General features: G+C 37.9%; 8 protein-coding genes, 31 non-coding genes and 1 pseudogene across 44 annotated transcripts in view; 5 read left to right on the forward strand and 35 right to left on the reverse strand.

Annotated features, from left to right (window-relative positions):
• LOC145783410 (cGMP-inhibited 3',5'-cyclic phosphodiesterase 3A-like) overlaps nt 1-12,845 on the reverse strand; it is a 40,127-nt gene extending 27,282 nt beyond the window's left edge. The window contains exons 1-3 of one of the 2 annotated variants that reach the window (XM_082595277.1): nt 12,011-12,845; nt 9,266-9,372; nt 8,942-9,018 (exon numbers count right to left, since the gene is read on the reverse strand). In XM_082595277.1, coding sequence (XP_082451403.1) covers nt 8,942-9,018; nt 9,266-9,372; nt 12,011-12,801 — 975 coding nt within the window. In that variant the 5' untranslated portion in view covers nt 12,802-12,845. Of the gene's footprint in view, nt 1-214; nt 326-8,941; nt 9,019-9,265; nt 9,373-12,010 lie in introns of those variants that run through there. The other variant, XM_082595278.1, reaches the window with a different exon arrangement.
• Nucleotides 12,846-23,253: 10,408 nt separating this feature from the next.
• LOC145782809 (ubiquitin carboxyl-terminal hydrolase 22-like) lies at nt 23,254-40,929 on the forward strand. 2 transcript variants are annotated; one of them, XM_082594572.1, is made up of 12 exons: nt 23,254-23,407; nt 23,700-23,794; nt 23,971-24,097; nt 25,051-25,129; nt 25,375-25,496; nt 26,013-26,114; nt 27,749-27,903; nt 28,042-28,310; nt 28,876-29,017; nt 30,470-30,617; nt 30,813-30,934; nt 40,566-40,929. In XM_082594572.1, the coding sequence occupies exons 1-12, from the start codon at nt 23,291-23,293 to the stop codon at nt 40,756-40,758; spliced, it is 1,671 nt and encodes a 556-aa protein (XP_082450698.1). In that variant the 5' UTR covers nt 23,254-23,290; the 3' UTR covers nt 40,759-40,929. The 2 variants fall into 2 exon arrangements, with proteins under 2 accessions (XP_082450698.1, XP_082450700.1); XM_082594574.1 differs by lacking the exon at nt 23,254-23,407 and having other exon boundaries at nt 23,772-23,794; nt 23,975-24,097; nt 40,566-40,927.
• Nucleotides 40,930-40,933: 4 nt separating this feature from the next.
• LOC145782810 (uncharacterized) lies at nt 40,934-43,267 on the reverse strand. The gene is made up of 3 exons (XM_082594575.1): nt 42,712-43,267; nt 42,182-42,239; nt 40,934-41,778 (listed from the first exon to the last, which is right to left on the reverse strand). Exons 1-3 carry the CDS (start codon nt 42,833-42,835, stop codon nt 41,571-41,573), a joined length of 390 nt encoding a protein of 129 aa, XP_082450701.1. The 5' UTR covers nt 42,836-43,267; the 3' UTR covers nt 40,934-41,570.
• Nucleotides 43,268-63,329: 20,062 nt separating this feature from the next.
• On the forward strand, nt 63,330-88,610 carry LOC145783334 (carnitine O-palmitoyltransferase 1, liver isoform-like). 4 transcript variants are annotated; one of them, XM_082595184.1, is made up of 17 exons: nt 63,330-63,453; nt 63,734-63,808; nt 64,728-64,876; nt 66,142-66,304; nt 67,376-67,626; nt 68,474-68,648; nt 69,283-69,367; nt 75,761-75,972; nt 76,912-77,081; nt 78,976-79,198; nt 79,519-79,683; nt 80,351-80,485; nt 83,844-83,996; nt 84,577-84,690; nt 86,409-86,501; nt 86,872-86,990; nt 87,413-88,610. In XM_082595184.1, the coding sequence occupies exons 1-16, from the start codon at nt 63,388-63,390 to the stop codon at nt 86,968-86,970; spliced, it is 2,328 nt and encodes a 775-aa protein (XP_082451310.1). In that variant the 5' UTR covers nt 63,330-63,387; the 3' UTR covers nt 86,971-86,990; nt 87,413-88,610. The 4 variants fall into 4 exon arrangements, with proteins under 4 accessions (XP_082451310.1, XP_082451308.1, XP_082451309.1 ...); XM_082595182.1 differs by having other exon boundaries at nt 86,872-88,610; XM_082595183.1 differs by lacking the exon at nt 84,577-84,690 and adding an exon at nt 84,838-84,951 and having other exon boundaries at nt 86,872-88,610.
• Nucleotides 88,611-91,168: 2,558 nt separating this feature from the next.
• On the forward strand, nt 91,169-105,744 carry LOC145783335 (uncharacterized). Its single transcript, XM_082595186.1, has 11 exons — nt 91,169-91,272; nt 94,030-94,089; nt 94,653-94,780; nt 95,401-95,566; nt 96,543-96,689; nt 100,834-100,977; nt 101,310-101,417; nt 102,837-102,946; nt 103,673-103,835; nt 105,148-105,257; nt 105,603-105,744. The coding sequence occupies exons 1-11, from the start codon at nt 91,197-91,199 to the stop codon at nt 105,702-105,704; spliced, it is 1,314 nt and encodes a 437-aa protein (XP_082451312.1). The 5' UTR covers nt 91,169-91,196; the 3' UTR covers nt 105,705-105,744.
• Nucleotides 99,933-100,004, reverse strand: Trnae-cuc (transfer RNA glutamic acid (anticodon CUC)). The gene has a single exon. It is a non-coding gene; the product is annotated as a tRNA-Glu (tRNA).
• A 178-nt stretch (nt 105,745-105,922) lies between the features above and the next one.
• Nucleotides 105,923-140,099, reverse strand: LOC145782944 (uncharacterized). The gene is made up of 12 exons (XM_082594704.1): nt 140,046-140,099; nt 139,201-139,406; nt 131,372-131,444; nt 128,758-128,827; nt 128,524-128,660; nt 126,830-127,022; nt 121,663-123,303; nt 120,240-120,318; nt 119,180-119,279; nt 110,440-110,500; nt 107,050-107,119; nt 105,923-106,831 (listed from the first exon to the last, which is right to left on the reverse strand). Exons 1-12 carry the CDS (start codon nt 140,097-140,099, stop codon nt 106,468-106,470), a joined length of 3,048 nt encoding a protein of 1,015 aa, XP_082450830.1. The 3' UTR covers nt 105,923-106,467.
• Nucleotides 140,100-157,909: 17,810 nt separating this feature from the next.
• Nucleotides 157,910-157,981, reverse strand: Trnam-cau (transfer RNA methionine (anticodon CAU)). The gene has a single exon. It is a non-coding gene; the product is annotated as a tRNA-Met (tRNA).
• Nucleotides 157,982-158,593: 612 nt separating this feature from the next.
• Nucleotides 158,594-158,665, reverse strand: Trnal-caa (transfer RNA leucine (anticodon CAA)). Its single transcript has one exon. It is a non-coding gene; the product is annotated as a tRNA-Leu (tRNA).
• Nucleotides 158,666-159,650: 985 nt separating this feature from the next.
• On the reverse strand, nt 159,651-159,722 carry Trnam-cau (transfer RNA methionine (anticodon CAU)). Its single transcript has one exon. It is a non-coding gene; the product is annotated as a tRNA-Met (tRNA).
• An 835-nt stretch (nt 159,723-160,557) lies between these two features.
• Trnah-gug (transfer RNA histidin (anticodon GUG)) lies at nt 160,558-160,629 on the reverse strand. Its single transcript has one exon. It is a non-coding gene; the product is annotated as a tRNA-His (tRNA).
• Nucleotides 160,630-160,633: 4 nt separating this feature from the next.
• Nucleotides 160,634-160,705, reverse strand: Trnam-cau (transfer RNA methionine (anticodon CAU)). Its single transcript has one exon. It is a non-coding gene; the product is annotated as a tRNA-Met (tRNA).
• Nucleotides 160,706-161,118: 413 nt separating this feature from the next.
• Nucleotides 161,119-161,190, reverse strand: Trnam-cau (transfer RNA methionine (anticodon CAU)). The gene has a single exon. It is a non-coding gene; the product is annotated as a tRNA-Met (tRNA).
• A 901-nt stretch (nt 161,191-162,091) lies between these two features.
• On the reverse strand, nt 162,092-162,163 carry Trnam-cau (transfer RNA methionine (anticodon CAU)). The gene has a single exon. It is a non-coding gene; the product is annotated as a tRNA-Met (tRNA).
• Nucleotides 162,164-167,524: 5,361 nt separating this feature from the next.
• On the reverse strand, nt 167,525-167,596 carry Trnam-cau (transfer RNA methionine (anticodon CAU)). The gene has a single exon. It is a non-coding gene; the product is annotated as a tRNA-Met (tRNA).
• Nucleotides 167,597-170,144: 2,548 nt separating this feature from the next.
• Trnah-gug (transfer RNA histidin (anticodon GUG)) lies at nt 170,145-170,216 on the reverse strand. Its single transcript has one exon. It is a non-coding gene; the product is annotated as a tRNA-His (tRNA).
• Nucleotides 170,217-170,220: 4 nt separating this feature from the next.
• Trnam-cau (transfer RNA methionine (anticodon CAU)) lies at nt 170,221-170,292 on the reverse strand. Its single transcript has one exon. It is a non-coding gene; the product is annotated as a tRNA-Met (tRNA).
• Nucleotides 170,293-170,641: 349 nt separating this feature from the next.
• Nucleotides 170,642-170,713, reverse strand: Trnah-gug (transfer RNA histidin (anticodon GUG)). Its single transcript has one exon. It is a non-coding gene; the product is annotated as a tRNA-His (tRNA).
• A 4-nt stretch (nt 170,714-170,717) lies between these two features.
• Trnam-cau (transfer RNA methionine (anticodon CAU)) lies at nt 170,718-170,789 on the reverse strand. Its single transcript has one exon. It is a non-coding gene; the product is annotated as a tRNA-Met (tRNA).
• A 1,610-nt stretch (nt 170,790-172,399) lies between these two features.
• On the reverse strand, nt 172,400-172,471 carry Trnam-cau (transfer RNA methionine (anticodon CAU)). Its single transcript has one exon. It is a non-coding gene; the product is annotated as a tRNA-Met (tRNA).
• A 1,557-nt stretch (nt 172,472-174,028) lies between these two features.
• Trnam-cau (transfer RNA methionine (anticodon CAU)) lies at nt 174,029-174,100 on the reverse strand. The gene has a single exon. It is a non-coding gene; the product is annotated as a tRNA-Met (tRNA).
• Nucleotides 174,101-174,967: 867 nt separating this feature from the next.
• On the reverse strand, nt 174,968-175,039 carry Trnah-gug (transfer RNA histidin (anticodon GUG)). The gene has a single exon. It is a non-coding gene; the product is annotated as a tRNA-His (tRNA).
• Nucleotides 175,040-175,043: 4 nt separating this feature from the next.
• Nucleotides 175,044-175,115, reverse strand: Trnam-cau (transfer RNA methionine (anticodon CAU)). Its single transcript has one exon. It is a non-coding gene; the product is annotated as a tRNA-Met (tRNA).
• A 430-nt stretch (nt 175,116-175,545) lies between these two features.
• On the reverse strand, nt 175,546-175,617 carry Trnam-cau (transfer RNA methionine (anticodon CAU)). Its single transcript has one exon. It is a non-coding gene; the product is annotated as a tRNA-Met (tRNA).
• Nucleotides 175,618-175,962: 345 nt separating this feature from the next.
• Trnah-gug (transfer RNA histidin (anticodon GUG)) lies at nt 175,963-176,034 on the reverse strand. The gene has a single exon. It is a non-coding gene; the product is annotated as a tRNA-His (tRNA).
• A 4-nt stretch (nt 176,035-176,038) lies between these two features.
• On the reverse strand, nt 176,039-176,110 carry Trnam-cau (transfer RNA methionine (anticodon CAU)). Its single transcript has one exon. It is a non-coding gene; the product is annotated as a tRNA-Met (tRNA).
• A 345-nt stretch (nt 176,111-176,455) lies between these two features.
• Trnah-gug (transfer RNA histidin (anticodon GUG)) lies at nt 176,456-176,527 on the reverse strand. The gene has a single exon. It is a non-coding gene; the product is annotated as a tRNA-His (tRNA).
• Nucleotides 176,528-179,344: 2,817 nt separating this feature from the next.
• Trnah-gug (transfer RNA histidin (anticodon GUG)) lies at nt 179,345-179,416 on the reverse strand. The gene has a single exon. It is a non-coding gene; the product is annotated as a tRNA-His (tRNA).
• An 888-nt stretch (nt 179,417-180,304) lies between these two features.
• On the reverse strand, nt 180,305-180,376 carry Trnah-gug (transfer RNA histidin (anticodon GUG)). The gene has a single exon. It is a non-coding gene; the product is annotated as a tRNA-His (tRNA).
• Nucleotides 180,377-181,262: 886 nt separating this feature from the next.
• Trnam-cau (transfer RNA methionine (anticodon CAU)) lies at nt 181,263-181,334 on the reverse strand. The gene has a single exon. It is a non-coding gene; the product is annotated as a tRNA-Met (tRNA).
• Nucleotides 181,335-182,147: 813 nt separating this feature from the next.
• Nucleotides 182,148-182,219, reverse strand: Trnah-gug (transfer RNA histidin (anticodon GUG)). The gene has a single exon. It is a non-coding gene; the product is annotated as a tRNA-His (tRNA).
• Nucleotides 182,220-183,107: 888 nt separating this feature from the next.
• On the reverse strand, nt 183,108-183,179 carry Trnah-gug (transfer RNA histidin (anticodon GUG)). Its single transcript has one exon. It is a non-coding gene; the product is annotated as a tRNA-His (tRNA).
• An 886-nt stretch (nt 183,180-184,065) lies between these two features.
• Trnam-cau (transfer RNA methionine (anticodon CAU)) lies at nt 184,066-184,137 on the reverse strand. Its single transcript has one exon. It is a non-coding gene; the product is annotated as a tRNA-Met (tRNA).
• A 409-nt stretch (nt 184,138-184,546) lies between these two features.
• Trnam-cau (transfer RNA methionine (anticodon CAU)) lies at nt 184,547-184,618 on the reverse strand. The gene has a single exon. It is a non-coding gene; the product is annotated as a tRNA-Met (tRNA).
• Nucleotides 184,619-184,950: 332 nt separating this feature from the next.
• On the reverse strand, nt 184,951-185,022 carry Trnah-gug (transfer RNA histidin (anticodon GUG)). The gene has a single exon. It is a non-coding gene; the product is annotated as a tRNA-His (tRNA).
• Nucleotides 185,023-185,026: 4 nt separating this feature from the next.
• Trnam-cau (transfer RNA methionine (anticodon CAU)) lies at nt 185,027-185,098 on the reverse strand. Its single transcript has one exon. It is a non-coding gene; the product is annotated as a tRNA-Met (tRNA).
• Nucleotides 185,099-189,739: 4,641 nt separating this feature from the next.
• On the reverse strand, nt 189,740-189,811 carry Trnam-cau (transfer RNA methionine (anticodon CAU)). The gene has a single exon. It is a non-coding gene; the product is annotated as a tRNA-Met (tRNA).
• Nucleotides 189,812-196,357: 6,546 nt separating this feature from the next.
• Nucleotides 196,358-231,384, reverse strand: LOC145782763 (patatin-like phospholipase domain-containing protein 6). Its single transcript, XM_082594525.1, has 32 exons — nt 231,155-231,384; nt 229,624-229,692; nt 222,870-222,957; nt 222,126-222,217; nt 219,110-219,372; nt 217,399-217,567; nt 216,340-216,470; nt 215,344-215,491; nt 214,802-214,884; nt 214,095-214,242; nt 213,536-213,612; nt 212,851-212,935; nt 212,394-212,465; nt 211,755-211,865; nt 211,185-211,307; nt 210,156-210,421; nt 209,472-209,595; nt 209,132-209,230; nt 208,163-208,304; nt 207,469-207,667; nt 206,763-206,931; nt 206,068-206,250; nt 205,428-205,590; nt 203,448-203,677; nt 203,289-203,358; nt 200,713-200,829; nt 200,023-200,174; nt 199,309-199,445; nt 198,593-198,722; nt 198,268-198,346; nt 197,818-197,930; nt 196,358-197,391 (listed from the first exon to the last, which is right to left on the reverse strand). Exons 2-32 carry the CDS (start codon nt 229,684-229,686, stop codon nt 197,209-197,211), a joined length of 4,209 nt encoding a protein of 1,402 aa, XP_082450651.1. The 5' UTR covers nt 229,687-229,692; nt 231,155-231,384; the 3' UTR covers nt 196,358-197,208.
• A 13,495-nt stretch (nt 231,385-244,879) lies between these two features.
• On the forward strand, nt 244,880-247,904 carry LOC145783028 (CCR4-NOT transcription complex subunit 3-like). The gene has a single exon (XM_082594793.1). It carries the CDS (start codon nt 244,886-244,888, stop codon nt 247,031-247,033), a length of 2,148 nt encoding a protein of 715 aa, XP_082450919.1. The 5' UTR covers nt 244,880-244,885; the 3' UTR covers nt 247,034-247,904.
• Nucleotides 247,905-271,435: 23,531 nt separating this feature from the next.
• Nucleotides 271,436-275,159, forward strand: LOC145782798 (guanine nucleotide-binding protein G(i) subunit alpha pseudogene; annotated as a pseudogene).
• Nucleotides 275,160-288,358: the final 13,199 nt, after the last annotated feature.

A 288,358-nucleotide genomic window follows, 5' to 3' on the forward strand; every position in this document is an offset into this window, starting at 1 on the left:
CGTTTCTTTGTGTGCTGCGTTGACGTAAACGGCTAAAGCAACGTAATAAATTGCAGCGCAAGTTCAATATTTGTACAACAATATTGCAGCACCAACAGCACGTACGACCAAAAATGCTGCCAATTTGACGCAGAAGCGTCTGTGCTTAACTGTTGAAATTTAAATTAACAAGAAATTTGGAATTAATGCTTTACAACTGTTAAAATGATTTTACCGAATAAGGGTGTTGTTTATGGTAGGATATCATTGCAGAAGCATCAGTGTTGCGAGACTCAGTATAAATCTATATGCTCTACTATTTCGTCGTCCTAATGCTATACAAGCTACAAAAACAAGAAAATCAATAAATTAATAAAAATGTAACCTAAAAAAACGGGTGGTCAACAAGTTGTAGAAAATTAGTGACGATTTCTAAAGTCACAAACGGCCGTGACAAGAAAAGGAACTGCCGCTGATCTTTGGTGTTGTTTTGTGGTAGGTTATTGTCGAAGAAACAAGACAAAGTGCGAGGATCAAATTTTCAATGCTGGTGGTGAAATCCGCCCCAAGTCAAGCGCCTGACTTTGTGAACGAAAGATCAAGCAACTCCGGTTCGATTCTAGGGGTGTGCGCTTGAGCAACGCACTTCAAGGACAACCTTGTGAGTAAAATAATTTGCTGGCAATAACACTGACAAGCGGAAACTGCACTCTTGTCGGTACCGATGACCAGGCCTGCGTCGGTAGTTTGAAGCCTCTGCAGTCTGCAAGCACGCGAAATCGCCAGGATTAATCTTCCAAAGAGGATTATGCAACTTGGGTAGAGACTCGTTAGGTTACTTTTTTAAACCATAAACAGACATAACTAAGCATCGACACTACATTTAACATTATGAAAACAAAAAAGCAATAAGTGAACGTTTTCAGCAGGTCAAACAGACTTTTTGAAGCCTATAAAAAAGCAATTTTAAAGAAATACTAAAGAATCGTACAGTATCACAGCAAAAATATGGTCGAATCTAAACATTTGAGAATCTGCTTAACTTGTTCACACAAAATGATAGCCGAAAAATTACGCAGCTTAACGGGTCAAGTATGAGTTGAGGTATGTATGGTATGAGTTGAGAGGTAAAATGAAATGTTCAGAGAAGAAGTACCTAAGCAAAGAAAATCTACCAAATTTTCGAAAGCAATCTACCAAAATTTCGAAAGGTACAGATGTTGAATCGATGTAAAAACAACAACTGCTGCTTACTAGTACACTTTCTGACAAAGCAGGGTCAAGATTCATTTTTTTGCATTGAAAATACAGTATGAAAACTGTTATAAAAGCAACCGTTGATGCGAAAAGCGGAAAACAAGAAACTGTCAGCCACGTAGTTTTGAAAAGCCAGGCGAGAAGTAATTTTAACTTTGAAAAAGAACGGAATTTTTCATTAATTGCTGTTGGCAAATAATACCTTGCCTAATTTGTGCTTGCCTAAATGGTAAACAACATTCTTTTTGATAGAGACACTGCAATTACGTACATTGTTTCCAAACACTTAATAAAAACCTTTCTATAGGGATCAAAGCAACATTGTTCTGTAATGATGCTGAAATTGTAAAAATAGCAAGTTGTTAATTTGTTTACCTGTAGCTAAAAAAACAACGGCAAAGTCATAATAATAAGCGCCACATTGCAACCTATTAGTGACACAAAAATATATAGCCTGGTGGTATTTTTTCTTCAAACAGTCTGTTTGGTTTTCCGCGAAATATCCAAGGCATTCTTCAATCTAAACCTTCGATCTTTTTTAAATCATTTTCGTTAGCCAACACCCAATCTTGCTTATGCTCTCAAACTAAAGCTAACCGTTGCTGACTTAAAGGTTCTGCAAATGAAAACGACCTAGTCCATCACGCGTAAAATTTACAATGGCGACAACATAAAGACCATTAAAAAAGCTGGCAAACAGTAGGGAAGGCTATTTAACTAATACGGTTAGAACAAAACGGAAGACAAGTCAGAGCATCTCGGAATTTCTTAGTGTTTGCGAATGCTGTTTGCTTTACTCCCGCAGATTATTTGCCTATTGCCGAAAGCGTTTGCTTCAGCCACTTAGAAGCATTCGGCAACAAGCAAACACAGGTGGACAATTTTCCTCAACTCCGCAGCACAGGCAAGAGCGCTGCCAGGCTGCTACAGACTGTCTGACTGATGCAACGGGTGTTGTTCCCGTGACACGGTAGCCTTTTCGTGGAAATCGTTGATATAAAAGTGAATTTTTAATAAGTTACACAAAAACGCATGCTTAACTTTTTATTCTTATACTCGCAAAACTTATGACAGCAAACACCAAAACTAATGAATAACTTTCATTAATTTTTTTCTGTGTTGGTGACAATCTGCCTCGACCTCATGCAAACATGGTCTCATGTCAATGTTTTTAATAAGCAATGCATTGGTATTGTCGGTCCTACTATACAAAACGACAGTATGAACACACCTCCAGGAGTGTCCAATATTAAGCACGTAATGATGGCAATGGACGCATCATATCAAAAAGTAAATTGATAGAAGGTGGTTAGCAATCTACCATAAGTTACGTAATGAAATTGCATCATAAACAGCACGGATACACATAGTTCATGCAAGTCTGCAGTTTCACGAATACAAACTAGAAACTAGAAAAAACCTTGAACGGGAAGTGAAGACTGAACACAAAATCAAGAAAAACGAATCGCACCATCATCAAGATTTGAAAATTTTTTTATTGCATCAATGTTTTCAAAAAAAATGCCGTTTTCGACAAGACGCTGTTTTTCAGGCAGTGCTGCTTAATTGTGCTGTATATACTGTATCTTGCTGCACAGTGTTTAATTTTACTGTATATATTTTGAAAACGTGCCACTAAAAACGTACCATCTAAATTCTAAACCAAACTGAATAAAGTCGTTCGACCACTACCAGTTTTACCATAAAGGGCTTTCTACAATTGTTCCAACAACTTTTACATACATTCATGAAAGGCAATTTTGATGGATTTTTTTTGTTCGATGTGAAAATGCAAAATAAAACTTTAAACAAAGGCACCAAGAGGCCATTATGCCCAACACCAAAACCGAAACGTTTTAAACCGTCAAGACTTCTATGAAATAGTTAAATTATGCAACTTTCGCACGCTATGTAGATAGTTTAATTTAACAAGGATATAAAACGGCTAATAAAATGTGCAAGGCACTGCTTTGAATCCACAAGAAATAGGATGAAGTTCGTTTAAATGTGTGGCGCTGTAGCTGGCGATAGTATCGGCTAATGATGGAAACATTAGCGATGTACATGACACAAAAGCCACATCAAATTTCCTTGATGAAGTAAAAATAAATGCTTTTTCGTGCACCTTTAACGCGAAATCACCTTTTTTTCGATCTGTGATGTCCTTATCTTGAACCGGAAACTGAGCGACCTTAACGGCTAGAGACGGCAGGAGAATTAAAAAAATTAAGTTTATGTTTGTGAACACCCTGCGAGCTGTATGTGAACCTTTCGAGGTTGTAGCCAGTGGCGCTTAAAATTGAACACTCCTGATATAAAACTGTTTTTAATTGATCTATTGTGACGTACATGTTTGATACAACGCAATGATGCAGCAATTTTCGAACGGAGGTCAGTGATAGGTCACGTTAGGCTGAGTAGTGAGTAGATCTGAAGTGCAGCATTGCCACGAGCACGGTATAGTGCCAACGCGAATATAACTATAAGTGTGGTTAAGACACTGAAATTCTAACTGTTTTACAAACAAGGAATTAACCGAAGTGTCTTTTTCTAACTAAAGCATTATAGTGCAATGTGTTGATTGTGTTGTGCGTTTACAGAATGCGATTTATTGTGCGATGAAAAAAATAAGGTAGAAAAATGGGGTGAAGGCAACCGCTGTGAGCAAAAAATCGGCCACCTTACCGGTGGGAAAAAAATGATTTTGGTTGACGACGTTGATGACAAAAGCACCACCTGTTTCAACCAACAATTTGGTGAAAAGTATCACTGCTTTTTCGACATGCTCAATAATTAGCTGTTTCTTCGCAAATTACGGTGACCTTTCAATTTTCATCAATAGTCGATTTAATCTCACAACTGTCTTCAATTTTATAATATTGTATATGTCTTATTGTAATATCAATTTATGAAGCAGCTTTCAAAATAACAGTCATTTTATTGCGTGTGAAATCACTTTCAGGCAAGTTTCAGATACAAAAACTAGTTGAATTGTAAACCCATTATTGCATCAAATTTGCTGACTCAGGATTAGTTCAATTTTTCGACCATAAAAATATATACCAATTGTTCAAAAATAACATAATTACTCAAGTGTCTTTGAACAAAATAATCAAACACTCAAACATTCCCAAACCAATTGCCACCATTCCGTTTGCTGAGTCAACCTTTTAGGCTTCTGTGTTTGCACGTGCTCTATTTCAAATCAAAAAAGACCAATTTCCAGAGAAAAAATACAATGGTCCCTACAGCAGTGGATCCCAACATTGGGGTCGCAAACTTCTGAAAGTTTTCCACTTTTAAAAGTTATATATATGGGAGTGAAGGCAATGATTTAGAAAAAAACTAAACAATAAAATTAAAGCACTGACATTCCTAAACGTTTTAAGAGTAATTTTCAGAACTCCACTCAGGGGTGTACTTTGAAAGGTTTAAAGGTAGGAAGGCTTGATTTTTCAAAAGAATGCGGTGACTACAGAAAGGTTGGTAAACGCTGTCACAAAAGGCCATGCCAGCGTCAGCCATTGGTAGTGTGTACTGTACATGCATTGATAGAGTCTACCAAAAAAATTCATAGACAATAAAAATTATTCTGAAAAGTTATAACATTAACATCCTATTCACTAGGTGAAAACAAAAACAAAAGCTGAAAATACGGCACAATTTCAGGTTCACACTCAACAACCATTCAAATCTGGCAAAGCATAACTCAGTTCAATTGCATGTGATCATGTGCAGCAAGGAGATTTGAAAAGCAACTGAGCACAACTAAAAATCAAGCTGATAATTAATATCCGGACTCGTTTTTGCACTGAGCATCGGCATATTTTCTATTAAGATGCTTTCAAAAATAAAAATACTGTATTTGATGCTTTTTTCCACCTCTAAAAAGCAGATGATATTTCTATAAAAGAGAAAAATGGTTGAAACGCTTAGTCAAGTTTAATAAAGAGAATACAATGAAGGCCAGTGAGGACCAAGATTTAGAAGCTAAACTCATAGTTTCATCTTATAGAAGCATAAGCTTAATTTCTGCATTTTGAACATTGCCAACGATTGTAGTTGCATGTAAGCGGCACCAGTTCATAAAGTTCAGGATGCAAGCTGTGATATCTCTCGGTTATCAGTAAGGCTGACGACATTTCATTAATCCTCTCACATGTTACACTCTCCAAACTCGAAATCGTTGTTGCGGAAATACAGCAATAAGAAAAACAGCTGAAGCATGAACCCAAAACTTGAAAGTGTAACTGTTCAAATAAAAACTCGCAACCGAACAATCCCAGACAGCAAAACCCGTCATTTTTACATTGATTCAACGTTTGTAGACGTTGAATCAATGTAAAAATAACGGATTTTGTTGTCTGAAGATACTTATAGTCTCTTCACACTACAACACTTCAAAGACTGAAACATTTGTCAAGTCATGTCTTTGCAGGAGAATGCATGAATGATGCATAAAAAACAACCATTCATGTTTGATAAGTGGCAAGTTTTGAACTGACTTCTAGGAATACAACTCGGCTGTGAACTGACAACTGGACTCATGGACTTTTTAAGCCATTTCTAACGCTTGATCTGTTTTACAATGTTTGAACAAGGGATGCTAAACGTACGGAAGAACTTTGCACTTGAGTAGCAGCTGAAGAGCAATTGGCCATCAAAACCATAAAAGAGATCAATAAAAATTCTCTCTTAATTTACGACGCTGATTCGTGACAAAAAGACAAAAATAATGTGGTGGTGATGGACCAAAGCATGCTTTGCAAGATTTTGATACCCTCAGTAATCCATCTAATAGGATTATCTAGTAAAAGAAAGTGCAGCATCAGCTTTATAACACCTAGTCTGCGTGCACCCCAATCAACAAAATGGTGAAGCATTGGTGTCAAAAACTTGCTGTTGTTAAACGTTTTCCAATGTCACAACACTGTCAAAATATGATTTTGCAGTCCCGCACCAATTACGTCACTATCGACAATGACATCACATGGAATTGAAAAAATCTCAAAATTCCTAGAATTCTGGCAGCTTACCTATATTCCATTGTCAAACAACTATGCAGCTCACCTGAACATTGCTTTCTTCGCAAAATACACAGTTGTGGCTTAAAAGCAGCAGCTTACAAAGAATACCTGCATTGACAATTGGCACCGTCGCTTATTACCTCGTATTTTTCTTAATATAGAAATGGAAATTCTTAAATAAGCACCACCCGCCAGCAGCTTGATGACTATTGTAAACAGCATTGTCGTAATTAAAGTGTTGACGAACTTGTATACAAATTTTCCCATCAAAGAATCTACACACAAGATGCAATTAAAAACAAAACGATAGAGACTCTTGACAAGGAATGGAATTCCAAGAAGTCAGCACTCTATCCCGAAAATCAGACCTTTCCTAAACAACAAAATCCGTTATTTTTACATTGACTCAACGTCTGCAGACGAACCAATGTAAAAATGACGGATTTTGCTGTTTGGGTTTTTGCATTGATTCACCGACTACAGACATCGAATCGTCTGTAGACGTTGAATCAATGTAAAAGAGAATTGGTTAGCTGACTGGGACATGCAGCATTAGCCGCCCAATCTACAAATCTGTTTGCTTCTTCTGCGTTAAAATAACTGTTCTTTTTTTGGTACACGAAGAATCTATGTAAAATGGACATATGGGAACACTGCTGCATTTTGGCTGAGAAGAAAAAACTCAACATACACTTTTCTTTCCACTACAAATCATAATCTAGAAACCATTCTGTTGGGATGTCGCCTACTCAGACAGCAAATGAATTGTTTTACATTGACTCAACGTCTGCAGGCTGTCTGAGTAGAGCTAAGTTAAAGCATCTTTGATTATCCAAAACTATGGTATAGTTGCACTACTTTTTGTGCATCCTCGTTGAACAAAATAACGCATAAAATACAGGTAAAGTTTGGTTTTGGCAAAACGAAGTCACAAATGTAGTTTGGAACAGCAAATGGATCAACCACCTCACATCTATTCGCGAACAATCGACTACTGTGTATTCAAACCATATTTATACATACAATTTTGAAATAGCCACGTTTTCTGTGAAATTTCAAAAATAATTAATCAACTGCCCGACAATTTTCAAATTACAGCAATGCTCATAACTGGGCAACCGGAAATTCAACAAACTTATATTATATCCTTCCACGATGCATAATTTACAAAGTTTTAAAAAATACACTGAGACAGATATTTGGAAATGCCTGTCATTTGAAATTCGGAAAGTCCCTATCATATTTCACCGAAATCCCCTTTCACAGTTGGGGCTTAGAAGCCACTGTAGTAGACAGTCGCGTTATTTCATTTTTTGGAAAATGTTCACAATAAAGAAAGGTTTACAAGCAAGTTGGGGAACGATTTGATAAAAAAAAGTAACGAAATCTTTTTTCTTGCGCTAGATTTCATAAGTCAACTATCTGATTATGTTAGAAAATAATATAGATGATTCAAATAAAAACGCTTTGTTAAGGGAAATTTTGCAATCAAAAAAGCACAGAGGAAACTCGCAGCCTTTTGCTCACCTTCATATATAAGGTCTCACTGCAAAAACGCTTTTGTGCACCGTACAGCTGCCTACTACTGGCGAGCAATTACGTCGTGCAGTCGTGGCATAAAAGAGCATGCATTCATTAAAACAGGCAGGACATTACAGACAGGATGAGTAAAAGCACGCACATTCCTACGCAACGTTTCCCTAATCGACGAAGTCAATCTACGTAATTGCTACAGTCATTCAACGGTTGATTTCACAATCTCCGTGCATGTTCAGTGCTTGCAAGTTACACTGGACAAGTTACACTGCACGGCTGATAGAAAACGTGACTCCCATGCGAAAAACGACTGTGCTTTACATACTTTGGTAATATTTACCAATAAATACTATTAATTATCATACTACAAAAAGTCCAAGCAAAACAGCCAAGCAGAGCAAATTATATCAAATATAGTTATTACTTGTTACTTTCTAAAACCTCTACAGCCTGTTTCACCCTAAAAGTGGGATCATCAGAAGGTCCTTTAAAATATGCAAAAACAATAAATCGGTAATACCTGAAAAGATATTAAACATTATAATCTTAATTTAATCTGCAAAAAAATCCTCAGAATTACAAAGGACTACCTCCATCGGATCCAAAGCCTCAGTTAAGACGTTCAAATGGAGACCAACCTGTTTAATATCTTTTCAAGTATTAATTACCGATTCATTGTTTTTGCATATTTTAAAGGATCTTCAGATGATCTCCCTTTTAGGGTGAAACAGGCTGTAGAGGTTTTAGAAAGTAATAACTATGTTTGATGTACATTGGTAATATAGTTATACCAATGACATTTTAAACTGGAAAGCTGATTTTGTTATATACATATAAATGACAAGGTGAAAATGAAGACACTGAAAAAGGTCATAGAATAATTTTAAAATCAAACACAATGTTCATAACATTTAGTAATTGACGGTACATTCAACTAGGTTTATGCTCGATACCATTATTATAATACACACTAGACAGCAATTATTATTAATGCATTTGCATATACTGTAATACATATACCACAAAACATGACGTTTTTATGACTAAAGTAACGAAAGTTCGTATATTATGCAAGTTTCGTTGAAACAACGTATGGTTAGTAGCAAGTTATTGACACTCAAAAACAAAAAACAAGAACTTACTTTCTTGGTTGTTTTTGCAGTGACGCCTTCTGAAGCCCAGGCCTTGTCGTTACATAAGTCACCGGGAACAACTGCAGCTAAATACAAGAAAGGTTTTGATCAAAAAATCATCATTGCGTGACCCAATGAAGTTCACCAACACATGAGTACATTATGCCATTGACACACCATTCAAACTACACACTTTTAAAGCCTTTGGTCTGACCCAGTTCAAAAAGTGGCTCACTCCATACAAACACAATGAATTAAAGCGTGATAATGTTTTAAAAAAATCAGTGTCAGAGCACGTAAAGATATCTGAGAGATAGATAATCATAAGACAACCTTTTGTATGGTCTTCAGTTCCCATTTGTGCTAATCGAGGATCCTCATGGAAGGACAGTTTCGTTCCAATAATCATGGAGAAGTATACCAGCCATGAAGATAGCACACTAGGCAGAATAAAAAAATAATATTAAGTTGCTATTGAGGATGTCATATTGTCATAAAGGTTTTCACACTATACATTCAAGAAACAACAGAAATTCTAATTCCTGATACACAACTGTTAAAATAAATCAAATATAGTTATTACTATCTGAATCCTTAACAGCTTGTTTCACCTATACGGATCATCAGAAGTTCGTATTCAAATAGAATCTATAATAATGATTTAATATATGAATTATTATAATTATTTAATATATGAATATATAATAATGATTTAATTCGCTCTGGTTTGCTTTTTTGCTTAGCATTGAACACTTTTTGTAGTATTAATAGTTTTCATTGTTTCAACTGTTAAAACATATATATAATAAATTGAGCTTCGCCTTTAGCAGCATGCCAGTACCTTTCAGCATTAGGCTAAAAAAACGTTTCATCTAGACTTGAAGAATAATGTTAAAATGAACGGTAGTTTATAACTGTGACAGAATTTTTTCAAATTCACTTTCTCAAATGATCGCAAGAAGCAGTGTTGGTGAAGCACACATTTGAATTACGAAATTCAATAAATCATAGCGCACATGCAGACAAACAGTTTAAAATTGATCATTACCGAAAACTTATGCATGATGGCGGAAATTTTTAGTATGGCTTCTGGCTACTTTTACTAATTATCAGATGATGTATTGAAAGTTAAATTAGTATAAAAAAAGCTTAGCGAGCGATCGTCAAGATCTTTAGATGTGTGTGAACGTCTGAACGATCGTCCATGATTAGCAACAAGTTTACAGTTGTCTTTCCTGGACAATACAGCCAAAAGTATTGTTCAAATCGTCGGGTTGCCACTGTGATGGTTTGCACAAAAGCAACACAAAAAGTAACGACAAAAGTTATCAGCCTGGTAGTAGATCAATACAATGAATAGACTGTGACTTACCACACGTTTCACTGTAATATATGGGTCCGCTACTACTCGGTGAGTCCGATTCGGTGAGTCCCCTATTCGGTGAGAGCCTTTTTCGGAGAGTTCTCTATTTGGTGATTTTTTGAAATTTTTTTTGAAAATTATCGGGTACTGCAGCCTAATTATCATTGCCGCTTTTACATCGTTTTAACGTCGCTAAACGTTGAAATAATACCCCCCTAACCCTAAAACGGCAATGATAATTAGGCTACGGTACCCGATAATTTAAAAAAAAATTCAAAAAATCACCGAATAGGGAACTCACCAAATCGGACTCACCGAATCGGACTCACCGAATCGGACTCACCGAATCGGACTCACTGAAACGGGCCATTCTGGTAATATATATATACTGGGACAATTGCTCTCATTAACAATAATCGTTTTGTACACGATTGGTCAAAAAACTGATGGCAACAAATCATTGAGACAAGTGTTCCCCAGTGAATGAGTCAAAATTATCCACATTTGTAAACAATATTACACGGATATATCAGGGTTGATCGGTTCAAACCGGTTAAAACCTGGTTTAAACCGGGCAGTTTTGACCACCTATTACTGGTCAAAACCCCTTTAATGTATGAATCAAGTTGCTTTTCAATTGAATTAAAAATATTACCCTCCATGTTTAGTAATGATGTTCAACTATATTTTGTTTTGATCAACAATAACCTAAATGCTGGATTTGGAACAAAAAATATTCAATTTCTCTGTTTATTTTTGATATTTCAATCAGTTGGTTATTTTAATTATTGAGAAAATTCAAATTCTAAAAAAATAAGTTTCTGATGAACCAAAAAATGCTTGGTAGAACGATGAACCATTTGCACAGCCAACTGAAGTACAAGAATTTATTCCAACAAAATTTTTTTTATGAAAAACATTTGCCATCAATTTTGCCATAAAATTTGCGCAACATTTGCCCTCCCGTTGCGTAGCACATAAGACGTAGCACGACATGTAATTAAGGTAGTAGTCTTAACGCTGTTTGATGTCTTGTTTTTGGCGGCGCTGAAACAAGAGAAAAATCCAAGATAAATATAATCTTTCGTACGAATTTTACAGGCAACCATCTGTGGCTGCCTGGCAGGTCGGCATTGGCAGCCATTAATGAAAGTTCAGGCGCCATGGCTGCCAGCTATTTCGAGGCCTGCATATCAAAATGGTCACAACTCACAACTGCTTTTATATTTCCAGGTAGCCGACCATTCACTACATAAAAATATTTTTCTGGGTTTTGACCGGTTTAAACCTAGTTTTCACCGGTTAAATCCTGGTTTAAACCGCTTAGTGGTCAAAACCAGTTTTGACCACTTAGAGATCAACCCTGGGATATATGCCAGCTCGGTGACTTAGTGGATGAAGAGATTGCCTCTGAGTTTATAGACATGGGTTCAACACGCTGTCAGTTCACCGCAAAGACCTTATACTAAAAATAACATTAAATTTTATTCCCGATTAACACTCAGCATTGAGGAAAAGGAGTTAGTATTGTACTCGGTCTACATACGGCTGCACTGAAACTGTCTGTCCCATAAAGCACGGAGTGTAAGGCACATCTGATGGGTAACCAGCTAAATAAAGGCACACGGTACGTATTAGTAATACTATACCCAGAATACTGCTTTTAAAATAGATTCTGACTACAACAAAGAAACAAGTACAAAGCTTAAACTCACCTTTGTAATGTGTAGGTATACCAATTTACAGGTAAAAGAAAATGAGGAAAAAATAAAAATCCCAAACACCTTGACAACAGCACAAAGACAAGAATTATGATCACAATGACCGAGCGCTTGAAATAGGTTTTGAAATAATGTAAGGTTAAGTAAAAAATAACTGGAAATAGAGATAAACTCATGAAATTAAGGGAATCCAGCAAAGAGGACAGACATGTCTTTTGAACCAACACTACTCTATTGAGTATGACACAATCTTGAATGGGTTCTGAAATGTTGTAGATATTCTTTTTAATTCCAGCATATTTAATGTCTTCAGCAAACATTGCTTTTATGACCATGCACACAGTTTCAAACACACAGCAAATATATAACAACTTGATCAGCATGAGATGGCATGAATTGGAATTTTTTTCTTCATGCTCGGAAACTGCAGAAGAGAAATGCTCTTTCATAGAATATACATTATAACTACTTTTTACAGGTTTTCTTGGGCTGTCAGCAACAAAATTAACGGTGTTTCGATTTCGAAGTCCATCCTTTGACCAGTGCAGAACTGGTAAACAATTTTTTTCGTAACACGTCAAGCCGTTGTTGCAGTGTTCACTATTTGTTTTTGACACTACTGGTCCCATAAAATCATACTCAGGCTCTCTCGAAGCACAAACTTTGATTAAAGCTTTTTGCATAGTGGCAGCCACATTTGTTATTACAAAGATGCCAGTAAATAAAAAGAACGTTTGCAGAGCATAATCTTCCACATCAGCAGGCTGTGTAACATTCATATTCATTTTTTCCACATCATTCCAAATTAGAAAAATTGTTAATTCAGTGACACAAATTACATAATACAATTAAAATCTGCAAACAGTAATTTTAGACATGAAAGTGTTGTAAGTTAATGACTGGCTTGGCAGTGGATTAAGCTAAAAAAAAAGTCAAACATATCATGCACATAAACAAACTGAAATATGAAATTCAATGAAAAATCCTGTCAAAATTGACATCACTTTTAATTAAAAGTAGTAACAAGTAAAATAAAAGTAATTCGTATTTTTAAATATAATTTACTCTATTATATATATATACAGCTTTGCCATTAACATTTGGACCTTTTTAAAAAACATAATGCACTTCAACGGAAGGTAACTGAATCAGAAAGTAATAGTGACATGTTTTTGTAAGCTGAAACCAAATAGCTAACTGCTCTAGGCTGCTGCTGAGCTGAGTCGGAGTCTGCCTCGCTTTGTTCTGATTCAGTTCTGAGATCAGAACTGACGATGCACTAGCAAGTGCGAAATATATTTTCTGTTACATCTACTGACAACTGATCCCTGTTGCCTTAGCAATTGAGGTTTTAGCTTTCTGAAACCAAATAGTTACATTAAATTTCCATGGATTATATACAATTTATATTCCAACTTTTGCAAGAAAAATAATAATAGTGATAATACTAATAACTCATGCATTGTGCAATGTACATCATCTATGCAGTTGGTACTGACTTGTTAAAATAATGTTAGTGAAATGTTTATTTCTCTTTACCAAAACATCATTATGAAATGAATGCAAGTGATTTGAGTGAATTACAGTGAAAGCAAGACTGAACTGAATCAAGAAATTCTAATTTTTAACCCTAACTTCTGGTTTTAGGCTTGGAAACTTAACCATGAGATCCAGCAGATATCATACAGTTATCCACCTAGAAGCTAAACACTATCAGTAACAGTAATAATAATACACTTAAATCTGGGCAATGCCAATATACTTAAAATACAAGTAGATACTTGAAAGTGAAACTATCAATCAACAGTACCGTAGTAATAAAGCCTATGATGTCAACGGCTAAACGTCTCAAACAACTTGAACACTTTGTGAAAAAACATTTCAAAAAAGAAATTTCAATTCGGTGAAAACTATTCTAAGTAGGCTATCAATCAAATACGGGTACTGCTAAAATTGCTTTCAAACATTACACAAACCTGTTGTTATGATAAAACAGTTAATAATATTAAATTTGAACTCATTAACAATTGTCAGTATCTGATGGAGAGAAGATGATTACACCTATGTAGGTCAAAGGAATCAAGTGAATCGTCTTAAAGGGAAAATGTTAGGCAAAAGTGTGGTAATCACTACATTCTGAATACAACCAGTTCATTTTCAACAGCAGTGCAACAACAAACGCTTTTCCAAGACTCTTATAACCTTGCTACAAGACTCAAACAAATAAAAGTAACTAAGTCAAATATTATATTACCAGTGAGCCTTTTCACTAGCAATATTGCAAAACAAACACAGGCGGTCACTTTCCAGGTCATACACTACTTATTTGCAAAATCAACAGTTAAAATGGTGAGTAAATAAAAACTGCAGCTGCTGCAACAAGGCCCAACAAAGGTATCTTTTAAAAGTGAGCTATTCTTTAACTGTAAATGTAGTTGAAAGAACAACACTGGTACTTTGAAAAAATCTAATGTAACAAAAGGAAATATTTAGATAAAATATAGGCTACATATATTATTAGCTCATTATTACTTTATTGTTTATTATTATTATTGTTTATTATTTATTTATATTTAGTTTATTGACATTTATTAAGCTACATATATATACCGGTACACAATTAGCAATATGACATTTTGTGCAATTTCATTTGCAGGTGCCGTAGGAGTGTAGGTCTAATGCTAGTGATAGTAATACCTCTATTTAAATATTTATGAAAACAAATTTAAACCACAATGGAAGCAGTAAGCACCAAGCAGATATACAATATTGTTTTGAATGTTAATTGGTATTAGTGCAATAATGCCTAATCATAGCAATTGATTAACTATGCTGATTACATGTGGTTTATTCTAAGCCACTAAATTAATTTCATAGGAGTTAAAACAAAAATCAAACAGAAAAACTGCAAAAGAGTACCGGTATTAAGTTTTATGAAACACATGAACCCTGCTTTTAAAACTATGGTTTCTAACCAAGAAATGACAAATAAAAATGTGAGATTCAAAGCAATAACAAAGTGTACCTGTGGAGAACCTGCTATTTAGAACTATTGACTGTTATCAGCCGAAGGTAACCTAAAAAAAGTATTCCAAACATCTTATGTGGACTCAGTCTAGTTAATTTTTAACAGCACCATTTATCTGTGTTTTGCTTTTTAACGCAAATCAATTTTTCACTATAATTGGTAGGCTAGCCTATGTACTACAACTTAAGCAAATATAACTTTTAATGTTTATAAGCTTAAATGTTGAAAAATGTGAAAACACTTAGATAAGCAATTTTAACCTAGGCTCTGGTAGAATAAAATGAAAGTAATTATTTAGACAGTAGGACAAGTTGCAAAAACTTGGGCCTTGTGTATTGCGTCAAAATCGGAGCAAAAATCTGCTTCTTGGTTATTGCAGCTGGTGTCTTCCTTATTCATTTGATCAGGGCCTTAATGATTTCTTACAAGTTTATTCTCCCCTTTCACCAAATAGGCCAAAGCTGTTGCCTATAAGTCTTTTCTAAAGTTCTCCACTTTAAAGGATAGAAAACAAACTCAGACAAGCTTGGTTTTTGTTCAAAACTAGATTAACATTATTGCGACTTAAGCTTGTTATACAGTGCTGTGGCCTCAAGTTTATGTCAGGACAAACATGGTTGCAAAGGGTTCAATGAAGACAAGTAACGTTTTTACAAAAAAAACAAAGGAAACGAGGACAGTTTCTTCTTTAGGCTACCTACATGACTTCACATTAGCCCAACGATGTGCAGGAAGCAAAGCACTGCCGTTTACAAAAAAATAAGCCTACACACTTTCTGGATAAAAATCTCCACTGTATGATACACTGATAACTAGGCCTCACATCTCCACTGTATGATACACTGATAACTAGGCCTCACATCTCCACTGTATGATACACTGATAACTAGGCCTCACATTCAGTAGGCTACACATAACAACTTCAAGGGCACTCAGACAGGCTAATTCTCAATGTTGTTGCAAACATCCATAATACAAACTCTCTTGAGTCCAGTGGGCCTATCTGCTATCATTTCCTTGGCCTCAGGATTGCGAAGGACAGTTAATGCATGGAATAACAGCAAGAAAAGTAATTTCTTGTGAGTTCGTAGATCAGGTTTTAGATGAAAACAAAAACTTTTCTCTGGTTGGTTGGTTTTGAATCTTTACTCTCGGACTGACAAAGCCTTGAATCTCGATAGGTTATTCTTGGTTGTTTCGCATACGCACGGCAGAGGCTCTTCTTGGTTACAGAGACTGACTCATGACAGAATGAAGTTTCCGAATTCCGATTGTTGAAGTGTTGTTGCCGGAAATTTATTCCATCCATTAGGTGCCGCTGAATGGAGAACAGTCCTTAGAATGCGTTGCTCAAGCGCACACCCCGAGAGTCGAACCAGCGCTGCTTGATCTTGAAGCTTCTTCGTTCACGAAGACACGCGCGAACCAACTGAGCTATCGGGGCGAACTCTGCGGCTCTGCCTAACTTTTTCTCCAACAAATAATTTTTAAAAAACGTTGGTGTTCACCATTGGCGTAGCCAGGGGGGAGGGGGCAAAAGGGGCCATGGCCCCCCCAAATTTTCAAAGTTTGGATTCCGAAGTTGAGTCCTTTGTTGAAAATATAATATAATTTGTAGAAATTTATATCGTTTTCCAAGACATCTGGTTATTAACACCCCCAGGACTTGTTTTAGACACACGGAAAGACACCAATAAATTTTGCAAATCGTAAATCGCGCAAAGTTTACGCGATTTACGCTTCTTTTAACTAATCTGCGGAAGCACTTTCAGAATCGCTTACTCTTTTGGGCTTTTGTGCAGTTTTTGTGTTCTCAAATTTTAGCCGCAGTTTTTGCCCGTTCGTGTGTAAGAACTACCTTTAATAAATTAATAGTTGTTTATCTGCTAATAAATTTCATACAAATATTACCCTAAAAGTGTATTCAGAAAGCGCTAAAATTCATTATTTGAGTGTAATTTTGCAAAATTTTTCCGAGGAAGCATGCCCCCAGGCCCTCCTATAATACGCGTGCCTTCGGCAAGCATTAACCCCCACCACTTTTATTGCTTCCCTTGCTAAACCCACCAGGATACGCCACCGCACATCACGTGACAATGTCTCAAATCAAACACTTTGTCATTCTCTTCAAATCATCAAATATTTGCCCCCCCCTCCAATTTTTTTTCTGGCTACGCCACTGGTGTTCACTAAGTTACTCAGTTAATGAATTAAATTTACTAACCTATATTAAATTGCACGAACAAGTTTGCGGCATTATGAAGACGGACAGTTTTGTCTGATGCAAATAAATAAAAAATACCTAAGTTACTAATTATTCTATTCAAGGTCGGCGCGTTCATGAGGCTAACCAGGTAGCCGTGAGGCGCAGCCTTTTAAAGGATGTGTAATCGATCGGCTAATATTGCAGTCTGAGTCGCCACATTGTAAATGAACAAAAGCCGCCACAGCGCAAACTGTAGCATACAGTTCGCAGCAGGACCGTTGAGAAAATAATTTCTGCCTAGAAGGCCGACCAATTCGATTCGCCCGGACCCCGTTCATCCGCCATGCGAGCCCTTTTATGGTCTTTCCTTTTTCGTATTTATACTATTGGATCGCTACATAGGCACATTTGTCCGACTCAATGGCTCAGTTGATTAAGCGTCTGATTTCAGGAACAAAAACACTTCAAGATCAGGCGGCGCTGGTTCGACTCTTGGGATATGCCTTTTGAGCAATTCCAAGTAGGCTATAGGTGTAGGCTAGACTGTAGACCTACAGGAGCCGGAGTCTCAGTTTTCGATGGGGCCGATATAAGTGGCGCCGAAGTCTGAAATTCTTGGCAAAAATAGGAGCAAGATTGGAGCGTTACTACAGAGATAACTCTATCTCATCATATTATCATAAATTATCTCGGTGGTAACGATTGGAGCCGAAGTCTCTTTTTTACCAGTTGACATTTTTAACCACTAATTTTAACATAGGCCTACAAATATTTACGATTACCTACTTGCCACAGTTGTTATTTTTGTGTACTTCTGTGGTTTCATTTTCTCAGCAGTATTTTTTTATTTAATAATAGGTATGCTTTTCTTTTAATGGCAAGATAATTACCGGTAATAAGAACGATGCCATTACTGCTATAGGTCGGTATATAGGCTGCTAAGGAATAAAATACCTGGATTGTGGTTTATGTTTTGCGTTTCGAGTCCATATTTTTAAAGTATTTAGAGCAGGAATGGATATAGCCTATGGAGTCGCAGACTTTTTCTGCCCCTTTCTGACAAAAAGAAGTAGGCTATGGTTAGGCTAACCCACATTTTAGCGAAAATGAGTTTTTCTGGAAATTGGAACATTTAAATATGGAAAAAAATTTCTGTCAAAACAAAGACCTCTTAGCCTACATATGAAGCATCTCTTTCAGCAAAGTTTGTTCTTTCAGTTTAATGCTTTTGTATTGAGTAAAAATAAACGCGTTTCATCAATTTTCTCAGAACAGTGTTTTCGGGGTTGCTTCTTTTTATCAGAAAGGGGCAGTTTTGGAGTCAGAGGGGAGCAGAAATCCACAAAACCTGACTCCGGATACTTTTAATTCCATGGTCTGCTCTCTATTCAGCGACACCAAGTGGGTGGAATAATTCACACACAACAGCACTTCAATAATCGAAAGCTTCTCCCTGACAATCTCGGTGACCGGGTCTGCGTCAATGGTTCAAAGACTCTACTTTCTTCAAGCATGCGAAACTGCTAGGATTAAATTCTCATGAAAGCTTTATTTTCTTCGTTTTCGATCCTCGGAAAGTATTCGGACCTCTCAAATGATCTCGGCAAGAGCAGGGCCGATAAGATGGTTTAGGCCCGATAGCCTACCAAGTAAATCTTCGGGCCCCAAATGAAGACATATTTAAGAAACACGCACTGTATCCAAAGAATACGTGGTGGTTTCTAGAAGTTCCCAGGCTCCTTGTAAAGGTTACGGGCCCCTAAAATCATCTCAGGTTAAAAAGTTCCCTTTGGACCTCTCTGTCAACGCTACTGGTATGAGTTTGACAACACCCCCTGAATTTACTGATGCGCAGTTAGTAGGCTATTCGAGGTGTCTTGTGGTTGTGGCTAGCCTCGGCTATAATATATGAATTCAGTTTCCAGTAGGCTACATTAATTCATAGCTACAAATATTATCATCCCAAAGTCGTTACATTTTGAAATCTAAAATCTTTCATGGGTTGAAAACTTTCATTTAAAACTCACCGCAAGTTAGCCTACTTAGAATTATAAAGAGTAAGCCAAAGCGTGTTGCTGGCGCGAACATGTAGAGAAGTAGAGAACGATAAGTAAACACACGAATTTTTTCATTGCTTTCGCGAACATTTAGAGAACTATCATGTAAACTAAACGAATTTGGAACCAACAAAAAAAGAGGACAAAGCTATAAAAGGTTTAAAATATGCATCGATCAAGGCTTTGTCAGTTGGTCAGTCCGAGGATAAAGATTCAAAACCAACCAACCAAAATATGCATCGATAAAACAGTGTTTGGGAAACAGTATCTTAAAAATGCACATAGAAAGGAGCCTATAGTACATCAAATATAATTATTATTTACTAAAATCCTCTGCAGCCTTTTTCACCATAAAAGGGGGATCATCGGAAGCAGTAGCGTAGCCAGGAATTTTCAATGGGGGGTTTTGACGACCCAGCAGCGGGGGGTCTGGGGGCCTCCACCAGAAAAAATTTGAAAAATTACATTGAATTCGGTGCATTCTGAGAGCATTTTCAACAAAAATGTGGGTATGAACATTCCTGTAAAATGGTGCTGTCCGGTGAGAGAGAGAGAGAGAGAGAAACCTTTTATTTCGTCTGTTGCGACAATAGTACAGTACAATTATAAACAATACGAATAAAATAGTACCATAGCTATCTAAATACCACAACAGACAGTGCAAAAAAAAAAAAAAAAGAGGTGGCATAGCAAAAGGATAAGATCATGTTTTCTTCGGAATTTTTCGCAAATAAAGGTAAGTCTCTATGTTTTCTTGTTGCTAATTCCTGGCTGAGATGTTTGGTATTGGCAAAACTCGCTCTTTTAATGCAGTTTTGTTAAAAATTTGGCAATTTTTTTTAGACTGAAAGCATCATTCTCAAGCATAAAAAGACTGAACGCATCATTCTCAATATCGTGACGTCACACGCGTGCCAAAGGGGGGTTGTAACCCCCAAAACCCCCCCCTTGGCTACGCCACTGATCGGAAGGTCCTTATTCAAATAGAATCAAATAGAAAATTAGAAAGTATATTAATATTCAAATCGAAAGTATAGTATAAAATAGAAAGTAGGTTATCGGATACAAAGTATTAATTAAACTAAATTTTCTGCTAACACAAGTAGGTTATAGACAAGCCTCCACTGACCCCATGTGCAGTTCTAGCTTTGCAGGCTATTTGATTTTTTCTCTGCAATATGAATAGCTGAAGAAACACCGAAGAACTTTTAAATAAACAGAGTTACGCACCAATAATAAGCTTGGTCGTCATGGTCTGATTGGCACGCCTTTGTATTGCAACAAAAACTATCAAGTCAAATGTCTAGCTATCAAAGAAAATCTACAAAGAATGTGGTTTTCTGACTCTGGGCACTTGCTTGCTAATTGCAATTTTTGCATTGATAGGGGAGGGGAAGCATGCTGACAGGTTGTTGCAGTTAATTTTGACAGGATTTTTCTAGAAATCATAGGCGGCTCTGCTGCTGGTAGATCTGAGATCGATTCCAGGTTGGACAACAATAAATGAGACCATAACATTATTATTAGGTATAAAAGGTGAGGTCAATGGGTTTAACATGTTTTTTATTTTATATTTGTTCATCTGAATAACATAAATAAATAAACAAGTGAAAACATTTCAAACTTTTTCAATATCTATGTTATAGCAATTTAACGTATATACTGGTACGGAGGTACATACACAGGCTGATTTTAAGCCATTCGCGCCCAATGGTCTGCAACGTCTAGTGATAAAATGATCTCTGGCTCAAGCCATATTTTTCATCTTTAGCTCCGGGCTGGAGGTGATAGTGGTTCCGGAGCCTAAGGTGTTTGTACAAGCTGTATTACCGTATGTGTGCTTATGGTCAGGTTCATAACTTTGAATGAATCTTTTTTTTTGTGTCATTCTGGTACTGCAGTAATGCTAGAGTAGGCTACACATGTTACCTGTAACATTGGTCAACTCGTTGCACCTAAAATAAAAAATGGAATTGTCAGATTTTTTTTTCAAAAAGGTGTAACCTACGGTAGTAGTAGGCTTACAACCAACACAAAATATTTAGCAGTACATCATGTTGCAAATTTGCAACATTGAGCTATAAAGCAAGGTTGCTAGATTGAAATTACCAAAAAAGCCAAACTTCCTAAAACTCCAGCCAAAATGAAAATAAAAAAGCCAAATTATTTTTTAGAAAAAGTGAACTCAGTCATGTTCGGAAACTTAAATAATTTATTGGTAAAGCTTTCGCCTACGCAAACCTGGACTAACAACAAATAAATGTCGAACATGCGCATAAAAACAACAATAAAACAATGAAAACTATTAATACTACAAAAAGTGCTCAATGCTAAGCAAAAAAGCAAAGCAGAGCGAATTAAATCAAAATATAGTTATTACTATCTGAATCCTTAACAGCCTGTTTCACCTCAAACGGATCATCAGAAGGGTCTTATTCAAATGAATAACGCAAATTATTCAAATGAATAAGACCCTTCTGATGATCCGTTTGAGGTGAAACAGGCTGTTAAGAATTCAGATAGTAATAACTATATTTTGATTTAAAAACAGCAATATATTTTTCTGTTCATTGTATTTTGTGTGAAAAGCATTGCCAGATTAAGCAGCTTCACTCACGGAAGCCATGACATATTTTTCTGTTCAATATAACATTGTGTGTGAAAAGCATTGCCCTACCTGCCAAGCTGATATAATTTGCAGACTGTATTGAACAGATTCATCTTGTAACAGGTTTGTGGTCTAAAATGTACCTTGACTGCAAGGACCAACCAGTGGGTAAATATAACCGTTTTGTTAGCGAAACACCATATTTTAAAATTGAGATATGATATATACTGTAATAATAATAATAATAATAATGTATTCTGGTCCAGTACACATGGTACTACAGAGAAAAACATTAACATACTCGCAGATAACAATTGATAAGAAAACATAAATAAATAAAAATAAGAAAATTTTGAAGAGAAAACAAAAATCACAAGGAACAAAAAAGATAAGACACAATCATAAATAGTTTTCGACACGTCGCTTAAATGTCGCAATAGACATACTATTGACTACAGCATATGGTAAATTATTCCAAGTATCGACTACTCTATTGGCAAAGGAAAATTTACGGCAGTTCAGTTGAGCAAACTGTTTATGCAATTTAAAATTATGGCCTCTGGTTGAATTAGAGTTAAAAAGGAAATATTTGGAACATGGTGATACCGAAACATTGTGTACTAATTTAAAAACTTCTATCAAATCAAAAATTAATCTCCGTTTTTCCAACGAGAGAAGGTCTAGTTCAAACAGTCTTTGTTCATAGGTTAGGTTTTTCAGTCCATAAATGCATTTTGTTGCTCGTTGTTGCACCCTCTCTAGCAAATCAATGTCCCGAACAGAATGGGGATTCCAAGCCGCCACTGCAAATTCCAAGTGGGGCCTGATCAACTGTTTATATAATCTTAAAAAGACATGCTTGTCCCTGCTGACAAGTGTTCGTTTTAAAACACCCAGGACCATCTCCGCCTTTTTAACTGCATACGAGACATGGGTGGATGTTTTAAGATCAGTCGTTATCATAACGCCCAAGTCTTTTTCACTCTTTTTAGGGGCAATTGGCATGTCACCTAGAACATACTGATGCTCTAAGTTGCCATGACCAAAGTGCAGAGTGGAGCACTTGTCAACATTAAACTGTAGTTGCCAGGATTCAGACCAGTCCATTAACAATTTCAAGTCCGTTTGTAGCAGGGATGAGGCAAGACCGGGATCATCCCTGCTCAATTCTGTGTAGATTTTCATGTCATCCGCGTATTTCAACAAGGTGCTATGACTAATGTAGTCATCAGCGTCATTGACATAGGCAATAAACAGCAGAGGTCCAAGGCAACTTCCCTGAGGCACACCGGATATGTTACTTCATTGCTTATGATACAAAGTTTATTTGCAGTTTTTTTGTTTTTCACATCAAAAATAAGATAACAAATCAAGTATGACTTTAGCACTGTCATGTCCTCATATTGTTTCTTTCAAAGAAAAACACGGAGTTGCTCCTTTCCAAATTACTCAAAAATGGCTTGTCAACTGCAGCACTATGGAAACCAGACAGGTGTGGCCTTTGATAATGAAACGAAAAGTTAAATTGAATTGATTACTCCAATGTCAGTTATCGTATACACAGCATAACCAGAATCATGAGCGATGAGTTTAATGAACACAATACTTTCTCCATAAAATAGTGATGCACAGAAACCCTGTGCTTCAGTTTTTGTTATTCAGTAAACTTAAGTTCAGATCAAAGGGATTTTGTTCAAAATTTTCTTCTGTTTTAAACAGATTTGTTTTTATATTTATACAATCCAAAATATGATGATGTCATGACTCACATCAATTTACTTTAGGTCAGGGCCAAGTCGTCTATATGCCGGGTCTGCAACACATACTCTGGACGATTGCACACATGTCTCCATTGCATTTACTTTGGATGTTATGAAGGGTATTTGTCCGAAAGTGTTGGTTATATTTATTTAGTTAACACCATGTTTTCATTTCATACAAAATTCAAATAACACTGTGTTTTTTATTTATATATATTGTTCTTTATTGTAATAAATGTAGCTTATTATTTTGAAAAAGCGCTATAATGTTTCTTTTCTTGTATTTTACATCAAGAAAGCACATTCATCGACACGCCCAAGACACCAACCACTTCTTGGCTATGGATCTCAGCTATGGACAAACTTACTGCTTCTTGTGTCAAAATTATGTTTATGACAAAGAAATTGAATTGATCGCCCAAGTATGTGAAGTATAATGTATATTTTGCAATAGCTCAGTTTCTGCCTCGATAGCTTAGTTGGTTAGTGCGTGACTTCGTCAATGAAGAAGCTTCAAGCCTTCAAGATCAAGCGGCGCTGGTTCGACTTTCGGGGTGTGCACTTGAGCAACGTATTCTAAGGACTGCTGTCCATTCAGTGGCACCTAATGGATGGAATAATTCCCCGGCAACAACACCTCAACAATCGGAAACTTCACTTTGTCAATCTTGGTAACTGGGTCTGCATCAGTAGTTCAAAGCTTCTACAAGTATGCGAAACTGCCAGGATTAAGCTCTTAAAGCTTTCCCAGTTCGAGGATAAAGATCAAATCAATCAATATCATACATGTGCAGCATTGTGTATTTTTCTAATTTTAAGACCTTTCATTTCAAACGAACTTAATGCATACCGGTACTGAAATTCACTTTCAGATTTAAGTTTTAGCTTGAACTTATGATAATTAGTATCGTAAATCTTATTGTATGCAAGCATGTGCTGGTCTTGAAACACAGAACGCTTCATCTTTTCATTAATTTGAGAATATCGTGCTTTAGGTGTTCGCTGAGTTACTGTATCCCCAGCTGGAACAAATAAAATTTTGTGGCATAGAGTTAGATTGCACGGAGTTAGAAATCAAATGTTTTTTGCAAAGGTTTGGTTCTACAAACCTGCTAACTGGTGTAAGACGTGCTATTTAACTTGATTACAGAGATTTAAAGTTACTGCCCCCTGCAACAACACCTTGTTTTGAAGGACGAAAATTTGGTCTTGGGGATTTGCATTCCTCAAGCAGCAAAGCGCACCCTATAGAAAAATGAGATCAACTGACGTCTCAGACTGAGCTTGAAACTTTATGCAAATCTGCTGTCTGCACGATGAATACGCGGGAAATGTTATAGCTTTGGTTGTGATTTCTTTTTCAATTTCTTCACAGAAAGAATGGAGAAAGGTGTGCAGATTTAACGGATGGTGTGAGAGCCTGTTATCAACCCTGCCATACTGGGAGCCGTCAGGTAATTGCTCGTTTTTATTGGAAAGCTTGTTTTAAAATGAAAGAACGACTAATGGTTCCTCACACCATGAATTCATCGTTTATCATCAACAAGAACAATACGTTTAAAATAGGACAAAAAATGAAACGTTGAAGCTTTTCTCTGCACGGAGACGAATAACTCAGCTTAAGGTCTACTGGGCCATTGCCATTTACCAATGCAGCATTGGATCTCCCACTCAACGAACATGTTGATTTATTTCTTAGATGCTGAATTAGAGTACTTACGACTTAATCCTAAAAGACGTAAGATTGCAGAAGACAGCTACGTTGGTCTCCGGGGCCTTGTCAACTTGGGAAATACTTGCTTCATGAATTGCATACTACAGGTATTGCAGGCGGCTTGCGGAACAGGTTTGGTAACCTTGTTTTAGAATTTTCGATAATGTTCTAATGGACGTTTTTCAATCGAGAATAAACTTTATCTAAATCATATTGTACTGGACACACTCAGTAGACAAATGTCCTTTTACATAGTTTCAACGTCGTTTAGTAATTTGGAAGGCCGGCTTTTGTGTTGTCAGTGACTTGTCATAGCCATTAGCTCTGTGTAACATTCCATGGATCGACTGAGAAATCATTTCAAAATAGAGATTTTGCCATAGATATTCACTATTCAGATGTGAAATGTATGAATATGGTAATATGCGGTTAGCGATGTCGAGTGGAAACGTTTTGGTAGTAGCGGTAGCCGCCATCTCTTTCACGGGGATGGATCACCATGTTTTTTTTTTGCGTGAAAACACTTACATCAGGTCGACCAAGTTCAACGTTATTTAAACACTCAAACACCGCGCTGTTAAATTTAACACCAAACAGTTGTCTCTAATCTTCTGTTGTCTCAGGCATTTGTTCACACCCCCATGCTGCGAGATTACTTCTTGGCCGAACGACACGAATGCGAGAAGGATCGATGTTTGGTTTGCGAAATGACACATCTTTTTCAGGTAATGAAATTTTTACTTTCACTGCTGTTTTTGTACCATATGTGCAGACATAAGGGAGCCTGGCAGAAGATGAACAACGTCACAAAAACGTTGCTTTTTTGCATCGTTTAATCATTTGCGACAGTGGAATGACATGCTATAAGAAATTTTACTTGGGTTGGCCCCAGACAGCAAATCAACCGTTTTTTACATTGATTCAACGTCTGTGGACGTTGAATCAATGTAATTCAACGTCTGTGGACGTTGAATTTGTTGTCAGGAAAACTGCAACTGCCAATGCTCGGAAACTTTTCTCTTTTGTACTTACATCGTTTCAACGCTGCTGGATGGTCATGTTTTATAGTGGCGCAAGCTAAGTGCACGCTTCCAGCAACTTTGACTTTACGTTTGTGGAAATAAGTCAAGCGCTACTTTGATTTCTCGCCGAAGTTATCATCAGGGCAAGCGCAAACGTACCGTGTTGTTATTATTCATCATTTTGTTTTTATTTTAAAACATATCTTCAGTTTCAATATTTTTAAAGTGATAGATTGATTGAAGGAATGTTGGTTTTCGGACTGGGAAAGCTTAACTTTGAGAGCTTAATTCTAGCAGTTTCGCATACTTGTAGACTAAAGAGGCTCTAAATCACTGACGCAGGCCTGACCGCGAAAATTTTTTCCCTCGAACTTTCTGTCGCATTTGCATGTTTCTGTAAGTGTAGCCATTACTGGTTACCGCGCGGCGCGCGTAACTGTTTTTACCGATTTTCGCCCTCCAGCAGGCCCAAATGTAAACATTGAACTTGAGAAAATACATAGCCTAGAGACCACCTAGTCTAGTCAAGTTTAAAAAAGTTGAGAAAAGAAATTGATTCTGGTCACTAGTCTAAAAGTAAGATTTTCCGAATGGATTAAGAATTAACCCTAACTCATTAGCCCTAACCTTACATTTTTTGAAAAGTTTTTGTGCACTGAAAAAATTAATGTAGGCCCAAAGAAAAACAAATTGACTTCGATGGACGTCGAACCAATGTCCTCACGATTATGAGGCAAACGATGAAACCAATGAACCAAACGCGCCAACGAAAAATGATTACATTCACACGGTATAAATACAAACTCTATGCGAAGTAGCAACAAGTTCGTGGGAAAAAAAAATTCGCGGCCTGACCACCGAGATTGACAGAGTGAAATTTCTGCTGATGTTGAACTGTTGTAGTTTGTGAATTATTTCACCCACAAGGTGCTTCTGAGTAGAAACCTGTTCTTAAAATCCTTGGCTCAAGCGCAAACCCCGAAAGTCGAATCAGCGCCGCATCATCTTGACTTTTTCTTGATCTTTCTAATAGGTGTCAAGTTAAACCTCTTCAGTATTATTATATTTGTGTACGTAAAGAGCAAGCTTTACTTTATCAATGCAATGGGTTCGACACCGCTCCAGAGCACGCGGCTGCGTCTTGGCAAAGACACTTAACGGCAAGCCAAAATAAGAAAACCAGCTGACTCCAAGACTATATGTCACTTCGCTGCTTCCTGTCGTCTGTTGTATCGCATCTCTGATCGCAGTGTACTTGTGTTATCGCAATGGGCGCAAATAAAAAAAAACACGATTATTATTACCTAAAAGTAGACAAAATATACAATAACTTTTAGAAGTTCTACGTCGGCGAACCTACAGCGTACGTTCCCTTCCGTCTCCTCCACCTGGTGTGGACCAACGCCCGACACTTGGCCGGTTATGAGCAGCAGGACGCCCACGAGTTCCTGATCGCTGCTCTTGATCTTCTCCATCAACATCTTAGTGCCAGGTCGGAAAAAACAAACAACCTGAACAAACTATTTAACTGTATCATTAAACTAGTTATATAAATGTTATTATTATCGGGTTGAAATAAGGCTCAGACTTACGTAAAAAGCATTGAAATCTACGTTTCTACAATGTACAGTGACTCTTCCAACACCAAGGTTGGCAAAAGGAGTGGACGGTTGTCCGTCTCAAGAAATTCATCAGACAGCATCCTACTCAATCATTCGGACGAAGCCGCTAACGGGTCTGCAACTGCTGGTGACGACAGTAATGAGAGCGGGAACCCTTGCGACTGCATCATCGATCAAATATTCACCGGTGGGTGGCAGTCTGACGTCACCTGTCAGCGGTGCAGTGGAGTATCGACAACCATTGACCCGTTCTGGGATATTTCTTTGGATCTTCCAGGTAGGTTCTGCAGCTCTGGCAATGGACTGGAAACTTTAAATTACAATTTTGGTGGAGAGATAACTTTGTTGAACCATCTGATTGTTTTGTTTGTCGTCCAGGCTTACAGCCGGTGGTTGAAGATTTAGATTAAGTGGACGGGAAGGCAACGAAGCCAATCTTCGTGTCCACTTTCAGGCATGCCTTTAAGTGTCCTGCCAAAGACACAGCCGCATGCTCTTGAGTGGTGTCGAACCGGCGTCTTTTCGATTGCTGTTTTAGGGCTTTTACCACCACATAAGCTGATAAATCCAAACAACGACATGGCATATAGCATGATAAAAAGAAATCAACTAAAATTAGTTAGAAATCAACTTACAAAGACAAAAACGTTTGCATTTTTTTTTATCTAAGGTATATAATGTTATATGCCATATCGTTGTTGGGATTTATCTTTAATCTAATTCCATCTATAGAGTTTTGGTTTATTTTATTTTTTTGTAAAATTATATATTCGCACTGGCGGTATCATTAGATTTATTTTTTAAATTGAAACCACATTATATTTTTTCTTGTTTACCTTCAGGGTCAATGTCCAGTCCCTGGCATTGTATGTCACCTACTCAAACCTCTGCTCCTGGGATGGCTGCTTTAGGGGCCGCTCCTGCTCCTGGGTCTGTTAATGGGTCAGAACAACCTCCGATGTCATTAAAAGATTGTTTGAACAGGTAAAGTTGCGGTTTTCGACATCAAAATCCTTGTGGCATCTTTACATAGACGGAGTTGCTTAAAAGAGTGATGTCTGTGTTGTATAAATATTTCTGTGTTGAGGTAGCAAAAAGCTACTCAAGCCTTAAAGCAGCCGGCGGCCAACGCGGCCATGGCCGCTAAGTAGTGCTTGAATGACCGCCGGTGCTACCTCCTCCGTCGGCCAAGTTTGGCCGCCGGTGTCTTCTAGTCAATTATTTAATTTCGCAATAGAATGATCGTGGATTAAATGTCGAAAATATGTAGTATCAAAGAGTGACGCAGAATTAGGTCAGCGCATCATAGTCACTACTGTTGTATTGAATATATCCAGCTGCGATCACCAGCGCTGTAAGTCTTGTTTGCAATTCCCGATGTTTATTTTAACGAAGTGTTAATCCGAAGTGCTAATTTACATCGGCTGGCAATATTGTCGTTTTTATATCGATTCAATGTTGTCGGACATTGAATCGTTGTTAAAAAGGAGAACTAGGTTAGTTGACATCCGAGGGGAAAACACGTGTCTTCATAGTTGAGAACGCTGTGGGTTAGTGACTTCACACCCTCAATGTTGACATCATAACGGAATAAATGGTCAGGTTTTATGAAAGGCGGTATGCAGTTGAAACAATTTACTGAGCTGCGAGCAGTTAAAACAATTTAGGGTCGTTAGATGGTCCCGCAATACCGGATTACAATCCCGATAAAGCATTTAATGCGTGGTACAACGATTCTATTGCAGGACGTCGCCCAGACTTCAACAACGCTAAGTGATCATTTTAACATTGTTGCAAGTTTAATGCTATTTACTTGTGCTATCGTTATTGTATTTTGGCCTCCAAGCACGCAGATTTGGCCGCCGAGAAGGAGCTCTAGGTAGGCCACGATGGCTGCCGGAAAAAAACACGAGTTTTAAGGCCTGCAGTACTGTACTTACTGAGAGAAGATTTCGCTTGTTTCCAACTTTCTCCGACCCTTAAAACCAATGATGAATCATGTCTCCTATAAAGTCGTTCTTCTTGTTTTAAATCCAGAAATTGTGCTTTTGATTCAGAATTTCTCAGTGTTTCTCAACTTAAAGAATAATCTTTGCGGTTCACAGCTTGGACATGGCGTGGAAAGGGATAAATATATTAAAATTTTTATTACAAATTTTTTGAATCGTTACCCTCAAAAGAAATTGAATTCTAATTTACAGAAGGTATTGGCTTTTTTTCGCTGTCAAGACTGCTTTAACGACAAACGGAAATGTCACATGTTTGAAAACGATCTTGGCCGGATGAAGAAGCTTTTTTGATTTTAAACATTTATAAGTTTCTTCGCTGTAGCGCATGTCGGTCAAACATGTATCGATTTCCTATCCAACTTAAGACAAAGATTCTTTAATATTGCATCATAACAAAAAACATTACTGTTTCATTATTTTACGCAAGGTTTACAAGACCTGAACACTTGGGAAGCAGCGCCAAAATCAAGTGCAGTCGTTGTCACAGTTACCAAGAATCGACCAAGCAATTGACTTTGAATAAACTTCCAATCGTGTGTTGTTTCCACTTGAAAAGATTTGAACACACTAACAAGGTGAAAAGATTTTCTTAGCTTATTATTTTTAGGTTAAGTTTATGGGTTTCGGATTGAACCCCGATGGCAAAATCTATGGTTTATTTAAGTGTTTATTATCCTTCCCATTATAAAAAAAAAATTATACCACTTTGCTGATATTTTGTACATGTTCATTTCACAAGTACACTTGTTTGACTTTTAATTCTCCCCCAGTCTCGTCGGAAGATTCCCACCTACATATCTTTTCCTATGGATCTGGACCTAAGTCCCTTCATGGCTTCCAGAAGGAATACGAGAGATGAAGCCAGTGTGGATGACGCTTTGAGGGAGAACAAGTGAGTTGCTGTTTGTGCTTTGTTTTAACATTCAAGTTTATTTTTTATTTCTTTGCCACCGAATCATTTCTGCAGCTTCGTAACTCGAATGTTTCACGAAACTTGAAGTAAAAACAAAATTCATTGCACTGGATTTTATTAATTGTATAACACTTGGGTCAAAGATGTGTTATACATAGACTTTATGTGTGTGTGTGCAACATGCGTATGATGTTAACTCGTAGCATAGGTTTGAGATAAATTCGACTGATAGTTGCTAAAATCATTCGTTGAATTTTACCCATTTACTGGATTTTACCCACAAAAAGAATAACTCAGGATACACGACTTTATGGCGCGGTGCGAACACGAATGAAGCCATCCCCAGGCTGCAAGACGCGAATGACGCAATGCCCGATTGACGCAAAACATGAATGACGCGAGGCTTGGTTATTTCTTATAAAATCTAAAGTTGTTTTTGAATACTTCAATCTGTGATGGCTGCTTTGAGACTATCAATACTATACAAGTATCCTGGACAACAGCTTACAAACTCTAGAAATAGGCTACTTTTTATGTATTGCGGCACTCGAGTGTTACGTCATTCCTGCCTTGCGGTATTCGAGACTAACATTATTCGTGTCTTGCGGCCTAGGTATGGCGTCATTCACGTTTGCGACATTCGGACGGCGGCAAGAAATCGTGTATCGATTTCCTCACACCTGCTTTGAATTTTTACTGAGTCATGCTAAGTTAGTATAAGTGAAGAATTGACCTTGAAGAAGTACGTGAGTCACAAAAAAGTTTTTTTGAGATATAGAAGGTTTTACAATGCGTTAGCAATTGAATGGGTTAGACCAGGGGTCACCAAGTGGCGGCCCGCTGGCCGCATGCGGCCCGCCACGCTGTTTTGTGCGGCCCGCGGAAGGTATCAGCGCACAAGTATAACCAAAAATACTTTTTCTTAAGGAATTAAAGAGCATGAACTCAAAAAATACTTTCCGGGAAGCATATTTTCGCTTTGCATACGATTCCACCGACCTACCAATCAGATTGTAGTTCTAGGTAGGGGTCGTTTAAAATTATTCCAATGCGATGTACAATTGTACAGCCACACTGTCCCAGTAGTTGATTAAAATGTCTGCTTTCGAATTTCGAAAATGTCTGTGAGCATAGGGTTGCGTATTTTAAGTTTGTGAATGTCCTGTAAACACTAGTGTGCGTTTCACCGTTATTGGATTTCACGAGCACTCGAGCAGTGTTCCTTTATGCAAGTTTTTGTTGGCAAAATAGGTCGGTGTGCCAACTCAATTTATAATAAATTGGAAAAATATTATAAATAAATTTAAAGACTTTTTCTTGTATTATGAAAATATTTGGCTTAGTACTGCAAAATGTTGTTAACAATTTCTGCCATGCTAATAAGCACCGCAAGTGACATTTGTTTAATAATCAAGGAAAGACGGTTTTATAGACTCTCACAAAAAGGATGAAAAACCAACTCATTGCTTTTTTATAGGGAACACTGTTCATGAGTTACGAAAGAAACGTTTTTTCGGTGATTTCCACAAGCGTTTGTTTCATGGTGCCTGGTTTCTTTCTCCCTGTTATTGGAGCCTATTTTTTGCTGATATGTTTGCAGGTCACTATTGTTGCCTGTATTGCGATGTGTCAAACATTTCCATGTTTACTGAAACTGTTAATGGCAAGATATCTTTTGTGAAGCGAAGTGACAACACCACTCTTTGCTTGGCGATGAATATTCTGATGAAGCCGCTCGCCTCGTTATACGTGCGCAAAACAAGTGGCCTCGTTTATTAGGCAATGTTAAAGAAGTCAAAAGTGTTGTTAAAGGAGCTTGGCCTGGCAGTAGCGTTGTTCGACTAATTTTGTTGCTGCGGTATTCTAAGATTTAAGAACATGTAACGCTGGATACTGGGTACGAAATGCGTTCTTTTTTAGCATAAGAGTCAACCTAACCAAAATTTTATTAGTGCGGCCCGCCACAGCTCTCCTAAGTGCCAAAGTGGCCCGCATGCAAAAAAAGGTTGGTGACCCCTGGGTTAGACGATATAGTACTGGGTTGGTGTAATAGAAATCAATTTGCTTACGATATAAATTTCTACGTTGGAAGATGCCATGACTATAAACTGCACAATTTCAGCATTGACTCAAAATTTCAAAATTGCAACTGAAGTGGTTCCTAAAGCCAGTGTCTTCAATTGGGATGTACACGTCTTAACGGCTGCGCCATAAACAAAAAAATTTCATCAAGGAGGTTTGAAACTATGTCTCAGCTGCAGCCAAAACCATCCAAGCTGCTTTAAATTTTTCAGTTACACTTTAAACACCACCAAACGGCATTTGCATTGTAATGCGAATCTCCATGGGGTGGTGATATAGAGCTGGAACAAGGGATTAAAGTAGAACTTGCCCTTGAAGTGAAATGGTTTTTAGTTGAGTTTTGATTTGAAAAAGCGTCGCGTCCTATCCACAAAGTATATTTAGCAATGGTTCCGTTAAAAGAAGGGAGCAAAATAAGTTGCACGAATCTTGAAACCTCCGACAGTTGCTTTAATGAACTGACCAATTTGAGACTGACCCCTATGACGCCAAAATGTTTGACTCGACAGTCGCTGATAAGTTACGACTGCGTCTCCGGCACTCGTTACCGACACGATAAGCGAGCTAGCAAACGTTGTCTTTTTTGCATCGTTTCAACGTCGTCAAATGTTTTAACAATCGTGTGCATAAAAATAGCAGGTTTGGAACATGCAAACTTGCAGTTTAATTGCAAAGTGTCCACTATAAATCTCGATTTTCGGCTCTTTTTGTTTCTGCGACAAACGACTATCCAGCCCACTGTGTATATCATCTCCAAGTTTTTCTTCTCACCATGCGTCTCCTTCACCATATTGGACCTTTAGCGATCACTTGATGCAGCTGATTTTATTCTTTATGGACATCATCAACTCGAAAAGAACGGCTCTCTGTGGCGTTTATGCCCTTACGTAGTCACCACTCGTTGATCTTAGCTGCTATTTTCGTCTTGCGATATTACCGGTAATTGAGAGGAATATTTGGCTGAATAAAATTGTCAGAACATTAACAGGAAATTTTCAAATAACATGATATGCTTTCTTCTGGTCCAAACTAAGCTGAAATATCTCAAGGTGTATAAGGTAATAATCTGCTTTTATTCCGACGTTTCGTCAATCAGACACGACTAAATTCTTCAGGGCTAAATGTCATTTACACTCTTTTTCTAGTTTCAAATTTGCGCGCGATAATTTTTGTCTGGAAGTTGAATTTTATTTTACATGTTTGGTTGGTTTACGCTTTGTTGTAACATGGTCCAGTGTTTTGCCATGCTAGACAGGTAGTCACTACCTGATCTAGCCCCTGGAAGAAGTCAGTCGTGTTTGATTGACGAAACGCCGGAATAAAAGCAGATTACCACCTTATACACCTTGAGATATTTCAGTTTAGTTTGCACCAGAAGAACGCATATCATGTTATTTAACTAAATGCTTCGTGAACAGAGCCTCATTCAATTTTTAGGAATTTTTTAGCAAACAATTTAAACTAAGATTGTGTTATGACTGTATCGTTCCATTGCTGAGAGCAGTAGAGCACGATGCTGTGCAGTACTTAGTGTATTTTCTCGAAACTGCAGCTGGTTTTGAATTCGGCAATTGTTGAGTTACGTCGTGAGCTATTCGGTTGTGCATATACTAAGCAATTTACCACCGATATTTTAACTAGGAAACAACGCACTGGTGTATCCGTTATTACTTAACGATCCAGTTCACTAATCTGTTAGCGTTTGCTACGCTTTATCTTACTCTGGTTTTATAACAAACCCCATAGTCTGCAAAGTACCGTGTCTCTTGCTTCACTTTGGTACGAATGATTGAAAGTTTGTACTTCCCCTGTTTCTATTCTTGTTTTTCTTTTTTTAGTTGAATCACGGGGGTTAGAAATTGATACGGGGTTAGTAAAATCGCCAATGGTTATGGTCGTCGTTACGATTTTACTATTTTTTGAACCAGTCAGCGAATCATCCCGGTCGTCAGACCACTCGGCATGCGACAACTCAACAAGTGCTTCAACTCAGCAATTCCATTTCAGCCACTGCCAAGTCATCATCATCATCATAATCCATCGTCGGTTTGTTCCCCACTAGTGGGGGTGGCCGATTGTTTTCGCGCAGCAATTGTTCTAATCCCTTCTCTCCATTTCACCCTGTCCCTTGCATCTTCCTCCTTCAGTCCGACTTTTTTAAATTCATCCTTCACTTGCCAAGTCAGCAAATGAAATTTATATGCTCACGTCGGACTTGCTTGGTCATCGCTTGCTAAACTGAATTTGCTGGCTTTTGACATGCCAAGTTTCGGCTTGCTCAATTGTTACTTTCTTCTCACTTTCATCATTTACCAACTTCAGCAATGCTTCGCGCTGTTCAGAAGAATTAAATGTTTAACGAATATTCCAACCAACATTGCTTTAGGAATTGTGAAGAATAATTAATTATTATTGTTATTCTTGCTACAAATCGACTGCCGAGAAACATATTGCTTGAGGAAGTCGGCAATGAACTGTCAAAAAATACTGAGTTTTTTTGGGTTCTTAGTTCAAACTTGTTTTGTTAATTTGTAGACAATTCAAGCCATAAAGCTTTGTGGCTATCTTTACGTTTAGGAACGTGAAAATTGATTTGAGACTCTCTGTCGTTATGAAGGGAGAAAGTTTATGTGTTTGTATGGCAGATGTCAGTGTCACCAAATAAAAAAAGCATTTAAAACCTTTTTCGATTATCGCCTGTCATTAATGTATCACTTTTACGTGAACAACGGGTGCAATTTTGTATTAAATGCACCCGGAGAATTTATACTTCTTTGAGGATATCTATTATTTAGCCATGTTATTAAACTGCCAAAAAGTCCCCAACACAACGTACCGCAGTAAGCAGTTGATTGTCGTGATTGCATCAAATGTGCATGGATGATTGACAGCGTCTTCCTTTTTAAACAAAATTACCCAACTCAGGCTTGGCATACTAACTACGCTGCAGATTATATAAATACACACACTAACACAGTATCGAAAAAGCTTTTTCTTATTAGGCTTTAAGAACGGATGTTGAGTACTTTTAGGGTGCTGTTAGGTCCAACTCGGTTTGGGGTTTCTTCTATCACAATATTTTTGAAATTTGATAAAGAAATTTTGTTGAATTACCTTTGTAGGGTAGTGTTTACCTGTGTAATGCAATAAATATAATCGACACGCTAAGCATTGAACGTGGTCATAAAAACAGCAAGAAAGCTTTTTTTTTTCATCATTTAAAGATACGCAAATTGAACAAATAAATACAAAGCCTTTGTAATAAACAAATGAAAAGGTCAGGGGTGTGCAAACCGTGGCCCGCGGACCAAATGTTGCCTCGAAGTTTTTTGCCCGCGCTATACGATTGTAATTCATGTGTCAAGTTTGCGACGTTTAGTAAACATATTTTTGTTTGGTAACCCGACAAGTTCAACCAGTGTGAAATCAAGCAAACAAATCTTTACCCATCCCTTGTCGGTAGCGTTGACAGGGGTCTAAGGGATACTTTTGGGCCCGAACCCGGAATAATTTTAGGGGCCCGTTCTTTAGATATAGTACTTTTTCTTAGAAGTGTCTTGATTTGGGGGCGAGGATCTCATTGGTGCTGGGCCCAAATTATCTTCTCAATGACCCTGTCCCTTGTAGTTACATCATTTGATTGCTGTCCCATTTTATCTGTGGTAGTCTATTTCTATTCGCTCGCACTTAGCGCAAAACTTAAACTAATTTTAATCATCCGCGTGTTGAAACACCAGAAAACCAAATTGTCTTCTGTTTTGTCGTTGAATTGCTGTGTGAACAAGGAGTGAACCTCCGTACGCTGAGCATCTTGTTGCTGTTCTCGCTATCCGTGCTCCGTCTGAAGGGGTCTTATAGCTAAGCGCGAAGGGGCTGCGCTGTCATTTGTTGCGTGCACAGTCGTCATAATTTATTTATTTGTATCAGACAATGTTGTCTAAGTAAACAATAGATATTTCCAGTTGTGGCCCGCGGACCAAGCTGGTTATGTGTATTTGGCCCAGCAGTGCTGTAAGTTCACGCACTAGGTTTACATCAGGCCACAACAAGTTCATTTGTGAAGTAAACAACGATTATGCTGCTAAAAGGGAAACTCGATCTAATGCACACGAAACTTTGTTTCAAAGCGCAAGTCAAAACGACTGGTAACTACTTGTTGTTACATTAGCGTTTTTTGTTTTGATATGCTGCAATCGACACGTTAACCTCAGCATTATGCACAAAGCACTCTTCCACTGGAAATGATTTAATTATCGCTCCACAATCGACATGAAACTGCTTCCCAAATTTGATTACGGGATGATTATTATCGATTTTCACTCTGCTATAATTATTGCATACAAAACGGCAATTATCTAATTTAATGCGGTTGGTTTTCAGATAATTGCTCTTTTGCAGCAAACTTTGCAGCGATTTTCTTGTCAGCATAGCTTATGGTTATCTCTGTGTTGATTTAAATCAGAATGGGATATTATTGGGTGTTGCGAATTAAATTTAGAAGGTCTAATATAATTGTAAAACGTCGTCGCTCATACGTAAGCTACTACGACCTAAGGCGAATTCGGTGCTGAGCTTTAAAATCTTGCCCATTGTTAAGAAAGGCGAACGAAAGAACGAGATGTTAGTCTTCATAATGAATTGTCATTGCGTTTTTCTCGTGTGGTTGTTGGAAGGTTTTCTAAATGACCAGATGTTAAGCTTGGCCGGTGTTAAATATACACTGAAAATTTGAAACAGTTTCAAGTTCAACCCAGCAAGCAGATCAATCGTTCTTTATATTGATTCATGTGACATTGAGTCATTCAAATAGCAATAAATTGAATCATTGCATAAAAGACTGATTTTCTGGCTTGGAAAAGTACCTGCGGTTTTGACATTTTTAAGCGTAATAGTCCGTGGATCACAAAAGCAAACAATTAGTTACTGATCACTGATGATACCCATATAGTAGATCAACGACTGTTGACTGTGTCTCCTCAATTGAATTTCAATTAACTAGCTACTGTTCCCAATTTGTTGTGAAGACGGTTACCCACACCACAACTACACAAGTATGGCCACTGTTGGCGGCCAAGCTGCTGCTCATAATGTTGACACAACCCCATGTGCAGCGGTGGTTTTCCACATAGCCGCTCTTCCTTTGCGGGATTATTTATTCCAATTTGATAACACCCAAAGCAACCAGCATTGTGGTGAAAAATGGAGTATTTTATCAATACGTTGCATTCAGATTTTGGTCCAACGGTGAACTGATGCCATAGAGATCGGGAAGGGTGGCATAAGATTTGTTGTATTTAATTGGGAAAGTTGAATTGGTTTTTCTCCAAGAAAGTAATGCCATTGATGGCTAGAAAATTACAGCGGAAAAAATATTCAATTTACGAAAAATATGACTCGTGAGCTGAAATTTTATGGTAAATTGTCAACTTAGCGGCCCATATTTATGCAAAAATGCACATTTCCATTTCCGAATCATAATGCAAGTGCAACACTGTTTCTCTGTCAGGTGCCAACAACAAAAATTTAATTTACCTGAAAACTGGCATTTTGGGTCGCACTTTTCATTTTATTAATTTTTGGTGAGCTGGTTCGCTTTCCCTACTCCACTCTACTTTGTACATAATTTGATCTTCAAGCGAATTGCTGCTTTGGTAGGCAGAAATATATGCACAAGTTTATTTGGCATCGATGTGACGTTGTCGAGTGTTCGATCAACAAAAACTGCTGTAGCAGGATATGAGGAAGTTGCGCCATGGCTTGAAGCTAGCATTGTTGAAATAGCTTACTCAGAATTGCAGCTGGCTGCAGTACCGTTTCTGGTTGAGTAGTTCTAAGTCCTGGTGCAGCACCGCTTGGGAATTGGCTAAATGGGTTCTTTTTCTCTCATTCAACGTCTGCAGTCGTGAAATTAATGTAAACCAGACGTTTTTTTCCCTTTGAGATTTTTCGCAACAATCGTCGTCTTGCAACATCGCTGTTGCAATAATTCAATTGCCTCTCAGGCTAACTGACCTTAAACTTTAAGCTTTAAATGGCCCCAGGGCAGTATTTATGTTGCCGTTTCTTCGAAATTTTCGTTGTAATCATGCTTGAATATCGGTGCCTACTTTCTTGATATACGAAATGACTTCATTAAACTATTTTTTGTTGTTACCTAACGAAATACCGCATAGTTTCGTATTTGCATACAACTACAGTAAACTGATCACATGCATAACAAAAGCGCTGTCAGGGTTTAGCTAAGACGGTGCTATCTTTTTTTATATTATTTTCAAATGCGAGTTGTACGTACAGTATTTGATACTGGTTTCATGTTACAGTTCTGACTTCAATAAAAAAAATTATCAACTCCACATTTTTTTTGTCATTTACAACATACTTTCTATCTGTTTTTTTTTTCGCTGAGGCTTTTCGGTCATTTGTCCGAAATGACTTGAAACAATTCGGTCATTTTTTATTTATTTTGGTCATTTTTTCTGATGAAAACCTTATTGGATATTTGTATTAAAATTCGTATTATCACAAAACTGCTTCATTTATGTGGCTTAATTTATTATACAAATTGTTGCAATTATAATTTGCTTTTAAATATATTTTTTGAAACTATTTTTATTAAGTCTACCTTACTGTGAAATTATAAATGCATTTAAATCGCCAAATATTTTATTTCGTTTTTAATTTTTGTGAAATCTTGATAAATTTCAACTAAAGTTGATCAATCACTCCTTGTCTAAAAAATAAATAGTGCGTAGCCTATGATCCCTGGTATTTGATTGTACTTAATTGTATCTCACGTTGGACTTCATTTTTTTCCCTGAATTCATTTGGTCACACTAAGCCGGTTTCCTGAACTTTTCACTTTGCTAAATCTTTATTTTGTGACGTCATAATTTCGTTAAACTTTCAAACTGAAAAGTTTTGGAAACTTGTCAGTTGTCACTATTTTTATTGTGTGTAGTACTGTAAAGTTTAAATCGCCCTTGTTGCAAGTGTTCAACTGTTCATTGTACAGTAATATTCGGCCTATTTTTTCTTTTGTTAAAGAGAGGGATTGGGCTTGTTTTGTTGAACTTCAGCTCGTGTTTAAAATCGCCCTTGTTGCACTGGCAAGTGTGGATTGTAATTGTAGCCCTATTTTTGTACCGTTTTCGCATAATTTTTTTTTTATCTTTTCTATCTCATTTCCAGGTTTTGTGGCTGTGAAAATTAAAGATAGTGACATCCCAACACTGTTTTTGCATATTTTAAACCTTTTGGTTTTGCCATCTTTCCCTTTTGTTGGTGCCAAATTCGTGAGTTTACTTTGCCGTTCTCTACATGTTTGCGCCAGCAATGAAAAATAAATTGAATATTGGGCTGCTATATTTCGTCAATTACGTGCAAATATTGCAACTGAGTATGGGTCCACTCTTCACTATTGCTAATTTCATAGGCAGTTTTCAGAAAAATGATGTTTTAGTCTTTATGACTTTTTTTGGCTGTGTTCACATTAGCTTTTGGAGCTTAACTCCTCAATTTGTTTTTCAAGGTACTCGCTTTTCGCCGTCGTCAACCACTTGGGATCCCTGCAAAGTGGTCATTACTCTGTGTTCGTCCGCCAGCATCGCGACCAGTGGTTTCAATGCAACGATTCCACCATTTTGAAAGCTAGCATCCATGACGTCATGCAATCGGAAGCATATTTACTTTTCTACCATAAGCAGTATCTGGAATACGAATAGCTCGCTTCAGCAGCTTTCTGCATCTGAACAAAATGCGACGAGATTTTGCTTTTGGAAAACCTTGGCCAACGAATGCCAGAGTGTGTCTCAGTTCAAATCATATATTTATTTCTTGAATTATTCGTTCTTTTTGCAGGTGCCTGACCTTAGTTACTGTAATACTGTATTAAATCAATCAATGCTTGCACCATGTATTTTTTGTATTGAGAGATCACAGTGAAGAGTACATTTAAAGGTCAGATTAAACAATACCAAGAATTAGAACGGCAGGTACTGCGACAGACAAAATTTACAGAGGTCTGGGATGAAGTCAGTTAAGTTGGTGGAACAAACATTTAAGCGCACAAAATTGTTTTAGTTCGTAAGAAAAAAGAACGGTAGTACATTAAACTATTACAAGGGCAAAGTGTGACAATATATACAAAACGTATATCAAAAGCGGAGACATAAGAGTTTGTACCCTTGTCTATATTTTAGCAGCTTACCTTTTCCACACCAGGCCTTCTAAACAAACAGGCGGGTGACAGCATATGGAGTATGCGACAGAGCACTTAATATTTACACAATTGACTAAACAAGCACTGTTCGAGTTATGGGGAAACGCCCCCCACGTTTAAAGCAGATCACTACAAAGAACGCTATTGCAGCAATACAAACAATCATTGCTTGCATGCAATATGTGAAGGGTTCCAATACTAATCCAAATTAACGACTTGTGCGCTTGCCAAAAACCCCATTTATGTTATGTTATCATTAGCACAACAAAGTTAACGACGAGTACAAATAAGAAAAAAAACGTGGAACAGTGTGGTTTATCGTTCTGGGTTGGAAAGGTGTCGAGCCCTGTCGCTCAATATCCCGCTGGAACTTGAAGGTGCGGTGCTTTCATCAGTGCTCGTCATGCTGTCGTTAGAAAAATGGCGAACTCTTGATAGAATGTCGATTGAATTTTTATTGGTGTCGGTTTCGTCTGAAGATTTTCCAAGTTTGGTGCAGGTATCAGAACTTGTTAATCCAACTCTGCAGAAAGATTTTATGCTTGCTGTGAAAAGGTTGCTTTACAGTCGAACGCGCGCAAGCAGCGTACGCAGAGGTTTGCTACAGTACTAACTTATCATTACATTACTAATTAACTAATCACTAATAATTACATCACATATAGTTATTACTCTAAAAAGTTACTAATAATTACATATCATGTTGAAATTAAAACATGCCAGTCTTGTAATACAATATCCAATATATCACTCAATTGTTATATACATGAATTTGCAACAACAAAAATATGTTCCACTATGCCAAATGCTTTTAGCTTGAGGAAGCTTACAATTCAAATATGACTGAATTTTTGTGCAGCTTACACTTAGCATGAACAGCGTTTGTGTAACGTATCACAAGGACCACAGTACATTATTCCACTTACCCATCATGACCCAGAAACATAAATTTGTCCATAAAAGTTCCCAGCCATGACTTTTGCACTGTAAGAATAATAATGATAATTGTTATCAGTAATAACAATAATACAACGTTTCACTAATAAGGAGTAGTCACAAAATACTCTTCGTCATGTAGAGGAAAAACAAAGTCCTATAATATTTGAACAGCCTAACACTTTATCACAAAAAAGTCCTTTGAGTCTATCGACTAGGATACTGAATAAGTAGGTAATCTAATTTTAGGGCAAAAGTGTTGGATACACTCATTCCAGTGCACCCTTTATTGGCACTTACAGGTTAAACATTTTCAAACAACTGCATTAATCTTAGCTTGGTGCCTCATAGAAGTAGCCTATAAAGGACATACTGTATATTATATAAAGAACATAAAAAAATCATAACAATATATATAAGGACATATATAAAATCAACATTTTATCATGTAGCCCATCTGCCCATGCAATTAATGCAGTTCCCACACAGTGGGCATGTGAAGAACCATGCTTTTACTAACCTTTTTCTGGTTCAGGAGGTGTGGTAGGTAAAGGTTTGGCAGGAGGAGCAACTTCTTTTTCTGTTTCTTCTTGATGACAAGTGTGTGTTGCAACATATGCATTAATACTTGGTACACAAGACATGGTGATTTTTTTTATTTGAAATAAAAACAAGCACTACAGCTCACATCTAGGAAAATGTAATATCATACAACAGGTTCCAAGCATAACACAACCTTTACAGAATGTAGCACTAAAAATCAAAACGTGATAGACAAATAAAATGTGTCTCAATTTTGGAGAGTTTACATTCTTGAAATAGCTGGCCAACCATGTTACAGCATGTGAAAAAAAAACATGTTTATATCATAAGACCTATCACTGTATTCATTTTAAGGCTGTGGCTACATTTCCTCACACAAGTGTTGCCAGACAATGAATTTTGCCTCAATTTGAAAAAAGTTTAAAGCTGTAAAAGACAAAACCTTGTGATTTGAAAAATTTTGCAAGTCTTAGGCAAAAACATCCCTAACCTTTACTCTTGCCCTAACCCCAACCATAATCCTAACTCTGGCAACACCTGCACAAAACAATGCTTTTTGATCGCAACCAAGGCAATTAACATGGAAAAACAGCTACTTCATTGTTTTAATTATGGTAACGATCTTGCTAGGTCAGTAACAAAATATTGTTGAACCTGTCAAGATCTGTTGAAATATCATATGATCCCATTTTGTTACTTTTCTTCATATCCTTAAGACCCTAACCCATATGATGCAAACTTTTTATGCATTTAATGGCTTACATGTTCTTTTTCACCAACATATTATAGGCGTGCATGTTACTTTTCGCCAATTCCTAATGCAATATCACCCAATACGCATAATGGTACCGGTACTTGAACAGCCCCTACCTGTAACATGTTATGAAAATTTATAAAACCATCAAAGTATTGTATTGTACATCCATAAAAATTAGCTTTTTTGATAGGAGTCTATTTCTTGAGCCTATAATGATGTTTGAACTAAAATTTCATCAAATCTGACTGAAAAGGGCTTTGCTAAGCTACATTTTTATCTTCATTTTACAAATTTTCTTTTGCAGTAATTTAACCTGAGACTATAACGATGCTCGTTTCAAAGCCTTTTTGCTGTTATTTTGCTCTAAAAACATGCTCTATTGATGGGCTGGTTAAAGATTAGATTACCTACATACCAGTAGCATAGCCAGGATTTTGTTCGCGTGTTTGCCAAAGACGACACCCAGCGGCGAGGGGTCTGGGGGACCCCCCCAGAAAATTTTTAAAAATTACTTTGAATTTGGTGCATTCTGAGAGCATTTTCAACAAAAATGTGGGTATGAATATTCCTGTAAAATGGTGCTGTCCGGTGGCATAGCGAGAGGATAAGATCATGTTTTCTTCGGCATTTTTTGCAAATAAAGCTAAGTCTCTATGTTTTCTTGTTGTTAATTCCTGGCTGAGATGTTTGGTATTGGCAAAACTCGCTCTTTTAATGCAGTTTTGTTAAAAATTTGGCAATTTTTTTTAGACTGAAAGCATCATTCTCAAGCATAAAAAGACTGAAAGCATCATTCTCAATATCGTGACGTCACACGAGTGCCAAAGGGGGGGGGGGTTGTAACCCCCAAACCCTCCCCCCCCCCCCTTGGCTACGCCACTGCTACATACAACCAATCAACCTAGTTTACAAAATGTACAAATGAGGTAAGGTTGATTCAAAAATCTGTAATAAAAGTTAAAACTACCTGAAATCCTTTTCTTTGAACAATTTTTTTCGTATTTTGAAGAAACTGTCCCTCTTAATCCTTTGACAGTTACTAGGCTCTGTTATGCTGCAAAACTTTAATCAAGTCCGTTTGCTGACATGGGTAACCACTAACTTTCCATCCGTGAAATTGCTTAGTACATAAAAGCTAATAATTTTACATGTCTCAGTGACTGATTCTGCTTTCAAAGTCGTGCTAAGCTTGTTCCTTTTCAACAAAATATAGATTTCTTTTAACGCTCTGCCCAATTTGAACGCTTTTATTCTGTGACGTAACACACATAGCATGCGTTGAGCGCATGATCACCTCGTGGGAAGAATGGCGCAAACAATGAATTGCGAAATAGAAAACAAATCTCTTGTGCGTGTTCAGGCTGCACATGGCAAAACGCCGCTATGACTCATCTCAACCAAGACAAAGAAGTCTGAGTTTAAAGTCCAACCGATGGCTGTTGATTTGATCTGGTTAAATAATAGATGGTTAAATCGAGTTTGTTTTTTTAAAGTGATAAAGTACCGTACAGTAGCCTATCTATAGACGCTGCTGTTTCTTAATCCCTGATCCTGTTCCGGATTTTTGGGAACGAAAAGTAACACAAAAATGCCTTATTTAGGATGCAGAATGGCACGAGCGCCACGAGATAATTTTTACCTGTTTCAGCCCCCTAGATAAAGTCAGCTGATAGATGAGCATTATTCCCAGACAGCAAAATCCGTCATTTTTACATTGATTCAACGTCTGCAGACATTGAATCAATGAAAAATGATGGGTTTTGCTGCCTGGGTATCTTATCTTAAAACTTAAAAAATTGGCCTTTCAGCAACAAAAGTGCCCATTTTTTCATAATCCTGCCCCCCCAGTCAAACATCGTTGCGGCGCCCCTGGGTATAGGCTACTTTTGGACTCTAGCTCGGCGTGGTTTAAGGGGCCCAAAATCTTTCCAAAGGCCACGAGTTCTTGAAGAAACTGCAACTGCCGCGTATTCTTTCGATATAGGGCTAGCGCCTAGTGTGTTTTTTTAGAAGTGTCTTGATTTGGGACCGGAGAATTCTATTGATACCAGGCCCAAACTGTCCTTTCAACGGCCCTGTAACCTATAGGCCTACTCATTAACAGCCTACATCATTGTAAAGTTTATAGCGAAAAATGAGCAGAGAATAGGCCCCACAAGTAGTTGTGTAATGTCATGACGACCTATCTATAACCTATGCATGGTTATTGCTTATTAGAAATTGAGATAGATTTTGGGTCGTAAAATAATAATTTAAATTTACCGTAGCCTACCATAAATATCTAAACAAAACCAAATCATCGCGTTTGTGAAATTGTTTAGCAGCCTATGGTTAAACTTTTATTACACTGTTACCCAATGTTAAGTACTATTGAGAAGGAGCCATCTTCCTGGCGTCAGCGCTACCTGACTGCTCAGTGCTCACTGTACTTGGACAGATAGGCTATGTCCTCAGTGTAAAATAACCACTTGCAGGCCTAAGCAGTAGCCTACTGTACCATAACCTACTTTTTGTAATGAACGAAGTTGACTGGAAGAACAACGAAGCCACAAAGCTGGGAATTGTCAACAGAAACGAAATTCCAGATGCGTTCACTGCTTGCTCACCAAAAAAAATCACAGTTCAGTTGCAAAATAACAAATACAAAATGTGACATTGCAATACTACAATCAGTTCAGTAGGCTTTATCACATATTTCATTAAAAATCATTTTGTACAAATTTAGCCTACATGTTTGGGTCGTGAAAATTTAGATTTTTTTTAAAGGTTACGCCATCAAGTATTTGCAGACCCTTGCACTAAGTGACGACAAAACTTGTATTTTGCACTTTTTTGAGCGAGGTAATTTGCAGCAGCAGCTGCAATTGCAGCAGTAACTTGCAGAACTAGTCAGCTGACCTGCAAAACAAAGAAAGTCAGATAGTTTCTGAGCCAACAACAACAAAAGCTTCCAATAAGCTGATTCGTCAACTGGTTTCCTCCCGTGTTTAAGCGAATTGATCAAGTTGTGTGTTTACTAACTCATTCCAATCAGGTCAGCCGAGGACAATATGAGCTCACAAAAGTAATGATACACTTCGCAACAGGGCCTCCGAAAGAAGTCAACACTGGTCGGCAAGGCCGGATTTAGACTAAGCGCTGCCCTAGGCAGATACGAACAGTGCAGCCCCCCCAAAAAAATTTTTCGATGGTGCGCTACGATTTATATTTTCAATTCCTTACAAAAAAGTTATTTGCACTGTGTATTTGAATACATCAATGAATGTCATTGTATAATGAAGTAATTGTTTAAAATCGCTTCCGGCGGGCTTTTTCTCTTGCAAACAAATCAATAATTTCTTCAAAGTCTGTAGAAACAAGTAAAGATGAGGTAATCCTCAAAAATGTGAGATCATTCGTTGTTTACATACTTTAAGCATCAAGGCAAGTACACAAAATAGCCTGCAACTTTTCCATCAACTTAACATTGACTAAAAACATTTTTTTTAGACTCCTTTAAATTTACTAACAGTGAAACAAACCGAACAAAGATTAATAAAAATTGCACAGGCAAACCCTAGTCCTCCATAGCCTTCTAAGCGAGACAGATAAATAAAAGAAGCGCTAAGCAGCACATATTGTTGAAAACCAATCAAGCGTGAAGTACTCTAGGGGCGATGACTTGCCAATTGCCATACATGATTTGCCGCACTGTTTATAAATGTGTGTGATGTGATAACATATTTATTAATTCCTATATATCTGTTGTGAATTATTATATTCACGTACAGTATTATCAATGTAATATATTCGTATATTTTGCCGCCCCCAATAATTTGCTGCCCTAGGCAACTGCCTACTCTGCCTACTGCTAAATCCGGCCCTGCTGGTCGGGAAACAATAGGAAAAATAGGCCCCATAATATTTTTTAGCAAATATACAACTAATTTGTATCTTACATTGCATGTTCGTGTTAAGTTAAGCTGAAATTAGCCTACTTTCCTCAGCATGAAAAGAACTTCGTTCAATGTGAAAATCAACAATAATCACTGGATTACACCTGCAGCAAAAATGCCATTGAGGCAAATTATTTTGTCTAGAACAGCGGTTCTCAACCAATGGGCCATGGCCAGGGATATCTAAAACAGATATCCCTAGATATCCCTGGCCTAGATATCCCTAGATATCCCCTAGATATCCCTGGCCTTGTTCTAGATATCCCTGGCCATGGAACACTGATGGGCCAGGGAAACATTTTGAGATGGGCCACAGACCAATATAAAAAAGGTATGTTTAATTAAGAATTTAGTTTCATTCATTTGCTATCATTTGAGGCTTGGGCAAAGGTGTGTGTTTTGTACCCACGTCCCACGTATCAGTAAAGAATGGATCAAAGTGCTGTTGCCTTTCCGCAGTGGCCTACGTCTTTATGTGAAGTAGGCTTTTCCACTTTGTTGCAGATGAAAACAAAGGTTCGAAACCGATTAAATGTGGAAGATGGTATACGTTGTGCGCTCTCTTCAACCCCTCCAAACATTGATGTATTGGTCGATAATGTTCAGCAGCAACTAATGCACGGTTGAATAAATAATCTATCATAAAATATGTTCTGCTGTTTTTGTTCTAACTAAACCTATTTTATACTTTTTTCTTTCATAAAAAATTATTGGGCCACAGAACTTTTATGGCAACGAAAATGGGCCACGTAAGAAAAAAGGTTGAGAACCACTGGTCTAGAAAGCTTTGTAAACACACAATGCAGGCAACGAAAATAGTTCAACCAAGCATTTCATTCAAGAGTGTCCAAGCTTTTTCCCACGCCAGCCAAATTTGATAATAAGTGTTCGCGGGCCAACAGCCACAATAATTTTTCTATAAACTGCAAGTTGAATTTATATGGTTTTTGCGTGTCTGCAGGCCAAAAATTACACATTGTACAACAAGCGCGGGCCATACAAAGTTACGGATCACAGCATCAAATGATAAAATTTTGCGACGTCTGAATTGATGCACAACATATATAGTTAGGCTTTTCAATTGGTTTTGAGTCATACTGGAGCGCAAACAATTCTTTATAAATTTCAGTAATTGCTAAAACCACGTTCTCAAATAGCAACCGTTGGAGGTTGCTACCAGAACACAAAAAAGTTCATAACAAAACTATTTGGAAAAACGTTTCGAAAGTTGCAATTAACGGTTTCCTTGTGTAGAGATTATGAGGGGGTTCGTTCTGGTTTGCAACTGAAGTTTGCTGTGTAGCCTATAGCTTTCTATCAAAAGTACCAACTCATCCAAAATGTCTTGAGAAATGTCATTGTTGTACAAATGGTTTGAATTTGTTCCTCATGCCCGCAACTGCACATCAGACATACGATGAAATTTTCATGAAACTTCAAACTCATCGACGATATGTTTGAGTTTGTTGATACATTTGTCAATTCCAACAACTATTGAATCCTTTACAATGTAGGCTACGGTAGAATACATTTCCTTCGAATGATTCAGCTTGTTAAGTGGAGTTATAAAAGCGTTCTATCCTCAGAAAACATCATTTTTTTAAAAGTTTATAAATGCTACTCAGTGTTGGGCGCGATAACTCATTTTTCAGTTAAGCGATAACGATAATCGATAAACGAAAAATGCCTAAAGCGATAACGATAAACGATAAATCAAAAAAAAGTTAAGCGATAACGATAAACGATAAAATTATCGCCGATAATGTCCGATAACGATAATTTTTTTTTCTTGATTAGCGCTGCCCCATCCTATGCAGCACGAACTGTTTTCATCAACATGACGAAAAATCGAACATAATATAGGCTACTGTAAAGGGACAAAACTTTTTGTAAGTTATGCATGAATAGAATCGCAACAGCCGCAATGGGTATCGAATCTTCAACCTCTTGATCCAGAATCAAACCACTGAGGTAACCGCCGTGCTTATAATTATACCTTTAGATACCAGTTAAATGCTTTTATCAATTGAGTTACACTACCGCTTACGTGCAGTAGGCTAGGCAAAATAATTAAATCAAATGAAAATACCATAAAAAATTCCAAACTTTGTATTTTGCTTTCTGCTTCAAGGGCTGTTTACAGCAAAGACAGCAATAATTGAAAAAATTCCAAAAAACGCAAAATCAAACGAAATTTATATCGGAACAACAATATCGGATTTTTTAATGTTAAAATTAGCCATTTAATGCCAAAAACTCTCTGATAAACTCCTTGAGCTTCCGATCCTGGGATTCCACTGAGTGAGTTTGCAGCGCTTCCCCAGTTCTCTGGCTGAATTTTAAATGATTTTTCATTCAAATTCACTAGGCTATTATTTGTTACGTTTTTTGTCTCTGTGGCCTCTCCTTATAAACCGATTTCTTATTATGTTGATTAGTTATTTGTTAACTTTGATTTGCAAAATTACCATTCCGCATTCATAATATTGTTGCCCCACGAAACCTTATGGCGTTTATTAGGCTATGTGACCGGCTTTTTTATGACTTGTTCATTAGGTTAACATTTTGGTGCTCTCTCACTTTGGGCAGGTGCCCCCCTTCCTACTTTTTTCGCTCTGGCGAGAGCACTGAACAAGGCCTACTGTATTGTTCTTGCATCTTTTCTCGACGGTCATACACATAGCCTATCTACTTTATGTTTACTGCATGGCTAATTTTCTTTAACTTTAAGCAGGAACAACTTTTAACTTGCTACGCCCCTAACCTAAGCCTATGCAATAAAATACAACTCTCCAGAGTCTTGATCTTGAAAAGTGCGGTAAAATGCACGATGCTGCAATCAGAGTTGCGCTTACATTTTAATTGTAAAATTCACTCACGATTGCCGATTGCAGCAAAACAACAAGAGAATTGTTGCATGCATTTCATTGCATTGCAATTTGCAACTCTAAAAATTATTGTGTTGTCAAGGCCGTCGCTGCAGGGGGGCGTGTTCCCTCCCCTGACAACGACCTGTGCCGCCGTGCCTGTGCACACACACTTCAGGCACTGAAGAAGAACTGGTTTCAATTTTAGTTTCAGTAACTAGGTGGCTAGTTGTTCCCGACAATTTTCACCAAATCAAACGTCATATAAAAACCGTTCAAGTCTACTGAATATTACGTCATGGAAATTCCTAAAACATGAGCCAAAATTGCACCAGCGTTAATAAGACTTGTGTCAGACCTGTTTAAATCTGTTTGGACCTGTTTGGGCCTGTTTAAACATGAATGCATTGGTTCACTAGCTCGAACACCTGTTGAATGACTTCATAATTGTTTTTCATTATTGCGTCACAGTACTGCATACGTGAATTTGAGATATTGATATCTATTCTGGTCATTCGTAAAATGATTGCTTGAAAGTTGGCCGCTCATTTAACTGTTGGCTTAGTGCTTGCTAGCTGGACAAAAGTTCCGTCTTTTATCCAATTAATCTGTATTGTAGTGACAGTTTTTTTAGAGGTGTAGGCGTTACACCTATTTTCGATAGCCTCGGGCTAATTTTACTGTAATACACTGTTTGAATAGACGTTTCGAAAGTGTGTTTATTTTTGGGTCATTGCATGCAGACGAACGGATTTGGGAATCTTACGTTACAATTTTCCCACGAAGAGATTATGGTTTACCGCTGTGACCACTAGTAAAAATATTACTTTTCATGGTTTTTCCACTTGTGTGTTGACCCGAAATAAAATTTATCGGCGATTATCAGCGATAATCAAATATTGCCTTTGGCGATAACGATAAACGATAACTGAAAAAATAATTGAGCGATAACGATAAGCGATAAAAATTTATCGCCGATAATTATCGCCGGTAAATTATCGCCGATAATGCCCATCACTGATGCTACTGCAACTTTACTTTAGCTTGCGAGTAGTAGCCTACTCTTCTCAGCTTTCTCTGACTTAGATTACATCTTCCTTTAATTTCATTAAATTCATCAGTGAATCTTGTTTGGGACCGTAATTTACATAACGCAAAGCAGTCACCAATTTAAAACTGCTAGTTGTAGGCTACTTTAGCATTGACTCAGCTTCCGATCAAGCTCTTGTTGGTTCCAACTTGATGCATTCAGGTGCGCCGGCAGCGGGGGAGGGGCAAGAGGAGCGGATGCCCCCCTGCCCTCAATTTTTCTGTGGATGGGAGGGCAGGGGGGCAATGGTGCCCTTTTAAGGTCATGTAAGCTACCGGTACTGCACATTTTGCAATACGATATAACAATTTCAGCTACAGTCAAACTTCGATACTATGCCACCCTTTGGGACCGAGAGAAAGTGGCATAGTAGCGAGAGTGGCATAGTAGCGAGAGTTTGTAAAAACAGCCTTGTGACGTGACTGAAGCTGATGAGCGTCTCGAGACTGGTGGGTTTTTCACACTGGATGAGATTGCGAAGGAGATGTTGCGCAGCGAGAAGCCGATTGAAAGCGAAGATGATGAGATAACTGCTTTGTTGAGGAGGAAATCGTTTCTGTCGAGGAAGCCCAGCGGGCATGGAGCACTGTCCAGAAGTTCATGCAGCAGAGAAGCTGGAAGCCCAGTGTGATGCAAGCATGCGATCGGCTAGACGACGAGGTGCACGAAATCCGCCGAAAGAACATGCGCCATCTGACGATTCCTCAGAGTTTTGGGCTGAGCTACAGTAGATAACTTGAGAGAACACATTACATGCACATTGCACATACATATACTTTTGCCGTTTTACAACCGTTTAATCGTTTCATTCGTAGCGTTTATTGTTCCGGTAATATTGTAATACTGTACTCTCATGTGGCATATTAGCGAGGGAAGGGGTGGCATAGTAAATATATTTTCTATTGAATTTAGTTGGTGACGATCAAAAGTGGTAGCCTATAGGGGAGACTGGGGATAAGCGGGACAAAATTTTAAGGGATCAGAAAAACCCAAATTACGATTTTTTGCTTCGCGAGATTTTATTACTAGCGCTTGCATTTTGTGGAGTTTGATGCCCTTCATTTATTATGAGTTGCATAAAATCATGATTTTAAAGAAAAATTAATGGTTTGAATTTGAAAGCAGTGAGTCAAATGGGTATATTTGGAACACGTGCAGGATAACTGGGACACAGTGTTAGGAGAAGTGGGACACCTTGGGGTAAAATGGGAAGTACAAAAAATGCACACAAATTTTGCTGTTGAAGCTTGTCTTTTAGTTTTATTACAATAATAACAAACTCAAATAACGAAAATGATGTTAACAGTCAGCACTCAGCACACTATAGAAATGCAATGTTTTAAACATGTTTGTGAAAAAATATCCTTGATCTTTTAGCGAATGTTCCTTTCTAAGATGACTTTGAAAGAATGGAGAAATAATAATACCAAGTGGAGAAACAGTGTGGGAGTTAAGGACTTGCGGATGAACAAATTTGTTGTTGAATTTAATAGTTTTCCTTAAAAAGTTAACAATCACCTCTTCATCTTCACTAGATGTTTCATCAACTTGAGCCACATAGAATACAGGATCGAGAGCCTTCTCAAATTTTTTTAAATTCTGCAAGAACATACATATGACCCCACTTGCAAGGCATTCGGATCCACACCTCCTAAATAAATGGGATCTAAAGATTCATCTTCACATTCCATTCCTCAAGCTCGTCATCTTCGCTATCCGCCATGATCATCACAACGTCGTCATCATCTGAGCTTTCATCACCAGCGATTTGTTTCTTCTTTTGCAGACGTTTAGGCTAAGCGACACTGCAAAGTTAGACTTTTTCCAGTGTCTTTTCTCAAGATCTAACCCTACGATGAGAACTACCACTACTATCGGGGAGAACTGGGACAGCCTGTCCCAGTTCTCCCGCATGATGTTTTTACGCCATTTTATAGTTGTACTATTTTTCTTGCAAAAAGATGACTTCTTTACTACCATCAATGCAAGCTGATACCTGAAGCAACACAGCCAATTCACTAAAACAAATATATCTTTCTAATTCGAGCACTAAGTATTACAAAATAATGCCAAGCCTAAAAATTAATTTTTTCCATTCAAAAACTACTTACAGCGACTGAAGTTGAATAGCTGCTACAACAATGGTCTCAACTGCACACCAGTGAAAGGAAACTGATGTTTACGTGAACACGTGATCGTTAGCATGACTGGATGTAAAACGCGGGAAATATTGCAGGTTTCCCAGTTATAACGCGTCCCAATTATACCCACTCTCCCCTAGTATCGAGAGTGGCATAATAGCAAGGTGGCATAGTATCGAAGTTTGACTGTATTCGTTTTTAGCCTTATTATAATCTTTCATTTCTGCCTCAAAATAATATTCACGACACAAAATTCTGTATCACAATAGGTTAGCCTACATCATTATACCATAGCATGATGCTCTTCCGTCCGTGCCATTGTTCTTTGTATACCGGACACTTGTATCATTACTCGATGATGAGCTGATGGATGAGCATTATCGCTATATCTTATTTTAAAACTTAAAAAAAAATTGGCCTTTCAGTAACAAAAGTGCCCTTTTTTCATAATCCTGCCCCCCTCTCAGTCAAAAACCGTTCCGGCGCCCCTGGATGCATTTAAGATTTAAATAACGTCTTTAGAGCTTCAATTGCAAAAAGGTAATGTAAAGAATAGGGTTTAACTGCACCACGCCTTGATTACCTTCTCGAAGTCAATTTTTTTTTTTTGCAAAAATGATAGCACAACTTTCTTTAGATTTTTCAGAATTTTCCCTCTGACTGGGCTATAACTTCAAAGATGCCACAATTAAGCTTACAGTGGATCAATTACCGTATTTACTTGATTGTAAGCGGCGGCTTATAAAGTTTTTTTTTTCAATCAATCTATCAATCATTTTATTTTTCGTCATTAACGCGTCCGGGACGAAAAAGATACTAACTACAAAAATCGATATAAACCTACCAGCACGTTAACGAACGAGAAAAGGTGGCAAAACCTTGAAAGGTTTAAAACGTGCCTGAATGAAAAATTATGTAGTAGGCTATATATCAGTAGTTAGCACGGCCACAAAACCCAAAAAAACAAATAGCAAAAAATAAAACAAAAACAGAGAGAAGCACACATGTAATAATGAATGACAGCCTAATGAAAAGTGTTGTGGATTGAATTTGCCAGTTCCAATATTGATGTGGATGAGCAGTCATAATGATAATAATAATAATAGGATGGAGTTTTCCATCATGTTTGCGGCTTAAATTCAAGGGCGGCGTACAAGCAAAGGCGGCTTACATTTTTTTTTTTGCCTTTTTCCTTGTCGACTTTGCCATAGATGTTTTGCGGTACTGCGTTGTCTGATGCCGACAATTGTGAAGTTGTGACGTGAATTTAAAATTGTCACATGCATTTATGACGTGCATTCGAAAGAAAAAAAGAAGTTGTCAGTTTTATTTATGGTCAGGGTTGCCAACCTTACGGTTGTCAAAATTAGGCTATATTGTAAAATTATACGATCATATAACAGTATTTGCGGCTTACATTCAAGGGCGGCTTACATTAAATTTTTAACACCATCACATGCGGCGTACAATCAAGGGTGGCTTACAATCAAGCGCGGCTTACAATCAAGTAAATACGGTACTCCAAAAATGATATGACATTTGAACAACGTTGTAGGCAACATTATGAACTCCAACTAGATTTAAGCAACAACATCCATAAACAAAAAAACTTTTTACTTTCACAGATAACTTATGTTGGATACAACATCCTATGTCTGGCCAATGCAGATTTTGAAGTTGAGGTTCAGTTGCCAAGCAAAAATAGTTCACGTTTAGCTAAAACAGCACCAGTTTTCAAGTTGAAACTATCAATATAATCGAAACCGTTCAGTGATACAGAAATCATTTCAGCTTCAGATTTTACTTCTTGAAGCTGTTCAACATCGCCTACCTTAACACGAAAATGATTTGTTGTTGTTGATGAGAAGCATCGAGAGTAACATTTACAATGATTGAGAAATACTTGGAACTACGCACTTCATTTAAAAATTTGTTCATTATTTAGTTGGTAGCCTACATTTTTATTTTAGTAGTAAAAATAGGCCCCCCTCAAAAGTGCAGAAACAAAAAAACTACTCGTTTTTCCTTTACAATGTTTTGCTAGGGGGAAAACTTGCCCGACTTCCCCCTCTCTCGGACCCCTGCTTCGCAATGGTGTAATTCAAGTTTTTCTTTGTGAAAGTCAATTGGAAAACAACTTTTCAGTTGCATGTAGGCTGATATAGCCTACGTTGTTAATTTTAGGTATGAAATTATGACTCAAGGTAATGAAGCTTGTTTTCACCACATGTTTGAAATGTTTGCCTTGGCTTAGATAACCCAATGACATCAGAGTGCCAATCAGTAGAAGCTGAGTTTTGTCGCTTCTATATTTTTCTCAACTTTTGCTATGTTAATGTGTATTGTTTTTGCTGTGATGGTCAGAAATAAAAACAACTGAACTGAACAGTAGCCGATCTAAAAAAAATTATTGGGAAGGGAGCACCAAAGTGTCGCTTCAACGAAGTAATATTTCAAAAATAAAAAATGAACAATTTAAAACAGTGTTTCATGGTGTCAGGGGGCTTTCCCTCCTAAAAAAACTGACATATTTAAGTCTTAACCTTGTTTTGGTGACTTTTTGTGCATTTTTAGGCCCAATATTGTTGACACACATTTTGTATTTCAAAATATTTATCAAGACTGGACTTCAGTGAAAACTTGAACCTACAAGTTTTAGTTAAAAATTAAAGTTAAGTTTCAAAATTTTTTTTCCACGACCGCAAAAGGACTTGAATCATTTATTTGTTAAAGGTTTGAATAGTGTTGCGTAGTCTGTGTTTCTCGGCAGTCGTGTAGCAAGAATTGAAAGCGATAGACACGTGTTTCGCCTATGAGGCTGGGCTGGGTTCATCAGTATCGCACCACTAATTCATGCCACATAGTTCTCAACCGCTGCTTTTGTGAGTAGTCACTATAGTCAGGTAGTGCTGACGCCAGGACGATCGCTCATTTTCAAAAAAACGTTGCGCAGTCTGTCAGAAAAATGTTGAAAACTCGTCGAGGTGGGTTCACCTGCAAGGCCCATTTCACATCATGCACTGCAATAGGCCGATTTAATTGTTAACTGGTTAAGTGATCAATGCGTTTACTTTGGAATGTTGCATTATTTTCGTAAATTTGAAAACAGGCCTGAGTGTGCTTTATTCATTTTCGTATTCTCTTTTTACATGTGTGATTCTAAGAAGCAGACATATCAAAAATGAGTGCAGGGGCGCCGGAACGGTTTTTGCCTGGGGGGGGGCAGGATTATGAAAAAAGAGTAGTTTTGTTGCTGAAAGAACTTTTTTTTTAGTTTTAAGATCAAGTAATGATACAAGTGTCCGGTATACAAATCACAATGGCACGGGAGGGCATCATGCTATGTTGTAGGCTAATTATATAGGCTAATTACCTACTGTGATACAGAATTTTATTTTGAGGCAGAAATGAAAGATTATAAAAGCTAATAGCTGAAATTGTTATATCGTATTGCAAAATGTGCAGTAGCTCACATGACCTTAAAAGAGCGCCATTGCCCCCCTGCCCCCCATCCACAGAAAAATTGAGGGCAGAGGAGGAGTCGAACCAGCACCGTTTGATCTTAAAGCTTCTTCGTTCACGAAGTCACGCGCTAACCAACTGAGCTATCGAGGCGGACGTGACTAGAAAGGTTCTCTCTTAGCCCGTTCATTTAGTCCGGGTAATTGTTGGAGGGAAGTAAAAAGTAAACCATGGGGGAGAAAGTAAAATAATGAATCTTCGGCCTTGAAGGATCAAACAAAGTTAACACCAAAATTGCTCCTCTGCTGCCACCTACCAGTTAAAATAATATTAACCAAGTCAGACAATATCACCCCCTTCAATGTAAGCGACAATGCTGGTAAAGACTAGATTGGTACAAAAAGATGATGAAAATGATGCAGCCTAGTAGTGCAAATACTTTCATTTCTTAAGGCGCTCTTCAAAAGCTTATAAACACTTACGCCTTCTTGTCCACCTTGGTAGCTCAGTTGGTCAATGCGCCTGGCTTTACGCACAAAGAAACCTTAAAATCTGATAGCGCTGATTCTGCTTTCGGACTGTGCGCTTGATCATCGCATTTCAAGGACTGCTTTTCATTCAGCGGCACATAATGAATGAAATAATTCACAAACAACAGTTTGGCGTTTGAAAACTTCACTCTGCCAATTTCGATAATCGGGCCTGCTTCAGTATTTCAAAGTCTATTAAGATTTTCAAGGTAATGATAAGTAATTAAAGAAAGTAATCTAAGTAGGCCTAATATAAGATAAATAGTAAAACTTTCTGTGAGTTTGATGCCGTCACGAAGAGCCATATCCATGTAATAACTCCCCAGTCATCAACTTAGCAGTGTACGAAAACACAGGCAACAAAACTGTCAACTTGGTTACACAAGGGCGACTTAGCCTACTTTAATCTACATCCATAGTCATGCCTGTGTCCCAATTACCACAAATAAACCATCAAATTGAATCTTTTTTGAATCAAACTTGCACCTTCGAACAGAACTAGTTTTAGCATTTGATGTAATATTACAATGAAATCATAATCAATGTTCTTTCAGTATCATCTTTACGTTAATAACTCGACATTTTTGCCCAAACATTTTTGCAAGTAGCTGCATTAGTAGGATAGGCTATGGACAAAAAATTCAAAATCCGAAACAGGTTTCCATTGCTAAAACAGAAATCTCTTAAAGTTATCAGTACCCAGCAGACTTTCAAAATTGTAGGCCTACCGTCTACCGATGAAGAAATGTAGGCTAGTATCCTGATATTATTTTTTTTATCTCGCTTCTAGGTTTAGTGGCTGTGCAATTTTAAGATAGTGGTAACACTGTTTTATCGATGTATATTTTAAACTTTTGGGTTTTGCTATCTTTCCCTTTTGTTGGTGTCAAATTTGTATGTTTACTTTGCCGTTCTGTACATGTTTGCACCAGCAGCAAAAAATAGAAAATAAATTGAAATAGTAAAATAAATTGAATAAGCTTATCTCTGCTTGCCAATGGTAAGCTCTTTTACACTTACTTTTTGCAAATGTTGAATCGAAAGTTATCATTCTGCCCAAATTGCAATACCACATGCAATAGTTTTCAAAATTGATGATAATACATTTTACATTCATTGGAAAATATCAATGTATCTCATAAATTATAACAATCATCTAAAGTTTGTAAACTGGTGAGATGTCGAAAAATCATAGTAAGCTTGATTTGCTCAAATAACTGGACTTTTGCAAACCACTCTTGCCTCCCTGCTTTTGGCGTTTTTTAACTTTGCGATCTTTGCCTTGAGATATATCCAGAGAGTCAGGGCCGTTGACAGGACTTCTCGGGCCCGGTACCAATTTATTTTCGGGCCCCTTTCGACAAAGTTATTAATATAAAGGTTGTGTACAAACTTTTATTAATGTCGTTTAAGCATGGTCATTTAACAAATCTTGCACAATCTTAAAATTTCTTGAACCGCAAAACTTACTATCTCGATCTAGCGATTGCTTTTTTGAACTTTTGTTTGTCACATGGTGTTAGAGTATTACTTCCCGATTCCATAGATGTTTCGCTAGTCATTCTATGCTCACCAGAAGAGAATTTACAGCACTGCAGACAGTCAGAAAATTTTCAATTTGATTTGGGAAAGGTGTTTGGGCCTAGGTCAAACATTTGCTGATTGCTGCAATCTGAAAAGCGGTTTTGGTCTAATTTTTAGTGCAGAAATAGGGATAAGAATCTTCTTACCTGTGTCATTTCAGTTTTTGAGTTTGAACAAATATTAGCCTGTTTAATTTGAAATCCGCGTTTCGGGTAATATTCGTGGTTAGGGAAATCACTATACGGTAACAGACTAAATTCTTATTTTACTGTTTGGTGGCTGAAGTGGCTATTTTACCACCAGAAAGCTGAAGTGGGCATGGTACCCAGAAGGGGAGGCGGTACTTTACCATCTGGCGGCTGAAATGGCGGTTTTAACCTTTGATGGCAATTCCTTTAGATCTGACTATTAAGATCTTGATAATGTTTGAAGTCGAGGGGATTTTTTTAAAATCCGGGCCCCTTAAATATTCCGGGCCCGGGTCCAAAAGTACCACCTAGACCCCTCTGTCAACGCCCATGCAGAGAGTGGTGGGCTGGTGGCATATTCATTATTCATGTTGGTGTACAAGCAGTTCTTGATGGCCTACCCAAACAGCAAAATCCGTCATTTTTACATTGTTTTAACGTCTGCAGACGTTGAATCAAAGTAAAAATGACGGATTTGCTGTCTTGATGGTTTGACGTAATAGCGATTATCTCACTGAAAACACCCATGTTGACTGCGTAAATGACCTGTAAAATCCCAGACGGACATTATTACATCATAGATCCGACAACTTCAAACGAAATATATTTTACACTAAATGGTTTTTTGAAAAAAAAAAAAAATGACGGCATAAAAGAAATCTGCTTTGTGTTTTGTATGTGTTGTTTATTATTTGGCCAAAAAACATTTATTTTATCACTGCGCATTTTGGAGATTATTATTACTGCACGATTTTGATTTATCACTGTGCCTTAGAATTGGGTATGGCCATGGTACGCAACTACACATATTAAGTTTCACAATGACTTTGAAATAAGTAAACTTTCCTTCGTGATTTTTATAATCTAAACATCTTTTCAAATTAAAGTAGCACACAAGCGAACTTGCCTACTTTTTCCCACACTGTATTAGAGCAGAAAGTCAAACAAAAAAGTTACAAATAGGCTACTATTTTTTGAAGTCTCTTTAGTAAGAAACGGTTAAGGTTTGTTCCAACGACCTAATAGCATTCGAAGTGCAAGATCGTTGGTCCAGGGCCGGATTTAGCTGATGGGGGGCCCGGAGCACTTTTAAATCGGGGGGCCCCCGTGCAAAAAAAATTTTTGCGCCTACGGCGCGAAAACCCACTTCTAGGCTACGTCTACAGTAGCATTAATTTAGTACTGCACAGCATTTTTCAGAAACTTCAAAGGCTAAAACAAAGAAAAAATATCACAAAATCACATTTTTTCCACGTAGGGGTCCTTCAAAAGTCGGAGGGCCCGGGGAACCTGCACCCTTTGCCCCTCTAAATCCGGGCCTGCGTTGGTCTGCAACGGGGTGCCACAGGTTTGGAACCACTGGTTTAGCTCATAGCAAAGAAAAGCAAGGCAGGAAATGAAAACCCCATAAAGAAATCCTACCACGGGCGAAGCCAGTTCAATCGCAGCGCACCAGATCTTGCACGACTTACAAAATTGTTATAATTTGACGATACTAAGCAATAAGAAAAAAACAAATAAAAAACAAACAAACAAGAAAAACCAACATCATCTTCTTGCCGAAATTCAATTTTACCCAAGGAAGTCAGGCTATGTCTTACAGATATGAAGCATGCTTTGGTGTGAAGTTACGCGGATAGAAAGAGGATTTTAAGATGTAGTAGCAGCATGCCGCAGTAAAATTGGGTTATTTCCAGTAGCGTTGACAAGGGAATTCTGGAGATAATTTTGGACTCTGACTTGGGATGATATCAGGGGCCCTATTAAAATATTAATGCTTTTTCTTAAAAGTGCCAGGGCATGAGGATCTCAGTGATACCGGGAAAAAACTATCCTCTCAACGGCCCTGCGTCAAAAGCCTCTACAGGTATGTAAAACTACCAGGAATAACCTATCAAGGTTTTGTCAGTCCGAGGACGAAGGTTCAAAACCAACCAACCACATCCGTTTGTTTTGATATGATATGGTCAGCTATTGAGCAAACTGCAAACTTAGTATGTGTTTAACGCCTGCTGAAAAAAAGTGAACACCAAAAAATGGTCACTGGTGCACAGTGTCTCGACTATTTAGTTTCGTAGGCCAAGATTTAAAACCATGGTATCTCTGTAAATTGGGCAGAAAATTTCTTATAGATCTGGCAACTCTTCCAAATACCACGTAAATGGAGTAGTGGACTTTGGACTCAACACTGTGATGTTGGAATGAAAATAAATATCATTTTCGCTTTTGTGAGCTAAGTGGCACTTGCTCGGCTGTGGGTAAAGGGCAAAAAAGAGACTGCGTCAACACAACAGTGAACAAGTGCAACTCTATTGTCACATGCACTAAAGCGGTTGTGAGACTAAACCCAATTTTCAACTACCGCATTTGTAGGGACAGAATTGATTTGATACATGATCAATTTGAAGTTAAGTTGCATGTGTCTCTTGATGAATAGTGAGGACAAGTAAGGGCAATAATGATTGCTTTTGGTATTTTATGATAGTGAATGTGTTGATAATCAAGAGAAGAAAACAGTCATTGAAAGAGTTCACTAGTCATAAATGAAAAAAATGCAATGTTTATGGTATGGTGGGTGGTGGCCTAGCCTCTGAAGTTTTCTAAATAAATGATGCACGAGAATCGCAACAGACTGACATGTGGATCCGCAAATGCAAAGTGCATTAAATTGCTTTCAAATGGGGAATACTCACCCCTTGAAATTAGCTTATTTTATTAAAAAAATGTTTATGTCTCCAATTATAATTCATTTTCCATGACAACAAGATTTCCAAACAGAGATGCTAGACAACAGTTTATGTTTTATTACGGTACTTAGCCTATTCCTTCTTTATAAAGCTTTGGTAGAGAGTTTGCTTTGTTGAACCATAGAGAAATAAAACGTAGTAACTTTAGCGGGTTTAACATACTTTATTTCACACAAAATATAACATAATTAAAATAAAATAAACTCAAACGTTTTCGACGCGTACGTGTGTCCTCATCAGGAATTAAATCTGCAATACATAAAATGAAAAATCGTGGCTCATCGCCTGTGGCTCATCATTCCTTTTGTGTGTGTTCTAATTGTTTTGTCCAATGCCTGTAGTCTACACCTCATGTGATCTGTTTCCCACCGCATAATTTACTCGCAATCATTCTTGTATCATTTGTTGAGTTTGTGCTTTCAGTCCAGAGTGAAATTTATCTTACGATTTTTCATTTTATGTATTGCAGATTTAATTCCTGATGAGGACACACGTACGTGTCAAAAACATTTGATTTTATTTTAATTATGTTATATTTTGTGTGAAATAAAGTATGTTACCTAACCCGCTAAAGTTACTATGTTTTATTTCTCTATCCTTCTTTACAGCAACATACTTTAACTTAATTGAAGTTATACAAAGGCTTAAAAACAAGTGATTTTTCATCGTAGCATGTTCAAACTAAGAAACTTTACTTATTTCTGAAAGTTAGGAATATTATGTGACTCCAACAAGATCGCTAAACATGGAGTATGATTCTCATCTTGCACCTCAATTTGCACATCTAGTTGTTGAAATGATTTTCTTGTTTTCCAACCATTGCAGTGACTAAAATGTAGATTATCTTTGCAGAGGGGGAAGTAATTATAGGCCAAGATGTTACAAACTGCAAATGTTAGTGCCTTGTTTGCTTTGCAGTGACCTCAGTACAGTTTGAGTGTACCAGCATGAAATAAAGTGCATCAGGAAATTAATGCTCAAAGCTTTGGCGATACAACTTGATTCTATCAAACTAGTTTCCATATATGAAAATAATTTGATATCTCTACAGCCTGTGTCACTCTAAATAGGGATCATCATAAGGTCCTTATTCAAATAGAATTCTATTATTATTTTTATTGTAATTTCTATCTGAATAAGGACCTTCTGATGACCCTTTTAGGGTGAAACAGGCTGTAGATGTTTTAGAAAGTACGGTAGTAACTATATTTGCTGTAATTTGCTCTGCTTGGCATTGAGCACTTTTTGTAGTATTAATAGTATTTATTGTTCAACTCTGCATTTATATATTTTTAGCAGCATACACATATCCTGTTACTTTGTAATTGGTAGAATAACTTCTGGTACCTGTCATGGCAGAAGCCCATGCTGCTGTTGCTTTTTCATTTTCTGTGACACCAGAAGGGTTCAATGTCCATGTGAGTACATAAGATTTTCAAATGTAAAAGTTTCTTTAGCCACTTGTGGACGGTTTTCTTTTTAAAAAATTTCTTTTGACTGAAATTGTGTTTCTGGATCGGTGGTTGCTTCAGTGCACAACATCATAATGTTGCCGAATAGGCGCCGACTTTTCAAAAAACCTTGAGGGGCGACAAAGGTGATGATGTCATAACCATAACGCTATTTTACTCTATTAAAATGTTCTTTGATTATCAAGCTTATTATCTTGACAGTTTTCATTTAAATGTACAATTTCAGATATCTCGAGATGCCCTTTTAGCTGTTTACTTTTCTGGTGTTCGTTCATGGAGAAAGCGCCGTGTCAGGTTTTTGGTATGCTGTTCGATTAGATTTGCTTTTAAAATTTAATATTTTTTAATTAGGATTTATCGTTAGAGATTTTTGTACACACATACACATATAAAAACGAAGTATCATTACCTGATTCAACATATTGATTTTAAACACTCGGAAAAATTGTATTTACAAGGATTTTCATTGAATATTTTTGACACATCATGGTATCTTCATCAGTAATTAATAGCAATAATTTTAGATGCTTGAAGAAGCTCTTAACTTCATCTGTAAGCCCTGCATAGCAATCCATTGTTAAATCAGTAATTATATGCTTGCGGCTTTTCTGCTTTGCATGTTTTGATTAATTTGTTTCTCAAATTGTTTATCTGTAACACCTCATGTTGTCTATTACATGTTGTATATAATTTTCTTTTGCTTATGCATGATGTTGAAGTAGTCAGAAATATTGATTACTGTGCTATTTTAGATAAAATCTATCTCTTAATTGTTGAACTTTGTACTTTTGATGTACCTAGCTAAATTTTAGCATTGTTATTTCTAATGAGGAGTAGGCCTACCCCTAATTTGCATTCTTCAACTACTGGCATTTGCACAGCAATCTAATCTCTTAGCATAATTTATTAAAGAATTGATTTTTTTATAAAAAAAGCATCTTCAACTTCTTAAAATTTAATGAGGACACTAGGACATGTGTCAAAAACAGTTGATGTAATTTGTTTTAATGTAGTTGTTTTTGTGTTTTTGAAATAAATGTTTTGAATCAGGTAATGTTTCTTGGCTTTGTAGAACTAACTATTTTGCGATATACTGTATAGTATAATTAGAAAGGGCAGTTTGCGTATTGTTTGTTTAGAAATAAAATTATTCATCCAGCCTGATTTCTGCCACCCTGTACATTGATGAATTTTGACATGTCATCAACTGTTCTTTGTAGAATCGGTTTTACAGTGGAGTATACCCTGCAAAATTCACAAGTCTTGCTTTCTTCTTTACTGCTGTTATTCTGGGCGGGATTTGGGAATATGATGTGACATTTGGCTTAAGTTCCAAGATTCATGACTTTTTTCACGACGTTTTTGAATCGTAAGTGTCTGACTGTCTGTGTACAACTGTACAACAATCGATTTTTAAAAATTCATACTGCTACAGTAGGCCGATATGCTATAGGCTACAATAGTGTATGGTTTTAAATTAAGTATGTCATATCATGATTTTCAAAACACGCTGTTGTGATACATAATAAGGTTGGTTGTGGGAATTGAAATTCTCACACTAAGAAAGTCTTTTTGAAAGCTTAATTTTGGCAGTTCTTTTTACTTGTCAGGCTTTGAAGAACTACTGACACAGGCCTTGCCACTGAGATTGACAGGGTGAAGTTACTGTCGGTTGTAAAAGTACTGTCTACTCCATGCACTGTATGGAGATTTGTTATTGGAGTGTACTGTTTTCAAAAGCGTGTAACTTAAGGGTTGAACTATCATTTCCTGATCTTATTGTTTGTTTGCAGTTAGGTGTTTAATTAGCTGGTAGTGCTGTTGGGATGATGCTATAAAGGGTACATTTCAGCCAGGCGCAAATCTAAGAGTTTTTTTCAGGGGGGGGCCAGAAAATTTGAAAATCAATTAAAAAGAAAGAAAAAGCTAAACAGATATGAACAATGATACTACGACATATACGATATGCTAGAAAATAGACATTAAAACAACCATTTTCATCAATTGTGATGCCGAGGGACTAATATCAGCTGTTTAGAAGCATATCAAACCATTTGATGCGGAAACATACAATTTTTCACAAAATTTCGGGGGGGGGGCCCCCTGGGCCCCCCCCATAAATCCGCGCCTGATTTCAGCCTCATTTTGCAATCGTTTCTAGCACTAGTTGCAACATTCATCTGATGAACTTGAAAGTAAAAGCAACAACAAACAGGATGGTTTATTGCTTCACTGGTCAACGTTTTGCGCACCATGACAATGCACATCCTCAGAGCTAATAACATACAAAATAAAATTTCAAAAGGTTATAATAAATATTAAATTTTATTTTGTATGTTATTCGCTCTGAGGATGCGCATTGTCATGGTGCGCGAAACGTCAGTGAAGCAATAAACCATCCTGTTTGTTGTTGCTTTTACTTTCAAGTTCATCAGATGAACGTTGCAACTAGTGCTAGAAACGATGATTGTCCTGATGAACACCCAAACTTTTCAGTATTCATTTTACAATATAGTTCTCATTAAACGAGATGAAACACCAATACTCAAACCATTTGAACACAAGCTTATAATATGAATGAACACTTTCTAGTTGGCTTATGAGAAATCGTGAATATTACTTTGTATGTTACAGGTCGTCGTATTTCTATTGGCTGTTGTCATACTTTCTATCATCGACTATCATCTGGTTGGGAGTGGTGTTGCTCATACGCTACTCGCTCAAGCTTTTGCTGCAGTATCGGGGGTTTATGTTTGAACCACATGGCAAAACATCTCTGACAACCAAAATATGGGCTGTAAGTACATTTTATTGAATTGTTGTGTTACTTGCTTCATTTTCTTGCATGCGCAATGCACATAGATCATGCACACGTAGAAGAGAAGTAGTAGCTTGTTTGTGCCACGTCCATCAATGCCTCTTTTCAATTGGTTGTCAGAAAAGAGGTGCAATCAATACAATGTAAAACGAGCTAGCTTGAGAAGCTAACTAGCTTTTTGATTGTTCTCAAATGGATAGGCCAGAAACGGAAAAAAGCACCATTCATGAATCACTTAATGTTTACTTGCAAATGAAAATGTAGTGTCTGCTTTGGTGATTCATTTATCAACATTGTTTTGCCATATCAAATGCTAGTCATTGCCTTTGCATTGTGAATACATCTAACAAGTGTATTGATCGGTGTACCGTGTGCCGTTTCTGCATTGGTAGCAACTGACTTGTTCATGTGGATAGCAATTGACTAGTAGACCGAAATGTTGTTTTTCTGTCAGTATGGGAACTTCGTTCAACTTTGCAGTGTATATATAACTTGCATGTTTCAAACATATAGTTCCTGGCTAATAAATTATTGATTGGAATAGATTGTTTGCAAAATTCGCTTGCAAATTTATGCAATACGAAAATATCCAACTGTTTGGATAGTTGTTTGTTTTTCATTTTGAGCAATCATCAAATTCCAAGGATATCTGAAAGCGCTGATCCTTCAATAACTTGCTTTATGTGTCTGTGTCTATGAAGCGGAAAATTTTTTTCGAAACTACATTGTTACCGTACCTAATGAGTCACGCATGAACTGGTAATAGTTGGACGTTATTCGCAAACAAACACATGTATTGTATCCTCATCGAAACGGGCGGATCTAGCAAGTAGTCTTAGGGGGCGATTCCAATGAAACAATGATATCATTTGTAGATCTGTATTATTCTGACCTTAAAAATACACCGTAAATAAAGTTACTTTTCTGAGTTTTAAAGGAGGCAATCGCCCCTTTCTGGATCCGCCACTGAATCGAAATCCCAAGCGTTACTACAACAAAAACAAACGTGAATATAACGTGAAACAAACAAGTTTAAAACCATTTCTTCAGGTTTGCGCCAAAGCTCTTGGAGGTTCTGATCCTAAACTATACAGCTACCAATCTTCCTTGCCCCGACTGCCAGTACCGAACTTAAAGGACACCGTGAGGCGGTACCTGACCAGTGTGAGACCTCTCCTTGACGACAAGCAGTACGAGGCCATGGATAAGTTGTCCAATGATTTTTTGAGCACAATTGGTTCACGTTTGCAACGCTATCTCATTGCAAAGTCGTGGTGGGCCAGCAACTATGTTTCAGACTGGTGAGTTCTGGTTTCTGGCGTTTGTTAAAAAGAGATATGTTAATGGAAAATTTGCATGCTCCGAAACTTTGCTTCGATTCCGCTTTATTGTGCCATTAAATTGCCTATGATTGATCTCAGTTGGATTGGATAGAAACCAAGAACTAATATTGAACCAGCACGCCTGTTGCATTTTGATGCTTTTGAGATATTCTCAGTTGATTTATGATTATGGTAATGATGTTAAGCTTTGGAATTTTAAAAACTAATGAAAGGTCAATGCTGGATTGCTGGCTCGTAACCCAGACAGCAAATCAACCGTTTTTTACATTTATTCAACGTCTTCAGTTGTTGAATCAATGTAAAAGAATGATTGATTTTCTTTCTGGGAAAGAAGAGCTTTGATTTCTATTCACTGATACGTGCGTTTGTTCTCGAAGTGATATGCCATGCTTTGGTATTGCTTCAGAAACCTTTATGTTTGACTTTGTTCGTTGTTTTCGATTTTATTGAAATGAAATTCACTTCATTCTATTTGCTTTGATTTCGAATTTTCCCTTTGTACTTTGCTTTGGTTGTTATTTCGATAGTTGTCCAGTTTTAAAAATACAGAATTCTGCTGTAATTCCATCATCAATCATTGACATAATATGCTTCCAAAAGTAAATCGTAAACTGGGGAATGCTATAAAATATTCAGCCTTTCTTCTTCTGTTTTTGCCTTTGCAATCATTTTACTAGCTCAGTTGCTACCTTGCAGACAAAAGTTGTCTTTGTATCGCTTTGACGTTTGCGAACGCGTTTTCAACCATCAAATCCACGTAAAGATGCATTGCGCGAATGAATAATTATTTTTTTTTACTTTGCAGGTGGGAACAATATGTGTACCTAGCCGGCCGTGGACCCATCATGGTCAATTCCAACTACTACGGCATGGATCTGTTGTACAATCGGCCTACTCACCTACAGGCTTCAAGGGCTGCCAATGTGATTTACTCCATTTTCACATTCAGGAGCACTTTGGACAAAGAAAATATTCCACCGGTTAGCGAACCCTTGCGTATTCTTCTGATTCTTTTTCCTTTAGTGTGTAATTTTGACCAAGTAACTCTTTTTATCTCAATAAATTCCCATTCCCTTCAAATAATGGCAGAAAGATGAAAAATGTCCAATGACACAAGTGTGCCATCATCCTTTGTACTGCAAATCATGATGAATCTCGTGGCTTCATCAATGTTCTACATTTATGTTGCTAGGTTAACGCGATTTATGAGTCGTTTCAGCTGCACTAGTTCGATGGATATTGTAGCTTATGACTGTAGAACAACCTTGAATTCCTCGGCTCATTGGGGGTTCGTTCAAGCTGTTTTATCCCTCACGTTCTTTACATAGTACAGGAGTTCGGTCTAGAGCTGACTACGTGCACCTTAACACATTTAAATCTCACTCAACAACATCAATCAGCGAGGAAACGTTTTCAGACTGATTTTCAGAAAATGCTGTCAGCTAAAACATCACAGACTTTAAAAGCATAAGAAATGGCAGACATTCTTAAGCCGTAACGCAACGTCTTAGTATGACAAACAAAGTGAAACTTAATTCACGCAGAGCGAGTAAATACAGCAGTACTTATTTTCAAAACTCGGTTTTGTACAGTTTTCTACCCCCTCTTTTTTAGATAAGAGTCAGTGGCGTGGTTCCTTTGTGCAGTGCTCAGTACGAACGAACGTTCAACACGTGCAGGATACCTGGCGTTGAGACAGGTGAGAAAATACTCGATGTGGTTGATCTTGTGAACCTCAAGGCGCATTCCTGTGCCCGTTTTTCTCGCGACTCACACGATGAACTGCGTCTGTTGAATATCAGCATTTTTGTGCACATTGTCGTACAACCTGTACGGTGTAATACGTGCCGAATGTTAAAAAACTTTATTTTGGAATATGTTTGTTATAAGCCCATCATTGTTAATGCCCTATAGCTTGTTTGATGAACATTACTAATTCATCAGTAACGAAGTAAAATCGGATAATATGAAACCAAGAAACTTTTAGAAATAATTGATTAAACTACCATTCAACGTTGGTTTTTAGTATTTTAAAGGTTTATGAAATCTCTACTTAACCTGTTTTTAAGTTTACCGATAATTTTACGTCTTGATGGGGTATTTTCAACGTATGTTTCAAATTGTTTGTCCATTTAAAAGCAACTTGTCTATTATGTCAGTAAATATAAAGTGAAGCATTGGTTTTACAACGAAATGCCTTTCTGACGTCAGCAAGCATGCCGTTGGTATGTCAAATACCGCCTGAAGTACCTACGTGTTATTATCAATGTTCGTGCCCTCTAGATCAGTGGTTCCCAACCTTTTTGTTGTCACGGACCCCTTTAGACAAATTATTAATTCTGCGGACCCCTACCTAAATTTTTCCTGAAACTCAATGAACATACTATTGACTATTGCAAAGAAATTTATTTTCACTCGAGTCAGTTCAATCATAGTACCATTGACTATTGTAATAATTATGCTACTCAACTACTGTACGGTGTCATATTGCATTGCCGCTGTGACTCCTGCGGCAAATATCAGCTTAAACAGTTGCTCAAATAACAAAATGAATGGATTGTTCAAGAAATGTCAGCAGTATTTGAATATTAAGGTGACCCAAAGTGCCATGCCGAAACTTTTTCAACGTAAGCAAATTTAATGAGATGGTTGTTGTTGCCTTTCCTGAACTAAACTACTGAACTGCGGCTGAGTTTTTGACAATGCAACACGCATGTCATCTTCAACGTCCACTGTCCAGGCGATTTCAATCTTGTTTTTATTGTAACAAGAGCTGAGAATCCTGCCTCGCAAAGGTTAAGTGGTTATGAATGGTAACAAAACAATAATCGCTTGCTTTGCCTACAATGGGTAGGTTTGCAGTTGTGAGCACCAAAATTCTTCGACAGTTTTTGAATGAAACTCAAAGCGTAATAACTCTTTTGATCTCAAATCAATTAGGTCATCTTTACTGAGATCGTCATCGCTAATGTTGTTCAAGTCAAAAAGAAAAGGATTTCGAATCCATGTTTCAACTTCGTTCGGCAGGTGTTCTAAATTAAAATAACGTTGAAATGAGATTTGCAGGGTTTCAAGTGTGCGCAAAATTTTTCTCTCATAGAGATTCTCTTTGAGTTTACATCTTTGTTTAGTTCTTTGAGAGTACATTCTCTTTGAGTTTCATCCATCAAGATAAGATCTTCTAACATTGGAAAGTTAGCGCAATTACCTGCTTCCAATCTGCGTTTCCAAACCGGCAACTTGGCTAAAAACGCTTTCAGTTTTTCAGCTGCATCAATTATTGTCACACCTGGTCCTGGAATGCCACGATTAACATTGTTAATGTGACCGAAAATATCGGCTAAGTAGGCCATGCCGTATAGAAAACTTTTACTCTCGAACAATTTTGAGAGGGGACTTCCTTTTGCTTTCAAAAGAGTTGATACCTCATTTTTTAGCTGCTGCAGTCGACTTCTCTAGATAACCAACGTACCTCAAGATGATACAAAAGTACTCCGTAATCTGACCCTACTGCTTAACAGAGCGCGTTAAAAGTACGGTGGTTTACAGCTCTGTTTTTGATGAAGTTTACGACTTTCACGCAATTCGTCAGAATTTCTTTGAGACTTGCTAGTAAAGTTTTTGCTGCTAAGGCGTACCGTACCTGTGCAAGAAGCAATGGGTAACAACCACGCGAGGAGCTTTATTTTTTACTACTGTAAAGCAGCAAATCCGGATTTGTTCCCAAGCATAACTGGTGCTCCATCCGTGCATATAGAACAAAGTTTTTTTTCCAAAATTCATCAAGGTAATCACGGACCCCCAAGGGGTCCGCGAACCCCAGGTTGGGAATCACTGCTCTAGGTCGATCGTGCATTTTTAACTATTGGGTCTCGACAAAGGCGGCACAGTCAACTTGATCAGCGTTTTGCAATGGCTAGAATACTTGTTTCAATACTTGCTGATTTGAAAGCGAGTTGTACGATGGCGCCGTGAACAACTGAAACGATTGTCATTCGGTTTGTAGTTTTGTGCGGACATAAAATCAGTTAAAAGGTCAACCACTTTACTACCATATTGACACAAGAGCCGCTTTGCAGCGCAGCCCTCTGGGACATATTCATGACGTCGGCAATTGAGCATCCACGTCAAATTGTCGACGTTGATCTAACGTCAAAACTCATTTCAATGACTCTGCGCTTGTTCAAAGACTTTCAATGCGCGTGTGTTCAGTCTGCTTCAAGGTGACCCGCTCTGTCGCACAGCGACCAGCCATTGCTTAATCCATTTTCCTTCTTTTTACATTTATTCAACGTCCGCAGACGTTAAAGCAGACTGAAAGAGCATATTTTTCCTAACCAGTTCTGAAGTAGGCTGGCGTCAAATGACTCTGAGAAAATGCTTTTGTTTTGCGTTCTTCACGCGAATCTAACCAACGAAACTAAATATTGAAGCGATGTAAAATGGGCGAATGTGTGTTCCGGATGGCTTGCTATTGTTTGAGAACAATTTTGAATTTTTTTGTACATCACATCTTTAAATCTTGTTTTTCATTTGAAGACAATGAACGAAAACTTGAATCAGCACCTACTGTTTTTTGGTTTCGTTAGAATGCTTTTTCTCTATGATTCCTTTTTTTACAGCAGAATACACTGTTAAGATTTAGAGCAACAACTCAAAACTTACTTGATTTGATGTTGAATACTGATGCTTATGGGAATGCAATGGTTTGAAAAAAAGTCATTGCGGTTTCCGTGTACAGTATCATGTTATTGATTTGATATCTGTATTGTTATTGTTCAGGGACATGTGTCTTATTTTCAGAAAAGTAAACCTATTCAGTCGCTGTATCTGCTGTCGAGCGTTACAGCGCATATCTTAGCTTTCAAAAGTTTCAACGTCCGGCGACGTTAAAATGATATAAAAAAGGAACTTTTGCTATATAGAATGTGTGTACATATTTTTGCGGAATCTGAATTAGAGAAACGTTTGTAAAGAATATAAGCTTTATAAACAATAGTGGTGGTCTCGCAAAGTACAAAGTACGTTTCTGAGACGTCTCAAATTTCAACTTTACCTACAAGAATCCTTCAGCCTGTTTTCATGGTCACGTTTTTTGAGATGTTACATTCGCTTCGCGGTTTCTGCTCCTCTTACACAATTCATCAAAGAATCATGCGGTTAGAAAGGTGGTAGTAATTTTGTTAAATTTTGTATTCAGAGCCGACTGAATTTGAGATACAACCATAATTGTATCATGGAATCCAGAAGTTTGTGAGAACGGAGTTATATCTTTAGTTTTAGCTGATAACATTATCTTCATAATACGTTGTAATGCACACGTTTGACGATGTTTTTGCCAGATCTGATACCGACGTTGTAATCAGGATCTTCTAAGCCTCTCTGTCATTTACAATCATTGATTTTGGCAGTTGTGTTTGTGGTCTGTTTTCTCAGACCGCTTTAATATGTTAGTAATCTTCGTTCATCCATGCTTCATTTCCTTGGTTCATGTCTAATAGTGTTACCTTTTCCGGGTCCCCATGCATGTGGACGTGTCCTACGAATTGCATGTGCTGGCTTCTTGTTGTTCTTAATGTCAAGCTTTTTTTCTGTTTTTACTATTTTCAAAACTCCGTTGATACTTTCTGGTTTCACTGACCACGGTTTTCATGGCAAAAAATCCATATCATACAGTTTGCCTTTTGTGTGAGTTGTGTCAGCACTGGGAAAAACACTTCTGAAGCGTTCACCTCCGTCCGTTATCAGTGCAAAACTTTGGTGCGGTTTTTAATGCTTAGGAGTTTGAAACAAATCGTTTATATATACAATGAAGCCTTTTGTCGTCGAATGGTTCAACAATCCACACTGGCGTAACTTTAAACGATTTGCAATTTGCTGGGTAGCCGTTTGAAACGTTCATGGCTGAATATGTAGAAAATACATGGTACCGTATGTGTTGTGGAAGATTGTCAGAGGGAAATGAAAGATTTTTAAGTACAGAGAAAAAAAATTGTCACTTCTAGAATATGAGAGTTTCGGTCTATTCTGTAGCATTCTTAAACAACAGAAACCAACAAATCAACTTATCCTTGTATCGTTTTTTTTTTAAGGCCAACCTTGCCCATCTCACTATAAATGTTGCCATGCATCAGCGCTGTGAAATTTAATACTTCGTCTGCGTTGTTGGTAGGCCATGTAGCTTAGCTGTAGCGTCGTGATTGGTCAGCAATCGTTGACACATTATTGTCAATTAGTCGACGCATAGTCACTGTTGTAGTTTCTGAGGCATGTGAGGCAGGGTGCCTTGTATCATGGTGCTGTCTGCGCTTTCTTTTGCCAGCAAAATTCGTCCTATTTTGACGTGTGTTTTATTTATTTATTTTTTTTTATCTAGGACAGTGAATCTACTACACCCCTGTCCTTAGTTTCTCTATTTTCTTGCAGGTCCTTTTGTTGTATTTTGCAACTATCAACATCAATAAAAGCGCTTTTGTGTGGGTTCCCAATTTTAACATTTTTTATGTGCAAAATTCCTGTTTTTTCTGTCGAAACTACGCAACGGTTGTAAACTGTGTGTCTTCCCAGACAGCAAATCAGTCGTTTGTTCGTTGTGGTTGTTGGACCGATTTACTACGACTTTTCGTCATGACGTCACAGTACAAAGTCCGCTGTTTGTTTTTCATAGGCGAGTCACGTATTCCCGCGACCTTTGATATTTGTGTTTTTTTGATGTTGTTTTAAGATGTTTTGACGTTCAATAAAGCGGAATTTTAAATCGGAAGAGTATTTTTGGCATGAAGTTACTCAACTGGAATGTGGATTTTGTTTGGCCAGAGTTGCGGTTCTCAGGAAATACAAATATCTCCGCCGCCATAGACCACAACTAATGACCTTAATCAGTTTGATATCGCTGAACATTGCATTGATTACAAAAAAGCTTTCTTTTAAAATACTCTTTCTTAAAATCTATATCTTGCTGGCCTAGAGCTGCTCTAACTAAGCAAACTAGCACATTTTTGATACTGGTAGAGTGGTGGTACAACAGATAGTTTAAAGATATCCATTAAAATTTCCCGTACAGTTGCTAGTTATGTTCATGCATACGCTTGAACTGCTGTTAACAGCTTTGTCATATTTATAAATAACAGCTGTCTTTTTGTGCAAGGACTAGATTAATGGACGTTTTTATAAAAATTTGACACTTCCTCCTACTAAAGTTCGTCCGTCGAATGCGTGGTCTCGCAGTAACAACAGTTGGACAAAGTACATGTGGTTGCCTGTTCAACGCTCATTCCAAGTTGAGGTCCTCAAGGCACACTGCTGTGTGCCTTGACACTTAAATGACACGCTTGAAAGTGGGCACGAAGTTGGCTTTTTGCCTTCTGGTCTACTCTTGACTTTCAACTATCTGGCATAAACCTGGGAACCTGGACAAGTTCTTGTTCATACTATTTTTACAACACAAATGCTGCTTTATTTCGCTTCATATTTGTGCAGCATCATGCAGGCTCAAGCTCGAGAATGACGACCAGTTGACTTGAAGATAAAAACGACTTTTTCGCAGTCTTCCGCTTCCCATTTTCTGTTTTTGTTTTGGACAACAAATGTTGCCTAAAAATAGGGTTGTCACATTTTATCTTATGCCTGGTCCTAAAATTAAGATTGAGTAGACGGGAAAGCTAGGGATGACAATATTCCTGTCTGCCTTCAGCCGAATGCTCTCAGTAAGTGTCGAAGAGAAGTCCTCTCGATTGACCAGCAGAAATCTTTTAATACCAGATAATTGGCTATCAAACGCTTTCATCATTTAGTAGACAGACCACCCGGCATTCACCATGGGCTATACTCAACTTACACTTAGTACACAGTCACATTATTTTGACTGTTCGAATTGGGACTGCAACATGCACTCATGTGAATTGTCCTTGGATAGCTACGTCACTTGGAAGTTTTTAATGCAGAAACTACCAGCAGCAAACAAACGACTTCTGCTTGTGCGAGTACGTTTCACAACGAAAGGAAAGTCTATTTATTGTGATAAATTAATAAATCTAGCATGTGCTGTTTTTAAAAATACCTTTACCACTCAGTTCTGTCTTCATTTGCACAGACACTATCCACCATTGCATGGATTCCCGCCACATCGCTGTTTACCATCAAGGTAAATGGTTTAAGTTGGTCTGCTACAAACACGGTTTGCTCCTGGAGCCGAAAGAGTTGGAGATCGCCGTAGAAGCGATTCTGGAAGACGACACGGAGCCAGCACCCGGAGAGGAGCACCTGGCAGCTCTGACCGCAGGAGAGCGAATACCGTGGGCCAAAGTGAGAACAACTTAAAAAAATTGGAATACAGTTTTAACATTTGCCAACATAACACAGAAAACGTTCTATTTGTCGACATTGCCACCGTTGCATGAAACGGATGTGTTAAGAACTTCAACTGTTTATATGTTTTAAGGCACTTCGGTTTTGTTAGTATGCATGCAAAGTCTATCTCATATTGTCATTAGTTGTGTGGGCAAACAAGGTGATGTTGGTCTTGTTTGCTCACCCGTAGACTTGAGTTCGGTCTATTTGCACTTGATGTCACTGGATATGTTTGAACGTGAAAAGTGTGTTTTTAACGATCAGAAATTTCCAGTTGGAAAAATTCCGTTGATATTATGCGCTGACGAACGATCAGAAATTTCCAGTTGGAAAAATCCGTTGATCCGTTGATCTTATGCGCTGACGCATTGTTTTCGCTTTTTGTCGCAACTTACTTGGGTGAAAATAATACTATTTGGATATTCAAATATACCTAATCTATTTCTATAAACTGAAGAATAAAGGTGCTATTCTCATGGCGAAATCGATTCGTTAATAAATTAATGCTAAGGTATTAGATTGTTTTGCAAATACCAGCATTCGATGAATACAAATTAGCAATGGTTTAACGAGGATTAACCTCTAAGTCGTTCTAGTTTCTGTGCGTTTGTGCAATTTCAAACATCAAACCGACACATTTTACTTTGATTTCACGTCTAAGCGACGTTGTATCAACATAGCAAAGTAGGGATTCGATGGTCCGCGTGCTGCGTTGAAAACGGAAATTTCTCTAATCGTATTTCCACAGACGGTGCCAATCGGGAGAATAGTTTATCGACCTCGTGTCACAAGCTCAACTTCTCAGCCAGCTCATGAGTCGATTTTACATCAATTTTTGTACATTTTGCAGGCGTTCAATCAACCTATAAAAGGATTGATTTTTTTTAAATTCAGGCAAGACAGGAATTTTTTTCTTCTGGAGTCAACAAAAAATCTCTCCATGCGATTGAAAAGTCTGCGTTTGTGGTCATCTTGGATGATGAAGAGCATGTGACGAATGATGAAGATTCTGTCGGGATCACATCTTTTGGAAGATCTCTTCTCCACGGAAAATGCCACAACAGGTGATCTTTGAAGAAACAGAATTTCCAATGAATTTGTCGTAGTTGTAATCCTGTAATGAAAAGGCAAAAATGGAATGGGTTGCAATCATGGTTTCAATTATTATCCAATCTAGATCTTGTCATTCGCTTCATGTCAGCCTTTTTTCTATCTTACAACGAAATATATATACCTTCGACGTAGGGATTGTAGATCATAGGGATGCGAATACTGCAACCGCTTTTGCCTTACCCGCAACACTAAAAGGGTTATGTTTTTTCTGATTTACAAAATAATGTACTTTTTATGGGTTATGCAGGAAGAGCGAAGTTGGTTTTAGGTGTTTAGTTGAAAGCAAGCCAGTAGCAAAGTGTAAAAAATGTCAAACTGGCAATTAACCCTATTAATGTTGCCCAAGCAGCAGAGGTGCGCGTCCCGTAATTTACTGTCCCTACTTCGACCCCTACCACTACAGTTTCTTTCCGTTGATCAACTCTACGTTCACTCTTTATAAACCAGGGGTGGGGAACCTTTTTAGTATTGCGGGCCACATAAAATGAGAAATAACATTGGCGGGCCACTAAAAAATTCGAAATTTATTTACAGATAAAAAATGTAGCGAAGTAGACAATGATTTATTTCACTTTCACAGCTAGTGGAAGGGCTGAAAGCTTTTATTTTTGGTGAGTCGTGTGATGTCTGCTGACACGGAAGATGCTGCAACTCTTAACTGTATCTCCAGGTTTTTATCAGTCAATCTGGAGCGAAGCCGACTTTTGTTAGATTCAATTTGGAAAAAAACTGCTCGCAACGGTAGGTGCTTCCAAACAGAGACACATATTTCAAAACATGTTTCCGCATGACTGGAAAGTCATCAGCATTTATGTAGCGTTGATAAAAGTTGAGCAGTGGAACGTTTTGGTACATCGCTTTCAACGTACAGTCATTCTGGAGCTCTACTATTTCATGTTGGAAGTTACTAGGAACATCAGTTGCAATCACATTGAAAGAAGAGGCAAAAATATCTAACTCCATTTCTTTACTTTTTATGTCCAAAAATCTTGTATTAAATGTCTCCATAAGATTGACACACACATGGGCATATTTGGTTGTTGTAAAAGGCTTTTGCTCTTGCAAGGTAGGGAAATGTGCGGTATTATTGTTTTCAAGTTGTACTTTCTACAGATGTAGTTTAGCTTCAAATGATTTCACTTTTGCAAACAAGGAGCCCAATTTTAACGCGGGCCACATGGAACAGTCACGCGGGCCGCATTTGGCCCGCGGGCCGCAGGTTCCCCACCCCTGTTATAAACAGTGAAAGAACTCAAGAAAATTTTTTTTAAAAATTGCTTCAATATCTGACGACGTTGAAGGGTAAAGTTATACAAAAATGGAAACGCTTGCTTGCTGGGAAAAGATCGCTATGATCTTGACGAATCACTCTGTCAGCAATTGTCTATGTGCAAGCTGGGGTCGAGTGAGGACTTGGAGGGTTTACGTCTTATTGTCCAACTCTGTATAACTGTAGAACATTACTGTGGTAAAGTTTTACACTTCCTTGTTGCAACTTTTCGGTCTCAACACAGTCGCATGATTTCGTCTGAAATTGATACTTGCACCACAATCGTTTGATGGGGAAACAAGGAAGCTATTCGTATTGCGACAGTAGCAGTTACAACAGAAGCGTATCGCAAAAGTAGCAGTGACATAACAAACAATTTCCAAGTACCATGTTATTTCACTGGTACAATAGGAACATTTTCACAATAATAACTTTACAGATAATTCATTAATGGATTTTTATTGACTATAATAATATCAGGCTTCCTCTTAATAAAATTTGCTCTAACAATGACTTTTTAACAAGAACTTTCTCTTCATTTCTGTCTTTCTATATTTTACAACTTTTTTCTCCAGGTGGTTCGACAAATCGTTTAACTTAATCGTTTACAAGAACGGTCGTTTTGGCGTCAACGCTGAACATTCGTGGGCCGATGCACCTATCGTTAGCTACCTCGCCGAAGAAACGCTCAGCTACGAATGCCTCAACTTATCGTACGAAAGCGACGGGACAGTTTCCGGCGTGGCGAAGGTCAGACCGAACGCGCCGCAACGTCTGCAATGGAACATACCTTCTCAGGTGGGTGGTTGTGTGAAACTCGCAAGACACGGATTAAAACTTAATGATAAAAAATGGTGCCAAATGAAGTATGCAAAAAAACAGCATATTTGCTATCAGATTTAGAGAAGTGATAGCCTGTTGAAAATGGAATCGTTAAACTACATTGCAGCGAGTGGGAAGTATTATCTTGTACGCCTTGAGGTTTCACGAAATGATCTACATTTGACAATTAAACAAACATTCTTAGTTTCGTTGCCGGGTTTGCTATTCGTGCCTGCAGCTTCAGTTGTACTGAATCTTGCATGTTCGAGTGATGTAAAATTGTCATTCCCTTACAGTGTCGCGAAGTGATCGAGACGAGCCTCGCTCTTGCCAGGGACTTAGCAGACGACGTTCATCTTCACGTGATGCCATTCAAGCACTTCGGCAAAGGATTGATTAAGACATTCAAGATGTCACCTGACGCCTTCATTCAGGCAGCCCTTCAACTTGCCCACCTGAAAGTAAGAATTTCCAATTGACTGAACTTGTAGTGTGAACTGTTTTTCATCTTGTTTGAGTGAAACGTTAAAGCAACTACTTTGCCTCAGCAACCGCATTAATATGCTGTTTTGAGGTTGGACTGCTACCCTACCTTTCTGCTTAACCAGTCTGGTGCTTGGTAGTTGAAGGTTTGGCCTATGTGGACGAGAAGGCCATTCTTTGCAGAAAATTGGGTGGCGCCACGTTTTTGAAGCGTGTCGTTGGGATTGTCTTTAATTGAGACACTTGAGGGCACTAATTCTTTAAAAGTGTCGTTGAGCGCGCCACGTACTATCTCACTGCTGCTTGTTGGTGCAGTTGATACACCTTGCGTACCTTACACGATTGTGATATGCAACTTTTACCAGACACAACTTTTCATGGTGTCTCATTGTGTCTTCAAAAGCGGTAAATGCTAAAGCATACGCATAGCTTGATTTTTTTGTGTGTTTTTGCAGGATTACCCATTTCCTTGAATGATTTCATGCATGATTTAAGTAAGGTTAAGAAGAAGACGTTGATAAAATGACTGGGTGTAAATTGCGTGTGCCAGTGAGGTAAATTGTAATGCAACGAATCATATTTTTGGTACTGATGGGATTCGACCCGATACATCACGTGACCGAAGGATGTTTACATTGTTGCCAGGATAAAGGACACTTTGCACTCACCTACGAAGCGTCAATGACGAGATTGTTCCGGGAAGGTCGCACGGAAACGGTTCGCTCGTGTACCAGTGAAATGACTGCCTTCGCAAGAGCCATGGAAAACCCCGAATCAAACGTAATTTGTCGTTGTTTTGCAGTTGATTTAGTAATCTGAATGCTATTGTGGAAACTGAAGGTAAAGAGAAAGTGTTGAAGAATTAAGTGCTTGTTTGATAATGGCGCCACCAGGGCCTCCAAGAGCCCTGCCGGGCCCCGGTGCAGATGTTGCTGCCGGGCCCCCCCAGCACGACATGTCGCATGATCTCACAAATCACAAGCAAAATTTGTGGTGCGGGTTAATCCACAAGGCCAATGCACACATGGTGTTCTGAACAGTGTTTCTATTTTAATATCAGATCTGTTTAAAATATAATACAAAGAATATAATACATTAGGTTTAACACTCCATTATTTCACAAAGAATGCAGTATTGTAGTGGTGTTTACAACTTTAAATTCATAAATACATGAAGAATGCATTGCTATTGGTTCATGACATTAAGAAATACCAAGTTCATTTCTGGATCAATACTCAATAGGCTGTTGCTTTTTATTTTCACTCCTTTGGTTTTCTTTGCTTGTTTGAGTAAAATTGCATTTATGCAGGATTGGAGGTCACTTTCTCTTCATTTCCACAGCAAGTGGTCAGTACTCAGTAGAAAACAAAGTTGAATATATTTCTATTTTCAATCTACCAATGATGTAAATGTACCTACATCTATCACTATACTATGTATCGAGACTTTACAGACACCTTGCATAACTACAGAATGCCTGTTTGAATCAATATTGACACTTTTCCTGAAATTCAAGAATAAGATTGGAATGGCCTGGCCAAAAAAGACTGCTAAGAAATAAATAGTGAAAACAAACAAAAAGAAAAACTTAAGAAAAAAAATATATATATATTTGTTGATATTCATATACTGAACATATTTTTGAAAATCAGCACCTTTCTGCAGTGCTGGAAAAAGTAGGTTGCACTGCAACTAGGACACTTCTAATTCTGTCTAGAGTTAAAAGTACTTGTACTTCAACAGAAGTGAAGACCTATGATTTTTTACTCAAATATCGCACTTTCACTCATCTTTTTTTTCAATTTCTGTTAGACTGTTATGACATTTGGCCCTGCTACAAGGACAAAAATTATTTTCCAGCACTGCTTTTATGAAACTTGCTTGCATTAATATAGCAAAATGAATTAACAAACCCTAAAAACGCAAAAATATTGTACTGTATATATATCAGAGATCAGAGAAGTTTCATGATTTCAGTATAATTGTAGGCTGTGTTTAGATATATTTACACTATATACTATAGTGTAAATATAGCCTCAGTAGCGTTGCCAGATAAGGAATGCTGCAATTTGAGAAAAGTTTAAAGCTGTTGAAAACAAAAACTTGTATTGTGGAAATTTTTGTTAGTCCTGGGCAAAGATCAAAACCCTAACCTTATTCCTAACCCTTACCTTAATCCTTCCTGACTTTAATCTTAACTCTGGTAACACCGGATTGTAACCATGGCAACAAGTGGGTAAAAAATAGCTACTTCGATAATTTGTAACCAAAAAAAAACAGTTTTGTACCGTACTGAAAAAGTGACAGTGAGAACATCTTGCTCAGCGACTCTAACAATATTTCAATACACATAACAGTCACTGCTTGCTTAAGTGTCATAAACTGACAATTTGTCAGAAACATGCATGGATTACCTTCTGCGTAATTACTGTAACCTACCCTGATCAATCAACTGCTGATTGAAACATACACACCCAAATATTCACATTAAAGCACCCAGACTAACACTGAAATTAAAACATTGAAATAAACTGAAATATTCACTCACACTGCAATATTTGCATTAAACATAAACACTGAAATATTCACAATAAAACACACATACAGCCCTCCAAATCCTTGACAGACATTTCCACCACATTCAACTATGCAGGGATTGCAGGCCTTGCCGGTGGACATGTTCGCTAGTCTCTGTCATGATTACACCTAGACTTCCAACAGGATTACAAATCAGTGACTGCACAGTACACATCTGATCTAACTATTGTTAATTGTAGAGTAAGAATGTACAGTTATACATTTTGGAAGTTGCCTCAGGGTATCTCTCTTGTTTACCAGTAGTAGCCTTGAAGTGTTTACAATAGACAATGAAAATCTGCAAATGATTTAATTTGACTTGGTGTTGCATTTTTAACAAGCCGAAGGAGGCAGTTCAGTTGGACCTCCACAAAAACTGCAAATTCAAGGCCTGCACACACTGAAATATGACATAAAATCTACTCTCTGAAACAAGCCTATTCACATAAAGCCTATATTTTTTAGAGGAGCTTTTCTAGCCTTTCTACCAGAAAAATTTCTGATGTGTCAAAATCAATTGTTTTGGCTAGTTTTGATTCGATGGTTAGCCTGGCCAAATCAACAAGACCTTAGCGCTAAAATATTAACATTTTGTCGGGCCCCCCTGAACTAAAAAAATTGAAAATTCTGTAGTTTTTTAAAAAGGAATGCCCATGATGGGCCAATCGAAATACAAAACTAATATAAAAAAACAATATTTTATGCAAAATCGACTTCAGCACGCAAATTTAAACATTTTGACGGGCCCCCTTGAACTAAAAAAAATTGAAAATTATGTATTTTTAAAAAAGGGCATACTCCAGAGGGGGCCCAATCGAAACACGGAACTACTGTAATATAAAAAACAATATTTTATGAAAAATCAACCTTTGCACAATTTAAACCGATGCAAATTTAAACATTTTGTCGGGCCCCCCTAAACTGAAATAATTGAAAATTCTGTAGTTTTAAATAAGGGCACACCCATGAGGGGGCCCAATCGAAACACGGAACAAATATGATATAAAAACAATATTTTATGCAAAGTTGTTGAAATTTTTAGCGCGTGAATTTAGACATGTTGTCGGGCCCCCCTGAGCTCACCGGGCCCCGGTGCAATGCACCGGTTGTCCCCCCCTCTTGTGGGCCCTGGGCGCCACAATCAATATAATGCTGTGTGACATCAGTGATGCCTGATCAAAAGCACCTGGAAAGTATTCTTGCAACTGTTTTGTTTGTCCACTTACCTCGAGAGAAAAGCCCCCCTGTGTTTTTGTGTTAACGTTCATACCAATGCGTTATTGGTTTCTCTTCGACTTTCCTTGTTGCATCTTAAAATAACTCGAGTTAGTCTTTTGTTCTTCTTGGACGGCCAAGACAATTATTTCATCTCGTGACTGAGCTCCGCGGTAAAATGAAGATAAAGTCAATCGCGGCATTAAAACTGGTACAGGTACGGAAAGTGAAGTCAAAACGTCATCTGACGTCATCAGTCACGGACGTCATCTGAGGAAGCGCTTTGTTATCTTCACCCTTGTCGTGATGTTTTGAAATTTTTCTTACGGTTGTCTCTCGTTTCTAGGACGAAGAGCGTTACGCTCTGTTGAAGGCGGCTGTCGCACATCACGTGATCATGTACAAAGAGGCAATGGCGGGAATGGGCGTCGATCGCCATCTTTTTTGCTTGTACGTCGTTTCGAAGTTCCTGAAGCTCGAATCACCCTTCCTGCAAAAGGTTGGTTTGGTTTCAACGGTTTCAACCCATCCCGCAAAACTTGCTATTGTTAATTGGATTGTCTTACTTCAATATGGTCAAAATGTAACTCAACTACTTTGGGCTAAGTTGAGAACGTACAACCAAATCTAACAATATTAATGTAAATTCATCATTACCGGCTTGCACAATTTTGTTGCTCAAACTGTACGTTTTATGTCTGGGCAGTGTTTCAGCTTTAGCCAGCTTAAACTGTGTATGAGACTTTGCGTTGTTGCAACGAAATTGATTTGAAACTCCAAAGATTTCGTTCTCTAACATCACTGGAAGGCCCATCAAGCTAAATACTTTTCAGATTCTTGCAGCTGTAAATCAACGGAAATTTTCATAAAAATCTACCTTGCAGATTGACTTGATACATTTTGCTTTTAAATATCATTAATAACCTTCGTTTAATTATGATTTACTTACTGCAGCTTTCGTTAAATTAACTCTTCCATGACGTGAGGTTTATTAATCATGAAAACGACATTAATTTAACTGAATAAAGAAGAAAAAACTGGCTGGTGTCTAACCTTGTAACGGTGGTGCTATGAGCCAGGTATTAAGTGAAGTCTGGAGCCTTTCCACCTCCCAGACGGCGATGGACCAGGCCCGAAAGTTCGGGAGCGCCACAAGCAAGGACACTGTGCCATCCGGTGGCGGGTTCGGACCGGTGAGTGTGACGTCGCAATGACGTCACAGGCGAGTGCTGCCTTGCGCTTTAGCTTTTAATCGGCTGATTTAGAGAAAAACAAGATTACATGACTGATGGTAACTTCTTTCTCATTGTTGTGTCTTCTCTTCGTGGACTCACTATCAGGTTCTCACGGAACCGTGGCGCCTCTCCACCTCTCAGACATCTCCCCAACAAGCCATGCGCCTAGACTTGAACCAGCATCCGAAATTTCTTTCGGGCGGTGGCGGATTTGGTCCGGTACGTCATTTGACGTCGCATCCGGCATGATTTTCGTTGATGGTGTCACCTTTTAGGGTTGTTTGTTGTAAACTCAAGTCGTTTTCTCTTCAAACATTCACGATCAGATGCTGGGCTCTTGGTTTTTGTGCGCCTCGTGAACAAACGTAACTATCTCACAGCAAATCAACCGTTTTTTACATCAATTCAACGTCTGCAGACGTTGAATCGATGTAAAAAACGGTTGATTTGCTGTTTGGGCGTCTTCACTAACTTGCAGTTGTTTATACGCATGGTCTATGCTTGTTTATTTCATTGTTGTTGTGATTTGGCAAGTGATCTAGTCACAGCTTGAACAGATTTCCATCGTTCCGAAGCATGCGTTATCACTAGATGTGAATTGTTTGTATGTTGTACTTTTACGTCGTTTTTACGTCTTGCCGCATAGTACGAATCAATTTCCATGCTGCCAATGCCTGTCAAGGTCTTGAACAGTGAACGTTTTGAGAGTACGATGCCATTTCAACGGTCGCTTTCAGTTCAAACCCAGACAGCAAAATCCTCCATTTTTACATTGATTCAACGTATGCATACGTTAAATCAATGGATAAAGGACAGATTTATCAAAATTGGATAAAAACTAGCTGGTAACGCTTCCCACCAGAGGTTGCAGTGATTCGAAGGAACTCGACAGTTTTCAATGAAATTTCATCGCAAGTGAACGTTGAATCAACCAAAAACCGACCCAGCATCGTTGTCATCCACGCATTGTTGTCGACAAACCGAAAGCTGATGATCTTGAATCGATATTCTCATTTGACGTCTTACATCGTAAACATGATACGTTCCATCATATGCGCTTCACGTCTTCTGACACTCCATTGACGAAAAGTTGAAAACCTGCTGTTTCACTTTATCTTTTCTTGGGCTTTTGCTTACACACGATACCTACACTACCAAGGTAGCAAAATACATGTAAAAAGGCTGGTTTTGCTTGCTGGATGCTTTGAATTGCTTTATCATATTTTATGTATTAAGTAGATTAATGGTTTTTGGCATGAGTAATAATTATAATTATTATAGTGATTTTTTGCCCCGAGCCATTTCGTCTTCAGCGTTTGAACCGATTTCAGTTGTAGAAACGCACAAATCTTAATTTGCTAAACTTGACTTCCGCAAAACCGAAACAGTAGAATCAGGGCTAGTTTAAGATTTTTCACAGCTTTTAAGTTTAATCAAACGTTTAATTAACCGTGACTGACAAAATCATATAAACGATATGCTTAGAAAGTTCGTCTTTTTTAAATGGATTAAAAAAGACAAATTTTGCTATTTCGGTTACTTTGTTTTCTCAATCCAATAAACATCTCGGTAATAAAATTACATAAAAAAAAAATACATTTCATATTTCCAGCGTCCTTTATTTGTCTACCATTCGTCCAATGTTATCCCAGTAAATATTTGCATTGATATTGCAGGTGGCCGATGATGGCTACGGTGTCTCGTACATCATCTGTCACGAAAACCTCATCATGTTTCACATCTCCAGCAAGTACTCATCCCCAGAAACGGTTGGTATCTTAGCTACGCGGAACGACGACTGTATGCTTGGTCTGTTTTGGTACATCTTCCACAGACAGTAAATCAACCGGTTTACATACGTCTCCAGACGTTGAATCAATGTAAAAAACGGTTGATTTGCTGTCTGGGCCAGAAACGCAGTCGTTTTACTGGTTACATCAATCATCAACATCTGCAAACGTTACGTCAAAGTATGACGTAATTGTGTCGTATCTTTTAGGATTAAAAAATGACGTAATTGAGTCCTATCTTTTAAGATTAAAAAATGACGTAATTGAGTCCTATCTTTTAAGATTAAAAAATGACGTAATAAAAAAATGACGTAATAAAAAAATGACGTAATTGTGTCCTATCTTTTAGGATGCCGACCGTTTTGGCCGAAACATTGAGGAAGCGATGTTGGCGATGAAATCCATTTGTGAACGAGCGAAGAAGCAACCAAATGGAACGAAAAAATAACGTTGTATTGTTGTTTTGGTGTACGTACCCAGTCAGCAATTCATTCCATTTTTACGTTGATTTGAGGTCTAGGGACGCTAAATCAATGTAAAAATGGCGTTTTTTTGCTGGATGAGGTTGTTTTATTATCTCTTGTGCTTACCGTATGTTTGGAGTGGTTTCAAAGGCGTTTTAGATTTTTACAACATTAATTTGCAAGTTTTTGGTTTGGTGGGTGATATACAGTTGAACGCTCATCTGTGTCTCTAGTTTTTCATTTGTCAACAACTAGCCAATTAAACCTTTTATGCATCGATTCATTGATTGTAGGAAAAGTCTCATTTGATGTCTAGGTAGGAAATGTCCACCTGATGGTCTGTGCTTCTGTTAAAACAGTTGTTCCCATGTTTATGAAGTGAACCAGTATGCAAAAGTAATTGCCGATGAATCGTTTTACTTGCAGAAAACTAGTCTCATATCACGCATCAACTGCATTGCATATCAATGGCTGGAGTATCATTGGACAAAGTCGAAAAGTGATGAATTAACAAATGTGAATTATATCAAGCAAAAATGTTACAAGTCAGAATTCTGAGATCACTTAACCTCAGCTTGCAAACAGATGACTTCGACTCCGTATGCAGAACTTGCGTTTAGACCAGTAGCTTGTTTGATGTTTTTTTATTCGTTGTGTTATTTATTTGTGTCTGAAATTTGACATATCGAAAGCATAAAAGACTGACGTTGCTGCAGTCCACCCTATTGCATTATCCTTGTCCAATTTTCATACATAAAAACTTTTATCACCCTCAAAAGTTTGTTTTAATAGTTAAGTTTTCATAACATTCTTTTAACGCTGTTATACGTAGCCGCATGGCCCTCTTTTGCCTACGATTTGTTTTTATTTTGTCTCATCTGATCGTGTTTCTGTCGTGTCTCGGTACTGCACGTTAGCCTCATGCACTGGCGTTCTCTTGGCTGGATCATCAACAGCCATCCAGGCTAGATGGCTGTTGTGGATAAGACGAAGTTGAAGTTTCCTTTAATGTATTGCACCGTTTTCCCAATTTGCACCAATGTACGTCAATGTAGACCGAGAAAGAACACGTTTCTGTAGAAGCAACGCGGTAAATATGAATGTTCACAATTCAGCTGATGACAACAAATTTGTGATAGTTTCTGAAGAACCGCACAATTTTTCATGGACTTGTAACCATATACAACGCATGTAATTGATGTTCATTTAACCGAGTTTAGGGTTATGCAGTCCCAGCTAGCAAAATCCGACCTTTTGTATTGGTCCAAGGTCTGCAGACGTTGAATCAATATCAAAATAATCGATTTCGTTAGCTTGGTGACACTGAAGATGTTAGATACTTATTTTTGTGTTCATCGTCAAGCACCTCATATTGTTTTGTTGCTTACTGACCCTCAGTGGGTATCGAACCGAGGTCCTTTCGATTGTCGATCGATCGCTCTCACCACTCCGCTACGTGACCGATTGACAAATCGACGTAACGGTGAAGTGCTAAAATCGAAGCGATCAAGATCTTGACCCGATGACAACTTTTGGTGAAGTCTGATGTCTGAATACAGAATAGTTTTTCCTGACAATTACTCTTATCAAATACATGTAACAATAAATATTTAAATGAAATACAGCACGGTCTTGCGTAGTGTGCAACAAACAGTGTGTGATCGATATAGGTTTACTTAAATAGCCTACCCGAAGCACGCTCTGTTCTTTCATAATCGCCGCGGATACCCGCCCCACTGATCGGTTTTTACCCAAGCAACCATAGGTTGGTTTTGAAGCTTTATCCTCGGACTGACAAAGCCTTTGATAGGGTATGCCTGTCAGTTTCGCATACTTGTAGACAGGGCCTCCAAGAGCCCTGCCGGGCCGCGAAATTTTTTTCCCACGAGATTTCTGTCTCATTTACATATTTTGGTAAAAGTTTGTATTAAAAGCGTTTGAATGCAGCATTTTCTCGTTGGCACGGTTGGTGCAGTGGTTTCATCCTCTGCCTAGTGATCGTGAGAACGAGGGTTCGACGCCCGTCGTAGTCAAAGTGGGAAAAAAAAGTGGGGTTAGGGAAAGCTTATGTTTTATTATCTTTGCTGAATTTCATTGGAAAATAGTTATTTCGCTATTTGAATCTCTCAAAACACTTTCGGAAAATCTTACTTTCAGAGTGACTAGAATCAATGAGACAGAAATCTCGTGGGAAAAAAAATTTCGCTGCCGGGCCCCGGTGCAGATGTTGCTGCCGGGCCCCCCAGCGCGACATGTCGCGTTATATCTCACAAATCACAAGCAAAATTTGTGGTACGCGTTAATCCACAAGGCCAATGCATACATGGTGTTACTACTGCTTAAAGGGCTGTTTACAGCAAAGTCAGCAATAATTGAAAAAATTCCAAAATTGTTGCATGCATTTCATTGCATTGCAATTTGCAACTCTAAGAATTATTGTGTTCTCAGGGCCGTCGCTACAGGGTGGGGCGTGCCCCTCCCCTGACAACGACCTGTGCACACACACTTCAGGCACTGATGATGATGGCGTATGAGCGGTTTTTTCAGGCTAGATTGGAGGGTAGAAAATCTTCAGCCACTCAGCAGTCTCGTCGTCCAGGCCCTCAGACCCAGGGCCGGATTTAGCTGATGGGGGGCCCGGGGCACTTTTAGATCGGGGGGCCCCCGTGCAAAAAAATTTTTTGCGCCTACGGCGCGAAAAACCGTCTCTACGTCTACAGTAGCATTAGTCCAGTACTGCACAGCATTTTGCAGAAACTTTAAAGGCCAAACGGAAAAAAATAACACAAAATCACATTTTTTTTCACATAGGGGGGCCCTTCAAAAGTCGGGGGGCCCGGGGCAACTGCCCCCTCTGCCCCCCCCTAAATCCGGGCCTGCTCAGACCATGCGCACCGTGTGGAGGCCGGTGGGTTAGGCAGTGGTGGATGACATGGTCTGCGGTCTGTTTCGTGGCACCACACTCGCATTCTGATGAAGGAGCCAGGCCCCACTTGTGCAATGTGCATGTCCGAACGAAAGCGGCACTGAAGAAGATCTGGTTTCAATTTTAGTTTCATTAACTAGGTAGCTAGTAAAAATATTACTTTTTATGGTCTTTCCACTTCTGTTTTGATCCGAAATAAAATTTATCGGCGATAATCAAATATTGCCTTTGGCGATAACGATAAACGATAACTGAAAAAATAATTGAGCGATAACCATAGGCGATAAAAATTTATCGCCGACAATGCCCATTACTGTCCTAAGCCCACCCATAAATTACGTTCTGAATCCACCACTGCTTGGAAGTGACGTCTTTCTGGTAGTTTAGCGCTGAAAAACAAATCACACGCAAGAATGAGCCAATTGTATCTTTCTTGCGGTAAACTCTACAAATCATTCCTTATGAAAATGAAGTTATTTCAATCGAAATTACTGCTTCGAAGCCCCAAAACGCTTGCTCCATAACGTCGTAGTCACGGGTACTTGGAGGCGCAATAGCACCCCCAAAATGAGTTTTTAATAGCATTATAATGTTTTAATGACAATATATTACATGTGGTATGACGTTTCATCCCTGCGTTTCATAAACATTTGGCTGCATTAAGTAGCTATATTTTAAAACAAACTTTTCATTAAAAATATTTGCATCCCCCAAAAGTTGCTTTTACTACCCCCTAATATTTGCTTTCTGGCTACATCACTGCCCTTGCTGCTAGTAATGCTGCTCAGGGGTAAGTTATTGCGTAACTTCTTCAGCAATAGGCCTAATTTCGTTTGCTTGCTTTGCTTAGGAAGACATTGAATTTGAAGATTTCTTGCAGTTTCGAAACTACATTTTTGCGGAGGCTACAGCGATAGGCTATGTAGCCAATTGTTTGGAAGATCTTTAGAATTATGCAAACGTTCATACCAGAAGCAGAAAGAACAACTAGTTGAATAAATAATTGTGAATACTAGATATATTTACAAGACAGGGCTACATTGCATATTTGCACAAGTATTTATTTTATAAATTCTCTTTTTATGCTTTAGTTCCGTAACAGCCCTGTTTATTGCATACCGTCCATACCGTGTTTATTCATATTGACAATAGCCTATATAGCATGTTTACTTGCACCCAATGAAAGCTTTGTAGCTAAATATTAACTGGTGGTGGTGGTGTACTGGTGTATCCTTGTGCGATCTTGATTGAGCATTTGTGTGACGACACAGAGGCGAAGTGACCATGACAGGTGATATGCATCGTTTGACAGTGATCATCTTTTGCTTTCGATTGCTTTTGACAACCTCAGCTATTGAAGGTAAGTAGATTAATAGAGTAGGTTGAATAGCATAAAAATTACCTTATCGAGCTTGTTTTTCATTGCTGTTCATGGTTGAGAAAATTAGGCTTGTTTAAACTAACAGCATTGATAGACTGACATCTTTTGTAGATAAACCCATTTTAAAATTATAGCTTACGAATTTACGATACACTTTGATTAAAGTAGCTTCTGCCTTGAAGTAATTCCCTTGTGTTAGATTCTGTTATGGCCAAGCTAACACCAAAACAAAATTTTCTGATCGATTGGTGTTAGTCTAAGTCTCTAAGAAGACCATCATGTGAAATAATTTACTCAATGTATTTCACGTTATTACGTTTTAAATAACTTCTTTGGTGGGAAAGTGTGAGCACATTTTAAAATAGTCTTCACTGAATAGTTGTAGTAAGATATGAACCATGCTTGCACCCGTAAGTTACAATTGCGTGACTAGAAAACATGGCCAGACTGGCTGCTGGTGCTTCAGAAAAAGGGAGAAATAGCACCAATCGGAAATGCTTACAAAAGTTTACTTAAAGGTAGCAGTCCCAAAGTAAACTCTACCATCAGTCTGCCGAAGCTACATGATGACTTTTTAGAAAAGGCATTGCAGGCTAGGTGGTTCACAGCAGCAACAGCGACTGTTGCTAGATTTTTCTCAGTCCCAGTAACAAACACATGGAGTCAAATAGGTGGTTTGTAAGCCTAAAAAAGCAAACGCCAAGCCGCTGAAAGAATGTTTTGTTGCTGATGCAGGCTACTGCGCGGTATGTGATCCCCAACCACTGAAGAGCTTAAGGATATATCATTATGTAGCCTATAGTTTAGTAACGTAGCTAGAGAAAGGTTACAAATAATAGAGCCATCTTAATGTAGGCTATGTGCTATTGCAACATCTAGGCTACTCGAATTCCCTGTCCTAAAAGCAAGCTGATTCGCATAGGATTTGGCCGAGTTCAACGCCAGAGCAAGAGCTCACGTGATCCTCTGGGCTAAGGCCGACGTGTAACTCAGGAAGAAGATAGGGTTATGATTAGAATAGGGTTCAGAGTTTGATCACAAGCTATAGGGAAGCTTGAACCAGTGGGAATCGTAACTCGAACAACTCGGGTTTAATTTATCAAGGGCAAGATTTTGCAGAGGCATTACATGTTTCCACAGCTTGTGAATTTATATTTTAGCCTATTTTACATGACTGTGCTTATTTCTAAACGGAGTCAAAGTTGAAAAAAGATTATAGTGACAGAGAGTCTATCCAAATCAGTTTGGGGCATAGGCCTAAAATACGATATCTTTGTTCGACAGAATAACTGTTAAAGGTTAAAATGTCTATGTTTAACAAGTTGAAGCTTCTTTATTAACCAACTTCAACACGGTAGCTTCAAACACCCATTTAATCATTTTATATTGAATATTACCAAAAGTTGATAAAACAACCCAGCCGATGTTCAGTCATATTTTTTATTGCATGCTTTCTCCGTTCACACAAGGTTTGATTGGAATTGGAAACCTTGGACAACCAAGAGGTCGACGTTTTGTTTTATTGAATTGTAGTTTTGTATTTATTGCAGGCCAAGGCTATTCGAAACCAAATTATCTGAAAATTTCAAAGTGTTTTGTTTGGCCTCACAATTTCACGTTTTGATTTTTAAATACAATTCTTCCTTCTTCCTTGTAAAAGTATCAGTTCGCTTAGGTTACGTTTCTCTTCTTTCGTTGGTAAACTGTCATCTGAGGTAATTTCGTTTGCACTGCACGAATCCTGTTGCTTTGATTGTAGCAGAAGAGATCAAACCAGTTTGTCATTGTCACTATTGTCCATCGCTGGTTGGTTCCATAGAAAACAATAACTACAGATGTGAAAAGTTACGTGAAAACCAACTTGCAATAGCATGTCATGATCAGTGATGCACGCGCATACAAAAAATATTGACGCCGTCAGCGTAAACGCAAACGTTCGAAAAAACATACGCCGTATGCGTCAAGGCAACTTGTAAAAAAAGTTGGCGGCGTCAACGTCATACACTAGCGTAAACTAATTTTGTTTGCTAGGTGCCAAACATTCACACGGTATAAACCACTCGAAACAAACAAGTTTTATTTTGAATTTCCACGAAGAAACACAAGCATCTGAAAGTGTTCATCTGACATTTTGCTGTGTTTTATTTCCAATATGTCTTTGCCCATTGAAAACATTCTTTCAACTGCAGCGCTGGAAGGTATTGGCGTGTTGTAGAGAAAAAAATACTTTAAAAAGTATGCGTTGACGCTATGCGCTAAAAAACCGCGAAAACTTTACGGCGTAGCCTCAAGCGCAAACTATCCAAAAAAATGTGGCCGCAAGTGTTAGCGCAAACAAAAAGTCTACGCCGCAATAAGTATGCGGTGTAGAATTTGCGGCGTATAGGCTACGTACATCTCTGGTCATGATTACGTGATTCTTACCACTCACCAGTTCAGTGGAGGGGAGGGGTGGTGCATACTTTTGTTTCTGTAGTGGTTCTGGATTTGATTCTATTTCAGGTTGTATACAAAAGACTTTAAAATGGTGTCAAATATGTTTTTCTCCTTACCTAAAACAGTGTAGGCTAGGCTAAATAAATTGAGTAATGATGTGACAATGCAACTGTTATGCAAAGTTATCGCTACTAGTCCCTGTTGATGGATTTATAAAAAGGCAGGAGAAGGGCAACCAGAAAGTCACTATACAGTATAGGCTACACTAATTGCATTCCAATAGTATATTTTTTTTTACAGATGAAATCGATTTTCAAGCTTCGGCCCATGTGCAGACGTTTGATCGCGATGCGGTTGCAGGTAAGCTGAGGACTGCTTTTGTTTCCTTGCCAATCTTAGAAGTGATCGAAACAATTTTTGTTTGGATGAAACTATTGACTTGGATAGAGTAGACGAAACGAAACGGAATTTTTCTACAAAATTGTTTGTTTTTTTCACTGGGCTGTTTGAAACTAAAATAGTTCGATGTTTTAAAATGTTTTATTTCGACAAAACGTTCTTTGTTTTTCGTTGAATTCGAAGCTATTTGCTAATTAGCAGAAAAAAACATTGCGGAATAGGCTTCGTTTTGTTTTATTCGCTTCGTTTTGATACAAAATCTGTTGTCTTGACTTCTTTTCATTTCGAATTAAATTGTTAGTGAATAATTTCGTTTCGTTTCATCAAAAAGAAAATGTATGTTCTGAAAAGTTTTAACTAAGCAACGTAGGCCTATTTCTAAACAATACGAAATGAAAAAAGGCGAAGAAGACATTCGTACGAAATTTTTATGCTCTTTGGAAATATTATTTGAAAGTCCTTTTGTTTTGAACACTTTTACACACATAGGTGTTACTTTTTGATAATTATATTATGCTTTTCAGCTCGTACTATAAGAAGCACTAGTGCAAACAAGACCTGTTCTTCTGCTGTCAAAGCAGTTGACTTTACCCTAACAGAGACCAACAGAAGTTTGCATTGTAATTGTTCTGCTGATGCTGGTTTGAGTGTTGTGAGTATTTACATAATTTTTTACCTCCAATCTCTAGGGAGCCAGTGTCTTCTGGCTTTATTTCCACTTCAAGTGAAGTCGCCGGTGCAGATTGCAGTTCTCCACATCACTCTGTCAACAACATCTTCCTCCTTTACTCCCAATATTTTTATATCTTCTGACACACAATCTCTTCATCTTCTTTTCGACCTTCCTCGCTTTCTTTTATCAACTTCCAATTGTCAACCACGTAGCGAACGATATTGTAGTTTACTTTTGGCGTAACAAAATTAATCATGTTTCTCGGCAGCCGATTGTAGTAAGAATTAACAGCGATAGACACCGTGTTTCGCCCATGAGGCTAGGCTCCTGATAGCCGGAAAGAACACCCCTTTCTTCACAAAATTAATCATTTCGAGAAACAATTTACACCCAGAAAGATGCTTTGATCACTCAAATATACAATTTTAAAACTAACTCAAAATTTACAAAATGTAACGTATGGTAGGGTAGGCCTGCGTGAAGCCTACTTCTCTCAGATTTTCAGTTCAAAATTCAATTTTTTGAAAACTGTAGCCTACTTGTTTAGTGTAAGAATTTTCAGGGAAGCGATAGCCACTCATTGGTCTTTCTTTCTCCAGATTTGGCAAGACCAAAATTGTCAAAGAATTACTTCCGACGAGTCGGTTTCCGTGAAAAATAACACATTGATAGTAATCAAAGGACAAAATAAAGACTGGGTCGTTTACTGCTCAAACGGAAAAGGATGCATCTACAAGATTACTGTGTTAGAACCAGTTCAACCAGGTATAGGCTATAAAACAGTTTTTTTTACTATTATGATCGAGGGAATCATATTTCTAGATAATGGCTTGAGACTTCCCCTCGTCCAACATGCGGTACAAAGTAAAAAAACACTGTTATAAAAGAAATTTGGCACAAACTCTTCTGGCTACGCATAGCCTAGGCCTTGTGCCTACTCTTATTCATAACCTATGGCTATACCACTGCTTAAAGTCGTTGGCTACGCAGAGCAGTTTCATAAGGGAATTTTAGAATTTCATCATGCGTAATGAAGCATTGGTGAACTGCAATTATGGTCATCCACTGTCACTTTACGGTGAGGCAATTAAAGTAGGCATAAGATGAAGTACAAAATGCAAACTTATAATTGCAGTAGCCCAATAACATGAAATATTGGATTGTTGAGAAAATTTAACCGATGTTGAGATTAGGCCTACTGTAATTACATTACATTACTGAAACGACTTTTTTGGTCAAAAATTTGAGATTTAGATTTTTGGAAGAGCACTCTCGTTTACGTACTACACCGTTGCTACTGTCCCATAGGTTGGTTATAATTTTTGTTGAAAATAGCCAGCTAGTAGGTTTATTTGTAACAAAAAAGTGGTCCATAAATTTATTTTGGCTACGCGTTTCTCTTGGTATAAGCATCCAGCTTTCTCGTTGACCTTTCTGCATATCAAGTAGTAGCCCATGTCTCCTCACCGGGTCATTCGCCCATGTAGGCTTACTAGGCTATTGACGAAACCTCACTAATTTTTGTGTTTTAAAGTATAAGTATTTGATGCATAAGTGTAAATATTTAATTACAAATTCAAAGTATTAGCCTACTATTATTCTTGATGATACTGTTGTGGCTGTGATATCTTAAAATGGGAGACGCTCAAACCGCGCTTTGGCTGCACTGCTGATTCTAATCTATGCGATAGCCTACCTGACCTTTATTTCTGCAATGTAGCTTAACATAGCTTCCTTTCAGCTCAGGGAATATCAACAAGTGTGCAAGGCATTCTTATGTTTCTCATCGTAGCTATTCTGATGGTTTTGGGTTTCATCATTGTCAAGAAATATCGATTGCATATGTACTTGTGCTGCCGCGACACTTGCTCTTCTCCCATTGAGACAGGTAAGTGAAGTACTGAACCCATGACTAGTCTAGCCTCTGTCCTGCTTGGTAGGGCTGTTCGAAACAATATTTCGGAAAAATTTTTATTCAAAACATTCTGCATTGTTTCTGCGTAAAATTCACTTGTCTTGGTTTCGCTTTGTTTCTTAGTGAAAATATTTATTTTAATTTCAAGCGATATCGTTTCGTTATCCGCTCGAAACGGAAATGTCAAAAGATGGAAAACGACGTAGTCTAGTGTAATAGTGGTAGGTTAAAATCATAAATGCTTGACTTTGTCAGTGTTCTTCGAAGATTTAGTAATATTAATCGCATTACGGCGAGCGAATATAGGAAAAAAATTGCAGGGGGAGCCCTAAAGTTGCGACAAATAAGAGTTTTTGAGAGAGAACGTGTGTAATATAAAATTTAAGGTTTAGTAGCCTAAGTTAAAACAACAAAAAATTACAGGAGGTCTCCCTGAAAAAATTGATTAATTTTACCTCGTTTTGATCACTTTGCGTACTTTGTGACCCAAAAATATAATTTTGTTTACGATGACCATCAAAGCTAGATTACTGCGGAAGTTGAAAGTTTTAGTGCAACATTGAAGCTACTACTTTATTATATTTATGATAATCACAGAAGGGTTTCAGTCAATAATTTTAGGCTACCTGCCAGTTTTTCATACAAAAATATTGCATTTCGATCTTATTGCATGTCGTTTTATATATCCCAGTTGTGAAACAAGGTTAGATCTTCCAGCATGAAGCGATTACCTGTTGTGATATTGCACAATTTGCCTCGTTGTGTAGCCTACGCCGCTATTTTTTAATGGGGATGGGGTTGAAAAAAATTTATGAGACCATTTTAACCGCAACCAACATTTAGTTGATCGCTGAAACGAATGTGGGCCTATGATAGGTCACTAAACGTACCGTACACTTGTCATTGTGAAGATGATTAGGGCTACAAGATGGTCGAGAAAGCTTGACGAACATTAGCGTACGCTTTTTTGTTAACAATTTGTTGGTTAATGCAAATATGCAATGTAAATCGTGAATCCACTGTCGATGCAGAACTTGGCCGGTGTTTCCTGTGGAGTACGAGGACTTTTTTCGTTTGAGTTACGTTAAGATTGCATTTTGTAGCAAAAAGGAAGTTAAAATACTCGTTGCAGTGCTTTGCTTTTACTTTGGGATAGAAAAAGGTGGGTTAAAGATGATAAAAATCTCTACAAACCCTGCGTTTAATTAGTATTTATTTATCAAACAAAACAAAATTTTGGAATAAACAGTGTCTTGTTTGAAACACCCCTGAGTGAAAGCAGTCAGTTTATCTTGAAATAAACACTTTTTACGCAATCTCACGCATTTTTGTCTTGACCCTTTTTACCTTCTAGCGGCTAGACTAGACTAGCCTAGGCTAGACTAGCCTACGATTCTCATGCATTGGCATTTCATATTTCTTTTCAGTGCATAACGAAACCAAATTGCTGAGATCTCGAAATCATACAAGATGAAAGAATTTTCTATCAAAATGAAACAAAACATTGCTATAAAACGTTTCAACGTAACATTAAAGTTGCTCATGCTAGGACCTAGGTCCTAGATGTCCAATCAAACCGTGGAAACTGTTGCCTACTAAAAAATAGGCTAGCTATCAGCGAAAAACAGACTGGTTATTCAAGCTGGTGGTGAGCCTGGGTCAAAAATAGCCTACAGTTTAGCTTCAAGCAGATGTAGCCTACTAAACTTATAAACAACAAAAGCAAGCTAAAAATTTAGAAAAATCGATGCCAGCTGGCAGCAACTCAATTTTTCACTTTTTTGCTTCGTCGCAGATAGTTTCTTGGCTATAATTGCTGTATCACAACACAAATAGGCTACGTGTTTACGAAACTTGATTTACATAAAAACTAAGAAAAATAGAGGATGACGCATGTAAATAAAGCCATGATAAGCCATGAAACAACACAAAAACTTCAAATATCAAGCTCAGTGGGAAGGGGGTTTCACTCTTTAAATCGCTTTATATCAGACCTGATGTAATCCGATTGTTTTTATCGTTCTGAATACTGTATTTTCAATTCTTCAACCGCTCTTAAGCTGACGACATCAACAGTGGGGCTTTGTGCATTATGCCTATTTTCTTATAACCTGTTGAATACCCTAACTCTACAGCTAACACTTCTACATTCATGGCTCATCGCTACTCTGCGAAATAAAAACTAACTTCGGTTTAAAAAGTCTGTAAAGTTATTCGGTTAGGTGGGGCTGTTTTCTATGCAGCCCCAACAGCAGGCCCGGATTTAGGGGGGGGCAGAGGAGGCAGTTGCCCCGGGCCCCCCGACTTTTGAAGGGCCCCCCTACGTGGAAAAAATGTGATTTTGTGTTATTTTTTCCTGTTGGCCTTTAAAGTTTCTGCAAAATGCTGTGCAGTACTGGACTGATGCTACTGTAGACGTAGTAGAGATGGTTTTTCGCGCCGTAGGCGCAAAAATTTTTTTGCACGGGGGCCCCCCGATCTAAAAGTGCCCCGGGCCCCCCTTCAGTTAAATCCGCCCTGCCCAACAGATTCAAAAATTGCTGTAAAACAAGGGTCACCAAACTTTTTTCTCTGAGGACCGGATTGCTGCGAGATTTACAGCTGCTGGCCGGATGCAAATTGTGAAAAGATATCAACTATTTAGAATCTCCAAGTCCATTGACTTGAATTGAGCACAATAAATAACAAAGTCAGCGGTGGAATAGCAAAGTTGTGATGAAAATCGAAAGGTTGCTGGAAAAGTTATCCCCTGCTGTGATACACTACAGGGCATCGTGCTCTTGAAAAAACATTACATCTTTCCAAATTTGGCCTAGGCTGTCCCCATTTGTGGTTGCCTAATTCATTCATTCATAGCTAGTCACGCCAGTATCGAAGCCAGGTATAAGAGCATTGTTTGTGATGTTTTTGATAAACAGCAACGTTTGATAAACAGCAACGTCAGTCCTTTACAAAAAGTTTGGTAACGTTTTTCCTTAACAGTTGTAGTGCAGCTGTTATTTTGCGGGCCGTAGTTTGGTGACCCCTGCTGTAAAATACCAAAAGAGGTGGAGCTTCAAGGATAATTTTTAGCCAATCAGAGTGAAAAAAGTAACCGGGTCGGACAAACACAGAGGAAAACATATTTTCTCTCTTCTCGCTGCAGCCCCATAGCACGAGCCGCCGCTGCTCGGACTGACAAAGATTGTGAAAAAAAATTGATGAAATAAAAAAAATTTCCCAGACCGGGAATCGAACCCGGGCCGCGTGGGTGAGAGCCACGAATCCTAACCACTAGACCACCTGGGAGTCGGTACTTGGTGCGTAACTAGAGTAATAGATTATAAGCTGCTGTAGTGTACATGCTTCACAGCCTTAAGTTAAACGAACCTACATCATTGAATTTCACGTTGAATCAATGTAGAAATGATGAATTTCGTTTGCGCAGTAAGACTAGAGACGTCAGTCTTTTTAATTTTGCAAAATAAGGAACAGTTATTTTTTTGCGCTAACAATCTGTCTAAAATTTAAATGCTGAAACAAAATTTGCGCTTTTGCTTCTATGAAATATTTGTTCTGAAATAATGAAGGTATTTACGTCGACTAGGCTACACTGCAGATTCACCAATTCGATTTCAAAGAACATTCACTTATCGTAATGTATGCATTGAAAGAAATAAACAACCAAATAAAAGGATTTAAAACAAACAGCAAAGGAGGTTAACTGTTAACATGGTCACCCTTGCAACAGCATTTTCCAAGATTTATCATCCGCACAGCCCTTAGCCCCCATCCTCATCATGTTGGGAGGTACATTGGACCACTTCCTAGGCATGCGGCCGCACTTCTGAGTTTCTGACTTACAAAATCAAGTCAAAACCACCGTAAACTAATTTATAATAAGTTGTTTAGCAGCTTAATTTTACATTTTTTGCAGTTTATGATGAATGAAAACAATTGCAACTTGAAAAAAAAAATGTGTGAAACGATTGGGGATAGTATAAAAAACACAACAAAAAACGTAAAAAACAACGTGAGAAAAACTATAGCATGACCTCAAAACCTAAAAACTTTTAACTTAGGTTGTATACAGTAGAGTAGCCCATATTTAAAAAAATTAATTTGAAGTCTTTTGCAGCCGGGAAAGATTGCGATGCATACGTCTCAGTGGGAAAGAATACAAGTGACTTGAAATTTATTGAGAGAAATATTACAGAAATTCTTCGAAAGAAGTATAACTACAGTTTAATTGTAGATGAGGACAATTTACTACCACGCTTAGGTATGCTTTGGTTAGTATTTTGTGGGAGCTATGTTAAGTTGTGATACCTTTTTATGCTTTAACTTAACCAGTAGATAGCTTTAAAGTTTTCCAAAGTTCATTGTTTGGTAACTTCAAAAATGATGTCTTTACTTTGAAATTGGTTTGAAACTGTGGTAAGTTTAAGTTTCGGCATGTTACACTATGCAACATAAATTATAAGCCTATTGTACTTTTTGAACAAAAAATTGTAAACCTGACAGATGAAATTTATCTGGTGTGAGGTCAGTTTGCAACACACTCTGCATGTTCGTATCAATGGAATCTCTGATTGTGCGTTATGTTTCTTTCAGAACCTTCAGAAAAAGTGAAAGCAAAGATGCACAAATGCCGAAGACTTATTGTAGTATTTACACCAGCTTACATGGCCAACGAATGGTGCATGTATTGCTTTGCAGAAGGTAAGTTTCATGTTATTTTTAAATAAAATGCCTGAAATTTCTTTCGTAAACCATTACCTTCAATGTAAGCATACTCAGAAAACATTGTTGAATTGATATAGTTTAGTCCGATTGAGGTCATTAAGGACAACTCTGCCACAGCTGAACGGCAGTTCTTTGGTAGAGTCCAGTTAAGTTGTCTGAGTCTATGAATCGTGTTATTAATCGGCCTCTAGCGGTTTAGGCTTACATGAAGTTTTACAAATCGTGGGCACTATAGCGCGTTAAAGAGCAAGTTATGAGTTTAAAAATATAGATCATAAACAATACGTTAAGGAGATTGAATAACATTATTTTGACTACGCAAAAAAAACTAATAAACGTAATAAGTTCAAACGTTTTCGGCAAAATTCTATGTCCATCAGGAAAGCAAAGTAATTTAGGTCTTCTGAAGAAAACGAAGATAACTGTGAATAATATTAAATAACTATGAGTTATCAGACTTACATACTAACAAACTGAGTATAAGGCTACAACTACGTTAGGCCACCGTGCATTTTATGTCCACGTTTGAATAGAGCAATAAATAAAATTCTTACCATGCTCTTTTTTATTGCAATTACAAAACAAAAACACACGACATTTGGCCACGAGAGTAGGGGAGCATCTGAATCCCGGATCTGAACTTGCCTAATTTTATTAAAAACAGTGCAATTAAAGACCATAGTCGAAACTGCCAATCGTGTTCTAGTGATAAACTCTCATTGGAGTCTTTCGAGATTGTTCGTAATGGTTTGTCCGAGTTCGACACAAAGATTCACTAGGCACTAATTATTAAATCTTCCAACCCAAGGCTTAACAAGCAATTGTTTGCCGGTGGAGCCTCCTATCTCTTAACCGTCTTTGATTGAATAGTTACGTGTGTGTTTCACTCACTGTTGCTTTTGTTTTGTGCAATTATCTCGTTTTGTGCTTTAGTGCATCTTGCGCATTCTGCCTGGATATACTTCTCCTCAAACTTAATTCTCTACTTGATCCGTTGTGTTGTGTAGTCATTTTGTATGTGACCAAGATTGGCAATCTTTCAATGTTTAGATCAGGATTAAACAATGTTTTTGATATTTTAACCTCACTGTGTTTCTCTAGTATTTTCTCATGCAATGTAGAATTACTTTTTCTTTCATAGACTTGAAAGGATTATACAGTATGTATTGTATAGTCGAAAACGTTCGCTTTATTTTATTTTTGTGTTACAATGTTAAATGTCGTACTATTGTTGAACTATGCCTGTTTATGGTTGAAATAAAACATCAAAATGAAATTTCCTCAGTGCTAAAAAAATGGTAAAGAATGTATCAAAGCAATTCGAAATCCCAACAGTGCCCAAACTGAAAGGATGACAAACCAATAGCATCGAGTTTTATTTTTGGCTTGGTTCAGGGTTGAGAAAGCTTTTGGAGCTCAACATTGAAATGATATTCCTTGTGAGTGACGTCAGCATCATACGAGAACTTGAAACTTTTAAATCACTGGTCGGGCATGTACCCAAGGTACGTAAGTTGGTTTTCGTAGAATTCAAGGAAATCATTATGATTTGTCAGCTACTTGAGCTACTACGTCAGTCAGCTACTACGAAAGTTCAACACAAAAATAAACGAAATTTAGAAATATCTTTGCTTGATTTTGCCACAAATTTTATTGTCTTAATTTCGTTTCGAAATACAATATTTTTGAAGAATTTTATTTTTCACACAGTTATTAGTTATAATACAAGTGTAGATTAGTTTTGTTATATTGTCGAGGTCGATTTATATTTGTAAGCTTTCTTAGTAATAGTTAATCTATTTTGGTTCTACTTGAGTGAGATGCTCTGCAAGATCTGTTTTTCGTATCTTCTGTATGTTAATGTTCTCTCTGATGACAAGTCAGGTTCAACAAAGGTTCGGGTATGACCTTGATAGTAACCAGCACTTAAACGCCTTCAAAGCAAGATGAAAGCAAAATTTGTCTTATTAGCTTCGATTTACCATCAAAGAAGTACGATATAAAACTTTTTCAAAGATTTTAAACCAAAATTAAGAGATTTTTTGATAGCTAAATTGTTATAGATATTACACGAACACCAAATGAATATCCACAGACAAGTGCTTTAAAAATTCCCATACGGATGCTACACATCAAAGCAAATTTTATAAGGGTATAGTCTACGTAGTTTCCTAAGTAAGCATGTAGAAAAATATTTAGCAATAAAAATTTATGACTTCTGTCTTTGGTAGATATTTGTCTCAATTCTTCCCATGTCTCAAAATAAATCGGAACAAGAACGCATTATCCGGGAAATTCGCTGTCATATGCCGGCTTCAAGGAGTGGTTCTTCTGCGAACCGAGGAATCCGCTCTCCTATGCTCAGTGATGCAGAAGATATTGACCAAAGATCAAGTAAGAAAATTTAGTAATGTAATGAAAACCGATTGATGTTGTAGACAAGGCCTGCATTGGTGGCGGCATTTGTGATCAGTTTTCTTCGCTCTGTGATATATCATAAAATATGGCGGATATTGAGCTAATTTGTATCCAATAAACTTAAACCCGGTCTCTGCGTCTTTCCAGATTGGCTAGTCATTAAAGGAAGCGTCTTGGTCATTTGAGCTAAACGTGAAAATGATGTTGGCGATTCTTGACATTTTAACCTTCCACTTTGGTGAATGAAAATCAAACTCTGCAGTTTCAGTAACATTTGTGGGGGAAACAGGTTACACACTATTTGTAACGTATCGTGTCTTCGTCCATTGCTTTGGCTCCTTTGAACTAAGTAGAACCGTGGACGTCGCTATAATAGCATCTGGACGAGAAGCCAAACGCTAGGTCTCATCTTGCACGGCAAACAGGATTGCCATATTGACGGTTTTAACGCCAAATTTTAAAAATCTGAGTGTTTTTTAATGCGTTTGGCAGGCTACTTTGATTTTGGCATTTCGATATATTTTTAGCGTGTTTTTAATTTTTTTCAGCATTGTCCAGTAAATAGTTTAAGAAACTCTGTTTTATCAATGCGCAGTAGCCTATTTACAAAACATCAGGCTTTTCATAATATTTCATTTTGGGCTGATTTTGTCAACAGCAGCATGATTACTGCAAAAGCCTACATTGTTGCGATCGTGCAGTACTTTAACCTGAAAATGTATTAAAAAAATATCAAGTTTGCCGTGCAAGATGAGGCCTAGCGTTTGGCGTCCACGGTAGAGCCTGTACTTTTGCTTTGGGCCCTTTTACGTGTCCTCGTGTGTCTGATACAAACGCTGTTTGAAACAACTCACCAGAACTGTCAGTTATCAGTTCACATTTCCGATTTTATGAATGAAGACGAAAGAAGGTTTTTCATTTGTATATTTCACATAGATTATTTATTAAAGCTTTTGTAGAGAGTTTGCTTTTTTGAACCATAGACAAGCAAAACAAAGTAACCTTAGCGGGTTTAACATAATGTATACACTGATGAGGACACACGTAAGTGTCGAAAACGTTTGAGTTATTATGTTAAATATTTTGTTTTGTGTGTAATACATTATGTTAAACGCGCTAAGGTTACTTTGTTTTGCTTGTCTATAATTAATTAAACAACGCGTCAGAATAATTACAACACGATGAAAAAAAACCAGTTTTGAACAATAAAAACTTTTTTGCACTGAATCAACATCAACAAATGCTGAATAGACGCAAATATAACTAACCAAGTGATTTGTACATTTAGTTCGAGGGGACAGTGATTCCTATGGAGGAACTAAAATATACACTTTTGGAAAACCTGCTGGAAATCACAAAGATGACCTTGATATGGATGATGTAAACAAGGCCCATGACGTAAGAATAACGTATAATTTACGTAGCAGCAGACAATAAAATATCATCACAAAACTTGTACGATAGTCATTCGGACCAACTCCCCATATGGCAAATTCCTTTTACATTAATTCAACGTTGGAAGGCATCTAATCAATGTAAAAAAGGATTTATTTACTTGTTAGGTTATTGAAGACATTCAAGTTCATGCTTTGATGAAGTTTTGTAGCTTAAAATTTTTTCTTTAATCTAGCATTTTAATTTTTTTCACTTTTGTAATAGGGGTCCTCGTTATACAAAAAGCCACTTATTAAGTTTATAAAGTATCGTTTGAATCGAAAATGATTTTGCAATTACTTTTTTCAGGATCAAGAACTAGAGTATGACGAAGAAGATCCAAGCTCCATCCCAGTTCATCAGTACAAGGCAAGGAAAGACTTCCTCCGGATCACTATGGTGGATACATAAGCTGCAAACTCCACCAAAACACCAAATCGATGCTCTCTGATACGGGCAGCATTTTGATCTACATCACAAAATGCTACCAATTGCTATTGGAGAAGTATCTTTTCACAGACGTTCGTTTGTTTGCATCTGAGAAAATGTTAATTTGTCATTGATTGTGAAGTTTTTTATTGCTTTACATGAAATTGATTAGGCATCTCAAAACGGAAAATAAAATTGTGTATTGCAGTTTTGCATTTTGCTTATTATCGAAATGAGGGGAAACTTGTACTCAACGGGATGAGTCTGTAAGACTAAGTAAGTATAGAATATAATCAGGCCCGGATTTAGGGGGCAGAGGGTGCAGTTGCCCCGGGATGCTCTTTTGAGGGACTTCCGACATGGAAAAGCGTGATTTCGTGTTATTATTTCTATTTTCTCTCATCCTTTGAGGTTTTTGAAAAATGCCTCCTTTTTCTTTCAAGGTTAATTTGTGGTCAAGGTGGCGACTGAGCTTGGCGTAAAGGCATTAGCAACGGTGGGGGTAACTTTCAAGATACTTTTAAAAAATTTTTTATGGGGGGCCCCCGATCTAAAAGTGACCCGGGCCCCCTCATCAGTTAAACTCGCCCCTGAATGCAATGTACATGCTTTCACCACTATGTAGGTAGGGTTTAAGAAAGCAATGTGTATAGTAGCAGATAAGATTCCATAGACGTGCAGGCAAAGAAAATCTGTCCACGGTATTGTGATGAATTCACAGCTTTTGTTTCATCGTTGGCAATCCTCAGGATGTAAACTCATCAGATGTTTGGCCATGAACTAATTCAGCGTAAGCTATTTCTCTCAAGTTTGCTTGCTGACTTGCAGGCAGAGAGGTCAAGTAAATGTTATTGTTTTCATTGCTGTCATCAATACCCGCATAGATTCCTTCTTCAACACCGCAGTCGGAAGTAACAGTGTCAACTCTTCCATCCCCAACGCTAACATCATTGGCTATGCTGTATTCTGTTTCTTTTGAATTTGACTCCGGCACGCGAGGTTTAGACCTTCCAAGTTTGGAGGTAAAAGTGGATACAGAAATAGAGATTGTCTTCAGATTCTTTTTTTTCTTTTTCATCATACCTTTTGGGTAATTGGCTTCATTTAGCCTATAACAATATGAAAAAGGCAGTGAAGCAATAGCACTACAATTTATCAGATAATAAATTGTTCCAAAATGAAACTGCACGTTTTCTAAAAACTGAATGTAAGTTTAAATATTTTCTCGAAAACATGAGCAGGCACAATAATTTTTTCCCATTTAAGTTTTTAATTGCCATGTAATTTTATAAAAAACACTATTTTTTGTAATCGTCGACTGGTGTACCTTGTATCATCACTTCCAGTGCTGATAGAATCGCTTGAAACATCAGCAATTGCACTGTACGTTGCATCTTCTAAAAAATGGAAAGAAAAGTGTCAACATACTGTTTTTTATAAACTTGGTTGGTTGGTTTTTGAATCTTTATCCTCGGACTGACAAAGCCTTGATAGGTTATTCCTGGTAGTTTCGCATACTTGTAGAGGCTTTTTGACGCAGGGCCGGTTACCGAGATTGGCGGAGTGAAGTTTTCCGATTGTTGAAGTGTTGTTGCCGGGGAATTATTCCATTCACTAGGTGCCCTGAATGGACAACAGTTCTGAAGTGTGTTTCTCAAGCGCACACCCCGAGAGTCAGACCAGCGCCGCGTGATCTTGAACCGGGCGCGTAACCACTGAGCTAACGGGGCGGTCTTGTATGCTTTAATTTAATAGTTAATACTTAACAGCTCCATTGCCTTCTACATCACTGCATCCTCATTTATTTTTCAATTGTCATTGCTTCCGAGACGACAGAAATAAAAAGAAAACATCAACAACAACTATTCTACCAACCACATATTGAATTCATTGCGTTTGCACATCCAGTTGCAGCAAGCAAGTAGCCTAACCCGGATTAAATTCGTGTTTTTCGCCCTAAGGTAATTTTGAAAAACGCCTAAAATGTGCAAGGAAAAACAAATGAACGAAACTACACAAAATTCTGCACTCAAGCTAAACCTGAGCACAAGTAATGCCATTTACCTGATGAATCATTTTATTTGACGTCATCATTTGGCTTACGTCATTCCAGAGTGACCCGACAAAGTTGTAAAACAAAAGCAGGTTTTTAGTCACCCACTTTGTAGCCTATGACCCTAACCCAGTGGGGTAGGGTTGCGCAAGAAATTTTTACCGGATGGATTGCAAAAAACTTGTTTCATTCGCCTTCATCGTAGTTTTTAGCAACCCTGATTCGAACCAAAGTTGTTAGGCTACTTGCTCGCAAACTCTAACTGACCTTTAATAATGATCTGGAAAAAGTAACTTCGAATTGCGCTGAACTAAGATTTTCAGATAAGTAGCCTATTGCATGAACACAATTAATTGCTTTCCCTGATGCTCGCAACCAAATTCGATTAACCACAAATTTTGGAACGACTTGGACCAAACAAATTTTCACCATCAAGCAACGTAATTGAAAAGGAAATCAAAACAAAAAGAATTTCGAGTTGCGACAAAATTAAGTCATATATCCTCTTGATATATTTCGTTAGTAACACCGCTGAGTGGTAATAAGTCAGCCAACTTAGTTAATCAAAGCACAAAGCCACTGGGGCCTACGTTTTGTTTCTCCATTATTTCTACTTTGTCGTAGTACGTTTTGAACAAATGATAAGATTTTGTAACAAAAACAAAGAAATTTTGCTTCCAAACCAAACGTAAGTTTGACAAATAATTATCATTTGAGAATAATTGTTCTCTTGCCAGTTATTTTTGAAGTTTCCTGGCTCTTTTAGGTATAGGCCTATCTACTTATGGTTGGTTGCATCATGAGTTAATCGTTTACAAGTTAGGCAAAGTAACCAATAACCATTTAATTCGCAGACTATTTTTTTTGTGTGCATTAATCGTAATCTGCTGACTCGAATTGTCGATAACTGATGATCTACCGAAACTTCTCTTATGCTATTTCTCAATTTATTAATAGGCCATTTAAGAATTTTGCTGTTGGTACATCCCATAGCGATCTATATAGCCTACACATGCCTTGCCAACGTGCGATCCTTATAGACGTGACTGAAGGCCGGTGTAGTTTTCACTACATTACCCTTAATCAATCGTTTTTGATCTTAATTATGTTTTCAATGTTTAGTGGAATACTTATACAGTATAAAGCATTAGAGGAGATGCCGGACCTATTATACATTTTTTTCTTTTTTCCTCTCATTTTTTCAGCTCATATCAAAATTAGACAATTTTTTTAGGAAATACGGTCAAAGTCAATGTTTATTGACTGTATAAATATCGAGAATCGAATTTATTTTTGCAAAGTTAAAGCTTACAAAAACTGTTTTGAAGAGTGTATAACAGGTCCTGCCCTGAATGACCTACAGTATTTATCATAAGCAAACATTTCAAAATAGAACACGTTTTTTCACTTTTTTTTACGAAAACAAGCACATAAAAATGTGACATAATAATACTATTTACAGACACTTTAATTGCCAAATAATGATTGATTAGCATTACATCAATTGCTCTTAACTGGGGAGATGCTTTTCATAAGGAGGGTGTTAAACTGTTTTCTGCCACGGCAAAAATTCATTATTTTTGTTGAAATGACTTTCGTAGCTTGCGTGTAATATAATGTTGCTAGAAAAGTAAGGTTTAATTTTGAAACATGCAAAAGTTAATTCTTCAAGTGCTTTAACTCGTTGTATAAAAGATTGATTGATTGATTGAATTTTTATCCTCGGACTGGGAAAGCTTCTTGCAGAGCTTAATCCTGGCAGTTTCGCATACTTGTAGAGGCTTTTTGGACATTACGGTATAATAGGTCCTTCAAGGATTCATTTTTAATTCTTAGTAAATGCAAAAGTAGTTACACAAGCCATCACTCTGAAATTTTGTGACAACTTAGGTTAATTACCACACAACCGCAAACTTTTGCAAATAGCTTTAATAACAAAAATTATTTCCTTATTACTAAATCTCCCGCAAATGACAAATTTGACAAATTTACATTTTGACGCCAAAATTGAAAATCCTGTGTTTCTCTTCAACTGGAAGCTTTTATCACACGAAGCTTCATACAACTTTGTTGGACTAAAATCTCGATCCAAAACCAAAAAAAAAGAAAAATATTTATTTTGAAGTAAAGACAATACAGCGCTGTGTAATAGGTCCTGCATATCCCCTACTCATTAAAAATGGAATAAAATAATTTTTAATGAGTTTTGCGCACCATGCAGATAGCATCACGTTTTTCACCTGCAACTAGTAAGCTACTCTCAAATGTTCTTTTGATTTCATGCAGAACTGTCACAACTCGCCCAATCGTTAGCTTAGGCCACATGCTAAAATCGCACAAAAGTAACTTAAAATTGGCAAAATGTAGATAAAGACTAAAGATCCATGTCAATCACTTCTTAGACCAAACAGCACCTATGACAGATATTAAGTTTGAAGTGGACCTTCAGACTTTAGTCGTTTCAAACTTTGCACGATGCCATGGCTTGTCACTAGAGATAGTCATGGTACATTCAATCCACAAAGTCGAAGACCTTGCTATAAACAGAACTGATTTTACATTTTCAATAAAGGTTAGTTTTATATTTTAATAAGGAGCAAAACAATTTGTAAGCTTATTTACAAAAAAAGCATTTTAGAGATACTGGGCAATAGCCATACTCACCTTCAGAGTTTACAGAAGATACATCAGGATTTGAGAGTTGGCGAGTTTTTGTCTGATGAGTCTGTATTGAAATGTCGCATGTTTCATAAAACAAAGTTAAGCTTGATAACAAGTAGTTAATTATAGAATAGTACAAAACATAGCAAGTCAACCACATAGGACGAGCAGCTGTGGATGATGTTGAGTCATCATCGACTTCGATGAGTATTAGCTCACAAGTTAAAGAGTGTCAATCAGAGTTGACATAAAAAATAGGGTGATTAAGAATGGTCGATCCCAATTTTTGCCAAACTTAAAGTGCCTCTGACAGGTAAATAAATTTGCTAAATTTACCTAAGATACCAAAAAGATGACACTAACAAACTTCCCTGACCAGCAAATCGTAAAAAATATCAACAGGCTACTAAGTTACACGCTTGCAAACTTTCGTTGACATCGGTGAATCTGGCACTCATTCAATTGCGAAAATAAAAACGGCAACACCGCTGTGACGTCACAGTAAGCGGGAAGGATACATTCTTTCTCTGTGATGACTTGGTAAAGTATGGTACGACTACTGCAAAACGTGAATGTGTGGGGCTCTGTTGGTCTAAAGCATGCGCAAATTAAGAATTACCGAAATGAAAAAGTGAACTTATTAGGCCTATTACTATCAGGTTTCGATCAAATAGGTTGAGTTTACTTTTATCAAACAGCATCTCAATTCAATTGAAATTGCAGTTTCATAGGGCTACAATTTTCATACTTTTTTATTTGTCCTAATCTGGCTATAGCCATTTGCAGTGTAACAACAGTATTTCACAAACAGCACCTTTGATTTATGGTTGAGGCAATGCCTACAAATTGCTGTTTATGTGACATTGTCAGTGACAAAGACCGTGTGCTTTCTTTTCCCACTTTCCCACAAAACAAGGTACTGAGAAGAAAATGATCAAAGTTTTCTTCAAGTGTTCGAAAGTGGGATGGGCCATACAAAACTAGTCGTATATGTTCACTTCACTGAAGATGATTTTGTTAATACCACTAAAGTAAAAATGCCTACAGGCATGTGTTGGAGTGTATACTACAAGGTGATGCTCTCGGAAGCAACAATCGGATTGTGATGCCGTCATGCATTGTTTGGCGAATCCGAAACAATTTTCCAGATCCAGATGGCCGTTACACAGGATTTCAATGGCCAACTGAAGGCACATTATGAGAGAGAGAGAGAACTTTTATTTATTTTTGAATAGTGATGATGAATTAAATATGAATGATGATTCGTACGATTTCTTCATTTTTACTTAAAGTATATTTTAGGTTTTGTAGGAACGTATCCAGTACAGTTTTATTAAACTGCAAAAAACAATAAATCTTCGAAAAAAGCAACCGCTTGTACCAACTCCGACCAAACTGTGATCCACCAATTACATCTAGGAAGCGTTTGTTTCATCTGTTGCTAACGACGTCCACTTAGGATGACGTAATACCACCAAAGTCGTCCCAGAGCAGTGAAATATGGAGTTTCGCCTGTGGTGGCACTGCGGAGCAGTCGTTTGATTAAGTTACGCCCTAACCAGTCGAGCTACGAGGTTAAGATTAAAAAGTTCGCTAAGTGTAATTCTGCGCTAGGAAATGCTTTAAAAAGTTACTATACTTGGATCCCACCTGTCAGGGGCACTTTAAGTTGAATTGGGGGTTCAAAACATGGTGACCTCTAGTAAAAGGTCATGTCAACGCTTGAGAGATTTCTTCGACTGGCGGCTGATTTTAAATCGCGGCTGGAGCTGCAGTGCGAGTATCGTAAGTTTAGAGCGTAGTAAACTTGTGAGCAGTGCAAGTACAAGGTATTGTGTAAAGCAAAATTAGTGTTGCTTACAAAGTATTGCGTCCTAGTCTTGTGTAAAAACATTTCTGTAGATGATGATTTGCCCCAATAGCCTTGTGTGCAGTCAAGTAGGTTTCACATACTAGCTTACACAAGTATAATGGTAGGTCTAAGTTGCACCCTACTAAAACTGTAGAAAAGCTGGTTTGTTTGGAGTTTTAGATATGAAATAAGTTGGTTTACACCATAAAATGCACAGAAGCAACTATGTGATGTTGTATGGTATTCCTTTCTGCATTGTTCAGTTTTGAATAACTGTCTTGTATGCTAAAATCTAGGTAAATGAGTCTCTCTCCAAAATTTTGTTTGCTACCTACACCTATGTCAGTAGTTGGCCTATAATGACTGTTTTACCTTTAGTTGTAAACCTACAGTAAAACAAATACAGTATAATAAGTTGATAAGAAGAAATGCAATAAATGTTTTGTCCCTGGTTGGAATAATGAAGTTAAGCAGGCTCATGCTATTGCCAGAGAAACTTACATCATGTGGGTGAAAAATGGGAAACAACAGAATGGTTATCTGTATGAGTTGATGCAGAATAAACGAAAGGAGTTTAAAAAAGCCTTTCGCCGTTGTAAAAATGCCTCTGAACAACATAGAGCTAATGCACTTGCCTCAGCACTCAACTTGGACAGCTCACAAAAGTCATTTTGGCAGAAGGTAAAAAAATCTACTCGCAAAAATAGTTCTCTTCCTGTAAATGTTGGTGGAGTAAAAGGTCCTGAAGCTATTGCTGAGATGTGGAAGCATCATTACAGCTCCTTGCTAAATTCCAGCAAAACCAACACTGAAAAAGAATTTGTTAACTCGTATATTTCTTCTAAGGATAAATATCATAATTTTTCAATATTTCGTTGCAACATGGACACAGTTGGTCCCTTGCTTGCCAAACTGCCATTAAAGCAAGCTGCTGGTGCTGATAAAATTTCAGCTGAACATCTTGTTATGCTGATTATTCTATTCGTTTTTATATTAGTGTACTTTTTAATATGTGTCTTAGTCGTGGTGTTGTACCAAATTCTTGCTTGGACACTGTTCTAGTCCCAATTGTAAAGAATTTGAATGGCGACATTCAAGATTCAGGTAACTATAGACCTATTGCTGTAGCTACAGTAATCTCAAAACTGTTTGAACGTTTTATTTTGAATCATCTATTGCCTTTTTTGAATACTAGTGACAATCAATTTGGGTTTAAGTCTGGCCATAGTACTGACATGAGTGTTTTCTTATTAAAACAAGCAGTGTCCTCTTATATCAGTCATGACACTCCTGTATATTCTGTTTTTTTTATGCTTCAAAAGCCTTCGACAAAGTCAATCATGATTTATTGTTTAAAACGCTTATCACACGCAACGTGCCTATATATTTTGTTCGCTTATTGAAATACTGGTATAGTAAACAAACCATGCAAGTGAGGTGGGAGGTCACCTGTCCCAATCATTTAATGTGTCCAATGGAGTCAGACAAGGTGGGGTGTTAAGCCCCTATCTTTTTGCAGTATATATTGATCAGCTTTCTTATGAGCTCAATAAAACAAAAGTTGGTTGCTATGTTGGCAACTCTTGTCTAAATCATATTATGTTTGCTGATGACATTTGCTGCATCTCGCCTAGTTTGTGTGGCTTATAAAATTTGTTAGATGTTTGCCACAAGTATGCTGTTGAACCTGAAATTACTTTCAATTCTAAAAAGTCATTTGGTAGGCTATGTTATTTTCCCCAAAAAACTTTTATCTTTCACGTGCTCCTCTGCTACATCTAGGTAAATCTGAAATTGTGTTCACGGACTCTGTAAAATACCTGGGTGTATTGATTGAAAGTTCTCTCTCAGATGAAAATGATATTTCAAGGCAGGTACGCTCTCAGTACTGTGCTGCAAATAATGCAAAATCTCATTTCGCTAAATGCTCACCCGCTGTAAAAAACATTGTATTTCGCTCTTATTGTATGTCCTTTTACGCATCCCAGTTGTGGAACAAATTTAGATCTTCTAGTATAAAACGATTACATGTTGCTTATAATGATTCTTTTAGAATATTGCACAACTTGCCTCGTTATTTCAGTGCCCGTGAATATCAAGTGATGTATAATATAACAACGTTTGATGCTTTATTGAGGAAAAACATGTTTTCGTTTATCAACCGTTGCATTCGCTCCTCAAATCGCTTTATATCAGACCTGATGTCATCTGATTGTTTTTATCGTTCTGAATACTTTCAATTCTTCCAACGCTCATTGTATGTAAATTTGTAACAGTAGATAGCCCATTTAGTGAAATTTTAAATCGACGGCATCCAAAGTGGCTCTCTGTGACCTTTGTGCATTTGCAGTTTGTGTATTATTTCGTTGTTTTTGTTTTTAGATATGGACAACTTCGTCTGACGCAAATAAATAATAAAATAATAATAATAATATCCGTTCAGCTAACTACAGTACAGGAGCCTACCACTGCTACAGTTGCTGCTTGTTAGTGTCAAGTTAATCATGCCATTAAAGTGCTGTGTTCCACTGTGTAAAGGAAACTATGATTCAAGCTTATCAAAATTATCAGTCTATAGGTTTTCAAAAAATGAGCAGGAACGTCTTAAATGGATTAAAGTTATCCCACGAGCAAACTTGAATGTGACGAAGCATACAGTTGTGTTGTGTTGTTAAAGTCTGAAAAGTGTGAAAATATACTAGGAAGCATAATTAATTATACTGTAGCTGCAAGTGCACAGACACCGAGTGAGTTGGAAAAATCGAAGTATACGTTGGATATACGTTGGAGCATATGAGGTAAACTTCACATCTTCGTTGATTTTCAAGCAAGGTAGATTAGATCCAACAATAACGTTATGTTGATGATAATTGTGCCTTGTTAATGAATATTGATGTTTATGTGCTACCGCTGTCAACAGCATTTATTTTTGGCTGGTTCTCAACTGATAATTATTGTAAAATCATTCAATTATGAGATGCGTTCTTTTGCCTGATGAAGTGTGCTTTATGTACAAGAAAGCTTAGTAGAAAGGCCACATCACACTTCAGCTTGTGTGCAACTCAGTGCGGCTTGGTTTTGCTTTAAGATATCAAATTATCCGAGATAAACGCCAGCAGTGGCGCCGGCAGGGGGGGGGGGGCAGGCGGGGCAGCTGCCCCCCCAATGTTTTGGGCATCATATTTTTTTCTTTTTCTTTTTTATCAATACATGTTAATATATTTTTTTTAATATTTGGATCCCAACCTAAGTAAGTCAACTCAAGTTGCAAGAGGGGGGGAGGTAAAAGCTCTCTCTTTAAAAAAAGTATGGAAAACCTTGATGACTAAATTGTGCAGTAGATTAAAAGATTTTCTACAGAAGCAAAGATATAGACTTTTTAAAGTTTTAACTAACGTCACATTGATGTAAAAAAATAACAACCTGTTAAAATTTTGATACCTCACACTCCCATGACTTCTTCCGCGCGCATTTTGGCATTGGTTGCTTGCAGTGATTCTTTCACTTAAACAAAACGTTTTGTTTCAGCAGTTTTGAGTTGTTCGATTCTTAAGTTGTAAAGCAGACTCAATTTCTCCAATATTTATCATTTATGTTTCTTCTTTAATCTCAGCAGAGTATAAAACTTGTAAAAGTTTTTCATCCATACGACGTCATGAATGAAATTATATCTCAAATCAGCGTAATGACGTGACATCATCTAAACATTTTACCGAATAATAAATTTACAAATTCGATCGTCAAAAGTGGTTTGGTGGTGGTAAATATTACGTAATGAAAAAAATGTGATAAGGTTGGAAGACATTACGTCATGTATTTTCAATACAAATATGAAGTTTAAAATTTATTCTTTTGTTCATAGTCGTAATCCACCTTCAAAGCGGTACTACAAAGAACAATTTTTGATAAGGGGGGCATCAAGAATAAGTCGACATGACTTTTAACCCTTAGAAGGTTGGGATCTTGGAGTCTTGCTCAGTTTGGGGGGGGAGGGGGCTGTCAATTCTTCATATGCTTTAGGAGTGATATTTCTGTTATTTTGGCACGGTTTCAAAATTTGGGATTCACTTTGTAAAATTATTCACGCTGAGGATATCCGAAAATTAAAACTATGTAAATTTTAGAACTGCTCATATACGTTGAAATGTTGAGGTCACTTATGAGTGTAATTTGTAGCGTGAGTTTACACATTATTTTTTGGTAGAGTAATGAAGAACGTGCATAATAATGTTGTGATTAATTTTTTTTACATTATTTTACATACAGCCAATGCCCTTCACGCTGTGAAACAGTTAGGATTAACGAGACATGGGCCAAATTAATTAGGCTACTTTCATCCAGCTGGTGGGAAAATGTTTCATAATAGAATATGAAATATTTCAGAGGATGTGCTGAGAAATGCCTTATATCTTTCAATTTATAACCTTTATTCGCTCAAAATTTCAGCTCAATAGAGGTGAATAAAAGTTAGGAAAAGTCAAGAAATCTCGTAGTCGCAGCCTCAGTGGTTTTAGAGATAGGCCTACAACTGTTGATACAAAAAAGTTGAATTGACAGCCCCCCCCAACCTTCAAAGGGTTTGCATTAAGTCAACAGATCTATGCCTGGTTTACGTCAGCTCCGGGGATCAGTGAAATATAAGGTTGTCATCTTCAGTGCAACAAGACCATTGATTGATTGGTTTAGTGAGGATTCGTAGTCCCATTGCTTTGATTTTGAGTGATCATACTGATTTTCAATTTATTCCTACAAGACGTTATGTAATGAAAAAATATATAACTAAGGTTGGAAGACGATACGTCATGTCTTTTCAATACAAAATGAAGTTTAAAATTTACTCTTTTGTTCATAGTCGTAATCCTCCTTCAAAGCGGTATTACAAAGAACAATTTTCGATAAGGGGGGCATCAAGAATATGTCGACATGACTTTTAAGGTTTACGTCAGCTCCGGAGATCAGTAAAATATAAGGTTCTCATTATCGTGATTGTAAGCCGCGGAAAATTTTTTCTCTAAAAAACAGATTCCCGGGAAGCTAAACATTTTTTCCAGCCCTGGTAGAAAACAAGAGAAATTAAATAATAATATACCACTGTCTTGCATGTCTTGCACCAGTGGCGTAGCCAAGGGAGGGGGGTTCGGGGGTTTCAACCTTTCAAATTGAATTTACGGATGTTAATACATTGTTTACAAGAAAAGTTGTAGCCTATGATGTAGTTTCTCGTCAAACTGTGCAAGGATGCAAGCCATCTGCAACTGCTGAGATCGCTTGTTCGATCTAGATTAACATCTAAACAGCTATTCTTTATACAAAACTTGAATATATCAGAAATAGCCTAAAGTAACTTCATTGTCTCAAAGCTTTTTGTTTGACACTCATCAAGATGTATGACATCTATGACGTTACATTTTCTAAACTTTGGGTTGACTTCAGAGCATAAAAGTTAGTGACTTACCGGAATAAGATCGTTTTTTGAATCAACCAAGGAGAAAATTGATAAATAATAAAACTGTAATAATCTCGCAAAAAAAGCAATCAACCTATGTCTCTAAAGCAAAGTTTGCCTAATTTTAAACGAAACTGCATTAAAAGAGCGAGTTTTGCCAATACCAAACATTCAAATATCTCAGTCTGGAATTAACAACAAGAAAACATAGAGACTTAGCTTTATTTCCGAAAAATGCCGAAGAAAACATGATCTTATCCTTTTGCTATGCTACCGGACAGCACCATTTTACAGAAATATTCATACCCACAATTTTGTTGAAAATGCTCTCAGAATGCACCAAACTGAAAGTAATTTTTCAAAATTTTCTGGGGGAGGACCACCAGACCCCCGCCGCTAGGTGTCGTCTTCGGCGAACACGCCATCGGGCTTCGCCCGCCGGCTGTCAACACCCCCCCTTTCAAAATTTTTGACTATGCTACTGTCTTGCACTGTTAATATTTTGCCCTCCCAATGTTGAAGGTCTGGCGGCGCCACTGAACGCCAGACAGCAAAATCCTGACAATCAGCCTCCAGTCCAGACAGCAGCATGAGCGTTGTCAAGACCTCTTATATAGGCCACCATGGTTCAAAAGGTGCCAAGAGGTGAACTTATGTTAGAAATAATGAGATTAAAACAGAAATCACGCTGTCCATTATATTGTCTTGGGGCGTAGTCGCTCTTCATTGTTTTAGTTACATAAGTGACTTTACTTTATTCAGTTAGTTTGAGAAAGGAATGTTTTTGGAAAAATCAAGGAGCAATTTATAAAAACTATTCTTGTTTTTTACAGAAAATTTTAACTGTCCATCATCAAATAAGGAATTTACAGCGACCCAAAAAAACACAGAAACAACACTTCGGAAAACAGCCACTGTTTTGAGTTGTTTTCTACAAGTTACTTTTGAATTTTAAATCTTCCAGTTACTTTTCAATTTTAAAGCTACGAAAGTTATTAAATAATTTGATTAAAATTATATAGACCCTTTGCAACCTTGGCACCTTTTGCACCCAGTTAAATAGCAATTTAAAAAAAGGAACATGAACAGTTTTCATTCCATCCCACTGAATAAGATGTTTAACAACAGCAACAACCAATGACATAGAATAGACAACAAAGTACAGTAAAGGAGTTGAACAACATTATTCAAACTACAAAGAAATGTAAAAACAAACTCAAACATTTTTGGCTTAGAGCTGAGCCTTATTAAAAAAAAAAAAACATTGCACAATTTGCAGATGCTGTAAATTTTACAGCTACATTGTACCATATATCGATTTTAACAATCAAGAGGCTAGTTTTGCCCTCAGTGAAGCTCAGTTTGTTTTGCCAATATCAATTTCTAAACTTGCTTAATCGCAAAAACACATACTAAGTGAAATACTGTAATACAAGGTTACCTACCTGGGGAGGGTTCTTGGTGGCCACAAATTTAAATTTGTTTTTAGTGTTTGACGGTGAAGATTGATTTGAACCAACAGGTGTCTGCCGCTCGCTATGTATTCTGCAAGCAGACAAAATTGCGTGCTAATTAACGGCTTGAGTATTAAGATAGTGTTTTTGTTTTTCAAATTTTAAAAATCGTAAGTTTTGATATCAGCAGATCCGAGTTTTTACATTCGTAGACTGTAACGCTTGGTCTCAATTTCATAAGGAGTCCAGTGAAGTGGTAAACTCGAGAAAAAAAAAGTTATCAGCTGGTTACTAGTGGTGCTGCGAAATATAGTGTATAGCAGGTTATTATTCATAACCAAACAAAGACCACTGGGTGTTTTTTGAGCTACTTGGACGCATTTCAGGACTGCTCTCCATTCAGCGGCACCTAGTGAATGGAATAATTCCCCAGCAACAACGCTTCAACAATCGGAAAACTTCAATCTGACAACCTCGGTAACCGGTCCTGCGTCAAGAGCCTTTACAAGTATGCGAAACTACCAGGAATAACCGATCAAGGCTTTGTCAGTCAGAGGATAAAACTTCAAAACCAACCAACCTACTTGATAAAAATAGCACTTTGTTTAAAAATTTACTGATCTGGTTGGTAACACTTTGAATAATGCACTCTTCTCAGAACCAAAATGGCGTAAGTTACTCTTCTTACCACACTTTTCATTTTTCTGTTAAAAACCTGTTAAGATGTTTGCTCATCACTTCAACTTGAACGAAAAATTTCAAATTGCCAACCTAGGTAATGAAACGTATGCTGGAGGTTTCAAATCCTTGCATACAAACAAATCTACAAGGAAAACTGTTAAACTTTATAGGCTTACTGTAAAAAAAAACTTTCTAAAAGATATGGTCATAATCCCAGACAGTAAACCCAAGAATTCAAGATAGGCTAAAGAGAGGAACTTTGACGGTTCACCTCAAAATTTATCTAACATTAGGATGTAAATTTGATGCAATTTAAATCAATTTAAAAATAGTTGTCCAGGGGTAATGTCTGCATCATGATGCTGCTTACTTAGGAACTTCACGTCTTTTTCTAGCTTCTTGTATCTTTTTTGCCGATGGTGGTGGTGGCCGACTTGGAGTAGGCTTTTCTAAACACAAATATTGTAAACCATGGTTTTCGTAACGATTAACGTAAAAGGAACTTCTTTATGAGGACATAGGCACATGTGCAAGCAAGGTGCATTTGAGGAGCACCACATAATATGATGATGATCATCTGCATTTAGATCTATGTCATTGACACTAACTTCAAAATTCTTAAGGTGAAATATTTTTGTTGTGGTATAATTTTCTGTTATGCTTAAATTCAACACATATCGTCAAAGTCAATTTTCCTCAAAAGGAGAATAAAGACGTAATAAAACAACTAAAGTAAAAACTGTATATTTGTTGTTAAACAATATTTATGAAAGCAAAAAATAGCGCTAAACTATAATAGCTTCCACTAATGAAGCTCTTTATGGGACCGTAGGACTGGGGGTTTAATCAGAGAATTAAACACTACAAGTCCTAATAACTTTGAAAATGGCCACCACGTTCATGCAGTAGCCTCAGAGCATGGCGACCTCTTGAGCACTAAAAAAAAAAAGGTTGTGGCTGGTAGTCTTTAATGGCAATTACAGCGTTGTCTGCAGACTAACTATTCTTTTTTAGAGAATGTGAGAAAATTGATTCTTTGCTAAAATTATGGAAGTGAATATTTTATTTTCATACATTGAAAGAGTTTGTGGCCCAAGCCAAATAATTTCTTGCCCCATTTTCGAACAGGCCCATGATTTAAAAAACATCAAAGCCAACCATTTTAGGCGTACTCGTAAACAAATTGAGCCACAGATGGATTTCAGGGATGAAGGAGACTCAATGATGCTCATACGGCATTGAAGGCGGTAGCCTGCCATCTATGACGGTTTGTTGCAAAATAAACAGGAATAGTTTGAATCATAACATGAAAACAATAAGTTTCCGGTTATGAAATGCACTTATACTATTTTTATGGTCTAGAGAAATTTAAATCACAGTATATTTGTTGCGTAAAAAAGATTGGCTAGATACCGAATCTTTCCGAGCTTGATGTAGAACATCGCTAATCTGCAGTTAGGAAATAATATGCATTTTTTGTTTTGATCTTGTTGAAGAAATCCATTCGATCTGATTGATGAAACGTTGTAATGTAATCAAATGTTTAGAATGAGTTTGGACGTTTAAATGAAGTAAACTATTCCAAGGAATTTACATTCTTTCTAAGTAATCATGGATTCCTGCACAAGAAGCCTCAGCTAATTACACTATCATCATCATCATCACTATCATCAATTACACTATATAGTACTATATAGTATATGGCACTGAAACGGACATACTTTTTCATTGAGAACATAAATAAAGTAATATCAAAAGCTTTATTTAAACATAACTTTACAGTCATTTCTTACGTTTCTCTTCAGTGGTTTGTGATTTTTCTATCGTTTGGTTTGGTCTTGGAGGTGGTGGGACATTGGGGCGAGGCTTGGGCTTCAACTTAGGTGAGGAAAGAGTTCCTGTTTTCGAAGTTTGAGAAAGAATTCTTTCACGCGGACTTTTTTTCGGTGAAGGAGTAGAAATGTCAGACGCATTGAAAACTTGACTTGTCTTGAATTGCAATGTTGGAGGTGCTGCTGCTGCGTGAAGTTGAGTTTGCACCAGAGAAGTGCCACTTGAGACAAGTTTTCTATTTTGAACATAGGTGGGTGGATCCTCTATGGAATGGTAAGTATTCTCCTCATTGACTTCCTCATCAATCATTGAAGACTGGGGATTGTTTTGCTGAGAAGATACAGGATTGTTTTGATTATTGTCCTGAGCACAAGTAACGGTTGTTGTATAGTCATCCACATCATCTACCAAAGCTAAACGTTCAGCTTGCAGTTTATGTAAAGTATAACCACTCTTCCGGCGATTGCAAAAAATTTCTTTTCCACACTTTGCTTCCTCTGAAGATTCAATGTCCTTTAATCTATCTTGTTCGGGATCAGTTGCTTTTAAAACAACCGGTTTTGTTCTTGGAAGAGTGGAAGGTGACTTGGAAAGAGCAGTCTGTGTACTTGTAGAACCAACATTTTCGCTAGATAGCTTTGCAGCTATAACGGATGTAGCTAGATTGCTGGAAGTTTCAGGCTTCTGTGAAATTTTTGGTGGGCAAGGTTTCAACTGTGATCTTAGATTGAAAGATTCAGATGAAGGTTTCGGAGAACTTGGAAGTGGTTTTGAAGAAACAGGCTTATTGAGTAGAGGAGGAGGCTTGAGAGTAACAGTATTTTCGGTCACCTGATGGTTAGGAGATGATGATGATGAAAAGGTAGGTTTTGATGGTATTGATGGTGGCTTCTTCATGGGAGTTTTGTGCAAGGATGAAATGATTTGTGGTACAGGGTTATTGGTGTTGGATGGGTAATTGGATGGCTGTTGAAGTTCTGCTCCAACCCCTGAAAAGCAATGAATGGATTCCACGATATTTGAAGACGCCTGTTTGTTCATATTTAAAGAAGAAGATGTTTTATTTGTTGTAGAAGAAGTTTCATTGTTGATTGAATTCACAGAAGTTGCTGGTAAACGAGGAGATTGTCCGTTGTTTTGTCTCTTTAGTATCATTTCTGCAATCGGATGAAGTTTCTGCGATGAAGTTGGAGATTTTTCTTTGCTAGTGTCTTTGAGGAAATTTTTATCAATCGGTTGATCAACTTGGTCTTCATTTTGATCTTCTTTGATTAATTTCTTAAGTTTTGGTTTTGTTGGAAGAACGGGAGGAACTTTCCCACTTTTCTTTAGCGGTGAAGCTGATGGGGTTGAAAGTTCTGTGTTAGTAGGGAGCAATTTATTTGTTGGGGGCCTATATGGAAGTTTAGGAGCATAATTAGATGCTGTTCTAGGAAGAGGAGGAGGTTGGGCAAGAGTAGGTGGAAGAGGTGGAGGATCTTTTGGCATGGAAGACTTGCGATCAATAACTTCGAAGTCTTCCCCATCACCACTACCGCGAGCTTCAAAAACGCCACTGATGTGCTTTTCTTCTAATGGCGTCGGAGGGAGAGGTCTTTGTCCTGGGAAACATAAGACCAATTTCAAATCATGCTGTTTATGGTGAAAATGACTTAATTGTTTGGCATAGCATGATATATACACGGTTATAGGTGAATTGTTCGTAAACAGTTGTTCGTAAAACAATATTGTTCGTAAACGGTTGTTCGTAAAATTAATTCTTCCCCAGCTAGAAAGCTACGTATATTACACGTTGATTTTTGGTTGATTTTAGGTAGTATGGTATCTTAGGTAGAATTCAGGTGTTATTAAGGAGTTTGTGTACACCAACACAAATTCACTTGTTTAAAAAACATTTTTTTAGAGACATATTTTAGCTATCATTTAGTATGACTAGTTTGTAAATATGATTCTAGAAGTTTTATCAGGGATTATTTTTTGAATATAACGCTTGCAAAAATAACACGTGTTTTCCACGTATATTACACGTGTTCAAAATCCTATGATTATTTGACTAATTTTTAAGGTATATAAGGTAAAATCACACCCAGAAGAGGGCATACAAAAGAGAAAAAATGTTTACCCGAGCATAAGGATGTTTTACCGGGATTTTTTGTATTTTGATTATATGTTGTTTCCACGTGTATTGCACGTTTCCATCTGTTGAAAAGTAACACGTATTTTCCATGTATATTAAACGTGTTGAAGTTCTTTCGTTCATTTGGGCAATTTTTAATCTGTGTTAGGTAAAACTACCTCCCAAGGACGGTATAAACAGAAAGAATTCTCCACTCAAGTGGATTGGTGTCAACCACGCTCCTCCGCATTTTTTAGGATATAAGTTAGATTATGTGTTTTTGTAGGTGTCTTTACACGTTTTTATTACGTTATGTAAAAAGGAAACTTCATGACATTTTTTAGTCGCAAATTAATGTGATCTTTTAACGATAGTTCTTAGTGTAAATTTAAGTGGTCTCGCTTACTGATATTAAACAATTACTTACTAAGGTTTGGTACGGTAGCCACTTTAACAAGTCGAAATTCTGCCACTAAAAATGACTAGAATGAAACCGCCAACCAATCATAAGCCCGGTTTAAGTGACGTAAAAATGACAAAAAGAAGATGATAGAAAGCAAATTAAGTGATGGATTTTTTGTCAGCTGGTTGGTTTAGGGGTTTTGTCAGCTGGTTGGCTTTCATTGACGCGGGTTCGATTCCCACCACTGCTATTGCTCTTTTTCTTCTCTAATTCCAAATAAAGTTCAAAACAAGCGTTAACTCTCCGAATGAGTGCTAGAAGGGTCACAATTGGACAGTAGCCTCTTATACGTTACTCGACAATATGTGTTATACAAATGTGTTAAATAAATACAAATGTGTTAAATTGTTGATTTCAGATACGGTACGCGGAAATTAGGTAGAATGTGGGTGTAAAAACACGTAAAATCCACCACCAAATATACGTGTAATACACGTGAAATAGTGTCGACACTTATACGTGTATTATACGTGAAAATTAACGTATAATACACGACCCAAGGAACTTAGAATCTACGTGTCAGATACGAGGAAATTAGGTGTAATGCGGGTGTAAAACACGTAAAATCCACCACCAGATATACGTGTAATACACGTGAAATAGTGTCTACACATATGCGTGTAGTATACGTGAAAATTAACGTATAATACACGACCCAAGGTACATAGAATCTACGTGTCAGATACGAGGAAATTAGGTGTAATGCGCGTGTACAACACGTAAAATCCACCACCAAATATACGTGTAATGCACGTGAAATAGTGTCTACACATATGCGTGTATTATACGTGAAAATTAACGTATAATACACGACCCAAGGTACGTAGAATCTACGTGTCAGATACGAGGAAATTAGGTGTAATGCGGGTGTAAAACACGTAAAATCCACCACCAAATATACGTGGAAAACACGTGTATTAGTGTTGTCAGATACGAGGAAATTAGGTGTAATGCGGGCGTAAAACACGTAAAATCCACCACCAAATACACGTGTAATGCACGTGAAATAGTGTCTACACATATGCGTGTATTATACGTGAAAATTAACGTATAATACACGACCCAAGGTACGTAGAATCTACGTGTAATACACGTGAAATTTCTAGCTGGGTCGTAAAACAATTCTTCGTAAATCGTTGCTTCGTATACATCAATTGTTCGTATAGTGAATTGCTTGTAAATAGGTGATAGGTCAATTGTTTGTAAACAATTTTTCAGTTGTTACTCAGGGGCGCCGGAAGCGTGGGGCAGGGGGGCATCATGGAGGGACAGGGGGAAATGGTGCTCTTTTAAAGTCATGTAAGCTACTGCACATTTTGCAATATAACAATTTCTGCTATTCGCTTTTAGCCTAATTATAACACAGGCTAACAAAAATATTTTGGCACAAATAAAAATGAGAGTCGTTTTAAAGTATTGCAAGGCCCCTGATTCCGAAAATGCACTTAGTTTTTTCGAATTGGCTCTAGTTTTCGAGATATTCGACATTGAAAATAGTTTTGAAATCGTTAATCAAAAGCTTGCAATCAAAAGCTCAAAATAATATTCACAGCACAAATTTTGCAACACAGTAGGTTACATCGTTATAACATAGCATGATGTCCTTCTTTGTATACCGGACACTTGTATCATTACTCGATAGTGAGCTGATAGATGAGCATTATCGCTATATCTTACTTTAAAAGTTTAAAAAAAGTTGGCCTTTCAGCAACAAAAGTGCCCTTTTTCATAATCCTGCCCCTCCAGTCAAAAATTGTTTCGGCGCCCCTGTTGTTACTCGTGCAGGACATTTCCTTTGAAAATGCTCAAATCTCCAATAAGTAGTTTCTTGCCCTTGTGCGTTAAGTGCACTATAATCTTTGTAATAAAGCTGGCCACCATACAAAAGTTTTGGCTTTCCTTTTTCGCTGCCATTCTGAATCAGGGACTCTACAGTCTACACTCTGTCTGCTCGTCTACAGCACGTCACATCTAGCACATCTCTAGCATATACGCTACCCTAATTAATTGTTCGTAAAGAATTGTAACTATTTTACCAACGATTAGTAGCCTATTACGGTCAATTGCATGCACAAAAAAATGCTTTACAAAGAATTGTGTCACGAAGAATCAATTTTACGAACAATTGTTTACGAACAATTGTTTTACGAACAACTGTTTACGAAAAAAACGTTGGACACCTATATACACAGTAGCATTGTAAGTAACAATGTTGTGCCTTTGTTGTATTTTATAAGCTGAAAGCTTGGAGTTTATTCTGTTTACACTTTAGTCTGCGTAAATGTGGAATAAGGTCAACCATATTCAGGTAGCTATGGGTCGACAAAGTAAACATCTTGTACGTACAACATAAAAAAAAAAACTGAAAGAAAAAAACAAAACAAAACAACTAAGAGCTATATGGCACATACCGTACGGCTTTGAGAAATCGTCTTTCACCCTTATTTATTTCTGCGATTACATTGCACTTAACTTGCATTATATAAACTGGTTTTCCCATCTCCAACGAGAGGTGCAACTAAATAGAAAAATTAAAGTGTGATCTCACCTGGATGAGGTGGAGGGGAAAGTTTAGGTGTTGGAGGAGCAGGAGGACTAGAAAATGGCATAGAAATTGATCTTGGAGAGGAAGGACTCGGAATAAGATTATTTGAAGAGGGCAACTTATTTTTTCTGAGCTGAACTGAGATCATCTCTCCATCTTCTCCTTTTACTGTGGTCATAATAACGGGCTCTGCATTCTAAAAAAGATGGTTTTAATAACCAAATAATGCAAGAACCCATAATGCATTTTAAGCATTGTCAACATTATGGCTACAATATAAATTCACAGGCTAACGGATAACTTTTTGCATACTGTAAATACAGGTAAGTGTGAACCATACAATTTTAATTTTTTTGTTTTAGAAAATGCAAATGTTGACAAGAAATTCTTTTTTCTTTTTTCAAAGTATTCTCATAAACTGTTTTTGCTATATCGTAGAAACAAAATGATTTTTATGGATATTATTGGGATCTTTATTAAACAGATGATCTACAATGAAACCGACGTAAGTACAAGCTTTGAAATCCTTAAAGATAAGATCCGGTTAATTGACTCATTGATGCCTTAAATATTCGTTATCCAAAAATTTTATTCTGGAGACGATTTCAAGCAAAAAAATTTCTCGTAAAGATTTCCATACTTTATTTCAGTTCGTTGATATATCTTCTGGTAGCAAAAAAAAATGCATGTCCCTGAGTATATTTTTTTTAAATCCTCTCTAAACCAAGGTATTCATGTATGTAGCAGATGAAGCAGTTAGAAAACCCTTGGCCAGAGCTATATCGCTGTCGCATAATCCAATAGTGATATAACATAAGTAGCCTACCAACCGGTTTAGAACTGCACATGCGACAATTTCAAAAATAAATTTCTCCAAATTCATCAGACAGCGTAGGCTTCTGACTCAGTGAGTGGACTAGCACGACACCTTCCACATCAACTACTTCATAGACTATTAAATGTAAAGCAAGTTTATCATATCTTCTTTATCTATCTATCTATCTATCTATCTATCTATCTATCTATCTATCTATCTATCTATCTATCTATCTATCTATCTATCTATCTATCTATCTATCTATCTATCTATCTATCTATCTATCTATCTATCTATCTATCTATCTATCTATCTATCTATCTATCTATCTATCTATCTATCTATCTATCTATCTATCTATCTATCTATCTATCTATCTATCTATCTATCTATCTATCTATCTATCTATCTATCTATCTATCTATCTATCTATCTATCTATCTATCTATCTATCTATCTATCTATCTATCTATCTATCTATCTATCTATCTATCTATCTATCTATCTATCTATCTATCTATCTATCTATCTATCTATCTATCTATCTATCTATCTATCTTTTATTTTCTATGTAGAGTTGCTATATATGATATTTAAGACATTGAAAACTATACTTTTCCTCATACATGAGAAAAAATTTGATGTACACCAGACCCTATTAAACAAACTACTGTGCAAGCGACGTCGAGTCGGGCGAGGTGGAAAAGGTTTGTGTACCAACTATTTTGCTGAAACAATTAACTCATGTCAAAAATTATAGCATTTGCATTACAAAACACTGTCTAAAACTTCTTTCCACGATAGACAAAAATTTAACAAATGACTAAATGTCAACATTTTAGCTACAGTAGGCTACAGTAAACTAAAATTATAGTTTTACTTTGGTTCCCTGGTTAGATTCTTTTTTATCACCAGATTTGTTTTTGGACCCTCTTCCGCCCATTGCTGTGCCACCGTTTGAGATTCCGTTTTCTTGAAACTGCTGACTGCCGAGTTCTTGATTAGTTTGAGCAACACCTAGAAGCGATGAACAAGTCCAATGTAGTATTGCGCACACCGGAAAAGCCACTTAATAATGTAGCCTTGAAATGCAGGAAACAATTCACTGACTTACCGTCGTCAACAAATTCCAAATAAATGCTAGCGGGTAGTCCAATGGTTTCCATGTATGCGGCTTCGTTTGGCTAGAAACAAAACTTCAGATCGTTATTGGCAGTTGGTACTAAGAGGTTTATATCACATTTTCGTCATGTAATAATAATGCAATTAACTCATGATCTTTGTAATTGTATCGCAGTATTTTTTTCTTGTTATGCTATTTATAATATTCACCTACATTTGAGGTGACTTGCTGTCCATAGAGTACTGGATCTGCTTCATATATTTTTTTTATTCGTACCGGTATCCAGATTTATGTCTATAGTTGAAAAGTGGAGTTGGTTTTGGTTTTTGAATCTTTATGCTCGGACTGGCAAAGCCTTGATAGGTGATTCCTGGTAGTTTCGCATACTTGTAGAGGATTTTGACGCAGGACCGGTTACAGCGTGAAGTTTTCCGATTGTTGAAGTGTTGTTGCCGGTGAATTATTCCATCCATTATGTGCCGTTGAATAGAGAGCAGTCCTTAGAATGCGTTGCACACACCAAGAGTCGAACCAGCGCCGCTTGATCTTGAAATTTCTACGTTTACGAAGTCACGTGTTTGGGTGAATGGGAAGAGGAAGCCAATATTTGTAAGCTTATGTATTTTCAAGTATAACAGAAATACCTTGCCACGACAGAAACGTGTGGTCTTGATCGATATAAAACCACGATGTATTTTTCGAATGAATTTATTGCGAGGTGCGATTTTTGCACATTAAAATGACTTTTTGCAAAAGGATAATTGTGGTTGTATAATACTTAGTGCGTAGCCAAATCAGTTTAGGCGAGAACAAGGTTAATCGTCTTATGGTCCTTTCTTCTCTGGATAAGCAGTGTTTAATGCAAAGTCCAGTGTAAAGTCCAAGCTTCTTTAGTGTGAAATTTATTTTGGAAAAATCAAGTATGGAGCTAAAAAACGATTCTTAAATTTCTACCTTGTGGCAAAGCCTTATACTATATATAGTGTATTTATATATAGCATATTTTGTGCATTTTGTGCAATACACTGTATGTAGTGTATTTTGTGCATGGGATTAATGGGCTTGTATAAATTACATTTGAATACACGTTCTAAACCGCTTTTAGCAAAATTTGACAATGTCTTTGTAAAATCATAAGCTGCACGTTTACAGGTTGTTTATTTTACTAGATAAGTTACATCACCAAGCTTTGATAGAAATAAAGATACCACCCAAAGCTTACACCCTACGCTATTGTAGCCTACTAACACATTTTATTTCCATTGCGTGCGCGTGTATCTGTAATTTAAAAAAATGAATTCATAAACCCCGTGAGAAACCAAGTGATCAAATGAATTCTTTTTGACTGAGCACTGTTTTTACTGTTTTAAAAATAGATTGTAGAGTTAAAAAGTGATAAGACGTTTGACAGGATTTTCGTTCACAATCGATAAAATGAAGTCTCATTATTAAACTGTTCCACCGTTTCAGAAGTTGTTAGCCAAAGCTAAAATTAGTAAATCCGACTAAGGTGGTCTTTTATTGATAAGTTGTTCATTTTGCTACTTAAATTTGCCAACACCCTTCAATGACGCCATTGATCATGTCAAACTTGTTTTGAGTGTTGTCATGTTGTGATTAGAGCAATAAAATTCCTAAAATGTGTAACAACAAGATCTTGGCAGCTTATATTTGATATCTTTTTCGATATGATTAAGAAATTTAAACTTCAGCTGGTTTATATCTACAAACACGAGAAAAAGCTTTTGTTTAAGGTGGGGTGCATGTCATTCGTTGGGAGTGTCATATTGTCAGTTATTTTTGAATGACTTCATCAATGTTTCATAGATTGCCGAGAAGTGTTGGTTCTCATTATTGCTTGCTTTCTTTTGCAGACGAAGTTTTGATTCTAACGGTAATAAGTCGACGCTATTTCAACCAAATGCAACGTTGATTTTCACTCAGGTTGAAACTAGCATTGGCAATGTAATATCTTGGTTTTCCTACCTAACAAACTGCCCGAAACAGAAGCGACCATGTATTTATTTTGTTGCTGCAACGTCGTCAGAATGAAAAGCATTGAAATTGAGGCATTAGAGAAACAAATCTCTAACAAAGCATTCAAAGAATTCTTGAAGTATCAACTCGGACGTGGGTGTTTGGAATAATCTTACTTTTGCAGTGTGCAATCACTCATTGTAGCAATTGTGAGAACACAAGTGCAGGCTACAGAACATTTTTTAATGGAACACACTGCAAAATCGAGTCACATTGTTCAACAACAACAAAAAAAACATGTCAGCTCGATAGTCATTATGAGTAGGCTACTCACACGTACATGAGCCAATGCGTCTTTTACCCAAGTCTTAAAAGTGACAAAACAGCATCATAAAGAATGGCATATTATGACGTATTTTTATACACAAACAATAAGAATTATTTCATGACAAACCTCTATCCTTTTACATTTGTTGCTTTTCTATACAAAGTAGCCTATACCCGGAAGGTATTCTATTAAGTGCAAATGCTACCAAAAGCTTAGGAATGGTAATCTTGAAAGACTAGCTTTTTAAACTAAACAAAATCTTCAGATATGACTCAGACTCAGGTCGACATAGTTTCTCACCTGAATCGTTTCCTGGCTGTTGGATGACTGGGTTGAGTCTTGTTCGTCATCCGTTTGTTTGTCTTCTGAAGAACTAAAATAAATAAACAACGATGACGGTAGGTGACATTAGAAATCACACAATTCTTTGAAAAATTCCAATTATATTGAAAAGACAAATAAAATATTTTATTTTGTTAAAAACAAGTGAACTAGGGTCAACAAATATTAGCATATTGGTCTGCAACCAAAAAATATTTTATTTAACGCATAATTCACGTTAAACAGAAAAAAGTGGTACAAGACATAACGGTTTTGACATATCTGTAGGCTACCGATCAAAAAAGCAACAAAACAGATTCATAAAAAATTACCTGATTTAAAAATATATTTTTGTTGTACAGAAAGTGTGCAATGTAGGCCACGTCAATATATTGAATATGCCCACGAAATTTGATGGGATATGTCATTTTAGGACAGAAGTATTTTTATGACATCAACTACGACTCCGTAGCAAGAGCGATCTTCTCCTGCGAGGAAGTCAGCGCAACAAGGCTGATACTCAGTAATAGAACAGCAAGAATTGCGTGTTGCTTACTCAAACAGTGTAACTTGCCGATTATCCAATCAACAAGATGGGATTATCTCGGCTGCCGAGCTGATAACTCTTGCAACACTCAGCCCGCCGAGAAAGCTACAACTCCATGATTTAATCTTTTCATGCATTCAACTCCAAATGGAAAATTGACTGCTTTGTAGTTTTCTAAGGCGTAGGCCTACCTTCAAAAAGAGCTGGCTGCTTGAAGCAGGTTTAAAATATTAATCCTTGACATAAACCGCATACCGAACGGTTCGTAAAACCCACAATCAGTCTAAAATTGCACACCTCCTTCTACTCTACGCAATGGAACAACTGGGGCATCGTTTCTTCTGTAACCGCCCGGTTGTAATTTCCCATAGTATAAATACATTGTGCGCTTTTTGACTTTAGCTGAGTTTGGAAGTTGTCAAAAATTAGATGTAGACCAGATGTACAAGGCGATTTAATTTATTGATGTAAATTACGGTAGCTTTGTGGAAATGCCACGACGCTGAAGCAGCAAAATCAAGTCGTTAAGAAATTTAATTAATTAACTGTGTCGTGTGGCTATGCGTAGAATTTGAGGTTATGTGATTTTTTTTAGCACAATAGTGTCCACCCTATTATAACACCATGATCTTCCAGTTGTCAATTTCAGTATAAGTGAAAAATCTTCGCTAACTTCATTTAGCGGAAAAAAATCTCAGGAAGAAAAAAATCCTTTGCAAGAAATACCTCGTCAACAAATTAAGTGTTTTTCGACAGAAAAATGCAAAATAGAGTAACAAGAAATGTTGTACTTTTATGTATAATACATAGGGTATTAAGGAAATATACCAAGATGCATAAGCATATATTTTTCAGAGATGTCCATTACATAAAAGCAGCCGTTAATAAATTAGTTTCATTAAAACAATAGAGGGGGATGGTGTAAATTCAATCGCTTTCCATGGTGTGGTGATGCGTTGATCAACCATTAATGTTTTCAGAATCAAGTGATCGAGAATTTCTTTAGATCCGCTGGTGGTAGAAACATATTATTAGCATAATCGTGTTTAAAAAACACTTCCAGTTTCTCGGAAGTTCTTCCATTAACCTCTTATTCAAATTTACTGCAATAAAAAGTTGATTACAATACATAATCATTAATCACATAGCATACGTAATTGTTCTGCTGCGTAGGTTGTAAAAATTATGACGCGTATCTGTAAAGTTGTCAAGATTGTTTTGGTCACACAAACTGAGCAGTTATTCTAAACGAGCCAATCCTTAGATTTTTTGTGTGCATAAAATAATACCAATCCTTGATAGGGCAATTTTCACAACATCACATCTAAATCGTCACAGAACCGATTTCATGAAAATGGTGTTAATACAAAAGGGTTTTCTGCTGTTCTAAGTACGGTTTAGACAATTTAGATTCTTGTTCGTAATTTTGATGTTTCAAAAAGCTATAGCCATCAAAACTTATATTATGAGATCCATCAAAGCTAAATCTAACAAGTACGTAACACAGTCAAATTTTAATTAGTAAAGGTTTTCTGCAAATACTACCTTTGCTTTATCCCCTGCAAAAGACAAAAGAAAGTAAGAATATTCCAGACAAGCTAAAATTTTACTTAAAACTACTGTAAATGCTTTGTTTTGAAAACACAGTTTGACTAGTTTTCGGAAATGGTATAGAAACCTCTCTGTCAAACAAGTTTTTGGTTTTGCTGCAAACGCAATCGACATCGAGTATATTTTACAAGGTCTTCTTCCATGTAACATAAACATTTTGATTTTCTAAGAAAAATAAACCACTCACTTTTAAAAAATAGATTTGAAAGATGCATTTAGCGTTTTTTTCTTTGCAAAGTCAAACATGGCCAACTAAAGTCAAATAACAGAAATATTCTAACAACCGACAAAAGACTGAAAGACGCAATTATTTTGTGAATTATTTTTTATGTAGAAACTGAAATCATGAACTGAGAAATAGCGCATCTAAATATACGGTACTATTTTTTAATGTAATGTGATCGTGACCAAAATTTGCTGAGTAACGCGCATAAAACAACAGTTTAACAAAGATTTTCTCAACTTCAGTCACATATACCGATCTTTTCTCAAGCTCATGAACATTAACGAAAATATTAGATACGTATCCAGTCACATAAAAGCGTGCCTTATAAAGAGGGTTTCTATGCGACAAATTGTTTTCTTTGAAGCTTTTGCACGTGAATAAAACGACAAAATATGACATTGTTAAAGCAGCAAGAGATTATATCGTCGAAATGATAAACATCTCATTTGCGGCATACAAGCTACTTTACACAAGACAGGTCATTATATAAATAACTTTGCATTTGCCCACTACCGGCAAGCATGAAGTCTACAAAGACTACATTCAACAGCAGGAGAAAAGATTTGATATCAATTTGAAAAAAAAAAAACGATGCAAACAATTTGAATATTCTTATTATTGTATGCAATCTTCAAGAAATTAAGTGAACTACATCAGTACATCAGTACATCATTTTATGTCAAGTGCCTGTTGAGCTCAATGCAATAGTTGTCTTCTTTAAGCAAACCATTGTGCAAAGATGCTAAAGTTTTTTATTGGAATTCACAGATCCATAATCTTACGCACTTTTCCAACAGCTAAACTTATAGAAATTTATTGAAAATGTTTTATAGACGTCTTTTGTCCTGCACACACAATAGGTTTTTCAAATACTTTGGTGTTGTAAGCTATACCCTGCTCACAAGCTAGCATTTATTTCGCAATATCTGCAAAACGTGGAGCATCATTTTTGTCTTCATCGTTTCTGTATGAATAGAGAACTGACCTTTGGCTGCGGTTTTAGCTAAGCAAATCCATGTTGACTTAAAGCTGCTGAAAATCGCATCTTACTGTAACTTGTAAGCATTCAAGCAGAATGTAGCTTAAATTTAATATTGTTAGTATAATTACATGATTAACGCAGCTTCATAATGAAAAGTTGCTTTGCTAATTCAAACACAAGATCGCATTATTTTAAATGGTAGTGTTTCAAAGATCAATGTTTTAAACTCAGACAGTTTCGTTAAAATTTTTTTATGATCTTCTTACTAAATGTGTTCTGTTATAGAGCCTATTCTGCATAATACAAAAAAGTTTATGTGCCAATTTTTGAAAACCACTATGCACTTGACTCAAACAAAATCTGAACGGTGGTTTAGGGCTAGGTCAAAGTTGTCAGGCTGTTTTTTAACAAAAAATATATCGAGCTTACGACCCAAGCGTACGCTGACATTTTGTTGTAAAACGAAGGCAATGAAACTTTTTATTATAATAACAATTCACTTAAAAAACTTATTTTTAAAATGACATTCTTTTACCAAGTCGCTTCATGTTAACAACATTACAAAAAAAGCTCTTCTTGTTTACTTGAAATCGGATGATCGTTTTTCTCAACGCACCCGCAACTCTTGCAAACCGCAAAACCACAGCATCAAAATAGGTTTTGGATTAATAAAAAAGATTCAAATTTTTTGTTTGGCAAGTCACTGGTAATAACACAGAAAGGAAACACAACTAAGAAATAAAAAGTTGCATTTAGAAAACCGCAAAAATTGTCTACACTCTACCTCACCTTGATGTAGAAAACAAGTAAATTTATTATGTCGTTGAATAAATCTTAACGTTTTGATGGCCGTACTTTTTGCGTTATATAACCTACAATACATAGAGCAGACGCAAACATTACCGCAAGCTAATACAGTAAAGCAGAATTCTATATACAGCTTTGGCAGAGCAGTGTTTCTAATTTGGGCAAAATAAGGAAAATTTAATTTACAAAATTGATCTATCTTCATTAGTACTTTCTAAAAATACATCGGGTAATTCCAGAAATGCATTTTACTTTTCAGTTTATGTATAAACAAGAATTATTACCTAAAGCTTTTTCTTATTTATTAGCTGTTCTGTAACTTGCTGGGTACAAGAATCTGCAACTGCCATTGTACAAATGCGGCAAAATGATGAAAACCTTTCCGACATCTCACAAATTGTTGTTTATATTAATGTTTCAAATCTTCTTAAGGTTGTATGCAATACAGCAAGGGTAATTGGAGTCGCCATTTGTGTTAAACTTTAGAACTTTACAAATTGAAAAATAATTATTAACAGGAAAAAAACTTGACCAGAAAAGAAAAAAATAAATTAAATGAACTTCGAACTGAATTTAAAACCACCACTTTGTCGAAACGTTCACTAAACAGAAACACTGCAAAAACATTTAAACTTCTCCAGAAATACACCAAAATTAGATTATCACCGACAAGTCTAACTCAAGAAGGAATCTGAATTTACTTGATAAGTGATAATGAGATTAACGTTGCAAATGATGAACTTTCATCAGATAAACGTTGCAACTAGTGCTAGAAACGATAATTATCCTGATGAACACCCAAACTTTTCAGTATTCAATCATTGCTTTGATAATACTGTAAAACACAGAGAAAATGAAAAATCACAACAAATAACGATTGTTACTCATATCGTACATTCACAAAGTTTGTGCCAATGTTAAAATATATTCTTGTAGATGGATAACCATAATATTTTAACTCACTCTGTATTTATTATGTCTGCTCTACTTTGCATTGAGTACACTCATTGTTACATTGATTCTGTACAGTATACTGTACTGTATAATATTATTTATTACATTATTGTATTGTTTGAAGACAATTTTCATATAGCTCTGTAATAAAACAAGAAGACGTTTGGTTTAGTGTTTCAATTTCGTGGAAAATTAAGCTGGCCTTAAACAGTGTGATTTAAAAGTTAGGCTAAAGAGCAACTTTTCCATGCAAGATTAGTTTGTAACACATATTTACGCAATCATTAACAGAACTAATTTATCACGAAAAAAACGGGCATGTCCCCCCGAAACTTCCAAAATGGACTTAAAATGTGACTGCCGATATGCATTGGCACACGAAGGCTTCTTCTATTTTTTTACACCATTGAGTTATTGTTTGGCTGGTTTTTGGATAGCAGCAGTCAAAAAGACAATCATTAATCTCACCAAAGACAAAAACAAAACTCAAAAACATCGGCCAGTAACCAACATCTGTGTGAAGCTTAAGGCGGTTTAATAAAAAGTACCAGGGCTGCCAGGTTTGCTATGCTGTTGAGTGTTTTACCAGAGTTGTCCATATCTACTGCAAGGTCCACTGAGCCTAAACTGGTGGACCGTTCTCCTGGGTGCATCGCCACCTCAAAATAACGTCGTTCCCCGCCGCAACGGGGTGTAGCAGGCTGGTTCTCTAAAGTCTCTGACCTGGCTATGTTTATTGTGCTCTGTTAGCTGTGTTATTTAGTTGTACCCCTTCGTTCTTGATGAAAATAAAACAGTTCATTACCGTAAATAGTGTCGTTTTGGCTATACACTGTGCAAAAAATCCAGCGACTCTGTTCTGCACTGACAAGATAAAAAAAAAACAAGAAGTTGAGAAGTTTAACTTGACGCATAGTTAAGACGTGGTGTGATCCCATGATGACTACTGCTGGTAAATGGATGTTATTCCAAAAACCATCAATGAATGCTCCCCTCAAGAACATCTTTTGTACCCTATTGCCCACATGCGTTTATCATGATTTTTTATTACCTTGCCACTGCTCATGAATGACGACATGTCAGTTGAAGAGTTATTCACTTCTCTTCTTCTTTCGTGTGATTGGTCAGATTTCAAGGATTGTTCAGATTTCAGGGTAGGTGATGGATTGCCAGGTGAGTGTAGTTTCGTCCTGTTCTACTATGCCATGCATTCCATTTGGCGCCTTGTAAATGAGGCATTCAAGAACGACATGGTCAGCAGTTTGTTTGTCCGCGCCGCACTCGCAAACCATTGCGGGAGGCGGACCTCACTTGTACATATTGGAATGGAAGCGGCTGACTCCTATTCGAATTCTATTGAGTTTGACCAATGTCGGCCAGGGCAGGTCCATACCAGGACGGCGCGCCACCGGGTGAGATATAAAGTTACGAAGGTTAGTATCGGAGGCACACTATGCTGTGTTCTAAGTGTCTTCCCATATAATGTGCTGTACTGGTGGTAATGGTATAGTTGCTGAATGGTTGTAATGATTCAAGGGCATCTAGTTCAAAAGGGTGTCTTCACTTTCATCGCCGAGAAATTCCTGTGGAGATTCTCTTTACTGTTGTTATTATACATTACGCAATTGAAACTTTTTAACCGCAGAACAGAATATGTCAACGACCGAAGTATTACATCAAACAAAGACATCCCATGTTGAATCATTAGACATAAGCGTAAGTTTTGAACAGCGCACCGGAGAGCATTTCCTGCAACTATGTCACGTGTGATGTAAGTGAAGATATTGAAGTTATGTTTGACATCGCTTTTGTTTTGTGTAGCCTCTTACCTTCCCATCTACCTTTAGCTTCGTGTTTCCTGCTTGAAAGGAAAGTTGGTTGAGCTTACTAGTTGTCACAGCTGCAAGTTGACAATTGAAATTAATGACTAAGTACATGGACCGGACATCCTCAAGGCGGTACAATCATGTTTTGAATTTTTTACAAACTACAACGTTGTTGTTCTTGGCTTTACTTGTAAAACAAATCCGACCATCGTTAACATCAAAATAATCTTTTATTATTATCGTCTTTGCTTCCATTTTTATAGGTGAGGTAATTGATGCCGATCGATTCTTCCAATGCGTTTTGTCCTTGGTATTGCTTTCGTTTTTCTCTAATCAACTCTGAGTCTTTCTTCATGCAACCTTTTCATTTCAATCTTCTTTTCTTCTTATTGATTGCCAACTATCACTCTTATATGACTATTCAATTTTCTTCCAAGCGTTTCAGCCATTTCAATGTCATATCTCCTATTGACTTGTGTCTACTACTGTTGCTTACTACCTGACAGTGGCGCAACTCACTTTGCCTACGTTGTGGTCAGCATATTTTTTTGTTTTAACAAAAATAACAAATAATATTGAAATTTATCTAAAGTTTGTTGGCGATAACTTCTCATGCTGCTTGGGTTTAAGGAAATTGGTAAGTGCAAAAATTAAAAAGTGCTTGTACATACAGTAGTAGTCTGTAACTCAGATTAGTTTAGTTTTTCAGTAACATTACGTGTAGACTTTTGTTTCTCTAGAAATAAGTTTGGGTTAAATTAAAATAGGCTACATCAATTTAAAAATATTTTTCATCCATTTGGCTAATGAAGCATGCATAAGACAAAGAAGAATCTTCAACAAAACTTTGCTCACCTGACAAATTTCGAATATCCTAAATTTTTCAAGTTCACAATCGTTTGTGGTTTTGGCTTTAGCTGTTGTGTCTCTTTGTGCGCTGCGAGAAACTTTTGCACTTGTGTTTTCTTTTGGCTCGAGCTGTAATCAACAGACTTTGAATGCCGATACTCAAAGTCTTCTGCGGGATTGCGATATCCTGGAGAATTCACCGCATGTTGCGCCTGAGATTGTACAACGCAATCAATATTTACTGGATTCACTGAGGTTGCTTGGAGCATTTAGAGTAGAAGTCTGTTACAAACTCAGTGACAGAGTAACACCGCTCGAGAGCATGTATCTGTCAAGACACTAAGCATGCCTGAAGGTGGTCACGAAGATTAGCTTCATTGTCTTCCAGTGTACTTAATCTAAATCTTCAACTACCAGATGTCAGTAACCACACTGCACACGATAAAAAAGTGGCAAAGTGGAGAGAGCTTTCGGTTCGAGTGTTGGTCTTTCAAGTCAATACCAAATCGGGGACTTCATAAAAACAGCACCGATTTTGTTCTTTCTTGCGTTAGCGTTAGGCAGCGAGAAAATGCTGAGTAATAATGCAGTGAAAATGCTGAGTAATAATGCAGTTCAGGGGCGGCGCCAGCCAAAAATGAGTGGGGTGGACAAAAATATTTCGAGGTAATATACTACCATAAAGTATGGTCACTAAGATTACCGATTGCGATGTAACTCACTGCAGCTCGGTTGTGAAATTTATTGAAAAATGAACAAAAGGAAATTGAAAGGGGGCAAAAGCTCGTTTTACATTGAGCGCACTCTAAATTATGAACAAAAGAATAGAATGGGGCCAAACGTTCCCATACATTTCCTCTGCGGTCCATAGAATTGCCGACTACGATCTTGATGTTAGCAAGCATGTTGTTATTTTATGTCATGGAGCTGCAATGATAGGCGGCCTGATAAAAATTTATTGGGTGGCCCTTTAAACAGAATTAAAAAAAAACCTGGCTATTACCCAATAATACCCATAACCATAGGTTAAGAATCACTGTCACAAAAGTTTTATTTTGCGCTCGCAGGTCAGTTTAAAAGCTTTCACCAATTTTTGAGGCCCAGTGTTATCGGCAATGTCTCGCTCACTGCTGATCTGCACCAGATGTTCAAGTCTTTGTGATGACATGGCAGGTTGCAGATAATAATAATTTATTGTCTTAACTTTGCTGTGGATACGTTCACAAGATGCCACAGTCATGGACAAAGTAGCAACAGTAGCAATAGTTTGAAAAAATTCGCTGTACAAATGATTTAAGATCGTTTTGTCCACACAATTTCAAAAGTGAAGGCAAACACAACCACGCGGTCTTGGTCTATCCACTTTGGTGCTTTTTAAATTCTAGTTTCCACCTGTGTCAATTAGCTGACCTCAAGAAACGAAGATCCTATTGCCGCCCAACCTGATTTTCATCGAAATTATAGAATTTGACTAAATATTCAACTTTAGGCAAATTTGATGGAGACATTTGACATTAATTCACATGCTTGATCCGAGTAACGCTTTTTATGTTCATTTAGCATTCTGTCAAAGGATAAAGAAAAATCTCTTCTTAACTTTTCTGTAATGGATTCAGATTCACTCCACGGAAGACTGTTGCAACCTATCAATAATATCTGGCAATCTCGGAAATGGCTTGGTGGGTAGCGACATCGCTTAGCCGGCGTGGTGGTTTCACTAGTAATTTGATTTCTATCCGTAAACAGCGATGAGTTGAAAGCCAATTTGTTAAAATCTTCCTCTGAACGCAGTGAGTCAAATGCTCTTTTCAAGTCGTTGATAGCAGTAACCCTAGTGGTGAGATCCATTTCATCACTTTTTAAATAATCTGAAGCCTGTTTACTTAGCGAAAAGCATTTATGAGGAATAAGACTACCTAAGCATTAGAAATTTCAGTTTGCTTGATGCGGAACAACAAACCAGTAGCTACACCATTACCTTCGTTTGACATTTGTTGGAACATTGACAGCAGTGCTGGATATAGCCTACATTAATAACCCATTCACATCATCTGAACGTGCAGACCATATACGTAGCCCATATACGTGTCTATACGTAGCCTATCAGATAACGAGTGCAATGCAATTTTTCTAGACGTGATTCCCTCCTTTTTCAAATGCTCTTTAAAGAAAAAAATGTCTCTTGGGAGAACAGTCCATAAAGTGGTAGATGTTACCAATTGTTTCAAAAATTGTTTTGACTGTCGCTACATTTTCAACACTGTGCCCAAGCACAAGATTTAATCGGCGTGCAAAACAATGAAAATATACCAACAGTTTGGCACCCGCTGCAACTAGGTGTTGCAGTACACCTTCATCCTTTCCTGACATGTTGGTGGCCCCATCAAAACCTTTGCCTATTAAGTTAGGTCTTACAAAGCTTATGTCTTAGCTGTGATAAAAGCCATCACCTCAAAATGATAAAATTAGACTAGCCTACAATCAATCAATACAACAGAGCGATAACAATGAAGATTCTTCATTTCTTCGTATGTCAATGCTGTAAAAGTAATTCATACGTAAGAAGTTGAAATTAATTTATGACGTAGTCACTAGGCACCCCTAACCCCCTGCATACACCCCCAAGTTTTCTCATCGGATCTCGACGAATTACAAAATTGACTCTAAATAGGAGTGGGGTGGACATGTCCACCCCAGTCCACCCCGTGGCGCCGCTACTGATGCAGTTGTATCAAAAGTATGACACAAATTGAAAAACAATAGCTGCGAAAAACCATAGCATTCTACAGCAACAATGAATGAAACTACTGTACTGTTGTTAGAAACGTTTTCTTGGTAATAAAGCATAAAGAAAATCTCGTGCAGAACAAACAGCGCAATAATCAACGTATCGTTCGCAATAATTATTTTTTTTCAGACTAAGCGACCCATTGCCTTTGGGGTACGAGTAGCTCAGTACTTGCCGTTTGCCAACTGGTTCTAGAATTACGTTGCCTGAAACAATTTAGTTTGCAGCAATAGATATGTTTTCAGAGCACAACTTGTAATTTATTGGCGTGCGCAAAGAACAGGGGCTGGGAGTTAATCTTCCATTCATCCTGGTATCAAGAATTTTCAATATCATCTTTTACTTTTGCGTTTTTCATTCACAATTTTTTGTTATTTGTTGCTTGTGCTTATTTTTACATATAACTAAAAATTTGTTTGTGACGTAAGTGCGAGGGAAGGAGGACGCAAGGATAAACACGTAACTAGGCGCCATAATTCAAACCAATGTTAGCGAGTTTTGCACAAGTCTATTATTTATTTATCAGCTGATGGGCAGTGGCATACCCAGGAAAAAAATTGGGGGGGGGGGGGGCAAATATTTGATGAATTGAAGAGAACGACAAAGTGTTTGATTTAAGGCATCGCCACCTGATGTGTAGTGGCGTATCCTGGTGGGTTAAGCAAGGGAAGCAATAAAGCTGGCGGGGGGGGGGGGGGGGTTAGAGCGTGCCGAAGGTACGCGTATTCTAGGGGGTCCGGGGGCATACTCCCCCGGAAACTTTTTGCAAAATTACACTCAAATAATGGATTATAGCGCTTTCTGGAAACACTTTCAGGGTAATATTTGCATGAAATTTATAGGCAGATAAACAGCTATTAACTTATTAAAGGTAGCTGTTACACACAAACGGGCAAAAAGTGCGGCTAAAATAAGAGAACACAAAAAACTCAGCTACACAAAAACCCAACAGAGTAAGCGATGCTGAAATTGCTTCCACAGATTAGTTAAAAGAAGCGTAAATTGCGTAAACTTTGCGCGATTTACAATTTGTAAAATTTATTGGTGTCTTTCTGTATGTCTAAAACAAGTCCTGGGGGGTGTTAATAGCCAGATGTCTTGGAAAACGATATAAATTTATACAAATTATATTATATTTTCAACAAAGGGTTCAACTTCGGAATTCAAACTTTGAAAATTTTGGGGGGGGGAGCATGGCCCCTTTCGCCCCCCTGGATACGCCTATGCTGATGGGTGACCCAAGATCAGATACTTTTTACAACTTTTGTAAAGAATAACTTGCAACGAGTTATCGGAGTAGATGCATTGCCATTATACAATGTAAACTATCTTCAACCGTTGTTGTACCAAAATTGCAAGTTTTAAAAACTGAAAAATGACATTAGCTAAACCTATGTTGGGTTCTACAGACCTACATTATTACCATAGTTACCACCACGGCCAATGATAACAAACTGGTGCATCGGCATAAACTGTATTGTATTGAGACCTCATGTTTCTGATCACCAATTTATTGACCAAAAGTTTAAGTTGGTTCACTGACAAACCTGGTTTGGGGCAAACTTTGTTTGTTTGTTTGTTTATCTTTATCCTGCATTGCGGAAAAGCGGACTTGAGCGCTATGCATCGGTGTACGCTTTCCGACATACACCTGACCCACGCTGCAGCCGACGGCAATGTCTGTTTCCTGTTGTCTACTCCACTTGTGACTTAAATTTGGTATTACCCATTACTCGAAATCGATCACTAGGTAGAGGCAATTATCGTAAAGTTTCTTGCCCAGAGAAACAACAGCAAGTGCGGGTGGCTGGAGTCGAACATGCAGACTCTCGACTGCGAGGCTTCATTTTTATTTTTGTTCTATCTGCACCATTTTGTTGGTTTTCTTTACCATAAGTCCAGGCTTACACTGTTCTTGCTTAAAACAAAATCGGCTACTATAAATAAAATGAAAAAGTTCCTATTTCAATGATTTAAAAACAATTCAAGAAATTTCAGTTATTAAAGCTTTATTGGAGAACTTGCTTTGTCCTATGAGTGCTTAAAACCGAGTAGTAATTGTCACACTAACAATTAGTCAAACCTTAAGAAGAAACAAATTTATCTTTTTTGCATTCGAAACCTAATGTAAAATTTAAAACGAGGTTGGAATAATCAATCAGCTCTCCGTAAGCTTCATTTCATATACAGTAGAGAGACGTGTGTGACACTGAACCTTAATCAGCATTGCAAATAGTTTAACAAATGCAAATTCACCTCAACATACGCGCCTTCTTCTTCCACGTCCAGATTAAAATTGCATGTTGGTTGCAAAGACGTGTCTGAATACCGTTTAGAGGTGTCATGCAGTGGAGGAATTTTTATTGTCGATGGAAAATTTGTCAAGGCTTCTGAGTTTGAACACCGAACTTCAGATGATGTACTGGAAAGGTCGGGTGTGCTTTTGCTGTGTTTTATTATATTAGACGTAGGTGGTGTGACTATTTCTTCAGTTACTTCAGCTTGTTCCAGCCCAACACGAAGCTCTGACATGTCTACCATGTCAAACCTACCACCGACTTGATTTTCTGATTTTTCTTCGGCCAAAGCAACTGGCATAGGAGCCATATAAATTCCATCGTCTTCTGATGAGAGTTTGTTATTGCTAGCAGTAGGAAAAGCGTAGATGCCAGCAGGAACATCATTTGCAGATGGCATCACCGATAACGAATTAGGTTCAGCATAAATGGCATTTTCGTTTTTCCCAAGCTGCATTAACTGAATTTTTTGCTGAACTGTTAGCTCTGAACTATCCATACCATTGCTCTTGTTTGCCTGCATGAACCAAAGTACAGTACACCTTGGGACGGGAAAGCTTTTCTAAGATAAAGTACAGTCATTACAGATGATAGCAATTGCCACTTTCAGGAAGCCATTCTTGAATCACTCGTTTGTTTGGGCGCTTTGAGTAAGCTATTGTTTGTCATACGTCATCAAAATGCGTTTCGTGGCATCTGCTTAGCTCAGGTCAATGCAGTAGACTGTAAAATTATGGCTTGGGAGCTAAAGAAAATATAAATAGCTTACTTGTGTCTTTTTGATATGAGCAAATATCAAAAACGTTTAAATTTTGAGACATTTTAAAGTGAATTATCATAAGAAAGTACAAAACAGTGCATGAAATGCCACACTTCATGCATCTTCAATAGAAAGCTGAATAATTGTGCATAACAATTGTTTGAATATTTCATACGGTACGTGTTTTTATTCTAGCTGATTCTTTTCGGAAGAATTGCTAAAACACCAGCTTTGCTATGCCATAAAGCTACACGTCATGCATTTGGCAGTATCATTGCAAGGACACGTGCAATACGACCCAGGCAGCAAAATCCGTCATTTTTACATTGATTTAACGTCTTGTAAAATGACGGATTTTGCAGTCCAGGGACTATGCGTACCTGTGTAAAATAGGTGTGTTCAACCAACCATAGCACGACTGCAAAAACACTCATACAGTAAATCAATCGCACGAGAGGATAAGTTTTACAAAGTCTTTTTCATTCAACATTTTAACTTCCCATTCCCACAATAAATTAGCTGGAAAAATTGTAAGCACAAGTTTTACCACAAATAAAATTGGACATTCAATATTATGGGCACATTTAGTGACTACCTTTATTGTAGATTTTAATGTGATAAAAACGTTTTGAAATAAATTCTGCACATTTTGCACTTCAAAAAATGAATACCCTAAAGGCAATTTCTCAATCCAAAACTTACCAAAGAATAATCAATTTGCAAAATGCATGAAGCATTGTTCAGCAAAAATATGACGATGAATTTGCAACTTTTTCGGCTCTTATCGTCAATGCTAGGAACATACGACTTCGCAACAAGCAACAGTATGCCTATACTATAGCCATGGGTAGATTTTTAGATTCAGTGGTTAACGAGCAAGTCGACAGCATGAAAAATTGTGAAAACAATTTGCAACTTTAGCAACAACGGACCTTGCATGTTATGAAAGATCATGACAGTTTTTTTCCAATCACCTCTAAATGCGACGTGAGAAAGGTTTTGAAATATTTAATGTTTGAGTTCTATTTTTCTAAAATTGTGTAGTCTACACTGATACATCTGTTGATCCAAAACCAACCATGAAAAACACTTTAAAAATTGTGCAATAAAAACAACATTACATCAAAAATCGTGAATTGATGATTTTTTTAGGCATTGATCAGCCCCGTCTTCGGCATATTACCCGCACGACGAGCAATTTAATTATATGATGAGTAGATTTTAAGAGATGCTGTGGTTGATGCACGTTTACGGTTGGGGATCAATAGCTTTGGGTTTATATATAGCATATCTTGTCATGGATCTCTAACGAAAGCAAAGTCCGAAAACGTAGAACTATATTTTACCGATTTTCGTGGAGTGTGCGAGTAAAAAGTGTTACAAATACACAATTTGGTAATTTGTATTTTGAAAAAAACAAAAATTAAAGACATGATAACGATATCGTGTGATTGGGAAGCAAAGATAAAATATTTAAACGGATAAATCTTTTACCAGAAGCCATATACTAAAGCCTATCCCGCTTGATTTTTATAGGGACGCGTTTGAATTTATTGGAAATTGGGCAAGGCCTTCTGAAAAGTGTTGTCATTGAAAAAATGACGTCATTTATTGTTAGAGTTAGACAAGGACTAGGCTGTCTTAGAGACAAAGCATGTTTGGATGCTGAGTTTAATACTGTATTGAAAACCATGTAGTTGGACCGCATAGTATTGCAATAGCAATCGAGTTTGCAAAACTTGCTATCTTTACAACGATTCAAGGAACAACAACGTTTTATTGCAGACAAACTGCGGCTGCAAAAACGCCTGAGACATCAATCTGTGTTTTCTTTAATTGGACTTGTTAGCATCGAAAAATGGCTGTTTGGAACAACATGACTGTTGTGTGTATGTTACGTTGTACACTGTACAGTAGTTAAGCAAGTTTAATTTTGAGGCACAATTCACTTCAAATGCTAAATGAGATTTGGTTGCTTGATCGAGGGAATCTTTATCCTTGGATTAAGAAAGCCTCTTTTAGAGCTGGCAGTTTCGCTTTCTTTCCTGGCAGTTTCGCATTTTTGTAGAGACTTTGAACCAGTAGCGTTGACAGGGGGTCCAGGAGTACTTTTGGACCTTGGCCCGGTGTAATTTGAGGGGTCTGAAACCTTTTCAAGGGGCCCTAGATTATGAAGAAATCACCGCGTATTCTTTGGATACAGTGCGTTTTTCTTACAAAATTTCTTGATTTGGAGCCCAAAGATCTCATTGGTACTGCACCCAAGATATCGTATCAATTGGAACCACTAGCGTTAATTAACGGTTAAAGGTGATCCATTAAACTGAACATAAACTATAAACTACGAACGTTTTCGGCCATTCACATGTTAGCCTTTTTCATTGTATATGGCTGAAAACGTTCGTAGTTTATAGTTTATGTTCAGTTTAATATATTATGTTAAATGCCGTGTGGTTGCTTGGTTTTATCTGTCTATGGTTGAAAGAAGTCACTTCTTTACCAAAATTGGTTAAAGAAGAATTGCAGTTTCATAATTTGAAAAAAAAAATCGATTTTTATGAGTGGAGGAGTATTTCGATACTCTTGTTACTGCTTGGATGTTTCACTGTCTTTATCTGCAGCCAAGAATACTCATGAGATGGAAACAAAAACACAACATCACCACACGGCCATTGCTCGTTGGCGTTCAATCACCAGACAGTTAACCGTGCAGGGTCACACCGGGATATGGGCACTTGAAACAATTAAACTAATAACTGATTGTTTTCTAGAAGCCTTTTAGCGTAGTTTGTTGGAAAAAGAAAGTATCTCAGAGAAATATATATAACTATTGGGTAACAAAATATAGACCCTACTAAGGTACCAAAAGCCCCAGGCGACGACGACGATGAGTACCATTTTAGTTCTCAATCTAACAAATGGTCGTGGTTTGTTAAACTTCAAAAAATTCTAGATGAGTAGCCTAACAATGAAATGTTAAACGTGTTTGAGTGATGAATTATTCAGATGTTAACAAATCACCTTCAGAAGGATTAATACGTGTTTTTCTCTTTTCCTTAGCGTTGGGCATAATTAATGTACCATCGAAGCTAGAAGTAACCAAATGGCACGTAAGATAAATTGTGGAGATAAGCGAACAAATTTCTTATATTGGCACTACAACAATTTTTTGCAATTCTATACTTCAAAAAGTACAATAGGCCTCTAATAGTTAACGTGGCGTTGTTCAAAGCTTAGACATGGCATATAAATTGCTTATTGCGTGCATTCGCTGAAAAAAGGCAATGTTTAAATCTATTTCTATGTTAAATCATTACCAAAAAACACTGTACACCACTCAACATGCTTGGACTACTGTTTTCCACTTAAAACATTTGACTGATCTATTAACTGGTTTCTTAAGCGGCTGTTCATCACTTATTGCCCTCTACTTTGTGTCAAATTTAGATTATATCTTTAAATTAGATTTTTGCAGCTTGGGTTACTTAATTTTAAATAGAGAGGAAATTAAACTAAAAACACCAAAGTGTGTCAAATTTCTATGCTTGGAAAGAGTTTCATGCTGATTTTGAAGTTTCGTAAAAATTGTAAAATTGCCTTTGGTTTTAACAGTATGTCAACTTAAGTTCAAAAAATAAGAAGTTCCGGAAGTCATAAGTTAAATTTTACATCGACATAAAATGTAATGTTCCTTACAAAAACCAAACACATCGCTTCCGCACCAGCCCAGCAGTTAAAACCAATAGTTTTAATCCGATTCTATTTGCAATACAACCGGTAGAAGACGTCTGACATCATGACAATGTTTTTATTACCGCAAGCACATCAGATTCTTATCAAATCTCAAAGATAGATGACATCTTGCGGTGAATGGGTACGTCCAGTATTATTAGCGTCAGTCGTCATATGCGCATCTCTTCCCGGCCTACGAAAAAAGAAGCTACGCCTGCTATTGTCTTGCTTGCTATAAAAGCAAAGCAAGAGGCTGGAAGCGGCAGAGTTGGCTTGAAACTGTGTCAGTAACGAGTCTTTTGAACAACCCAAAAGTATTTTGCGTCTTACAAAGCTCCACAAATTTACAAAGAATGACACGTCCGAGCATTCATTTTCTGATTCTAGGGTTGGTTTCGCTGACAACATCATCATATTTGGATTACATTCCTATGCATCATCGAACAAGCTACCATGCTTTACTCAAACAAGCGAGATCATTAAAAGCTAGATCAAAGCGACAAGCCACTAATCAGCTGACAACGTTTATAAATAAGCAAGGGTGTCAGCAAACCTGCAGCAAATTGGGGCAATTTTGGGCAAGAAACTGTTTCTCTACCAGTAATCCTTTATGCAACAGTCTTAATGATGAGAAGAAAAACCAGCAATTCAAATGTATATCTGGATGTCTCAATTCAAATTCACCACCAACACCAACGCCACAGCGACGACCATTCCCAAAGGTTAGAAAATCGTCTTGGTTGTGTTCTTGTCTTGAAGTGAAAGAAGCTGAATTGGTTTAAAAGAAATTTAGATTGGAGGCTACAGCAGCTTGCCATCATTGTCGAGGAGTCTTAGGCTATCTCACTTTGCAGTCCAGGCTTCAAATTTTTAGCCTACATTTTACAGTATTTGAATTTGATTCCGGATCAAAATAATCTATACAAAGTAGGACATACAAAAATAAAATATGCAAAATGTAAAATGCACAAAACAGGAATCTGAAATCTACACATAGGTAGATTTGTTGATAGTCAAGAAATTTTTATGCAAAATGATTTTAAATAATAAAAGTAATTTGCGTTCTTCTGGTGACTAATTACTAGGTTACCTCCTGATGTTAAAGATGATAACTAGCTTTTGTATTTCCGACGTTTCGTCAGTCAGCACGACTGACTTTATCAAGGTGGCTAAAACAGGTTAACACAACCTGTTCAGCAACGATGGCACAACACAAAAACATACTGATAAAATGAATAAAGTAAGCAGCAAGAATCAGAATTAAAACACGCAACAAGATACCTAGAGGTTAAACTGAATGCAGTGAATGCCTAAAACCAGTAGGCTGCTTTAGGCATTCACTGCATTCAGTTTAACCTCTAGGTATCTTGTTGCGTGTTTTAATTCTGATTCTTGCTGCTTACTTTATTCATTTTATCAGTATGTTTTTGTGTTGTGCCATCGTTGCTGAACAGGTTGTGTTAACCTGTTTTAGCCACCTTGATAAAGTCAGTCGTGCTGACTGACGAAACGTCGGAAATACAAAAGCTAGTTATCATCTTTGACATCAGGAGGTAACCTAGTAAATAGTCACCAGAAGAACGCAAATTACTTTTATTATCAAATGCCTGGTGAACAGTCTCTCTCTGTTTTTACTATGATTTTAAATGTTATAAATTATTTTGTAATTTTCAGGTTTCTATCGGTCGCCCATCAATTAACGCCAAAGCCCAGCAACAAGTTCCTTCAAACAGGCCTTCTTCTCTTGAAGGTAAAAAGCTCAGTACATAGCAATGTGGTCACCTGCATGTAAGACCAGTGAATCTGAATCTACAAAATAGCTTATTAAAGTACACGAAGTTTGAATCAAAAAAAATCTTAAAACATCAGTTTGAAAACAGTTTCAATGTTTTTTTTCTCAATAAATCAACTATTTCATTTATCATTTTGATTTGAGGGAACAATTTTTCAACACATATATTTTTGCAATAAGAGCAAGTTAAATTCCAGTGTTTTACTTCACAGAAGACACAGAAACAACTTCATCATTGCCACCGATACTGGCTGAATTGGATCAGTTAAACTTGACTTCAGCCGATAAATGTCGGATAGAAGGACTTGAGGATTCCTTGGCATGTGAACTTGAACATGAGGATCCGGAAGAGGCAGAAAGAGTGAGGAAAAGTTATTTGTAGGCTGCTTATGTGAAAAATATTATGAGCTCCTCTTGCAAGTTTTTCCTCTTTTTAGAAGATGTTTAGATTGATGCTTTAAAGAAAGTGTGTCGAAATGATGAAGCTGTGTCCATCTTTGTGTTTACTAAACAACGTAGCATTAAATTTTGTTTTGGCCCACAGAGGTTCAATTTATAAATGTTGCAATTCATCATTTTACTTTGTGCAGTAAAACTTTCAAAAATGGATAGAAATGCAATCGGTTTTCTTTTTATTATCGTTTATACAAATTTTTGTGTCCCTAACACAACATAAAATCAAGATCTTGACTGAACGAGAATTTTTTGTCTTCAGGTGTTCAGAGAAGTCTTTCCAAAGCTTAGGACAAGGTATGCAGAAAACAATGAACAATTTATCAAAGAACAAACTACAGGTATTAGCAACGGATGTAAATTCAATGATGTTAGTTCGTATAATAACATTTAAGCCAACCGCTGTCATGAAAACACTTTCAAATAAATTTGGAGCAAAATCGACATTTTAAACAAGTTTTACTGTTTTTCACAAACATTATTAGAAACTTTGCAAAAGATGCACACCAGTGAAAAACAGCGTGGGGGGGCATTTTACCGGCCAAAAGTCGTTTAGGCTTTTTTCTTTAAATACCTTACCAGTGTTTTATTACGTTTTGGCTGATTAAACAATTCATCTTTTACAGTACTGTATATCCAAAATATTCTAGAACGGTAATTGTAGTAGCCAGACTATTTATGACAGTATATTTTATAGCTGAAAACGCAGTATATTGTAGGCCAAAAAACGTTAAAACATTCACTCACTCTTATGTAGCAGTGTTTTATCACTATTGCTAAAAAGTGTAAGCATTATAACATTTTAACTTTCGGCGCAGAAAATCCGAGAGAGCCTCAAACTCCTGAAATGAACAAAGAGAACCTCTCTTCTTCAAGAGAACGGGAGCAAGAGAAAAAACATGTACGATTCGAAAGATCGGTTAACGAAATGTAAGTCATCTATCTGCCGTTATGAAGTTGATTGGTGCGACTGCTACATGTTTTCTGGTTGTCGAAAAAATATAGAGGCTCATTGTCTTTTTCTCTTCACTAAATCTGTAATTGTAGGTAATGACATGATTATGGTTAATTATTAGTAGTAGAAATGATTTACTTGATTACCAGTTGACAAAAGCTTTTGTCTGACTACAAGACATATAGCTTAACTGATTATATCAAAGACATCAATGACTTTTAAACAATCATTCTTTGATCACGAAACGTTTTAATTAAGAGAATGGTGACTAGAATGGCGTTTGTATAGCGCCGCATCCGGAGTAGGATACTTGGAAGAGTGGATTGTGACGATAAATTGACATCTTATTTCAATTTAAATTAACATTTTTCTAACATTAAATGACGCATTCCATTTTGTAAAAATTCAGGTGTTGGAAATTAATTCTAACGTTGCAAATTTTTATCTTGTACTTTGTGGTGGCTTGCTCCTTAATGATATTATTTTTTATAAGCATAAAGATAAAATCACACACTAGCTATTAAAGGTTTTCAGAAATCTAAACTTGTCACTTTTTTCAGACATCAAAAAAGCATCAATGACAGATCGAGAAGAAAAAGAACAGTGGCGGATTCAAGCGACCAAGAAATTTGCCAAACTTCCTACCAGATCTCGATGCCTTTCCATGCTCGACATTTTCACACTGGTGAAAGAGTATCGCTGTATTTTCATCGGAGTCGCGACGGATCAAACCGATATGCCCAGCTGTTCCAAATAGGACAGTGCCAATCACATATTCCGGTCATCAATATTAGTTCGTCGCCGACAAGACCTCAATGCAAAGAAACCAAAATGAAAGTTCTTGCTGATGTGGTGATTAATGTGAACTCGGTCGATAGGAAAAAGTTCAGAGGTTGTGTTGATATCAATCCCAGTCAAGCTTTGTGCAGAGACTGGGTGTTGATGTCCAACGCATGTAAACTTTATCTTCCTGGTTAGTCGCTGCATTCGACCGATCAAATCGGTACCTTATCTTCACACTGTTCGACAAGACGTCTTGAAATATAGATGTTGATCGTGGCTGAATGCTCGTACTTCACAAATTTATATTTATTTTATACTGTGTTTTTTTAAGGCATAAATAAAATTACATTGCTTCTTATCATTGGCCACCTTGTTGTGTATATGTAGTACGGTAGTCTAAGTTCTAACAAGAAGGTTTGAACTGCTTGCCTCTATTATGGCGCCTATAATAATTTCTGCTGTTCTTTCTTTGTAATTACTCACTTCAATCATTAGCGAAAAGTAAATCGTTTCGATCGTCAGTTTGAGTTTCTACGCAATAAATAAAGCTTAGTGAAAATAAGAAGATTTTTGAAGTTTTATGCCAAAAAAGCATGAGGAAATCACTTCATGTGAACGCTTTAAAAGCTTGTTTTGTGTTCCATTTATGTACATTTCTTTTTTATACAAAACCGGCTTACGTAGTATTATATTTCACCTAATTTATCATTTCTACTTTCGTGCTTGTTTGTAATGCATTTATTTTTGCGAAACGTTACTTTTTCTATTTAATCTGTTTTTATAATATATAAGAAATAAATAAAAGCGTTTCAATAATTGTACTGTAAACTTTAGGAGAGAAATTTTTTTTCGCTAAATTCCTTTTTTCCTAACTATATTCCTAAATAAACGATTTGGAACTGAAGTGACTTCCAATATGAACCTATGGGTTAGTTCCGTCTAAATTATGAATAAAGACATATTGTACCATGAGCGTAAATAAACATTACATCTTTCTGATTATAAGGCAAAATTACAAGGTTAAACATGTCATGATGACAAAATATTACCAGGAACGCATTTGTTGAACTTTTGTAATCTTCACTTCCCTTTCAATAACAAGCAAAAATCTTAACTAACTTTTTCGGTGAGATGAGTATTGTTAACTTGTGTATTTAGATTGCGTTAAGATGGACTTAAATTATTTTTTGACACCCGCTACAACTTGTGAGCAATTACTTGTAAACCGCATGTAGCTCCAAGCTCACATGAAATTATGTCTTCTGCGGTTTGACCGGTCGATGACAAAGGTTTCTTTTCAGCAAAAACGTAAAGCTGGCTTGACAGGAAGCGAATTTGTAAAAATTAAAAAAGCATAGCCTACCTTGCTCGCTAAAAATCTGGGAAGGACCAAGTATAAATCATCGGATTTAATAAAGCACATTTGTATTTTGATGTTGAAAAGTTCTATTTCAAACGATACTTTCAATATTCATTAAAATTGTTGAGGTCATCAGGCACACCTTGACAACGCAGTGCGTAAGGTATTTGGCAACACAGCTTTAACATAGAGAACTTTATCTAAGCCTTCCGCTACAGTAGTTGTATTAGTATAAACTATAATCGTGTGAGTCACCACAAAGCGTTTTTATCGTAGCCTACGTTTCTAAGCTCAACTCCGAGTATTTTAAGTGTAGTTCTATATATAGACTAAAGGTTTGTGCTGATTCCGTTATAGCACAACGACGTCAGCTCATCAAAAATTAACCATTTTTTGCTGCGAACAAATTTGACTGGCTTAAATGTTAACACCTAGCTTGGTAAATTGGCTCACCATGCGCGAATAAACTGTAATAGCCTACTGGTTGAAAATAAAGTCCGATTGGATCATTTTCAGCCTATTAATAACTTATTGTACTTGGCGACATTGAAAGTATCAAAAATAAACGTAACCATGATGTAATGGACGTTTATTACAATTGGACTGCCTGTTGCAGACGTCGAATCAATGTAAAAATGACAGATTTTGCTCTCAGGGTAATAACAAATCTTGGGCATGGTGGCAAGGGTTGGGACGATTGCAACGGAAGTGGAATCAATTTCAATTACGATTACCTACCACAGCTGCGATTACGATCATTTAAACTTTCAGAGTAATCGATTATTATAAATATGATTGCAGTGATTTCTCCATTTTTCTGCTTGTATTAAAAATTTTAAGATCACTATTGTGATTTTGTTATCAAGTAATTATTTGCTCTGCAACCATGATACCAGTTATGCAAAATTCCAAGCCGATTGTCATATAATTAGCCTATTCTAGTTGCACATTCTGCGATTAATAATCACGAATATTTTAAAGTTCAAAGTGATTGATTGAGATAACTTGCTCATTATGCAACTGCAATTACGATTATTCTAACTTTAAAAGATTTGATTGTAAGCTTTAAAATGAATGTAGCAGTGACTTGCTTACAAGAAAGCTGCGTAAATTTTTGTCAATTCGTTGGGAAACTATACGCACTAAAACAGCGAAAGAAAAAGCGAGTATCGAAATACGCACATTCAATAAAAAGCAGCAGTAAAAAGTGATGTGACAAGACAGATACTCAAATGCTACATAATAGCATCAGGTTTTTTGTTTAACGGTTTATCACGCGATAGGTCGTGGTCAAAATCTAGTTTCGGGTGGACCCGGTTGGTCAACCAATCAGCCACACTTTAACACTTTATCCAAACGCCATGTTATGGTCTGTTTAGGCCCAGTTGAGATTATACGAGGGAGGCTATTCACTCTTTAGTTTTGATTTATCGCTATAGTGAAACGGTATCATATAGAGATGATCTGGTGACTCATAGAAGATTTTATTTCGTCGAGATCCTCAGGACAACGTAAGCCAATCAACCTTTTGAGAAACTAAATAGTCTGAACAAACGATGGGCAAGTTTTGAAAGTTTAAGTATTTTATAAAAAAAACTTCAAAGTTATTAACAATAAAACGTTTCTGCGATAACAGTGCAAAGGTATTGCGTGCTAAGAAAAGATTGGCACCACCTGGATGAGAACAGTGAAAGAAAGAATGGTGTGGAAACATATCGTTGGGGTAAAACCAAATGGGGTTATGTCCAAAATCATCAAACTGAGATAACCGCAAAAAAATTGTTCGAATGTTTTTGATATCTCAAACGATACCTCAAATGATATCTCACAATACTTACAACCATGCCATGCTCTCCTTGTTTTGCAAGCCTGGAGTGCTGGAAAGAACTACGCTCAAAAACCGAGACACTGCAATAAAACTAAAAGTGGACATAACCCAGTTTGGTTTTACCTCAACGAAATGTGGAGGCCATCTGCCAGCAGTGGCATGACCGGCTGATGATGATGATACCGACCTGTAAAACCTTCTAAAATACTTGGCATAATGTGGTCGCTTGTCACCAAACCAAAACATTTGGTATTTCATATTATTTTTCAGACTAGATTTTGTCTGTTACTTTGCTACAAAATTAAGGTAAGGAAATGCTAAAAAAATGGTATAAAAGTGCAAACAATTTTGTCTTCATTAGTTTGCATTTAGTTTAGTCTACTTACGACAAAAATTTTTGGCATTACAGGGTCGTTGTCACCAAACCACAACATTGGTGCTCCGGGAATAGGCGTTTCTTTAAGATCTATTGTTAGTTGAGGTTGCAAAGCGTAAGATTTTAAAAACTTAATAACTTGCCATTAAAGAAAAAACTTGTTCTTGTTTTATAGCTTTCAAAAATAAGCCAATAGGCCTATCAACTTTCAAGTTAAACTTACACGTGTATGGCAACAATTTTGCAAACTCAAAAACCTCAAGTCTTGATATTTTCTCCTAGTTTCAAAAAGATATTTCATTTATGTGGTTGTTCAAATGTAGCGCTTTTTGAAAAACTTATTTGAACGTTAAACCATTCCTCTTTCAATGACGTTGATAAAACATATGCCCGTGTATAACCGTAGAAGAATAAAACATTTTGGTGAACGAACAAAATTTGCCCAAGTTTTGTCTTTGCAAATGTAGTTTCAAAAACGCAACATTACTCACAATATTTGAAGTGGTGTGTAGTCTAATACACGGGGTGGGAATCTTTATAGGTAAGAGAGTCATGAAAGCTACATTTTTGGAAATGTATTTCCGTAAGAACCACATAATGCTTTAACACTTAATACAACTAACATGTAGTGGCAGGTGATGAGTTGTAAAAGTGGAAGCATGTGTTTACTGAACATGAGAAAAACAGCGAAGGGTCTGAGATACCTTCTCGCATTATGTGGTTCTTACGAAAATTTTGAAAAAATGCATTTAATTTGGTGGATTCTGAGCGTATTTTTAGCTTTAAAGGCATACTAAATGACAACTTCAAACGGGAATTAAACATTAAAATGCGTAAACTGAACGTTCAAAAATACATTTCCATATATGGCTCACGAACCATGAGTTCCTCACCCCTGGTCTAAAACTCCAGTCATCAACTTGAAATAAGCTTCTACATCCGCTTACCAATCGCATTCTTTTACATTTGATTTCTGCAGATAGCCTATACTGAACCAAAGTTTAACATTCATCCCAAATTGCAATACCAAATGCAAAAGCTTCTAAAAATGATGATGCTACATTTTACGTTCAAAGAAAAGTGTTAACGTACTTCAAAACATAATAATTTACAAAGTTCCGAAACTGGTAAACTGTTGAAAACTCATGGTAAAAATAGATTTGTCTAAAGAACTAGACATTTTTGGCCAAATGATTTCAAGAGCAGTCCTTAGTATGCGTTGCTTAGAGAAAAAGTAAAAAAAACTAACAAGCTTACCTGCGCCCAGCAGGCGTTTGAATCCTACCCTCTAAGAAATGAAATAAGACATCGTTGGTCTACATTGCCTTTGCAACGTTTTATACACATTTTCGTAATTTTGATTGCATTATTTGTTGTAGGCACATCTTAAAATTGTATGCAAAAAGCCAATGTTCCAAAGATGATCTGCCAGAAACAAAACTGACAAACAATTGAGTAGTCCAAATAAGCAAAACCAAACGATCAAATCTTTCAAAAAGAACAGCAAACATCAACTGCTGTGACCAGGATTCCAACCTGGTTTGTCACGGCCACAACGTGAAGTACTAACCATTATACGATCGCAGCGATGTAGCAGAGGATGGTTTCGATCCATCGACCTCTGGGTTATGGGCCCAGCACGCTTCCACTGCGCCACTCTGCTGTTAAATCTTGGCAAGCATTACCTTATTTACCGATCTCATGAGCATGCACAATGCACATGTTTCATTTAAACAGCTGGGTTAATATTAATTTTATTTGTATCAGACTAGGTTGTCCATATCAAAACCAAAAAAACAAAAACATAAAACGATATAATTTGAAACAACAGTTGATCGATGAGTCTTTACATACCTTAGCCTAAGACAACTTTTGCAGCTCGGTTCTGATGCTTTTGTTTCGATTGCTTGTGCAAAGTAGCAGAAATCATAAAAACTGAGTTTTGTAGGCTATTTTGTGTATTGAGGTATCGTTGGTTTACGTTGCTTTTGCGATGTTTTACACAAATATTAATTGCAATATTTGTTTCATGCAAATAATAAACTTAATAGGCAAACGTCAATCTTCTAAAGATAATCTTCCAGAAACAATGTTGACCAAAAAAATAGAGTAGCTTAAACAAGCAAAAGTAACCAATGGAGTTGTGCATTAGCCTGCCATTCCACATTCCCTTGTTGTGTTTTGCAAAGCGAGCATGAACTGCTGTGACCAAGATTCGAACCTGGGTTGTTACGCCACAACGTAAAGTACTAACCACTATACGATCACAGCCATGTAGCAGAGGATGGTTTCGATCCATCGACCTCTGGGTTTTGGGCCCAGCACGCTTCCACTGCGCCACTCTGCTAGTGAAAATTGGCAAGCATTACCGAATTTTTACCAATCTCATGAACTTGCACAAATGCACATGTTTCATTCAATCAGCTGGGTTGATACAAATTGAAACAACACTTGATTGATGTTGTAGGTTGATCGACCAGTCTATAGGCTTCCTTAGCCTAAAAAACTTTGGAAACTCAGTTCTGAGACTTTTGTTTGGACTGCTTGTGCAAAGTAGCAGAAATCGTAAAAACTGAATTTTATATGTTGTGTATTAGTTGGCCTATATTGCTTGTGCGTTGTTTTACACAAGTTTCAATTGCAATATTTGTTGCATGCAAATGATAAACTTGATAGGCAAATGTCAATCTTCTAAAGATAATCTGCAAGGAACAAACCTGACAAACAATCGAGTAGCTGAAATAAGTAAAAGAACCTACCACTTCACATTCCCTTGTAATGTTTTGCAAAAGCGAGCATCAACTGCTGTGACCAGGATTCGAACCTGGGTTGTCACGGCCACAACGTGAAGTACTAACCACTATGCGATCACAGCGATGTAGCAGAGGATGGTTTCGATCCATCGACTTTTGGGTTATGGGGCTAGCACGCTTCCACTGCACCACTCTGCTGTTGAATGTTGGCTAGCATTGCCTTATTAGCCATGTTGATACAAATTGAGAAAACACTTCATTGATGTTGTAGGTTGATGGATGAGTCTTAGCCTAAGACAACTTTGGAAGCTCAGTTCTGAAAATTTGTGGCATGCAAATGATAAACTTGATAGGCAAATGTCAATCTTCTAAAGATAATCTGCCAGAAACAATGCTGACCAATATAATCGAGTAGCCGAAACAAGCAAACGCAACCAATCGAATTGTGCATCAGCCTGTCATTCCACATTTCCTTGTAGTGTTTTGCAAAAGCGTGCATCAACTGCTGTGACCAGGATTCGAACGTGGGTTGTCACGACCACAACGTTAAGTACTAACCACTATACGATCACAGCGATGTAGCAGAGGATGGTTTCGATCCATCGACCTCTGGGTTATGGGCCCAGCACGCTTCCACTGCGCCACTCTGCTAGTGAAAGTTGGAAAGCATTACCTTATTTAGGGATCTCATGAGCTTGCACATGTTTCATTTAAGCAGCTGGGTGGATACAATTAGAGACAACACGTAATTGATGTAATAAGTTGATCGATGAGTCTTAGCCTAAGACAATTTTGGAAGCTCTGTTCTGAAAATTTGTTGCATGCAAATGAAAATGATAAACTTGATAGGCAAATGTCAATCTTCTAAAGGCAATCTGCCAGGAACAAATCTGACAAACAATCGGGTAGCTGAAATTAGCCAAAGCAATTAACCGATCGATTTGTGCTTTTGCCTGCCATTCCACATTTTCTCGTAATGTTTTGCAAAAACGAGCAGCAAGTGCTGTGACCCGGATTCGAACCTGGGTTGTCACGGCCACAGCGTGAAGTACTAACCAGTAACCACTATACGATCATAGCGATGTAGCAGAAGATGATTTCGATCCATCGACCTCTGGGTTATGGGCCCAGCACGCTTCCACTGCGCCACTCTGCTAGTGAAAGTTGGAAAGCATTACCTTATTTAGCGATCTCATGAGCTTGCATATGTTTCATTTAAGCAGCTGGGTTGATACAATTGAGATAAATCTTGTTTGATGTTGTAAGTTGATCGATGAGTCTTAGCCTAAAACAACTTTGGAAGCTCAATTCTGAAAAATTTGTTGCATGCAAATGATAAACTTGATTGGCAAATGTCAATCTTCTAAAGATAATCTGCCAGAAACAAAAATCGGGTAACTGATATAAGCAAAATCAACCGATCGAATTGTGCATTAGCCTGTCATTCCACATTCCCTTGTAGTGTTTTGCAAAAGCGAACATCAACTGCTGTGACCAGGATTCGAACCTGGGTTGTCACGGCCACAACGTGAAGTACTAACCACTATACGATCACAGCGATGTAGCAGAGGATGGTTTCGATCCATCGACCTCTGGGTTATGGGCCCAGCACGCTTCCACTGCGCCACTCTGCTAGTGAAAGCTGGAAAACATTACCTTATTTAGGGATCTCATGACCTTGCACATGTTTCATTTAAGCAGCTGGGATGAAAAAACACTTGATTAATGTTGTAAGTTGATCGATGAGTTTTAGCCTAAGACAACTTTGGAAGCTCAGTTCTGAAAATTTGTTGCATGCAAATGATAGACTTGATAGGCAAATGTCAATCTTTTAAAGACAATCTGCCAGGAACAAACCTGACAAATAATCGGGTAGCTGAAATAAGCCAAAGCAACCGATCGAATTGTGCATTGGCCTGCCATTCCACATTCCCTTGTAGTGTTTTGCAAAAAGCGAGTTTCAACTGCTGTGACCAGGATTCGAACCTGGGTTGTCACGGCCACAGCGTGAAGTACTAACCAGTAGGCCTATACAATCACAGCGATGTAGCAGAGGATGGTTTCGATCCATCGACCTCTGGGTTATGGGCCCAGCACGCTCCCACTGCGCCACTCTGCTAGTAAAATTTGGAAAGCATTACCTTATTTAGGGATCTCATGAGCTTGCACATGTTTCATTTAAGCAGTTGGGTTGATACAATTGACTCAACACTTGATTGATTTTGTAAGTTGATCGATGAGTTTTAGCCTGAGACAACTTTGGAAGCTCAGTTCTGAAAATTTGTTGCATGCAAATGATAAACTTGATTGGCAAATGTCAATCTTCTAAAGACAATATGCCAGCAACAAACCTGACAAACAATCGAGTAGCTGAAATATGCAAAAGCAACCGATCGAATTTTGCTTTAGCCTGCCATTTCACATTCCCTCATGGTGTTTTGCAAAAGCGAGGAACAACTGCTGTAACCAGGATTGTCACGGCCATAACGTGAAGTACTAACCACTATACGATCACAGCGATGTAGCAGAGAATGGTTTCGATCCATCGACCTCTGGGTTATGGGCCCAGCACGCTTCCACTGCGCCACTCTGCTGGTGAAAGTTGGAAAACGTTATCTTATTTACCAATCCCATGAGCTTGCACATGTTTCATTTGAGCAACTGTGCTGATACAAATTGAGACGACACTTCATTGATGTTGTAGTTAGATCGATAAGAGTTTACCTTATCCTAAGACAACTTTGGAAGCTCAGTTTTGAAAATTTGTTGCATGCAAATGATAAACTTGATCGGCAAATGTCAATCTTCTAAAGACAATCTGCCAGGAACAAACCTGACAAACAATCGAGTACCTAAAGTAAGCAAAAACAATTAATCGATCGAATTGTGCATTGGCCTACCATTTCACATTCCCTTGTAGTGTTTTGCAAAAGCGAGGATCAAATACTGTGACCAGGATTCGAACCTGGGTTATCATGGTCACAACGTTAAGTACTAACCACTTTACGATTACAGCGATGTAGCAGAGGATGGTTTCGATCCATCGACCTCTGGGTTATGGGCCCAGCACGCTTCCACTGCGCCACTCTGCTGGTGAAATTTGGAAAATATTGCCTTATTTGCCTATCCCATGAGCTTGCTCATGTTTCATTTAAGCAGCCAGGTTGATACAAATTGAGACAACATTTGATTGATGTTTTAGGTTGATCGATAAGGGTTTATCTAAGCCGATGACAACTTTAGAAGCTCAGTTTCGAAAATTTGTGGCATGCAAATGATAAACTTGATAGGCAAATGTCAATGTTTTAATGTTAATCTGCCAGAAACAAACCTGACAAACAATCGGGTAACTGAAATAAGCAAAAGCAACCGATCGAATTGTGCATCAGCCTGCCATTCCACATTCCCTTGTAGTGTTTTGCAAAAGCGAACATCTTGACCAGGATTCGAACTGTGACCAGGATTCGAACCTAGATCGTCACGGCCACAACGTGAAGTACTAACCACTATACGATCACAGCGATGTAGCAGAGGATGGTTTCGATCCATCGACTTCTGGGTTATGGGCCCAGCACGCCTCCACTGCGCCACTCTGCTAGTGAAAGTTGGCAAGCATTACCTTATTTAGAGATCTCATGAGCTTGCACATGTTTCATTTAAGCAGCTGGATTGAAAAACCCTTGATTAATGTTTTAAGTTGATCGATGAGTTTTAGCCTAAGACAACTTTTGAAGCTCAGTTCTGAAAATTTGTTGCATGCAAATGATAAAACTTGATAGCAGGGAGTCGAACCGTTTGATTTTTCCGGTTCGGGTCCGGTTCTGGTTCAAAGATTGTTTCCAAATTTGGTTCAGTTCCGGTTCAGGTTCGAAGAAACTTAAAACCGGTTTTATAAGTTCCGGTTCGGGTCCGATAAAATTAGGCTTAGGCCTACTATTGGCCAACTACTAACTAGCCCAATTGGGCGTGAAAACCGCAAGGTTGGCAACACTGATCTCAACACTGCTTTGTTCAATTAACTTGCCTTTGTTGTTTGTTGCACAAGTTACAATCAAACTATATTTTCTATGATGTCACAGAACAGAAGTTGTTTACCTCAAAAAATTCCTCTCCAAAGCATCGATGATAGTGGATCATGTGTTACGGAATAGGCTATAATTCATCCGTACAATGTGGCCTCCAAGATAACAACATGCTACGTACAACTTCACTTACCACAATGCGAACAATGACGTAATGCTGGAGTGAACCGCTTTTTTCAACCGGTTCGGGTTCGGTTAGGGTTTAAGCTAACTCAAATTTTCGGTTCAGTTCCGGTTAAGGTTCAGACAAAATCGCACCAAAACCGGTTTACAAAAATCCGGTTCGGGTTCGGTTCGACTCCCTGCTTGATAGACAAATATCAATCTTCTAAAGACAATCTGCCAAGAACAAACCTGACAAACAATCGAGAGATTGAAATAAGCCAAAGCAGTTAATCGATCGAATTGTGCCTGCCATTCCACATTGCCCTGTAGTGTTTTGCAAAAGCGAGCATCAACTGCTGTGACCAGGATTGTCATGGCCATAACGTGATGTACTAACCACTATACGATCACAGCGATGTAGCAGAGGATGGTTTCGATCCATCGACCTCGGGGTTATGGGCCCAGCACGCCTCCACTGTGCCAATCTGCTAGTGAAAGTTGAAAAACGTTATCTTATTTACCAATCCCATGAGCTTGCACATGTTTCATTTGAGCAACTGGGCTGATACAAATTGAGACGACACTTGATTGATGTTGTAGGTTGATCGATAAGAGTTTACCTTATCCTAAGACAACTTAGGAGGTTCAGTTCTGAAAACTTGTTGCATGCAAATGATAAACGTGACAAGCAAACGTCAATCTTCTAAAGACAATCTGCCAGAAACAAACCTGACAAACAATCGAGTACCTAAAATAAGCCAAAGCAACCGATCGAATTTTGCATTAGCCTGTCATTCCACATTCCCTTGTAGTGTTTTGCAAAAGCGAACATCAACTGCTGTGACCAGGATTCAAACCTGGGTTGTCACGACCACAACGTGAAGTACTAACCACTATACGATCACAGCGATGTAGCAGAGGATGGTTTCGATCCATCGACCTCTGGGTTATGGGCCTAGCACGCTTCCACTGCGCCACTCTGCTGGTGAAAGTTGGAAAGCATTACCTTATTTAGCGATCTCATGACCTTGCACACGTTTCATTTAAGCAGCTAGGTTGAAAAAACACTTGATTAATGTTGTAAATTGATCGATGAGTTTTAGCCTAAGACAACTTAGGAGGCTCAGTTCTGAAAACTTGTTGCATGCAAATGATAAAACTTGATAGGCTAATGTCAATCTTCTAAAGACAATCTGCCAGAAACAAACCTGACAAACAATCGGGTAACTGAAATAAAACAAAGCAATTAATCGATCGAATTGTGCCCTCCATTCTACATTCCCTTGTAGTGTTTTGCAAAAGCGAACATCAACTGCTGTGACCAGGATTCGAACCTCGGTTGTCACGGCCACAACGTGAAGTACTAACCACTATACGATCACAGCGATGTAGCAGAGGATGGTTTCGATCCATCGACCTCTGGGTTATGGGCCCAGCACGCTTCCACTGCGCCACTCTGCGAGTGAAAGTTGGAAAGCATTACCTTATTTAGGGATCTCATGAGCTTGCACATGTTTGATTTAAGCAGTTGGGTTGATACAATTGACTCAACACTTCATTGAATTTGTAAGTTGATGGATAAGTTTTAACCTCTTCCTATACCTCTTCCTAAGTCCAACCGTTCTCCTCAACGTGGTGGAGAGGTGGCAACAACGTATGTTATATACGTTGGCTAAACGGCTCTGGCCTGGGGAAAGACCTGGCAAACTACCCCAGAACTTTTGCCAAAATACTCTCCGAGAACGCACAAGATCTTGAAGACTTAATCATCAAAGTGAAAAAGGAAAGTGAAAGGGCTGGATTGAAACTCAACATCAAAAAAACAAAAATTATAACAACTGGTAAAGCAGATAACATAAACATCAAGATCGAAAATCAAGAAATTGAAACAGTGAATGAATTCATATTTTTAGGCTCAAAAATAAGCTGGGATTCTAATAACTCACCAGAGATAAAGAGAAGAATAGCGCTGGGAAGAAATGCATTTGTTGGAATGAATAGCACTTGGAAGAGCAAGGATATAAAATTAGAAACAAAAAAGAAGTTGATCAAAACTATTATATTCCCAATTGCAACTTACGGATGCGAAACATGGACAATGAACAAAACAGACAGAAGAAAGATTGACGCATTTGAGTTGTCGTGTTGGAGAAGGTTACTGCGTGTTCCTTGGACAGCCAAAATAACAAATGAGAAAATTCTTGAACAAATTAAACCGGACATATCCCTAGAAGCTAGAATCGTCAAGCAGAAACTTTTATATTTTGGCCACATAATGAGAAGCAAATCAATGGAAAAAGACATCATGCTTGGTTTGGTGAGCGGAGGAAGAGGAAGGGGGCGCCCGAAAACAAGATGGCTTGACACGATTGTAAATGACAGTGGCATGGGAGTGCATGAATTGAAGGAGGCTGCGTGGGATCGAGAGATGTGGAGAAAGATAACGTATAGAGTGACCGAGAGTCGTAAACGACTGAACGGATGATGATGATGATGATGGATAAGTTTTAGCTGAAGACAACTTTGGAAGCTCAGTTCTGAAAATTTGTTTCATGCATGCAAATGATAAACTTGATAGGCAAATGTCAATCTTCTAAAATAATCTGCCAGAAACAAACCTGACAAACAATCGAGTAGCTGAAATAAGCAAAAGCAACCGATCGAATTGTGCTTTAGCCTGCCATTTCACATTCTCTCGTGGTGTTTTGCAAAAGCGAGGAACAACTGCTGTAACCAGGATTGTCACGGCCATAACGTGAAGTACTAACCACTGTACGATCACAGCGATGTAGCAGAGAATGGTTTCGATCCATCGACCTCTGGGTTATGGGCCCAGCACGCTTCCACTGCGCCACTCTGCTGGTGAAAGTTGGAAAACATTATCTGATTTACCAATCTTATGAGCTTGCACATGTTTCATTTGAGCAACTGGGCTGATACAAATTGAGACGACACTTGATTGATGTTGTAGGTTGATCGATAAGAGTTTACCTTATCCTAAGACAACTTAGGAGGCTCAGTTCTGAAAATTTGTTGCATGCAAATGATAAACGTGACAAGCAAACGGCAATCTTCTAAAGACAATTTGCCAGCAACAAACCTGACAAACAATCGAGTACCTAAAATAAGCAAAAGCAACCGATCGAGTTGTGCATTGGCCTACCATTTCACATTTCCTTGTTGTGTTTTGCAAAAGCGAGGATCAAATACTGTGACCAGGATTCGAACCTGGGTTGTCATGGCCACAACGTGAAGTACTAACCACTATACGATTACAGCGATGTAGCAGAGGATGGTTTCAATCCATCGACCTCTGGGTTATGGGCCCAGCACGCTTCCACTGCGCCACTCTGCTAGTGAAAGTTGGAAAGCATTACCTTATTTAGGGATCTCATGACCTTGCACATGTTTCATTTAAGCAGCTGGGTTGAAAAAAGACTTGATTAATGTTGTAAGTTGATCGATGAGTTTTAGCCTAAGACAACTTTGGAAGCTCAGTTCTGAAAATTTGTTTCATGCAAATGATAAACTTGATAGGCAAATGTCAATCTTCTAAAGACAATCTGCCAGAAACAAACCTGACAAACAATCGAGTAGCTGAAATAAGCCAAAGCAATTAATCGATCGAGTTGTGCATTGGCCTGCCATTCCACATTGCCTTGTAGTGTTTTGCAAAAAGCGAGTTTCAACTGCTGTGACCAGGATTCGAACCGGGGTTGTCACGACCACAGCGTGAAGTACTAACCACTATACGATCACAGCGATGTAGCAGAGAATGGTTTCGATCCATCGACCTCTGGGTTATGGGCCCAGCACGCTTCCACTGCGCCACTCTGCTAGTGAAAGATGGAAAACATTATCTTATTTACCAATCCCATGAGCTTGCACATGTTTCATTTGAGCAACTGGGCTGATACAAATTGAGACGACACTTGATTGATGTTGTAGGTTGATCGATAAGAGTTTACCTTATCCTAAGACAACTTAGGAGGCTCAGTTCTGAAAATTTGTTGCATGCAAATGATAAACGTGACAAGCAAACGGCAATTTTCTAAAGACAATCTGCCAGCAACAAACCTGACAAACAATCGAGTACCGGTACCTAAAATAAGCAAAAGCAACCGATCGAGTTGTGCATGGGCCTACTATTTCACATTCCCTTGTAGTGTTTTGCTAAAGCGAGCATCAACTGCTGTGACCAGGATTCGAACCTGGGTTATCATGGCCACAACGTGAAGTGCTAACCACTATACGATCACAGCGATGTAGCAGAGGATGGTTTCGATCCATCGACCTCTGGGTTATGGGCCCAGCACGCTTCCACTGCGCCACTCTGCTGGTGAAATTTGGAAAATATTGCCTTATTTGCCTATCCCATGAGCTTGCTCATGTTTCATTTAAGCAGCTGGGTTGATACAAATTGAGACAACATTTGATTGATGTTTTAGGTTGATCGATAAGGGTTTATCTTATCCTAAGCCGATGACAACTTTGGAAGCTCAGTTTCGAAAATTTGTTGCAACCAAATGATAAACTTGATAGGCAAATGTTAATGTTTTAATGATAATCTGCCAGAATCAAACCTGACAAACAATCGGGTAACTGAAATAAGCAAAAGCAACCGATCGAATTTTGCATCAGCCTGCCATTCCACATTCCCTTGTAGTGTTTTGCAAAAGCGAACATCTTGACCAGGATTCAAACTGTGACCAGGATTCGAACCTGGATTGTCACGGCCACAACGTGGAGTACTAACCACTATACGATCACAGCGATGTAGCAGAGGATGGTTTCGATCAATCGACTTCTGGGTTATGGGCCCAGCACGCCTCCACTGCGCCACTCTGCTAGTGAAAGTTGGCAAGCATTACCTTATTTAGGGATCTCATGACCTTGCACATGTTTCATTTAAGCAGCTGGATTGAAAAAACACTTGATTAATGTTTTAAGTTGATCGATGAGTTTTAGCCTAAGACAACTTTGGAAGCTCAGTTCTGAAAATTTGTTGCATGCAAATGATAAACTTGATAGGCAAATGTCAATCTTTTAAAGACAATCTGCCAAGAACGAACCTGACAAACAATCGAGAGACTGAAATAAGCCAAAGCAGTTAATCGATCGAATTGTGCCTGCCATTCCACATTCTCCTGTAGTGTTTTGCAAAAGCGAGCATCAACTGCTGTGACCAGGATTGCCACGGCCACAACGTGAAGTACTAACCACTATACGATCACAGCGAAGCAGCAGAGGATGGTTTCGATCCATCGACCTCTGGGTTATGGGCCCAGCACGCTTCCACTGCGCCACTCTGCTAGTGAAAGTTGAAAAGCATTACCTTATTTAGGGATCTCATGACCTTGCACATGTTTCATTTAAGCAGCTGGGTTGAAAAACACTTGATTAATGTTGTAAGTTGATCGATGAGTTTTAGCCTGAGACAAATTTGGAAGCTCAGTTCTGAAAATTTGTTGCATGCAAATGATAAAACTTGATAGGCAATGTCAATCTTCTAAAGATAAGCGATCTGTTATAGCCTGATGCTGCGGTTTTTTTTTGGCAATATCAAATTACACTAGCTTTCGGAACACAGTTCCCTAGTCATGTGCTTTGACGAATCATAGCACATGACTAGGGAACTGTGTTCCGAAAGCTAGTGTAATTTGATATTGCCGAAAAGAACCCGCAACATCAGGCTATAACAGATCGTTTGAATCTACATTGTGAAGTAAGCAACGATCATGCTGCTAAAAGCGAAACTCATTCAACTTCTAAAGATAATCTGCCAAAAACAAACCTGACAAACAATCAGGTAACTGAAATAAGCAAAAGCAACCGATCGAATTGTGCATTAGCCTGCCATTCCACATTCCCTTGTAGTGTTTTGCAAAAGCGAACATCAACTGCTGTGACCAGGACTCGAACCTGGGTTGTCACGGCCACAACGTGAAGTACTAACCATTATGCGATCACAGCGATGGTTTCGATCCATCGACCTCTGGGTTATGGGCCCAGCACGCTTCCACTGCGCCACTCTGCTAGTGAAAGTTGGCAAACGTTATCTTATTAATCAACCCCATGAGCTTGCACATGTTTCACTTGAGCAACTGGACTGATACAAATTGAGACGACACTTGATTAATGTTGTAGGTTGATCGATGAGAGTTCATCTTAGCCTAAGACAACTATGGAGGCTCAGTTTCTCCGAAAATTTGTTGCATGCAAATGATAAAATTGATAGGCAAATGTCAATTTTGTAAAAATAATCTGCCAGAAACAATGCTGGCAAACAATCGAGTAACTCAAATAAGCAAAAGCAACCGATCGAATTGTGCATGGGCCTACTATTTCACATTCCCTTGTAGTGTTTTGCAAAAGCGAGGATCAAGTACTGTGACCAGGATTCGAACCTGGGTTATCATGACCACAACGTGAAGTACTAACCATGATGCCATCACACCGATGTGGCAGAAAATGGTTTCGATTCATCGACCTCTGGGTTATGGGCCCAGCACGCTTCCACTGCGCCACTCTGCTTGTGAAATTTGGAAAACATTGCTTTGTTTACAATTTCTATGAGCTTGCACATGTTTCATTTAAGCAGCTGGGCTGATACAGGTTTGGTTTGGTTTTGAAAACTAATTGAGGCAACACTTGATTAATGTTGTAGGTTGATCGATGAGAGTTTATCTTAGCCTAAAACAACTTTGGAAACTCAATTCCAAAAAATTGTTGCATGCAAATGATAAACTTGACAGGCAAATGTCCATCTTCTAAAGATAATCTGCATGAAACCAACCTGCCAAACAATCGAGTAGCTGAAACAAGCCAAAGCAATCGATCGAATTTCATATTTCCTTGTAGTGGTTTTGCAAAAGCGAGGATCAAATGCTGTGACCAGGATTCGAACCTGGGTTGTCACGGCCACAACGTAAAGTACTAACCACTATACGATCACAGCGATGTAGCAGAGGATGGTTTCGATCCATCGACCTCTGGGTTATGGGCCCAGCACGCTTCCACTGCGCCACCCTGCTAGTGAAAACAGGAAAACTTTACCTTATATACCAATCTTATGTGCTTGCACATGTTTCATTTGAGCAACTGGACTGATACAAATTGAGACGACACTTGATTAATGTTGTACAGTAGGTTGATCGATGAGAGTTCATCTTAGCCTAAGACAACTTTTGAAGCTCAGTTCCGAAACTTTGTTGCATGCAAATGATAAACTTGATAGGCAAATGTCAATCTTCTAAAGATAATCTGCCAGGAACAAACCTGACAAACAATCGAGTAGCTGAAATAAGCCAAAGCAACCGATCGAATTGTGCATTAGCCCATACCATTTCACATTGTAGTGGTTTTGCAAAAGCGAGCATCAACTGCTGTGACCAGGATTCGAACCTGGGTTGTCACGGTCACAACGTGAAGTACTAACCACTATACGATCACAGCGATGTAGCAGAGGATGGTCTCGATCCATCGACCTCTGGGTTATGGGCCCAGCACGCTTCCACTGCGCCACTCTGCTAGTGAAAGCAGGAAAACTTTACCTTATTTACCAATCCCATGAGGTTGCACATGTTTCATTTGAGCAGCTGGGCTGATGGTAGGCACTTTAACATCACCCACTCGTCGAAGAGTGCCTGCTTTTCAATGTAAAATTGCTTTGTGTTTTAGTCACAATTTTCCTTATAAACTCCATTGATTGCAGTCATTAACACCCTTCTTGCACTCAGTTCAGTTGCAGAAGAAAAAATAGTAACTTATTAGCAGAGGGTGAGAATCGATCCCACAAAATCGAAATTACTACTCCTCTGCCCTAACCATTAGGCAACGCTAGTTGTAGCGAAGCATTCAGTTAAATTTCTTTGTATCAAAATTTTTGATCAGAATATCACGTGTCGAGTCACATGACTGAAATCAGCTGGATCGCGAGTACGCTTTTCGACGAGTGGGTAATGTTAAAGTGCCTACCTGGGCTGATACAAATTGAGAAAACACTTGATTGATGTTGTAGGTTGATCGATGAGAGTTTATCTTAGCCTAAGTACTTCAACAACATAAGATATGCAGACGACACAGTACTAATCGCCACATCAAACTCCAGTTTACAAAATTTACTCGACATAGTCATTAAGCAAAGTGAGAACCTTGGACTTAATTTGAATGCAACGAAAACCTTCTGCATGACCATCTCATCAAAAGAAATAACTCCAGTATGCACTATCAAAATACAAAATACAACAGTCTCACAAGTAAACAGTTTCAACTATCTGGGTTCTATGGTCACTTCGAATGGTCGATGCTGGAGCGACGTAAAATCAAAAATTGCACAATCCAAACAAGCTTTCATCAAAATGGACCAAATACTGAAATCTAATTCAATCTCTCTAAACACTAGAATAAGAATTTTACATGTGTCCATTTGGTCAGTTCTGCTACATGGTTGTGAATCCTGGACTGTATGCCCGAAGATAGAGAAGATCAACAGTGCTGAAATCTGGTTCATTCGTAGAATGATGGGAATTAACTGGATGGATAAAACCACTAACGAAGAAGTGTGGCGACGCTCTGGGTGCACCCCTGGCGTCCTCATCACAAATATCAAAAAAAAGCAAATGACATTTATCAGGCATGTCTACCGCAAACGCGGAATTGAACACTCGGCAATGATGGGGCGATTTCCTGGTCAGAGACACCAGGGGCGTCCACGTTTGGAAATCTTCAAAAATCTTTCAACATGGACAAACCAAAATTTTGAAAACCTAATTATAAGTATGGACAATCGATCGTTGTGGAGACTCACAGTAGCCGACGCCTTATTCAGGCATGGCCGATGATGATGATGATGATGAAGACAATCTTGGAATCTCAGTTTCGAAAATTTGTTGCATGCAAATGATAAAATTGATAAGCAAATGTCAATTTTGTGAAGATAATCTGCCAGAAACAACGCTGACAAACAATCGAGTGGTCGAAATAAGCAAAAGCAACCGATCGAATTGTGCATTAGCCTGCCATTTCACATTCCCTTGAAATGTTTTGCAAAAACGAGCCTCTACTGCTGTGACCAAAATTCGAACCTGGGTTGTCACGGCCACAACGTGAAGTACTATCTACTATACAATCACAGCGATGTAGCAGAGGATGGTTTCGATCCATCGACCTCTGGGTTATGGGCCCAGCACGCTTCCACTGCGCCACTCTGCTTGTTAAAGTTGGAAAACTTTACCTTACTTACCAAATTCATGAGCTTGCACATGTTTCATTTGAGCAGCTGGGCTGATGCAGGTTTTGTTTGGTTTTGAAAACAAATTGAGGCAACATTTGATTGATGTTGTAGGTTGATCGATGAGAGTTTATCTTAGCCTAAGACAACTTTGGAAGCTCAGTTCCGAAAATTTGTTGCATGCAAATGATAAACTTGACAGGCAAATGTCCATCTTCTAAAGATAATCTGCCAGAAACAAACCTGACAAACAATGGAGTAGCTGAAATAAGCAAAAGCAACCGAACGAATTGTGCATTAGCCTATATCATTTCACATTCCCTTGTAGTGGTTTTGCAAAAGCGAGCATTAACTGCTGTGACCAGATTTCGAACCTGGGTTCTCACGGCCACAACGTGAAGTACTAACCATTATACGGTCACAGCGATGTAGCAAATCTGGTTTTGATCCATCGACCTCTGGGTTATGGGCCCAGCACGCTTCCACTGCGCCACTCTGCTGGTGAAAGTTGGCAAACTTTACCTTATTTACCAATCCCATGAGCTTGCACATGTTTCATTTAAGCAGCCAGGTTGATACATATTGAGAAAACACTTGATTGATGTTGTAGGTTGATCGATGAGTCTTAGCCTAAGACAATTTTGGAAGCTCAGTTCCGAAAATTTGTTGCATGCAAATGATAAACTTGACAGGCAAATGGCAATGTTCTAAAGATAATCTGCCAGAAACAAACCTGACAGCCTACAATCGAGTGGCTGAAATAAGCCAAAGCAACCGATCAAATTGTGCATTGGCCTACCATTTCACATTCCCTTGTATTGTTTTGCAAAAGCGAGGATCTACTGCTGTGACTAGGATTCGAACCTGGGTTGTCACGGCCACAACGTGAAGTACTAACCACTATATACGATCACAGCGATGTAGCAGAGAATGGTTTCGATCCTTCGACCTCTGAGTTATGGACCAAGCACGCTTCCACTGCGCTACTCTGCTGGTGAAAGTTGGTAAGGATTACCTTATTTAGCGATCTCACGAGCTTGCACATGTTTCATTTAAACAGCTGGGATGATATAAATTGAGACAACACTTGATTGATATTGTAGGTTGAACGATGAGTCTTTACCTAAGCTTAAGACAACTTTTGAAGCTCAGTTCTGATGCTTTTGTTTGGACTGGTTGCGAAAGTAGCAGAAATCATAGAAACTGAGTTTTATATGTTGTGTTATAAGATATCGTTGGCCTACATTGCCTTTGCGATGCGATTGCGATGCCTTTATTGCATTATTTGTTGTATGCAAATGATAAACTTGATAGGCAAATGTCAATCTTCTAAAAACAATCTGCCAGGAACAAACCTGACAAACAATCGGGTAACTGAAATAAGCCAAAGCAACCGATCGAATTGTGCATTAGCCTGCCATTCCACATTCCCTTGTAGTGTTTTGCAAAAGCGAACATCAACTGCTGTGACAAGGATTCGAACCTGGGTTGTCACGGCCACAACGTGAAGTACTAACCACTATACGATTACAGCGATGTAGCAGAGGATGGTTTCGATCCATCGACCTCTGGGTTATGGGCCCAGCACGCTTCCACTGCGCCACTCTGCTAGTGAAAGTTGGAAAACGTTATCTTATTAACCAAACCCATGAGGTTGCACATGTTTCACTTGAGCAACTGGACTGATACAAATTGAGACGACACTTGATTAATGTTATAGGTTGATCGATGAGAGTTCATTTTAGCCTAGGACAACTTTGGAGGCTCAGTTCCTCCGAAAATTTGTTGCATGCAAATGATGAAATTGATAAGCAAATGTCAATTTTGTAAAGATAATCTGCCAGAAACAATGCTGGCCAACAATCGAGTAGCTGAAATAAGCAAAAGCAACCGATCGAATTGTGCATCAGCCTTTTATTTCACATTCTCTTGTAGTGTTTTGCAAAAGCGAGGATCAAATATTGTGACCAGGATTCGAACCTGGGTTATCATGGCCACAACGTGTAGTACTAACCATTATACGATCACAGCGATGTAGCAGAAGATGGTTTCGATTAATCGACCTCTGAGTTATGGGCCCAGCACGCTTCCACTGCGCCACTCTGCTTGTGAAATTTGGAAAACATTGCCTTGTTTACCATTTCTATGAGCTTGCACATGTTTCATTTGAGCAGCTGGGCTGATACAGGTTTGGTTTGGTTTTGAAAACTAATTGAGGCAACACTTGATTGATGTTGTAGGTTGATCGATGAGAGTTTATCTTAGCCTAAAACAACTTTGGAAGCTCAATTCCAAAAAATTGTTGCATGCAAATGATAAACTTGACAGGCAAATGTTAATCTTCTAAAGATAATCTGCCAGAAACCAACCTGACAAACAATCGAGTAGCTGAAACAAGCGAAAGCAACCGATCGAATTGTGCATTAGCCTTCTTTTTCACATTCCCTTGTAGTGGTTTTGCAAAAGCGAGGATCAAATGCTGTGACCAGGATTCGAACCTGGGTTGTCACGGCCACAACGTGAAGTACTAACCACTATACGATCACAGCGATGTAGCAGAGGATGGTTTCGATCCATCGACCTCTGGGTTATGGGCCCAGCACGCTTCCACTGCGCCACTCTGCTGGTGAAAGCAGGAAAGCTTTACCTTATATACCTACCAATCCCATGAGGTTGCACATGTTTCATTTGAGTAGCTGGGCTGATACAAATTGAGAAAACACTTGATTGATATTGTAGGTGGATCGATGAGAGTTTATCTTAGCCTAAAACAAGTTTGGAAGCTCAATTCCAAAAATTTGTTGCATGCAAATGATAAAACTTGATAGGCAAATGTCAATCTTCTAAAGACAATCTGCCAGAAACAAATTACCTGACAAACAATCGGGTAACTCAAATAAGCAAAAGCAACCGATCGAATTGTGCATTAGCCTGTCATTCCACATTCCCTTGTAGTGTTTTGCAAAAGCGGACATCAACTGCTGTGACCAGGATTCGAACCTAGGTTGTCACGGCCACAACGTGAAGTACCAACCACTATACGATCACAGCGATGTAGCAGAGGATGGTTTCGATCCATCGACCTCTGGGTTATGGGCCCAGCACGCTTCCACTGCGCCACTCTGCTATTGAAATTTGGAAAATATTGCCTTATTTGCCTAACCCATGAGCTTGCTCATGTTTCATTTAAGCAGCTAGGTTGATACAAATTGAGACAACATTTGATTGATGTTTTAGGTTGATTGATAAGGGTTTATCTAAGCTGATGACAACTTTAGAAGCTCAGTTTCGAAAATTTGTCGCATGCAAATGATAAACTTGATAGGCAAATATCAATGTTTTAATGATAATCTGTCAAAAACAAACCTGACAAACAATCGGACAACTGAAATGAGCAAAAGCAACCGATCGAATTATTATTAGCCTGCCATTCCATATTCCCTTGTAGTGTTTTGCAAAAGCGAACATCAACTGCTGTGACCAGGGTTCGAACCTGGGTTGTCACGGCCACAACGTGAAGTACTAACCACTATACGATCACAGCGATGTAGCAGAGGATGGTTTCGATCCATCGACCTCTGGGTTATGGGCCCAGCACGCTTCCACTGCGCCACTCTGCTATTGAAATTTGGAAAATATTGCCTTATTTGCCTAACCCATGAGCTTGCTCATGTTTCATTTAAGCAGCTAGGTTGATACAAATTGAGACAACATTTGATTGATGTTTTAGGTTGATTGATAAGGGTTTATCTAAGCTGATGACAACTTTAGAAGCTCAGTTTCGAAAATTTGTCGCATGCAAATGATAAACTTGATAGGCAAATATCAATGTTTTAATGATAATCTGTCAAAAACAAACCTGACAAACAATCGGACAACTGAAATAAGCAAAAGCAACCGATCGAATTGTTATTAGCCTGCCATTCCATATTCCCTTGTAGTGTTTTGCAAAAGCGAACATCAACTGCTGTGACCAGGGTTCGAACCTGGGTTGTCACGGCCACAACGTGAAGTACTAACCACTATACGATCACAGCGATGTAGCAGAGGATGGTTTCGATCCATCGACCTCTGGGTTATGGGCCCAGCACGCCTCCACTGCGCCACTCTGCTAGTGATAGTTGGAAAGCATTACCTTATTTAGGGATCTCATGACCTTGCACATGTTTCATTTAAGCAGCTGGGTTGAAAAAACACTTGATTAATGTTGTAAGTTGATCGATGAGTTTTAGCCTAAGACAACTTTAGAAGCTCAGTTCTGAAAATTTGTTGCATGCAAATGATAAACTTGATAGGCAAATGTCAATCTTCTAAAGATAATCTGCCAGAAACAAACCTGACAAACAATCGGGTAACTGAAATAAGCAAAAGCAACCGATCGAATTGTGCATTAGCCTGTCATTCCACATTCCCTTGTAGTGTTTTGCAAAAGCGAACATCAACTGCTGTGACCAGGATTCGAACCTGGGTTGTCACGGCCACAACGTGAAGTGCCAACCACTATACGATCACAGCGATGTAGCAGAGGATGGTTTCGATCCATCGACCTCTGGTTTATAGGCCAAGCAATGACCAGCACGCTTCCACTGCGCCACTCTGCTGGTGAAAGTTGGAAAGCATTACCTTATTTAAGGATCTCAGGACCTTGCACATGTTTCATTTAACTCTTTCGCAACCACCGAGGTCACGACGTTTTAATCTAAATAACCAGATATTTTTCACAAAAACCTGTTGTATGTACACCGTAATAATATCTCTTGTGATCGACGTAGACGCACAATCTTGACATCAAATGAAAGCATACATCTTCAGTAGGGTGGAGTGAAAAAACCTCTCTATAAAATTTTTATTAGCTCGGGGTTGGAAAACTTGCCAATTACTACTAAAACTAATTGTGAAAGATTGGAATGTAGTCTGACGAAAGCTTGATCTGCCACCAGCCACTTGAAAATTTACCATTGGGCCATTCCGTGTCAATTCACACAGTCAAGAAATTTAACCTCTTCAATTTTTCTTAAATTTTACACACCTTTTCATTATCTTATGTGATGAACACCTGCAAAATTTAAGTGAAATTTATTGAGAGACACGAGAGTTATAAAGCATTTAGTTTGGGGGGTCTGCCGAGGGGACACAATTTTTTTTATTTTTGGCCATGTTTGAGGTCCTATTACTGCTTAATAAAATTAGGTAAGAATCTAATTTTTTTACAGGTGATAGTACTTCTGCCAAATATTGAAAATATAACATCTTTTATATTGTCACTTTAGAAGGTCAAAGGTCATAGACATCCAAATGTGGCCGTTTCCAGCTTTCGGTTAAAATTTTCCAAAATTTTAAAACCTTGCTAAGACCCTATTTTTGTTTTGTTTTGGCTAAAATTTAGTAGAAATGTTGTTTACAGGATTCTCTATGAAATTTCAGTGTAAATTTTCACTGGGGTCATGGGTAACCGGGATATTAAAAGGACCTCTTTTTTGCTTTTTGTTATTTCGACCTATGTTTCACATAAATACCTCCCAACCCCTTTATTTTGTACTGAAATTTTCTCAGTTCATAGAGAATCCTGTAAATAACATTTCTACTAAATGTCAGCCAAAACCAATTAAAAATAGGGTCTTGGCAAGGTTTTAAAATTTTGGAAAATTTTATCCGAGAGCTAGAAACGGCCACATTTGGATGTCTTTGACCTTTGACCTTTTAAAGTGACAATGTGAATGGTGTTGTGTTTTCAATACTTGTCAGCAGTACTATCACCTGTAAAAATATTGGGTTCCTATCTAATTTTATTAAGCAGTAATAGGACCTCAAACATGGCCAAAAATAAAAAAAACTGTGCCCCCTCGGCAGACCCCCCAAACTAAATGCTTTATAACTTTCGTGTTTCTCAATAAATTTCACTTAAATTTTGCAGGTGTTCATCATATAAAATAATGAAAAGGTGTGTAAAATTTAAGAAAAATTGAAGACGTTGAATTTCTTGACTGTGTGAATTGACACGGAATGGCCCAATGGTAAATTTTCAAGTGGCTGGTGGCAGATCAAGCTCTCGTCAGATTACATTCTCATTTTGCACAACTAGTTTTAGTAGTAATTGGCAAGTTTTCCAACCCAAGCTAATAAAAATTTTATAAAAAGGTTTTTTCACTCCACCCTAATCTTCAGCTACCCGAAGATGAAAAGTTTTGCAATAAAATTTAAAACATTCAAACAAAAATCTTACAACTAGCAACTTTCCAAACGGTATATTTTTTAACTTCTAAAAAAAGTAAAAATTGGCAGAAAAGTATACTTCATTATAATCTTTACTACCCAAGCATGGTACAACAATATGAAAATATATTTAGTTTATTCGAATGCCAAAACAATTCTGCACATTAGAAAAATTTTCCTTCTTTTCTGCGCACAATGCTTTAGGAGATACAGCAGATTGAATAAGGACAGGTAAAGACTATGGATGGATCTGCCATCATTTACATTTTTTTTTGCTTGAAACACGTTTTAAACTTGGACGTATGGATACGTCCTTGGTCATCATGGTTAAAATCTCAAGACGTGTGTATACGTCCGTGGTCGCGAAAGAGTGAAGCAGCTGGCTTGAAAAAACACTTGATTAATGTTGTAAATTGATCGATGAGTTTTAGCCTAAGACAACTTTGGAAGCTCAGTTCTGAAAATTTGTTGCATGCAAATGAAAAACTTGATAGGCAAATGTCAATCTTCTAAAGACAATCTGCCAGGAACAAACCTGACAAACAATCGGGTAACTGAAATAAGCAAAAGCAACCGATCGAATTGTGCATAGCCTGTCATTCCACATTCCCTTGTAGTGTTTTGCAACAGCGAACATCAACTGCTGTGACCAGGATTCGAACCTGGATTGTCACGGCCACAACGTGAAGTACTAACCACTATACGATCACAGCGATGTAGCAGAGGATGGTTTCGATCCATCGACCTCTGGGTTATTGTCCCAGCACGCTTCCACTGCGCCACTCTGCAAGTGAAAGTTGGAAAGCATTAGGCTACTTTACTTAGGGATCTCATGACCTTGCACATGTTTCATTTAAGCAGCTAGGTTGAAAAAACACTTGATTAATGTTGTAAATTGATCGATGAGTTTTAGCCTAAGACAACTTTGGAAGCTCAGTTCTGAAAATTTGTTGCATGCAAATGAAAAATTTGATAGTCAAATGTCAATCTTCTAAAGACAATCTGCCAGGAACAAACCTGACAAACAATCGGGTAGCTGAAATAAGCCAAAGCAATTAATCGATCGAATTTTGCCCTCCATTCTACATTCCCTTGTAGTGTTTTGCAAAAGCGAACATCAACTGCTGTGACCAGGATTCGAAGCTAGGTTGTCACGGCCACAACGTGAAGTACTAACCACTATACGATCACAGCGATGTAGCAGAGGATGGCTTCGATCCATCGACCTCTGGGTTATGGGCCCAGCACGCTTCCACTGCGCCACTCTGCGAGTGAAAGTTGGAAAGCATTACCTTATTTAGGGATCTCATGAGCTTGCACATGTTTCATTTAAGCAGCTGGGTTGAAAAAACACTTGATTAATGTAGTAAGTTGATCGATGAGTTTTAGCCTAAGACAACTTTGGAAGCTCAGTTCTGAAAATTTGTTGCATGCAAATGATAAAACTTGATAGGCAAATGTCAATCTTCTAAAGATAATCTGCCAGAAAGAAACCTGACAAACAATCGGGTAACTGAAATAAGCAAAAGCAACCGATCGAATTGTGCATTGGCCTGCCATTCCATATTCCCTTGTAGTGTTTTGCAAAAACGAACATCACCTGCTGTGACCAGGATTCGAACCTGGGTTGTCACGGCCACAACGTGAAGTACTAACCACTATACGATCACAGCGATGTAACAGAGGATGGTTTCGATCCATCGACCTCTGGGTTATGGGCCCAGCACGCTTCCACTGCGCCACTCTGCTAGTGAAAGTTGGAAAACATTACCTTATTTAGTGATCTCATGACCTTGCACATGTTTCATTTAAGCAGCTGGGTTGAAAAAACACTTGATTAATGTAGTAAGTTGATCGATGAGTTTTAGCCTAAGACAACTTTGGAAGCTCAGTTCTGAAAATTTGTTCCATGCAAATGATAAAACTTGATAGGCAAATGTCAATCTTCTAAAGAAAATCTGCCAGGAACAAACCTGACAAACAATCGGGTAACTGAAATAAGCAAAAGCAACCGATCGAATTGTGCATTAGCCTGCCATTCCACATTCCCTTGTTTTGCAAAAGCGAACATCACCTGCTGTGACCAGGATTCGAACCTGGGTTGTCACGGTCACAACGTGAAGTACTATAACCACTATACGAACACAGCGATATAGCAAAGGATGGTTTTGATCCATCGACCTCTGGGTTATGGGCCCAGCACGCTTCCACTGCGCCACTCTGCTAGTGAGAGTTGGAAAGCATTACCTTATTTAGCGATCTCATGACCTTGGACAACTTTGGAAGCTCAATTCTGAAAATTTGTTGCATGCAAATGATAGACTTGATAGGCAAATGTCAATCTTCTAAAGACAATCTGCCAGGAACAAACCTGACAAACAATCTGGTAACTGAAATAAGCAAAAGCAATTAATCGAATTGTGCATTAGCCTTCCATTCCACATTCCCTTGTAGTGTTTTGCAAAAGCGAACATCAACTGCTGTGACCAGGATTCAAACCTGGGTTGTCACGGCCACAATGTGAAGTAGCCTACTAACCACTATACGATCACAGCGATGTAGCAGAGGATGGTTTCGATCCATCGACCTCTGGGTTATGGGCCCAGCACGCTTCCACTGCGCCACTCTGCTAGTGAAGTTTGGAAAGCATTAGGCTACTTTATTTAGGGATCTCATGACCTTGCACATGTTTCATTTAAGCAGTTAGGTTGAAAAAACACTTGATTAATGTTGTAAGTTGATCGATGAGTTTTAGCCTAAGACAACTTTGGAGGCTCAGTTCTGAAAATTTGTTGCATGCAAATGAAAAATTTGATAGTCAAATGTCAATCTTCTAAAGACAATCTGCCAGGAACAAACCTGACAAACAATCGGGTAGCTGAAATAAGCAAAAGCAATTAGTCGATCGAATTGTGCCTGCCATTCCACATTGCCTTGTAGTGTTTTGCAAAAGCGAATATCAACTGCTGTGACCAGGATTCAAACCTGGGTTGTCACGGCCACAACGTGAAGTACTAACCACTATACGATCACAGCGATGTAGCAGAGGATGGTTTTGATCCATCGACCTCTGGGTTATGGGCCCAGCACGCTTCCACTGCGCCACTCTGCTAGTGAAATTTGGAAAACATTACCTTATTTAGGGATCTCATGACCTTGCGCATGTTTCATTTAAGCAGCTGGGTTGAAAAAACACTTGATTAATGTTGTAAGTTGATCGATGAGTTTTAGCCTAAGACAACTTTGGAAGCTCAGTTCTGAAAATTTGTTGCATGCAAATGATAAAACTTGATAGGCAAATGTCAATCTTCTAAAGATAATCTGCCAGAAACAAACCTGACAAACAATCGGGTAACTGAAATAAGCAAAAGCAACCGATCGAGTTGTGCATTGGCCTGCCATTCCACATTCCCTTGTAGTGGTTTTGCAAAAACGAACATCACCTGCTGTGACCAGGATTCGAACCTGGATTGTCACGGCCACAACGTGAAGTACTAACCACTATACGATCACAGCGATGTAGCAGAGGATGGTTTCGATCCATCGACCTCTGGGTTATTGTCCCAGCACGCTTCCACTGCGCCACTCTGCAAGTGAAAGTTGGAAAGCATTAGGCTACTTTACTTAGGGATCTCATGACCTTGCACATGTTTCATTTAAGCAGCTAGGTTGAAAAAACACTTGATTAATGTTGTAAATTGATCGATGAGTTTTAGCCTAAGACAACTTTGGAAGCTCAGTTCTGAAAATTTGTTGCATGCAAATGAAAAATTTGATAGTCAAATGTCAATCTTCTAAAGACAATCTGCCAGGAACAAACCTGACAAACAATCGGGTAGCTGAAATAAGCCAAAGCAATTAATCGATCGAATTTTGCCCTCCATTCTACATTCCCTTGTAGTGTTTTGCAAAAGCGAACATCAACTGCTGTGACCAGGATTCGAAGCTAGGTTGTCACGGCCACAACGTGAAGTACTAACCACTATACGATCACAGCGATGTAGCAGAGGATGGCTTCGATCCATCGACCTCTGGGTTATGGGCCCAGCACGCTTCCACTGCGCCACTCTGCGAGTGAAAGTTGGAAAGCATTACCTTATTTAGGGATCTCATGAGCTTGCACATGTTTCATTTAAGCAGCTGGGTTGAAAAAACACTTGATTAATGTAGTAAGTTGATCGATGAGTTTTAGCCTAAGACAACTTTGGAAGCTCAGTTCTGAAAATTTGTTGCATGCAAATGATAAAACTTGATAGGCAAATGTCAATCTTCTAAAGATAATCTGCCAGAAAGAAACCTGACAAACAATCGGGTAACTGAAATAAGCAAAAGCAACCGATCGAATTGTGCATTGGCCTGCCATTCCATATTCCCTTGTAGTGTTTTGCAAAAACGAACATCACCTGCTGTGACCAGGATTCGAACCTGGGTTGTCACGGCCACAACGTGAAGTACTAACCACTATACGATCACAGCGATGTAACAGAGGATGGTTTCGATCCATCGACCTCTGGGTTATGGGCCCAGCACGCTTCCACTGCGCCACTCTGCTAGTGAAAGTTGGAAAACATTACCTTATTTAGTGATCTCATGACCTTGCACATGTTTCATTTAAGCAGCTGGGTTGAAAAAACACTTGATTAATGTAGTAAGTTGATCGATGAGTTTTAGCCTAAGACAACTTTGGAAGCTCAGTTCTGAAAATTTGTTCCATGCAAATGATAAAACTTGATAGGCAAATGTCAATCTTCTAAAGAAAATCTGCCAGGAACAAACCTGACAAACAATCGGGTAACTGAAATAAGCAAAAGCAACCGATCGAATTGTGCATTAGCCTGCCATTCCACATTCCCTTGTTTTGCAAAAGCGAACATCACCTGCTGTGACCAGGATTCGAACCTGGGTTGTCACGGTCACAACGTGAAGTACTATAACCACTATACGAACACAGCGATATAGCAAAGGATGGTTTTGATCCATCGACCTCTGGGTTATGGGCCCAGCACGCTTCCACTGCGCCACTCTGCTAGTGAGAGTTGGAAAGCATTACCTTATTTAGCGATCTCATGACCTTGGACAACTTTGGAAGCTCAATTCTGAAAATTTGTTGCATGCAAATGATAGACTTGATAGGCAAATGTCAATCTTCTAAAGACAATCTGCCAGGAACAAACCTGACAAACAATCTGGTAACTGAAATAAGCAAAAGCAATTAATCGAATTGTGCATTAGCCTTCCATTCCACATTCCCTTGTAGTGTTTTGCAAAAGCGAACATCAACTGCTGTGACCAGGATTCAAACCTGGGTTGTCACGGCCACAATGTGAAGTAGCCTACTAACCACTATACGATCACAGCGATGTAGCAGAGGATGGTTTCGATCCATCGACCTCTGGGTTATGGGCCCAGCACGCTTCCACTGCGCCACTCTGCTAGTGAAGTTTGGAAAGCATTAGGCTACTTTATTTAGGGATCTCATGACCTTGCACATGTTTCATTTAAGCAGTTAGGTTGAAAAAACACTTGATTAATGTTGTAAGTTGATCGATGAGTTTTAGCCTAAGACAACTTTGGAGGCTCAGTTCTGAAAATTTGTTGCATGCAAATGAAAAATTTGATAGTCAAATGTCAATCTTCTAAAGACAATCTGCCAGGAACAAACCTGACAAACAATCGGGTAGCTGAAATAAGCAAAAGCAATTAGTCGATCGAATTGTGCCTGCCATTCCACATTGCCTTGTAGTGTTTTGCAAAAGCGAATATCAACTGCTGTGACCAGGATTCAAACCTGGGTTGTCACGGCCACAACGTGAAGTACTAACCACTATACGATCACAGCGATGTAGCAGAGGATGGTTTTGATCCATCGACCTCTGGGTTATGGGCCCAGCACGCTTCCACTGCGCCACTCTGCTAGTGAAATTTGGAAAACATTACCTTATTTAGGGATCTCATGACCTTGCGCATGTTTCATTTAAGCAGCTGGGTTGAAAAAACACTTGATTAATGTTGTAAGTTGATCGATGAGTTTTAGCCTAAGACAACTTTGGAAGCTCAGTTCTGAAAATTTGTTGCATGCAAATGATAAAACTTGATAGGCAAATGTCAATCTTCTAAAGATAATCTGCCAGAAACAAACCTGACAAACAATCGGGTAACTGAAATAAGCAAAAGCAACCGATCGAGTTGTGCATTGGCCTGCCATTCCACATTCCCTTGTAGTGGTTTTGCAAAAACGAACATCACCTGCTGTGACCAGGATTCGAACCTGGATTGTCACGGCCACAACGTGAAGTACTAACCACTATACGATCACAGCGATGTAGCAGAGGATGGTTTCGATCCATCGACCTCTGGGTTATGGGCCCAGCACGCTTCCACTGCGCCACTCTGCTAGTGAAAGTTGGAAAGCATTACCTTATTTAGGAACCTCATGACCTTGCACATGTTTCATTTAAGCAGCTGGGTTGAAAAAACACTTGATTAATCTTGTAAGTTGATCGATGAGTTTTAGCCTAAGACAACTTTGGAAGCTCAGTTCTGAAAATTTGTTGCATGCAAATGATAAAACTTGATAGGCAAATGTCAATCTTCTAAAGACAATCTGCCAAGAACAAACCTGACAAACAATCGGGTAACTGAAATAAGCAAAAGCAACCGATCGAATTGTGCATTGGCCTGCCATTCCACATTCCCTTGTAGTGTTTTGCAAAAACGAACATCACCTGCTGTGACCAGGATTCGAACCTGGGTTGTCACGGCCACAACGTAAAGTACCAACCACTATACGATCACAGCGATGTAGCAGAGGATGGTTTCGATCCATCGACCTCTGGGTTATGGGCCCAGCACGGATTCCACTGATACCTTCAAATATTCCGTGAGGCAAAGCCTGAACGACACGAAAGCCCAGGTCAATTTATTGAACGTCTAAGAAACCTTTTGTTAAAATAGTTTGAACTTTCGGGTGCTGAACAATCATTGGACGGATTGGCAAACCTTATAGTTAAGGAACAATTTACCAGAGGTGGGCACCCGCTACTTTTAAAGTAGCGCGCTACCCGCTACCGCTACTTGGGCCAAAATAGCACGCGCTACCGCTACCCGCTACCAAATTACAAAAGTAGCGCGCTACCCGCTACCGCTACTCGGACCAAAGTAGCACGCGCTACCGCTACTTCTTCTGTTACTTTTATCTAAAATGACACTAGGAAACACTCAAGTCTCTAGTGAAGCAAAAATAACCTTGAAAACGAATGTTAACGATGTCATTTTAACGTCGTTATAGAAAACACATTCTAAGGGAAATTTATTGTTAGGTTACGCATTTTTCAAAAACACGACTATTTCAAAATGGGAGTCACTTAGTCCTGCCCGCTTTCGCTTAAGCACATCTTTTCCAACAAAGAAAAGTCTTCCCATCGCAGCACTGGATAGAATGGGGGTGTTATATTTGATGAACAGATGTTTTAACTTAACTCGGTATTCGAAAAGCTCAAGTAGCCTACTTGCTCCTGTCCGAAAAAAAGGCGTCCACAATTACTGCTTCCTTCTGCACCGACGTTTCACGGGATGGCGCCAACACACCAAAAAATTCATCCTCGGAGTCGTGACTGGTGTTGGTGTCACTCTTCTCGGTATCAACCTGGCTTGATGGCTCCCGCAACAGTCGATTTACATCTGTCTTGACTTTTTCTTGCAGTGCGTCAGCATCATCCATGGAAACGTAGTGCAGAAATTGTAGCCACGACGTCTTGAAGGAGGGATTAAGACATAATGCCATAACGCATTTCATGTCGTTGAAGCACTTGTTGAGTCGTTTCTTCACCCCTTCAAGGACTTTTACTTTCAACTCCTCACAGTCTCACAAAATCACTGATCTCGGTCAACTTCATCGCGCAAATTGTAATGGTTGGAAGCAAGACTCCGTAATACGCCTTGGACTCGCCCTGGAGAATGTCTAAAGCCTGGCAGATAGGCTTCATGACACGAAGATATTCGCCGAAGGGGGCTCAAGTTGTCAACCTCCTAGTGGTGAGCCCTGGTAATTGATTCTTGCAATCAAGCGAATGACAACAAATCGAGACAGCAATTGTCTCATAACCAAGAAGATTCGCCGAAGAAGTCAACGTCAGCTAGAAAAGACCGAAACTTTGCAGTTTGCAACCAAATCGATTAAATAGCTGCTTGACCACTCCAGTGTTGCCAAAAAACAAGCATTTTTTTCAATTTAAATTAAAAAGTAGCGGGTAGCGGGAATGCGACTGAAAAAAAGTAGCGCCTCTCCTGCTACCGCTACTTTGGAAAAAAAATTAACGCCGCTACTGCAGCCGCTACTCCAACTAAAAATTAGCGCCGCTACTGCTACTTTTACCAAAAAAGTAGCGCGCTACTGCCCAACTCTGCAATTTACAGATTCATGTTCAAAAGATCTTTCAGTTTATTTAATGGAGAAAAGTCCAAAGACTTTAGAAGACATAGCCAGTGTGGCGGAACAGTATTTAGTTGCCCATGATGAGAAGTTGTCGACCGAAGAGATGTTGTCATACGATAATGACGAGGAGCAAACAAATAATTTTAAAAGAGGTGCGGTTCCAAGAGAAGTACGTTGTTTTAATTGTAATGGCTTAGGTCATAAGGCTGTTAATTGCCGGAGGAAGACTAACAGAAATCATCAGGAATCGAGAAAGTGGTGCAATCGTTGCAATAGGCAAGGACACGAACCAAAGGAATGCAAGGACAAGTCGTTTTCCCTATCCAATCAGTCTGGGAAGAATGGAAAAGACACGGACGTTTATCGATGTGGTTGTGCGATAATGATTCATGAACCAGCGCTTGAGGAGGAGAGATCGGGTGAAGATGATCAGTTAGAGAAGAAAACGGTAAAGAAGACGAAAAAAGATGCTTGCAAAAAATAATACCTGAAGATTACCTGCCAGTAGTGAATGGAACAGTTGGAAACAAAAAGGTAAAAGTCTTACGTGATTCTGGTTCTACGACAGTCAGTTAATGGGAAAAACTGGCCATGTGATGTCGATAAATAACACTTCAATTCAAGGACCGTTAGCGAAGATATATATCGAAACTCCGTATTGTAGTGGGACTGTGAAAGCGTTATGTTTACAAAACCCTTTAGTTGATCTTATAATCGGAAATATTACTGAGAGAGATTCTGAAGTTACTTGTTATTCTTGTGGCAAGAATGGTCACTTTGCTCGAGATTATTCTGGAGACAATCAGCGACAATCTCACGATCACGGATATTACGAGCGCGAAGAACCAAGGAGAGGAGACAGGCGACGACCATTTGGAGTTTGCTACAGATGCGGTAGACGCGGACACTTCGCCAGGGAGTGCGTTGCTGACGGCGGACATTCGAAAAACAGACATTGCCGTGACAACCATTGCTACCGATGTGGGGAGATTGGACACATAGCCAGGAGCTGCCCTTTTGATGAAAAGGCTTGCTACAACTGTCACAAAGAAGGTCATCTGGCCAAGGACTGTCCGGAGAGGAAGTGTTTCCGATGAAGAAGATGGGTCATCTTGCTCGCCGGTGCATTGAAGACATTGAGGACGTTGGAAACTCACAGTAAACGTGATAATTATTGTTTTGAGAAACGCTGTCGTTGGTAGATCATGCAACGATGGACTAATGAGAACTGTTCTATTGAGTAATTAATTGTTTTTGTAACGTGATTTGTATCGATTGTGTTGTTATATTGTTTGCAACAATATTCTAAGGGGGGGCGTATGTCACAATCAATGTGCAAGGCCTTGCGTCGGGCTGCTTTGTATCTTGATCGAGCGTGCTGTTTTGACTGTAAAATTCTTATGCTATATGTTATCATCGGTTATTGACCTGAAGTAACCTTTGATTGCAAAGTCTGTATTATTATGTAACGTGTTTCCAGAGCATTCGGGACATTCATTCAGAACAAACCTGGACTGTTGTTTTGTTTTTCATAATTGCCAAGTGACGTTTGTCATGATGTCATAAGGATGTTTACTAGTGGATTCTGTGATTGCAAAATCTTTATTATGTGGCGTGTTTTCTGGAACCTTCTGCCCTACGTGACAATCTAGAAACTTCTTTAAACCTGCTATAAATAGTGGTGTAAATTGATGGATTATTATTATGAGTTGATGGTTGCGATTATTGAGTTGATTATGAGAGTTGTATTATGAGTTGATTATGAGAGTTGTGTTATGAGTTGTGGTTTGGTAATAGGTGCAGAAACTATTGGTGATTGAGATTTGAAGTGATTGAATACAAGTAGAAAGGAATTGGTGCTGATATGAATTGTGTTCAAAATTAGAGTTATTTGAGAAGCCGTTCGTTAAAGTCCTTCAAGAATTTTCATTATCATTTCACCAGTAGAACTTACTCGACATTTAATTGACTGCTTTTCGGTTATACCCATTAAACTACGTCATTGAACCTTTCCAAGACTATTTCCTGGTAAGAGATAGAAAGAAACTGTGACAGAAGCTCAGTTCTGAAAATTTGTTGCATGCAAATGATAAACTTGATTGGCAAATGTCAATCTTCTAAAGATAATCTGCCAGAAACAAACCTGACAAACAATCGAGTAGCTAAAACAAGCAAAATCAACCGATCGAATTGTGCATTGGCCTTCCATTCCACATTCCCTTATAGTGCTTTGCAAAAGCGATCTTCAATTGCTGTGACCTGGATTCGAATCTGGGTTGTCACGGCCACAACGTGAAGTACTAACCACTATACGATTACAGCGATGTAGCCAGGGCCGGATTTAGCTAATGGGGGGGCCGGGGCACTTTTAGATCGGGGGGCCCTTGAGCAAAATAATTTGTCGCGCCCAAGGCGCGAAATACCTCCTCTACGTTTACAGTAGCATTAATCCAGCACTGCACAGCATTTTGCGAAAACTTCAAAGGCTGCAAGCAAAAAAAAAACACAAAATCACATTTTTTCCACGTAGGGGGGCCCTTCAAAAGTCGAAGGGCCCGGGGAACCTGCACCCTCTGCCTCCCCTTAAATCCGGGTCTGGATGTAGCAGAGGATGGTTTCGATCCATCGACCTCTGGGTTATGGGCCCAGCACGCTTCCACTGCGCCACTCTGCTAGTGAAAATTGGCAAGCATTGCCTTATTTACTAATCTCATGAGCTTGCACATGTTTCATTTAAGCAGCTGGGTTGAAAAAACACTTGATTAATGTTGTAAGTTGATCGATGAGTATTAGCCTAAGACAACTTTAGAAGCTCAGTTCTGAAAATTTGTTGCATGCAAATGATAAACTTGATTGGCAAATGTCAATCTTCTAAAGATAATCTGCCAGGAACAAACCTGACAAACAATCGAGTAGCTGAAATAAGCAAAAGCAACGGATCGAATTGTGCGTTAGCCTGTCATTCCACATTCCCTTGAAATGTTTTGCAAAAGCAAGCTTCAATTGCTGTGACCAGGATTCGAACCTGGGTTGTCACGGCCACAACGTGAGTTATTAGCCTGTCTGTAGTGTTTTGAAACATTAGTCTGTCTGTAGTGGTTTGCAAAAGCGAGCTTCAATTGCTGTGACCAGGATTCGAAACTGGGATTTCACAGCCACAACGTGAAGTACTAACTACTATACGATCACAGCGATGTAGCAGAGGATGGTTTCGATACATCGATCTCTAGGTTATGGGCCCAGCACGCTTCCACTTCGCCACTCTGCTAGTGACCTTTGGAAAACATTACCTTATTTTCCAAACTCATGAGCTTGCACATGTTTCATTTAAATCAGGGGTCACCAACCTTTTTTGCATGCGGGCCACTTTGGCACTAAGGAGAGCTGTGGCGGGCCGCACTAAAAAAATTGTAGGTAGGATGACTCTTACGCTAGAAAAGAACGCATTTCGTACCCATTATCCAGCGTTACATGTTGTTAATATTTATCTTAGAATACCGCAGCAAAAAAATTAGTCGAACAACGCTACTGCCAGGCCAAACTCCTTTAACAACACTTTTGACTTCTTTAACAATGCCTAATAAACGGGGTCACTTGTTTTGCGCACTTATAGCGAGGCAAGCGGTTTCATCAGAATATTCATCGCCAAGCAAGAGTGGTGTTGTCAGTTCGCTTCACAAAAGATATCTTGCAATTAACAGTTTCAGTAAACAAGGAAATGTTTGACACATCGCATTCAGTGGCGCAGCTAGGGAATGTGCCGCCCGGGGCGGATTCAGATTTTGCTGCCCCTTCAAGAAAAAGCATGTGAAAACGAAATGCGTTTTTTATCAGATTATAATCAAAAATCGTAATCTGAAAGTGCCGCCACCAGACGTGCCGCATGGGGCGCTCCTTCCCTTACCTACGCCACTGAATCGCAATACAGGCAACAATAGTGACTTGTAAACATATCAGCAAAAATAGGCTCCAATAACAGGGAGAAAAAAAACACGCACCATGAAACAAACGCTTGTGGAAATCACCGAAAAAACGTTTCTATCTTAACTCATGAACAGTGTTCCCTCTAACCAAGCAATGAGTTGGTTTTGCATCCTTTTTGCGAGAGTCTATAAAACCGTCTTTCTTTGATTACTATTAGACAACTATCACTTGCGGTGCTTATCAGCATGGCAAGAATTGTTGATTAACAACATTTTGCTGTACTAAGCTAAATATTTTCATAAGCATAATAATTCCACTTTGTACGCGTTTTAATCAACCACTGGGACAGTGTGGCTGGTCATCGCATTGGAATAGCTTTAAGCAATTCCCACCTAGAACTACATTCTGATTGGTCGGTCAGTGGAATTGTATGCAAAGCGAAAATATGCTTCCCGGAAAATATTTTTTGCCTTCATGTTTCTAATTTCCCAAGAAAAGTACTTTTGGTTATACTTGTGCGCTGATACCTTCCGCGGGCCACACATAAAAGCGTGGGTAGAGGCAGTTATCGTAAAGTTTCTTGCCCAGAGAAACAACAGCAAGTGCGGGTGACTGGAGTCAAACATGCAGGCTCTCGACTGCGAGCCCAATGCGCTAACCACTCGTCCATTGCTTGTGCAAAGTAGCAGAAATCATAGAAAGGAAGTTTTGTACTGTATATTGTGTATTAAGATATCGTTGGTCTACACTGCTTTTGGGATCTTTTACACACATGTTTATTGCAATATTTGTTGTAGGCAAATGATAAACTTGATAGGCAAATGTCAATCTTCTAAAGATAATCTGCCAGGAACAAAGCTGACAAACAATCGGGTAGCTGAAATAAGCAAAGTCAACCGATCGAATTGTGCATTAACCTGTTATTCCACATTCCCTTGTAGTGTTTTGCAAAAGCGAGCATCAACTGCTGTGACCAGGATTCGAAGCTAGGTTGTCACGGTCACAACGTGAAGTACTAACCACTATACGATCACAGCGTTGTAGCAGAGGATGGTTTCGATCCATCGACCTCTGGGTTATGGGCCCAGCACGCTTCCACTGTGCCACTCTGCTGGTGACTTTTGGAAAACAATACCTTATTTTTCAATCTCATGACCGTGCACATGTTTCATTTAAACAGCTGGGTTTATATAAATTGAAAGAACACTTGATTGATGTTGTAGGTTGATCGATGAGTCTTTACGTACCTTAGCCTAATACAACTTTTGAAGCTCGGTTCTGATAATTTTGTTTGGATTGGTTGTGCAAAGTAGCAGAAATCATAGAAACTGTGTTTTGCATAATGTGTATTAAGATATCGTTGGTCTACACTGCTTTTGGGATCTTTTACACACATGTTTATTGCAATATTTGTTGTATGCAAATAATAAACTTGATAGGCAAATCAGCAAATGTCAATTTTAGTCAAATGTCAGTCGAGTAGCTGAAATAAGCAAAATCAACCGATCGAATTGTGCATTAGATAGCCATTTTAATTAGTTGAAGGTCGCTTTTGCTCGTCGCAACTACAATGCACGTAGTAGGCCTACTAAATATGATTGCTATAAGTTCTGCTGAAGCCGAACTTGGATTTAGGAAAATGAAATTGATGGTCATCACACAGCTACGATCACGGCTGACCAAATGACTTGTTTCAGTAATATTGTTCATCAGCAGTAGCGCACCCAGAAAAAAATTTAGGGGGGGCTAATTCAGAAATCTAGGCCGAGTGATTTGCGACAATACTGACAGTAGGCCAATGCCCATCTCTTTTATTAATATTTAAAGGCACTCACGGCCCACAACCCACCGGTTGCCGATACATCAAGATTCGTTCTCTCAATCAGATTACAAGTTGGCCTAGTGAACCCCATGCTACTAGCACCATCAGCATCCTCATTCCTACGTCCACTCTCGCAATCTTCTATATATCTCGACTTTTTCGTCATGTTGACAAAATAGAATTAGCTTTCCGTTTGCCAACACAAATAAGTGCGAAAACAGTTTGAAACAAAACACTAATTTTACAGTAAATTTGATGTGGACATTTTTCCTACTTACAAAACATTCAAAATTAGTTCGTATTTTCAATTAAAGTTCCAGACGCCTTCGTCTCTCTGCTCCAATGTCGTATACAGGTTTACACCACGAGAGTACGGGAGCATCTGAACTTTAGGGAGTTAACCCTAGCTGTAGCGATACAGGGTTTAATTAGGACGCCCCACTCTAGTAGTGAAATATTTCTCAAAAGGAAATATGCTAGAAATGAGAAACTTCTTGACTTTTAGTTTTTGTTCTTTGCGAATTTTTTAAACCTACACTGGTCATTTCATAATAAGCATTTCGTCTCAGGTGGCTATAGAAATTTTCGTGCAATGCTAGATATATATAATTTAATGTAAATGCAATATAAATGTTACTGCAATTACTTTGAAATGTAAAAACGCCCAAAAATGCCTTATATTTATGAGCAAAGGTAATTTTTTGTTTAGTATAGCATTACTTTATGTTTTAATTCAAAACTTTCAATTTTGAAGCTATTTTTGGGAAAATAGAATAAAAACCGACTTTCTGACGTCTTTTCATCTCAAACAATTTATTTCAATAAATTTATTGGGTAAAAATTTAATTTCTATACGCACAATACACATCGCTATTGTAAAATATTTTGGCTCTGTGATTTTCATAGCTCCCGTTATTAGCGATTAATTAGCCCGGGACTAAGATAGCCCGTGACGTGCTAACCGAATACGAAAACAGCTCGTATTAAGATAGAGTTGAAGAAAGATGCCATCAAAGACCATACCATGGAGAGTTCTTTTTGCATAGATCAAAAATTCTCTGCTGACTCATTTAAAATTTTACGCAAAGGCAAATCCCAATTTGACACCAAAATTCAGGAAGCACTGTTAACGCTACAACCCAAATTCAAACAAACAATTATTTGCTGGAGGCGCGTCCATTTTTCTTAACATTTACTTGATATATTACGTTCCCTGTGGTGCACATTTTTTTGTAGTTATTTATGTTGTTGATTTTTCTTAATGTAAATTTACCTTGAAGAAGTTGAAATTTATTGCATTTTTTAATTAACTTATTTTCAGATTTCTGATGAGAGCTTAAAGTTAAGCCGTAAACGTTCGACTGTTAAAACTATTTGTAAATATGTAAAATATATTGTTATAATGCTCAACCCTGTTGTATTGTTGTGTCTTATTCATATCTAACCTGTAAGCAAATATGGTATAACTTAAATGGAGAACATACAAAAACTTTATTTTTTGTGGCGGGTTTGGGGGGGGCTTGAGCCCCCTTAGCCCCATGCTGGGTGCGCTACTGTTCATCAGCATCAGTAGACCACCTCCTCAAATATGGAATGGAACTGCGGCAACTCAGAAGTGGTTGCAGACTCATCGATCGGCTGTGGACGCTCAGGTTGATACTCTGTCAGGTTCACAGCACGCTAAGCTGCCCACATTAAATGAACTCAGATCTGTGCAAAAACTGTTTGCTGGCTAAAGTCAAAGACTGTCGTGGTGCTTACAACTTAGCCCATAAAACCAAAGACTTAAGCAGACAGGATATTCGTTTTATATAATCTCGTTTGTAATATGCTTTTGCTGTAGGCCTATTTGGAGTTGTAGCCTACTGTTCGTTAATAACTAAATGAGATTTTAGTTTAAGTGCCACATTGACAGCATATTCGTTCTTACTCGCAAACCTGCAAACACAAGCGCTCATTTCAGGAGATGCATTTTCTCACTTTCCTACAGTCAATTTTTTTGCAAGTTTGCTTAGAATTGGCTCATACAAATGAGTGGCCTACAATTGAGTTAAGAGATTGAAATTAGCTCATGCAAAACAAGTTTCAAGTGTAGCCTAAGCTTACGCAGTAAAGAAAAAGCAAAGGAGATTACAGTGTAGCAACCAAGCCAAATTTCAAACTTATAATTTTATTTCGGATTCAATCACGTTTTATTGCTTCTACCTTTTCTGTACTTCAAGCTATCTTTTAGCATGGGTTGTTTTTCGATATGATGTTCACTTCTTCAAAAATAAAAACAAACTAAACAGTGTTTCTTCTTTAAAAAGAAAGGTAAAGATTGTTGGCTCATCAACACCAATTACTTATACATGCTTTGTTAATAACACAGCTAGGTGTAGAGCCCCCCCAAATAAAATGCTAGGAATACACCCCTGTCGATGAGTCTATGCCTAAGACAACTTTGGAAGCTCAGTTCCAAAAACTTCTTGCATGCAAATGATAAACTTGATAAGCAAATGTCAATCTTATAAAGATAATCTGCCAGAAACCAAGCTGACAAACAATCGAGTAGTTGAAATAAGCGAAAGCAACCGATCGAATTGTGCATTAGCCTACCATTTCACATTCCCTTGTTGTGTTTTGCAAAGCGAGCATTAACTGTTGTGACCAGGATTCGAACGTGGGTTGTCACGACCACAACGTGAAGTACTAACCACTATACGATCACAGCGATGTAGCAGAGGATGGTTTCGACAGGGATATCTATAGAAGGGGATACGAAGGCTCAAAGCAATTGCTGATTCTCATGACACTAGAAGGGCGGTAGTTGGTACTGCATTAAACATGCAGTTCTTTTTAAAATTGCAAAAAGTTTTGTAGTGCAGCTGGTACACTCAGCTACACAAGACAGTTAGCAAGTGTTATGTAAAACATATTTAAAGAATACTTGTTTGAAAAGACAGTTGAAAGGTTACCAGTTAGCTGTTTTTTTGACAAAATCTTTGCAGTTGGCTAGGTGTAAAGCAAGTATACGGATAGTTGAATTAAGAAGTGATTATGAGCATTCATTGAATATTCATACCTGGTGGTAATAGTGCAATGCTGGTTGTCATAACAAAGTTTATTAAATTACTATATGTGCCAATTGTCATTTTACCATAAACAGAGATTATTTACGATAAATAGAAGCCCTTCTAATGTCAGACGTAATAAAAGCCTTCATATCCCCTTCTCTAGATATCCCTGGGTTTCGATCCATCGACCTCTGGGTTATGGGCCCAGCACGCTTCCACTGCTTGTGAAAGTTTGCAAACACATTGATTCAACGTCTGCGGAAAGGTTAATTTCGCAAATTTTCATGGTGAAGTATGATTCTAGAAAAGCTCAAAATACGAGCACGCACACAGATACACCAAGAAATTAAATGCACGCACACTCGCATAGCGTGTAACCTTTTCCTCATTGATGTATATTCTTTGCAAAAACAGCCAGCTTGGTAATGAGAAGTTTATTGTTAAATTCTCCGCAGACAAAAAAAACGAAGTTTGTGTTTATTGAAAGACCTGTTTGGCAAACCATGCAACAACAGTGCATGGGTCCAGGGCAAGAGCACAATTCAATACATCGTCTCAGACTTCAAATAAAGGGAGATGGGATGCATAGCAAAACTATGATTGAACAGGAGTTGATGCTGCAAAGCACAAGTGTTTTCAGGTGCGGTACCTAAAAGTACAAACGGAATTTCGAAATTGTGTTTTATGTTTAAATCGAAAACTTCTGTGGCTTGCAATTCAAATATCTTGGGGACAGCTAGTTAAAAAGCAAAAAGAACAGTGTTAGGAACAATCAAGAAAACGAAATATCTTCTGATAACATCGTTTGTGTTTGAAACAATCATTTCTGTATAGTGCACAGTAGAGCACAGTACTAAAAATTTGATAAAAAATTTAACTTTCTGTCACATTATCCCCATACTATAATTATTAAATCTCACTTGAAATTAACTTGTCACCAGCAAACCAAAAGCTTGAAACTGAAAAATTGTTTTACAGAAATTTTTGAATTAAAGAATAGTCTGCGCATTTGATCGAAACTTTGCGGAATACTGACAGGAAGAAGACAAAAAGAAGACCAAGCGGTCCAAAGAGTCTAACGTAAAGACGGATGCAAATCGAATAAAAACAAGCAAGACAAATAACGTAATTTGAGCAAAGAAATAGCATCTTCAGTATGGAGATTTCATTCGTGGAAAACACCAGGCAAAGTAGCGGTTACATTTTAACCGTTTTTCATCATTTTAACGTTCTTAGACGTTAAATTGTAGTGAAGGTGGCTTTGTTATTTCATAAAGAAGGGTAAGCTCTGCCACTGTCTGTATCGTCGTCATCATCAGTGGAAAAATCCATGATGGCTGCAGATCGCTCCTCTCCAAGAGAGCAACTTCTCTCGTGTGGGAGTCTGTGGAAGCTGTCCGCGGATCCGGTTCGGGCAACACTGGACCCTTCCACGTCGGATAAAGAAGTGAGCTGGATGAAAAGCAGTTGCGTTGAGAAATTGTGTTAATATTTGTTAAAAAATTGCACTTCATTTCAGAAAATGAAACATCTTCCGACAGGTGTCAAAACACACAACAAAGCTTGATATGAACGACTCGGTTACATGTCTTGTAATACAAAGGAAATTGTTTTCACACTAGTCAGTTTATTCATACACAGCTAAAGATCGATTTCGACCAACCAGCAGCTAGATCATCTTCAGTTAAGGTTAATCAAATAGCTTTTATTGTATTGTGTTCGTTTGTATTACTTCACTTCAGTTAGCGTTTTAGCACGGTTAGCAGTTGGCCACATTAGGTATAAACCATAGGCCAGACTCGCAGCAATGTGCAATTGTTCACTTTATGATATTCAATCCAGCCAACGAAGAGCGACAATGGTTGCTTAACTACTTACCTTGTACATGTCGTGCGGCTCGCTCCGCATCCTCCGGAGATGGCTGGAGGTGGAGAAAAAGACTTCAGGAGAAGATTCGTATCCGAGCTCGAATTCGTTGTCTGAATCGTAATCTGAACAAAATTTTCCGAACATTTGTTCACAAAAGTGAGATAAGAAAACGTTACGACTGAGAGGCACTGTATTTCAAAAAAACAAAAATCGCATCGAATGAGCTCTTCTCTGCAGTGTGGAATAGAAAGTAAACTACAATGGAACTAAGCAAGCCTCTTCTGGTGCTTGTCTCTAGCAATGTTACACAGTGCACTTGCAAGGCCTTCAACCATATGAAAGTAAGAAAGTTTCAACCGTAGCTAATGACAGTGTGATCGGATTGTTAATTACGCACGTTGCACAAAAGCAACAAAACGCAAAGATAACGGTTAACCGGAACTGGTAAGAAACGGATACCTGATAAGACACGAATATCTGATTTGCCGTCAAGTTGCACAACTTCAGATAAATCGGTAAAGGAAATGTCCAAGCGACCCTGTAATTATAATGTCTTAGAAACGTAAAAGTTTTCGGTCATAGAGAATCTGTGAACGGTTCTAATTCGACACAAAGTTGTTCTTTCCTGAGAAAGCGTGACGTAAAGTTGCTAAGCAACAGCTGGTTCTTGTGACGTCAAACGCAACGTATGTTTATGACTCTACACAACTATAAAACAATTCAAACTATAAAAAGAACATACAAAACTACTGTACTAACTACATACGCAACCACAAAAAGCTACCTTTGACGACGAGGGCTGGGCGGGGATGCTGCTGCGATCTTGAAGCAAATCTTTCCAAAACGTTTTGCACCACTCCTCAGTGAATATTCCTTGACCGTGTTTGACGCCAACTTCAAAGAGCTCTTGGTGTCTAAATGGAAAGGAATCGATTCCCGTTAAAAACCAAGTTTGCAACTCCGATCAGACGAGTAAGCAGTTATCCAAATTAACTTTTGTCGAATGTTGTCGATGGCAAAAGAAAGACATCGGCAGGTTATGTTCTGCGTTGGTGATTTGTCCAACTTTGTTTTCCCTAGCCGACTTTATAACGATAAAATTATCCGTCACGAGTTTAGTCGTCAGATATTTTGCATTCATCATACAATCAATCGTTGCTGCTTCGGCAATGTACTCCAAACAAACGTACTCCACCCGCGCTGAGAAACCCATGTCATAAGAGCTAACCAGTTGGTAGGTTGACGTCTATTCTATGTCATTGAGCCTCTATCGGACATTTAAGGAAAGTAAATTTGATGTGGACGTTTTTCCTATTTACAAACATTCAAAATTAGTTCGTATTTTCAACTGAAGTTGCAGACGCCTTCGGTTCTCTGCTCAAATGTGGAATGTGCTCAAATGTTGGCTAAGGCTAAGGTGCAATGAAAACTGCTAAAATGTGAAACTGTATTAAATTGAAACTTCTATTAGCGGCATGCTACAACTGAGTGCAAACTCACTTATGGAACTCTAGTGTTTTATAAGTTGAAATGGGAGGTCGCACGTAGTAGCAGTATTCTGAGTGGATGACTTTTTCAAGCAGGTAGTTGCAGGAGATGTAAGATAGACGAGACTGGATGTCATTCAAATCAGGTACCTTGAAATAAATGCAAAATAAAAGTTGTTTGTTCGAAACAAAGTGCAGTGAATTTCTCTGTGAAAAGCGATTCGGAACAAAATCAAACATTTTTTGTCGATTTAAAACGATGAGAATTTTGAAAATATTTCGCTCCACACAGCCAAGGCAAAGTAAATATTGTTTTTTCTCCAAACACGACAGATACCGACATTTTTAGGCAGAGCTTAACAAATTGTGGCTTAGACATTTGTAGATTAAATTGGATATTCGAAGATCGTTATAGTTATAAGATTAATTAACCACATTATTGTGGTTTTTAAGAGAGCATCAATTTAAATAACATGCAAAGGACAAATCGATTTAGGCTTACATTCTAAACTAGAATGGGTTCCAGATAAAGAAAAAAAGATCTGAGGAATTTCAAAAGAATTGCTGAGTATGTCGTCAGTGGATATAGAACCAGCATCCTTAAGAGTGCCAATGCGAAAGTCTATTCTCTCAGCACCACACTGGTACGCAAGAAGCGTATCGTAATGTGCAGAGGTATTTTAAAAATTACGTAACACCAATGTAAATAAATATAATTTGTGACCACCTTGACTCTACCAGTCCACCTTCCGCTCAGTCTCTTCCACAGGAGCCACCATCCGGAAAGGCTGTCACCGTAGTTTGTAAAGTCTTGCTCATCTTGAGCTCCCACATCCACAGCGATCACTCTTCGAGCTCCACGAGCATGCGCAACATCACCTTGAAGAATCAGGAAGAAAAAGTTAGTAAGAGGAGTCAAGTTGAGCGTTGCAAAGATGCAAGTCATGTGGAGTACAAAAAAGCTATAAACAAGCAAAAAAACCTACACTAAGATTAATTTACAATTTTTACTACGAGACAATGCCTGTACATGAAAAATACCAACATCAGCAAAAAAAAGAATTTATACATAAAAATAATAATTCGACAAGCCAATATTGTAATAAAACTGATCGCACAACCAGCTTAGTGTGCAGAGTCCTTACCTTTGGCTCAACAGGAGCGGGTTCAATACCCAATGGGATTATACCAAAGAGTTTACAAAAATGATGTTCATTTTGTTTTGGCTCAGCGATCAGTGATGAGAGAATGGATTCATAGTAACAATGTACTTGATTGCAGCACTACAGCATGTAAAACACACACATTCTGACAAACCAAACACAAAGCGAAATTTTATTTTTAATAGAAACCTGTGCTTTCTATGCTACAAATAGAACAAAAAAAATCAAAATCGCCACCACTGGACCGTCCCTACCTGGGAGATTATTAATGTAGCCACCGTCCATCAACAAATGGCCATCTTTGGGATCACACAAAGGGGGCAGGTAGCCGGACAAAGACATGCTTGACCGAACGTATCTCCACAACCAACCTGAAGAACATGCGATAGATGTCGTTGCAGCTTAAATCCGTCAAAATTACGCTAAGAAAACGGTGCAAAATAGGGAGTTTGACAACAAAAGCTTAAGCATGCATTAATATAACGACGTAAATTGTCGTACAAGAGCCTTTAGAACTAAAGGTCTATCCTATACCATCTGGTATTGCTGACGTTTTGAAGTAGACGACAAAAGGCCTCTTGTACCCCACCCTGTAAGTTACACCGTGCATTCGTGCAACCGTCATGCTAAACAAAACCAGCCAGCCTGCACCTCCACCCCACTATCCTTCAGCTTATATCCACTATCATCTGAACGGAACAGCTGGATGGGAAACAGAAAGTGGAGGCTCTAACAAGTATAGTCACCCCACCTATCCCCCAGCACATAGCTGATGTATAACCGCATAAAAGTTCGAACATATAGGCTTATGTTTCTCATTTTTTATAATTTGAAGACGACATTTTGTCACCTGAAAACCAAGGAAGGCCATGTCTAATTGGGATGTCTTTTATTTTCATTAAATTTTCGCGTCTACGGACTTTTATGTTTCTATCACATCTTAACGAGGAGTCAGTCGATTTTTATATTGATTCAAATTTCATTTTATAATGACAGGAACAGACTTTGAATCGATGTAAAAAGCGAGGATTTACTGGCTGGGATTTGACGCATTTTGCGTTGTATGTGGGAAAGCCCCCGAGGAAGTGAGAAAATGGAGTCATATTGAAGAGCCACTTATAAAATAAATGAATGTGTGCAAGAGAAATTTGGGCCTTCATCGTGGGACCATGCTTACAACTAATGACAATTAATCAAGCAGTGCGCCCAGCATGCTTGTTTTGTCCAGTAACAATCAACTGCAAACTGCAAAGCAATGAGCTTTTTGCTTTTTAAGTCTTCATTGCAAACAAGGTGCTTGTTCATGAGAAAAAATAAACAGAGCGGGATTTACAAAAAAGCTGTTTTTTTAATTAACCAAAATGCAACGATTCATCAAACAGCATGCATGCGACCAATCAAATGAGAAAATCGTATTCTCAGTATTAGACATATTTTCTTGGGCAAGTATCAAATGGCCTTGTGTTCCGTAAATCCTTATAATGATCGAATTAATTTGAAAGATGTGTAACAAAAAAACTGTGTAAACATGTTCACAGATGCATTTACCATGACGTATCGATAAAAAAATAATATTTTTTACACACTAGAACAGATATTCTTGCTTTAAAGATTTAGAAAAAAAAAAATGTTTGTAAACTTCCGCATATTCAGTGTGGGTTCAGTGGTGGCGATTCTGCGTTGTAATATTTAGACATGCCTGGAAGGTTGTTTACATAACACCCATCCAATAGGAGGTGACCGTCGCGGGGGTCACAGAGTGGGGGGAGAAGGGGATGGTAAGTCATGCTTGCTCTTACAAACTTCCATAGAAAACCTGCAGTTGTTTAGTTCAATTTAATGAACCACGTGTCGGTCTATTCTACATTACTTCATGATGCATTCGGGTGAGATTTACATGGAGAAAAGATCTCTTCGGATTTACAATGTAAATTTTACGATTCGAGCTTTGAGAAGTGATAGATTACTTTGATGTACCAGAAACATATATGAAAAAAACTTCAGTATAACAATTTCAGAAATAATGTTGAACATAAAATTACAGTATTAAATCAAAATTAAAACTAAAAAATTCTACTAACGAAAACTCTTTTCTGACTAAACTCAAAAAATTCCTGTAATTTGTAAACACTGTATTTATTGCCGAAGTATTTTAGATAAACAGCCAACTAAATCTTACAAGTGGAAAACAAGCAAACACTGAGGTAAATTATCAGTTGATATGTCTATAAAGCGCCAAAAACATGTCGAAACTACGTAAAACTATCATTTTAAAACAGACATGATGCATAAAAACGCCAGGCTGCAAAAAAACGCCTGTCAAGTTAGTTGAAGGAAGAGGGTCGTCATTCAGTGCATGTAACTGTGTAAATAAAACTTTCAATTGTAATCAGTGCAAAATAATCTGCAACATTCCAAAGGTGTGATTACAGAAAGTGACAAAAAAGATGTTTACTTTTAAAAACATCGAGCGATTTTCAAAATCACGTTGCTAAAGCAATTAGAAATAGCGAAATATGATGCCAATGCCAATGCAATGCTACATCGCTCTTCCCTGGCACCAACAATATTACCCTCAGTTATATACAGTACACAGCCAAAGCAGATGCAATTTGACATCATTTCAACGTCTAGTGACGTTGAAGCGATAAAAAAGCAGCAAAATCCGCCATTTTTACATTGATTCAACGTCTACAGTAAAAAAAGACAGATTTTGCTGTCTGGGTGACAATGTAAAGGCTAAGGAGCAATGTCAGAATGAAGGGGTGACATTTACAAAGTGAAAGGTTTTTGTTACGTGAAGCAAAGTTAGCCCAAGCCAAAATCTTACCGTCGGTGTGGACCTTCATTTCTGATGACGTAATGTCGGTTGTAATTGTGAAGTAGGGAATCCACAGATCCTAATCAACGTACAAAAAACGTTACCAAAGAAAAAACATCATTTTGCAAAAAAAAGTTAAGAAAGTTAAAGCAGACATTGTTTTCTCACCTCTATCTGAATGTCCTCGTACACTTGCTTGATCGCCTTGTTGAAAGCACTGCCACTGAACATTGACGTGAAAGGGTAGGTCAGGTCGAACAGCTTGGACAATATGGAACCCATGTCTTTGCATAAGATCAAGGTTCGCTCCCTGACGGTCTCTATGTCCCTGTGGGCTGCCCATAGTCCCCCAATGAAGGCACCGATGGACGTACCGCCCACCATGTCAAAGGGTATTCCTGTTCAGAAGAGGGTTGATAAAGGACTGAAGGTGCATGGTACATTTCAGTGTTACTTGTAATGAGTTTCAGGTTCATGAAATTTTGGTTGCTGTTTTATTGCAGTCAGTAAACGTCGCCTTCATATACATTATCGCTAGAAATTCAACCAATGTAACAAAGAGTAACTTTTGTTGGCTGGCATGTAAAAAAAAATAACTGGTCTCTAACAAAGTGTTATATTCACAGAGATTACTTCGGTAAATTTCATTCAGTCAAAGAGCACTTTATCGATTTTTTCACAACTTCCGATACCCTAAGCCGAAACTTTTTTTTATCTCAGGGCGAACCTCTAGATCTTTGAAAATGTGATGGCGGACCTGGCAAGCGAAAAGAGAGCAAATTTTTTTGGTAAACCGGTATTTCTCTTGAATTGCTTGCAAGTTTTTCATACATAGGTCTCATGCTTGGATTATCTTTAAAGTACTGTATGTTCAACGAGATCAGCAAAAAAAAGCAAAACTTTTTATGAGAAATAAACCTTTGTATTATAATAATTCCAGATTATAAAAACACACTGCACATTTGCATAACCTTTGATTGAAAAAAAGGTACCCGGACATTTTGCCGAAAGGACTAATTGCCGAAAGGACTAAATGCCGAATGGACAAATTGCCGAAATTATACAAATGCATTATAATGTATTATCATAACTTAATAACACATAAAGTCATTCACAAACAGATTTCACTCACAAATTATGTGCGACAGCGCGCAAGTATCCGACAGAAGTGTTATATAAGCAAACGTCTAATACTGATCTCCAAAACTGTGGAGACTGTATAATGTATATAAAGCAATTTTTAGGCAAACAACAGTAGCAAAGTAATTACTACTTCAAAGCCACTGCTAGCATGGTAACGAGACTTGGTGTCACTTCAAATAATTACCAGTTCAAAGGCACTGCTTGCATAGTAACGAGACTTGGTGTTGCTTCAAAGTAATTTTTAGGCAAACAACTGTAGCAAAGTAATTCTATTTCAAAAGCACTGCTTGCATAGTAACGAGACTTTGTGTCAATTCAAAGTAATTTTTTTCCAAATTGTTTCGGCAATTTGTGCATTCGGCAATTAGTCCTTTCGGCAATTAGTCCGTTCGGCAATTAGTCCTTTCGGCAATTTGTCCATTCGGCAAAATGTCCTTCGGCATAATGTCCTTTCGGCAAAATGTCTTTCGGCAAAATGGGTTTCGGCAAAATGTCTTTCGGCAAAATGTCCGCGCACGGAAAAAAACATGGTTCTGACCAAAAAGATATCGCACCATTTAATAAGCTAAACCACTCATTTCATTGCCTCAGATTCCGAGAACACATACTTTCTATCCCTAATTTTAAAAATAATACAAATTTTATTTGAATATTTCTTTAATTTCCCGGCGGCGCACCTGGCGACCTTCCATAACGCATCAGTAGGCCCCGGTTAAGAAATGTTTCCCAAAATGCATAGCTTTTATGTTGATTTTAGAAAGCAAAAAGACAAATCAAATAGCTACAAAAACACAAGAAAGAAACTTTAGTTTAAAACAAGTTAGAAACTTTAGTTTAACTTTAGTTCAGTAGACTTTTGAATACTAACTAATCTGCTCCACATCACACAGCCCTTTGAGTAGCAGCCGGTGAGTTAGGATCATCACGGCGATTGCTGTGAAAGTCACACTTTGTTCAATGCACAAGTGAAAGTCGTTAAGCTTTAGTGGGAAAGAAGCCACTTGCCTGCTGTCATCAACGATTGCATGACTCCGGTATGGGATAATCCTCTTGCTCCTCCACCTCCAAGTACAAGAGCGATGGTGGTGCCGGTCAGGAAGCGAGCGAGTCGAGAAAAGTCGTTGAATTTGTTGACAGGCCTAGAAGTTACTTTCTCCCAATATTCTTCCTAGGATTAGAAAGCATCAAGTCCATTAGGCACACGGATGACAACAATCGTATCTTTATCGCGAGTGTGGAAAATATTATTGAGGGGGCAAGCGATAAAGAAGACTGGAGGCTGTTTTCACAGGTTTGGACAACTAAATACTAAACTCTGCTGCATCAAAGAATACAGTAGGAATACACATTTATACAAAATGTGTATTTTTATATCGCTTTTTATCCACCGCGTGTGTCTGTTATTTTCGGCGCAAACCGCCTTTTGTTGATTATTCATTGTAGGCAGAGTACTGGTTGTACAAGACATTTTCGTGGAAGACTGTGAAAAACGAAGAACACCCCAGACAGCAAATCAGTTGTTTTTTACATTGATCCAACGCCTGCAGACGTTAAATCAATGTAAAAAACGAATGATTTGCTGTCTGAGACGGACAGTGATTGCTCGCTCAACTTTCTTGCTCCAACAATTGCGAGCAAATGTTACCATTTTGGATTTCTTTGTTCTGGCGAAAAGCCTTCTGCTTCCTTTAATGTGCATGTGGTCAGTCAACCAGCCTCGCATGTTCAACCAATCGACAGTTCTGGTGGGTCGCACCACCCCGGGACGGTGGAGAAGAACCAGCATCTTCAACGCTCTCACCGCCATCCCTTCTAGCTGCGATTCCAACTGAAATGCATAGAAAGTTTTTAAGCACTATTTTCTACCCTTATAGAAATAAGTCGATCCAGAGCTTTCTTGGAAAAAATTGTTTGAAATAATGAAACGCACAGTTTCCACTAACGCCCCCTTTTTTCTTTTTTTTCTTCTAAAAATATCTTTTCCAGCGCTTGTTTAGAGATGATATCGTTTCAGCTCTTTTAACAGTTACGTCTGTTAATTTGTCTGTTGCATAGCTGAGTGGTAAAAGCCCTGGAACGGCAATCGAAAGGGCGCCGGTTCGACACCGCTCAAGAGCATGCGGCTGTGTCTTTGGTAAGACACTTATAGTTATGCCTGAAGGTAGATACGAAGATTGGCTTCCTTGCTTTCCCGTCCACTTAATCTAAATCTTCAACCACCGGGTGTAAGCCTGGATACGACAAACAAAAAAACAGTTGTAACGTGGTTTAAGTTTCTTTTTAATCTCTTCAAAGTTTCTTTCAATTTTGCGACCGGTGAAAATCTACGACATCACAAACCTCTCCTACAGAAGGCTCGCTATCGCCGAGCGCCACAATCAAGATGGCGTCGGCCTGTCGTATGCAACGCTGGGTCCAGGGAGACATGCGCACGTCGGTTTGGTACAAGACGATATGGTGCATGTCCTCATGATGGGCGAGCCAGTTAGAGAGCCGGTAATCGTGGACACTGAAATGGAAGAGCACCAACTGAACACGGCCACCACACGGCATTTAACATAATATATTAGAGTGAACATGTCTGCTTTGTAAAGCGCTGAGGAGCAACGCATTATGCGATGGATACAGCGCTTTATAAAAACTAACATTATTATTATTATGAACATAAAACTATAAACCACGAACGTTTTCGGCCATACTCAAGTTAGCCCTTCTCAAGTAACGAAAATAACTGATTTTACAATAACATCCACAATTCTACATTGAAAATAATTGATCTACACAAAGAAAAAAAAAATTTTCATACTTTTTAAAAGTTTAAACAAAATCTGAAACCTGTGAGGAAGCTTCTTAAGACAAAGCTGGAAATTGATTTTTTTAGACTTAACAGGGCAGTGCTAATTTTATAGCGAAATTACTGCTCTCGCAAAGCTAGACTAAATACAGAATAACAAGTTTTCGTAAAACGTAAAACCGATGCACAACATCAAAAATACGGAACAACCCGTCAAACGTACGTTTGCAAGAGCCAATTCTTACCACCCACCTGTCTAACGCGTTGTTGCCAAGTCGTTTCTTGACGAACTTGCTGTGTAGCCTCAGCACCCCGTTCCCGCAGATGTGGGTGAGTGCGTGATGGAGTTCCATGGAGAACTTGTCCAGGGGGACGTCGGAAGTGGCAGGGAGGATGGCGACAGTGGACAGGTTGGCGAGGTGGTTCGATACGTTCCCGTAGGCAAGTTTCGCTGGAAATTATGCATTGGGATTGGTATGATGCACAAAATAACATTGAATCAACGTAAAATCATGATATTTGAACCACATCATGAGGTCACACATCTTTCGTGTTGACCAAAGTGACAGACCAAGTGAAATACCCGATTGTTTCTAAAATAACTTTATCCAATCAAAAGTGAATAGCCCAAGATGTAGTTACCAAACTCATGCTCACCAAACGTTTCGAAAACTAAACTGTTTTCATCTTCAGTGTCACTAAATTGATTAAAATCGGCTAATTTATCATATTAACTAATATTAATTGAATAGCAGTGAAGATGTAAACAGTTTAGCTTTCGAAACGTTTGCTGAACATGAGTTTAGTATCTACATTCTACATCTTGGGCTCTTTACCTTTGGCTGGATTGACCAGGCGTCCCAGCCATTTTGTTGCTAGATTTCATCTGTCTCAATAAAACCCTGTTTTTCACTTCGAAAGCGTTCCCTACAGGCAGTGAACTTACTTTCTTCTGGCACGTGATGGGTGTGGGTATGGAAGTCGATGGTTTGGTTCAAGGTGGGCTGTCGCTTCTGTGAGAGCAGGTTGACAAGGAGCTTGTCTGACATCAGAGAGACAAGGCGGGACACGACGCTCGGATGGTTCGACTAGATACGGAATGGTAGTCTTTTTTAAATATTCCATATTGCATTTTTGGTCGTTAATGGAAAAATATAAAGCAACCATAATAAGCGATACGCTGCTTCCCCAATAAATATAAGACGTGGCATTCGTGGCAAACCCTTAATTTAAATGGTGCGCGAACAGTTGTTCGAGTGTGGAAAGGTAGTTTATTGATGTGTCGGCTCTGACGACAAAATTAATGCAGAAACGCGATCTCAATCACGATGAGACGAAATGATCACAATCATTTTGAATAGAAATATTCGCAATCGCAAAACACGTCGCCTGTGCTTGGTCGATCGGCAAACTTTGTGTCTATGGATTGAAAAAGTTTCTTTCGAAAGCAGGAATTATAAAGTTAAGACGTGAAAGAACCCAATGTTTGTATGCAATAATTGCAATATACAGTAACTACTAACTTTAAACAAACTAGGCTTCAGGAAACCCAAGGGATAAATGTTCGATTGTTATTAGTAAAACGTCAGAGCGAATACGTAAGTGACTTTGTATCTGAGTGGCAGAGGCGTGGCCAACTGGTAACGGCCATAGCGGCTTGGGTTGCAATGGTAACAGCCTCCGACCGACTAACCAAAGGCTCAGACGTAGCCTACCAAACGCTCATTCAAACCTTGTATTTCTTGACGGAAGTGGCATGCTTTAAGGTGGAGATAAAACTTCGCTTGTGCTTTTTGCAACCACACAAGTTAAACCTTCACCACTAATAAATCTTAAAACAGACAAAAATGTTGACATGCACTCTAAATAATACAAAATTGAGCAATATCAACCTTATAATACGTTTCTAGCTCACCCTGATGTGCTTGATTAAACCTTCGGGTATTTTAGCCAGCTCTGTATCTCGTACAGCGTGTAAGGATGTGGGACGTGCGATGCCTCGCAAAGCTTCGTTCTGCACAACAAAGGTGGCAAAACATGCAGACACGTTAACGTGGTGTTTTTCAGCTGTTTCTATGTAACTAGTTGGGAAATTACAGAGCAAGCCGTCAGATTAGAACGGAGCATTGTATGATTAAGGCTGGCAATTTGGATATTAGATTGCTTTAATTAGCTAATCAAGCTGTGATAATATTTTAAACCCACTTTCTGCAATAAGTCAGTAACGAAAGCGCATCATTAGTGAGCCTTCTTACCATGCCGACGATTTCGCCTTTACCAAACTCAGCAACCAGTTCCTTTCTGCCATCAGGCTTGGTACAGACAGACCTCAAACGGCCGTGCAAAACGATGTACATGCAATCGCTCGACGTGTTCTGCCTGCAATTGAGACGGTCCAGTTTAGTTGCAAAGCCTGCTCGGGAAAAGTACATATAATATCGCGGTGTAAAAAAACGCCAGCAAAATGGGTTTTTCTTTTTAAAAATAAAAACTGTTCAAGATTTCGAAGACGTTCGTTTCGCCACGCCCACGGCGTAGGTGTAAGCTATGCGATCGTAAAACATGTTTGGAAGGTAAAAGAGCACTTAGCGCAAAATTAGCTACATAGTGAAATTTGAATCAAAGTTCTCAAATTGGATGAAAAACAGACGTTAAATCCCAATAATGGCTTTGAACCTCTCATATCCTGCAATATGGACCATCTTGAGTCTGATGTAAATAAATAAATAAAAATAAAATAAAGCCTTGTTACGTTCTTAGTAACAACTGCTGGTTATGCATGAACTATATCCTTACTTATGTATGGGATCCATACAAACGTTATTCTGAACGATAGAAAATATTACAAAGTCTCAAAACTTATCATAAAACCACAGTGGTTTGCATTAAATTGTCATGCAATGGAGGTAAAGCTAAAATAATTTTTTTAAGTCGCTGACTTGTACAGAGGCTTTCCAGCTTCGACGACCAACCAGTCCAAAGCGAAATCGATCTGACGAACAAACGGGCTCACCCTCTCCATCACAGTGTGGGCTGTGTTGAGCACTACGTGTGGATACTTTTGCATCATTTTGTAAAACTTGTGCCGGGCTATGCAGGCCACCACAGAATCGGACGCGGCAGTCACCCCAAAGAAGGAATGTTCACCCGTGAGCACTGCAAGCTGGCCTGTGATCATACCCGGCTTTGCCTTGAATAGAAGAACCTGCAGAAAAACTTGTGAGAACTGTGGAAAGTGAACAGAGGTCGGTTGCATAGCCAAGTGGTGAGGGCCCTGGAACGGCAATCGCAAGGGCACAGGTTCGACACCACTCAAGAGCATGCGGCTGTGTCTTTGGCAGGACACTTAAAGGCATGTCTGAAGGTGGGCACGAAAATCGGCTTCTTTGTGTTCCCGTCCATTTAATCTAAATCTTAAACCACCGGGAGTAAGCCTGAATACAACAAAAGCAGAATGAATCTAAACTATTTTGACAATATTCTGTTTGTCTAAAATTTGTTTATTTTGTCATTGACAATGCATGAAAAGTTTTGAAGTTATTAAGAAATTTCTTTTCGTTTTAAACGAAAGCGAACGGAAGAAGCAATTAATTCGACGACGGCTGTTGTAGTCTAGCATAGCTTTCTGTTCCGTTGTGAGACCAAATCGCTTTGACTTTAGAAATACTTTAACTCCAGACAACTTCTTTTTCTCCAAAAAATAGTGAGGGAGAGAGTAAGGGGGACCCATGCTCAATCGGACCGCAATGGGGAAAAAATAAATGGCCCGATTGGGCGGGAAGTCTTATTAGAAGGAAAAATTGTACAGAAAAGTCGATTTAAAACCGGTTTTTGCATAAACGAAAGTTTCAAGTAGTCATACTGCACAACAGACAAGGATTGTTTTCTATCCATCAGTACTACTGATTTACAAAACTAGATTTCACAGACTAAAAACAGCTATTAACAAAAGTTATCCGTTTACAAACCTCTCTCTGTTCCTCATAGCCCACTTCTGGTAGGGTCTGGGTAACTTTAAGAAGACCAGTCACAACAAAGTACAGTGACACATCTTGATCGCCTTCTTTTACCAATTGAACGTCTCTACGCACCTGAACACAAGATTGAACCGGTTGTTTTATCTAGGAAATTACATTTCCTCAAAACTTCTCCCATATACGAACACACTCGATCTTACGTTCACAGCAAGTGAAATTGATGAAAAAACTCTGACCCCTACAGTACACTAATAAGCACAATATACTGTAGATGAGTATGCCACAACTTCACAACTTATATGTCGAAAAGACCAAAAAATAAAGATTAAACGCTAGTGATCGATTTTGTGTATTCTCAATTTACAGAGAAGCTTGTTCGATAATAAGCGCTAGTTCGTTCCACAAAATCCTTAAAAAAAAACTTAAATCTAGTCCTTGAATTTCTGCAAGTATTTGGGCGGCAAATCAGTCTTTCTTTACACCGATTCAAAGTTTGCAAATGTTGAATTGATGTGAAAATAGACCGATTTTCGCGCTTAGTATAAAATAGTAGCAACATACCTTAAACAAACAAATATTTTCTTGTAGCATTTCACTATTGTCAATACCGAAGATGTGAGCCAAATCTTGGGTGACCAATTCTAGCACTTCAGGCTCGTTAAGCCTGTACATCTGCGCGAGAATGTTAAAAATTTACGTCATTTCGACATTTTGATTGATTGAACAACGATCAACAACTTAACTCAAGTTTCCAAGAGCACTTACATCTTGTCAAAGTCAGCCAACAGTAAAGCGGTGCAAAAAACGCAACTTTCCTGTGTGGATCAAAGTCTGAGGTTCAAAGTCGATATGGCTCAACGGTGGTAAATCAGAATGTGTAAAATTTCAGATTATCTCTGTTTCGACTTTCAATAAAACGGTGCGACTTTTCAAGTTTTACTTTGAAGCGAAGTAAAAGAAATTGCTAAAATTACACTCCAACAAACTAGTATATCGGTGTACAACGACATACAAGAAATTATTGGTTGTAAACAGAAATAGTTACCAAAGGCAGAATGGTAAAAGTATCGGAGCCGATTATAGGAAGGACGATTAAGAATGAAAAGTCGTAAAACTGCATATTCAGCTTTTTGCACCACGTCAAAAAGTAATGTTGTTTAACGTTGGAAAGGTGTAAAGAAATTGAATTGTGAGACTAACCTGGGAAAATTGTCTATCGCTGCCTTCTTGTGAGGAAATGGAATCATTAATATCGCAACTGTCCACGCTCGTCTGCGCAGGAAAAGTAATTGTGAAATTTCAGTCGAGAAAAATTAAAGACCAAAGCAGGCATCACACTGCCAGTGAATACATTCCTGTTCATTTATCACGAGTTAGTATCAGGCAGCAAAAATGCGTCATCTTTACATTGATTTGACGTCTGCAGACGTTAAATCAATGTAAAAATGACGGATTTTGCTGTCTAGTTTGTTCAACTACAACACTGAAGCATTTCGTTGGCAGACTGAATAGGTACGCACAAGTACATCTCTTGCTCTCAATGATAAATTTACGCGAAGTGACGTGAAATTGTGACTCAATATGTACCACAACGTTGATGAAAAACCATGTAACGACATTCGAAGTAATGTTTTTCACAAAAATCACATGAGATTACCAAGCTGTCGGCAGATGCAATTGTTTGTGCTTTCCTGATGTTTTCTTTCAAAAATTGGCGCTGGTTCAGCGGGAAACTCGATTGCCTGGAAAAGATTATATTTTCTGTTAGATGACATTAATTTCTGGAAGAAAAATCAAGACATTTTCTTTCTGAACCCTAAGAGCCTACGCAGTGAAGCAAGAAAGCCATTTAAACACTTTCCGCGTCATTCTGTAATTCTATTGTCAGTTGTCACTTCACAAAGGCAAGATACGAATAAACGCCACCAGTGGTCCACTGCTAGTGCGAGTACGAGCTAATCCCAGCTCGCAAACTTTGTCTTCTACTACAGTCTACACATCGTCAGAAGACGTTAAATCAATGCAAAAGGGATTTGTGAGCTGGAATAACAAAATTTTCTAACTGGAAACAAGCCCAGTGGTCACGGTCTTCGCTTCTGCTTTTGATTAGACTTCAGACCAGACCATACCGAGGAATTTCAACACATTGCAGATTGTGATCTTCCTTACTTGTAGTGCAATAATACCGTGCGCGAACATTTTGCCGAATGGACATTTTGCCGAAAGATTATGTGTTATTACGTTATGATAATACATTTGTATAATTTCGGCAATTTGTCCAATCGGCATTTAGTCCTTTCGGCAAAATGTCCGGGTACCGTACAATACACAGAGTCGCGCACCTGTGAAACACGTTGTCTCCCTCGTCTACAACGGTATCCACCTCGGTGAAACGTAATTGCTTCACTTTGCTAGGCGACTGTAAACGGTACAATATTTTGTTAAATTTATCGCACGTATACAGAGCATTAAAAACCTCTTGTGAGATTTATAGGAGTTAAATAGAATAATCGAGCCTATTTACCGCAGATGCATAATATATGAGAAAAGAAAGTTCCCAAAAGAGATATACATTGATCCTGTGGGAGATAGTTTTGTATAAAAAAGCATGACGTTTGCCAATATAATTCTGATACCAAAATAATTGGAGAGTAAATAACTTTAGAATTATTAGAAGTCCTGTCTTAGTTGAAGAAATATATGACAGATTGTCTTTTCGGCAAACCAATCGATACACGAATTATAAAACGTAGTCACAACTCACAACTTTAATGTGGTGCATTGACCAGACTGTTGCGAGATGACACACCAAGGTGGCAATTTGAAAAACATTTTCCGAAATCGCCCTATCGTATTAGGGACCTTGACTGGACAGTGAACTACGCCGACATTCTAACTTACTTCTACGGTTGAGATGGGCAACGACATTGTCCGGTGACCAGCAGGTGGCGTTTCACACGGAAGAGACTTGACCGAGTTCGATTGCATGACTGGCAAATGATCTAACGTGTTTATACCAAGCTGCTCTTCTAACGTAGACGAAGAAAATCTGTAAGATGATGACGGCTTTAAGAAAACAAGGCAGGCTATACTGCAGCAACTGATCTTTTACGTCTCAGAGGTCGATACGCTTTATGCACGCTTGTAAATTTCGCTGATAATAATTAATCTGTGCAAACACGTAATATCATTTTTATGATGGCTGAAATTTTGATAAAATATGCATCTAAAAAGTGAAATACTAATCTTTTCATGCACCGAAATGATTGATGCAAAACAATTTCAAAAGTATCAAGAAAACTACAGTCGGGTGATGTAAGCCTTTGTAGGACGATGGAAAGGACGCCGGGTCGATACAGGACGAGCATACGGCCGTGTTCTTGGGCAGACACTTAATGAGGCGTTTGCAGGTCACGGACACAATTGCCTTTTTTCCTTCGTTCACTTTACCGTCCAGCCACTGGGCATGGACCTGAATACGACAAAAAAGAATGCTAAAAACATCATCACTTTAATAATAGAATTACTTGATGAAAAGCTACAAAAGCTCCCACTGACCGAAGAAAGCTGACATTCAAAATGTATCTGCAATCATTCGTTGCTCTTACTTGTGTTTCTCAAGCAAAGTGAAGAGAGCTTGGCTGGAGGATTGCTTTCGAATCTTGAGCTTATCTTTAGCATCATCGTCATTCTGCGGATGGCAAAGAAAAGGAAAGTTTAATAAGATGACACAGATTTGAAACATAAAGCTGCCTGGCTTTCCTTAACGAAATCAAAAATTAAGCCAAGCAAGGATAGCGTGTGATTACGATATATAGAACGTATAATTTTATTTTTGAGTTAATAGTTTGTGATTACATCAAGTACGATACAAGACTCATCAAAAACGTTGTAGAGTTTTTAATACAGTATATATGTAAACATTTCTGGCACATCCAATAATTCGCACGATATTTCAACCACGTAATACTGTACAAAAATAAATCTGCGTTTTCAAAATCAAATTTTAAGAAAATTGAAAACAAACTGTCGAAAGGTACGAGCTAGTTAAATAATTTGAATACGATTTCACAATTATCTTTGCAAGAAAGAGGTTATGATTGCATCAACTGCTGTCGCAAAAGCAACTTAATTCCTTTAACATGCTTACAGGTTTAAGTAATTCCTGAGAAAGTCCGAGGTAGTTGTGCAAGGCAAGAAAAGTGACGCGTTGCAACCTTGTCATTATCACTTGAACAATTTGCACTAGCGACTCCTTGCGGTTTCGAAACGCTTCACTGAATGCTTCTGCTGGTAACCTGAGAATGGATGTTCGTTGTGAAAGAATGTTCATAAGTCGCTGAGCAGTTTTGTTGCAAAGCGCATCATGAAATTAAATGCAGTTGCTCTAAGAATGTGAGTGGTTATGGTGGGCGTAACGTCAGTGAAGCATTTCAGGACTTGTTATTTCCTGTTTCAAAGGACTCTAGGTATTGGTAGAAAAAGTAACTGACCCCACTAAAAAAGTAACTGATTCCTGCCACTAGCAATACTTCTCAGTATGCACACAAGAAGTAATTTTTGACATGCTGGCAGAAACGCCATTCCACGTGCAATGTAGATGTGCGGTGGTCAAGAACTTTTTTTCTTCAGAGGTTCAGATTGTATTCTAAGTGAGAGTGAAGCACTTTGGCAATCTTTTGTAAAATAAATCGAAAAACAAACTTTTTTCGAACAACTCAAAAAAGAGTGAGCTAGAAAATATCATAAAGAATTTTTCAAACATATCATATCAGTCAACAAAACACCATCATCGTTTTGTCTTTTGTACAAAGGTCGTTACCCAGACAGCAAACCAACCACTTTTTGCATTGATTTAACATCAGCGGACGTTGAATAAATGTAAAAAGCGGTTGGTTTGCTGTCTGGGTAAGATTACGTGGGTGGAGCCACAATACACCTCACAAATAAATCTATGATTATTATAAATAGTTTAAAACCACAGTACGTGCGGCAATCAGGAATTGATGCGTAAGCGCCAATATTTCCCCACAAAATAATCGCAATGTGAACACGTTATTTCAAATACGCTGCATAATCTAAATAAACCGAAAAACTCAAACATGTTGAAAACTCTGTGCTCAGAAAAAGAAGATACAGTTCGTACCTGATCACAATAGATTTCTTCACAGCTTGCGCGAAAACAGTTTTGTAAGGGGCAGGGTGGCCTGTGAGAACGTCCAAAATGCTCAACAAGCTATGAAGGCTTTCCCCTACCGAGATTTCGCTAAGTTTTGCCTAAAAAGATTCAGAAAAAATAGATTAACAGTGCTGAAGTAAATTTTTCCTGGACAGAAAATAACTTGGCTGCGGCGAGTTTAAGTACAAAATCTTAAAGCTTGACCAAACGGTAAGATAGTTAGTAGTTACACAAGGTTATAATTAATAGTTCTTCATGCATCCATGGCCACCTAAAGATACGGCCTGATTTGTCACATTTTGCAGAAATTTCCAGGTTTTTCTAACTTTGGGCGAACGTTTAAATAATTTTTTCTAAAACTTAGATTTTTACGCTTTCTTTATTCTTTTCCCCAGATGACACAATAGGTTTTAACATCCTCACATGTTGAAAAACAAAGAAAAATTGATTTTGTAAATTTTAGTCTGACTGTTAATTTTCAATAACAGTCTGATTTTGCGTTTTTCAACTTACTTTTTCTCATTTGCTTCTGCTTCCCCAAGGCAACAAAAAAGTTTTTTGTCATTAGGAAACCGCAAAAAGTAAAAACATCTCAAAAAATGTCAGTCAAGCACTAGCAGTAGCTGTAATCAAAATCTGCAAAATGTGACAAATCAGACCGCATCTCCAGGTGGCCATGATGCATCATATTTTATGCGGCATAAGATCTGGTCAAAAAGATTCAAGATGTATCGTGTTTTTTATGAATTGATCCTCAATCAACTACAACAGCAATATGAAATCACACGTAGTACACCCAGTCAGATTATTATAAACATAGTGCAAGATATCAAAAATAGCAGTTGTTGGCGAAAGAATGTCTAAGTTGAGATAAATTTCTTGAATTTGCGTAGTTTTTCATGAAATATGGCAACACTTTCGTAATAATTGCATAATCTCTTAATCTAAAATACTTTTCTTCTTTGCTTGCGAGCTCTGGTTGAGAACATAACATCGCATTGAACTGGCAACACTCGTTATCCACACCTCAATTCCGTCTTGAACAATGTAGAGATCGACTTGACCCTCTTGCACTACGTAAAGCCATTTGTCCGCTTCACCAACGTTGAAAAGATAATCACCAAAATTTAAGTGAAGGGTCTCCATGTGTTTGCACAGTTGAAGGAACACGCCCTTCTCAAAATGGCCAAAAACCCTGAACATAAGTTATTGAACAAAAAAAATTAAATAGAAATGCAAAACGTGGAAGCTACAAAAATACCAACAGAAGATATTGCAAAAAGCTTTCAATCTGTCAAATGACAGAGCACTAACAAAACAACAAGTCTGTGATTGACAATGCAGGAAAATTATATTCGTGGTGAACTTGTTAGCAGATGCTGTCGTATATTATCTCATCTTGTGATCAATTAAGAACTAATGAACCGTGGGAAAGAGCGTTATTAACCGGGGACGCTATTTTGAAAGTCACGTGCAAACGTGCTATGGATTGCACATTTACCAACTGAACCGTTCCAGAAAAACAATTTTAGGAGGCTGTGAAATTTGAAAGCAGAACGATAAGCAAGTAGAGATGCAAGTTGTTTTTTGTTTTGTTTTTTAAATTGTTTTTTGTTTTTCACCAACAAGCTGTCCAAAATTTAAATGTTAAAACAAAAATTTGTACTTTGCTTTTCTGAAATATTGGTTTTGAAATAATCTAGACATCATCATCATCATCATGATAATCCATCGTCGGTTTGTTCCCCACTAGTGGGGGTGGCCGATTGTTTCCGCGCAGCAATTGTTTTAATCCCTTTTCTCCATTTCACCCTGTCCCTTGCATCTTCCTCCTTCAGTCCAACTTTTTAAAATTCATCCTTCACTTGTTTCCACGTTCTTCTTGGACGACCGCGTTTCCTCTTCCCATCCACCTTTAGATCTAGTGCCTTTCTAAGAAAACTTCCTTCCTCCCTCCCATCAATAAGATGTAAACCAAAATACAATTTTACCACCAAACTTTTCATTAAAATCTTCTTTTGGCTTTACCAATGTTCGAAAAGGATGCGTAGTGTGATAAAACAATTATATAAAAAAAATAAAGTGTATCACACTAAAATTGGCAAATTCAAGTTTATTAAATTTGAATAACTTGAAGTTACCAATTTAGTGTGGTACTCTCTACTTTTTGTTGTCAACTTGCATCGGTGGGAACATTATAATACTCCAAATAATACTCATCATAATAGGTTATATGGAATGAAAGAAATAAACAAACAAATAAAAGAAATTGAGACAAGTAACAAAAAAGGTTGACTGTTAACATGGTCACCACTGGGACCGAACAGTCCTCATCGTCATCATTGGTAGCACTTGAAGTTGGGTGGTTCATTGGTACCATTTACTGAGCATGCGACTACACTTACAGAACTTACTGTAGTCAAAACAGCAGCAAACTAATTTACAATAAGTTATTCAGCAGCTATAATTCAGCACTTTATTTTGCAGTTTTTTGTTATGAAAAATGAAAACAGTTGTTACTTGAAAAAATGTATGAAACGATTGGAAATAGTAAAAAAACGAAAAAAATCAAACAAATAAAACGGATAAAAAAACAAAAAAAAAAAGTAAAAAAACGATTAAAAATATGACAACTAAAAAAAAGTTTTTAAATTTTAACTATCCGAACAAGCAAGTAACCACGAAAGTGTATACTTCCTGAGCATCTTGTCGTAATTGAAAAGAGTAAGTGACTCACTTGACGCTTTGAAGTAAATACAGAACTTCGTCGGGAAGAGATTGTATCCCTTCCTCGATGATATCAGCTTCCAACACTTGAGATGGGAGCTCCTTCTTCTTCAGCAACGAAGGCTTCTTCTTCCTACTGAAGACCTTCTTTGCTAAAATCATCATCCTCTCTCGTTTCTGCAGCCTCCTCCCGGAGCGGCTGTACTCTGGAACGGAAACACCTTGCTTGATGAGGGAGACTTGCCGCTGGAGTTTAGATGCAGTATCTTTTCCCTGAAACCACAAATCTTCCTTGTAAGCAAACGCAAATACAAGCAGCTTTTGATAAGTTGACATCAGTGACGATCGGTGAGGGAAAGCAAGGAAAGCAGTGCTTACCTGAGCGAAAACTATGCAAAATATAATGACTGAATTCTAGGTTTAATTTCTTATTATTTTTATCACGTCTATTTTAACTTGAAAGTTACTGTATTCGTGACTAGAATTACTCGGAACGCTTGTGAGTAGTCTAAGTCCTCACCAAACCGCATGTCTTGCCTATAAATGCCAATTAACGCAAATTCTCCTGTCAGAAACAACCAGTGAAGCTCCAGGGAAGCAACTATCAAAGTTGCTTTCCCCAGGTTCAAAAATGTCAAAAAACGCCTTCGTTTTATCCAATCCTCACTCGTTTTGCAAAACGTCACCAGCTGCTTAGCCAATCAGATGTGTTATGGTTAGAGTTGCTTTCCCAGTGACGTCAATGCGTACATTCGCTAGATTAACTCGTCAGAATGGTCTCTCGTCACGGTACACAGCACAGCATCATAATGCCGAAAAGACTGTTGCTGTTTTTTGATGTCTCCTCGCCATGTACTTTAGCCCAGTGGTTCTTAACCTTTTAACAGTGGGGGACCGGCAAAATTTTTAAAAAATGTTCGCGGACCGGCAACCAAAGATCGTAGTGAATAGAATGAATATTTGTAACCTTTTGTTAATTAAAGTTGTCGTTGCGCACCATAATGCAAGGTTTTAGCATATGATTTGTATTCAGGACGAAAATTAGAATAAAACGGCAATCAAATCAACTAAACAGAAAAATGTCCATCCATTTCCATACAAAATCAATGTCAGTGGGAAATTTGCTACTGTTACGCTGCCAGTAGCCTATGTCAGGAAAACGAGATATCAAAGAAGTTTCTAAAACACGTAGCTCTGTTTCGGCATCCAGGCGATTTCATTGCTTTGTAAATGCCAGACATGAAAAAGAACTGTCGTTTCTAAATAGCTGGTTGAAACAATTACCATCAAATCGATTGTTTTGAAAGTTAGGCACGAATTCGTTTGCAAGAGATAACCAGAAGTGTGACGATGATGTTTTTCGAATCTGGACTGCAAAGTAGAAGCATAACATATTGTAATTCAATCAGACTTTCTTTTTCATGAAGATTAAGGTCGCATGTGTTGACATCATCGATGCATGGATTGTTTATCCAAAAGTTTCCATGTCGAGGATCTTCATGTTACACGAAATGAATCGTTAAAATTGTTAGCCAACTCTTTCAATTGTTGACTCACAACGCTCAGCACCTCTTTTTACTTTTTTCACCACTCCATTTCACCAGCATTTTCCATAGCAAATCGGCTTGTCTTCATTCCATTCTTTGAAAAACAAGATCTTTGCTTTCTCAAACTCCGGTTCTGGCAAATTTCCCTTGCAGGCCTGACTTTATCCCGGAACTTCAAACTTATCTAATTCCAAATTTTCGTCTCCAACGACTTTGAAATTTTTCAAAACTTCTTGAAAACTATTATGCAATTTGTCACAAAAACATTATCAACGGCACAGAATTAGGTCATCAAAAAGTTCACCTTTATTATCAAACAATTTTACGTGGAGATATGTCAGTTTTACAGCTGGGCATGTTTCACAGTGCTATCACAAGTTTACAATATGCTAATGACTCCACATTAAAATAAGCTTTGCAGAAAGTAAGATCTTTTGCGGACCGGCAAAAAAATTACACGGACCAGCACTGGTCCGAGGACCGGCGGTTAAGAACCACTGCTTTAGCCTACTAGATTTCATAGTCATGCCTTTGCCCTTTTTACAGCGTTGATATAACGTTACTTCGCCAATGAACGTTCAGGTGTGGATGCAATATTTAGTTCGTTAAGCTTCTATACGCAGGAGGCAAACTTATCCAACTTTTTGTACAAATTGCTTGCGGTTGTAATGTTTAGGCCTAAGTGTTAGTTTTTGTAGTGTAGGCCTAACTGAATATCTCAGAATGAACATTCATGACGAATTAAATATTTAGACAACTATTATTCCATGTCTAACACTGGATTTTGGTCCTGCAACGTTAAAATTAAGATTGTTCATGACTTCTAAACATTAAATGGATGTATGATCACGACAGGCGAAGCACAATTTGACAGATTTTTATTTTTGATTTGTTTTGGAAATGCTCTCAGAGCGCACCAAATTGGAAGTGTTTTTCAAAAATTTCTGGGGGACGCCCCCCAGCTGGAAGTGTTGCCTTCGGCAACACGCCCTCGGCTTCGCCCGACGGTTACGCTCTTCGTGCCTACTACCTTGCTGCAGCATATTTCCAAGTTGCTTTCCCAACGGTTTAAGCCACCGAACGTCACTGGTTGACATTAGCCTGAAATCAGGTTCAACTCTAATGTACATTCAATGTTCGCCTGCAGATGCCAACTAATGTAAAAAAATACTGAAATTTTCACACCGAAATTTGTAGCAGATATTCGTAATGTCTGCAATATTTCAACAAACGAAAATTTGTGCCACATTTGTCATGAAGCCAGTCTAGCTTCAAAGTTAATAAAGGCAATGCAACAACTGCATTCATGATACAAAAGAAACTTAAAATTCTCAGCACAATATTCACTATTCAGTCAGCATCATTTGGTATCACTATATCAATGCAGCGTTAGCAATAAAACGGCGTAACTTCAGCATAAAAAAACTTCAAACACTCCAATGAAACTTTCAATGACGGCTTAAAAAAAGAACAAGTCACCTTTCGAAGAACTTTCCTTGCATAGAATTCGACCTTTTCACGTTTGCGGAAGCGATATTTGCGGTTGTGGTGAACCTCAGGGATAGATACAACTGCAACAAAAATAATCTCCTGGACGCAAAAGTACAAAATCATGTGATCAGCGGTAAAACGATTACGAAGATTTTTGCATGTGACCTTTGATCCCGCAACTACATGGTGCCGAATCTCAGCCAGCAAATTAGTTTTTGTTTATAAGGAATTATGTCTATAAGCGTCGAATCAATGGAATTTATGCGTTAAATCAATATAAAAAAGGATTGGTTTGTTGGTTGGGATGGAGTGTTATTTTCATAATTTTTTTTTAATTCTTTATATTAAACAGTTTAAATGGGAACAATTTTTTAAGCCTGGCAAGTTGCAAATATATAATACAAACATTAATGAAAATAGCGGAGGGAAGTCTTTGTTAGAAGAAAACTTTCCATAAACTGTGCTTTTGTACAACCTGCGCAAGTCACACTGAGCAGGAAACCTGAGATAGACTGCAATTTGACACCCACGTATATACTTCTATTGTTGTGCTGCTATAGCAATCAAGTGATTGGCAATCTACGGTACAACATAAACTAAGCCGGATTTAAATCAACTACTTCCAACAACAAAATAACGTTTAAAAAACGCTATACTACGTTCGATAAACGTTAAACGTATAAACATCGTGTAAATAAATACATAAAGTAGGTGTGTGGTTTGTGATCATACCTGTGACCCGTACTCTAGCCTTGATCATGTACACGATGGAAAGGAATATGACAAAGAGAGTGATCAGAGTGACCATCCATACAAAAGCCTGAGGTTGGGAAACAGCGATAAAGAGAGTTAAACGGAAGACGAAGGCCACAAATATTAGTATAAACAAACTCCATAACCAGAAAAGGTGGTTTAACTGCATTGCGTACGATTACATCTAAAAATACATTTCAAAATACCGTAGCTTCAAAGTATATTTTCCACAAATACGTCCAAATAAGATCATTATTGAACTAAGGCTTTACCAAAACTTCACAGAGGCATAAATTAACTTGGGACTGATGAATACAGTGTTCCTCACTTAAATGACCCTTTTAATACATCCGAAAACCTTCATAAGATCATTATTGAACTAAGGCTTTACCAAAACTTCACAGAGGCATAAATTAACTTGGGACTGATGAATACAGTGTTCCTCACTTAAATGACCCTTTTAATACATCCGAAAACCTTCATTTTTAAAACATTAAACAAACTTCAAAAGGTAACTTCTATGGCTTAGATCATTTAGATGTCAATAAAATTTTAGTTTTCTGTATATTACACACTGCCTGAAAGAATAACTTTTAATGTGCAATGTGCATATGACAGTAATGGCACCACAATTGAAATACTAGTATAGCCTGCTACCTCGCTTTATTGTATAATTGTATTGTTTCGGCCGAAAGCAACTTTATGCTTAGTATATTAATATCATGGTAACTAAATTTCAGTGTTAGTAATAACACCAATATTACCAAGCATGGTTTTAAATAAAAACTAAAATACACAATGCCATAAATGAATAACTCTTTTCAAGCATTAAGGTCCTCTTTATCTTGATTTAAGCCTTTTCAGCAATCTACAACTCTCAACTGGGTTAAAACACCAAACACTGTCTTTTGTCTTTCTGGTCCCAACCTATCAACACATGTATTCAACAGTGGTTTGTCTATCTGCTTATTAGAGTGTTCCTTTGGAATGGCATATAAACAATGACAGCACCATACACAATAATTTGGTCACCGCGTAAATTGGCAATGTCATAATTCATCGCATCATGCACTGAGGCTGAGTCACATATAGATCAACAGGTTGTCTGGTAAATTTCTAATTTACTGGACTTTCTGTAGCTGAATTACACACAAGGAAATCCGGCTGGCTATAAACTAATCAGCTTTATTGGGTTCAGCGCATGATGGCAGTTAAGTGCAGATGCTAATAGCAAATGAAAGTTGAACAAGGTCTACACTAAATCAAACACAAGCAACCGTACGTTTGTTTACCTTTGCTTGTTTCCAGGAAAGACGTGATCACTTGATATGATCACTCAAGGACAAGGTCTTGCTAATGCTACGGTTTACAGCAACAGCTTTACTAGTTTTTTTTTTTTTTTTATAAAATTCCAATTGTGTTTACCATTATAAAAATAGCTACCACAAATGGCGATGGCAACTCTCCACATGTCTAATCAGGGAAAGTGTTACCGTCTGTGTAATATACAGACAGCGTATTGGTAGCAGTTAATTGTTGTGTCTAAATTGCAGCAACCGCAACAACAAGAGCTTCTCAGTTCTTTGTACCAGCACATTGCATTCTGTGGGGTACGAAAAGTGGGTCTGCTACTATTCGGCGAGTCCGATTTAGCGAGTCTAATTCGGCTAGTCCGATTCGGCGAGAGCCCCTTTCGGCAATTTTTTGAAATTTTTTAAAAAATTATTGGGTACCGTAGCCTAATTATCATTGCTGCTTTTACATCGTTTTAACGACGCTAAACGTTAAAATAAGACCCTAACCCCAACACCTCACCCCAATCCCTAACCTCTACCCCCAACCCCTTACCCTAAAACGGCAATGATAATTAGGCTACGGTAGCCGATAATTAAAAAAAAAATTTCAAAAATCGCCGAATAGGGAACTCGCCGAAAAGGGCTCTCGCCGAATTGGGCTCGCCGAATCGGACTCGCCGAAACGGGCCATTCCGACGAAAAGTGAATCGCTGATGATTCACTGCTGATAAGTTTTTATTCAGCACTTTAATTCGGTGTTTGAAAATGTTGCAAAATAGATGCTTGAAACCAGCTTATATTACTGTACCAAGCCTTAAAGCAGCCGGCGGCCATGGCCGCTAAGGAGTGCTTGAATGACCGCCGGTGCTGCCTCCTCAGTCGGCCAATTTGGCCGCCGGTTTCTTCAGCTAATTATTTAATTTTGCCATAGAAAGATCGTGGATTAACTGTCGAAAATATCTAGTATCAAAAAGTGTTTGAAAACTAGGTCAGCACGTCATAATCACCACTGTTGTATTGTGCGGAAACATTTGCTATTGTATGGAAAATATCTAAATTACATTGGCTGGCAACGTTGTCTTTTTATGTTGATTCAATGTTGTCGGACATTGAATCGTTGTTAAAAAGGAGAACTACCTAGACAACAAAATTCGTCATTTTTACCGATTTAACTACTGCAAACGTAGAATCAATGTAAAAATGACGGATTTTGTTGTCTGGGAAGGTTAGTTGACATCCGAGGGGAAAACACATGTCTTCAGAGTTGAGAAATGTTTCCGCTGTGGGTTAGTGACTTCACAGTTCACACCCTAAATGGTGACATCATAATAGTATAAATGGTCAAGTTTTATGAAAGGAGGTATGCAGTTGAAACAATTTAGGGTCGTTAGATGGTCCCGCAATACCGGATTACAATCCCGATAAAGCAGTTATTGCGTGGTACAACGATTCTAAAGCAGGACGCCGAGACTTCAATAACACTAAGTGATCATTTTGGCATTGTTGCAAGTTTAATGCTATTTACTTGTGCTATCATTATTGTATTTTGGCCTCCAAGCACGCAGATTTGGCCGCCGAGAAGGAGCTCTAGGTAGGCCACGATGGCTGCCGGAAAAAAACACGAGTTTTAAGGCCTGCTGTACTAACAAGCTTCAAATTTTAAAAACTATGCTCATAACATAACATGTCAGTTTTAATCACATTAGTCATCACTAGGGCACGTTTTTATTGTCTTAAAAATCCAGAAAATTGACTTTATTGATCTAACAAAAATTTGACTAAATAAACCACTTTATGTTGCATTTTATATCTAAAATAAGGCTTCTTCTTCAACTGTCTTGCCTGAACCAGGCCTCGGATGAATAATTAGACCAAATATTCCTACTATAGTATATGATACTATATATAATATACGTTGTATGAATGATTGTTTTGACAACGACAAATAATTGACAACGAAATTACACAAAAAGTAAAATCTTTTTCATATCTTGGTCATTTAATAACTGAAGATGGGAGGTGTGACCATGAAATTCTTAGACGGATAGAAATTGCAAGAACTACATTTGGAAAAATGAAAAATATTTTAACCAATCAACGTTTAAATTTATCAACTCGTCTCAGGATATTAAAATGCTATATCTGGTCGACCCTATTATACAATTCCGAAACTTGGACAATGTCACAAAAAATGGAGAAACGGATCGATGCCTTCGAGCTCTGGACATACAGGCAATTTTTAAAAATTTCATGGAAACAAAAGATCACTAACGATGAAGTACTCTCCAAATTCAATTCAAGCAAAATGCTCTTACAAACAGTCAAAAGAAAATTGAAGTATTTCGGACACACAATAAGGCAAAATTCATTACAAAGATCATTAATAGAAGGGAAGATAAACGGTAAAAGAAGTAAAGGCAGACCTAGAATGATTTGGACAACAAACATCACAAAATGGACAAAATTAACTTATGAATGTGCAGTACGCACAGCTCATGGTCGAGAACAATTGCGCATTGTATCCAACCCTCCATACGAGGAAGGAACAAAATGATGATGATGAATGATTGTTTCTGCCTTGTCGATTGTTTCAGATAAGTTTGTCTTTGGCCAGGTGCCCGCTTTCCAAAATTTTTACCAGGTATGCTCCAGTTTTTGCTTTCTTATTACTTGGCCGAGAAATCTATACTGTTTGGTTTTAATATTTCAAAGAAAGATCTGGTTTGGTTCAATGTAAAGCTGCTTGGACAAAAAAAAATGTAAATCAACAAAAAACAGTGAAGTCTTCAAGAGAATACATTAGGCACAACTAAAGGCTATACAAGCACTAAGCAGGCAACTAACTCCACAACAATCACGTTCACCAAGAACAAGAGTTGAAATGTGACATAATGTTCAATTCAGTAGGCCATAGCCCTAAGAAGGGCTGTGGAAATTTCTCCCTAGAGCAGTGTAGCCCTACTGTTCATAATCATAAAAGAAATCAAGAGCTTTTGGAGGTAAACATTGCATAAAAAATGTAGTTGCTTAAAATCAATTTCAAGTAGGCCTAGGCTACTCACTAATATGTACAGTGATAAACAAAGACAAAATTACTATGGTGTTATAGTTGTTTAAGACAGGAGGGAGGCGCACAACATGTAATCATTGTTAAAGGGAGGCGTGCCAAACAAAAGATTGAGAACCAGTGGTCTATATTCATCACCTAAGTAGGTTACAACTCTTAGGGCCAAAGTAAGCAAAACAATTTTTGTGTTTTGACTTTTGTGTTTTCTTTTTCACACTTTTGTGTTTCAAAAGTGAAAACACAAAAGTTTCACACTTTTGTGTTTTCACTTTTGACTTTTGTGTGACTAATGTTAATAAATCGAATCTGTTTGATTCAGGAAATTAGTTGTTTTAAAGTATATTCTGACAACAATAGCCTGAAATTCTACTAGTTTCTCTATTGAAGAATCTATGATGAGTCACATGTAGGGTACTGTTCAACTGACTTTGTCAATCATGATAAAATGTACTATATATATTCGGCAACAAATAATGCTTTCTAGAAAGATCTCCCATTTGCATAGCACAATAGTAACATAAGTATAATGAAACGTTTTAATTGCATAAAAATTTGGCAGATGTTAAATGAATGTAAAAAGGGCACTTTGTTAGCTTTAGAAGTAGCTGCTAAACTCCGAACTGTAATTTTTATTTTTGTTGAGTTTTACTTTCAACAGATATTGATTTGCCTAGCCTATAACCTGTTTGCTTCACATTCATTGCAAATGCGACAAAAGATACTGTAAATCATTGCTACACTCGGCTACCGAGAAACAAAATACTGTGAATAAATTTTGCTGAAATAGAATCGATTAAACCAGTGGTTCTCAAACTGTGCGTCGCGACGCCCTGGTGCGTCGTTTCAATTTTCCAAGGGCGTCGCAGAAGAGTTTCGTTTCGTAGCTGAATTCAGTTTATCTTATAAAGATGAGGTTAATCCTTTGATTAGCAGTTTCAGTTGTCATCAAAATTGTTAACTTCATTAAAACACGCCCACTGAAGTCAAGAGTTTTCAAAAAACTTTGTGGAGAAATAAATGCAGCTCATCGGAGTTTGCTCTTTTAATTTTCATCCAAGTGGCTTTCGCTTAGAAAATTCTTTGAACGCTTCTACGAATTGGTGGATGAACTTCAGGCTTTTTTGCAGCAAGAAAATAATCCACTTGCAGATTGTTTAGCTCAGAACAATTTCTTATTGAAATTAGCTTACTTTACTTGTGTGATATCTTCGCCAAACTGAACATTTCTATGCAAGGACCGAATAAAAATGACATTTCAGATAAAATTGCCGCATTTGTTAAAAAGCTGCTATTGTGGAAGGAAGATATAGCAAACCTGTCTGGAAGCTCTCGATACTTTACTTTCTTGTCCAATTTGCTTGAAAAGAAAAGTATGACGCTGCCTTCAAATTTGTGAAGCATATTTGGGCAACATTTGTCCAAGCTCAAGTCGAAATTTGCAAAATAGCCTACTTCCCGAAAAATTTATCAAACTACGTATGGATTCGTGATCCTTTCGTCCAACCTACTCCACTGTCTTTTACTGCACAAGAAAAAGAAGCCTACATTGACCTTTCTTGTGACAATTCCCTGAAAAGGATGTTTAATTCAGGAAATCTGGCAAATTTCTGGATTTCAATGAATGGCGATTATCCAGCTTTGGTGAAGAAAGCACTACGAATTATTATCCCATATGTCACGTCATATTTATGTGAAGCAGGATTTTCTGCCTTGGCTGTGATAAAAAGCAAATTTCGACCACCAATAAACACTGAAAGAAAAATGCGGGTGGCAATTTCAAAAATTCTCCCAAGATTTAATGAACTTTGTAAAAACAAACAAGCCCACACGTCACATTAAATAATATGCATTGCTTTTTGTTGTTGTATCAACAAACAAAACTTTAATAATAAGTTTCCTGATTAACTTTTATTTGCTGGTGCGTCGCAAGTCCAGAAAACTTTTCCAGAGGCGTCGCAACAAAAAAAAGTTTGAGAACCACTGGATTAAACAAATACTCACTCTCACATTTTAAAACACAAAAAAAAATGAACCTGAAACCTAGTATTCCGATGAGTTGTAATGGAAATAAAATAACATTACTGATGCTGCATTTAGCCTCGACACTTCTTTGTATTGTCTTCCAACTGCAAGGTTGCACTTTGCACGCTATTCCATATTTATCATAAATGCACACAAGATATAAAGTGACAAGACAACTGTTTACAGCAGGGTTTTGTTTTCATGGTGTATTTTTAGTGTTTTTTTGATGACAGCATATAAGTGTTTATACCATGGCACAGAAATCTCTCATCTCCATGTTTGTTAAATATTTTACAACAAAATTAAGTACTTTTAACTCACGAAACACCAATAAAATAAATCTATTTACCGAAGAATTTTCCATGCTCCAAGAACTTGGCAACCAGAAATTTAAATCAAGAAGGTCATTCATTCTTGGCTGAAAAACAAATAACTACTGAACTAGAAATTTTGTATATAAAACCTTTGTGAAACAGGAGCATTTCAAAACCTAATGGTAGAAGTTCACTGTAAAAGCTACAAATTAGCACTCGAGGTCAAAAATGAAAATTTCTGTTCACACTTATACGAAAAAAAAGAAGATTATTCAAGGTATCTGATTATGAATTAAAAAAAAGGAATGAAGACGTGTTTAAACTTGTAGGCTAAAGCAAAAAAAATAGTGCTGGTACCAGTAATGGCACAAATAAAAATTAAGTTAAGCCAATAATACTAAGATTTTTGTTGCTTTTGCATTTTAGTTTTCTATTTTCTACACTTTGTTAAATTATATGAAAGTTGAAAACAATATAAAATTAACAAACTGAAATGTAGGGAAAGATTAAAAGCAAAAAATCAAACTAAAAAAATTCAAAATCAGACTTCAATAAATAGAATAGTATAATAATAGCTTTGCCAGAGAAATAATTTTTGAATACCATAGACAGATAATTGATAAGCCTATAGCAACTTTATGGAATTAAATTGCATAATTCAAAAAAATATACATAAAATACCGTAAAAGGTAACTGCATAAATTTAAACGTTTTTGCAAACTTTCTGCCCTGGTATAAATTTTTTTCCTGGCGAGGGCAGAAAGTTTGCCGAAAGCGTTTGAATTTATGTAGTTATTTTTTATTTTATGTATTGTTGTTGGATTACGCAATTCAATCTCATCAAGTTTCGATCAATTATCTGTCGATAAGAATTCAATAAAGTATATACCGTATTTATCCGTGTATAAGTCGCAAAATTTTGCACCACATCTTGCCCAAAAAGGTTGGGGTGCGACTTATACACGAGGGAGGGTGTGACTTATACACAAGGTTCTGAACTTCTGACAAACAAATGCTACAGATCGCGCAATAGCGCTGCTATTAAGCATTTGTATTTTCCGTGCGAGGATTGTGAGTGTCGCATTGCGAGCCCCAAGAACAATGGGACAAACTATTTGGCATCAGTGAAGATGAAAACGAGTTTGAAGGCTTTTAAAATTTTGATTGTTGTTTTTTAATAAAATTTGCTAAAAAAATTTTGTACCAATATTTGAGCCAAATTTTGGGGTGCGACTTATACACGAATGCGACTTATACACGGATAAATACGGTAGTTTAAATTTGCAGCCTTACATGCTACTCAAAACTGTGGTTCTGAAACCTAAAAAATAAAAAAAATTTGCAAGCCGTTCTGCATGCAATAGGCTACTACAAAAGTTGCTTAATATAAAAGTTGCACTACTGTAATCATAAAAACAAAGAGAGTAAAGTGAAAAAGCTTCAGAAATCAGAGCTATAAACTACTCAACTAAGGTATGCAATGAACTAAGTTGTATTCTGTTTTAATAGCTTCATAGTGAGAACATACAAACAAAAACTGAAACGGCCAATGGCGCAATTTCTTACCTGATTTTAGAATCTTTGTGTGTAATTTGTCCACTTTCCTTTTGTGGTGGGTCAACTTTAAAATTACGGTATATTGATTTAATCTTTGGATTGCATATCTGTCAAGCTCAATGAAAAAAGTGCTAACATTATATCATGGTGTACAACATTATGACGCGATCCGAATTCCGAATGCCTCGAGAGGGCCGACTTTAAATGCAGCAAACCTAGTGTCACTGTCCTAGCAAAAGCAAACCTCTTAAACTTAGCATTTAGCAAACTGAAACCTCGCAAACAAAAAGGTTGCCAAATGATATTTTTTTTAATTTCTTGTCGATTTATTAATCGGGTGCCTGTTTTTTAAAACTCTTTTGAATATGTGATTTGTTTAGTATTGATGTTCTGTTTTCACCTATAAAAAGCTTTTAAAATCTCTGCCTTGTTGGTTATGATTAGTTTTGATATAGATACGTTTAAAGCAATGCCTCTGCAATTAACATTAACTTTTTTAATTGCAATTAATTTAATTGCAATTAACATTAAGTTTTAATTTAATTAATTTAAATTACATTAAGTTAATTGCAATTAACTTTGCAATTAACATTCGTCGGCAGCAGTGGCCGAGTGGTTAGCGCGTTTGGCTCACAGTCGAGAGCCTGCGTGTTCGACTCCAGCCACCCGCACCTGCTGTTGTTTCTCTGGGCAAGAAACTTTACGATAATTGCCTCAACCCAGTGATCGATTTCGAGTAATGGGTAGTTCCAAATTTAAGTCATAAGCAGAGTAGACAACCGGAAACAGACATTGTCGTCGGCTGCAGCGTGGGTCAGGTGTACGTCGGAAGGTGTACACCGATGCATAGCGCTCAAGTCCGCTTTCCCGCAATGCAGGATAAAGATAAACAAACAAACAAACAAAACATTTGTGAAATATTGGAAGTTAATATTAACGCAATATTTGTTTGTTTGTTTTTCATATGTTTATCCTGCATTGCGAGAAAGCGCGCTATGCATCGGTGTACGCCTTCCGACGTAGGCCTACACCTGACCCACGCTGCAGCCGATGACAATGTCTGTTTCCGGTTGTCTACTCTACTTATGACTTAAATTTGGTACTACCCATGACTCGAAATCGATCACTGGGTAGAGGCAATTATCGTAAAGTTTCTTGCCCAGAGAAACAACAGCAAGTGCGGGTGGCTAGAGTCGAACATGCAGGCTCTCGACTGCGAGCCCAGCGCGCTAACCACTCGGCCACTACTGCCGACAAATGCTGCTGCTGCTGCTGCTGCTGCTGCTGCCACTGCTACCTATTCAAAAATATTCTCCAAAGAATGAACTAAATGTTTCTAATCTTGCAATGCACTAACAACAAATTTAAGAAAACACATTTAACGAAGTTTTACATATTAGCCTATAGACATTTTACGTTAGGCTTCCATAATTTAAAATGATTTATGAGCTTTATTCTTTTTGCAGGAATAAAGTTTATTGAAACTTGCCAATTGTTTAATTCTCATTTACTTTTGTTTATTCCAGAATCCAGACCAATTATTTCATTTCATCTTCTATTCCATCCCACTCCCTAGGAAAAGCGGTCAAGATGACCAGTTCTGGAGATCTTGAAGATCAAGATCACCAAGAATAGGCTATGTCATCTTGAATATCAAGATCAAATCATCAAAACAACGTGACCTTGAAGATCAAGATAGTGATCTTAAAGACTAAGATCACTTATTGTGTAGGCTTAGCCTACTTAAAAAATAAAGTTTTTGATCAATAATGTTGCAAAAAAATTACTATAAGCAACCTAGGCTATAGTTAAATGTAGTTGGCAACTATTGCTTTTTACTACCGTACGTGTTCACTACATTGCTAACCGTTAGTTTTTACTGCTCGATTGCTGGCCTAAGAATTGTAGCCTAATAAGTTTGTTATTTGGCCTATCAATCGTTGTCGTAGTTTGAGTAGAATCACAACGTCACACCGAAGGCCGAGGGTGGGGGGCTGGGAGAGACTGGGTAAAGAGTGCAACAGGGTAGAGCAATCTCTGTTTTTGGAAAAACGAATTGGAAGAGTTTTTTTTGTCTTTGTCCTGAATGTAGTTTATATTAAGTCTTTGTTTTGTGGTGATTAGTAGGTTAATATTTTGCGTTAACGGTCAAAGAAAAAAAAAACTACTTAACATGACCTTCATGAGACTACACGGCTTTAGGTTTCTGGTTTATTTCTTTTATTTGAAGAGAGTTTGACTTGAATTGATAACCCTGATAACAGCAGACCGGAAAGATTAGGCTACTTCAATGACAAGAGATAGCTTATGACTTTCCATTCTTTTATTTTCTTGTGTTCGGATTTTTGATGGACGATGAATGAACAGAAAAATCTATGACACTTGTTGTGTTCGGATTTTTGATGGACGATGAATGAACAGAAAAATCTATGACACTTGGAGGCACAGACATAAGATGCAGAAATCGTATAGACTGTGAAGATACCATCGACTGAATATCATACGAATCCGCGTACGAATCGAATAAAATCTGAATTCTATGGACTTTGTGTCTGAATCAAAATTATGTAATAATAAGGATGATGTGAATCCGAACATAACGCGACTGAACATCAGAGTAGGTTACAATAAGCGAATTGGATTGGAACAACGATCGAAATGATTGAATGTTTGTCAGGGAGTATTTATAGCATTCCCAGACTAAGAAAAAGGCGAACGTCCAAATGTTTTGGTCGCTGCATAAAGTAAAATGTTGGAACAACGATCGAAATGATTGAATGATTGTCAGGGAGTATTTATACCATTCCCAGACTAAGAAAAAGGCGAACGTCCAAATGTTTTGGTCGCTGCATAAAGTAAAATGTCCAAATATAGGCTAGTCCAATTAAATTGAAACTGAGTTCAACACGTGGTGAGGACACTTCGTTCAAAACAATGTTTGGATAAAACTCTTTTTGGGATTCTATTGCTGAGACCGCATCAATCGCACTGGCTGGCCTTTCACTTTCAAGAATTCGTTTCCACTTAATTTTCCACCTGGCAAGTTCATCTATCATGGATTCGCAGTCAATGTCTCCTTTGTAAAATTGTACTGTATTGTCAATGTCACTATGTCTCAAACGTTTTCTGCCTAGACTGGACAAAGTGCAGGCCTTACTTATTAGAAGAAATGGTGTATTGGAAACGACAATAATAAAACGAAACAAACAGTTGCTTACCGAATTCTTACATATTCCCTAGTCACTCCAAATCCCCAGTTCTCCAGATTTATAAAACAATGACCACTCCAGTCCATGCCAAAACGTAAAAAGAAAGATCAACTAGCAAAAATTGTTAATGCATGGCCGGGTCACTCAAGCATGAAAATAGAATGGAGCAGAGATACAACAATAATATTAAATGGGCGGGGAATCGTTTCTAACACACTAGGCCTATTGTTGAAGCGACATTTCTAGGTACAATGAGTTGAATTTGGGCAGCTGTTTTAAAATGCTCATGAAATCTTCCAATGAAATCTTCGTATGGCTGTTCGTGTACGACGCCTACGTCTATTCATAGTAGGCCTACATTAATACTGCATAGACATAGGCGTAGCCAGGGGGGGCGAAAGGGGCCATGCCCTCCCCCCAAAATTTTTAAAGTTTGGATTCCGAAGTTGAGCCCTTTGTTGAAAATATAATAAAATTTGTAGAAATTTATAACGTTTTCCAAGTCATCTGGCTATTAACACCCCCAAGGACTTGTTTTGGACACACAGAAAGACACCAATAAATTTTGCAAATCGTAGCCTAAATCGGGCAAAATTTACGCGATTTACGTTTCTTTTAACTAATTTGTGGAAGCAATTTCAGAATCGCTTACTCTGTTATGTTTTTGTGAAGTTTTTGAGTTTTTGTGTAGCTGAGTTCTTGGTGTTCTCTAATTTTAGCCGCAGGTTTTGCCTATTCGTGTGTAAGAGCTACCTTTAATAAGTTAATAGCTGTTTATCTGCTAATAAATTTCATACAAATATTACCCTAAAAGTGATTCCAGAAAGCGATATAATCCATTATTTGAGTGTAATTTTGCAAAAATTTCCCGGGGGAGCAGCAACCCCACCAGTTTTATTGCTTCCCTTGCTCAACCCACCAGGATACGCCACTGCACATCAGGTGGCGATGGCTTAAATCAAACACTTTGTCGTTCTCTTCAATTCATCAAATGTTTGGCCCGCCCCAAAAATTTTTTTCCTGGCTACGCCACTGTGCAATGTGCATAGAACGCTTAAAATGTTTTCAAAAAATTTCGGGGGGGAGGCAAATGCCCCCCCTGGTTGCGGGCTTGGCCTAGGCCTACACAGCGAATATTTCTCTTCCACATTGACACAACACACGCAGGCGTTAATATGCTAAAAAGAACCGATCCGCTGAAGCGATGTTTTTTGACTGATCCAAAGTCCAAGTCAGCAACTCCAAGTCAGAATTCCAAGCAGAAGTTAAAAATAAATATTCAAACCATTTATGGAAGTAGGTAATTAAGCCTACAACCAGAAGCAAAAATCCAAAGCAAAATATATTTAAAAATAAGTCGGTTCAAAATCCACAGATAGCCTATTCAATATGGTCAGACCTATAAGGAAAACTAGTCATTTTTCGAATGATTTAGTTTGGTTTTGAATCTTTATCCTCAAACTGACGAAACCTTGATGGATTATTCTTTGTAGTTTCGCATACCTGTAGATGCTTTTGACGCAGTGCCGGTTACAGAGATTGACAGAGTAAAGTTTCCGATTGTTGAAATGTTGTTACCGGGGATTTATTGCATACCTGAGGTGCCGCTGAATGGAGAGCAGTCTTTAGAATGCGTTAATCAAGTGCACACTCCGAGATTCGAACCAGTGGCACTTGATCTTAATTGAAGCTTCTTCGTTCACACAGTTGCGCTTGCCAACTAAGCTATCGGAGTTATTGACCCAACGTGGGAAGACGTTGAATCAACGGAAAAAGTGACCGTAACTGACTAAATACCGTATATAATTCAATGTGAGACCATAATCCGAATCGGGGTCGAAGACAGATTCGGAAATTAGGTTATCAGAGCACACTTTCAAAAACGACTGTTCCAAGACAGATGCTCACGAATATACCTGCAATTAAAGTTTCCAAAGTTCAAAGTAGCGATTTATCAACCAATTTCTGTTTTTTAACATGTTGATTTCAATGTGATGTACACAAACAATCAGGGGCGTTGACAGGGGGGTCAAGGTGGTACTTTTGGACCTGGGCCCGGAATATTAAGGGGCCCGGATTTAAAAAATTCCCCGTGACTTCAAACATTATCAAGATCTTAATATAATCAGATTTAAAGGAATTGCCATCAGAGGTTAAAACAGCCATTTCAGCCGCCAGATGGTAAAGTACCGGGCTCCCTTCTGGGTAACGGGCCCACTTCAGCTTTCTGGTGGTAAAATATCCACTTCAGCCACCAACCAGTAAAATAAGAATTTAGTCTAGTAGGCCTATAATGATTTCCCTAATCACAAATATTAGGCTACCCGAAACATGAATTTCAAAATAAACAGGCTAATATTTGTTCAAACTCAAAAACTAAAATGGCACAGGTAAGAAGATTGCTCTCCCTATTTCTGCACTAAAAATTAGACCAAAACCACTTTTCGGATTTCAGCAAATGTTTGATCTAGGCCCAGTGGTGCCGAAGTAGGGAGGATGGGGGGATATATCCCCCCAATATTTTGGCAGCATCCCCCCCAATAATTTATAAAAAAAAAAAATTTGCTATGAAGTTTTACTTCGATTTAAGCTTAGTTGTTTGCAAGCATCTAGCATTGCTGTTTCTCTTTTATTGATGTTTGATCACAGTTCTAAATTGTCTTGGACTGGATTTGACGCTAGACAATGAAGGACCTTCCTTGAAGGTATTAAGGACGAGTTGGACCAGGCCACTGGCCACGGCACTGCAGTAATGAAGAAACTGCAGAAACATATTTGGGACTTGTGCTGATTTTGAAGCCTTTGGCACTTATGGAGCAATTTAGTATCACGTTGCAAGGAGAAAAGCTTGCCATTGATTCTTGTGGAAGAGCTGTTTCAGACCCTGAAAATCACTCTAGAGAAATATAGTGATTTGGAGTTTGAGAACAATTATTATAAAAATGCAGTCTCACTTCCAGAAAAATTTGCTGTTAATTTTATCACGCCTTTGCAAGCACCACGGCAAAGAAGAGTCCCTGAAAGATTGGGTGGAGGGCGGAGGCTCGATGGCAGCTACTGCAGACACTCAACTGCATTATAAAATACTTTAAAATCAGTTATGGACAGAGTTATCTCTGAACTGACCGAACGGTTTGAAAGTAGCCTGAATTCCGATTCGGCAAAGTAGAAAGAACTTGCACGAATTTTAAAGACGGCTTAGTTTCTGAAATGGTCAAAAATTATCCAGAGCTTAATAGACAATCGGTGAGATCAAATTGATTCATTCAGAAAGGCAACAGGAACAAAATCTCGGTACGATGCTAAAAGAGCTGACCGGCATTGTCCGAGTTGAAAAAACCTGGCTGAGAAATAGCATAGGCCTACTTTGGAACAGGAAAAGTTGAATGCTAGCATTGTATGCAACATTCACCAAAATATTCTTAATGACATCAGCATAAATGACATTGCTAATGAGTTTTCAATGCGCACTACCGCAAGGCGTAATATGTTCGGTTGTAACAAGTTCTTGTGATGTGTTTGAAAGTTATTATTTTTGTCATAAATTTGCAGATGTTCTTCTGTAGCTTCGATTGTTTTCAGTCTCCTGACTAGTGACTTTGTCCTATAGCGCACTAAGTGTAATGATTGTAGTGAAGGAGAGGACGTGAAGAAAAGTAAAACTTGTTTTTTTAACTAAGTAGGCTATTCATTGGAAGGTCATGGATTCGAATCCCGCTGGAGGTAGGCTACCAATTTTTCTTTGCTTGTTTCTTAATCCTACAGCAGTCATTCACTAGAGCACTGGTAGCACTTTTATCTCCATGATTTCTTACCTGTATATTATGCTATTAGCAGCTAGTTTACCGAGGTCCGGTGATTGTTTAATAAACTTAGGCCTAATGCCGGTACCACTAAAATTGTGTAAGTTATAAAAATATGCATCCCCCCCAATGTTCAAAATCGTCTAAAATTTGATAAAATCTTGATTTTTACCCCCCAATCCTCAACCAACTTTGCACCACTGCTGCTAGACCCAAACACCTTTCCCAAATCAAATTGAAAACTTTCTGATTGTCTGCACTAACTTTGCACTAAATTCTCCTCTTGTGAGGCTAGAATGATCAGCGAAACATCAATGAAGTCGGGAAGTAGCCTAATACTCTAGCGCCATGTGACAAATAAAAGTTCAAAAAAGCAGCCGCTAGGTAGAGATAGTAAGTTTTGCGGTTCAAGAAATTTTAATATTGCGTCGGATTTGTTAAATGACCATGCTTAAACAACATCAATAAAAGTTTGTACCCGACCTTTATATTCATAACATTATCGATGAAGGAAGCCCGAAAATAACTTGGTACCGGGCCCGAGAAATCCTGTCAACGGCCCTGCAAATAATACGTAGGCTACAAAATGGTGTGGAAAACCATGAAGAATTAACTCAGGGTCGTTACAAAACCTTTTTTCTCCATTTATTTCAAGTGCACAATGTCACCTAGTGGAAAAAACTGTAGCCAGTTGACTGGTTGAGAAAAAATACTTTGTTCTGAGTTGTGACAGAAATGTTTATCAGTGTTTTTTTGTATTTCGTGAGAATCAGCAATGCCAGGTTATCTTCTCGTGAGCGATTACAATACAATGAAAAAATAAATCGATCAGTCAAACCTTTTGACACTTTTGCAAATACTTGATTGAATACATATACTAAACCTGACCAGTTCTTTTGTACCTTGTAGGCTACTTGATATACGTACCGTACAAAATGTGACTGGGTGAAATATATAAATGATGAGCTCCCATGTTTTTTTCTTCTGCTTTTAAAGTTTGCAGATTTTAAACACAATAGCAGATGTCTTGTGTTTAAATATTTGATAGGTTCAGTAGCCAGGCAGCAGCTGCTCCTCAGATTAAAAAAATATGTTGCAAATTCAAGCAAAAACTCACAATTATTTGAGAGGAGATTGTGAAACAGAAAGTTGTAAAATAGCACCAATTATGGTAGAAAGAAGACAAGTTATGTTTGCCGAACGACGCATTACATTTTTGCTCTCAACAAGTTAGTTATATACAATGTGTCTGATCTGAGCAGCTATTTTGGCAGACAAATTAGGTGTCACCGCGGACACACCAGTTTTAACGTCGATCGCCATGCTCAATTACTTTATCTTGAACTATATTTTGTCTTGTTTTTTTTGTTTATTTTTTTACTCATAAATTGTTAAAAAAAATTTACTAGCATATTTTTTTTTATCTTTTTTCTAAATTTGGTAATTGCGGCCATGCCATATTTCAAACTGATTGACCTGATTTGGTATCATACACGTTATAACGTCCGCATTATGTCGCTTTTACCTTTTTCTAGACCTCTGAGCACTATGTTTGTCATATATTGTTATTTTCGTTGTGATGATCAGAAATAAAAACAAACTGAACTGATATCTACGGTTTATTTAAAATTTCAGCAAAGTCACTCTGAAAGGCTTTCATCAGACCAATAACCTGCGCTTAAAGAGTTTAAACGTTTCACTAGGCATTCTAGCGCTGGAAATTATATTCTCGCAACAATTGTTCGTGCTATGCAGTGACGTCAGGGTTAGAAATGGTTAAGCCAAAGATTCAACCTATTTCGTCCCCAGAACACTTCATACCCCGATTTCAGGGGATGAAATCGGGGTATGAATTGTTCAGGGGATGAAATAGGTTGCATCCCATATGCATCCGGGTTAGGTTAGTTTAGGCACCTTGACTGGTTAACCACAAGGTTGTTTGGTGCTGCCATAAATTTCTATTGCTATATATATATTTTGACTTTTAAACAATGAAAACTATTAATACTACACAAAGTGCTCAATGCCATCAAAAAGCAAAGCAGAGCAAATTAAATCAAATATAGTTATTACTATCTAAACCAGGGGCAGGCAACTTCTATAGTCGGCGGGCCTGATATGGGAAAATGAAGTACTTGGCGGGCCGGATTCATTAATCGCTACATTAATCGCGTATTTATCTACCTAGACTAGGAATACATTGTATTTAATGTAATGTAAACTTTAAGTTTAAGGTATAGAGATTAAAAACAATATTTAATGAATTTATTACCGTAATGTACTTCAATAGCTGCTGAAGTCAATGAGACATCTGTGGTCGATCAAAGTTGTCAAGTTCTTTGAACTCTGGCTGCATGTCGGACGTAGAAACCCTCAGTAAAACCGCACGGGAACATCAGTGAGATTGGATCGCAGCTTTGTCTTGTTAATGGTCATGGTCGAAACTGTTTGCTCGCAAATGTATATACGGTAGACCCGAACAGAACAAATAGTTTCATGGCCATCTTTCTCAGGTTGGCAAACTTGGACTCATTCAGTGATGCATAAAATTTGTCAATACTTTTAGATTGGAATATCTCTTTCAGGGCAGTCACACTGCAAATCAATCAATTCCAGCTGTAGAGCATCCAGCACCTTTTCAAAGTCAGTTGTAAAGGGTGATGACAAGATATCAAACTCAGCAGAAAGTTTCTGGAAGTCCGCAAAACGACGATCAAATTCATTGTCTAGTGCAGATATCATATTGGTGTACTTCTCAATTGTCATCATCCGTGACGCGACAATTCATCGAAACGACAGTTAATCGAACCGACTGTTTATCGAAACGACAGTTCATCGACCGACTGTTTATCGGACAACGAATCTTCCGAAACAAATTTTATCTAGGGTTAGGGTTAGTCGTTCGATTAATTTTCGTTCGATAAACAGACGTTTCGATTAAGCGTCATTCGATTAATAGTCGTTTGATCAATGGCCGTTCGATCTATACTACTGTCGTAGTACCGTCATCATCTGGGGTGCCATAGTTTCGAGTGTTGGAAAGTGTGTTGTGATATTCTGATTGAGCAGACGAGAAAATAGTTTTAGCTTCACCCTGAATGCCTTCACTGTTGAGTACATTTCGTGAGCAAAAGTGCCCTTCCCTTGAAGTCTGGTGTTCAATTCTTACAAGAGACAAAGAAAAAGGATGGAAGGGCCCGGTTATGACAGAACATAACATGCTTGTCACTTGACTAAAAACCGAAAACAAAGAACTAAAGAATAACTAACAATCACTATTATTTGACGTAGTAAGCAAGTAGTGGGGGGTTGCGGCAGAGTGTGGCCGTGGGCCATTATCATGTAAAGACCGGAAACTGTCTCCGGGCCGCTCGAAATCCCGTGGCGGGCCGGGTCCGGCCTGCGGGCCGTATGTTGCCCGCCCCTGATCTAAACCCTTGACAGCCTATTTCACCTAAAGGAGGATCATCAGAAGGTCCTTATTCAAATAGGACATTTTGAATTTTGAACCTATTCTATTTGAATAAGGACCTTCTGATGATCCTCCTTTAGGTGAAACAGGTCGTCAAGGGTTATAACTATATTTGATTTATTTTGACTTTTATGTAATTGTGTTTCTTTTCTCGACTCGTATTAGATAGAAAAATAAAACAAATATCTCTCTCTTAGGGTTAGTGTTATTTTGATAAACCAAACCTCACTTTAGGGTTAGGGTTATTGAATTAAGATTGTAGCCCCTCCATTACAAATGATCACAAGCTGTCACACTGGAATGATCTATTCACTTTCTTGCCTTGATCTATTCACTTCCTTTCGATGTCTTGCTTGAATAAAAAAGGAAAACATAGCCTCATTGGCTATATTCACAAAGTATGATAAATATAATCTCTGTCACAACAATACAGAGAATTTTCCTAACGCGATATGTGAAGGGGAATGGGAAAGATAGATAGTTTAGACGAAATGTCGAGTTAAGCAATCGTATGACTTTTTTACTCATACAAAGCAAATAGGCTAGTGCATGTTGTTTGTTTATAAGCAAACACAAGGCATATACGTGACATAAAACTACTGATAGTTCAGGAAGACATTTAGATGCAATATAAAAATAAAAACAATGTAAAACACTATTCCATTGCTCAATCTTCATCTTCACACTTCAAAAAACATGGTAATATGGCACATTTAATGATACTATCCTACTTTATGCATATGGTTGTACTGTATCTTAGTTGGTACCCAGTCATTTGGTCGACAGACATTTGGTCGACAGGACGTTTGGTCGACAGACATTTGGTCGACAGGACATTTGGTCGACAGGACGTTAGGTCAACAGGACGGTTCATTTTGGGGTTAGGGTTAGTTAAACCTTAACCCTAACCCAAATGTCCTGTCGACCAAACGTCCTGTCGACCAAACGACCGGCTACGATCTTAGTTTACTTATTCATCTGGTATCTGTATCCAGCTGCCAACATTGTGATGTTACAAAATGTGCTGTAGTTCTAACATAATACATCAGTTGCGATTTGCAAAGACTGTGCTCAATGTTGTATCGAACTGATATATGTCTGTAGTAGTAGTATGTTGATTGTTGAATAAACTCCTTGTTGTAGCAAACCAGTTTTGTTCAAGATGGAAGCCATGCAACGGCTCATATTTTTAAATACAGTGAGCTTTTTCTAACATGCTGTTTGTTGTTGTGAAAGTAAGTTGATAGTCAAATTCAGGTTTCTGCAGATTGATCACTAAGAAGAATTACTGATGCAAAGTGTACTGTACATGAAGACCTTTGCTACTACAGCAATGACATCTAACCTGCTCAAGTGACATTTTGATGAGAGTGACGTGATGAGAACGTCAACCAGTGGCATGTGGACAAGACTGGTCTTGTGGAAATGAAGTAATAATGAAAAACAAGAACATATTAGAAAACGTTTTTACCTTCAGAGAACAAATTTATATAAATTCAAGTTTTTTTTAGATTTTCCAGGTGTTGTCGGCTGTTTGGGAACACTGATGCGTGAGTAAACAGCAGCAGCAAGAATGATTGGTCTACAGCAGGCAATGGGCAAGCTGGCCTAATCTGGCCCACCAAATGTTGAAACAAATTAGCACATCCAATCAATTTATTTTTCTTTATTCTTATATACAGTGAACCCTACTAAACAGGTGGAATTGATTTATTGTTGCTTAGGCTACTTAGTTCAGCTAGCCAGCTAAACACTCTTAGTCCACTGGGTCTGCTACTATTCGGTGAGTCCGATTTGGTGAGTCCGATTCGGTGAGTTCCTAACCCCTAACCCTAAAACGGCAATGATAATTAGGCTACGGTACCCGATATTTAAAAAAAAAAATAGAAAAAATCCCCCGTTAAGAGATCGGACTCACCGAAACGGGCCATTCCGTAGTCCACTATAGAATCCTTAACATTACTTGCCTGTCAAATTTTAAGCAATTTTGGCCTGCAAGTTACACAGATTGCTAACCCCTAGTCAGGCCGCTTGTCTACATTCTTACGATTAGCAGTTGTTGGCCTTGTTTGTGCTGTATATAGCCTACTCATGTAAATCTGATCCTTTTTTTTCAAATATTATATCTGCTTTCTTCAACTTGAGAAATATTTAGTTAATAGAATCTGCTTAAGTTGACCATTATTTTTAATTTGATCAGATAAAATTTTAGTTATTGGTATATAATTCTGTTGCTTAATGGTGTTTGCTGATTATTTCTTCAAGCCAGAAGTAGAGGTATGTCAATTTAACATTGAGTAAAACAGTACCATTTTCCGTGATTAAATTTTGGTATTTTCATGCCATTTTTTCTGATACAACTCTTATCTGATATAAGTATGCCACGCACTGAACTTATTAGTTTTAATGACAAATGTTAATGTATCTTTCTTTTATTGTAGTCCTCACTTATTGAATAAGCCCACCCAATGATAAAACCTAATTTTGTCTTGTCCAGAATTACTCCAGTTTTTCTGTAACACAAATATCAGCCCTATAAGCTCATTTTTTCAACGGATTAGCTTCCTGTATATTAAGATGAAAAGTTAACATTTTTTGTCTTACCATACATTATATTGGTTCACACTTCATTGCACTGCTATTTTAGAACTTTTTAATGGGTAACTGTTACATCAAAAAGCATTAATTTATGACGAGTTAAATACAAGACAACTGTGGTCAAAGGTTAGACATTTGGCCACAGAGGCTCATACCACAACGATAGAGATTGGAATTTTACAAAAATTATTATCTGTAAACGTTATCTACTGTTTGTTAGGTTTAGCCGACTGAATCGTTCTATCTCTATTGCCAAAATCAGCAAAGAACTTGCGCTTTAGCAGACATGGCACAAAACATTATTTCTGCAATGAAGACTTTCATCGTTTTTGTTTGCTAAAAAAGCGAATGAGAACTGTTACTTTGTAGGAAAATAACCGAAAGCATTTCATGTATGTCATTAAAAAGCTACTTATTCATTTTTCTTGGATACTGAATACTGATGCAACATGTACATTTTGCATTCATCTTTTTCAACAAAAACTTGAGTTGTATTTTTTATTTTGTTTGGCAAGTTTATGCTTTCATACTTTGCTCCTAATAATTTAGTAATTTTATTCTTAGACACTTTAAGTTAAAGTATTACCGTATTTCCTGCATGTTGCTTTTCATGTTTCTCATAATCACATTCATTGTTATTGCAGATTTTTGTAGAAAAATGGCAGACAAAAGGAAACTACAGGGTGAGATGGATCGGTGCTTCAAAAAGATCCAAGAAGGTGTAGAGACATTTGAAGATACGTGGCAGAAGCTGTATAATGCCAATAATACGAATCAAAAGGATAAATATGAAAGTGATTTAAAGAAAGAGATTAAGAAACTGCAGCGTTTGCGAGATCAGATTAAGACGTGGGCTGCTTCCAATGATGTCAAAGATAAAAAGACTTTGCTTGATTACCGAAAGAAAATTGAAACTCAAATGGAACGGTTTAAAGTAGTGGAGCGTGAGACAAAAACGAAAGCCTATTCAAAAGAAGGTCTTGGCTTAGCGACAAAAGTAGATCCGGCTCAAAAGTTAAAAGATGAGACGATGCAATGGTTGCAAGTCACTATCGATTCCATCAATCGTCAAATTGATACATTTGAAAGTGAAATAGAATCTTTTAGTTCTCATTCAAGAAAGAAGAAGCTTGACCGGGACAAGCAAGACAGGGTGGATGACCTGCGAGACCATCTAGAGAAGCATCGGTTCCATATCAAGAACCTTGAAACATTGATGAGGATGTTGGATAATCAGACCATCGTTCCTGATAAAATCAATGTCATTCGAGATGATATTGAATATTATCTTGAAGCTTGCCAAGAGCCAGACTTTGAAGACAATGAGTTCATCTATGAAGATATGGGTCTTGATGACACTCTAAGCACCACCTTGTCCTTGACTGCAGCATCACCAGGGGAAAAGCAATTCAATAGTAGTGTGAGCAGTAATACCTTTAAAGATGATGATGATTTGAAAGTTGAACAACCAAGTTCTCCTACCATTACAAACCATTCATCTGTGTCTTCCACCTCCAACCACAATAAAGAAGAGGAGGTTCGAAAAAGAAACAAGTCTGACGATATTGTGTCACCCCGAAAACCCAGCATCAATAACTCCCATCGCTTGCCTACATCCAGGTCTGTATCTTTTCCTAATCCTCCAGCAGCTCCAACGTTGTTGAAGCAAGGCTCAAAATCAACCGGGCACAATCAAGGTTATGCTGCAGCCGCAGGAGGATCTCAGTCATCTTCTTCCAATCATGTCACCCAGAGTCAAATCGCAAATTTGCGGTCTGACAACGTGTCGGGTTCTTCCTCACCGACGAAAAATATCCAAACAAGTCGAAGCGAGACATCATCATGGTTGATCAATAACCATACTACCTCCTCGGTGGAATCAAGCACTGTTGAAGTCCAAAACACCGTCAATAGTATTGTGTCCAGTGTTGAGTCTCTGTCCCTTACTGCCAATGGCAATGCAATCACGACATCGCACTATACTGCTACAACTGCGTCTGGAACTAATAGTGAAGTAAAAACATCTTCCCCAGTTTTGATCACCTCAATAAGTAAGCCCATGAATGGAGGTACCTTACCACATGCACAAAATGGTCAAGCTCCTTCTGCAGAAAACTTGAAGTCACTGAAAAAAATGGCCGAAAAAGCAGTTGCAAGTGCAGGATTGGAAGAGTCTTCGACTATTTCACCCGTATATTCCCACACAACTTCTGAAGTTCTGCCTTCGGTTCCGGTACAGACAAGAGCTGATCTTTCATCGTTGGTGTCATCGCAAGGCGGTTCCACTCAACAAATCCCAACTGGGGGCGGAGAAACCCGAATCCAGCCTTTATTGGGCGTAGCACCTCTCGGTCCTATTTCGCTAAATAATGATCAAGGGTACCAACAGACTATGCTAGAAGCTTGTTGGAGACACATGCCTCATCCTTCTGATTCTGAGCGTTTGCGGCATTACCTACCCCGTAATCCTTGTCCAACACCCTCCTACTACCATCAAGGACCCCTGCCCCACCATGACTCCATTGAGTTCTACCTTCGACTGTCCACTGAGACCTTATTTTTTATTTTCTACTACATGGAAGCAACGAAAGCGCAGTACATGGCGGCAAAGGCGCTGAAAAAACAGTCCTGGAGATTCCACACCAAGTACATGATGTGGTTTCAACGACACGAAGAACCAAAGACGATAACGGATGAGTACGAGCAGGGAACCTACATCTATTTTGATTATGAAAAGTGGGGGCAACGAAAAAAGGAAGGCTTTACTTTTGAATACCGCTACCTGGAAGACAGAGAACTCCCATAAGACACGAACACATTCCGTATTTTTACTGTGCAATGTACTGCCATTCACACAACTTGGTTTTCTATTCAGCAAGCCCGTGTCCTAGCTGAACAAAACAATCTATGGTTTTACGTCACTTCAACCCTGGTGTGAAGTTCAATCAATGGCGAAAACAAACAGTTTTACAAGAAAATTTTCTGTCTTGAAATCGTTGTCACTGCAAGCTTATGAGATGAAACAGAACTGGTTACAACAGTTCAACTTGGCAGCTACATAAGCCGTTTTGTTGATTGGGCAAGTTACATATTTTACACTTCAACGAGTTCTTAGCATTTAATAAAACCCATGCACTTTGTGTAAGATAAATGTATTCCCAAATTGGGTTTTTCACGTTCATATCCAACAAAAAAAAAACAATTTTTATCCATTTGCAATTAAATTTTGCTGTTTTAAGTAGATTATGTGTAAGATTACATTAAATTGACTTTATGAACATACAAATCGATATTTATTTTTTTGGTTGAAAACATTTGAAACCTATTTTTAGTCATCTGTCTATCTATTTTTTTTACAATTGATCAACAGTGACGAATTGTGTCCTTTCTGTTGCTAAAAACGTTAGCTGTGTAAAATCAGCATTTGTTGCAAACAGGATGGTGTTCCTGCTTTGCAACACTCAGTTAAATTGTTTAACTGAATCAGTTAACATGTTATTGTTTCTAAAAGCTTAAAATTTAAGCGAGACGATTTTTTGTGATTTTCAAAAAATTTTCTCCTTTTGGCAACGTAAAAACTTTCAAATTTATCTTTTGAAATCTCTACAGATTTTCCTGTTATAAAATGACAGTTACTGTGCTCTTTGTGATCGAAAATAAAGAGCTTGCACTGCTGTGTGTAATTTCTGCTCAGATTTGTTTAGGTGGAGTTTTTGGAAAGCCTCGCTCCTTTAATTTATTTCCGCAAGATGGAGCACATTAGCTTTGAAGTAAAAGTCTTCTTTAAAAAAAAAAAATCGTGTTGTTGGAACAGACAGTTGCAGAAATTCCAGCTTCATAGTTGGAGTGGGGAAAATCGAAGTAGGTCAATGCGAAAGGCTACGTCTGCCTCGAAGACCCCCTAACTAACTATCCATTCCTGGTCTGCAGTGTCAGCTTATTTTTCATGAACATGCTACGAAGCCCGCACATATTGCGTTAATTTTTACAACAAAAAAGAATTTAGCTAAAATGAAATTTGCTTGAAAAACACAGAAGTCAAGAACGTACCTGAAAGCGCAACGTACACCGTCCTGATTCTGAATGTAGAGTGCGTTATGCGAAAGTGTTGCCAAATCTTTCCACATTTTCAGACAAAAAGTCCTTTTTAATTACATAGCTCAAAAATCAGCTGAGGGTTTCTAGTCAAGCATTAACCAAAATAATTTATCGAAGAAGGTTTAATGGTGTTGACAACTTCAAACCGCTTATTTCTGTAGAAATAACAATTTCAAATGAAATCACAAATGCATTATTAACCGAAATAGTAGGCTGGATTCATAACTTGAATCATCCAGTAGCCTAATGCTACGCACCCGAGCAGCTCAGCGAAATAAAAACAGTGACTCCAGCCTTTCGTTCCAACAAATCTCCTGTTTTTCTGTCGTAGTTTTAAATACCTAAAAATAGCCCTGGACAGGCCGCTCTCCTGTCAACATTTGGAGGCACTACGCAAAAAGACCCTCATCACGCTCAGCTTTGTTAAGGGCTGAGACAACTGGTTGGCTGGGGCGCCAGAGCTGACATCTCGCGCATCTTCACAATTATCTTAGTCGACGCGTCTACAGAATGCTGTGCACCTGTCTGCATGTCGCTAGCGTCGGACTATTTCGCAACATGCACAAATGGGGATCCGGGACTAGATTGGGATGCCACCATCCGCGATATGTAAGTGGCAAGGAGAAACATACCGCAGACCACACTATCTACAACTGCGCCATATAGGTTATCGTGTGCTCAACGATGTGCATAGTCTGCTTGAGCTGAATCTCCAATCAAAACAATAGCTGCTGGACGTCTTATTTCCACATCCACATGTCCCAGACAGCAAACATAGACTACGGTATTTATAAAACTTTCTAACAAGTAATAATGACAACGTTTTACGTTGTTGCTTCGATCTATCATTCAGTAGGCTATGTTCACGGCTTCGACGTCAATTCGTAACTAAAATTCAAGGCTACACGGTGTGCTTTGAATAATTTATGGTAGGCCTAAGACATGCCATTCTGCTAGCAGAAGTGTTTCTGTATTCAGCGATTTAAAGTAGCCTATTGACTAGACTCGCGCTAAGACGTAGCTAACTGCAAAGCAACATCAATAGCCTACAAAAACACACCAGGAGTCGGGAACAGAATAGATTAGAAGCGACAAAAGGCAAACATAATAATTGAGCTCGAGATTGATATAAATAAGTGAGTGTAGAAAATGTTCAAGTTCGATTTGCCTTCACAAGACGAAGTGATCACGGTCGCAGCGCAAACAAAAAAGAAGTTAAATAACTTACACTGTATCAGGGAAAATTGTAGCCTACCATTTTAATGGTAACGCCATAGTTTTATAAAGTAATTTATTCAATTAAAATCGCAGGCGTTCTAAAGAGCTCAATATTGTACATCAGATAGCCTACAAGCAAACAGATATATTTTCTTCAGATCTAGGTTCGGCCTTGTTAAATTAGTTTTCTTTTTCAAGAGTAGCCTACTAGATAGTTGGAGCTTGAAGCAGGGCCGTTGAGAGAATATTCTGGGGCCGGTACCAATGAGATCGTTGCGCCACAAATCGTAACATTTATAAGAAAAACGCACTAGGTCTATAGACAACCAGTGACGTGCGGTGAGGTTCCTAGATGGTGAGGCACTACTTTTTTCAAGTCACTTTTACAATAAAATTTTTTAACAACAAAAACGGTGTCATAACTTACTAATCAAAAAAATTAGCAGCATGCTTTCACATTTATTAAAAATAAAATCCATGCGCCTATCCTTTTGGACTAAAACATCTGTGACTTTGTTGTAGAGACCCTTCTTTACTCCAAACATTATCACTAGATATTGAAAATAAGAGACGGGAAAGCAGAAAAGGCAATTTTTAAAGCATAGCCACACAGCCACTTCTTTTTTGAGTACCAATCTCTTTGAAAGTTGCAAGTTATTTTTTTTTGTTCAGTTGTCTGATGCAAACCTTATAAATTTGGAACAGGTCTTCCTTTATTTATGACTTCAACTTTGAATTGAAAGTTTAGATTTTAAAAATCTCTCAGATTTGATACTAAATCTTCCTCCATTTTATTTACATTTTATAAGAAACAATCCTTTACGCTGCAAGAAGTCACATACCACGTAGGCTCGCGGGCACTCCAGCTTGACGAAAAAGGTTTCATAGCTGTGACGTCACATTTGAGGCGTGCCTCAAATCGTAGCTAAATCGTTCATGATGATTTCTGGCGACTTTGCGAAAGAAAAAGGCACGCATAGTGCAGTGTATGGAAGTTTTCTGATCTGAAGTGAGGCAAAGCTGGCGTTGCCTCTCCTTGCGTATTTCAACGATTTTGACCACATGAACGCTCGATAGGAATATCGCCACAGAAACAAATTAAAGCACAGTTTGGGTGTAGAAACGTAAAATTTGGGGGAAAGGGGGCACAACTACAGCAATTCACACAAACTAAAGCACCTAAAAACGTGCAATATTTACTACTTTTCAACAAAAAATATTTATTCTGTGATAACCATTTCTTTGATATAACTTTTGCTTTGCCAGATGTTGGCAGGTGAGGCACTGCCTCACCTGCCTCCCCTGACTGCACGTCCCTGTAGACAACGCTCTTGTTTTTGTTTATTGATGTTTCCAGCCCCCTTGAAAAGGTTTCGGACCCCTAAAATTATCCCGGGTCCAAAAGGACCCCCTATAGACTCTCTTGTCGACGCTACTGGCTCGAAGTCTGGGATTTGGTGATACCCTTGCAAACCCTTACTCAGTCTCAAACAAATGCGTCTCGATCTATCAGCTAACAACCGCTTGTTTTTGTCGTTGGCACAGAACTGTTTTGGATTGTAAATATAGCATGGCGTGTAATTGCTTCGAATGAAAAGCGTGCCGTCTAGAAATAGAACTTTAATCATGTTTTTAACAGCATGAAAATGTTACTTGAGTTCGCCACGCACGTATTAGCTGCGTTTAAGTTATTTTCACCAAGTTCTGATGTTGCTGTTGCATAGGCTAGCTTTACAGCAAATGTGGTTTTATAAACACAAGCTTTGGAAGAAACTTTTGTTGATTTAACCTGCTTGCGCAATAGTAGGAAATTGACTGTGTTGAAGTAAGAGTGAATACCTACGGTACCGTACCAGGGATATTATGAAGATGAACAGTTTAAGTCTGTTAGGCTATTTCAGCTACACTTCAAGGAGCTAAGTTTCTTTTTTATAATGTAAACGGTTGGCTGAGCAAAGTTTTGAGAAAGAATTGTGTCCAGTGGCGTACGCAGGGGGGGGGGCATTGGGCCATGGCTCCCCCCCCCTTAAAAATGTTTTAGTAGTTAACGACGTAGATTAAGGCATTTAATTTGTTTTGCATTGCTCTGTCAAAGCAATTACTGTAACAATGTTGTTTTATAGACTAAGCCAATTCGAAATGCATGGCTCCACCTACCCCACCCCAGGTATGCCAATGTAGCATAGTGTTCTGTAAGCCCATTACAGTGATTAGTGAGAGAGAAATGGATATAGTCTAAACTAAAACCATACTGGGATATCATGAAGACATCTGGGATATCAATGGCCAGTGGCGTAGCCAAGGGTGGGAGGGTTACAACCCCACTTGGCACGCGTGTGACGTCACGATATTGAGAATGATGCTTTCAGTCTCTTTATGCTTGAGAATGATGCTTTCAGTCTAAAAAAACTAGCCTAATTTTAAACAAAACTGCATTAAAAGAGCGAGTTTTGCCAATACCAAACATTCAAACATCTCAGCCAGGAATTAACAACAAGAAAACATAGAGACTTTGCTTTATTTCCGAAAAATGCCGAAGAAAACATGATCTTATCCTTTTGCTATACCACCTGACAGCACCATTTTACAGGAATATTCATACCCACATTTTTGTTGAAAATGCTCTCAGAATGCACCAAATTCAAATTAATTTTTCAAAATTTTCTGGGGGAGGTCCCCCAGACCCCCCGCCGCTGGATGTCGTCTTAAGCGAAAACGCCGTCGGGCCTCGCCCGTCGGTCGTCAAAACCCCCCCTTTCAAAATTCCTGGTTACGCTACTCTCAATGGCCCTCCCTTGAGAAAATCCTGCGTACGCCACTGATTGTGTCTTTATATTGACTATTGTCAGGTCGAGGCTGAAAATAACTTTTTTTTGCTGCATTGGGTGACAATAGGGTAGCCTAACAGATATTGATTTGAGAGTTTAAACTATTGTCCCAGTAAACTACTTAGGCTACCGGTATTTTATGCTTTGGTAAATATTATGAAAAATCAAACAAAGCAAACTTAAAACAACAAAATCGGCTACCTTAAGGTAAAGTTACAGAATTTTTTACATCTTTCTTGTTGGAAGTTAACGTAGGTATTTCAAATACGAATTTCTGACAACCATTGCAAAACATTTTAGGCTATGATTTTTTTTAATTTTTTATGATTATAAGACCTCATGCAATATTTGCCAAGCTTAGGTACCCACTACAGCCATTTGGTTTGTCAGTATTTAATGTAAGCTTATATGGTTTACCAAAAGATAAACTTGAACATATGCCTGGTCTTTTTCTGACCTCATTAATGACATTATTTATCAGATGCTAGATTGAAGCCGCCATATATGGGAATGCAGAATTATCGACGTCAAAAAGAAACAAAGTAGGCTATTTTAGTTGCATTCCAAAAGCTGAATTGAATTGTTTAGGTTACCTCCTATTTTGAGCTGCAGATGTAGCCAAACTCATTTAGGCTAAGAGCTTTTTCTTATCATCTGAATATCAAATGAATTACCGTACATCCATTAGACTTTTCACATTTATTGATCAATAGACCAAGTATTAACAGCACAACTATTGTCGAAGATTTGTGCCAAGAGTGTTTTTGGTGACTGTTTTGGTTTTGGTGACAAGAGTGTTTTTGGTGGTTTTTAATGACGGACGCACTGGGTCCGACTAAGGCTTTTGTAGACCCGGGGCTATAGCCTATATATTATTGTAGAGTGGTAGACCATGACTATTTGAAGGTAATCATAATGTTGGTGGTTACAGGCTTCGTGAGTGTTTGATACATGATAAAGAATAAAGTTTTTTGGTAAAGAATTTTATTTTTCTTTTGCTGCATTTTGGGCGCAAAACGAAAATAAAACAAACCACATTAAAAAATAGTAGGCTACCGTAAAAAGAAAGGCAATATTTCATGCCATGAAGATTTTCTTTGAGATGTTTCTAAGGTTGAATTGTTTAATAACTTAGATAAGTCTGTTAAAAACAAAAGTATTTTGAAATTGTGCAAAACTGTCAAAACAGACTATCATTTCGGTTTGTGCAAAATTTCTTTATCTTGATATCGTTTCGAACTATTGTTATATGCCGCTTTATTTCGTTTCTTTCAAGAAAATTTTACTTTGAATAACTTTAGAGTAGTCGAATTCTATTTTTAACCAAATCATTTTCGGAAGGTTAGTTAGACGTGAGTGCCAATGACGATCAATTTTGTTTAGTCGCCTAAGATTTACATTGAAGCGATTGGGCTATGTGCTAAGATAGGCAACGAAAAAATATCACTAGCCTACAGATTTGTGTTGACTTTTATAGCGACAGTTGTAGCAAGTTTAGTTTCCCAGAGTAGGTACTTGCGGGGACGACCACGTGGAGGTACTTGCTTTCGTCCCCAGCCTACAGATTATTGAGTAGAATTGACTTAAGGTCACAGCTAAGTGGATGAAGAAAAAAATGTAGATGCAAGCAAAGTATCGATGTAGACTAGTCGGTAGACGCATTACTATAAATTTCTTTCTACATTCCAGTTTTGAGTTCATTTTTTTTTTCTAATCATCACAGAGAAAACAATATGCTACATGTCTAATGGCGTATGTAGGGGGGAGGGGGGGGTTAGACTTTGCAGTGATTTAACGAAGTTGAGTTTGGCATTTAAATCTTTGGATAGCACTGTCAAAGCAGGTAACAATGTTGTTGTAGACTAAGCAAATTTTAAAGCTAAGGATCGAATTTTGAAAGAGTTTTCTTTCTCCCAAAGAAAGTTTGTTTAGAACACCCAGAGCCGTGTTAACAACCACCTACCCGTGCCCCCCCCGTCAGAGAGGGCACGGCTGTTTGGGGGGCCACGCATTTTGGTATGTGTAATGTTTTTTGATAGTTTGAAAAAAAAATTGCTGCAAAAGCTCGATATCCAATAGCTTAATTCATGCAATGCCGTATTTTACTGCTTCCCAAACTCTGCCGTATTTTATTGCTTCCCAAACTCCCACGCATATTTAGTTAGTTAGTTCGTGCAACGTTTTTCGGCTTGTAATTTTACATGCACCGGTAACATTTAATGTAATTTTTTTGAATTTTTTTTCAAAATTTTCTCGTTTTGCTCGCTCAACCACATTTTATTCATCTCACCAGCTATGTTGGGAATGCATAGTTTTAGAAGTAGATTACGGAAGCCAAAAGCTTTTTGTCCCTCAAAAAAACTAACAAAATACCGGTAATGTAATATTCCGAAGTAAACACCGTTTACTCATATAGCCTCATATATTTAGCAATTGAATTGATAATTTTCAGTGTTATTGGAGATAGGCTTGACAATGAAATGTGCTGTGAAAATACTATTGGCGAAGCAAAGGTGCAAACACCTCAGATAAATTTTTGAAGTTCTAGCCTGCTGAAAGGCTATACTCCACAACTGGCTATAGGCAGGGCCGGATTTAGCCTAAGTGCTGCCCTAGGCAGATGAGAAAAGTGACGCCCCCCAAAAAATTTTTCGATGCTGATTTTCGATTTTTCGATACAACACAGGCACTTGTTCTCATTTGTCCTCAATGCCGCCATTTTTATAAAACTTCATGAAACTAAAGTTCTTTCGTATACTAGTCTTATTTTTTGGCTTGTTTACATACTTTAAGCATCAAGCCAAGTACACAAAATAGCCTGCAACTTTTCCATCAACCTAATATTGACTACAACATTTTTTCTAGGCTCCTTCAAATTTACTAACAGTGAAACAAACCGAACAAAGATTAATAAAAATTGCACAGACAAAGCCTAGTCCTCCATACTAAGCGAGACAGATAACTAAAAGAAGCGTAAAGCAGTACATATTGTTTAAAGCCAATCAAGCGTGAAGAACTCTAGCGGCGATGACTTGCCATACATGACTTGCCGCACTGTTTATAAATGTGTGTGATGTGATAACATATTTATTAATTGCTATATATCTGAATATATCTGTTGTGAATTATTATATTCACGTACAGTCGTACAGTATTATCAATGTAATTTATTCCATAATATTCGTATATTTTGCCGCCCTAGGCAACTGCCTACTCTGCCTGCTGGTAAATCTGGCCCTGGCTATAGGTTACAAACTTTGAGGTAGTAGGCTACATCGTTTTCTGTCGTCGTGAATAAACTGTTTTTTTTTTTAATGGTAAAGTGACTTAAAAGTTTAAACCAAACCTTCTAGTTCTACTCAAATCCAATTCAATTTGATGAATTTGGTTACATACAAAACGACCTATGGTCACATATAAGCTAAAGAGTGCATTTTGATAAAGAAACAACATTCCTGCGCAAAAATGTGTAAAAAGTGACCAAAATAAGATGATGTTTGTCAAAATTTTCCTTAAGGGCAAGCCACCAGCATCCCGTATCCGCCTTCACTTTTTTCAGACATTAAGATTTGCATTGTCCATTTATCTTATAAATTTTGCTTTGTTAAAAATCTGATTCGTTCCCAACTTTTTCCAGATCCGCTTCTGCATTGTCGGCCTATATAGACCTAGCCTACTATTTTTCTATAAATCTTAAAGTTCTTCACTCTTTGCTGAAATGATAAATATGATTGTTTTTCTACATTGAAGGAGTTTGCGGCTATAACCTACAGCTTCCTTGTCCTATTTTTAAGAGCCTTTAGTAAACATAGGGGCCCATTAATGGATTTTTGAGGGGGCTCAAGGTGGTGCTCACACGGTCCTGCGAGCACCCCTTGTTTACACGATGTACATTACAAATTTCATTTTCTTTACCTGGACTTAAACTTATTAAATTTAATGCGGTGCTTTTTGGGGTTACATTTTGAACAGTAAAATCCTTTTGCTAATTGGTTGTTGTTCAGACCGTGAGGCATTGATACAGCAGCAACATTTCGTTTTAAAACATCGTTTTTAAGCAATCTGTGTCGTGACATCGCAATGTATAAAGATTATTTCTTCAAACTTCAAAAAACGCACTTAAATATTTTATGAAGGTCGTTGCTGTAAAAGTTCTTCGATATTTCAGTTCCAGACCCTGTTCCAGACAAGCAGGTGAAAGGAATGCCAGTCTGCATTCGTTGTAGGCCTACATTGTGCAGCCTATAGACCACAAACCAATAAGGTATTTTTGTGTTCCCATGAACTAATTAAATTTGTACGAGGAAATTATTCTGTAGGGTCTATCGGAATTGGAAACTTAAAACAGACATTGATGCGACATCCCAGCAAATAAAATGTACATATGCCTTAACCTTTTCTCGCACTGCAGTAGGCTATCCTATGGGGCAGCGATTTCCATTTTTTTTTTTATCTAGGAGAGTCAGATTTGATAATGCCAAAGTACCCTGGGGCCAAAAGTCTCTGATAAACATATTTTGCACAATAAAACATGCGTATAAATATTGTGTTATTTACTGTAGTCATTTAAGCATATTTCTGCAGCTAATTTTTGTCCTGATCAAACGAACAACCACAACATTTTGCTACAATAGTTTGAGGTTATCTTTGAACATCTATTCTGTACGGAGTAAAATGTGTCAAACTTTAGTCATAGGAAGTAAGCGGTAGACATATTAATCAATTATGCACATGCTGATACGTAAGCCATTGCGCGGACTGTAATAGAATGCTCTAAACAAGAATTGCCACATCCGTCTCGCACAGCACACCCACGTTTCAAACGAAATCAATAAGAAATAGCTTCATGTAACTTACAAGGAAGCTAAGTTACGTGAAGAAACTGTCACTTACTGTTTTTACCTTGCCAAGACATTTCGGAAAAGGTTAAGAAAGTGCTACCAGGTTGACCTTTTGAGGAAGCTTGTTCGTAGTGGGGCGTCTTATGTTTGAAAGACGTCTTTTTGCGATCAAATGTTGTTGAAAGCAGCAGACAAAAGTATGTGAAACCAAGTTCGTAAGGAGGAAATACAGTTCTTTAGCTGAAGTCACTTGGGTATTGATAGAATTAGTCAAACCATTAAACCAAACTGTTGTAAAGTACTGTACGCGATTGGTAGTAAGGGACAGCATAATGTTAATGGTCACAAATCGTCAAAAGATGCAAAAAGTGTAAAAATACTGGCTGCCTGCAAAACATTCTAAAGTTTTCTAAACGGTGATTTTAGATTATTTGTACAGTATAAAAATCCAAAGCTTTTATCATTGCACAAAAGCTGTTAGAGTAGTACATGAATGAATATTATTTTTTTTTCTACTCACTTTTGTACAACTAAACAGAAGTTTTTCAAATTAGAAACTTTGGAGTCAAACTAATTCAGCATCTAGTGACATTAGACTAATGTTGACATACTGTAAAAGAGGAGAGTTTCTTTTTAAACCAGTTGCAATCTTATATTGAATCATCTACAAAAGCTACTGAGAGTGTGTAGTAAGTCTAGGTATATCAACTTTATAGCCAGCAACAGCTGAAACGTACTCCGACGTTGAAACGATGTGAAAATTTCTACTTTTGCTGGCTGGGTTAGATTTTGAGCAGGTTGCCTACCAAAAGGAAGGGGTTTGCTTTCTTGCATAGGTGATACGACTTTGTGCACATTTCAATACAAATGCAGAATAGCAATAATACAATCATAGTTCGATGGTAATAGATAAAATTGGTTTGTGCCTAAGCACAATGGAAGAGTATTCTCAGCTAGTAAAATTGTCAGAATCGTCAAATTTATATAGCCTAGTGTATAGTGTAGCCTTTCAGCAGGTTAGAACTTCGAAAATCCATCTGAGGTATCCCCACCTTCATCTATAGCTTAGTAGGCCTATATTCACGGCACATTTCACTTTAAAGTTCATCTCCATTAACACTGAAATTTATTAATTTAATTGTAATTATAGGCTATTTGAGTGAGCAGTGTTTATTTCAGAATATTAGTCTACCGGTACATTGTTTTGTTTGGTTTTTGTTGCACACAAAACAAAGTTTCCCACCTATTCCACTTCTGAAGCTATGCATCCTCAGTATCGCCGGCTCGTTGAATAGAATGTGGTTGATGCAACACAAGCGTCAACGAACAACGCAAGCTAGAAAATTTTGCAAAAATAGAAAAAAAGAACATATCAAATATAAAGTTACAAACCGAAAAACGCACAAACTAAATATGCGTGGGCTCTAAGATGTATGTGGGCCCCCGCCTTCAGCTGGGGTTTAAAAAGCACTAAATACGGCGTGGCATGATTTACGCCAGGGGTGTGCAACGTGCGGCCCGCGGGCCAAATGTGGCCCGCGAAGAAAATTTGTGCGGCCCGCGAAGATGTGCCAATTTTGAATTGTGTGCGGCCCGCGAAACGTGTTTATAATTTAGTTTAGTCTGGTAGTCTACTTGCGAACAATTCATTAGAGCGGATTATTGCAGGTTACATTTCGCACCTTCTGTTAACCATTTTAGAAATCTCCCACCAGCCACCGCTAATCCGATTGTATTTAATTATTTGGAACGTCAGTAGATCAGAGGCACAGAATTGCACCGGGAACAGCTCAAATCATAAAACCGTATTCTGACGGTAATTTTGTGAAGCAGTGTCTTATCGATGTCGCAGAAGAAATGTGCCCTAAAATGAAGAGTGAGTTCGAGAAAATAAGTCTGTCACGGTGGACGATAGCGAGGCGTATCGATGATCTTGCTTGTGATATTAGTGACGCTCTCAGGGATAAGGTGAAGAACTTTGTTTCATGGAGTTTTGCGATCGATGAAAGTACGGACCAGAAGGACACAACACAGATGGCCATATATGTAAAAAGGAGTGCTCAAAGACTTGAACGAAACGGAAGAGCTTCTGTCACTACAGTCAATAAAGGGTACGACAACTGGTGCTGACATCTCTACTGAAATAATTGATGCTTTTGAGAAGCTAGAACTGGACTTGTCCAGCTTATGCAGAATCGTAACTGATGGTGCTTGATCCATGTCCGGAACTGGCATTGGATTCATAGGTCCCTTGAAGTCTGCCTTGAAGGAGAGAAAAATCGATGATGACATAGCTATTTTTCATTGTACTATTCACCAGCAAAAATTGTGCGCAAAATCCTTGAAGTTCAAACACGTCTTGAGCCCGCGGTTAAGGCAGTAATTTCATTCGAGCACGAGAGCTCAACCATCGTCAGTTTCAAAAGTTTCTGCATGGTCTCAACACGACACATAAAGATGTAGGCTACTGTACTTTTTCGTTGCATGCATGCATGTTGCGACGATTTTACAAACTGTGGAAAGAAGTCGTGAATTTTTTGAAACTTAAAGGGTACCCAATAGCTGAAATGGAAGACAAAAAGTGGATATGCGATCTAGCTTTCTTGGTTGACATAACTACGCACCTGAATGATCTCAATACAAGACTGCAGCGAAAAAAAAAATCAGTGTATGCAAATCAAATGTATGGTCACATAAAAGGCTTTATAAACAAATTACGACTTTGGAAAGCCCATATACAGACAGGAAATCTTTTCCACTTTCCAACTTTGAGAGACTATGGAATGCATCCTGAGGAGAAAACTGAACTTGCGGACCAATTTGAAAAATTATTGTTTGATTTTTTGGCTCGTTTCAAGGACTTCAAATCTTATTCTCTTCGCCATTCAACACAGACATTGACAAAGCACCAGCTGATATCCAACGAACTGATTGATCATCAAGAGAAAACTGATTTGAAAGCAAAGTATTTAAAAATAAATCTTGGCGATTCTTACCGAAAACTTCTCACCCAAGATGACATTCCATATTTGAAAAAATTCATGGCTTCAAAAATGGCTCTTTTTGGCTCAACGTATTTGTGCGAACAATTTTTTTCTAAAACAGAAGAAGTCGTCCGGAAAAGAATCCAGCTGCAAATTTCTCAGTGAACTCGTTTAGAGTCAGTGTGACAATAAATTTGAATAGCAGTTTTCTTCAGAAATTTATGCCTCTTAACTTATTATTTCTTCAAAGAGATAAGGTCCCCTAATAATGCCATAAGAATAACACAAATAACAGAAAAACTAAGTTTTTGTGCCTGCAACTACTAGAAAGCATATGTTAAATAAACGTGCGGCCCGCGGTTTCACCCAGATATTAATATCTGGCCCTTCTGTAATAAAGGTTGCACACCCCTGATTTACGCTATTGATTATCGAGTTTCTGTAGTAGGCTACAGCTTTTTTTCAAATAGCCATAAAACATTAAACAGACTAAAATAAGTGGATCCTTAAACAGCCGTCCCCCCCGCCGGGGAGTACGGGGGCGGTTAACACGGCCCTAGTCGAGACCGTGCCATAAGATATTGCGACAGTGCTAAATAATATTCCAAATTGGTTATCCTGCTTCTGTTTCAAGCATGTCATGACGTTCGAGTTCAGTCACGTTTACTTCTTTCTAGATCGCTGCTATGTTTGGCATGTGTTGTTTTTGTTGTGATGTACCAACTGAACTAATTCATGTGCTGACCGATTTTTCTGGATACAGAAGGCTTTAAATACCTTTCAATAAATCATACTTGAATTTTTAATGCATAATCAACACAGATTAACAGGTGATTGCTTGGGTATATGAATGACAATGCTTCGGTACGAGACTTCAATTTGAAAGCTAAATTTGCGTTACAAAAACGAAAAATGTCAAGCTGCGTTCGATCACTACAAGTGAGGTGAGGCTGTGCAAAAATACCGACTTTTTGCGTAACAAAGATTAGTTTACATCTTCTCAAAGCCTTGAAAAAATAATTCATTTTTTTTTCTTGTTATTCGGTATCATATTGCTAGTTGTGTATTATTCATGACTTTGGTTTGCGTGGCTATAGCACAGTAAAGAAAATGAATGTTTATGCGTAGCAGAGTTGCCAGGTTGAAATTTGTTACAAAGTTTTTTTTTACCATATACCATTGCTTTAGAAACCTTTGCTCGATCATATCTACATTAAAACAAAATGATGTTTTGTTTACAGTAATTTTAAAATATTGCTTCGAATATTTCTACAATTTTTTTCAAACTTGAGTTGTTCAAAGCAAACAATTAATGTTACTCAAGTGTCTTGCAACCAAATTTATTCTCTATGCGTTTGTTTTCCGTCCTAACAAAATGAAACAGGTTGGATTAGATTTCCAAATTAATGCAAGACACAAAGCTGATGCATCAAAACAATGCTGAATCAACATTTACTTTGTTTGAAACAGCAAGAGCCTTTTGTGTTTCGTCTCGAATTAAGTTTTTTAGTGAATAACCTTGTTTTACTTTTCTAAATAACATTGTTTTCAAACACCTCTACCCACAAAATACAAGTAAGTTTCACACACCAAAAAATTTCATAAAAATTAGCAAAACAAGTTTTATGAAACTGCTAAAGCGAATTTTCTCTGACAAGCCTGAAAACAACCTCCAATAAGTTTCAACTTGACAGATCATCTGGCAACCTTGACGCATAGGGTTCAAATCTTACGACACTAGCAGATTTTTTCGTCTCAAAAGGGATAGTATTGATTTTTCCCCACAAGCTAAGCCAATAATCGCTCGTGATATCATGCCTTTTGTATGCTATCTATTTATCTGATGACGTCTAATAGCCAAAAGGTCGTGTAGTGCTGCTGCTGCTGCGGTGATAAATTGTCGGTCTGCTGCTGACTATAAAAGCTGCGCCAGTTAGGCTACATTGGTTTTAATGATTTCAGCTGCTACAGAAACATTCGATTTTTTTATTTAGAAGATTGCAAATGGTTGAAGTTTCTTTTTCGTCATATTATTTTAAGTTGAATTTTTGGCAGATGTAGAAAGTCGACGTTCCGTGCGTGATTGTAGTTTTGAAACATAACTTGAAGTATCTATTAAATCTAGCCTACATTTGAAAATTCGTATTAGCGAGAAAGTATAAGTTTCTTTTCATTCAAAATATGTGAGCGTAGCTTAAAGAGTCAGCAACATGCGGCCTCTATTCGATTCGGATATGAAATCTAAACAAACGAATTACTAATATTGTTTCTAGAAAGTGGGAATTTTTATCTTTGCACTGAGAAAGCCTTTTTTGAAACTTGGTCTTGCCAGTTTAGTATGCCTGCATTGTAAATGATTTAAAAACCAATGACACTTGTGCAGCATTTTTTGAGTATTCAATTTAAAAAACTTTAGTTTATACTTGTATTTAAAAAAGCTCTGGATGAGGTTCAAATGAATCAGCTCTACTGTTTGTTTTTTCTTCTTTTTAAATGCAAGTAGAAGCTTAAACGTTTACTGAAAAGTAAATACTCAAACAAATGGTCACACTGCGCCATTGAGATGCGGTCATCAAGATTGTCGACGCCCGTTCTCCCGACATGCTGCAGCTATGTGCAAATCGAACTTCCACATTTCCGAAGTTTGGAACCGTGAATGGAGAGAAGTTGCGAGACCAACCCAATTCACAGTCCTTCCCAATACCAACACCCCACCTGGAGCAGAACTACCCCGGAAGGAATGGGTGAAGCTCAATCGCCTGCGGACTGGAGTGGGCCGTTTTAGCAGCAACATGTTCCAGTGGGGCCTCGCCGATTCACCATCTTGTGCGTGTGGCTCAGATTTTCAAACTGCACACCACATTATCTATCAATGTCCTGTATACCGACCACAAGATAGACATGTGGACCTAACAACGCTCGATGAATACACAATCCATTGGCTGCTGCGCCTGGATGTAACAACGTGATCTGTGGCGGCCTCAAACGCAAGAAGAAGATCAAGATTGTCGAAGTCAGTTTCCCTATGTTGCTTCTTTTTTGTACATCTTTTTATTTTCCAGATATTTCTCAAGTCTAAACGTAAACCTGTCCTTGAAGTGCACACTTTGTGAGTCGCAGTCGGTACAAGTTCAACTATAGTTGCTTGATCATGCTGTTTCTTCATTTGCATTCTATTGAGCAAAGCAGGGTGGCTTGTTCATTGACGTAGTTGGAACAGACTGCGGCAGATATAATTTAACTTAAATCGGATAGCTGTCGAGGCAGGCAATTGTTACTGCTTCATTTGCAGCGGATGTATCAGTCCTACACTACGTGACTAACAACATTAGAGCAATGAAAAACATTAGTTTTGATTTGCTTACACAAGACATGACCATGATCATATACAGTGACGTTGACAGGGGCGTTCAGGGTGTGCTTTTGAACCCCGACGCGGAATGGTTTTAGGGGCCCGTAACCTTTCCAAGCGGTGGGCTGGCGCATCGGATAAGGCGTTGGCTTTCCAATTATGCAATCCTGGTTCGACGCCCGGCTTCAGCTGGTTGTTGAAAACACCGCTCACCTCAACCTAAGGTGTAATAAATTGGGTGGGCATAATTGCTGCAGGAAAGGCGGCCGAGAGAAAGGAACTGGCCTCCCTAGGGTCCTACTCTCATTAGTGCCGAAGGCTTAGTATAATGAGAACCTTATCTTCTCATACCCAACACTTGAATCAAGTATGGGACCACCTTTACCTTTTTTAACCTTTCCAATAGGCTCAGAAACCACAGCATTTTCATTGGATATAGTGGGTCGTGACCCACGGAATGTTGTAGTAGTTTGTAATGGTACCGAACCCAAATTATCATCTTCACGGCTCTGATTACATCTCATAATGACTTTAGAAGCTTTGTCAGTTTTTGAATAGAAAAATTCCCTATACAAAACTGATGGTTGCATCCAGATGAGCCAGGCGCTTCAGGTTTTTCATTCGTTTTAAAACTAGCATTCTACCAAGCTACTTTTCAGTCAAAGTAAAATGCTTCACTAAGAATTCAGTGCCAAAAGGAAAACTAAAATTTTGAAATATTTTAGTTATTGTTTTGCTTCGAGTTTACAACAATTGGTTTTTCGAAAGTAAACCAGGCAAAGAATTTTAAATCGAAACAAAATGAAGTATTTTGAAATACTTTTGTGTCGAACAAGAGTCCTTTGTTGAATTTTATAAAAGATTGTGGACCCGGTGGAAAGCTGCAATCCGGAAATTAAAAACTCATTTGCAATGCACCCTACCTTTTTATAAAGACAACAAAACCGACAAATATAATCTTGTGAACTTTTTCTATAAAAGGAAGCTTTGAAATTAGTCACGGATTCTGTCCATGTTTTGTTTAGCCTTGAGCATCAGTATGTGCGTAGATAAAGTTCTATTTTCACGCTCAATTTATAAGCCTTAGCAAATCATTTTTTTTTATAAATTAACATTTAATCTTATTAGGCTTCTTTGCCTTTATGGTTCAAGTCAGTAAAATTTTGTATTTTTTACCGCGTCCACATGGTTGCTATTGACGATTTTTAATTGGTTTTATTTTTGAAAATAAACTTTTTATCTGCAAAAATTCAGATGTTTTAGCTTTAAATCGTCCGGAAGTGTTGAGCTTGTTTCTAAAGCAAATAGTTTTGAACTACAACGTGAAAATATCAATGAAGAAATCTAGTCAGTGGTTGATCTGCAGCCATTTGCAACATTCATGCAATAGGCCTCGGCCTGTATTTAAAATGTGTTATTACCTACGTTTGTATGAACATAATCAATTGACTATAAATATTTTTTTTAACAGTAGGACTGTAGGTTAATCTTACTTATAGTAGCCAGCATATGTTTTGAAAAGGCGTGCAATGGCTGAAGTAGGTTACTGATAAACTAAATTCCATCAGAAATTGACGATCAATTAAATTATACGCTGTTTTAGAGTTTAGACAGCATCGCTATATTGCAGTGAAGTTTTTATATAATTGTGCATCAATGATAGCTTGATGTGAAACAACCAGTGTAGCCTAGATGTGCATGATAGTCTTAAAACAAGTTGAATTTATCAAAGTCGATCAATGTTAAAAACTTTTTTATGTTACTTGCCATGCAGTTCCAAAATAAAGCAAAGCGTAAGGAAAAAAAGCTATTTTTATCGCAAAAAATCCGCAGTTGTTTTCTAACAAAAGCAAAAGCGAACAATCATCGGTCACTGACATCATCAGCCATTCACAGCTTTTGAGAAAAAGGCTAAAGTTGTGTTGTTGTGGTGTTGAACAATTAACTACTTTTGTCAATACGTTTTGCTTTGGATGAGTAAAAGGTGTGGAAAACAATCTTAAGCCATGCCTGCCGCCCATTCCTCATTCATGACAATTAGCGCCTGGAGTGTTCAGGTGACAAATTGCCGTAGCCCAGGGCTATCTTTATCGCTACAGCTTGCTGAAAAACTTATGCGTATACTTCAACAGCATCAAAATAGGGTTTATTGCTTTGTCAGCGTAGCTTGTCTTCGTACCGGCTTGTGTAATCATTTGTTTGTTGGAAAGAGCAAACAGAATTTATAAGATGAGATTGCAACGCCTTAACATTAAAAAATGATTTGTGGACATCAAAACAATGCTAATTTTTTTATATTTTGAAAAATTGTTGTCTCACAGCATGCGGCATGTTTACTGTCCCCTACTTCTACTTGGAACAGGGCACAAGAGCACAAACAGCGTCATGGTAGGAAAGAGATTCGTAATGGCACAAAAGGTGAATGTACATTGCATGAATCATTAGAATCAACCTCTAGGTGGTGAGCCCTAGTAACTGATTCTTGCGATCAAGCGAATGACAATAAATCGAGACAGTAATTACTTATAAACAAGAAAAAATATTGTTAGGCTGTAAGTATACAGTGAAGTAAGAAATTTTCTCACGGTGAAATTTTTGTATCAATTTTGTAAATTCTCCATTAGCCTACCCACTCTTGCAAAAACTTTTCTGTAGGTAGTAAGCTAAACTCGAAGTTAGAACTAGCTGCAATCATGTTGATCATTGTGAGAGTTCGTTTGAAAACTGTTCATGTCAGCATTTGCAATAAAGACACGAATTTAACCGCAAATTTGTAGGTTACCTGTTCCGCAAAGATTAGCAGTTTTGGCATTCATGAGTGTGTATTGTGACGTGAAATTTGGGTCTTGCCTGCTAACGGCAACTGAAACCCAGACAGAAAAGCAACTGTTTTTTACACTGATTCAAAGTCTGCTGACGTTGAATCAATATAAAAAACTATTGATTTGCTGTCTGAGAAGATGTGCTGGATGTGTGCCAAGTGTCAATGATGTAGATATTGAGGTGATACCCAACATCGATATTTAGGTTTTCGTTATCTCACGTTTTTCACTTCTATAAATCACGGAAGTTTCAATAAAGCAATTATCTATAGTTAATAGAGTACACATATGCCATTTTTCAAAGAAAGCTTGAAGTCTGTGGTTGATTCAGTGCTAACGAAAACGTGCTTGCGATGTCGCCAATTGAGTCAGCGTGGTGAGGAGCATGTCAGTGTAATGTTTTAACATAAATACGTCACTATTTTTTTAAAAGTTGTTAACTTTTATTTTTAAACCAAGCCGACTACTCAGTGAGTAAGGTTAGGCTTCATATAGCAAGGCCATGGAAGGAACCAGGCAGGGTGCTGGCTATGTAGAATTAAAATAACTGGAAAACTTTGCACAAGTTTGTTTTAAATTTTAATCCACCTGGAAAATGTAATCTTTGTTTACGTTTATTCAACGTCTGCAGACGTTGAAGCAATACAAGACTAATTTTGCTATCTGAAAACAACAAACGATTTTTTTGCTGCTGTACTTACAGTGAAAGGTTGTCGCTTGTAATTTAGTATCAGTTTTCGTAAACTTACATTACATATCACCATTATGGCATGTATTCAAGGGTATGGGTAGAGGGAGGGGAATGAATAGAGGGTAAGAATTTTAAATTCTAATTTGGCCTTGACCTTGAGATGCAACAAGGTATTCTACTAAGCTGTCGTTACGACTATGCGCATGCGTAGAAGCGTGACGTATGCACGGACATTTTGTATGGAGCTGGCTTAATTTACTTCTTGTAATTACCTTCTGCATTTTCATATGCCTTGAAAATTCATTTCGAAATTTCTACAGTCACTCCGCTCGTTTGTATAGCGAAGTACATGAGCAATTTTGCAATTAATTACAGGAGAATGTATGTAAAAGTCCACGCCAGGCTAAAATCTTCTCATGGTAAACATGTTTATATTAGCCCAGAGCCTTTCTACTACGATACAAATAGCCTAAGAAAGTGCTATGAACAATATTAAGCAGGTCAACGTCGCATTTTCAATGGAGACTTTTATTGTGGGAGATTTTTTAAAAGCCATAATGATTTTGTTTGTGTCATATTGTATTCTAAAATTACTTAAAACAATGTAAAAAATTAATGCGTAGGTCCGTTGTAGGTCATCGGAGTAGCCTAGTAGGCCGACTCTTTGTAAATTAATAATGGCTGTGTATCGCATGCCTGTAGTAATAAAACTAGGTTAAAATATTTAGCCTATCCACGGGTTAGGTCAAGCTGGAATTTTTACAGATGTGTAAAAAAATTACATCAGTGTATTTTATTGTTCTTGAAGTAGACAATGACATGATTGTGAATATTCTCTTTGGGCGAAAGCAGAAGTATCACACAATGAATTGCTGAGCTATCAGTTGTCAGCAATGACAAATACCCTATCTAAGAGCATTTACAAAGTCATATTCAAGCTCACTGATAACGTCAGTTGCAAACTCGACATAATGGAATAGTTATTCTTGATCTGGGGAATTCCACATAACCTTTTATGCCACACCCATCTTGTACGTGTGTTCAAATGTGAAATCATCAGTCTGGTTTCAGTCAATAAGCAGGAGATGGTCTCGATTGATTTACAAAAAGTTTCTGACAATGGCTATGAACCAACATAACAACATCACCAAGCAGTTTATCTATTCATTGCATCACAACAACATCACCAAGCAGTTTATGTTTATCTACTGCAGTGGTTCTCAACGGGGGCGGTACCGCCCCCCGGGGGGAGCGTTTTGATTTTGCAGGGGGCGGTATGATTACCTCGGCTTAAGGGGGGGCGTTTTGATTATTAGGACCATTCTGGTTTAACCCATCTACCGCCCAGCATAACGATATCGTCAAAGAGTTCGTATCTCGGTGGTTTCCCTCATACCTTGTGGAAAAGGGATTCAGCTGTGTTGTTCTGCTAAACTGCAAAGCCCATTTGACATATCCAGCTACGGTATCCATAAGAGGTGATCTTCGAATGTTTCTCACTGGCTTTACACCGGATGTGAAGAAACTGGCACTTGCTCACCAAGCCCAAGGTTCACATTGACTACCAGTAGGCCTATACCCTACTGTTTTCATGCTCGCAAATATATATTTGCTTTTCATCAAATATAGTTAGGTACTAGTCTCTAAAACCCGTACAGCCTGTTTTACCCTAAAAGGGGATCATCAAAAGGTCCTTGTTCTAATAGACATAGAATTCTATTTGAATAAAGACCTTCTGATAATCCCCCTTTTAAGGTAAAATAGGCTGTAAGGGTTTTAGAGACGGGTAACTATAGCATATATTTGATGTAGGCTAATTCGCTCTGCTTGGCTTTGAGCACTTTTTGTAGTAGGCCTATCATGGCCACCTAAAGATATGGCCTGATTTGTCACATTTTGCAGAAATTTCCAGGTTTTTCTAACTTTGGGCGAACGTTTAAATAAATTTTTCTAAAAATTTGATTTTTACGCTTTCTTTATTCTTTTCCCCAGATGACACAATAGGTTTTAACATGCTCACATGTTGAAAAACAAAGAAAATTTGATTTTGTACATTTTAGTCAGACTGTTAATTTTCAATAACAGTCTGATTTTGCGTTTTTCAACTTACTTTTTCTCATTTGCTACTGCATCCCCAAGGCAACAAAAAAGTTTTTTGTCATTAGGAAACCGCAAAAAGTAAAAACATCTCAAAAAATGTCAGTCAAGCACTAGCAGTAGCTGTAATCAAAATCAGCAAAATGTGACAAATCAGGCCGCACCTCCAGGTGGCCATGGGCCTATTAATACTATTTATTGTTTTATATTCGCTTTTCGTAATTAATCGTTTTTGTTGGGGGGTGGTAACATTTTACCAATTCATGAAGGGGGCGTTGGACCAAAAAAGGTTGAGAAACACTGATCTACTGCATTTTATCAATGATTTATTCAATGCTATTCAATGCAATGCAATTCAATTATGATTTTATCAATGAATGCTAATCTATCATCAACAGATGCTACAATGAGTACGCCAAGGATGTCTACTTTCGCCAAGGAGAGCAATAAAAAAAATTATACCAGAAGTCTTGCAATATCTTTTTGCATCCGAAAATTGAATACACAAACACACAAATGTGACATTATTCAGTCATAGTATAACATAAGATGACTTGTTGAATCTAGCGACATTTGAAAGTGGGGGTTAGCAATTATGGTTTTGAGGCATGATAATTCGGTTTGTTGCAGAGATGGGCACAAACCAGAGGAAATCTGAATTTTTGATGTTTTTAGAAAAGTAAATCCTGATCAGGAGTGCGAATTTCCCAGAACACTGGAGCAGGAGCCCAATTACCGTAGGATTTTTTTCAAACATATTGATACCAATGGTCAATGGATACCACCGACAAGTGGTATCCATTGTTTAAGAATACTTGTAATGAATGACAGAACATTTAGGGTTTATTACCCAAAGGAAGAAGATCTTGGGGATGAAAATAGGTGAATAATAGATTTATTTGCAGCAAGCATAGAAGATAGCAATTTAAGCATGAAGAAAGCCTCATCGATCTACAGTATCTTACGGCGACAATCTCAAAGCTAAATTTTAGTCATCCTTGTCAAGATCTTATTTTTGGCTCTGTGTAAAAAATAAATACCCATCACTCTAAAAAAAGGCAATTTCGATTCTTGTTTCAACAACGTATTTGTGCGAAGACCTTTTTATCTGTCACAGCAACAAATATCCGGCACCGGTCTTGGCTTAAAATAAACACGGCTCTCCGTCTTGCAGTGAGATCAATGGAGCCAAATGTCCACAAACCAAAGGAGCTAAATGTCCACGAACAGGATTTGCATCTTAATGTTTTTCAACGGACCCGGGGCGGTTCGGATCTTGTTTGTTTGATAAAAGCTGGATCCAGATCGAATCCTAACTTGGCATGACTTTTAAATTTTGAACACAAAAACGTAGCCTAAGTTGTAAATGAGCTCCTGGCTGGCTGGCAACATTTCCAAACCCGAAGAAAATTTTGAAGCATGAAGTTTGTGCGTGTTACTGTGTAAAGCGTTCTATTAATGTCATGCCTTCGCCTTGATCTGCATTCTGTGCAATCAGTCGTAAGTCGTGACATACACATATGACGGACTCCACCAGTCATGAATTAATGTGATGAATCACACTGAGAATGTGGTCAGGTCAAAGTTCATGTTTCAAAATGGCCTGTTTCAAACCATTTTGCTTGTACATATTTACAGTAGGTTATGCGTTTAAAATTTTTAAGGTTAGAAAGAACATGCGCAAATTAAAATGTAGTCTACAAGGTAAAAGCTAAGTTATTGCATTGAGTAGTCAAATAATGGTAGGCTTGGTTGTAGAGTTCATGGATGAAACTACCGTACCTTGATTAGTTTACTTCATAATTATTTTAGCCTAAATACTTCAGTTGTTGCTTTGCTGTGCAGTGAATGGTTATTTAAGTAACAACAGTAGTTTGTGTCATGCAGTATGCAATCATGTATTTTAATGAAGAAAGATAACATATGGAATGTCAGGATGCTTTATTGCTTGCATGGAAGCGAAGTGCTATAAAAGGTGATCAAACTTACTGTAGGCCTATAATCTAGGCTATTACGTAGTAAATAAGTCTACTGAGTAGTTGGCGACTGAATTCATTAATTTATTTTGCTGATATTTTTAGCAAAAAAATTCTGAACCAAAGCTTTTCAGCCTAAAATTCTCAACCAAAGCTTAAGTAATTGTGCATTAAATCTATTTTTCCCTAGTTTATACTCTTTTCTGTATAATTATGCAGATTTTTAGGTGCTGTGATATTACTTTAAAAATTAAGAACTAGCTGTTCAGAAAAGCGTTTGTGGCTCTGGTTTTCCTGCAAAACGAAAAGACCTCAACAGTAACATCATCATTGTATAATCCAAGATTTTCAAATTGAAACTTTTTTAAAAATTGGACCTGGTCGTTGAACATGGGATGCGCTTCTTCAACAGATGGTGATGCGTTAGCCAACAATAGATCTCGGGAAATAGATCGTGCGATCAAGGAAGATGCAAAACAAACAGACAAGGAAGTAAAGTTGCTCTTGCTCGGAGCCGGAGAATCGGGAAAGAGTACCATTGCTAAACAGATGAAAATTCTCTACAAAGATGGCTACTCGGATAAAGAAAGAAGCGCATTCACGCACGTTGTATTTGCTAACGTAGTCCAATCTATGGTCGCCATTGTCAAAGCAATGTCGAAACTTCAAATAGAATTTGCTGATGCGGACCGCACGGAGGATGCCAAATTGGTGTTGTCTACCGGACATTTGTTGGGAGACTTTGAACTGCACGGAGAGATAGGAGAAGCCGTTATTCGTTTGTGGGACGATTCTGGTGTACGTGAAAGTTTCGGGCATGCGAGAGAATATCAGCTCAACGATTCAGCTGAGTATTACCTTGAAGCTATAGAGCGACTTTGCATGAAAGACTATTTACCGACTGAACAAGACGTATTGCGCACGAGAGTAAAAACTACAGGTATAACAGAAACAAGATTTAATTACAAAAATCTTGAATTTAGACTGATAGACGTCGGGGGTCAAAGGTCAGAGAGGAAAAAATGGATCCATTGCTTTGAGGATGTAACTGCAATTATCTTTTGTGTGGCTTTGTCGGCTTATGATCTATTGCTAGCTGAAGATGAAGAAACAAACAGGATGCACGAAAGCATGCGGCTGTTTGATTCTATTTGCAATAACACATGGTTTAAAAGCACATCTATGATCTTGTTCCTGAATAAGACCGATTTGTTGAAAAACAAAATTGAAAAGTTTCCTTTGTCAATTTGCTTTCCAGACTACAGTGGGGAAAACACCTATGACCAAGCGGCCACGTTTATTCAGCTGAAGTTTGAAAACCTAAACCGGCATCCTGATAAAATGATCTACACCCACTTCACCTGTGCGACAGACACTACCAATGTGCAGTTCGTATTTGATGCTGTATCAGACGTTATTTTAACAAAAGTGCTTGGAGACTTGGGATTAATGAATGAATGATCGGCAAGTTGTTTTATCAATTCAACAAAGCTCAGTTATTCTAACTGATTCACCTTGGTTTTGTCCCTGGTTTTACCGAGTGGATGTGTGTGAAACTCGACTGTCTACTTTTGAGAAATCGTACTCAATGTCTTCTCCCTGTTGACACTTCAAAGTGACACATGGCTTGATTGAGCCGTCTAGACATCGTCTGCAAGAAGTTTACTATCTAGCTGCTAACAAGCATGTAAACACTTGTAAACCAAATAGGTCAGCATGGTGCTAGTTGGTGACCGTGAAGGGTCATGTTTTCAACCAGCAAAAGTAATCTTACTTGTCTTCATCTCCTCTGATGCTGTTTTTACATCGTTAGACGTAGAAACTCTCTAAAAGGGCGACTTTTGCTGACTGGGTTGCTCTGATCGAGCAACTGCCCAAATAAGCTTATCTCGATGATCTATTTTTATACCATTTTATAAATACAGATATGTAATAAGATTTCAGGAAATAATTTGAATTTAATTGAGTTGGGCCAAAATTACGAGGCTTATCTTTCCACAGCACGTGCTTGGATAATAGTACTTCTCAATAAAAGTTTCACAAATATTTCGACCATGCAATCGATAATTTTACACCAACTTTTTGTAAAATGGCAACCATGGCAGACACAAATGGTGGTTGCTGTAAACAATTTAATTGATTGTGACTTCACTAAAGTAACGCTTCTACCATTTTACTTTCTGTCAAATAAGTTTTGATTTTGTTATACATTTTGAAGGAAAATAACTTCAATAAAAATAGTTTGAAGTTCATTATTGATTGCTAACGTCTCCTTGCCAAGAAGATTATAGTACTAAAACTTAGCTTTGATGTGCATTAAGTTATTCGTAATTCTCTGTCTGCACATGTTCAGTGCCATCAAAAAATGTCATCTGCATTATCTTTTGCTCAGAATATAGTCTTAGCAGCACCAGTTGCAGTGTGCAAGTATGGCTGATGTTTAATTGGGCACGTGTTTTGCTATGTGTTTGGGTTTAAGAGATTTCCTTATGTACGTTTTAGCCATTTTAAAGCAAAATTAATTTTATATCAAGCAATACGTGTTCCAGCTGACAAAATTTGCTGTACTATTGTAATCTTTTTCATATTTAACTTCATAAAGTGTCTGACACGTAGGTTACGCTTTAAATCACACCTTTTCTAATGTCATCATTACTTTTTGAATGATAATAGGCTAATGTCGATTAGCGGTATGATTATGCATTCATTAAGCTGCTTAAAATCGTGGCCCTCTACACGCTCTGGGTTCATAAGATTAAATTGGAGGCGTGAAAGAATTGCGTGTTTGTTTGAAGTAAAGATTCGTGCGCTAAATATTTTTTGTTATGATGTTATTGCTTAACCTCATCAAGCTTTCCCTGCTTGCAGACCGATTTGGTGAAGCGATGCGCAGAAGAAACCCAACAATTTAAAGTGGGCAGGGTAAACTCAGCAATTCCAATCACACCAGACAAATCCGCAAATTCGTGGGGTTTAGGTAGTTGCTACAGTGGCGTAGCCAAGGGGGGGTTTTGGGGGTTACAACCCCCCCCCCCCCTTTGGCACGCGTGTGACGTCACGATATTGAGAATGATGCTTTCAGTCTAAAAAAAAATTACCTAATTTTAAACAAAATTGCATTAAAAGAGCGAGTTTTGCCAATACCAAACATTCAAACATCTCAGCCAGGAATTAGCAACAAAAAAACACAGTGACTTAGCTTTTTTTCCAAAAAATGCCGAAGAAAACATGATCTTATCCTTTTACTATGCTACCGGACAACACCATTTTACAGGAATATTCGTACCCACATTTTTGTTGAAAATGCTCTCAGAATGCACCAAATTCAAAGTAATTTTTCAAAATTTTCTGGGGGAGGCCCCCCAGACCCCCCGCCGTTGGGTGGTCAAAACCCTCCCCTTTCAAAATTCCTGGCTACGCTACTGTTGCTACATCACATGTCGTAATAGAAAACCTCATTTTGTGTCATTCTTCCAAGTTGCATCATGGGCCTAAGCAGACTTTGGTTTCTATATGTATACCTGATTAGGCTCCAGCCAGTCACCAATCTGGGATACCTTAACCAGTTTTTTTTTATCTGCCGGATTGCCAGTTCAATTTCTCTTGGTTAAATTTGAGTTAAGTCAAATGGTCATCATGACTTGAACGTTCCGGAACACTTGTGATGCAGGCCGAATCCAAGTTAGAAGTTCAAGCTATAAAAATAGAAAATCCTGATCAGGCCCCGTCTTCATCGGATTAAAATCCATGCGTGGATCCATCTGCTCACCGGCACTGCCTTTTTAAAAATTTGTTTTCTTGGCGGTTTCCATTTACATACTTGCCGCCTATCTTCCTTTTCAACGTGGCTTTCTTTGTTTTGTCGTGTCATTAGTAATTTTGTACGAAACGAAAGCGTAATACTTTGTTGCGTGTATAACTTAGTTTATTTGCATGTTGCGAAACAAAACGTATATTTTTTAGAACGTCAAGACCTTCTGTAAAAATTGAATAATAAATATTAAAAGTGTGTTGTTTTTATTTTATTTATTGCCTTTAATTAGTGCGGGATGTAATATAATTAGTCTTTAACATGACGGCTGCATAGCCGGGTAGTGAGAGCTTTGGTTCGACGTTCAATAGGGTACCGGTTCGCCACCGCTCAAGCGCATGTGACTGTGTCTTTGGCAGGACATTTAAAGGCATGCCGTCAATTGCGGAATGGCGTCCCTTCGATTATAGCCCTTGAATTTTCTTATGATTATGAACAGTAGCCTTTACTGCTCCATTGAGAAATGTCTACGACTCAAGACTTTAAAAACGGTACCGATTGTTGGGTTCCTTCTTGCATAACGCAGTGAGAATAAGTCGGGTAATAATGTGATCACATCGTATACCTGATATAAAATTAAAATGAGCGCTGTCGCTAAAAGAGCCTATCAGTTATAAAGTGACAATAAATAAAAACCATAACATTATTATTATTATTATTGAAATGAGGTACAGTAAGCCTTAATTTTTGTTGCCATGACATAGTTAAATTATATTCAGAGCCGTTAAAAATGTAATATGGACCTGGGACCACTGAGAGGCTTGGTCTCAAACAAACACCACTACCTCAACAGAAAGCGACCATCGTGACTTATTGAGGAAAGAGGTTGTTTTTCACAATAAAGGAGTTGTCTCAATAAAAGAGTTTATCACAATAGATTCCTCCTGAAGAAGCCGCAATAAAAGTAGCTTTTTCAGTATTTTTATTCAAATAGAATCAAACTAAATGTCTGGCATTTGCGTCTTTGCTGCAGCCAACACTGCTCAAATGGCAGCCCAACACCAAAACAACTTAGCCTTCCGCTCAAACGAAAATTGGATTTACAATAATAGTCCTACTTCAAAGTGTCTTGGGCCATGCAGTAGAAGTAATTGGTTGATTGATTACAATCGTTATCCTCGGACTGAGAAAGCTTCTTGCAGAGCTTAATCCTGGCAGTTTCGCATAGCCTACTTGTAGAGGCTTTGAATTACTGCTGCAGGCCCGGTCGCAAAATTTTTTTTCCCACGAGATTTCTGTATCATTGATTCTAGTCACTCTAAAAGTAAGATTTTCCGAAAGTGTTAAGAGATTGGTTGATTCAGATTGCGAAATAACTATTTACCAATCAAATTCTGCAATGATAATAAAATATAAGCTTTCCCTAACCCTACTTTTTTTGAAAAGCTCTTGTGCACTGCAAAAATTAATTTAAAGAAGAAAAAAAGTTTCACTTCGTCGGGCGTCGAACCCTCGTTCTGACGATCACTAGGCCAGGATGAAACCACTGAACCGACCGTGCCAACGAGAAAATGTTGCATTCACACGGTTTTAATCCAAACTTTTACCAACATATGTAAATGAGACAGAAATCTCGTGGGGAAAAAATTTTTCGCGACCCGGTCACCGCGATTGACAGAGTGAAGTTTCCGATTATTCAAGTCTTGTTGCCGGGGAATTATTCCATCCATTAGGTGCTGCTAAATGGAGAGCAGTCCTTAACGTGCGTTGTTCAAGCACACACCCCGAGAGTCGAACCAGCCACCGCTTGACCTTGAAGCTTCTTCGTTCCAGAAGTCACGCGCTAACCAACTGAGCTATCGGGGCTGGCAAAGTTTAAAGAGTAGCTCGTCAGTTTAAAATAAAGTTTATTGTGTAGCTATAACTAGGTTTAAGTTGTAGGCTATGTAAAAAAGACAAAATTTAATCAGAAGTTACTCCGTACACGGAATAAAAACCTAATTAAGCACCAACAAATCAAGTGGAAGAACTCTCCATTCCATGCGGTTAAGATCATTTTCTGCGATTTGAACGGAGCATAAATTTGTTGCTTATGCGGACATTGCATGATTTTATACACTCGACTCAAGATCAAGTAGCGCTGGTTCGACTCTCGGGGTGTGCACTTGAGCAACGCATTCCATGCACTACTTTACATACAGTGTCACTAAGAAGATGGAATAGTTCATGGACAACATTTCAACAACAACCAGAAACTTCACTCTGTATAACACAATGACAGGGCCTGCGTAAGTAGTTCAAAGCCTCTTCAAATATACGAAAACTGCCAGGATTAGGCTTTAAAAAAGCATTTCAGTCCAAGGACAACCCAGATTACAAAATCCGTCATTTCTGCATTGATTCGTCTGCAGAGTGTAGACCAGTGGCGTATCCTGGTTGGTTGAGCAAGGGAAGCAATAAAACTCGTGGGGAAATAGAGCGTGCCGAAGGCACGTGTTTTCTAGGGGGGTCCGGGGGTATGCTCCCCCGGAAAATTTTTGCAAAATTACACTCAAATAATGAATTATACTGCTTTCTGGAAACACCTTTAGGGTAATTTTTGTATGAAATTTATTAGCAGATAAACAGCTATTAACTTGTTAAAGGTAGCTCTTACACACGAACGGGCAAAGGGCAAAAATGCGACTATAATTAGAGAACACCAAAAACTCAGCTACAAAGTCAAGTCTTTTTGTTTGTTTGTTTATCTTTATCCTGCATTGCGGGAAAGCGGACTTGAGCGCTATGCATCGGTGTACGCCTTCCGACATACACCTGACCCACGCTGCAGCCGACGGCAATGTCTGTTTCCGGTTGTCTACTCTACTTATGACTTAAATGTGGTACTACCCATTACTCGAAATCGATCACTAGGTAGAGGCAATTATCGTTAAGTTTCTTGCCCAGAGAAACAACAGCAAGTGCGGGTGGCTGGAGTCGAACATGCAGGCTCTCGACTGCGAGCCCAACGCGCAATCTAGCTTAGACCTCACATATCCTGTCTTATTCCAAAGTCTATCCAGCCAGGATAACAGTGTAAAGCCAACATTTGGCTCAAACTTTTGCTTACAAGGCCGATATTATAACCACAACAGTGCCCTAGATTTTCTCATTACATAGCTCACTGGCACAACATCCAACAGAGCAGAGTTGCCAGACTATGAAAAAGTCTTAAAGCCAAAATAATACAAAGAAAAGGCCAAATGGATATATTTACCTGTTTCTATCAAAAATAATAAAATTTACATATATATTTTATAACTTGTAGTGGATTTTAATAAATTGTAGCAAAAATAATTCTGAAAGTAGCCCAAAAAATAGCAAGTTAGCCTATAAAAGTAGCGGATGAGTTTTGATCCGCCACATTACAAGTATTAAACAAGTATAGAACATGTATTGAACAATGTTGAATATGGTTTCATCTGGTAAGGTTACAATATTAGAGAAATATTGATTATTATGCATTTTGAAAAGTTGTTTTAAAAAAAATAATTCGCGGAGTTTGGCTAATCTGGCAACCCCGCGACTGGAAGCAATTTTTAAATCGCTTCCAGCGATTAGTTAAAAGAAACGTAAATTGCGAAAACTTTGCGCTGCTTTTTTCCTTTCTTTCAAACTTGTTTCTTCTTATTGCAAAAACGAGAGCAACGGATGCAATACGAATCTTCGCTTCCGTTGGCTTCCAACTTTTTTAAAATTAAAACCGAGTTCAAAATCATACGGGGGGCATGAGTTAAAAACCGTTCTAAATCGCATTTAGGTAAAGAAATTACGAAATCGTTTTACTGAAAAATATCAGCTTCTCTTTTTTCAATTTTGACAGGGGAAGCAATGCTTCCCTTGCTTCCATTGAGGATACGCCCCTGGTGTAGACGTTGAATCAATGCAAAAATGCCGGATTTTGCTGTGTGGGAAAGTAGTAGTAGGCCTATAGTAGTCCAGTTTTAATCCAGTGCTGTCCCCGTTACCGAGAGTGGCCGCGGATTCACCTCCAAGTGCCGCAATCGCCTTCACACCATGCCTCCACATCGATCTGTCTAACGCGTCCTCTCTTGTCAAGCCCACCTTGCTACTTTCCTCCTTAACTTTCCTTTTCCACGTTTTCCTTGTTTTCTACGACCCTCCACTTGCAATCTCAGCGCTCTTCTCAAAACATCATCTTCATCCCTTCTCAAAACATGTCCTTACCACCTCACTCCAGTAGCTTTCGCCAACTTATCAACATTTTTATTCAACCCAAGCAAGTTCATAAGTTCTTCGGTATTCCTTTTGTCCATCAGTTTTACACCACACATTGTTCTCACCAGAGATGTAAGTATAGCCTACGCCGCAAATTCTACGCCGCATACTTGCGGCGTAGACTTTTTGTTTGCGCTAACGCTTGCGGCCACATTTTTTTGGATAGTTTGCGCTTGAGGCTATACGTCGTAAAGTTTTCGCGGTTTTTTAGCGCACAGCGTCAACGCATACTTTTTAATGTATTTTTTTCGCTACAGCACGCCAATACCTTCCAGCGCTGCAGTTGAAAGAATGTTTTCAATGGGCAAAGACGTATTGGAACCAAAACACAGCAAAATGTCAGATGAACACTTTCAGATGCTTGTGTTTCTTCGTGGAAATTCAAAATAAAACTTGTTTGTTTCGAGTGGTTTATACCGTGTGAATGTTTGGCACCTAGCAAACAAAATTAGTTTACGCTAGTGTATGCGCTGACGCTGATGACGCCAACTTTTTTACAAGTTACGTTGACGCATACGGCGTATGGTTTTTCGATCGTTTGCGTTTACGCTGACGGCGTCAATCTTTTTTGTATGCGCGTACATCACTGGTTCTCACCATCGCTCTCCCAGTTCTTCTTAAAATCGCCAATTTGTTTTCCTGTAAGCATCACCATGTCTCACTTCCGTCAGCATTGCATATCTTACACAACTAGTATAAAATTCAAGAAAATTTATATTCTGTATTTTCGCATCCTTTTGTGTCCACTGATCTGTGTCCTACTCGACAATGCAAAATCGAATCATTCGCACAATAACCTTTAGCAACAGAAGAGCAAAACTTTCACTACTGTACCAAGATCTCGACATACTTCCCATCACTAACTTGCATCAATTAGAAATTTCTAAATTTGTCTTTAAATTTAAAAATATGCTATTGCCAAGCTATTTTGAACCTTACTTTAAGGAAATTACTGAAGTACATTGCCATGGCACTAGAGCTTCTCAAAAAAATAACTTTCACTTACGTAGTGTCAGCTCAAGAAAAGGCCAAGGCAGTTTGAAATTCTTAGGCCCAAAAATATGGAATGATTTACCTTCTGAAGTAGTAGGGGCTACGAGTGTAAAAACTTTCACAAAAAAATGTAAAATTTATTATATGAAAAAACTTTGTCTGTGACTGTTTTTATTGCCACAACATTGACGAGTGTTATCGCAAATTTTTCGGATTGAACATTGTTGATACTACGTAGACCTAGGTCTACTACTCACGAACTAGTGCTAAGTACTATTTATTAATGGCTGTCATCTTATGAACTGTATTCAAGTCGGCCTATAAACTGACTGATTTTGTTAAGGTTTAAAGTTATATACTATGATTAGGCCTACTTTTAGTGTTTCTGTTTCGTCTTTTATGCTAGCAGTTAGAAGTTGTTGTTTATGCATAGTTTTTTGTTTGTTTTTTTTCTCATAACTTACTACTTTTGTAGGGCATGATATTTTTTGATATTTGAATAAAATCACAGCAATTCACTTGACTGTCGCAGCAGTAAACAACTTTTTGTTTTCATTTTTTACGGAACTTAAGCTTATCCTATTTTAACGCATATCTTGGTTTCAACGTAATGCCGATGTTTGACATTTGTCACATTAAAAACACGGGAAGCAGCTGACTCGATGACTAATATAGTCTTTCGCTGCTTCCTGTCTGTTGTAGATTCTAGTTATGGTGCTATTTTATTTGCATTGTCTATATTTTGTACCGTATACTTTTCTCGCAACAGACAAAATAAAAGGTTTCTCTCTCTCTCTCTCTCTCTCTCTACTTATTTTGTCCTACGATGTGTAGCCGGTAGTCACTTTAACATAGGACAGTTTTCCATGCGAATCAGCTGATTTCAGTCATGCGATTCAGCACGTGATGTTTTGATAATCACGTGATAATCTACTCGAAAAATTTTTGATACAAAGAAAATTAAGTGAATGTATCGCCACAAGCAGCGTGTCCTAATGCGTTAAGGTTAGGGCAAGGGAATAGTCATTTCGATTGCGTGGGTTCGATTCCCATCCTCTGCTAATGTTCTTTTTTCTTCTGCAACTGAACTGAATGCAAGAAGGATCTTATTGACTGTAATCAATTGAGTTTATAAAGAAAATTGTCTTCTTTCTTAACCAATGCGGGTTCGCACGTACGTACGCACGCACAATAGCTGGTTCTCACGGAAAACAGTCCTATGTTAAAGTGCCTACCTGTGTGGTAGCCACTTTAACAAGTCGAAATTCCGCCACTGAAATTGACTACAATGCAACCGCCAACCAATCAGAACGTGTTATAAGAGGCTACCGTCCAATTGTGACCCTTCTAACACTCATCCAGAGAGTTAATGCTTGTTTTGAACTTTATTTGGTAATTACAGAAGAAAAAGAGCAATAGCAGTGGTGAGAATCGAACACGCGTCAATGAAATAACTACTTTCTAGCCCTAACCCTAACCCCTAAGCCAACCAGCTGACAAAAAATCCATCACTTAATTTGCTTTCTATGATCTTCTTTTCGCCATTTTTTACGTCACTCAAACCGTAGCTTGTGATTGGTTGGCGGTTTCATTCTAATCAATTTCAGTGGCAGAATTTCGACTTGTTAAAGTGGCTACCTACCTGTGTAGCCTACTAGAGATGCAGCGAACCCAAAATTTTTATCCGCACACTGCACCGCAACTGAATCACCTATCCGCACACCGCAATTTATCTGGAACTTTGACACTGCACCGCACCGCACACTGCAAATTACGAAATTTATTTCTTTTGTTATATATAGGCTATAGTGTTGGAGTCGTGGCGCCATGGTTGGAGTGGACTTAGAGATGATAAATTAAAAAAATTATTATTTTTCAAATGGTTGGTCGGTTTTGAATCTTTATCCTCGGACTGACAAAGCCTTGATAGGTTTCCTGGTAGTTTCGCATATTCCTGGTAGTTTCGCACATGGGCGCCGATCCCTATAGGACAGTGGGGACATGTCCCCACCATCTTTTTACATGTTCCCGCCATCTTTTTACATTATTTTTATAACGTAAAGGTTTCTGGGAAATTCAAGCACTTGTACCTGAATCTTTATTCTGAAGAGTCTTTGCCTCAGGCTGCATCAAAACTGAAGCCAATTTGTCCAACAAGATGGCTCACACGTGCAGCTGCTGTAAAAGCAGTGCTTGATAATTACAAGTCAGTATTGGAAGCTTTGGAAGTAGCCGTGACTCAATTTGATTCCAATGTAGCAATTAACAAGTGCAAGTTGGCTTTTGAAATCGTTTTCTCGTGGGTCAAGTGTGCTTGGGTTATTAGCTAATAACCAATAATTAGTGGCATTGTCTGCATTCAGTGTCTGGAACTTTTTAACAAAGCCTTGCAAGGTTGCATGGTGACTGTGGCTGGCATGCTTGAAGGTGCTAAACTTCGCCATCTACGCAGTGAAGAAGAATTTCATAGTTTCTTTGTAAATGCTGAGAGGCTTGAGTCATTGAATTTGTCACGTCCCAAAAAGATCTCATATCGTGTTTAACATGGGCATGGTCAACCTCCTCAACTTCAAACACCAGAGACGAAATATTGGTCAGAGTATTTTGCAGTCATTGACAGCGGCAAGCAAAATCTTACTGATTATTTCAAGTCGACCGATCTTGAGCACTACAAAATTCTACAAGAGGCACTCTTTAGTGGAAAGCTACAATTGCATGTGGTAGATAATTATCCTGAGTTCTATAACACAGAGTCCCTTACAGAATAACATATGCTTCTTTCGAATACAGTACAATGGAAAGTCGGTGGAAGATTTTCGAATGATATTTAAGAAGATGCCATCCGCTGATCTGCAGATGTTTCCGCAAGTGGAATTCAGGGATACCTAAACTATTCAGGGATGCGAAACTACAAATGCGAGGCGCCAACTGAAGGTACGACGTTGTCGCGATAAAAGCCATTGCTTTTCTAAGCTATTTTCAAAGCTTTACAAAGCTTGCAGTTACCATATAAGCACAATGATGATTAACGTTTTGCAATATACAAGTGACTGACATCTTCTCTGTTTTTATTTCCAACGTTTTGCATGTGTAAACGACTTGCATCTTCAGTTACGTTGTTAAAAAACAATTGCAAAATCAAGAAATATGTAAAGTTCTACGATAAAATAACGCCAGCACGCACATTAAATACAACGCATATCGACCAAATAAATTAGTTATTTCTAACGTTATGCAAATGCAAACGACTTGCATCTTCACTGCTACTATTTCCAACGTTGTGCAAATGTAAACGACTTCTATCTTTTCAATTACTTTGTCAAAATTAATTGCAAACAACAAGGAATAAGTAGGAGCTTTGTAATGTTACACAGACTTCGACAACTACAACATGACTCCGACACTAAGTCGATTGAACTTATAATTGTAATAACGTAATAAGTGTCAGAATGTAATAAGAATGGCGCAACACTGTCAAGGAAGCCTATTTAAAGGCGACCAATTATGACGTCATGAAAAGCGCGTAAAGCAAAGTGCGAGACACTGGCAAGGGCGAATTCCCACACAAAATTAAGAGTGCAACGGTGCGGTTCCAATACATTACAACTAGAACCGGTAAAATAACCATAGACATAGCAGGGGGGCTAAAGGGTCCGTGGCTTTCCTAAATTTGTACTTAATTTAAGTCATGATGCAGCTTTTGTACCACTGCCACTGGTAAGTTTTCGTACTTTCCTGGCCGTTTTCTCTGGTTCCTCACGTCCAGGTGCATTAAAACGTTTCAACTCATTTTTAGCAAAACAATGAAACAGCAAATGAGTTCGAAATTTGAGTGGCCTGCAGAACACATATGGATTAAGTCAGGGGTTCCCAACCTTTTTTGCTGTTTGTACCCCTTTGTTAGGTTAGAGCATTCTGCGCACCCTCAAAAAAATTCTGATTGAGTTTTTCAGATATATATTGCTAAATTAAATTGCTTTTATAGCTCAATTAAACGTTAAACCGATATTTCACACAAACATGCAAAAATTACCAAAAGAAATTAAATGTCATTTATTTCGTTTGTCACTTCTTAGTGAGATATTTGTTGCTGCTTTAATGACAAAATTCGCTCTTAAAGCGATGGTTCGATTTTACTCAAGGCAACACGTAGATCATCTTGCAGTTGCAGACGATTTTTGTACTTATTCTTCATATACATCATGGTCGAAAAGCCACTTTCACAGTAATAAGTTGTAGAGAATTAACACTGTCATGGCTTCCATAGCAAGACTTGGGAAGGATTTATAGCAACACACCAAAAATCTTCTAACTTTGATTTGTCAAATTGCAGTTTCAATTTTTGGCAGCTATTTATATCGATGATGTTCTCCTGCAAACTATCCTCATTCGACATTTTTTTAAATCAAAGAGAAATTAATTTACAATCCAATGCTGGAAATAATTCATTTCACCAGTAAAAAAGTAATCATCGAAAGAATCAACCAGCATCTTTAAATGGGAAATAATTTCATTTTTGACATTTTGCAGTAAAGAGTTATGAGCAATTTGATCAAGACAAGGAAAATTAGCAAGGTTTCCATTTTCATTTTGAGCAGCAACAAGTAAAAAACACATTGTTATGAGACAATGAGGCTACTTAGCCAACTAAATAACAACAATTATTTGAAGATAATTGTTTTTTTCAAAGCAAAGACCGTAATGCCATAATATCATTTACAATTCCAAAACATAACTGTACTGTGAAATCTGTTTGAAAAGCTGAAGGCCCAAGGATCTTCGTACCCCCTGATGTTTAAATCTCGTACCCCCAAGGAGTACGAGTACTCCCGGTTGGGAACCCCTGGATTAAGTGATGCCTTCTTCAGTGCAAATGCTATTTTCAGAGGTTTATGCTCTTCAAAAGTGTACAAGCGCTTTACATGTGCAAATCCAGCTGTGCATTGCTCTCCCAAATATGTTCAGCACCAGAAATATGAGGAATGTGGAATCGCTTATTCACAAAATTGTTAAAAATATTTTTAAAGTTGTGGGTGAAGTCAAACAAGAGAAATAAACGCTCTCCATTCCTTGAAGGGTGTGCAACGCTGTTTGAGAGCTTATTGCTTCCACATAAATCCATAAACAACTTCCTGAAAATGCATAACCAATTAGAAATCACACATAAATTTTAGCATGTAATATTAAACCAGTTTCAATAAATAGGCTAGACAAGATATTTTTAAAAACGTGACATTATTTCTTTCAATCAAGGTTGTTTCAGTTTTGCCAGCCAAAAAAAAAAAAACTGGCAAAAAACACTTTGCAATTAACTTGTAACTTTTCTCCATATTGGAATTTTAGTAGGCCTACAGCAATTGTTTGTATAAAAATTATTACATTTTAACCATTTGCAGTCCAATTTTTTTGCAAAAACTTTCAGATATCATTAAACCAGTTGGACTTTGAATGAATGTGAAAACAATAGCCTAATGTTTTAGCATGTTATTATAAAATGATAATCAAGGTGGAACGACAATTCTGAACAGCATTTCTTCTATTTTCACATTTTTAAAAATTCTGTTTTATGGACGGGTTGTGAAAAACAATATTGAAATAGGATTAAAATATAATACGTAACAGGGTGTTTAAAAAAATTTGACACCATTTACCTTTGAAATGTTTTGAAATCATTGTTGTAAAAAAACCCATAAACATAGGACTTTTCACAACCTTGATTTAAATACATTTTAAAGGTTAATGGTGTTAAATCTTTGAAACACCCTGTAATACTATTAAATTTTCTATAGATAGTTGTCATCAAGCATATTATAAGCTTACCTATTGCACACATGATTGTCAACAGATATAGCAACAACAAGGAAAATTTCATCTAGAGATTGCATCACTTTGTTAAAGAAGGTTCGAAGCAACTGTGTACTTATCTTTTCAATTGGCACCAGGCACACAACATCTTTATATTTTTTTGCATACTGATTGCACCATAAATGTCAACACAGTTTTCGCTCATTGGCCTTCCTCTGTTAATCCAATGAAAACGCCATTGCAATATTCAACCTTCTGTGCACTGTGCAGTGTATACCTCATCAATAAGCAAGGTTACCATTTTTTCTCCTTCAGATAAGTCGACAGTTCGTTGCTTTAGGTATTGCAAATCTATAGATTTAGTCTCTAGATTACAATCACTAGAAACTTGCTGGAGTATTCTCACTGATGGCAGTATAAAGAACTCACTAAGTTTTTTGTATAGTGAGTTGCTAGTAAGCTGTCACAGAAACGACATGGTTAGCAACCTGGACCTGGGTGAATACCGTCGGCTATTTTTATGGATGTACAACAACTGAAGTTGCTCGGACACAAATTGAATTAGGGGTAGACCTTCATCTTGGCTTTCGTTTTCTTCCAGGTTTGCCTTGCATTGCTCAAGCGCTGCAACAGCCGACTTGGCAAAAGTCTTACTATTGTTACCGCTTGGTGATTCTAGAAGGTTTTTGCAGAATGCCAGAATATTGCAAAGCTCTGATACTTTGCTTAATGAATCAGAGCTCATCAGATGCTGAAATGTTTCTTGTGGGCTGTGGCACAGAAATAGAACATACAAATGCATGCACATCTAAACTTTCCCCTACCACCAAAGATGCCATTAACTTAGGAGAAATGTGGCTGCCATTGTTATATGTTATAAAGTGGAATTCCAAAGAAGATTCTTTTAACAATTTGATATATCCAGATAAAATAACCACTTCATTGAGTTTATCTTTTAAATAACCCAAATCACAACAAAAGTCTTGCAACAGAAATTCTTTATTTTGATCCTGAAGTTTAGCTTTGTCTTTTTTCAGTCTTTCTGTGGCAGTTGCTGCAGAAGTTGAGTGCTTAACTGGAGATTTTGTCAGATAGTGAGACAGGTCAGCAAAAATGCAAGGCACTGCTGATGGCTTCAACCGTGGCTGATTAAGTTTCACATACTTTCTGCGTTGTTGGCGATCTAAGTGGCTATCGGTTAATGTTGTTTCAAAATCATCTCCAAAGAAATGCCTACCACATATTCTTGTGTATGGTGTCACAGTTAAATTTTCCCTGGATATTGCTCTAATCCAAGCCTTAAACATTTCAGTATCTGCTGGAATTCGAAATATTGAAATTTTTTTCCAGTTCTTTTAAACGCACGATTAGCCTACCAACTTTGCACCCTGGAGCACAACGATAGTATATCCCATATTGTTATTGCATAAAAAATCTTATAATGCTGGAGCAGAATTTCACCTTGAACTGTAATATTGTACAAGTAAAAAAGCTACAAATAAAAAGAATTACTGTTTTAGGGAGTTACAGTTCAGTTAGGGTACAATAGGGTAAGCAAAATTGTATGTTTTGGTTAATAAATAGCATTAATAGTTTCTATTCTGCAGCATATGAAATAAATGTGTTTTGCAAAGGATGCAACCTATTTCGTCCCCTTAACAATTCGTACTCCGATTTCGTCCCCTGAAATCGGGGTACGAAATAGGTTGCACCCTTTTGCAAAGCTTTATATTTGGTTAGACTATAGTATATAGCCTACAGTATTACATATGATTAAAATATAGTAGGCAGTCATTTTTTAATACCAGATTAACCTCAATTGTCTCTTTGCAAAATTGGACAGTTAGGCCTGACACCACTACACATCTGTTTTCATGTGCCACTTATCAGTAACTTTTGGAAAAAGTTAGGCTTTATGCATAAAAAGGTCAGTTAGGGTCAGGTAATCTACTCCTTCTTGAATAATACTGATTTTAGCACTAACCACACAGTGAACACCCTTATAAACCAATTGTAACATTAAAATATATTTTTTATTCACAGGCTGCAATGTCTTGTAAATTGGCTTTACAATTAAACTAAACTATACAGTAGCCCACAGATCAGGTTAATCACCGATAACCGTAGTCTACTGATTTCCTGTGCTCACTGACTGCTGACCAGTGCTGACTGCTGAGTACTGTGCAAATGTGCCATCACTGCCATGTATAAGTGTACCGTCAGTTGGCGTCAAAAATGAACACTAGGGGCGTAGTTGCGCATCCCGTTGTAGTTAAGGTATCCCTGGTGGAATTTTCTGTGCGACTTTTGCTCATTTCACCAGCCAGCTCGTGTTCAGCTGAACGGTCAGTTTCAACTTTGCGACGTGTCAAAACTTGGTTACGATCTACTATGACA

The sequence above is a fragment of the Aplidium turbinatum genome, chromosome 14 (genome assembly GCF_918807975.1).
Source record: "Aplidium turbinatum chromosome 14, kaAplTurb1.1, whole genome shotgun sequence".
Taxonomy (NCBI): domain Eukaryota; kingdom Metazoa; phylum Chordata; class Ascidiacea; order Aplousobranchia; family Polyclinidae; genus Aplidium; species Aplidium turbinatum.

Excerpts from the sequence above, each read along its gene's own strand:
- LOC145782944 (XM_082594704.1), bottom strand. The coding sequence starts at position 140,099 with ATGCTTGCTAACATCAAGATCGTAGTCGGCAATTCTATGGACCGCAGA. Across the intron at positions 128,828-131,371 it reads ACAGCCAGGAAACGATTCAG|CCAAACGAAGCCGCATACAT; the intron begins GTGAGAAACTAT and ends TTTTGTTTCTAG. Across the intron at positions 119,280-120,239 it reads AAAAGACGTGAAGTTCCTAA|AATACATAGCGAGCGGCAGA; the intron begins GTAAGCAGCATC and ends GTCTGCTTGCAG.
- LOC145782763 (XM_082594525.1), bottom strand. The coding sequence starts at position 229,686 with ATGAATGACCTTCTTGATTTAAATTTCTGGTTGCCAAGTTCTTGGAGC. Across the intron at positions 200,830-203,288 it reads AATGAAGGTCCACACCGACG|GTTGGTTGTGGAGATACGTT; the intron begins GTAAGATTTTGG and ends CATGTTCTTCAG. Across the intron at positions 197,392-197,817 it reads AGCCGCACGACATGTACAAG|CTCACTTCTTTATCCGACGT; the intron begins GTAAGTAGTTAA and ends CTTTTCATCCAG.
- LOC145782810 (XM_082594575.1), bottom strand. The coding sequence starts at position 42,835 with ATGTCTTGTGTACCAAGTATTAATGCATATGTTGCAACACACACTTGT. Across the intron at positions 42,240-42,711 it reads ACCTCCTGAACCAGAAAAAG|TGCAAAAGTCATGGCTGGGA; the intron begins GTTAGTAAAAGC and ends TTATTCTTACAG. Across the intron at positions 41,779-42,181 it reads ATGTTTCTGGGTCATGATGG|AGTTGGATTAACAAGTTCTG; the intron begins GTAAGTGGAATA and ends ATCTTTCTGCAG.
- LOC145782809 (XM_082594572.1), top strand. The coding sequence starts at position 23,291 with ATGACTTTAGCACTGTCATGTCCTCATATTGTTTCTTTCAAAGAAAAA. Across the intron at positions 24,098-25,050 it reads AAATTGAATTGATCGCCCAA|AAAGAATGGAGAAAGGTGTG; the intron begins GTATGTGAAGTA and ends ATTTCTTCACAG. Across the intron at positions 29,018-30,469 it reads TTAAAAGATTGTTTGAACAG|GTTTACAAGACCTGAACACT; the intron begins GTAAAGTTGCGG and ends ATTTTACGCAAG.
- LOC145783334 (XM_082595182.1), top strand. The coding sequence starts at position 63,388 with ATGGCAGAAGCCCATGCTGCTGTTGCTTTTTCATTTTCTGTGACACCA. Across the intron at positions 68,649-69,282 it reads ACAAAGAAAATATTCCACCG|ATAAGAGTCAGTGGCGTGGT; the intron begins GTTAGCGAACCC and ends CCTCTTTTTTAG. Across the intron at positions 75,973-76,911 it reads AGCGAATACCGTGGGCCAAA|GCAAGACAGGAATTTTTTTC; the intron begins GTGAGAACAACT and ends TTTTAAATTCAG.
- LOC145783335 (XM_082595186.1), top strand. The coding sequence starts at position 91,197 with ATGACAGGTGATATGCATCGTTTGACAGTGATCATCTTTTGCTTTCGA. Across the intron at positions 95,567-96,542 it reads GTTAGAACCAGTTCAACCAG|CTCAGGGAATATCAACAAGT; the intron begins GTATAGGCTATA and ends GCTTCCTTTCAG. Across the intron at positions 101,418-102,836 it reads CATGTATTGCTTTGCAGAAG|GGTTGAGAAAGCTTTTGGAG; the intron begins GTAAGTTTCATG and ends GGCTTGGTTCAG.
- LOC145783028 (XM_082594793.1), top strand. The coding sequence starts at position 244,886 with ATGGCAGACAAAAGGAAACTACAGGGTGAGATGGATCGGTGCTTCAAA.